General features: G+C 41.0%; 14 protein-coding genes across 26 annotated transcripts in view; 5 read left to right on the top strand and 9 right to left on the bottom strand.

The window, feature by feature from the left end:
* Window positions 1-28821: 28821 nt before the first annotated feature.
* foxe1 (forkhead box E1) lies at window positions 28822-31032 on the top strand. The gene has a single exon (XM_080760110.1). The coding sequence runs from the start codon at window positions 29212-29214 to the stop codon at window positions 30361-30363; it is 1152 nt and encodes a 383-aa protein (XP_080616236.1). The 5' UTR covers window positions 28822-29211; the 3' UTR covers window positions 30364-31032.
* A 5609-nt stretch (window positions 31033-36641) lies between these two features.
* On the bottom strand, window positions 36642-58765 carry spag5 (sperm associated antigen 5). The gene is made up of 26 exons (XM_080760660.1): window positions 58674-58765; window positions 55596-55666; window positions 55391-55507; window positions 52140-54438; window positions 51328-51445; window positions 50842-51037; window positions 50417-50533; window positions 49645-49737; window positions 49154-49288; window positions 48770-48889; window positions 48453-48545; window positions 48226-48360; window positions 48027-48120; window positions 46659-46806; window positions 46210-46260; window positions 44552-44726; window positions 44163-44296; window positions 43522-43690; window positions 43177-43327; window positions 41029-41230; window positions 40536-40668; window positions 39946-40026; window positions 39602-39751; window positions 38916-38990; window positions 38000-38080; window positions 36642-36932 (listed from the first exon to the last, which is right to left on the bottom strand). The coding sequence occupies exons 2-26, from the start codon at window positions 55632-55634 to the stop codon at window positions 36861-36863; spliced, it is 5178 nt and encodes a 1725-aa protein (XP_080616786.1). The 5' UTR covers window positions 55635-55666; window positions 58674-58765; the 3' UTR covers window positions 36642-36860.
* A 2243-nt stretch (window positions 58766-61008) lies between these two features.
* trmo (tRNA methyltransferase O) lies at window positions 61009-65026 on the bottom strand. The gene is made up of 7 exons (XM_080759434.1): window positions 64654-65026; window positions 64340-64485; window positions 63959-64133; window positions 63345-63505; window positions 62716-63146; window positions 62432-62612; window positions 61009-61445 (listed from the first exon to the last, which is right to left on the bottom strand). Exons 1-7 carry the CDS (start codon window positions 64740-64742, stop codon window positions 61213-61215), a joined length of 1416 nt encoding a protein of 471 aa, XP_080615560.1. The 5' UTR covers window positions 64743-65026; the 3' UTR covers window positions 61009-61212.
* A 1519-nt stretch (window positions 65027-66545) lies between these two features.
* Window positions 66546-72202, bottom strand: hemgn (hemogen). Of its 3 annotated transcripts, none has more exons than XM_080755272.1 (5): window positions 72073-72202; window positions 69830-69902; window positions 69260-69350; window positions 67888-68609; window positions 66546-67717 (listed from the first exon to the last, which is right to left on the bottom strand). In XM_080755272.1, the coding sequence occupies exons 2-5, from the start codon at window positions 69891-69893 to the stop codon at window positions 67602-67604; spliced, it is 993 nt and encodes a 330-aa protein (XP_080611398.1). In that variant the 5' UTR covers window positions 69894-69902; window positions 72073-72202; the 3' UTR covers window positions 66546-67601. The 3 variants fall into 3 exon arrangements, with proteins under 3 accessions (XP_080611398.1, XP_080611399.1, XP_080611400.1); XM_080755273.1 differs by having other exon boundaries at window positions 69272-69350; XM_080755274.1 differs by lacking the exon at window positions 72073-72202 and having other exon boundaries at window positions 69254-69350; window positions 69830-69861.
* Window positions 72203-73374: 1172 nt separating this feature from the next.
* Window positions 73375-82379, top strand: anp32b (acidic (leucine-rich) nuclear phosphoprotein 32 family, member B). Of its 2 annotated transcripts, none has more exons than XM_080760142.1 (7): window positions 73375-73896; window positions 77045-77194; window positions 77314-77436; window positions 78458-78650; window positions 80431-80546; window positions 80640-80730; window positions 81742-82379. In XM_080760142.1, the coding sequence occupies exons 1-7, from the start codon at window positions 73843-73845 to the stop codon at window positions 81831-81833; spliced, it is 819 nt and encodes a 272-aa protein (XP_080616268.1). In that variant the 5' UTR covers window positions 73375-73842; the 3' UTR covers window positions 81834-82379. The 2 variants fall into 2 exon arrangements, with proteins under 2 accessions (XP_080616268.1, XP_080616267.1); XM_080760141.1 differs by having other exon boundaries at window positions 73828-73896; window positions 80431-80528.
* A 6581-nt stretch (window positions 82380-88960) lies between these two features.
* Window positions 88961-128908, bottom strand: coro2aa (coronin 2Aa). 2 transcript variants are annotated; one of them, XM_080758217.1, is made up of 12 exons: window positions 128798-128908; window positions 106369-106569; window positions 101041-101157; window positions 100054-100203; window positions 99039-99218; window positions 98106-98222; window positions 97373-97477; window positions 95226-95322; window positions 93819-93931; window positions 93585-93675; window positions 91203-91465; window positions 88961-90463 (listed from the first exon to the last, which is right to left on the bottom strand). In XM_080758217.1, exons 2-12 carry the CDS (start codon window positions 106567-106569, stop codon window positions 90329-90331), a joined length of 1569 nt encoding a protein of 522 aa, XP_080614343.1. In that variant the 5' UTR covers window positions 128798-128908; the 3' UTR covers window positions 88961-90328. The 2 variants fall into 2 exon arrangements, with proteins under 2 accessions (XP_080614343.1, XP_080614342.1); XM_080758216.1 differs by lacking the exon at window positions 128798-128908 and adding an exon at window positions 114609-114962.
* A 6552-nt stretch (window positions 128909-135460) lies between these two features.
* uso1 (USO1 vesicle transport factor) lies at window positions 135461-163924 on the bottom strand. 7 transcript variants are annotated; one of them, XM_080759210.1, is made up of 27 exons: window positions 163687-163924; window positions 162418-162504; window positions 159870-159934; window positions 159512-159588; window positions 159245-159256; window positions 158581-158634; window positions 157514-157617; window positions 157022-157124; window positions 156043-156098; window positions 155792-155912; window positions 155161-155339; window positions 154245-154385; window positions 151749-151837; window positions 151131-151285; window positions 150231-150436; window positions 148241-148261; window positions 144698-144808; window positions 143754-143872; window positions 142154-142335; window positions 141264-141385; window positions 139994-140132; window positions 139000-139166; window positions 138296-138361; window positions 137964-138062; window positions 137737-137841; window positions 137144-137359; window positions 135461-136775 (listed from the first exon to the last, which is right to left on the bottom strand). In XM_080759210.1, exons 1-27 carry the CDS (start codon window positions 163750-163752, stop codon window positions 136710-136712), a joined length of 2928 nt encoding a protein of 975 aa, XP_080615336.1. In that variant the 5' UTR covers window positions 163753-163924; the 3' UTR covers window positions 135461-136709. The 7 variants fall into 7 exon arrangements, with proteins under 7 accessions (XP_080615336.1, XP_080615338.1, XP_080615339.1 ...); XM_080759212.1 differs by lacking the exon at window positions 148241-148261; XM_080759213.1 differs by lacking the exon at window positions 158581-158634.
* Window positions 163925-170371: 6447 nt separating this feature from the next.
* g3bp2a (G3BP stress granule assembly factor 2a) lies at window positions 170372-190211 on the bottom strand. Of its 2 annotated transcripts, none has more exons than XM_080760592.1 (13): window positions 190010-190211; window positions 187807-187925; window positions 187281-187362; window positions 185985-186158; window positions 183431-183521; window positions 183158-183263; window positions 182518-182698; window positions 177409-177510; window positions 176968-177073; window positions 176361-176420; window positions 174190-174318; window positions 173422-173549; window positions 170372-173034 (listed from the first exon to the last, which is right to left on the bottom strand). In XM_080760592.1, exons 2-13 carry the CDS (start codon window positions 187899-187901, stop codon window positions 172747-172749), a joined length of 1542 nt encoding a protein of 513 aa, XP_080616718.1. In that variant the 5' UTR covers window positions 187902-187925; window positions 190010-190211; the 3' UTR covers window positions 170372-172746. The 2 variants fall into 2 exon arrangements, with proteins under 2 accessions (XP_080616718.1, XP_080616719.1); XM_080760593.1 differs by having other exon boundaries at window positions 173431-173549.
* A 4036-nt stretch (window positions 190212-194247) lies between these two features.
* pkd2 (polycystic kidney disease 2) lies at window positions 194248-206065 on the top strand. Its single transcript, XM_080760606.1, has 15 exons — window positions 194248-195260; window positions 195490-195603; window positions 198103-198236; window positions 199098-199348; window positions 199591-199815; window positions 199921-200149; window positions 200454-200624; window positions 200897-201078; window positions 201322-201442; window positions 201601-201699; window positions 202052-202173; window positions 202610-202727; window positions 203392-203555; window positions 204029-204176; window positions 204765-206065. Exons 1-15 carry the CDS (start codon window positions 194813-194815, stop codon window positions 204972-204974), a joined length of 2736 nt encoding a protein of 911 aa, XP_080616732.1. The 5' UTR covers window positions 194248-194812; the 3' UTR covers window positions 204975-206065.
* A 254-nt stretch (window positions 206066-206319) lies between these two features.
* On the bottom strand, window positions 206320-223623 carry LOC308309935 (broad substrate specificity ATP-binding cassette transporter ABCG2-like). Its single transcript, XM_080755921.1, has 16 exons — window positions 223543-223623; window positions 220553-220784; window positions 219017-219076; window positions 218686-218800; window positions 218013-218165; window positions 217071-217228; window positions 216691-216842; window positions 216443-216547; window positions 214239-214489; window positions 212106-212188; window positions 210849-210938; window positions 210275-210399; window positions 209705-209859; window positions 209278-209367; window positions 208866-208978; window positions 206320-207018 (listed from the first exon to the last, which is right to left on the bottom strand). The coding sequence occupies exons 2-16, from the start codon at window positions 220762-220764 to the stop codon at window positions 206871-206873; spliced, it is 2010 nt and encodes a 669-aa protein (XP_080612047.1). The 5' UTR covers window positions 220765-220784; window positions 223543-223623; the 3' UTR covers window positions 206320-206870.
* Window positions 223624-225608: 1985 nt separating this feature from the next.
* LOC308312982 (inter-alpha-trypsin inhibitor heavy chain H3-like) lies at window positions 225609-240133 on the bottom strand. The gene is made up of 22 exons (XM_080759817.1): window positions 240066-240133; window positions 239447-239476; window positions 239080-239103; window positions 236246-236400; window positions 235944-236048; window positions 235159-235321; window positions 234519-234629; window positions 233400-233528; window positions 232882-233001; window positions 232164-232332; window positions 231172-231297; window positions 230338-230519; window positions 229087-229272; window positions 228871-229010; window positions 228619-228779; window positions 228448-228477; window positions 228276-228353; window positions 227882-227995; window positions 227485-227686; window positions 226498-226670; window positions 226025-226136; window positions 225609-225819 (listed from the first exon to the last, which is right to left on the bottom strand). The coding sequence occupies exons 1-22, from the start codon at window positions 240069-240071 to the stop codon at window positions 225681-225683; spliced, it is 2655 nt and encodes an 884-aa protein (XP_080615943.1). The 5' UTR covers window positions 240072-240133; the 3' UTR covers window positions 225609-225680.
* A 1915-nt stretch (window positions 240134-242048) lies between these two features.
* On the bottom strand, window positions 242049-254630 carry ppm1kb (protein phosphatase, Mg2+/Mn2+ dependent 1Kb). Of its 2 annotated transcripts, none has more exons than XM_080760050.1 (7): window positions 254490-254630; window positions 252038-252549; window positions 249267-249367; window positions 246465-246630; window positions 245873-246017; window positions 244794-244928; window positions 242049-244682 (listed from the first exon to the last, which is right to left on the bottom strand). In XM_080760050.1, exons 2-7 carry the CDS (start codon window positions 252502-252504, stop codon window positions 244551-244553), a joined length of 1146 nt encoding a protein of 381 aa, XP_080616176.1. In that variant the 5' UTR covers window positions 252505-252549; window positions 254490-254630; the 3' UTR covers window positions 242049-244550. The 2 variants fall into 2 exon arrangements, with proteins under 2 accessions (XP_080616176.1, XP_080616177.1); XM_080760051.1 differs by having other exon boundaries at window positions 252038-252545; window positions 254490-254622.
* A 1385-nt stretch (window positions 254631-256015) lies between these two features.
* LOC308312362 (putative E3 ubiquitin-protein ligase HERC3) lies at window positions 256016-271124 on the top strand (the record flags this gene model as incomplete). The annotated part of the gene is made up of 25 exons (XM_080758967.1): window positions 256016-256244; window positions 258349-258469; window positions 258578-258654; window positions 258809-259033; window positions 259484-259575; window positions 259764-259894; window positions 260860-260974; window positions 261354-261469; window positions 261582-261641; window positions 261729-261834; window positions 262140-262211; window positions 263384-263455; window positions 264546-264671; window positions 264861-265001; window positions 265157-265323; window positions 265435-265501; window positions 265602-265660; window positions 266288-266471; window positions 266761-266781; window positions 266997-267001; window positions 267100-267220; window positions 269982-270075; window positions 270219-270239; window positions 270617-270706; window positions 270862-271124. The coding sequence occupies 25 exons, from the start codon at window positions 256016-256018 to the stop codon at window positions 271074-271076; spliced, it is 2727 nt and encodes a 908-aa protein (XP_080615093.1). The 3' UTR covers window positions 271077-271124.
* Window positions 271125-273213: 2089 nt separating this feature from the next.
* sh3d19 (SH3 domain containing 19) overlaps window positions 273214-288358 on the top strand; it is a 20391-nt gene continuing 5246 nt past the window's right edge. Inside the window, exons 1-15 of the mRNA XM_080760636.1 lie at window positions 273214-273287; window positions 278175-278214; window positions 279463-279508; window positions 280576-280616; window positions 280764-280803; window positions 281562-281697; window positions 281795-282137; window positions 282543-283571; window positions 284083-284187; window positions 284754-284866; window positions 285543-285583; window positions 286951-287176; window positions 287577-287645; window positions 287811-287957; window positions 288081-288153. Coding sequence (XP_080616762.1) covers window positions 273252-273287; window positions 278175-278214; window positions 279463-279508; window positions 280576-280616; window positions 280764-280803; window positions 281562-281697; window positions 281795-282137; window positions 282543-283571; window positions 284083-284187; window positions 284754-284866; window positions 285543-285583; window positions 286951-287176; window positions 287577-287645; window positions 287811-287957; window positions 288081-288153 — 2485 coding nt within the window. The 5' untranslated portion in view covers window positions 273214-273251. The remainder of the gene's footprint in view (window positions 273288-278174; window positions 278215-279462; window positions 279509-280575; window positions 280617-280763; window positions 280804-281561; window positions 281698-281794; window positions 282138-282542; window positions 283572-284082; window positions 284188-284753; window positions 284867-285542; window positions 285584-286950; window positions 287177-287576; window positions 287646-287810; window positions 287958-288080; window positions 288154-288358) is intronic.

The raw sequence follows: 288358 nt of genomic DNA, 5'->3' as shown, positions 1-288358 counted from the left end.
GAAAAACTGCGCACTATAGTATGCCGTACGATATGGGTTATAGCCCATAATCCAAAATGCTGAGAAACGAGGATAACTTTTTTTTCCAAAATTTCAAAAAACATGGGCTATAACCCATCGTTTTTGTCATTTCGTCATTTTTTTCAAATCTTCAAAAATGATGAAAAACTGGGCGCTATAGTATGCCGTACGATATGGGCTATAGCCCATGGTCCAAAATGATGAGAAACGAGGCTAACTTTTTTTTTCAAAATTTCAAAAAACATGGGCTATAACCCATCGTTTTTGTCATTTCGTCATTTTTTTCAAATCTTCAAAAATGATGAAAAACTGCGCACTATAGTATGCCGTACGATATGGGCTATAGCCCATAATCCAAAATGATGAGAAACGAGGATAACTTTTTTTTTCAAAATTTCAAAAAACATGGGCTATAACCCATCGTTTTTGTCATTTCGTCATTTTTTTCAAATCTTCAAAAATGATGAAAAACTGCGCGCTATAGTATGCCGTACGATATGGGCTATAGCCCACGGTCCAAAATGATGAGAAACGAGGCTAACTTTTTTTTTCAAAATTTCAAAAAACATGGGCTATAACCCATCGTTTTTGTCATTTCGTCATTTTTTTCAAATCTTCAAAAATGATGAAAAACTGGGCGCTATAGTATGCCGTACGATATGGGCTATAGCCCACGGTCCAAAATGATGAGAAACGAGGCTAACTTTTTTTTTCAAAATTTCAAAAAACATGGGCTATAACCCATCGTTTTTGTCATTTCGTCATTTTTTTCAAATCTTCAAAAATGATGAAAAACTGCGCACTATAGTATGCCGTACGATATGGGTTATAGCCCATAATCCAAAATGCTGAGAAACGAGGATAACTTTTTTTTCCAAAATTTCAAAAAACATGGGCTATAACCCATCGTTTTTGTCATTTCGTCATTTTTTTCAAATCTTCAAAAATGATGAAAAACTGGGCGCTATAGTATGCCGTACGATATGGGCTATAGCCCATGGTCCAAAATGATGAGAAACGAGGCTAACTTTTTTTTTCAAAATTTCAAAAAACATGGGCTATAACCCATCGTTTTTGTCATTTCGTCATTTTTTTCAAATCTTCAAAAATGATGAAAAACTGCGCACTATAGTATGCCGTACGATATGGGCTATAGCATCATCATTTCATCATTTTTGAAGATTTGAAAAAAATGACGAAATGACAAAAACGATGGGTTATAGCCCATGTTTTTTGAAATTTTGAAAAAAAAAGTTAGCCTCGTTTCTCATCATTTTGGACCGTGGGCTATAGCCCATATCGTACGGCATACTATAGCGCCCAGTTTTTCATCATTTTTGAAGATTTGAAAAAAATGACGAAATGACAAAAACGATGGGTTATAGCCCATGTTTTTTGAAATTTTGGAAAAAAAAGTTATCCTCGTTTCTCATCATTTTGGATTATGGGCTATAGCCCATATCGTACGGCATACTATAGCGCGCCGTTTTTCATCATTTTTGAGGATTTGAAAAAAATGACAAAATTTCAAAAAACATGGGCTATAACCCATCGTTTTTGTCATTTCGTCATTTTTTTCAAATCTTCAAAAATGATGAAAAACTGTGCGCTATAGTATGCCGTACGATATGGGCTATAGCCCACGGTCTAAAATGATGAGAAACGAGGCTAACTTTTTTTTTCAAAATTTCAAAAACATGGGCTATAACCCATCGTTTTTGTCATTTTGTCATTTTTTTCAAATCCTCAAAAATGATGAAAAACGGCGCGCTATAGTATGCCGTACGATATGGGCTATAGCCCATAATCCAAAATGATGAGAAACGAGGATAACTTTTTTTCCAAAATTTCAAAAAACATGGGCTATAACCCATCGTTTTTGTCATTTCGTCATTTTTTTCAAATCTTCAAAAATGATGAAAAACTGCGCGCTATAGTATGCCGTACGATATGGGCTATAGCCCACGGTCCAAAATGATGAGAAACGAGGCTAACTTTTTTTTTCAAAATTTCAAAAAACATGGGCTATAACCCATCGTTTTTGTCATTTCGTCATTTTTTTCAAATCTTCAAAAATGATGAAAAACTGCGCACTATAGTATGCCGTACGATATGGGTTATAGCCCATAATCCAAAATGATGAGAAACGAGGATAACTTTTTTTTCCAAAATTTCAAAAAACATGGGCTATAACCCATCGTTTTTGTCATTTCGTCATTTTTTTCAAATCTTCAAAAATGATGAAAAACTGCGCGCTATAGTATGCCGTACGATATGGGCTATAGCCCACGGTCCAAAATGATGAGAAACGAGGCTAACTTTTTTTTTCAAAATTTCAAAAAACATGGGCTATAACCCATCGTTTTTGTCATTTCGTAATTTTTTTCAAATCCTCAAAAATGATGAAAAACGGCACGCTATAGTATGCCGTACGATATGGGCTATAGCCCATAATCCAAAATGATGAGAAACGAGGATAACTTTTTTTTTCAAAATTTCAAAAAACATGGGCTATAACCCATCGTTTTTGTCATTTCGTCATTTTTTTCAAATCTTCAAAAATGATGAAAAACGGCGCGCTATAGTATGCCGTACGATATGGGCTATAGCCCATGGTCCAAAATGATGAGAAACGAGGCTAATTTTTTTTTAAAAATTTCAAAAAACATGGGCTATAACCCATCGTTTTTGTCATTTCGTCATTTTTTTCAAATCTTCAAAAATGATGAAAAACTGCGCACTATAGTATGCCGTACGATATGGGCTATAGCCCATAATCCAAAATGATGAGAAACGAGGATAACTTTTTTTTTCAAAATTTAAAAAAACATGGGCTATAACCCATCGTTTTTGTCATTTCGTCATTTTTTTCAAATCTTCAAAAATGATGAAAAACTGCGCGCTATAGTATGCCGTACGATATGGGCTATAGCCCACGGTCCAAAATGATGAGAAACGAGGCTAACTTTTTTTTTCAAAATTTCAAAAAACATGGGCTATAACCCATCGTTTTTGTCATTTTGTCATTTTTTTCAAATCCTCAAAAATGATGAAAAACGGCGCGCTATAGTATGCCGTACGATATGGGCTATAGCCCATAATCCAAAATGATGAGAAACGAGGATAACTTTTTTTTCCAAAATTTCAAAAAACATGGGCTATAACCCATCGTTTTTGTCATTTCGTCATTTTTTTCAAATCTTCAAAAATGATGAAAAACTGGGCGCTATAGTATGCCGTACGATATGGGCTATAGCCCACGGTCCAAAATGATGAGAAACGAGGCTAACTTTTTTTTTCAAAATTTCAAAAAACATGGGCTATAACCCATCGTTTTTGTCATTTCGTAATTTTTTTCAAATCCTCAAAAATGATGAAAAACGGCACGCTATAGTATGCCGTACGATATGGGCTATAGCCCATAATCCAAAATGATGAGAAACGAGGATAACTTTTTTTTTCAAAATTTCAAAAAACATGGGCTATAACCCATCGTTTTTGTCATTTCGTCATTTTTTTCAAATCTTCAAAAATGATGAAAAACGGCGCGCTATAGTATGCCGTACGATATGGGCTATAGCCCATGGTCCAAAATGATGAGAAACGAGGCTAATTTTTTTTAAAAAATTTCAAAAAACATGGGCTATAACCCATCGTTTTTGTCATTTCGTCATTTTTTTCAAATCTTCAAAAATGATGAAAAACTGCGCACTATAGTATGCCGTACGATATGGGCTATAGCCCATAATCCAAAATGATGAGAAACGAGGATAACTTTTTTTTTCAAAATTTAAAAAAACATGGGCTATAACCCATCGTTTTTGTCATTTCGTCATTTTTTTCAAATCTTCAAAAATGATGAAAAACTGCGCGCTATAGTATGCCGTACGATATGGGCTATAGCCCACGGTCCAAAATGATGAGAAACGAGGCTAACTTTTTTTTTCAAAATTTCAAAAAACATGGGCTATAACCCATCGTTTTTGTCATTTTGTCATTTTTTTCAAATCCTCAAAAATGATGAAAAACGGCGCGCTATAGTATGCCGTACGATATGGGCTATAGCCCATAATCCAAAATGATGAGAAACGAGGATAACTTTTTTTTCCAAAATTTCAAAAAACATGGGCTATAACCCATCGTTTTTGTCATTTCGTCATTTTTTTCAAATCTTCAAAAATGATGAAAAACTGGGCGCTATAGTATGCCGTACGATATGGGCTATAGCCCACGGTCCAAAATGATGAGAAACGAGGCTAACTTTTTTTTTCAAAATTTCAAAAAACATGGGCTATAACCCATCGTTTTTGTCATTTCGTCATTTTTTTCAAATCCTCAAAAATGATGAAAAACGGCGCGCTATAGTATGCCGTACGATATGGGCTATAGCCCATGGTCCAAAATGATGAGAAACGAGGCTAACTTCTTTTTTCAAAATTTCAAAAAACATGGGCTATAACCCATCGTTTTTGTCAATTCGTCATTTTTTTCAAATCCTCAAAAATGATGAAAAACGGCGCGCTATAGTATGCCGTACGATATGGGCTATAGCCCATAATCCAAAATGATGAGAAACGAGGATAACTTTTTTTTCCAAAATTTCAAAAAACATGGGCTATAACCCATCGTTTTTGTCATTTCGTCATTTTTTTCAAATCTTCAAAAATGATGAAAAACTGCGCGCTATAGTATGCCGTACGATATGGGCTATAGCCCACGGTCCAAAATGATGAGAAACGAGGCTAACTTTTTTTTTCAAAATTTCAAAAAACATGGGCTATAACCCATCGTTTTTGTCATTTCGTCATTTTTTTCAAATCCTCAAAAATGATGAAAAACGGCGCGCTATAGTATGCCGTACGATATGGGCTATAGCCCATAATCCAAAATGATGAGAAACGAGGATAACTTTTTTTTTCAAAATTTCAAAAAACATGGGCTATAACCCATCGTTTTTGTCATTTCGTCATTTTTTTCAAATCTTCAAAAATGATGAAAAACGGCGCGCTATAGTTTGCCGTACGATATGGGCTATAGCCCACGGTCCAAAATGATGAGAAACGAGGCTAACTGTTTTTTTTCAAAATTTCAAAAAACATGGGCTATAACCCATCGTTTTTGTCATTTTGTCATTTTTTTCAAATCCTCAAAAATGATGAAAAACGGCGCGCTATAGTATGCCGTACGATATGGGCTATAGCCCATAATCCAAAATGATGAGAAACGAGGATAACTTTTTTTTCCAAAATTTCAAAAAACATGGGCTATAACCCATCGTTTTTGTCATTTCGTCATTTTTTTCAAATCTTCAAAAATGATGAAAAACTGTGCGCTATAGTATGCCGTACGATATGGGCTATAGCCCACGGTCTAAAATGATGAGAAACGAGGCTAACTTTTTTTTTCAAAATTTCAAAAACATGGGCTATAACCCATCGTTTTTGTCATTTTGTCATTTTTTTCAAATCCTCAAAAATGATGAAAAACGGCGCGCTATAGTATGCCGTACGATATGGGCTATAGCCCATAATCCAAAATGATGAGAAACGAGGATAACTTTTTTTCCAAAATTTCAAAAAACATGGGCTATAACCCATCGTTTTTGTCATTTCGTCATTTTTTTCAAATCTTCAAAAATGATGAAAAACTGCGCGCTATAGTATGCCGTACGATATGGGCTATAGCCCACGGTCCAAAATGATGAGAAACGAGGCTAACTTTTTTTTTCAAAATTTCAAAAAACATGGGCTATAACCCATCGTTTTTGTCATTTCGTCATTTTTTTCAAATCCTCAAAAATGATGAAAAACGGCGTGCTATAGTATGCCGTACGATATGGGCTATAGCCCATGGTCCAAAATGATGAGAAACGAGGCTAACTTTTTTTTTCAAAATTTAAAAAAACATGGGCTATAACCCATCGTTTTTGTCATTTCGTCATTTTTTTCAAATCTTCAAAAATGATGAAAAACTGCGCGCTATAGTATGCCGTACGATATGGGCTATAGCCCATAATCCAAAATGATGAGAAACGAGGATAACTTTTTTTTTCAAAATTTCAAAAAACATGGGCTATAACCCATCGTTTTTGTCATTTCGTAATTTTTTTCAAATCTTCAAAAATGATGAAAAACTGCGTGCTATAGTATGCCGTACGATATGGGCTATAGCCCACGGTCCAAAATGATGAGAAACGAGGCTAACTTTTTTTTTCAAAATTTCAAAAAACATGGGCTATAACCCATCGTTTTTGTCATTTTGTCATTTTTTTCAAATCCTCAAAAATGATGAAAAACGGCGCGCTATAGTATGCCGTACGATATGGGCTATAGCCCATAATCCAAAATGATGAGAAACGAGGATAACTTTTTTTTCCAAAATTTCAAAAAACATGGGCTATAACCCATCGTTTTTGTCATTTCGTCATTTTTTTCAAATCTTCAAAAATGATGAAAAACTGCGCGCTATAGTATGCCGTACGATATGGGCTATAGCCCACGGTCCAAAATGATGAGAAACGAGGCTAACTTTTTTTTTCAAAATTTCAAAAAACATGGGCTATAACCCATCGTTTTTGTCATTTCGTCATTTTTTTCAAATCTTCAAAAATGATGAAAAACGGCGCGCTATAGTTTGCCGTACGATATGGGCTATAGCCCACGGTCCAAAATGATGAGAAACGAGGCTAACTGTTTTTTTTCAAAATTTCAAAAAACATGGGCTATAACCCATCGTTTTTGTCATTTTGTCATTTTTTTCAAATCCTCAAAAATGATGAAAAACGGCGCGCTATAGTATGCCGTACGATATGGGCTATAGCCCATAATCCAAAATGATGAGAAACGAGGATAACTTTTTTTTCCAAAATTTCAAAAAACATGGGCTATAACCCATCGTTTTTGTCATTTCGTCATTTTTTTCAAATCTTCAAAAATGATGAAAAACTGTGCGCTATAGTATGCCGTACGATATGGGCTATAGCCCACGGTCTAAAATGATGAGAAACGAGGCTAACTTTTTTTTTCAAAATTTCAAAAACATGGGCTATAACCCATCGTTTTTGTCATTTTGTCATTTTTTTCAAATCCTCAAAAATGATGAAAAACGGCGCGCTATAGTATGCCGTACGATATGGGCTATAGCCCATAATCCAAAATGATGAGAAACGAGGATAACTTTTTTTCCAAAATTTCAAAAAACATGGGCTATAACCCATCGTTTTTGTCATTTCGTCATTTTTTTCAAATCTTCAAAAATGATGAAAAACTGCGCGCTATAGTATGCCGTACGATATGGGCTATAGCCCACGGTCCAAAATGATGAGAAACGAGGCTAACTTTTTTTTTCAAAATTTCAAAAAACATGGGCTATAACCCATCGTTTTTGTCATTTCGTCATTTTTTTCAAATCCTCAAAAATGATGAAAAACGGCGTGCTATAGTATGCCGTACGATATGGGCTATAGCCCATGGTCCAAAATGATGAGAAACGAGGCTAACTTTTTTTTTCAAAATTTAAAAAAACATGGGCTATAACCCATCGTTTTTGTCATTTCGTCATTTTTTTCAAATCTTCAAAAATGATGAAAAACTGCGCGCTATAGTATGCCGTACGATATGGGCTATAGCCCATAATCCAAAATGATGAGAAACGAGGATAACTTTTTTTTTCAAAATTTCAAAAAACATGGGCTATAACCCATCGTTTTTGTCATTTCGTAATTTTTTTCAAATCTTCAAAAATGATGAAAAACTGCGTGCTATAGTATGCCGTACGATATGGGCTATAGCCCACGGTCCAAAATGATGAGAAACGAGGCTAACTTTTTTTTTCAAAATTTCAAAAAACATGGGCTATAACCCATCGTTTTTGTCATTTTGTCATTTTTTTCAAATCCTCAAAAATGATGAAAAACGGCGCGCTATAGTATGCCGTACGATATGGGCTATAGCCCATAATCCAAAATGATGAGAAACGAGGATAACTTTTTTTTCCAAAATTTCAAAAAACATGGGCTATAACCCATCGTTTTTGTCATTTCGTCATTTTTTTCAAATCTTCAAAAATGATGAAAAACTGCGCGCTATAGTATGCCGTACGATATGGGCTATAGCCCACGGTCCAAAATGATGAGAAACGAGGCTAACTTTTTTTTTCAAAATTTCAAAAAACATGGGCTATAACCCATCGTTTTTGTCATTTCGTCATTTTTTTCAAATCTTCAAAAATGATGAAAAACTGCGCGCTATAGTATGCCGTACGATATGGGCTATAGCCCACGGTCCAAAATGATGAGAAACGAGGATAACTTTTTTTTTCAAAATTTCAAAAAACATGGGCTATAACCCATCGTTTTTGTCATTTCGTCATTTTTTTCAAATCCTCAAAAATGATGAAAAACGGCGCGCTATAGTATGCCGTACGATATGGGCTATAGCCCATGGTCCAAAATGATGAGAAACGAGGCTAACTTTTTTTTTCAAAATTTCAAAAAACATGGGATATAACCCATCGTTTTTGTCATTTCGTCATTTTTTTCAAATCTTCAAAAATGATGAAAAACTGCGCGCTATAGTATGCCGTACGATATGGGCTATAGCCCACGGTCCAAAATGATGAGAAACGAGGCTAACTTTTTTTTTCAAAATTTCAAAAAACATGGGCTATAACCCATCGTTTTTGTCAATTCGTCATTTTTTTCAAATCCTCAAAAATGATGAAAAACGGCGCGCTATAGTATGCCGTACGATATGGGCTATAGCCCATAATCCAAAATGATGAGAAACGAGGCTAACTTTTTTTTTCAAAATTTCAAAAAACATGGGCTATAACCCATCGTTTTTGTCATTTCGTCATTTTTTTCAAATCCTCAAAAATGATGAAAAAGGCGCGCTATAGTATGGCGTACGATATGGGCTATAGCCCATGGTCCAAAATGATGAGAAACGAGGCTAACTTTTTTTTTCAAAATTTCAAAAAACATGGGCTATAACCCATCGTTTTTGTCATTTCGTCATTTTTTTCAAATCCTCAAAAATGATGAAAAACGGCGCGCTATAGTATGCCGTACGATATGGGCTATAGCCCATGGTCCAAAATGATGAGAAACGAGGCTAACTTTTTTTTTCAAAATTTCAAAAAACATGGGATATAACCCATCGTTTTTGTCATTTCGTCATTTTTTTCAAATCTTCAAAAATGATGAAAAACTGCGCGCTATAGTATGCCGTACGATATGGGCTATAGCCCACGGTCCAAAATGATGAGAAACGAGGCTAACTTTTTTTTTCAAAATTTCAAAAAACATGGGCTATAACCCATCGTTTTTGTCAATTCGTCATTTTTTTCAAATCCTCAAAAATGATGAAAAACGGCGCGCTATAGTATGCCGTACGATATGGGCTATAGCCCATAATCCAAAATGATGAGAAACGAGGCTAACTTTTTTTTTCAAAATTTCAAAAAACATGGGCTATAACCCATCGTTTTTGTCATTTCGTCATTTTTTTCAAATCCTCAAAAATGATGAAAAAGGCGCGCTATAGTATGGCGTACGATATGGGCTATAGCCCATGGTCCAAAATGATGAGAAACGAGGCTAACTTTTTTTTTCAAAATTTCAAAAAACATGGGCTATAACCCATCGTTTTTGTCATTTCGTCATTTTTTTCAAATCCTCAAAAATGATGAAAAACGGCGCGCTATAGTATGCCGTACGATATGGGCTATAGCCCATGGTCCAAAATGATGAGAAACGAGGCTAACCTTTTTTTTCAAAATTTCAAAAAACATGGGCTATAACCCATCGTTTTTTCAAATCCTCAAAAATGATGAAAAACGGTGCGCTATAGCAGTGATACTCAACCTCAGGCCCGCGGGCCACATCAGGCCCGCGGGACCATTATGACTGGCCCACCAATGAAAATCTAAAAAAAAGAAGAAAAATAAATCTGGAAAATGAAATAAAAATAAATAAATCTGAATGAAGTTATCTTTAATTACATTATTATAAGTAATACTATTAGAGTTGTACTATTACTGGAACGAAAATAAAAGCTTGGGGGGGGGGGGGGGGGGAGATGCAATGCAAATGAAAGACATATACTGTGTATCCCTATTCCCTGACATAATTTTATATCTAAACGGACAGAATTCTATTTTATTTGAATGATGAAACCCAGCTGCCATTAATAGTTGGAAATGGAAATGGAAATTGCGGAAATTGCGGAAATTGCGGAAATGGTGGAAATGGAAATTGCGGAAATTGCGGAAATTGCGGAAATTGCGGAAATGGAAATTGAGGAAATTGTGGAAATGGAAATTGCGGAAATTGCGGAAATGGAAATTGCGGAAATTGCGGAAATGGTAATTGCGGAAATTGCGGAAATTGCTCTTCACTTATAGCTATCTATTTTCAGGTAGATTGTTTTATTTTACTCAGTCAGCCATATCACTACTCATTGTTTTTCATGAAAAGGTCATAGCTGGGTAATCTATTTTCAGGCAAATTGTGTTTATTGTATTTTATTTTACTCAGCCATAACAATTTATTTTCTGTTAACCAACTTGCTGGCTGGCAGGCAGGCAGACAGCTACTCATAGACAGGCAGACAGACAGACAGCTACTCATGGAGAATTGGACAGGCAGGCAGTCAGACAGCTACTCATAGACAGGCAGACAGACAGCTACTCATGGAGAATTGGACAGGCAGGCAGACAGCTACTCATGGACAATTGGACAGGCAGGAAGGCAGACAGCTACTCATAGACAGACAGACAGCTACTCATGGACAATTGGACAGGCAGGAAGGCAGACAGCTACTCATAGACAGACAGACAGCTACTCATAGACAATTGGGCAGGCAGGCAGACAGCTACTCATAGACAGACAAACAGACAGCTACTCATGGACAATTGGACAGGCAGGAAGGCAGACAGCTACTCATAGACAGGCAGACAGACAGCTAGCTACTCATGGACAATTAGGCAGGCAGGCAGACAGCTACTCATAGACAGGCAGACAGACAGCTACTCATGGACAATTAGGCAGGCAGGCAGACAGCTACTCAGACAGGCAGACAGACAGCTACTCATGGACAATTGGACAGGCAGGCAGGCAGACAGACAGCTACTCATAGACAGGCAGGCAGACAGCTACTCATAGACAGGCAGACAGTAAGACAGCTACTCATTGACAGACAGACAAATAACTACTCATGGACAGACAGACAGACAGACAGGCAGGCAGGCAAAGAGCTACTCATGTTATGTTATGTTATTATAACAGCTACTCATGTTATGTGCAATAATTTGTGCAGTTATGGAAACAGCCCTTTGTGTTTATGCAAGAAAATGTAACACATTTATTTATTTACATATTGTGTGCATGCACATTGTACTTTGATACATTTTGCGAAAATAAAGCAATTGAAAGAGAGAAGTTATCAAGTATCATTAATGTCGTAATTTTATCTACTGGCCCCTGGCCCCTTGCCATTTTTGTAATGTGGCCCACAGGTAAATCTATTTGAGTATCCCTGCGCTATAGTATGCCGTACGATATGGGCTATAGCCCATGGTCCAAAATGATGAGAAATGAGGATAACTTTTTTTTCCAAAATTTCAAAAAACATGGGCTATAACCCAGTGGTTCCCAAAGTGGGGTCCGGGGACCCCCAGGGGTACCTGAGGGAGTTCCAGGGGGGACCCATCTATTTTGTTCATGTTCATAAAGTGCTAAAGTGTTTAAAGCAGTGGTTCCCAAACTTTTTCATGTCAAGGACCCCCAAATTGACACTACTTAGCCCGTGGACCCCCATTTGAAAAGATATGCCAGGGACCCCCATAAGAGAAGACGTACACATTTAGACGTCTACATTTAGACGTCTACATTTAGACGTACGGAAATTGCGGATTTTTTTTTTCATTTTGTCATTTTTTTCAAATCATCAAACATGATGAAAAACGGCGCGCTATAGTATGCCGTACGATATGGGCTATAGCCCATGGTCCAAAATGATGAGAAACGAGGATAACTTTTTTTTTCAAAATTTAAAAAAACATGGGCTATAACCCATCGTTTTTTTCATTTTTTCATTTTTTTCAAATCCTCAAAAATGATGAAAAACGGCGTGCTATAGTATGCCGTACGATATGGCCCCTGAGGGATCCCTCTGGGACCCCCTGAGGGATGGGATCCCCCTGGAACCCCCTGAGGGATGGGATCCCTCTGGAACCCCCTGAGGGATGGGATCCCTCTGGAACCCTCTGAGGGATGGGATCCCTCTGGAACCCCCTGAGGGATGGGATCCCTCTGGAACCCCCTGAGGGATGGGATCCCTCTGGAACCCCCTGAGGGATCCCTCTGGGTCACGGGACGCTACTTCCAGAACAATTGGTATTCACATCAAACAAATACGTATAGGCCTAATGCCACTTGTGGCATGTGCCAAACCATGCACGCACGCACACATGCACGAACGAACGAACGCACGCACACAAACACACACACACACATGCACATCAACTGCAGTACAGTTGAGGTGCAGGGCGGAGGAGACGAGGACGGGTCTTGCAGACAAGACAAGCAATCTGGTAAAAAGCATTCCACAGCCCCTTCTGTCCTAGTGGGTGGCCTCCTTAAGACCAACCGGCATCAACACGGCAACTCCTTTTCTAAAAGTCTGTCTTGATCCCCATGCAGACCTGCATGTGACATGGACAATAGGCACTCTCAGTCGTTGAAAAAGCCTATCAATGGCAAACAGTTCATGAAACCATTGAACATATTTTCCTTGAGACATATTCTCGGGACAAAGCGTCAATTAAATGTTTGCCAGTCAATGTAATGTGTACAATGTGTTGTAGTAATGATGTTATGTTATTAGTCATAACAAAGAAATCTACTGAGATGAAGAGTAACGCTCATGTTGGGATCTTACAGAGGTTTAGGCTGAGGTTGCATCATTGATATCTATACAATATATTGTTTACAATATTTCCTTTTATTCAGACCAACAAATTAAATGTTCTGCAATGTGGTAAAACTAAAGTGGCTGCAGAGTTCATACACCATATATAGGCCTTTTGTCCACATTCGTTTGATTTGTATATGTATGTATATATTTAAAAAAAACACTCACTGAGCCAGTCAGTCATTCAGCCATCCAGCCGTGGCAGGCTGAAGCTGGCACGGTACTGTAGGCCACTCCATCATTCTTGACACTTGAATCATCCACAGAACTGAATGCATGAATGGCAGTCTACTGGCCAAACCCACACAACGCTGCAGACCGCAAGATACCCAAACACATATTTCCACAGGTATAGGGCATGGAATATTTTAGTAAAATTCTACATAAGGTGGTTTGTAAGGCATTCTAAGTTCATTTTACTATGGATATTAGTAGGGTAATACAATAGTTCTCGTCTGAATATTTGCTACTACCACCAAGATCTGCACACACTGTTTTAATAATAATCATAATAATCATAACAAGAGTTACAATATGGTAAGTTATTGCCACAACTGACTAAAGCTGTGTTAATTTTTGAGAATATACTGTACATAATAGGCTTTGTGTGTGCCCCCCGTGACATCATGTGGCAGCTTAGTCTATGGACTTTACGGAACCTCCGTATGAACTTTTTAGGCCAAGTCAATGGCAAAATACATTTACTATTATGTGCCACAGTGGCTGCCACATGACCGTGACGTCACGTGGCAGCCAAGTCTATTGACTTTTTACGGAACTTTCTATTCCGTGATGTATGATGACTTCATCATCATATGACTTCATCATGATCATGATGATAAAAAAGGTGCCGCTCACTTCACACAAGTGTGATTTTTATCATCCTGCTACCCTAATAGACAGGGGGTACTAATAGACAGGGGGTACATGAGCACATGGTCGTTCATTCGTGCTCTATCTCCGACCAAACCACACTTCCACCACACATCTCTCTATGCAAAATAAAACCTGCACACTCCCACAAAACATATAGACTACATTGCATTCGCCAAAAATGTCTTATTTACTGTTTAAATATTACTTTTCTGACCTAATAGACAGGGGGTACATGAGCACATGGCCGTTCATTCGTGCTCTATCTCCGACCAAACCACACTTCCACCACACATCTCTCTATGCAAAATAAAACCTGCACACTCCCACAAAACATATAGACTACATTGCATTCGCCAAAAACGTCTTATTTACTGTTTAAATATTACTTTTCTGACCTAATAGACAGGGGGTACATGAGCACATGGCCGTTCATTCGTGCTCTATCTCCGACCAAACCACACTTCCACCACACATCTCTCTATGCAAAATAAAACCTGCACACTCCCACAAAACATATAGACTACATTGCATTCGCCAAAAATGTCTTATTTACTGTTTAAATATTACTTTTCTGTAGTAGCTGTCTGCCTGCCTGTCTATGAGTAGCTGTCTGTCTGCCTGCCTGCCTGTCCAATTGTCCATGAGTAGCTGTCTGTCTGCCTGTCTGAGTAGCTGTCTGCCTGCCTGCCTAATTGTCCATGAGTAGCTGTCTGTCTGCCTGCCTGCCTAATTGTCCATGAGTAGCTGTCTGTCTGCCTGTCTATGAGTAGCTGTCTGCCTTCCTGCCTGTCCAATTGTCCATGAGTAGCTGTCTGTCTGTCTATGAGTAGCTGTCTGCCTGCCTGCCCAATTGTCTATATGAGTAGCTGTCTGTCTGTCTATGAGTAGCTGTCTGTCTGCCTTCCTGCCTGTCCAATTGTCCATGAGTAGCTGTCTGTCTGTCTATGAGTAGCTGTCTGCCTTCCTGCCTGTCCAATTGTCCATGAGTAGCTGTCTGCCTGCCTGTCCAATTCTCCATGAGTAGCTGTCTGTCTGCCTGTCTATGAGTAGCTGTCTGACTGCCTGCCTGTCCAATTCTCCATGAGTAGCTGTCTGTCTGTCTGCCTGTCTATGAGTAGCTGTCTGCCTGCCTGCCAGCCAGCAAGTTGGTTAACAGAAAATAAATTGTTATGGCTGAGTAAAATAAAATACAATAAACACAATTTGACTGAAAATAGATTACCCAGCTATGACCTTTTTCATGAAAAAAAATGAGTAGTGATATGGTGATATTTCCACAATTTCCACAATTACAATTTCCGCAATTTCCATTTCCACAATTTCCGCAATTTCCATTTCCATTTCCAACTATTAATGGCAGCTGGGTTCAATCATTCAAATAAAATAGAATTCTGTCCGTTTAGCTATAAAATTATGTCAGGGAATAGGGATACAGAGTATATGTCTTTCATTTGCATTGCATCTCCCCCCCCCCCCCCCCCCCAAGCTTTTATTTTCGTTCGAGTAATAGTACAACTCTAATAGTATTACTTATAATAATGTAATTAAAGATAACTTCATTCAGATTTATTTATTTTTATTTCATTTTCCTGTTTTTTTTTTCTTCTTTTTTTTAGATTTTCATTGGTGGGCCAGTCATAATGGTCCCGCGGGCCTGATGTGGCCCGCGGGCCTGAGGTTGAGTATCACTGTTATAGATTATGAGTTCCCTGTCAAGCCTGCCCAAATACGGAGTCTAGGTCAGTCTATTACTTCTATTGATAACTTGGAGATCTGCTGATCCGTCCAACTTGGTGCATTACGGCCTTGGGTCCGGGAAAACTAAATGTTTGGAAGCGTTCGGAAGAAACTATAAAAATACAATATATATGAACAATTCTATGCACATGATGAATGAATGAATGAATGAATGACAGACCTTAGACTTACTTTAATGTGTACTTTGCACATGCTCCACAACACACACACACACACACACACACACACACACACACACACACACACACACACACACACACACACACACACACACACACACACTCATTCTCTCTCTTCGTCATTCCCACTGTATTACTCTGCTCTCTCTGTCAGTCACACACACACACACACACACAGTATGAAAGGATCAGATAAAGTATGTGAAAATTCAGGTGGAGCGGAGAGAGAATTAAGAGCCATACAAAGAAAATTAATAAATCAAGATAATAGTTGAATTCACACACACACACACACACACACACACACACACACACACACACACACACACACAAACACAAACACACACACACACACACACACACACCACACACGCACATTCAATGACGCACGCACAGCTGTTGCTGGGAGTGTGTCAGTGTGTGTCTTTACATGCTTTCCCGTGGCGTTCCTGCATAGTTTCTCTATTGAGCAGGAAGGCCCAGCTCTCAACACCAGACAGAGGCAGCTAATACCCCTGTCTGTCAGACACGCTCAAACACTAAGTGATTGGAGATGACAAACGAGGCAGCAAGACAGGTCAGACGGCTATAGGAAGGGCGGGAGAGGAGAGAGGAAAAGCCTGATTTATACACCATTTATAACCATCATACGACAGAGTATAAATGAATCATGGAAAGCTGTGTGTGTGTGGGGGGGATCACCAGGTAGAAGGCATATTGTGTAGCAGTAGGCATGTGTCGAGGTTCAAGGTTCAAGGTCTATATTCATGTCCCAGAAGGGCAATTAGGTTTACAGCAAGAGTAGTGGTTCAAAACATACAAACAATACAGGACAACAACAGACATGAGACACCATAGCATAAACAGAGGTCTGGGCGCATCTAGGTATAGAATCAAAAATAGAAAATAAGAAAGGCTACATTCAGAAAAAGTGCTAGGATATAAAGTGCCGGCATAAATAATAATTTAATAAGAACTTTATCGCGATGCAAAAAGCAGTGGGCGCGTAAAAAAGGAAAGAAATCGCAGTATCATTAAAGAGTAGAAAATACTGGATTTGTGTAAAAAATATATATATATTTTGTTTTGTCTGGAAAACAAATTTGTGTTAAAATGGGGATAAAAACCATATGGTGAACCAAGTAGTGTTGTAGTACTTGAATCCTTGACGCGTCTCCAGTCCATATTTTCATTTACTCTGTCTCTTCTCGGTCTCGCCCCTTTCTGACCTGAGATCAGATTTTAAAAATGTTTTCTACATCCTGACAGTTTTCTGAAAAAGCTATGTTTCTGTCAGTGGTTCTTCGATTTTTCAAAAATAGCAGACCTACAAGCTCGTAGCATGCCACTCGGTGGCGCGCTATGAGCTTGTAGATCTGCTATTTTTCAATAGCTAAAGCATAGCATGACGCTAACACCAAAAGGGGTTCCCCGCCCAAAATGGGTTAATTTGACTTGGACTTGACTCGATCTACAATTCTCTGACCAAGGGACTTGGGACTCTTCCCCCACGAGTCCACCCGAGTCACGACAATGCAATGAAATAAATGTATTATACCCATATTATGAGGAGCCGTCTGGCGCGTAGACAGCTATCTTGACAGAGTAACAGAGTAGTCTTTGCAGTGTGACAAAGGCACGTACATGCGTGTGTGAATGTGTAGGTATTATGGTGAGGTCTGACGTCATGCTTGTCCATCAGAACGTCAGAGTGAACGGAAGGCTGAGTGTGTTTCCGGATCTGAGCTCCCATCTACTCTCTCCTTGGAGGGTCTCTGTCACTCAGGCTTATAATGCACCCGAGGGGGACAAGAGGAGTGTGTGTGTGTGTGTGTGTGTGTGTGTGTGTGTGTGTGTGTGTGTGTGTGTGTGTGTGTGTGTGTGTGTGTGTGTCCGTCCAGTGGCAAAGTACATCACCATAGTGAAGGACAGAACAGTGGGCAATGGGCATAGTGTGTTAGTATGGTATTTCAGCTGCAGCAGGCACGTCCAAAATCACATATACTAACATATTAAGTGTGCCAAATAACTTTTTAGTATGTTCGATTTGTTAATATTTTGGCTTTTGAGGGATGTGTACTTTGATGTGTTAAAGATTGTTTAGAAACATTTCCGCTGCATTGTAACAAAAACTGCGCTAAAAAACTTAAAATATTAGAATAGTTTCATTCAGCTTAAAGTGGATAAAATATTCAATATTTCATATTTTCATATGGTTACCACATTTTTACATTTCCAGGCACATTCTATAATTTTCATTGTAAAAATGACAAATTATACTGTTTAGCACTGTTAAGAACCTTAAATATTCTAAATGATACTGTTAAGCACTGTTAAGAACCTTAACTATTCTCAAGCATTTGTGGTAACAATCCTTTACAGTGGTTTAGCACCCAATGGGTCTTTAAGTGTGAGCCAACAGTGAACCAAACACAGGGCTTTCATGACAAAGGGTGCTGGGTTAAGGAGCAGCCGCACAGCATGCAAAACAAGCAAAATGGACAACATTTGGTGTGCAAATCCACCAGTCCATTCAAATGTGCCCCCCTCCAACAAAAATAGATGCACAATACACACACAAGTTATGTCTGACTTGCTAAAATGCACCTGGCATCAATTTAGGGTCATTAAGCTTATAAAGTAGATCTGTGTGGCAGTGAAAACTTTGCATCAGTGGAGCAAAAACTCATGCATTAAACAAACACACTATCATCTCGTGAGGATACCATGAACAAGGCTGTCCACACACTTTAACTATATCACTCCCCACTGTCGTTGTTATAGTTGTGGTGTGGTCTCTGACATCCAGATAATATATTTGAAAAAATATATTTTTGTTATACTGTAAAAGCCCATTTAGTCCCACGTAAGTAAGTTTGTGTAAAAATAAATAAAATAATAATAATAATAATAATAATAATAATAGTAATAGTAATAGTAATAGTAATAACTAGAACTGCACTCTGTCGAGTGCATACTTGCTTGTTGCACAAGTAGGCCATAAATGGCCTGCTAGTCCTAGTATTAAGCGTCCTTGGGTTTCTTGAAAGGCGCTATATAAATCCAAGTTATTATTATTACTAGTGCGCAAGAAGAGCGCGCAAGTACTTTCGACCGCTACAACCTGTCAAATCTCAGTTTCTCTGTGAAGGAACGTTTGAAATGTTGAATTATTAGGTGTAACTATTTGCTCCCTACCTACTTAATGCATGTAAAAAATAACTTTGCGCCACTTTTCATGCGTATGCACCGTCCCAGCATATTCGATCACGTAATGACTACTTGTGCCTGATACGGCAGTGGTGCCAGATTACATACATGTATACATAGGAGCATTACCTTTAATCCTCCCAACACTAAAACATATCGTCATTACGTCACCATCGAAAACCAATTACACTCTGGCATTGGGTCCTTTAATCCACATCTGTATTACGTCATCAATGAGAGCTATTAGAGTTATACCAGCTAGTTATACCAGTGCCGGGTGGATTAAATTAAATGAATTTATAATGTTTAATTTCTCAGTATTTAGCTGATACTCTTACACCAAGCATGCAGATCTGAGTTAACTGACATTTGGCTATAATTATCTTATAATTCACATAGAAACCTAAATGCAATGACCAGATCCACCCACAATGTTGTTGATAGATATTACGTCTGGGGGATCAAACCCGTCATCTATTGGCTACAAGACGGGCATGGCTAATCACTAGGTGACCGTGCCTGTCATTCATCCCAGAGGAGAGGTTTCTGTGAACTGCTGCCATAGAAGCCAGTGGAACAGGTCTGTACATTCTGGATCTATTCTGACTGTAATCCCAGATACAGGCACACCCATGCAGAACCATTGTACTACTATAGCCTGTCTATGTGTGACAGGCACTGGATGCATGAGAGTTTATGCACGCGCCTGCAACTGAGCTGGCATAGTCCACGTCATCACACACACACACACACACACACACACACACACACACACACACACTCTCGTGCTCGCCCGCTCCCTAAAAAATACTGCACAAGTAACAACATACACATGCACCAGCATACACAAATGCATATTATGCTTATATTGTTGTGCTTGCTGATCCCCTTCAGTACATATAGTACATCTACAATCTCCATTGTGAATGGCACATTATGTCGTTTGTAGTAAATATATACAGTGGATGGATGGATAATTTCCCTGAGAATTGTCACCTATATTGACACTCCAAAAATAGGGACTCCATGCTGGTTTAAAGTGGTTAAGGACACTATCTTCCATACCTCCTGCTGGCCTGGGATGAAATGCAGTTAAGAAAAAAATCACACCCGTGAGAACTGAGGGGCGCTCATATCATCATCATACATCATCTAATTCCGGCCAATCACAATTTGCTTCACTTTTCTGCCCTCACGGTCCTTTTTATCCTCAATACGTACTTTGCTCAGCCAATCAAATCATCTCAATTCCGTGCTCAGCCAATCAAATCATCACTATGATTCACACAAACACACAAAGCTGGGCATAGGAGGGGCTAGCGCCACTCAAGAATAAAGTGGAGTGGACATTCTCCTAATGGCCCACCATCATGTCTGTGAGGATGTGTTTTAACATGTAGGATGTGCTTTAAATAAATTTGATTTGATTTGTTTATGTTTAGTTTACCAACCGGAACTTTCAAATCTTTTTGAACGCAGGCCTGTCAGTGGAGAGTGGAGACACTGCTGAAGTATGCCCATTTTCAATAAACTCCCTGAGCTCCAAATTGTTCATGACAATAGAGCGATTATGCAAGTTAGTGCAAACATGCTTACATCATAAACCACAAACAGACCAGGACAAAAACCATAAAAGCCGAATAAAGAAAAGGGGGGGTCATGAAAAAGGAAGTGTTCCCTTCGGATCAGAGTTCCACCTGCACCTGCAATAAAGAGTAATCCAGGTGAGTAGACATCTGTTGAGGGAGATTATCAACATTGTTCAGCATCATTTCCTGCTCTCTCTCTCTGTATATAATTTACTCTATACAGTATGCATATTGTTATGCACAATGTTTGTGTGTGTGCAAATGTGCGTGTGTGTGTTGTGTCTGTACAGTATATAATATGTATGTATTTGGTTAAAATGGGTAGGGTTTAAAAAAAGGCAAAAGCATGCTCTTGTATGTATGTATGTATGTATGTATGTGTATACATACAATATTGTGATACTGTGTGTGTATATATATATACAGTATCTCTACATCTCTACGTTCTCTCTATCCACCTCCTTTCTTTCAACTATCAACTCACCTTTTAACCTGAATGCACCTGAGTTTGTAGCTGCCTACCAAGTACCAGCCTAGGGCAATGCATGGGCTCTGTCAACAAGCTACATGGCCAACTTACAGTGTCAGTGGAGTCAAGTATTATGTCACTGCATAACAATCTTTTTTTTTTAAAAACACTCTCACTTCTGTGTGTGCGCACATGTGGGCGTGTATATGTTCGTGGTCGTGTGTACAACTTTGTGTTTTAGAACTTGTGTGATTTTAACACAAAAATTACAGGTGTAATTGCCACGATTGTAGCCGACGATCTCGACACAGATCTTTCTACAATGGAAGATATGTTGCATCTGAGTGCCTGATTGCTCACACACAAGATGTGGCTTGTATTGGCTCTTTGCCTTAAGAACAGGTAATCCGCATGTGTCAGTGATTGAGGAGGTACAAATCCCAGAGCAACAGACATGCAGGTGGCACTGGAAACAAATGGCATACCAGACTCTTTCTCAGTGGTATCAACATTATGTAGTAACTAATGTACTCAAGTATGTACTTAAGCACACTTTTGAGGAGTATTTCTGATTTTCAGATAATTGTAGTGGAGTGGAATAATATATTTTATTTATTTATTTTATATAATTATTTAGTTAGGCTACTTTAGAGAATTTGATTATTATTACAAAACATACATTATTAACTTCAGCACTATACATTTCCAGCCATTTAAAAATAGCTGATCTACGAGCTCACAATAAATGCGTCGCTATGAGATGCATTGTGAGCTTTTAGATATGTTATTTTCAAAATATTTTCATACATTTGAAAACTTGTGAAATGATACTTTTTGACTTTTTAACAGTATTTCTATAATGCAGTATTGATACTTTTTCCACCACTAACTCTTTCTCTCAAGATATTATCTCGTTTGAACAAGATATTATCTTGTTTAAACAAGATATTGTCTCGTTCGAACAAGATATTATCTTGTTCGAACAACATATCTCTTTTAAACAAAATAATATCTCATTCGAACTAGATAATATCTCGTTTAAACAAGATTAAAAAAAGAAATCTTACCATGGCCACTCAGGGGCTCCGTCCCACTAGAGACATCATATTTATCTTTTGTGTTTCGAGCTAAAAGGTTTGGGGAAAACTGGAGAATCTATTGCATACCAATCGACCGTAAAATAAAGAGTATACAATAACATGACCCCATGGTTATTTTAGACAGCCTCTGAATCACAGTCAGTAAAGTACAGGATTTTGTCTTGATGACATTGGTGGTGAAACATATCAACACTCAGGTGATGACATAAGAACATCATAAAATAGCCTATGGTGCATGAAATTCAGAACATAGTTTCTGCCAAACAACAAAGAATATTCTGATTCTATACAGAGATGACACGTTCTAATAAAATGTATATATATATATATACATGCATATTGCATGCTATGGTTGCAGAAACATATGGTTAACACACCAGGGATTATGCTAGAGGCTGGGTTGATACAACTAAATATCTAATCAACTTTCATGGTTCAGTTATGCACCATCTTATATGAACTAGAACTGCTAATGTATTCACCGTTAAGTGCCTGTTTGGTTACTCACAGTATTTACACTCAAACATGTTTTCATATCAAATAATTTAAACGGTTCAACATGGTATAATGAGTAATGACAGACAAGCACCTACAGGGCCACGCAAGGCAACTTTCCACCCCCTTCAAGAAAGAAAGAGAAAATAAAGACACATCAGGTCATTTGACAGCTGAGAAAACACATCACTGTGCTCCAGGCTTTCAGTGGAAGGATTTAGACAGTGGTGCTCATTCTATGACACTCAAAAAAGGGCCTTGTAGGATTGAACCCAGTGACAAACAGTTGCAACAGTCTTTAAGGGCACAGTAGCAATTACAATAAAATTAAAAAGGGATATCCTTGATTATAATGATAGTTTGAGTGATTGGTGTTTGTTTGCCTTTCCACAACGTTGCTATATCATTAATAGATCTGTATTTTGATCCATAGTAAAGATACAGCAGGTGGTTTGATTCATTTTTTTCTCTCCTTAATGCACTAGCACCTCACATGTGGCTTGAAGTGCGTGCCACGCCAAAACACGCCTACATCCACTGCATAGGTTCCATGCATGTGTAGCTGCACACAACAAAGGCCCGACTTCATGGGAAATACCTTGGCAAAACCACTCTCTCCTCCAACTAGGTCACCTCTAGCCCCCCCAACTCCTCCTCTGTCTCCCTTTCAGACATCCCACAGACACAGTGGGAGATGGAGAGAGAGGGGGAGAAATGGGGAGACAGATGAATCCTTGGTAATGAAGTAGAACAAAAATGCAGAGCGTAGCGCTTTAGCGCTGTAACCAATCTTATCGTGCCTTCCTATTGTGCAACACGGTGGCTCCATTCAGGTGCAGGTAAGGGTAAAAATGCTGAGGTGTGTAGCGGCCGTGGCCCTGGCAGGCTGAGACATCTGCGAGGTGTTGACACACAGATCCTAGCAGAGCTTCATCTCACAGAGATGCACTGACATTTGCAGTCAGGCGTGGCTATAATTGTGGGCTACAGTTTGGTTAAGAGATACTGTCAGTTAAGGGTGGGGACGATATACAGTGTGTATAGCTATATATATATATATATATATATATATATATGGCTCAATATTTACAAATCACTGATTAAACATGGGCTGAAGATGCACAGTACAGGTACAGTGAGGTAAAAAAAAACTTGTAAAAGACACAAACACATACACACACACACACACACACACACACACACACACACACACACACACACACACACACACACACACACACACACACAGTGATTTAACGGCAGCCCCCCTGGGCAGTGCTTCAGTTATGTAAACTGGTCCAGGTTGGGAGCCAGTCAACCGTCAGGACTTTGCATCTTTACCAGGCTCCTGCAGCTGCTAATGCAAACAAGAGGCCTGTCTCTCTGGCTCTTACACTGGCCAACCAGAATTGCTGCCTGAGGAAGAGTTAACATTCAATAAATGCCACATTTTAAGGCTATTCAAGAATTCAGGTTTTGGGGTATTATGCATTCTAATATATTTTGGTGCTTTTGGGCCAAAGTAGGTTATTTAAAAAAAAAAGAATTTGCAGAAGATCCTAGTTTAATTCACACACACACGCACGCACGCGCACGCGCGCGCACGCACAACCAGCATGTCTCTGTGTGATGTGTTTAACCTGCACCACTCCTGATGTGGCATCCCCCACCTGTCTGTCTGCCTGCGTGCAACAATAAAATGGTTAGTCAAGTGTTCAAATTCAAATCGCTCATTTGTTTGTCTTTGTTTGTATAGAGAGCCGTTTCTCTCAGGCACATCCAGAAGTGTATGCCTGACACAAATCAAAGTGCCCTTCATTTGCCTTGACTCCTGCTGTTCCTTTTGCAATGTGAGCAACTGCATGTTCCACACACACACACACACACACACCAGTCTTGTCAATTTGTGTGTCTCAAGGCTACACAGGAGTGTGTAAAGACTGAGGCCTCTTGAACTGGCAGCAATGCATGGCTCCAGGGTCCTCACATCATAGGAGCACTAGTGTCACCAGTGATGCTGAACCAAGGAACATTTCAAAGAGGAGACTTAGCTTCATTTAAAGGGGTTCAGTCAGTCTACACTCTACACTGAAATAGATCAACTGTGGCATAAAATGCATGTGTGCCATTCTTTCATCTTTGTTTCAAAGATGCCGATTTTTACACCCATCCCAGAAATCGTGGCATGAGACCGGGAATAATTGTTTTAGATTTTCCAATTTTGTAACTCTGGGCCGAATGACAACTTGTTCGACAACAACATAACTTAAAGTTGCACTATGTAACTTTCCTCTTCTACTCCAGATTAAACCTGGTTTCTGTTGCGGTCTCCAAGCAAAGTGTATAAATAACACAAGTAGCTCGAATTGGAGAACCCAACATAAAGGAAGGACATCACAAAATCACAAGGTTTACGGTTTTTATTAACCAAACTTCCCCACAGGGATCAAATTACTGGAAACATGTGAGCAACCAAAATATTAAACAATACATAAGTTTCAGTGGTACTTTACCAACTTAGAAGAATAGAGGGAGACCTGGAGATGCCGGCAAACACAGGAGAATGAGGGGGGGCCCAGGCCACCCCCTGTAGGGACGTCAAAGCTGTTCCCCCCCGCCTAACTTACAATCAGCTATTACTACCAACGAAAACAAAGAATGCCGGTCATCCCCAGGCCAAACTAAAGTAAATTAAAGTAAACTCAAAATAAGGATTGACATGGTGTGGAACTGAGATGTTGCTGGGTCTGTGTCTGCCATGACACTGAGCTGGCTGGCTTTTATAGAGAGGGCTGCAGCAGATGACAATTAGGGGAATCTGCTGCAGGTATGCCAGTCTGGGTGTGTCAGTCTGAGTGGGGAGGAGAGACAGAGAATTAGCACAGACAATGATTGAATGACTGAGTATGTGTGTGTGTGAGTGATGTCATGGCCACACGCAACAGTTTCCTGCACAAGTGCTGAAATGTTTACTTCCATTGAGCTAATAGAGCCTGCATGCCTGCTTGCTCAGGGGATAAATTGAATCTAGACCATCAGGTCCAAATTTGTGTTCAGATCCTGTCTAGAGACTAAATACTAGAGCAGGGGTAGGCAACAGAGCCACATGTGGCTCTTTTAGGCCCTCTCCCGTGGCTCACAGGTTGCTACGGTATGAAGTAGTATGAAAAGGAATAAGAGGTTTTCTTTTTCTTTTCTTTATACATTTAATCATAATTTATTATTGGATTTGTAGTATACCGGTAGGCATGAAGTTATTCTTTCATTTTGATATTGCAAAACAATGTTGCCTATACACCCGATACACATTTAATGAAGGAAAATAGAAGAACAGAAGAATGTATTCATGATAAGACATCTACGTTTGTTTTAACCGCCAATGCTGCTGGCTTACTGGTACAATATCCTTGACATGATTTGAGAAATTAGCAAACAATAAAATGTAATATTGAAAGAAATAATTAAAGTTTGCTTTATTAAAGCAAACATATTTTGCGGCTCCAGATAGAATTGTAGTAAGTTTTTGGGCCAAAAATGGCTCTTCTGATAATAAAGGTTGCCTACCCCTGTACTAGAGACTAAATACAACCACCCAAACACAAAAGAAAAAATTCTATCCAAAAAGAAGAAAGACAGCTATTACTTTGAGTCAGACCAATAAGCGATAAAACATCAGGTGAATGACAGCAACATTAGGGTTCAGCGATTTAAGAAAAGGAGCTAAAGTGACTCCTACACATTTCATTTCACATTTAAGAGCTTGAGAGCATTAAAGATAATTTTCACAGAGCTAAACATTCTGGTATTAACCAAGAACTTGTTTCACCCTTTAACACCGCACAAGCTTTCTTTAATCATTTCTCCATTTGATCCATGCTGGATCCTAGTTGATCACAGCTATCGTCATGCCACACAACATGTTGACAAAAGAATCCCTTTTCATCGAATTCAAATCCAGCAGCATAAACACAGCGATGAAGAGATCACAAGAAGCAAATATTAGACATATCAATGCTACTGTACAAAGACTAAGCGATGATGCGTGAGCTTGAAGTTTGAGCTCTAGCAATGACAACTGCACATCTGAGCAATTAGTCAGCGTAATTGTTCTCAGCCATAAAGCATGACAAGCTGTCTTGCGCAGGGTGGGATTTCACAAAACCTTTGTGCCTAACACATCTGTCATCATCAGCAAGAGTCACAGACGTCGTAATTAACCACTCAAATTATTGTGGGCAATTATAATTTGAATGCAATTATTAAATGCATTATTAAAGTTTCCTTTCTTTTTTATTTACTTTGCATAATAAAAGGTGGAGGATTTAGTCATCCCGCAAACAAAGTGAATCCATAAAATCTAAAGAATAAATACTTATTTGTCACTCCTATTTTCTAAACCAAACTAGTGATGAAAATAATGTTAAGAATTCATCAGTAGCAAAGCCAAATTTACAAACTAACTAAACAAGATAAGACATGCCTGGAAACATCCTTGGATCCAATGTCTGTGGTATTTGCATGTTCCAATCCCTTCCCACTGGAGACTATGGATGTCCAGACAGAGGTGTCCGCAGGTTTGCATTCAGAAGAAACACACAAACACATTCATACAGTCTACTCTGTATAGACTAGACAATGACGGCCAGAGACACAGTTGCAAAACTAATACTTACCAAGTGGCATATTAAAACAACCTAGATTATCAGGCTCCCTGGAAGCCTGGTTTGCAGTCAAACTGATACAAGATTCTAAACAAATACAAATATAATTTCATCTCATTAATTTGTATCTATTACCGGTAAATAAACAGGGCATCTCATAGGTTCGAGAATCTCATTCTTAAAGTTTGAGGATTTCCAAGTGGCTCCACCTCAGTATGACACCTCATGGCACAGGGACCACAATCCAATCCACCCCCCCCCCCCCCCCCCCCCCCCCCCCCCCCACCCCACCCCACAGCAGTAAACCTTTCATCAGGTTGTTTTCTGATGAACCCCACCTCCTCCTCTCTCCTCTCCCGGTTTCCCTCACCACGGTGCTTTCTGCCCTAACGCTGGCCCCGCTGTGCTGTGTTTTACCCGATGTGGAGTGTTGAGCGCTGGGAGTGTGCTGCCGCATTTTCCCCCTGCTCTGTGTTTGTTTAAGAGCTTAAACTAGTTAACCCTGGCCCTCTGGAGTGCAGACGACTCCCATTCCACAAGTTACCGCTGACAGGAGGGCTTCAGCTGAGCCTCAATCTCTGGCGCCCAAGGAATTCAATTCAGTTCACAACTCTGTCTCTGGAGGGGGGCGGCAATTTAGAATACCTAAGAATGTGTTTTAGGTCTATTGTATATTGGGGACACTAGGTTATTATAACGACCTCTTTCACATTATGTTTTGTCTTAGAAGTCACTCTGGTCCTGGTGATCAAGTGAAATGTCAGTAAACAATTCGTGACCCATATCTTCTAGTTTGCTATTCCTGTCTCTCTGGTTGTATCCAGGGATTGATGGTGATGGCCAATATTTTGCATGGTGCAGCACAGGGACAAGCCCTCCTCTGGACAACATTTACATAGCTTAACACAGCTGGCTCCTCCAACCACTGGCACAAAACAAACAAGGAAGTGAGGTAGAAAAACAATCCACAGGTTACATTACCACTAAGGAGGCCTTTTAGTGTTAAACGTCAAAACAACCAGGCTCATTTTGGACATTTTAAAATAAACTTGAGGTCGACTTTATAAGCAGATTTGAATAGTACAGTAAGACGAAAAGAGGTTTGTTTTGACTGTTCTGGTCAATGGAAAAGATAAGTGTCTGAATAGAATAAATCAGATGGTACATTAGGTGTAACATGGTACATTAGGTGTAAGGTATAAGACATTGGTTAATGTAATGGCATTTTAGTCCATTTATTGATCATTTTCAATTCAAAGATCTAAAACAAAATCTTCTCAGAGAAGACATTATTTTTCTCCACTTGCAATCCACAGAGCAAAACATGTTAAGACACTTGAAATAGAAAATATCAATCACAAAGCTTGTGCACTTTGTAGAACATGGAACAATAGACCCTTATAAGCGCTGCTGAGTTGGTATGTCAAGAGCATGTGATGTTTTGGGGAGGTGTGGCCCTCAGGTGTGCTCCGCACAGCTATTACAGTCTTCAGGTAACTCAACATGAGTCATTATCACAGACACATACACCTCGGATACACATGGTGCATGTATTCTTACCTGAGCTCCTCGACTTTACTGGAATAAATAAATAAGCATTAAATAGCTTGGAAATAGCATTAGATTACTTGGAAAGGACTGCTGAATTTACAGCTCTCAAGGGACTGCTTTTTTTGGACTGAAAGACAGTGAGTTGATCATTTAAAAAAAGTACTGTAATCTGTCATTCTGTCTGTAGAATGATTGTTTGCTGGGCAGATCTCTTGTTTTGTTTATTTCCTTCCAGTCTAAAGTCTGTTTTCAAGGGCATTGTATCCTGCAGCACTTAGTGACTTTTATGTGATTGTCTTGTTTTTGGTCGGATATTTGAAACCATTCCATGATGACGCCAGTGGTCAAACTGGAGAAAGACTCTCCATCGGAGATCTCCTTGCCTGCCTCCGACCCTCCTCCACCTCCTCAGACCGATGAGCAGCCGCGTGCGGGTCGACGGAGGAAGAGACCTCTCCAACGAGGTAAACCCCCCTACAGCTACATCGCTCTCATCTCCATGTCCATCGCCAACTCCCCCGACCGCAAGCTGACCCTGGGAGGCATCTACAAGTTCATCACAGAGCGCTTCCCGTTCTACAGGGACAACTCCAAGAAGTGGCAGAATTCCATTCGCCACAACCTAACTCTCAACGACTGCTTTATCAAGATCCCCAGAGAACCAGGGCGGCCAGGAAAAGGCAACTATTGGGCCCTTGACCCCAACGCCGAGGACATGTTTGAGAGCGGCAGTTTCCTGAGGCGCAGGAAAAGGTTCAAGCGCTGCGACTTCACCACATACGCTGCATATGTCCATGAATCACCCGTTTTCACCCCTGTGCACATTGCTGCCGCCCGCTCAGCAGCCTATGCCAACTCTGTGTACCCGAATGTCACGGTCAGCTCTACCTACACTCAACAGCTGCCGCCCTCTGCCTACTACCACCCGTCTCCATCGCCTCCGGGCTTTGGTCCCGGACAGCCCCACATGTTTAGCATCAACACCCTCATAGGGCATTCGGCTCCATCCAATGTTCTAGGGAGTGGAGGTCAGGGAGCGGAGGCAATGCCGCAGCCTGGCCGGAACTTCAGTCCAGAGGGAGGTCCACCTGTATCAAGCCCGTGTAGCCTCGGAGGAACTCCAGGTTTCCAGAGCCAGGCTTGCGGAGGGGCAATGCTTTCCCGCTCCTCTGCCCCCCATGTTGGGTTTGCCTACTCTGGGTCAAATGGACACCCACACCACCATCACCACCATCACGTGAGCCAGGGCTCCTATGGACAGCCAGGCCACGGCCAGGGGTACGGAATGACCGGACGTCTCCATTCCTCACCCCCAGGTTCCGCAGAGACAGCAGAACATTATGGCCGGGTTTCCCCAGCCCAGCTCGCTTCTTTCTCTCAATACAATGGAGCCACGAGTCACATCAGTCACAACACAGGCAGTTACTTACGGCACCCCTCATACCCAGGGAATATGGAAAGGTTTGTGTCTGCTATCTAAGCTATCTAACCCCTGAGTGTGGAGAGAGGGGGGAGTGTGGGTACGATTTTGTTTTGGCCATTTCTTGCAATGTTGCTGAGATGTCAGAGACTACAGTGAATGGACCAGTCAGTCCTGGACACCGCTGTTGCAGTGATGTCTCTTCTTTTGTCTTTGCTCTTTACATGATTAGGTAAAAAAAAAAAAAAAAAAAGAGTTATCCAGCTGTAATGGTAATGTAATCTGCATCAATAATATAATGGACTGCAAGACAAACATATTAGTAAATATCCATGCTAAATGTACATTCACCTTATACTGTATATAAAAGGTTTCAATGTGTTTTATTGCCACGTGCACTTCTAATACGGATGTAGCAACATTGCAGAAAGCGAATTAATAGACAAATGGTGATTTACAAAGCACGAGATTCACACAATGTCCTCTTTGCTTGTGCACAATGTAATTCTACATTATAGAGTTCAAACTGTTAGTATAAATTATTATCTTATGTTTATAGGCCATTTGATGATTGATTTCTTTTATTACTGTATTGCACGTTTTTCTTTTTTTTGCTGGCAAATGGTAAAATCTTCTTCGTCTTCTTTGGAAATAAATGCAGAATTATGGAATGAATTTGTCATGCAAGTTTTAAGCATTTTAATTTATTGAAGCATTAATGCTATTAGACATACATGTGGCTGTGCTAAAATGAAATAAAAACTTGTTTTATTTGTATAAAACTATTGTCTTTCCATTTGAAATATCAAATATCCCTCTTCGCAATTATCAACAATTCAAGAACAAATACTAATAATTTCCTATAATAGCACCCATGCACACTATCAAACGTGGATGTTGTTTGTCAATAGGTTTACAAAAATCTGATTTAACTCCAAGACAAATTCTCCAAAACAACAAACACCCCCCCCCTCCCACTCAATTCCTTCCCTTTTGTGTCATTCTTCCCATTTTCTACTCATCTGTTTCAGCTCAGCTGCTTCTGAAGTGCCGTCTGGAGCCACCCTGAGCGGCCTTCAGTTATCATGTCCAGACATCGACACAGACACTTAAGCTGCAACTCCTCTAGCTCACACACATTGTTACCCCAAGTAGGACAGACACATGGTAAAAACTGACATTTCCATCGCCCCTCTCAATTAATTTCAAGCTGAGGGGAGCAGAAATAATTGAATGAAATAACAAATTAATTTCTGTCCACTCAATGTAAGTAGATGAGTCTAATTTAGTCTATGCACTATGCAGTCTAATCGCCTTGGAACCTGATAGTTAAACTTGTGAAGCGTAGTAATGTGTGAGGCTTTTTACCAAACACAAGAAGTCTCCACTCTGAGAGATAAGATTACATACAGAGACAGGACGAGACGCACGAGGAGATAATGGCTTTATCAGTGAGTGCATTTGTTATAAGAAAGGAAAAGGAACTTTGACTGATGAGGTAAAATGAAAATACACCAAATAGTCTGAGTTCTAGTGAAGATGGCACATATGAAACTCCAATTGTCAAGTAACTGAAAAGACGTAATCTTTTTAAACATGGCACTGACCTAAATATATTGTATAAAGTGAGAGCAGCAATATGCTATGACAAATACTACATAGAGAAATTAAGTCAAAACTAAAAAAAATCCCATGTCAGAAAACTCAGAACTGAGAAACAGCAACTTCATGTTGTATTTTAAGGAATGATTCAAAAGAACATACAGCTGTTGATGGAGGCAAATATTTCATAGACACACTAATGCCACAGGTATTTCGACCAGCACATCACAAGCAATAGAATACAGTATGTCTTTCTATAAGAGAAAATGAACACGCATTGAGTAGCACTGAAGCAGAAATGAACGGACTTGACAAAGAGAAAACGAGCAATGTTTTAGAGTAGCTCGAGTCCTGAAAATGTGCCTGCCATGATTCTGAACAAAGTCCTAAATGTACCCAGATCTGGTTTGATTAATCCCACAACTGACTATTACATTTGTATTATTTCCTTTGTCCCCATTTTTGTTATGCCATATCACCCCCTCACCAAATAACATCATCACAATGAATTATGAGCTTGTAATGTAGATTGACTATTTTTCCAAATTAAAAATGTTAATTGTACAATACTGTGTGTTCTCATTGATTGTGCAGTGGTTAATCCCCCTCCTGTCTGTGAATACACATGAATGTCTGTGGGCATGACCTTGAATCCCGCCAGAGCGGCCCAACACTGGCCAACTGTGTTTGTATAGACACAGAGAAAGCCATGGTGGATTGGAACCCACAACCTCCGTGGTGGTGGATAGGGGCTTTACCACTGCACCACCCGAGCTCTACTGAATTAATAAGTCAATTAATGTTTCGGTCTATGAAAATATAAATTAGTGAGTCAAATTACAATGTCACCTCCTTTTGCAAACAATGCATTGTTTGACTAAAGCAGCAAATCGCATTGATGTGGTTCTACTACCTAAGATAATAATTATTTAATTCCTGACCAATAGTGTAACAAGACCAATTTCCTGTTTGTTTGGTTGCAGATCTGGGGAGTGATAAAGGTGCGTTCAGAGACTTGAATTTAAATATTCGCCTCGGTTCGTCCAGGTCGCGCCACGCCCGTTTGCGGCACTCGTGCAACTTCTCGTCTTTTGCATTGACTTTGTATGTAATCACGCAGCTCTAACCATCCAAGTCTGAACGCACCCAAGAAGTGATGACTGACACCTGGTTTGTTATGACTGCTAGCCTATAATTTATTTTATATAATTTATCTGAGCCTGAGCAGTCAATATATCTTTTGACTTTGGTTTATTTACTGTACTTTTGTTTTCATACAGGCCTACATGTTCACACACAGGCTACACACAATAGCAATGAAAAAAAAAAACCCTGAAGATTTCATTTAGATTTCTTCAATACATTTATATTTACTTTAAAGTGTCATGGGTCATGAGATAATGGGGGCTTGCCTCGTCTAATCATATTTTAGCATTTGTTTTTCTCTGCTACTTTTTGGTGGAGTATCACACATGACAATTTATTTAATAATCTAATCCATTTCAGGGTAATTGTTTTGAGATTAAAATAATAGATAGTGCTAAAATGTTTTGTGTGGTATAACTTTGGGGGGGGGGGGGCGGGGGGTTCTGCGCTGCAGCAGGATCTACTAACAAGTCTGTGTGTGAGGAAGAAAGTGTTAGTTGCCCTCCAGTGCGAATAGGTTACAATGAATAACCTGCCACCTCTCCGAAGACTGGGGATTCATTTTTGTTTTAGGACTAATTGTTATTTTAGGATGTGGCGAATGCAGTTCTTCAACCTTTGTACATAGCATAGTACAAAGGTTGAGGTTTTACCTCAAATGTTGCTAGATTTGTTTGGTGGTTATCGCAAACTAATTCAGGAAGATTTCAATCAAAAATATACATTTAGATATAGAATATACAAAACAAAGTAACCTATAGTATTTTGTGCTCACATTTGACAATTGTCAAACTGATTCTCAACCCAGTCATGTCCTATTAAGACCTTGTTTAGTGTGGCCTTGACATCAAGAATGCAAGTGTTGTACAACAGAAACCAATACTGTTTTTGTTCAAACAAACCATTACCAATACTACATTTTATTTTCCACCTATACTCCAAATTATGTGTGTGTCAGGCCTGCTCTGCTAAGTATCGTAGAGAGTATAAGAGTTGCTTAAAAGAATGCTTAAAATAAATAAGGTTCTCAGTCCCATACCTTCCCGTGATCATACATTCTGAAACATGTAAGAAAAGCAAACTAATTCTAATAGGTACTAACTAAAATCATGCAGAGATAAGAATCAAAGTTAGTCTAAAAAAAAAGAACAAATATTCTCAGCAAAACAAAATACAGAGTAGGCTGCGCCACTCAGTTTCTGGCTTTCTGCCATGACACAGAACAATAAAACAATTGAGTTCTTGCCTGAGACAAAATATATATATAATTTTGTAACAGTCTCCTGAAATGTGTTTAACCCATTCTGACCGGGCACCCATTTTTGTGTTGGCATCATGTTATGCTTTAGCTATTGAAAAATAGCAGATCTACAAGCTCATATCGCGCCACCGAGTGGCGCGATACGAGCTTGTAGGTCTGCTATTTTTGAAAAATTCGAAGAACGACTGACATTTTTAGAATCTGATCTCAGGTCAGAATGGGTTAATCAGACCAGTGTGTGTCCCGTGGAAACCTCGTATGAATCTGATCTCAGGTCAGAATGGGTTAATCAACGTAATATGAATTATGCACTGAAGTTGTGTCTCAAACCATTCATTTACTGACACATGGGTAGACCAAAGGCAAGTCATGTATTCTATTTTACATAATTTGTTCCAATCTTTCCAGCCGTGATTGTTTCACTTTAAACTCATTCTCAACACAGTTACTTATTTGTCGCATTAGAATGCATCAAATTAATTTAAGTGATCTTATTTATATAACCTTGACAATAACATTGTCAAGGTTGTATGACAATATACCTTGACAACATTACATTCAGTTTACAGTTAATCAGTAATGAACAGGATTACAGGTCCTTCAGTTCATTTAGAATAGACATGTATTATCTAGTCAAATGAATTGCGTATGAATATTTTAGCATAATCTACGTTTTATTGGCATTACCATTTTTTCCAGAATATAAATTGGCATTGTGTATTCTTCTATTGCAACCAGTTAGCCTAAGCATGTTAAGGTTGAACCAAATGCTCTACTACATGAATGCGATTAAATAAAAATGAACTAAACAGTGTTTAAATCATGTTCAGATTCAGATCCTTTTAAATAGGTTAATATAATTTTACATTGGTTTCTACATAGTTCTTACACACCACTGAGCAGAGGTGCTACCTTCAACCTCGGCAGGTGTGGTGCTGATGAACAAGCAACAGCAGCAGCACTTAGAAATGGAAAAGGTGGAAGGATGTCGAAGCAGGGAGGAAACAATGTGGAAACTATTTGTTATTCTCTTAGTTATAGGATTTCTTCTGTTTCTATTTGCCGTTATGCAACACTTGATACACCTGGTTGCAGATACAAAAGGTTGCCAGTGACAGAACTCTGAAGGTTCCTGGTTGACGGCCTATTTACCCCGGTATGAGTGTCAGGGGCTTTGGAGGGCTGTTACAATTATGTAACAGCCCTGTGTTTAATTATCATTCAAGGAGCCGTTAAGAAATTCTAACTTGAGGGAGGTGATGGAAGAGAATGTGTCATCTGAAGTCACATGATACCTGCTACTCACATATTGAGGGACCTACAAACACAGAGCCATATTACGTCTATGTGGAAGTAATATCCAGTTATTGGATGTCATAAATTGTTTCCCTTCTCCATGGTCAGCTGTGGCCTCTCCCACTGTGCAGTCTCTCGAGCACACAGGAGATATTTCATCTTCATCCTGGCCTATAAGTGCCATGTATTTGAGGAATGGTGTGAAACAGATTATTTCATTCCAAGCCTGAACTGTTCCGTTTCTCTTCCTTCTACAAGAGCCGTTAGATAAAGGTACAGGCTTTTCTACCATTAAGGTGCACCTGGCAGGTAGCTATATCAGCCTGTCATGTAGGTTTTAAGGACATAACAGTGGCTCAACAACACCCCCTTGTGTCATTTTATGAGAGTGTATGGCCTTCCATCATGGGATTTAATCTTAGTAGCCTTACTAGCCTACTGGAGGCACTTTAACCTCCTCTCGAGAGCACCAGAGATTACATAATGCTAAGGTCTGACCGATTGTTTCATTGGGTAAGCCTCATAGTGACAAGCCGTCAAAAAGTAACGTCTCTCGTACTCGATCGTGGATTGCTCTAGTCTAGTCTGCAGCCTCCTGCAGGGGTGCGAACACATTCCACCAGAGGAATGGAAACGGATTGTGCCATTTTAAGGGATTTACTATGAAAGATACTTGTGCTGCAGCACAAGTAAACTTTTGCAAGAATGTATGTCACTGCACCATCACATGCACATACGATCCCGAGCTCTCGCTTTCTATTGCTCTCGCAATAGTGAGACATAAAATAAATATTTAAAAGAGAACTTTAATTAGATTACTTACGAAGTTACGTAACCCCGGTGTTTCACAAAAACACCCTCCTTTCCTGAAGCAAGGAAGGTGTGCACATTTTGAAATATGAGATATCCCTCATCGAGCCTTACATTATAAGGGGGTGGGTGGGGGGCCTTAACTTCAGGCAAATGACTAAAACAATGTTCAGGTTCCTAACGTGGTTGAGCAAAGCACAACGATCACAAAAAGTGTAATTTATTCGTATTTATTAAATACAACACAAAATAACAGGATCATCATCATTAGTTGATGTCTAAATTCAGCAAAAATACAATAGCCATTACAGTTTAGAAACAGGTCAGGGTGCCTGCTTGGTTGCTCAAAGTGAGCGCAACAACTTGGGTTAAAGAAATCCAACTTTCTCTGCCCTTGGTGACTCTAGTCTCTACACTGACTAAAACAATCGTAAAAAGGTCATCAACCAACATATTTAAGAAGCTGTTTCAGGGGCTCACAACTGTCGACTACTTCTGGCACCGACAGCAAGGTCTGTAAAGGAAAAAAGAAAGCATTGTTCTCTAAAGTAGGGTTTCACTGATGTGAAAACACCTTGCAAACCGTCGGTACAATACTGTACAGTTATACAGTGTTCATTCACTGATACTGATATAGTACGTGATAAACCGACTTACTAATTTACTTTCAAAAGTATATAGTATTTATTATTTGGTTATTATTAATCATTAACACTAGTTACAGCATGGGCAGGTTTGAAACCTGTAAAATCCCAGGTGTACACACCTTCATTTGGAATTTTACAAATAATAAATGTAATGCATTTGCAGCATTAGTTGCCAAGTAGTGTAACTACTAACCATCCATTTAGGCAAGTGGTAAAATAGAAGTGGTGAAATAGAATAAAATAGAAAAAAAGGGCAGGATACAACACCATTTGTTGTTTTTCTTCTTTGCAATTATTTGTTCGGCCCAAAATATTGTGTTTATTGTCATGATTAGTCACAATTAGAGATGGCTTTGTCCGAGGCTTACAGATCTTTAAATAAATACTGTCATCGTCATGAAAGGGGTGCGACGCTCTATTGAGCATCACATTCCTTTCCTCCGTAGAAGATTTCATTATCAGCTCTAATGTTGTAATAGTCTAATGTAGACTTATTACCAGGATCATGGTGCTATATGCTCCTGTACAAGCCTTGCCTGTATGCAATCACTTTAGTTTTAAGAAAAACATGTTTAACTGCGATCTCACTGGGAAATACGCAAAATCGTAACAACCATCGACGTATCCGATTGGTGGGGCTCACGTACGTTACTATGGAAAGGCTTATGGTGGCACTGCTTAGGAAAAAGTCCTCTCCCTCCATCCACTACCGTTGGAAAAACGTATTCATATGTTATTTTCAGTTGCCTCATATTGATATTTAATGTATAATGATAATCGTTTTAAACTTGCGTCTTAGTCAAATGGAAACGTCTCTCGTGCAGTATAGTGACTGGGCATGTGCTTTTTCCAAAAATGGGATATTTTGTTTAGCAAACTCAGCCAGAAGGAGGTGGGAAAAGGCCACAAGGCTGACACAGGGTCAATCTCTCACCTTTCTGACTTTATTGAGCATGGTGTCCAACATTTGGAGCTCCTTCATCAACCTCTGATCGTTAGCTTGGTGGATGATTTGCTGCAGAAAACATGAAAAAGAACATATATTCAATGACACCAGTAATGAAACGTCAATGAGATACCAGTCACCATGCAAGAAGAGGAAGTGGGTGGTATACTGGATTTTTAAGTATACCTCGTTCATTTAAAATATCAGCATGTGACAAAATAAAAACCCCAGTACCTAGTATCACTGTCAATGGTACTATATATGTACAGTACTTAAAGGCTGTCCCTGACTAAGAATTGTCATTTTAACTAATTAATGTTTTAATTGGTAGGCTAAAAGGGCACTTCCAAACTGGCATGAATAATGGGTATTAGGGAGGGATGAGCCAACCTAATGGCCTCAAACCCATATGTCTGCATATATGGAGCTGACCTGTTCTGACATTCCATATGTTGATCCTTCCCCATCCGTCCTCTTTGATGTCTGTCTTTTGACTGATACCTGTCCATTTAAAACTCTAGACGGGCCCGCCCCAAAGTCATTAGTGCAGCCACACCTGGCAGCCGGCGAAAACTAGTCAAACCCTGTACACTCAAGACACTGCCCCCGCTGCCACCCTTACATCTCCATATATGGTGCTGACCTATTCTGACATTCCATATGTTGATCTGACCTCATCAAACCCTGTACACCGAGTGCCGTCTCCCAGGCGGCTGCTTGCACGCCCTCAGGGTGTCTTACTGGTATATATTTCAATGATGATTTTGGCTTTTCTGCCTTTATTGATAGTATCAACTGAAGACAGACAGGAGAGAGGGAGACATGCAGCAAAAGTCGTCATGAACGGGGCTCACTTGCCCAGCGGGCGCCCCTCAATGATGTGTATAATAATAATTTAACTTGCATGTCTTTGGGCTCTGTCCAGGAGCTTGGCTCTAGATTGCTCTGCCTCTTGCAGGCTTCTCTTCAGTCTCTCCACCTGGGGACAGAGTGAAAGACAGGTAGTGCATGTTAGACACAGTGAGTATGGAGACTGAAGTTCCTTATCAGGGTGGATTTGTGGTTACTGGGAAGTGGGAATGCTCTGTATTTAACAAACAATGGGTTGGTCGCGGGGAAATATATATTTTCGTGTGCGTGTACATTTCCTACACTACTTTATTATTTACCCCCAAAAATTGTTTGTTAATTCTTAAGTACAGGGTAAACTGTTGCGCCCTTCTTTGTTCTTTGTGACAGGTTGACTGCAGATGCGGTGGTCTCAAAAACAGTTCTATATCACTGATATACTGAACATTTGCGAATTTTAACCTAACTTTGAGCACAAGAGCACTTGGCATTTAAAAATAAATACATTCTATTTTCTTCTTTTTCTACATGACAGTTTTCCTTTAAGTTGTGTATTTTCATATTGTAACTTAAGTTCAGGAGACTGAATTTCTTTTTTGGGTCTCAAGCTGAAACCGTTTGGAGACCCCTGATATAAAACAGAGGGTCAGATGAGTCTCCAGAGAAGGAGAGGGGTAATTGCTAATCAATGCCGACTTGCTTTTGTAAAAGATCTACAAACTAACAAATGAATAAGTGTACCTCTTGCAATAGGCCAATCTTCTCGTCCATGAAGTGTACCGGGTTTGCCGATAGGCTACTAGCTTTCTTTAGCTCCTCCCTCAGTGCACGAGACTCCACCTGGGACTGCTGGAGAGACTGGCGAAGATCAGTCACCTCCTTGCGCAACTCCTGCATGAAACAGACATTTTTCAACCGACTGTCGCTGTGGTACACAATGTGGGCCAAATGAAATTCTAGTCTGTTACCTAGTGAATTTCTCAAAATGGATATAACAATACATTCAACGCATTTGACATACTAATAATGTCTGCTCAAAGTAAAACAATGTGAAGACATTTAATACTACTGTAACAGTCACTTACAGTATTGTCAATTTTGAATTGATTGAGAAGCTCCCTGGTTTCATTTATTTCTGTGCACAGCTGTGTTATCATCTTCTCATCCTGGTCAAAAGGGAGATAGAGGTATTTAGCACACATTTCTATCGATGACTTTTCCAAAACAAACAATCACCGCAATAATGATCGATTGTTATTTGCAATGCCCAAAGACAGGTTGTATAGCAAAAAGAAAGCATAGAATGGTATAATTCCAGTCCAAATTTTGTGCCAAATCTTTTTATCACAAGGCACAGGATGTGAGCTTGTAGATCTGGGGGTTTTTTGTCACGCCTGGAACATATTAAGCTGCAATCAAGCAGCCCTTTAAATCAATAACCAAAAACATGCATATCCAAATTGAAAAGGACTGGAAAATGTTTTTTCTAATTCCAAAATATTTCATGACTGTGGGAATCCTGTACTGCAGGGCCAGGCTGCAGTGCTCACACACACACACACACACACACACACACTGTATAAATGACCTCTACCTGTGCTGCAGGGCCAGGCTGCAGTGCTCACACACACACACACACACACACACACACACACACAGTATAAATGACCTCTACCTGTGCTTTATGCTGCAGGGCCAGGCTGCCTTTCTCCAGCTGACTCTGCAGACGCCTCAGCTGTTCCTCAACCTCCTCAATCTCAGACTGGTGTCTGCTGGTCTGGGTGTGGAGCTCCCCCTGCAGGCCACAGCTGGAACAAGAACCATAATCTCAGCATTAAAGAAAATAAAAATAAAAATACAATACTAATAAAACTTGTGACAGTGGGTGTTTACATTTATTTTCAAGTGACTGTAAAATTAGTACTAGTGATTTGAAATGTTCTCAAGTCACATCCTCCTTACCATAATCATTAGTCACAATTAGTCTTCTTGGAACAAAATTACCGTTTATTTCTAATTCTCATACAGTATAAAATAGTAAAATACTGCCAAATGCAACAGCTTGTAAATGTGGAAACAATTTACACAACAATGGACTCATCAAGTAGGTGTATTGGCAGGTAATATCCCATCTCTGACAGAAAGATGCACAGACAAGCAAAACCTACATGGTGTTGTCTAGTTGCAGCAGCCGTGTGTTCTTGTGGTGTTTGACCTGCTCGAGGGTGGACACCAATTCACCGACGGTGTTCTCCATGTCGGCCAACATCACCACCACGTTGCTCTGCTCCTCCACCTCCTCACGGGTCACGGGCACACGGGTGAAGGCGCTCGTCTCACTGAACAAACCTTCACTGACCTCCGGGGAGTCTGAGCAAAATGAATACAGTGCAAATCAGTTTATTATTTATTTCCACATTTTTATAGACTCATCCATTTGTAGCAACTCATCCATATTGTATCAGTGGCAATAAGCGCAACACAGGCCAAACTAGAACTGCACTCAGTCGAGTGCATACTTGCTTGTTGCACACTAGTAGGCCATAAATGGCCAACGAGTGCGCAAGTACTTTCGACCGCTGTAAACTGTCAAATCTCAGTATCTCTGTGAAGGAACGTTTGAAATGTCTAATTATTAGGTGTAACTATTTGCTACCTACCTACTTTATGCATGTAAACATCTAGTATTATTAAGTATGGTTCAAGTTTCTATCTATATAAGAAATACAGTTTTATCGATTTAGAAATATTCTGGATCCCTTTAGTTTTTCAAAGAAAAATAAATCATTGATATGTGATGAAAAAAGGTATATAAACTGAATTAAAATAGGTTATCACGTATACAGTAGAATTTTATTATTTATTGTAAATTGTAAATTGTTTTAAATGTATTTCATCTTGGACTATAGTGATATTAATACTAAATCATGATCAGAGTAATAGGTGTCTCTAACTTCAATTTCTGTAATAATACTTTCACATTTGTTAAAATATACATGATCTAAAATACTTCCGTAATCTGTAGTTGGATTTGTATTTAATTGTTTAAAGCCTAATCTTGACATGAAGGTCTTTATACTTCTACCTTTCTCACTATATTGGTCTTCATTACGTCACCATCGGAAACCAATTACACTCTGGCATTGGGTCCTTTAATCCACATATTTCTTACGTCATCATTGAGAGATAGTTATACATATACTATATAATTTGTAAGTTGATTAGCGGTATACTGTGGTTACTTTGCGCCAAAAACCGTCCCAGCCAACCCGCCACTTTTGATGCGTATGCAAATAAAACAGCAAATTGTGCCTAAATTGCTGGGAACAGATTACATACATGTATACACATATTACACATACACAGGACTCAGGAGCATTACCTTAAATCCTCCCAACACTAAAACATATCGTCATTACGTCACCATCGACAACCAATTACACTCTGGCATTGGGTCCTTTAATCCACATTTCTTACATCATCATTGAGAGCTAGTTATACATGTACTACCGGTATATGTAATTTGTAAGTTGATTAGCAGTATACTGTGGTTACTTTGCGCCAAAAACCGTCCCAGCCAACCCGTCACTTTTGATGCGTATGCAAATAAAACAGCAAATTGTGCCTGATTTGCTGGGACCAGATTACATACATGTATACACAGGAGCATTACCTTTAATCCTCCCAACACTAAAACATATTGTCATTACGTCACAATCGAAGACCAATTACACTCTGGCATTGGGTCCTTTAATCCAATTTCTTACGTCATCATTGAGAGCTAGTTATACATATACACACCATGTAATCTGGTTGCATACGCATCAAAAGTGGCCGGTTGGCTGGGACGGTGCATATGAGCCGGGCGAAACTATTACTTGCGCGCTCTGCTTGCGCAAGTAACAATGCCCACAGGATTTAAGAGGCAGAAACCATCTCATCCGACCGAAAAAGGGCAAATAAATAATTGCGGGGATTGGTAAATTTAAAGCCGCAAATTTAAAACCTTACGTAGTAGCAGTCTAGCAGAGAATGCATTCAAGCAATATGTTATTGTATGTTAAGTTATATAGATGCATTGGGGTTTTTTATATGCTGCCATGAAGAAGCTCCATACCGTAGAGAATGCTCCAGAAGTCAAAACATCATATATTTATGATGTTACAGTACAAATCAATGCACATTCTGACATTCCAATTTTTGTATCAAAAACATACCAAAATGTGGCCCTAGTAATGTACCAAATCAAGACAATCTGTTCATTTGTTTTACAACCGTAGTGTAATAGGTCATTAGTTAACGGTGTAGTACTGTACCTGCTGGGATATCAGGAGTTGCCATGTTTGTGTCTGTTCCCATCTCTGTGGTCAATGCCTTCATAATGCTGTCCACAAAGGAAAGGGGGGGATGGCGACGTTCAGCAGTAGCAGATGACTGGGGTCCTTCATCCTTGCAGTGTTGTGGTTTCTGGAAAGTTAAAATCCATAATTTAAAAATTTGCAGAAAGAGGTAAAGGGGGAAATTCAAGTCAAAATGTCTATCACTAAATTCACTGAAAATAGCCAGCGGTAGCCGCTATTTAGAGATGTGTGACGACTAGAGTACAACCATTGTGTTTGTTTGGCCTTCATAGGCCTTAGTAGTAATGTTGTCTGCGTTACCATCTCATGAAGTGCTGCATGGAGGTCATTGGTGACTCCTCTGAGTGTGTGGTGGAGCAGGGTGACATCATTGCCAGCCTGGGCCAACTGTCCCCCCAGTTCCTGTTGAACAGCAGCGGTTCTGGATCTCGCAGCCTCCATCTCTGTCTGCAACTCATCCCTCTCAAGCCTGTCGAAACACACAAATTATTAATTTCTCATTGAGAACCCAGGACAACATTTTAAGAACCCTAATTCAGTGCAATGTGACTACTCCCTCAGCAGCCACTGCCAAAGGTGCCACAGAACAGCGCAGGTAACCTCTAACTAAACTGTAGAAGACAGTGATTGCACTAGGCAGGTCCAGTGTGAGAATGTGTAATTATTTGATTTGAACAACAGAGAGAACACACACACACACACACACACACACACACACACACACACACACACACACACACACAGGTGAGGTAAGAAGCCCTAGGAGGGCTTATAAGAGAACCTCACCGTTCCCATTAAACAGAAGTATAAGAAATATAAAAGTAAATAAATAGTTATATGTGCAATGTGTTGAAAGGAGCTTTTGTGCTCAAGTAAAAGAAAAAAGAAGGTTCCTACAACAATCCAGACTTGGCAGTCACACAATGTTTAAGGTGCCTTACTGAAGATGACTGAGAGCTGCTTTCAGGTCCTCACACTGGATGTTCCTCTCCCTGAGGCCCTGCAGATGGCTCCGGAGGGAAGCTTCCGTCTCTGCAACCTGATCTCTGGTCAGCTGAGTCTCCATCTGCATGAACTGACCCAAACACACAACAGCAGATTATAGCATAAACAATCACCTTGACATTTAAATTAAATTGTGTGATTCCTCTGCCAGACAGAAGTGATATAGAACACAAATCAATATGAATTCAAGAGACAAAGATTCCAGAGCAGCCAGTTTGGACTGAGATGTTGATGCCCATTTCTGCACTAATTGTTTTCAGTTAATTTCCATCTGGCAGATGACAGTGTAAAATAGATACTCTCTCAAAGATAGACACACTCCTACCTCGTTCTCCTCCTTGAACATTCTGAGCTGTGAGTGGACGTCTTTTAGCTCTTCAATCTGTAGGCTTTGTGTATGAGAGAAGGTTTGCAGCTGTCTTAGCTGCTCCTCACTGTTGGCCAGAGACTGACTCAACTCACACACACGCTGCTCTGACTGGGACAAAGATACCGCCAATCTACAAACAAACACCAAGGAAATAGCATTTAACAAAATTCTCAATATGTTGTTGCAGTAAGCCGTAAGGCAAATATATATATATAGAGAGAGAGAGAGAGAGAGAGAGAAAATGAGAGCTCCTCGGAGCACAGATCTCCGGCTCTGCCAAGTCAGGTAGGTTGTTATTGTGGGCCAGCGATGTTGATGAAATATGAAAAATAATAATACAAATACAAAAACTAAAAAATCTGGTAGATCCGGCTTGATCACATGACTAGAGATAATATGTACCGATTTGCTAACTAACGTCAAAAATGTTTTGCAAAAATCTGGTGGCACTAGGGGTCGGCGATATGGTGATAAATATCATTGAGACAATACAATGTCTCCACGGTATGCCTTTTCAGAGATATTGTATATATCGTGATACAGGAAAGAAAATTCTATGATTTGGAGTTCTATACCTTAATTTATACTGGCGGTTTTGTTTTCCGTATTTTGGTCTAAATGTTCTGTTACTCCTTTTTTGTTACCTTGTAGGTGGTTGTACTGAAAAATAACCATGGAAATCAACATGAAAAAGAATTGTGATAACATTGTGCATTGTGGGGTTGAAAGTTGAAACTGACTGATATTATATTTTTCCATATCGCCCACCCCTAGGTGGCACTGTAACAGGCCGATCTGAACAATTTGGGGCAGTTCTGTTCTGGCATCCAGGGAGTCTCATGTCGATCGGCCACAATGAGACCTAAAGTACATTTGATGAGATCCTTGATTGAAATATTTATTAACAGTTTGCAGAATTACAGTACATTTCAAGCACAAACTCAATACAAAGACTGAAGACGACCCAATTAAGCATTACACTTGTTTACAACAGGGTCCACATTGTTCAATTTATCAAAACATTTAGAGACGTACAAATACACTTCTATGTAGTTAAAGAACAGGAATTCATCATAAAGGAAGCAAAAAGGGAAAAGAAACATATACAGTGAGGGGAAAAGGGGGGGGGCGGTGGGGGGGATTCAGATTTTACAGGGGCCAGTTTCGAATTGCAGCCGTAGGTGCCCTTTGAGAGCGGTTTTGAAGGAGTCAAGGGATTCACATGTCTTAATGACTGTTGGTAGGGCGTTCCACATTTTGGTGGCATAGGAGCGAAAATAATTTAGTCCCTTGTTTGTGCCGAATCTGGATTGTACATGGTTTGTTGCACGCTGTTGCACGGTGTTGCACGGTGTTGCACGGTGTTGTGGGTGTGGACTTCGTTTACATTAAGGAAGTATTTAGACAGGTACATGGGTATCTTGGTGGTGTATCGAATCTTGTGGACCAGACCCATTGCAAGATGCTGTACTCTGTCGTCGACCCTAAGCCATCCCAGCCTGTCAAAGTGGGCAGGGGTGAGGTGGGTTCGGGGGGTGAGGCCAAGTAGGAGCTTGACCAATAGTAATGGATAGGAATTGCATTCTGAGAGAAACGGAATCATTATTACTCACTCATCTGCTCTTGCGTTGGCTTGCTTGACATCCTCCCATGACTTCTGCAACCTGACACAAAACTAGTGCTTAAAAAACACAAGTAAACAAACGCATTGCAAAGGAACAGTAATCTGTGTTCCAAGGCCAGAGCTAAATGCTGTGACTGAGTGACACACCAAGCAATCATCGGGCCACCGATAAGCATCTGTGGCCAAAGATCGTCTGTAGAATTTCTCAAGGTGCACAACAGTGTCATCAGCTGACCATTGGTGCAGTGTGTCAACAGTCTCCACACAGCTACTGTGTGTGTTTGGTATGTAGTAGGGGCCTTAAGAGTTTGGTGTAGAGGCCGTGCCAAGTCTACTAGGTAGATCAATTTGCATGGCATCTAAATAATTATTTTCCTAAATAGTGAATGGAAACATCATAACAGTTTTCAAAACAGTATCCACTCAAGGTGATCTTACTTGGTAACATGTTCATCAAGTCCTTTCTCCAGGAAGGCAAAGGACTCCATGTAAGAGGAGACCGTGTCATTGAGATCAGTAACCTTCCTCTCCAACATGGCTCGCTTCTCTTCTCCCCCACTCAGTTTCTCATGCAGCACACCCATCTCTGAAAGTAAAGTAAGTAGACAAGTTAGGTGTACCGTCGTCTCAAAACTCTTTGGGAAAAGACAGTTACTTAGTACTGCTAGCTCATTCCAAGTTCTTTTTCAGCCTAATTATCTGGCTCAATATGATTATTTCAGTAGATTTATTATTATCATCATCATCATCCATGATTATTTTCATCTGAAAGGTTGCATCACTGTTGTGTTCAAGAAAGGTCACAAACTATACTGTAAATTAGTCCACCTCCGCTCCATCGCCAAAATCAAACCATTTCTTTCCACACACACAACCTCGAAATAGTCATCCATTATAGGACTCCCTCTAAAACGAGATGCTGCATCTCAAGGGGCCATCCTCTCAATCAAAGTCTGACAAATCCCATGCACTCATATCATCCCGTCTAGATTATTGTAAATCTACACCGGAATTAGCCAGTCATCCTTATCCCGTCTCCAAACTGGTGCAAAACACGACTGCCAGACTCCTGACTGGCATCAGGAGGATCATATCACCTCTCTCCACTGGCTGCCGGTCCGGTTCAGAATTAAATTCAAAACCATTTTTACATACTAAAGCACTAAACGGACTGGCACGATCCTACATCTGACCTTCCATCATATCCCTCCTCCATTAGGACTAGGGCTGCGAATCTTTAGGTGTCCCACGATTCGATTCGATTCCGATTCTTGGGGTGACGATTCGATTCAAAAACGATCTTTTCGATTTTTCCGATTCTCGATTCAAAAAAGATTTTTTTCGATTCTAAAGTTTATTTTATTTTATTAAAAAACAATTAAATTGAATTTTAGCATGATCTACTCCAGTCTTCTGGTATGAAAGCAGAGTACATTTAGTAAAAAGCTTGTATAATTGTAAAGGTTTTATCAACTGAATGATTTAAACACAAAGGTTAAATCCAAGAGTAAGAACATGTCTCATGTATTTAGCTTGCACAAATTTGAACCAGTACAAAAGTTACAAAATCTCTTCTCACTCAATACCAGAACAATACATTAGTATTAAAACAGGTGTAAAATAAATACAATTGGCAGGCTTAGCTTAGCTGGTAGTAAATGCACTATGCAGAAACCCAGGCCATAATGCATTGCATGCACAGGTACATTTGTGAAAGAACCAGTGAAGCACTTTGGTACGATGAGTCGTTTTAAAATGTGCTATACAAATCAAATTGATTTGATTTAGTCTTTTTCAATACTGTACCTGAGGTCATGATGGTCAACTGGAGTTTCAGATCTCCAATCTCCTGAGTGGCATCATGAAGATTCAAATGAACCTGGTCCAGCTCCTCTTGAACCTGTGGATTTAATCAACATTTTAAAGACATTTTTTATCCTTGCTTAAGAGCTCTCCTAGGAAGCTCTTCATAGAGTATCCCACATGATTGAGAAAACATCCTGACCTGTTCTCGTGCCTCTTCAGCTTGGCATCTCTCGGTCAGACTCTGGTCTCTCTCACTCAGGGCAGCTGCTGCCTTCTCATTCAACATCACAAGCATTGGAATGCTCTTCTGGAGAAGGCTTCTGGCTGCTTGGAGCTAGTATCAAATACAATTGTTATGTTGGTTTTATATTATGAACAACAATAATAATAATAATTAATAATAATAATATTAAAATGTAGCCCTACCTCTCCAGTGAGAGTGGTGTGATCACTGGTGGTTCTAGTTAAAAGCTCAGATGCTGAATTGAGGGACTCCACATAGGCCTTGTTTAGTGCAACCTGCATAGATAATGGATAACACTCACTCACAGCTAGGCTAGGGGCTCACAATGTGTCGTGATTCCGTGAAGTGATTGCACAATGGTGTAAAATATCTAAAATATTCCATCTACAAGCTCGCAACAAAATACAGGGTTATGCGATTAATGAGTCCAATCAAATACAAATAAAAAATATGTAATAAATAAAAAACGATGAAAGTAAGATAGAAGCAGAATCTTCACCTGCTCTGGGTAAGTCTTGGTCAAAGCAGCCATGAGGTCTTTTTGAGAGCCCAAACTCTCCTCCAGCTGGGAGATCTGCTTTGCACTGTGTTCTCTCAGCTGCTCCATCACACTGAAGGCCTGGAAAGAAAACCACAGCACACTTTAGATTTTAATGCACCTCAAAGAATGTGTTAACCATCTATTCTCCACCAGGAACGGCATCTTACAAAATACATACTTTGTGCGGAATCTGATGGCAATTTCACATTCAGGTACTGTCATTTCTATACCATACACAAAAAGGAGATTTTCTTAGAGATTTAGAAGTTGCAGTAGTCTGTAATGTATAGGTAGTCTTGTAAGTAGTCAAAGTCAAACGGGTTGTGGCGTTTTGGGACTTGCCACATCTTTGGCTGTGAAAGCCTCCTCCATTTGCTGCCTCATGTCCTCTCTCTCCTGCAGTGTGTCACGGACCTTCTGAATCATCCGTGTCTGTGACTCCTTCACTTTGGCACACAGGGATCTCATCTGACCATACTGCGCAAAGGCAATATACAAGTCAATTAGACTCACCTAATACAAGCCAAGTACTACAATTTACAATAACAGTACTAATAAGTCATGTCTAGTGTGCAGGTTTATTTTTTATACCATCTATCTGCTACATTTCCCCACCCTCTTTATAGAAACAGGAGATAGGCTCCTGCTCTATGGGTCTCATGGCTCGGCAAGGCTTTTACCATGCAGAAATGATATAATTGTATTGTTCATTAAGGAATTTACGGATAAGAATCATTCAGTTTGTCGTTTATCCTCCAAGATCTTTTCTATCCATCAATTACACAAATTTAGGAACAATATTCCAGCAGAAGTGATAGTTAATTTATCCTTACCTGTCTGACAAGGCTTTGGTGGTCCTCTCTGACCACATCCCCTGTGTGTTTCATGTTGGCAAGAGCTGCTTCTGTGTCCGTTGTTAAAGAGGTCTTGCAGCACAGAAACAAACAAAAAGAGATTTCATAATGCAATGTTGTAAACATAAGATGTTACAACATAACTTTCATCATGCATATGTTCCAAACGGCTTTGTTTTTATCCCACGATTTTGTAACCCATTATTTCACCCAGTGTCAACCTTATCCTGGGCTCTACACACCCTTTGCCAACCTGGGGAGAGCAACGGACTGACCTCATGCTTCCTTCAATGCATGAGGAGTCCAAGCTGCTCTAGTACATTATCATTCATTTTGTAGTTTATTTTACTGCAATTAAATATTTTAGATTAAATTGAATAAGACACAATCAGCAGCTAAATCAATTAGGAAAATAATTATGTTTTGATGGTTTATGAGTGCATTATGAATACCGTAGGCCAATTCATGTATATTTTTATTTCCCAATTATAGCAATATGAGCTTGACTGACTAACTCAGTCTCAACATATTTTATTACAAAACAAATAAACAAGTGAAAATATTTTCCATTTTAAGTAATAAGTCTACTTGTAGCTTATGCTAGATTTATTTATATGGTTGACTATGAATTTGATTTTGTGTGAACATTTATTGAAGGCAAAAAAAATCCTGGTTGGCATAAAGCACTGTCCAACTGCCCCATTGGACCTCCATTCGCAGCAGCCCTACATGTTAAATGTGTCTTTCTCACCATGGTACGCCTGGTGTCCTGTATAGACTGAATGAGCTTCTGTAAAGAAGACTCATCCAACTCCAACTCGCCAATCTTGCCCAAAGCCGTAATATACAGGTCTCTGTATGTGGTGGTCTGTTGAAAATGAAAGAAAATGTCCATTTAACTACTGTTAAGTACAACAGATAAACAAGACAACTTAAGTGATGACCGTTACACAAGTCAGATCTGACTTCTGACTTCAATCAACAAACTGCTGTAGTTGTCTGGCAGATTCCAGATCTTTTAATTGAAGACATTTAGACGATTCAATGTATAATTTAAATTACTTTTAAACACCAATTTATCAATATATTTTGACAAATTGTTAAAGTAACCATTTTAAATTAAACACTTCAAATTACAAAACACTTAGTGGTTACTCTAATCGCTATGCAACAAACCTGGCTGAATGCAGTGTGTTCTGTCTGCACCATTTGGTCCCTGAGGTCAGAGGGTGCAGGGCCTGTACTGGCAGCAGAGCTGTGTAGCCTGGCTGATGTCAGCTGTTGCACCAGGGCCTCCACCATCATCATAGAGGACCTTAGCCTCTGTTCTAGCTCTTGTTTTGACTGAGACTCCAGGCTGCCGGGGGGTACACTGAGACCAAGGAATGAAAGAGAGACCGGCAGAAACAGTAAGTTGTCGCAAAACAAGTTGTGACATGCGACATTTACATAAGCCTACAGTAGGAACTCAATTTTGATCAAGCCTTCGTCAAGTTGAGAAATGTACCCATATCTAGTAAAGTTCCTTAGATATTTAGCTTTTGACTTGATGGAATTACATTTTTCTGTATTTCATACAAATGAACATATTTGAATCAAATAACATTTGTCCATTATGTACCATTACCTAGATTTAACTCTACGTGGGGGAATAATACTCACTTCCATAGGAGAGAATCTGTCATAGTGCAGTTATCAACCATGGAGAATTCCCGCTTTCTTTCAAACTGGCCTGATGTATTTAGACTGTGGTCGACCAGCTTCACAGGACTGGTGCTCGCTGTGGGAGTGAGTGTGATTGATCAGATTATCCCCAATCACACTTAGTCTTATGTCAAAGTCTAAATGTCAAAATCACTGGTGTATAATACTTTAACTACTTAAATATTATCTTGTTGCTCAACTTGAATGCCTGTGCATTAATGTTTGCATGTTTACATTTATATTTGTGTTCCACGCCTGGATTCCAAAGAAAAAATTTGATAATTGAACACGGCACCTGAATAATTTTGGTTAAAAACTCTGTGCATTATATCCCTATAGAGCGTCGCAATCCCGCCCCCTTTCATGACGACGCCAGGCCCAGGAAATTAATCCCAATGCATTTTTCCCATAGACATTTCAAAAAGTATTTATTTAAAGACCTTTTAAGCGTCGTACGAAGCCAACTCGAGTCGTGACAAATCATGACAACAAACACAATATTTTGGACCAAACTAATAATTACAAAGAAGAAAAACAAAAAAAGGTGTTGTAACCTGCCGTTTTTTTCTACTTTCTAATTCTTTGTTTGGCCCAAAACATTGTGTTTATTGTCATGATTTGTCACGACAAGAGTTGGCTTTGTCCGCAGTGTAAACGTCTTTAAATAAATACTTTCTGAAAAGTCTGAGGAAAATGAACTGAGATTTCTTTTCTGGGTCTCTCGAGGGGGCGGGACTGCGACGCTCTATAACGGTCACGGACAGCAGTACCTGGTGCTGCAGATGGAGCCTGAGCTGAGATGGCAGTTGTGGAGGCACCCAGCTTCCCTGATGCCATGATGAGGAACTCTGCCATCTGCCTGAGCTGCTGCTGCAGGGGACCATTAGGAATAAATGGAATATCCACCAACACTACCGGTTCATTCTCTGATTGAGCAGCTGCCGCTACAGCGGGCTTCTCCTTTGTATCTCTGACTATGTCTTTGATTGGTGCCATCAGGAGCTTAAAACTGACCCTTTTACCAATTGCTGTGGAGTTAAGCAACGGTCGTTGCATTGGGCTCTCCAAAGGCCCAGGCCAGGGCCCTGAAGGGGGGAACGGAGACAAAATGCTATTTTCCCATTCCACTGCAGACTCTTCAGCCAAGGCTTGAACTAAGGCTGAATCTCTGCTAATCCGTACTCTGGCTTGCGGGGACCCCTTGATGACTGGACTCATGAGCTCAAACTGCAAGCTGTGTGCTACAGAGAGAATCTCTGGCAGTGACATCAGAACATCAGAGTCATTTTCAGCACACAGCTTTTCTAAAGAGTTGGGGAGAAACTGCCCATCATTTCCAGACAATCCCAGAGCACTGTCATTTGCACCGCTGGACTCCAGAGCTACACTTCTTGAAGGCATAGTAATGCCATGTTTTAGATCATTCTCTTGCACCAGTGATGGTGTTGAACTCCCTGGAGCTCCAAGTTCACTGCAGTTCAACTCTCTGTTGTCAAGCAGGTTAACAACTGCATGTAAAGAAGCTTGTTTAGGAGTTACTTGAATTGGAGAGTTGACATTTACATTATTCACCGACTCATTGAATAATGCTTTTTCCAGTGGAGGTGCACGGACAGCTAATAGGTTGGAATCTAGTACACCGCCATCATTTTCAAAATTACAGTGGTCTGAGTGCAACGTGCTGCTGTCCACATGTAGTTTGGGGGTTTCTTGAATTGGACACTTAAGATCATGATCATTAACAAACTTAAGTGACATGTTTGCCAATGACGTCAAACTGATAGCTCCCGGATCTAGTGCAGCACCATCTCTTTTCACTTGACAGTGCAGGTTTTCAGATTTGTCATGTATAGGATCCATTGGTATACCAATAAGTGCACCGTCATTGCATGGGAGCTGCTGTAAAATGACCAGCGGTGATGGGAAACCAGATAAAGGGTCATTCCTGTGTGGCACTTCAACATCTCCTTCTGCACACGTGACCGGTTTGAATGTGACATCTTCCTGACTGTCAATTTGGCCATTAGCCAATTGCATATTACCAACTGGTTCTACCTCATTCAGCTCATCATGACAGCCTGGTAATGGCTCCTGGAATTGGGAAAGATCACAACTTGGAGAGGATAAGCAGTAGGGGTGATCTTTATGGTTATCGCTGGACTGTAGATTAGGGTCGGTCACTAAAATGCTAAAATTCACACTGCAGTCATTTTGCTGGTTAGTGCCGTTAATAACCTCATCAATCACTACAGGAACTGTCTCATCTGCTTGCACAGTGTAATCTGCAACCTCAATTTCACCTCCTGTGCAGACAAATGATTTTAAAGTGATATCACATATTCCACTAACAGGTTCTTCAGTACAAGCTGATTCTCCAGAGAACACATCAAGGGGGGCAGTAAAAGTCAGCTCAAGACCTTCACTGTTCCAGTAGGGATGATCTGCATGCTCACCACAGTCATCTACAATGAGGCTTGGAACAACACTGTCATGCAGTAAGCTGCATTCTCCAAGCTCTGGCACAGGTAGAGGAATAGTTTCGTCCGATAGCCTGGTGGTGATGTCTGAAACTACAACCTCAACTGACTCGCAGATGACAGATGTAAGCATGTCTTCTACAAAGCCACTGCAGGCAGTCGGGGAAATTCTCTGAGAATTATCCAAGTTCTCGGAGACTTCACTTGTGCTTGAAGGCTCACTGAGAGGTCCCGTGTTGACGGACGCAGAATTTCCATCATTAGAATAATAGGGGTGTTCCATGTGGTTGTCACTTGAATGAGACACCATGCTGTCCGTCATGACTGTATCTTCTGGATCAGATGGGTTCATTGAAGGCTGATCATGGGGTAGAATAATACTATCTTGTGCCACTGTTGAAGGAAGGTCTGAAATCTCCACTTCAACACCAGAGCAGATGAAGGATTTGAATGTTACATCAAGTCCTACAGCCGTCTCAGTGGCAGCGGTACCAATGGTGGGTACTCTGTCAACAGTTGGGTTGGGAGAACAGACATCTGTGATGTTGTGCGGTGGAGAGCTGGTGTGGTGGTCTGGATCATAGAGTACACTCTGTTGGTTAGGAAAGAAAATGGGTGGGAAAATAATTAAAATGTGAGGGCGGCCAGGTGGATCACAGAGCAAGAGCCCATAACACATATACAAGGCTATTGTCCTTCTGGCAGATAAGCCCGATTCGTATCTGACCCGAGGCTCTTTACTACATTTAACAGAATCAGAAGAGAGATACCGGAACAAGTTAGGCAAATTCAAACTTCAGAAATGCCAATACCCCCTGTAGCTGAGGGTTACTGAAAGGACTGTATACTGGTTGGAATTAGCAATCGCCCCTGAATGTCGATCAGAACAAACACAATGGACCACCACCTTGCTTCTAGACTTGAGTTTACTTCACTTTGACAATACCGTATGACACTGACCAGTGACAGTATGGTCTGAAAATAAAGCAACTAAAATACACACTCAATCATGACTAATAGAGCCTAAATTGCAAATTGTTAACTGTATAGTGTGAAACACTGCTGAACATTGCTAAATTGGCCATAAACGAATTAATTATATAAACCATGAATACACCATAGCAACATATGCTATATATATTAGTTAAGAAAGGTATTGTAACTTGACTGAATTCAGCAAACATTACGACCGCAAACATTGTTGGCAAACTTGGCTTAATGTGTACAGAAACTATAAAATAAAATGCAGGCAATTAAGCTACATGTATGTCAAATAACAGCACTCACTTTTAGTAATTTACACATATTCAAACATTGAAAGAAAGCATGTTCTGGAACACTACTGAATTAACTAAACAAATAATCACAAAACACCCACAACTAATGCTACTCACATATCAAACACACTGTTGGCCAAACTGAACTAAAATGAAGCTCTGTGTGTGTAGCATTTGAATGGAACTGTACATACATGTGTATCCAAAACACAATGCCAAGCTCATAATATGGCAAGTAAACCTTCTGACATATGAACTTTACCTTACCTTTGTTGTTTTAAAAACATTTGACAGTGATCTTGGTTTGAACCTGGAAGACGGCGTTGAGAGGTCCATTTCATTCTGCACGCTTCTAAGAGGCGTACGGCCTGGTATGGCGGAAGACTAATGACAGAAAAAGAGAAGGAAAATATTATTATCTCATTTATTATAATTAAATATTGTGTCATAAAAAACAGAGAAGACATCCTACCAATCCTTCCCCAGCTGTGCAGGATTTCCTGAATGACATTTTGTCCCAGAAAAACTAATAAGCAGTGGCACCTGCAGGAGAAAATACAGAAAGTCATTCATAAATATAATACAGTTTGTGTAAACAGAAAACACTATATGTATATGCCGCTGCCACAGTAATTGTGTTTCCTTTGCTTGGTGTTCTGTGTAAAGTACATTGACATTGCCTTGTTGTTGAAACCCAGACTTCCCAAACAACTTCCCTAAACAAACTGCTATTTCACGAATCTTGGATTAACTAATCCAGGATATAGGCCAAAGCCAGGCTTTTTAAATCCTGATCTTTACAGCCTGGTTTATTCCGTTCCACTAAAGCCAAGCGAGGCTCAGAATTGGCGGATTTGGCGAGCCGGGATCAGCAAGCCTGGCTTAATAGACAGTCTGGCTTGTTGTCTCTAGACCCCTTCTGTGGATCAAAGATTTACTGATCCTTCTTCTTCATGGGGTATTAAGGCAGTTTGCATCCTTAATAGTTGCATTACAGCCCCCTTCTGTATATCTCATTGTCTTTACTAATCTATTCAAGACCAACTGATACAAGGACTTAAGCTTCTAAAATAAATACTGCTGCTGTAATTAAAGAGAGAACATACTCTCAATAGTGGATAGACTGAATGATTAACTACCCCAAAAATATAGTTTACATTTTACCACTACTATTAACTTAAAACAGAATTCTTAATATTGTAAGCATAATGATATTGTCGCATTGTGATATTTGGCCATAACTCCCTCCTCTGAGGGAGCTACCTTTGGGGAAGGGGGTTGTTTTCCAGACAGGGGCCAGACTGGTGAGGGTCATAGGTTCATGGGTTAGCATGCCAAAGTTTGTGCTATTGCCATTGAGAATGCATTGGGCGTTTAAGTTACATAACTCCGAAACTACAAAACATTTCAAAGTAAAAAGTTCCAGCATGTGTTTCCACAGTAAGCTGAATTTTACAAAGTGTGAATGGAGTTTCTAGGTGAAAGTGATTTTTTGAAGTGCCACTATCTGCCTATAAATGTCTCAAATTTGAAAGCACTATATTTCTAAAACTATGAAACATTTCAAAGATTCCTTTTCAGGCACACATGTCCACCGTAGGATGAACCTAAATAGGTTTGAATGGGGTTTCTAGGTGTAAGTATGTAGGACTAGTAGTGGGTGAAACGTTACAATATGTTGTAAAACAATGAGTAATGGTAATATTTAGTGGTTTTCACTTTTACAAAGAATAATAATATAATAATTATTCTTAACCGTGCACTTGCACGACAGCAAACCTATTCATGGGGAACATTCACCAAAAGCAGCTGATCTACAAGCTCACAAGCTGTCATGATGTTGTGCAGCCTATATATTTTGGTTATTTGATTTTATATAGTGCTTAAATTAGTCCTTTAATGCAGACCGATACAAATAAGGCAACATAAACCCATAATAATTGAATACATCTGGAAAACATCATTGGTTTGTGATCAGTTTGACTGCTTAATGAACAGTAAAGACATCAGGATTAGGTTAAACCTGGCTGTTAGCCTGGTCCGGAGCAGGCTAAGTCCAAAGCATAAGTTCCCATGGTAACTTATGTAGCATCACTTTCATGAAACCGAATCAAGCCTCAACATATCCAGGTTAACTGGTTAAGTTAATCTGGCAAGATCAACCAGCTTTCATGAAACCGGTTAAGCACTGATCCAGGATATATTAAGCCCTGGTCAGGCTACTACTTGGCCTCACTCCCAGGGCCAGAACCCACATCACCCCTGCCCATTTTTAGGGTTGATGACAGAGTACAGCAACTTGCAATGGGTCTGGTCTACGAAATTCAACTATTAACTGTGAGTGGACGACCAAATAAAGCAACTACAAGAGGGTCCACCTTGTTCAATTCATGAATCATCATACATTTCTATATAGCAAAAATAAAACGTATACAGTGAGGGAAAAAATGGGTGGGTGGGGGGATTCAGATTTTTCAGGGGGCAGTTTCGAATTGCAGCCGTCCGTAGGTGCCCTTTGAGGGCGGTTTTGAAGGAGTCAAGGGATTCACATGTCTTAATGACTGTTGGTAGGGCGTTCCATATTTTGGTGGAGCGAAAATAATTTAGTCCCTTCCCTTGTTTGTGCTGAATCTGGGTTGCACATGGTTTGTTTTTGTTGCACTCCCTCTGGTGTTGTGGCTGTGGACTTTGTTTACATTAAGGAAGTATTAAGACAGACAGGTACACATGGGTACCTTAGTGACAATGGTGGTGCATCGAATCTTGTGGACCAGACCCATTGCAAGATGCTGTACTCTGTCCACTCACAACACCAGAGGGAGTTCAACGAACCACGTGCAACCCAAATCTTTTGATTTCCTGTTTTTCATAGAAGTGTATATTTGTACATCTTCTGATTAATTGAAAATGGAGGAGCCTGATGTAAACAAGTCTTAGTGCTTTTCATGGTCCTCAGTTTTTGTATCGTCTTGTCACTGTGCTTTAGTTTATACTGTGAATACAAATGTCAATCAAATGTGCTATACAAAATTGCTGTGCCTATTTACAAAGTTTTTCAAGAAACTAATATACTATGTTTAGTGACGTTAACTTTGGAACTTAAGGTAACTAAAGTATGCCTACTAGACGTATAAAGGCAAACAGGGAAAATAATGATAGCCAGCCCATTAACAGAATAGTAGACTACTAGTAAACAGATTTTTTTTTCCAGATCAGATTAACCAATGCATCAGTCCCGGATTAGTGGTAGTTTAAATACGTTCATTGCGTTGATACATTTGTGCTCCGCATAAACTAGGCGATCTACAAGCTCACATCGCGTCCCTTTCAACACGCGATGTGAGCTTGTAGATCGGCGATATCGTCGTACGACGAAGTATATATCGGGCAGAAAATGAAGCCCGATTTGATCTCACACTCACTCATCACTCACCGCCGGACGGTACGTTACTTAGACTAACGTTAAAGTCTAGCGTAACTTCTTGATAAAAGGTTCACATACACACGAATATGGTCGCCATTGATTTACAGAATAATATGGTAAACAAACCTCCGGTTAACTTCAGAACTCCTGTTGCAGCCTCATCAACTTCAACCGCTTTTCGTTCAAAAACACAAACGGCAGCGCTAGTGCGCTACTATTGGTCCATTACATTTCCTTTTCCTGTTGAAACCCAATTCTATGGTTGAAATAAACGCTTCGGTTTAAAATATATTATACTACAGTGCCACCTGCTGTCAAATGTCTTTACTGCAAGTGGTCTTGGTTCATTTCGACAATGTATCAAAGATATTCAGTCAACAATCAGACAGATCAATATTTATTCAGTCCACTCAGTGGGATCCCCCCGGCTGGGTCACCCGAGTGAGGGGTATGATGTTGTGAGACCCGTGAGACGAGCATATTGTAGTTTGTTTGTCTTAAATCAGTTATTAATTGTGTCTTTTTGTTTTAGAGAAGCTCTAAGGCCTCTGCTGTTTTTTTGTTTGGTGTCCTTTGGTTATTTGATTATTGATTTATTTTTATTTTATTGTTTCAGTCCACTCAGTGGGATTTCTACTGGTACAGCCGGAGCCAAATATACCTTTATATTCAAAACCTATTATTATTTTTGCATCAAAAGTGAGCTGGTTTGCATGAAACAATAAAATAAAAATAAATCAATAATCATTAGAGCTTCTCTAAAACAAAAAGACACAATTAATAACTGGTCAATGATTTAAGACAAACAAACTACAATATGCTCGTCTCACGGGTCTCACAACATCATACCCCTCACTCGGGTGACCCAGCCGGGGGGATCAAGTCCCGATTTACGTCCCAGTAGCTACCCTCGATGAGTCCCATTAGGGAAAAATCAGGGACACACAATCGCTGCTCCAGAACTACTCTGCCGGTATTGGGCGAGCCATCCGGCGCGTGGAGGGACTAGGCACTGTGGGTTGACTCCTGGCCGGGCACCTCCTACGCCTCACCAGGTCCACTCCTGCTCTCACCAGGTGCAGCCAGGACCTGTGCGTTGCACCAGATTTCCAGCACCAGACACATGCTCATTTGGGAGTGGTGGATTCAGCAGGCTCCACCGGCAGGGAAATGGTGGTGCCGGCTTGAATGGCCCTCCTAAAGGCATCACGTGGGCTTTTTGAGCTTCATTCTCACGGCGGACACAGGCTGGGGCGCTAACCCACCCAGGTGCCGTCTACATTCCGGCTGTCAACCATCCTTTGGGTGGGTTTGAATTTGAATTATATTAGATTATATCTTACAGAAGAAAATGAACTTTTGCACATTATTAAGAAGGGTCTACTCTGTATGTAGGGCTTGTCTGGCACTGCAGTGTCTCCATCAGGCTCCTCAAATACACCTGTCTTTTGAAAGAGAGGGGATTGTTTTATCCCCCTCTTTTCTCTCTCCCTCATCCCCATGTTTGGGTGTCCATTTATGTCTGCTTTTGTCTTCGGTTTTGGTGACTGGGTTCAATCTTTTGTACAAGTTCTCCCCCTTAGGCCATACATTTGCAGCCAGAGGCTGGTAGGGTAAATTCTTCCTGAACAATGGAGGCAAACTTTTCCCTGGCTGTGCAAGAAGTGCCCTTTGTCCTTGATGACAGAGCAACAGTCGGTGGTGACGTTGTGCTTGACTGCCCTCCCGTCAACCATGACCCCGCTCCTCACTTTGACCTCCAAATCAGAACAGTTGTGGTGTGAAGCTGGGGCATTTTCAGACTGTACTGCATCAGTGCTTGGCGTACCAGTTGATGGATGGACCTGTCGTCGCTCTGAGTTGCATACCACAAAACATTACCACACTCATCAGTAAAATTGGGTCAAAATCCAGACCTTGAAGGTACAGCTCTGTGAGGCGGAGGCGCTCATACAGGACTGCATAGACAAGAGCAGTTCAGTCACATAAGCCCACATGGGTCCTGTGAACAAGAAGCATGCAAGCCACTCCCAGTCAGAGCCCAGGAGTTCTCTGCTCCTTGTCCCTGGAGTTGACAACTTGATCCAGATTCAATCAGCCCCCTGACCTTCCAGAAATCATCCTTCAGGATAGCCTGGTGGAGGCTCCACCTTGGTAGATTTATGAACAGCTTAAAGGTTCAAATCGACAACATTTCAGTACATCTAAACTAAAGGCTCAACTGTTGGCACCTCTATCTCTATCTCTCTCTCTCTCTCTCACACACACACACACACACACAAAAGTTTAAGATTGGTGGAGGGGGAGTGGTAGCAGTAATAAATTAAGAAGACCAAAGAATAAATGTCTCCATTCATTCAACAATGATAAAGCCATTGAATTTGCTATCTACGTATAAAACCACTTTCCCAAATCAAAATTACAGCTTTTCCCAGTAGAGAATTGGAAGTGACAACACGCAAGATCTTCACCGTTTATTTATTTTTATGGATTCACCCTTCACAGAACTTGCTGTAGGAACATATGCACATTTTATAGGGGGGCATTGCCCTGTCACTGCTTTGAGTCCCTGTATTGTATATGGTCAAATTGCAGTCTGGCACAGTAAATTTAATTAAAAAAATGTTGCTGTCCAATGCGGTCTTCCTAAGGGACTCCTCCACAGTCAAACTGAGTCATGTTCTTCAATATGTCGGACCCGCAGCACCTCAGCAAAGCCTTGTCCGAACCAGCAAGTGATGTCAGCCGTATCCAGAGTGAAGTAGAATAGTCTGTCTTTGCAACGTGTTCTTCTGTGCACCGACCGGGGGTCTGCTGAAAGCACCCCCCTAATGGCTGCAGCTGCCTCTTCTGAACTGCACAGAAACCTGAACTTGGGTCTGCCGCCTTCAGAAGGTTCTATAGGGTAGAAGAAAAACTGTCAGTAGCCTGTACTGTGTTTAGCTGTATTTATGAGTATCTCAGTCACAAGAGACTGAGATACCCTCTTCCCCTATGGGGAAGCGGTGGGGGAACTAGGGTTCTAGGGGTAGTGGAACTAGGGTTTAGCATCGTTAGTAAGTTATTTCAACAGCAGTGATGTATTCTAGTATTATAGCATTGATGTGCATTACTCTTTCAATGGCCTCCTCTAGTGGACACAAAATAATTCAGTTCTAAAAACAGTTTCCATTCCATTTTTCACAGCTCATTCAATGAGTTGTATGTTTTCTTTGACATCATGTTTATTTTGAACTAAATAGTGTATTATGTTGTCATTTGTTATGTGACTTGTGTACTGAACTGTGTCTACATGAATACTGGACTACTCGCCCCGGTGCTTGCCCGTTTTTCCTCCCGGAATATTCACCAGTGAGGGGGATAACTTTGTAATATGCTATTGGCTGTTTGTATTCTTTTTGGAAAAATATAAAAAGATACTCCTGTGGAAAGGCTATATTATTTTACTTATATTGACCCTATAAACAATTTAGTATTATTTAGTATATGTAAGGTTTTGCCCACTCAAATGTTACCTCGTCAGATAATCCCCACATATCCTACAACAACTTCTGTGAACAGACTTAAATTATAAATAACAGACTTAAATTATATTTGTACTTAGGCTGTCTGCTCTCATGAAAGTTTATAGTTAGAGAAATTAAAAGTCCAGCCGTCTGCTGTCCAGCCTCTCCCACCCCTCACTGGGGAAAATTCTGGGAGGAAAACAGAAACGGGGCGAGTAGTCTTGTTTCCGTCTACATCAGGGGTTTAATGTGTTTTCAGGCCAAGCCTAGCTGTCAAGAATGACAGAATAAACCCGGAAGGTGTGCTGCTCAATATTTTGTCTAGTAGTTTGACAAAAAAAAAATCGTATAATGCGTCGAGGCCACATGTTGGCTCACCTGAGGGGCATGGCGGTAGGAACTCCTCCAATTCCTTCTGGGCATGGGGGGTGAAGCGCACCACCAGACTGGCAACAGGGGGTTCCCTGATCCAGGCTGCTATGGTGCTGTAGGCCTCCTCTCCATAGAATGTCCCATGACTGTCCTCCACTGAGTCCTCCACTGAGTCTGAAACTCTGCACTATAGAACAAAACACAACAATATATTGATAACTAATGTATACATTTGGCAATACTGAAAATATATAGGACAAATAACTAAATAAAAATTAACACACACACACCTGGGAAAGGTCATCATGTTGAGTCACAAAGGCCTTGATCTCCTCCAGTGTAGTATGTATGTCTTTGGGCAAGGAGGAAAGAGGGGCATTGCAATCGGGAGCAAATGAGTACAAGACATCATGCTCAGTTTGAAAATTAACATTGGATTTGTCACTTGAGATAGAGTCATCACGGCAGTGACTGCCCTTTCTTTCTCCCTCTAAATTCTGCTCCGCTACTATCCAAGACAAATTCTTATTCTTATCTTTAGAAAGATTTGGGGAGGTTGTCACATTGTCCAATGAAACAGCAGCTTCTTCAGGCTGGCCAGTGTTTGATGTTTCCATGTCCACTCTACTGTGGGGAGAGTCATAATCTGGGATGTAGGGTTTGATGTCCAGGACAGGGGTGCCGGAAATCATGTCGATGTTTGACAGGTATATTGTGTCACCTAAATAAAAAAGTTCAGATGAAGTGTCTTTCCAAGCATTCTATAACCTCAATCATGAAGTGTGTGTGGACAAACATACAGAAACATATAAGCATTTAAAAAGCAGTCAAAGAAACACGTCGATCCGCAAAAGGCACGCGCGCACACACAAACACACACGCGCAACATTTTAGAAATTGTTGTGTCTGTGATACCTACCTACAATTGTTTCCAGTTTAGCTAGTGTTAGACCCAGGGCATTAGGCCTGTGAGGACTGCGTGTGGAGTACACACCAACCCTCTGACCGTTCAGCCTGGGAGGCTTCACTTTGGCTTTGTAACTAGTAAGGGGTCCATTTTTGTGAAACAAGAAGATGACCCTGAGAAAAAACAAACAAACAGAATAGAAAATAGACAGATCTGATTCTTCTTGGTATGTCCTCCTTTATGGCCAAGATGTTCAAATTCAAATTTAACCCATTAAAACCAGGAAAGCAACTGTGTCATTTTAGATTTTAACCACATTATTATTTTATAAATTGGCAATTGAGAAAATAAGTTATACACACTATGAGCTTGTACATTTTTTAACTCAAACATTTGCTTCTTTTGAGATGGAGGTCCGTGGCCAAATGCATAATTTTTTTTGGTTGGCCCTTAACATGAAAATGTTTCAGATTTGAGAACCACAGGCTCAGATAAAGCAACATACGTTTTTTCAGAAAACCTTTAAGATTTAGAAGACATTTGTAGAATCGGTGTCAGAATAATCACAATGTTTTTTGTTTGATCAATATTGTGTAGCCCTTAGGTAGTAAACTGGCACCACATACCAGACATGGGAGTAGTGTTCCAGACCGCCCAAAGCATGCTCTGGATTATTGAACACACTCTGTTGGATCCGAAGTGTGGCTCTGGAGGGCCCACAGATGGTGGGCTGTCTAGGGGTCCCATTCTTCACAGAGAAACATGAACTAATGTGACCGATAGGCACTGTCAGGATGTTTCCTATGATGTCACACGACACAATCAAGATTAGTTACACGTGATATAAACTATCTAGTACTTCCAACATCAATTTGACTAGTATTTAACACAAATAAGGCAAAGGTGACATTGACAATGATATAATAATTAGACGTTTATCAAAATACAGCTGGAGTTAGAAGTAGCTCATCATCACAGTTAAGTGAATACCGTACGTTTATACGTACCTTGTTCTAGTGCACCTCCACCAATGTGTGGTTTTAGTGGTGAAGAATGGCATTTAGCAATCCCACCTGGATCAATCTTTGAAACAGCATACTGGAGGGATGTCATGTGTTTGCGATTGGCTCTTACTGCATTTTCCAGCATCTGCCTGTGAAATAATGTGAAAACAGATAGTTCCGTTCAGAACCTCATATAGATATGACTATGAGCGAGGTTCCAAACGGAGCTTGAAAACAGAGTGATCCACTGATCCTGCCGTTGGTCGATATTTATGTACAACTATCATAGTTATACCCTGGCATAGATACAAACATACCTGAGATTCTTGATTTCTTTTCGCATCACAGAAACCTGTTCACTTAGTCTCTGGACATGTTCATTACAACAATTGCACATAGAAGACATCCTATCAGTATTTATAAAAACCAAAGTGCTTTAGCTTGTTATGTGCGAAGCTAAAAGCAAACACGTGTGGTCAGTTGTTCAATGCGGAAGCACATTGCCCTGTAGTAATCTCGCATCGTCACCACTTTTCCTGCTTGGTGCTCAGATCTGGTCTAGAGCCCGCCCTACTGTATCCGGTACTTTCCACACCTACATGTACTTTTCGCAGATAAGTAAGCCTGGGACCGAGGCTAATTTGTACAGTGTACACTGTACACCATTTGTTTCCGTATCTGCTCTAGACCGAGACGGGATATGCAAACTGACAAGCAGGCCTGGGCGGCTGGGCCGGTTTAGAGGTCCAGTCACTTTGGCTGGTAATCCAGCATCCCGACGAATTTTACTGTGTGTCTTCCCCCCCATCTCTCTCCCTCCCTGTTTCCCTGTTTCCTTTATCTATCAATAAAGGGGAGGGGGTGAGGGGGGGGGATCACACCTGTGTGAAGTGAGCGGTGGAACTACCGTATACTGAACTGACAAGAAAATGGATTCAAGGCTTGCTTGTAGTACTGCGGACAGCCTGACGCATGGATGTTGGCCAAACTGTAACAGACCATCAAAATATCTAGGCATAGGCTATAGACTACAGTAGTAGGCTACAGCAATTTCTTCATCAATTTACCCAGGCTAATTATTTTTATTTCATCAATAATATAATGAGCAATAATAACCTGCGGTTGCAAAAAAGAATAACGCAGCTGATTCATGTTGCAAAATTTGCATTGCATCACGACTGTAATGTTTAGTGTACTTACAGTTAACAGGGGAGAAGTGGGAGTGCATGAGTAACCCTACTCTAAAGGAGTAACCTCCCTATGGTTTTTTGTTTGTTTGTTTGTTTGTTTGTTTGTTTGTTTGTTTGTTTGTTTGTGTGTTTGTTTGTTTGTTTGCTTGTTTAGTTAAAACGTTACAGTTTGTTCAGTAGCAGTGGTCTCTCCAGCTCTTTAGGTTAGGTTATACAGAAAAAACATTTTCAGGACAAAATGCAGGTAGATCACCAATTTAACCCAATCAGAGAAAACCTATTTATCATTTTAACATTTATAGCATTCCAATTCCAAATTTGTCTGCTCATTTCTTGGATTCATATCTCTTCCGATTTCAACATTGATCCTGTATCCTGTTGTATGAGTTCTGTCAACTTCTGTGTCCTGATTGAATGAAGACCTGAATGGTCCGTGTATTTTACGGCCATTTGAATTCTAATTTCGTATTTGACAAACAGTATTCATAATACGGTTTGGTGTTCTGAAAACTGTTTGTCAAATATAGGACCCTGAATGTATTTTCTGTTTACTAAAAGAGCTGGAGTGACAGGGAGATCAAGTTACTGACTAAGAGGCGCGCATATCAGCCAGGGGCGGGCAACTTTAATGAGTATTTTCTAACCTGAATCCGAAAGATTGAAGAAGCTTGCTTCACTCGTTTCACTGTTGTGAATTTACCGCCCCCATCTGGCGCAGTCAGGTTACTATATTTCCACACTCAAAACCTCTCAATATTTTACATTTTTCATATAAATGAATGGCCTACTTCGTCAATCTATGTCACACAAGAGTAGCAAAAATAGCCGATCAACAAGCTCAAAACGTGTCGCACTTCATTTTGAGTTGTAGATCTGCTAATTTTGCTAAATTTCAATTGGAATCCTGAATGATGTTTTGCCACTATTTAATTGGAATCCTGAAAAGTAATGTTTTTTATTTAATTTCAAATGCATTTAGTATGTTAACTTTATTAACTTGAATACAAATAGGACATAAAAAGACAATATAAATGTAAGTCATTAAGCTGAAGTAGATAAAGCGGGTTATGTTTGCAATGTGTTTGTTTGAAAAAAAAGATATATCAGTATTTCGATATTGACCTACAGGACGCATCACAGCCAGTTGGCAGTTGCCCATGTATGCTCTGTATTCTATGATTTATATATGAGAATATATAACACTTATTTTAGCAAGAAATATCAACTTACATCACCTTTAATAGTGATGAGGATGACAATTAAGACATGTCAAAAATAAAAATCGTTTCAATAAAAATGCAAATAAATAATATTTCTTTTTACTAATTTTAATAAAATACAATAAACCCAAGTTAACTATGATTTCAAATTTCCTTTTAAATACATGCATTCACAAATTCTATGCTATAGCCTACTTAAAGGACCACTTCACCACTTTTCAACATCTCTTCATATAATTGGTCCTCACCAATGTTCATGATAAAACACAACCATTTTTTTCTACTCAGGGGGGCAGTTCAGACACGAGTCCACCAGTGACATCATCGCTAGGCAGATTTTTTTTAAACAAGATTTGTTTTAAAATATATTAAGATTTGTATTATTGTGAGACCGATGGCTTCCATTATCGCATTGCAACTTTTCAGGAAAAGAAAGACTGCAGTTTCTATTAGCATGGATTCCCCATTGATGATGTCACTGGTGGACGGGTTTCTGAACTGCCCACAGCCCTCCTATGAGACAGACTGAGTAGAAAGAAATTATGGTATTTAAGTATTTTATCATGAACATTAGTGAGGACCAATTATAGAAAGAGGAGTTGAAAAGTGGTGAAGTGGTCCTTTAAAGGGATATTTCACTTTTTAAAAAAAACTCATTTCAGGTTTATGCTACACAATAAAGAAAAACAAGAATAAATATGTTTAGCTTGAATTCATATTATGACGTTTGCTCAATCCAACAGACTGCATACTATCTAATTATCAGATGCAATTGCAATTAATGACTAATAGGCCTATCTCTAAAGTGTGGCATGTATCCTTTCCCAAACAAAGGCAATATCTGAAAGATTTAATTTAGAATTGATATCCTGGACGATATTCTTGTGGGGGAGTTGGAGAGTTTAAAGGTAGCGTTGAGAATGTTCCATTTTCATCCGGCCTGCTGCTCAGAAATGGTTCTTGGCTTGTATCTACAAACAATAAAAAAGGAAAATTGTTACAAGATGAGAAAATGACACTTATTATAAAAAAATAAAAATTAAAACTATCTGCCAACACATCTAGCTGAGAAACATTACTCTCAGCATTGGCTATAGGGGCAGTTTATAAATCCACAGTATCATAGCAACTTCCTCAATACCTTGGTCAATGGCTCTCTTGTCCTGCGGAAAAGAGATGTCTTCCTTCTCATCTGGGCCCAGATCTTCAATCAGGACCTGGTCAAGGGCACCCTTACCCTGTGACTCTGTGGCGACAGCCTCAGCCAGGGAAGGAAGGCCAAGGATTGGGGCTTGGGCTGAATCGAGGGTTGAAACATGTGTAGGTGCAGGGGGTGGGGCTGAATCGGGGCCTGCATCTAAAGCATCAGGGGTCAGACTTGGTCTTGAGAATGAAACTGAAGATGGGACTGAGGTTGACATAAGGAATGGGGCTGAAATAGTGGCTGGACACGTTTCTTGTGCTGGTGCTGAAACGAGGCCTGGGATTGAAGCCACAGGTGAGACTGAGGCTGACACAGGGGCTGGCATAGGGGCTAGGGCCGGCATGGGTGGGATTAGGGCTGGACCTGCATAATTATTGGATGAAGCTGGAACAGGAATTGGGGCAGGGCCAGCAGGGACATTCCCCGGCTGGGATTCCAGTGGGTCAGGGAACACAGGCAGTAACGGCATTAGAGCGGGTGATGGAATCACCAGTGTGGGTTCAGGCACCACCACTACCGCTGGAGCCTCAGGAGGAAGCTGTCCTGGTTCTTCCTGAAGGACAGGAAGCTCTAGTGGAGGCTCAGTCTTCCTTGGCCTCCCCTTCCTTCCTGTACCGCTCTTCTCCTCTCTTCTTGCTCTCTTCCTTGTGCTCTCGAGCCTGAATGAAATATAATGAACCTCAGCATTGGACACTGATACAGTTCTTTGTGATGTTTTTATTTTTCTGTGCTGGTACAAAGTCCTTGACCTGGATCTGGGTAGTCAAGTCAATAATCACAAACAAGCGCAGCAACCTTTGTTTTCCTATTGCTCCATATTGAATAATGAACTGACTGATAAGCAAACAGACTGCTGATAGTACTGTAAACTATTTCACCCGTCACAGTTATACAATGTGTGCTGTAATGCAAGCTCATGTTGAATAAAAGGAAAATATTTTACCCATCCAAAAGCTCCTCATTGTCAATGTTCTAATAGGCAAGTTGCACATTTTCCCTCATTATTTAAGCTCCAGTCTTTACTTTGCAAAACTGTAGGTGCATGGCCGCTACATTACAAAGCTGTCGAAAAGCTAACAGCAGTTACGGTATTGTAATCATTGCTTAGATTTGATCACAAAAACAACATGAGAACAATGATAAGATATAGTATAGCTTATCATTGTTCTCCCTATGACTGAATTTAGTTCTCACAATAAAATATTATATTTTAGAAACAATTTCAAGTAAGGGGTGATTATTGAACCAATGCTAGTTATTCCAAACATTCACTTCCCCTCACAGCCTTACATCGACTGTATACATTTACCCAGAAACCCACTGGTAAGTTTCCTTCTCCTCCAGTTCAGCTTTTCTCTTCCTGAGGTGGTCCCTGTCCCTTAACCGCCGCCTGATCCCACCTATTAGAGCAAACACAGAGACCAGCCTCATTATGAAATGTGTGTGTGTGTGTGTGTGTGTGTGTGTGTGTGTGTGTGTGTGTGTGTGTGTGTGTGTGTGTGTGTGTGTGTGTGTGTGTGTGTGTGTGTGTGTGTGTGTGTGTGTGAGAGAGAGAGAGAGAGAGAGAGAGATTTCCTTATGTATGCTGTATGTATAACATTAATAACAGTTTGTTCAAGGAAGCATTTTACATTATTTCACATTTAAGCCTGAAGAAAGTACATGCTTGTTTTACTCAACAATGCCTACAAACAAAACAAAATTACACATTGGCTTCTATTTAGTAGTAACACAACAGTAAAGGATTTACTGTTGGCAGCAACATACAATAATAACAGTAGAGTATAATGTTTATTACCATAGATGTGGCAGCATAATGCACAAATAAACTCTTTAAGTACATCCATTGGCATAATAGTTTTAAAGATTATTAATTTACCTTGGTTGTCTTCATCTTCTTTCAGTTCCACCTCTGGTTTCTCTTTTGGAAATGTCTCCTCCATTCTGACCAGCTGGAACAAATTAATTCATTCACTCATTGAGAAGGGGAAAGCACAGCAAAAGTGGATAGATTAAACTCTGACTGTTTTTGACTCCCACCCTAAAATAATTATCTGGTTAACCATTACCAAAATGCTTGGAGAGTTCTGTTGCTCTTATCATATTTGGAAAGGTGGTGGAGTTGGCACAATACATAGGCCTACAGAAAAAAACTGTCTGCACTGGGGTATGTGGACTTACAGACAGTACGTGTGGCTGGTGCTCACACGTGTGTGTGTGTGTGTGTGTGTGTGTGTGTGTGTGTGTGTGTGTGTGTGTGTGTGTGTGTGTGTGTGTGTGTGTGTGTGTGTGTGTGTGTGTGTGTGTGTGTGTTTCTGCGTGCGTGCGTGCGTTCGTGTGTGCATTTCAGCAGGTTCAAACTAGGTTATGAGATGTGAACCAGAGAACTACTATAGTAGCAACAGCCAACAGTCAGTACAAATAAAGCAGCTGACTGTACCACTGGTACTCTGTGGCGGAAGTCCCTATGACTGAATTTAGGCAATTTATCTCTGTCACTGTTGATATGGGAGGAAGCAAAGCAGATCAAACAGGGTCAATTTCAAGAAGTATTCCTGTAATACCATCAAGTCTAATTTAATTTGTACGAGATTATTTCTCTTTGTGTACAGTATTTTAGGAGATTTGATAAAACAACTAACCTAAATCACTGCAGTAATAATATATAATAAAGTCATGATTAATAATAATAATGATGATTAATAACAATATTAATTTATTTATAATTATAATTATTATTGTATTGTTTATTTTCACCTCACTTCTCTGAGATACAACATTTAATAGTAGGCCTCTATATGAACAAACTAATTGACCTCCTCAATGGTAAGGAAAAAATACAGATACTGTTATTCACTCTTCAGATGAACAATTTGTACGAGATTAATGGATTGTGGAATACATGTTTGATTATGTGCAAAAGTAGCCTACTTAATTACAAGCTTTGCTGTGAATGTGGTGTAAGGGAAGCACTGGCATTGATGGCCATATTTCAGGTTTGTTTTACATGTTCCTGTAAGAATACGACATTCAGGCCCAAATTTTGGTAAAAAAAAAACTATGGCTTTGACTATGGTTTATAGCTTTAATTAACAAGTAATGGCAGGGGATAAATCCACATTATCTCTAGAACACAATATTGGAAATATGCAGAAGCAGTAGCCACTTATGGGTTTAAGCAAACAGAAAAACTATTTTCACAAATTTTATTTGACATGCATGGGACATGCATGGGTTTTCGAGTAATATTCAAATGTTTTGTTTTGAATGAGTCATGAGAAAGTAGACTGGCAAACTCCCGCCTTGCCACATCCTCGAGAGCAGTGTAGAACATGCTCCTCTTATCTCTGTTCGTTTCTGAGGCGTGTTCTCAATCTGCTCACGGCACATTGAGGAATGATGTGTGTGTGTGTGTGTGTGTGTGTGTGTGTGTGTGTGTGTGTGTGTGTGTGTGTGTGTGTGTGTGTGTGTGTGAGCCACACAGAAAAGCAGCTGCCTAAATAACATTAAATAACTGCCAACCACTTACCACACTGGTGTCGAGGGCCTGGTCAAATTCGGCTGAATGCCTGTTCTAAGTTATTGAAACTAAATTGTCAGCGTATTAATTTAATATATTAATTTGTTAGAACCCATGTACTTAAGTGCCCACACCCTCACACACATACTGTACATAAAATTGTAGCATACACTGTAAATTATTTGTGTGTTCATTTAACTCTGACAGGACAAAATGTAAACAAATTGACCTGCAAGAGTCCACTTGAACACTCTGTTACAATAACCACTGAGGATTTATCATGTTACTAGTGTGTACCAGTGTATTCCTCTAGGCTACTGTCAGTAAGATTATTGTCAGATGCACTACATCTAATCACATTCCTTACACTACTACTGCTGTCTGAAGGACAGTGTAATCCCCCCCAAAAAATAATTAAAGACAAATTCAAGTTGCACACTTGCACAGAGAACAGATTTCAAAGCATAACTTCCAAGATCAGGTTGCAATAAAATAAAGTGTGCCTGTGCCTCACTGTACATTGTAGATGAAGATGCATTCAAATTAATCCAATTCTCATACAAAGAGTTAAAGTGTTGAAAGAGTTGAAACATTTAAACTACCTTGAATGACAGGATAGGAACAGCAGTACTCCCACACTACCAGGTCCAACAGGTCAAATGAATGCACTGGCTACACTTCAGGGGATAACATTCAGACAGTTCAAACCAAGAACATTTTCCTAGTGGGCTGTCAGGGCTGATTATGATCAGCATAAGGACAGAAGTGAAACACACACCCATGCTGCACAATGAAACTCATGAGTTGGAGTATTTGACATTACACTGCCCTCTCCTGGTGCTTTATCTCAACTACCAAGGACCAATTTGTAAACAGGGCTTACATTGAAATTAATACAAAGGTTGGAAGCTATTTAAAACAATCCCACGAAATTCATATTTACGAGTTGCATCAAAAAAAATCTTCAACACCTGATCCACACACACACACACACACACACACACACACACACACACACAGTATGCATGTATAAAACATACAGTCAACAGAATAGTTCTTTTTAGTTTTTATGCCTGACAACTCAAGTTCATTCCACCTAGCTATGAGGGCGGATTCTGCCAATGCATTTAAATTGGAATGGAGCGGTTTGGTGCCATTTGCAGATTTCGACAAAAACAAGGCTCCATTTCCATTGAATTGCATTGGCAGAATCCGCCATCATAGGTAGAATAAAAGTGTGGTGTGACCCTGCCCTTAGGCAATAGGCAGGCTTCATTAGAGGATGGAATACCTCTCCATCTCCAAACAGGATATTGCAGGCCTCCCCAATGTCACATCAAATTCATTACTGATTCATAATTGCAATATTTTCCAGAAATGTATGTGTGATGGTGGTTTTCTTTGGTATGGAGACGAGACACAGGGAGGCACACAAGACCACTTCTGCTCGAGGGATCATGGGCCTAAGCAGGAAGTAATGGGAGGGCAGTGGGGGGTGGGCAGTCCCCCACCATGTGCATATACAATGCCCTCTTCACAGCAAACCAAATACGCCCCCTCCCCTGCTTTAATGCACGCTGTCTGTAGTGTAAGATCATGGAGCAGAAGAAATGACTGAGATGGTTAGGAACTGACTGAGGCTGCAAAAACATATATTGCTGTGTGTGGGTTTCTTACAAGGGTTGACATTTCATATGTTCAGTAGTTGCTAGGGTACAGTAGTTATAACTGTGCAGTATACTGATAAACCAAAAAAATGGTTCACAGGCAACAGGTAGTACACAGATATTTCTTGTTTTATTCTGATAGATGAGATCTGAATTGTGAATTATGTAGAAATTGAAAATCAGCAGTCATAGACATTTCAGATATCAGAGTATTTTATTTAGGTAGGCACGAACGAAATTAAACATATGACCTACTTTATTTGTAATTGATTAAATGTATGCTTAAACATGAAAAAACATTTGTATATTACTATACTGAGTGATAAATAAACCTATTCATTTGCATGTTCAAACTGATTGACACAATAATTTCGTTTTGTATCATGCTGCTTAGCTACATATATCACTTTCTTTCCAGAAATAAAAAATTGCACCACAGCACTGTTTCGGGGCAGCGTCATGATTTGTGACTGCATTGCCTTTTTTGAAACGCCAGCGATGTCCCAGATGGCGCTATTGAGCATATATTTTGTTTCAGGCCGTTTCCCTCCATGGTTTCTCCTCTCCCTCTCCCCGACTAACTTAGCGTTTGGCTCAGTTGATTATACAGTCCCATATTCTCCCTCCATTAGGGCATCTCTCTGCCTTTGGACTGAAGATTACACCAAAACCCAAGAGAGAAAAGTTTAACTTTCGTAGGGTAAGATGGACATGAAAAAGAGGATCCACTTGGAGCTAAGAAACAGGACACCGTCTGATGTAAGTCGTGTATTTTTTTTAAATAACCAAACCTTAGTTTTATCGCTAGCGAGCTAGCCTGCTACTTTTTCGCTTTCTAAGTGACCTGTGTAGAGCTAACGTAATGGTGACCACATGGGCTTTAGGTTGTGTTTCTTATATATTAGTAGGGCGGAAAATACTTGTAACGAGCTGATCGCATTATACTGCCTTGGATTGGGCGTGAATGGGCAACAAGACGAGAAAAGCTATATTGAATCGTTACTTTGAAAGCCGATTCTTTGGCTTGCTGGCATTATTGCAGTGTTTTAACCGTTTCGCAGCCTCCTTGGTCGGTGGTGCACACACGGTTCAATTCAACATTGTAGCACATTTTTTAAACTTCTATTCACGGCAGTATTTCAGGATAATTGCTTCTCCGCGGCGTGTTGGACATTCACAGAGGGGTTTATTTTATATAGACCTTGGAAGCCATGTTTGTGGCTAGCATAACTGCTAAAATGGGGCGCATTTGTTACAATGCACTTTAAACTAATCAACGTACATCCAAATGTGAGATCTTTCGGCATGCATTGCGATCTATTTCCGATCACGAGTTAGGTATTTTTCTTTGGAGTCATTAACAAGACCTAGATTCAGCTACGCCAACAAAAAACTGTCACTTCGTCCACGAATCATCAATATATTCACCAATTAGTTGCACGGCCACTCCAACCTTTAAGACAATGTTTACGCGCACGACACAGTTACAATGTAAGCAATAGTGGCGTAATAGTTATTTGGTCAAATATCTAGCGTGCCTCGATCAACACAAGTTGCAGAGGGAGATTTGTCAAATATGTAGTGATCACCTTTGGCCACAGCACATGTCAGCCGTGGCTTATTCCAACAGCTGTGAATGTGGCATTCATAAACATATTGATTGTCTTATAGCTGATCGTAAAGTGTGAACGATCAGACGATTGTTGAAGAGTTCGCATCATTCAGACAGCGGACAGGCAGTGTTTTGTTCCCGCCATATTACCCCCCCTTTGCTTCAATGGCCAAAATAAACCAAATAAAATACCGCCCGTACAGCTGAAATCACAACGTCACGAGTTGATCTTTTCGCGTATCTTCGACCAGAACTTAACTTTGCATTGTTGTGTCGTTTAGGAGGAGTCCGTGTTTTGGCTTGTGGCTCAAAAGGAACCAGCCTCCTCGAATGACACGAGAGTCGAGAGAGACCCGTGCACAGCGCTCGATGCGTGGGCACACTAAACTCGACGTTCCGCATAACGCTACTTCGCATGCACAAAATAATACAACTTATCATCGCAAATACAATTCAAGCGATGTGTAATTTACGGTCTAAGATGTCTGGAAACAGCCTTTTCTCTGTGTTAAGTGTTCAGAGAACTGCATACTGTGTCTCAGGAATCGCCATGTTGTCATTCTGTCGTCTTTGAAGCTCTGGAGAAAGGAACTCTCTCCATCTTTGTTTTTCACTAAATTTCCGTTCCGAACGTTTCCTCCGCCATTCAACTGGAGCGACGATACAATGTTAAGAAATTATAGTCTTATCGGTCGACGTCAAGGCACTCCACGTCCCCAATAAAAGTGATTTTTGCTTATTAAAAAAAACAACAACGGTTTACTGGGCTATTTTCGCCATCCTGTCTCCTCGGCTGGTGTTGGGCGGCTAATGGCGGGCACACAAAGCACTGAACACTGCACGCAGCGTTTAAAAGGGCATCAATGGCTAGCTAGCGTGATGTTAGCCAGCCTGCTAACACAAACCACTGCGTTTGTCATTAATGACTCCATCAGCAGGCCAGAGGAACGCCGAGTTTACGATTCATGTATACGTCGTCGCGCGACCGTGTCTCTCAACAAAAATCGACGTGTTTATAACTAAAAGATGTCGACGTCGCGTTGTTCGGTTGTGTAAACACGACGTTTTTGTGGAGTGGGTAGGATACGGCAACGCGACATTGTGTATATTTTGTATTCTCCCTTGTGGAAGTTGATGCAAAGACCCCCGAGCCATGAAGTCACGTTTGGATGGATAATAATACAATAAGACACAATTGTTGTCATTGTTTGTCTGTGTCAGACACGGCGGTGGTCTTTGACGTTTGACAACTTTTTGGGCATAATTGCTGTCGAACACGCAAGTTGCGTAACCTCTCAGTAACTGAGTGTTATGACAGAGTCTTTTATCATAATCCTTTGAAACATGTTCTATGATCTGATAAAACCTCTACTAATAATTGCACACTGGAAAACCTTTAAACCAACAACCACCCCTTTTGTTGAGTTTTAGGCCAGTGGTTCTCTTTTTCATTTCAGTGACCCCCATAACTAGTTGAGAGTGTAAACATTTGGTTCAATTTGTTACAGACTTGTAAGGGTCCCTTTAGAACCATGAAGGTCCCTGTACCCCACGAGAACTACTGTTCTAGGTCTAGGCCATGATCATTTTCTTGCTTACCCTGCCAGCTTGCCCATACATATTAGAATGTTTGTAAATTCTACATTTGTTTAATTGGATACTGTATATTTATTTGAAGTCAAAAGGGTGTAATCCTATCCTATATTAAAATTGCCTAGAGGGGTGGACGTCACAACATTTAGATTTATGAGGTGCACCATTTCTCTGATCCGCACCAAACTTGGCACAAACATTGTACAGGGGTCTGCCATCAGTATAGCCACACAACCCCACCAGGGCCCCCCTGGGTGCCACATGCATACTGTTGCACCAAACAAACTCAATGTCACAAACACTAGTCTGTTATCAGACTAGTCACATCAGGGGCCACGTAAGCGGCTCCCAGTGACCATAGGCACCCTGTTGCTCCAATCCTTGCCAAACTCACACAAACACTGTTCATGGGTCTACCATGAGCATATAGTCACACCAACAAATCTAAATTGCATACATAAGAAGCTAAAAAGCAGTGTTCCAGCAGTGTTTAACACTTCAAATGGCCACAACTCTGTGAACATTGCTCTGATCAACGCAATATAGGGCTGGATTTTATCTAGTGTAATAGCAATAAGCATGTTTGTGTAATATCGCAAACAAATTTAGGTTTATTGTAGTTGCATGATGAATGCTCGACTTAAGATAATAAAAACAATATTTGTGTAATTTTCATGTGGTAATTCATGTTTTATTCCCTAGGTACGAGAACTTGTTCTTGACAACTGTCGGTCAAATGAAGGAAAAATCGAAGGCCTCACAGCTGAATTTGTCAACCTGGAGTTCCTCAGTTTGATAAATGTTGGTTTAATCTCAGTCTCCAACTTGCCTAAACTAGGAAAACTCAAAAAGGTAAAGGCACTTTCTTATATGTACACTCAAAGTGCAATTATTCACAGTGAAGGGTTGGGTGAAAAGGAAATGACAACCGGAGGATAATTATTAATAATTTTCCTCTTGCATGGTTTCAGCTGGAGCTGAGTGACAACAGAATCAGCGGTGGCCTCGATGTTTTAGCAGAGAAACTTCCACTCCTTACACATCTAAACCTGAGCGGCAACAAACTGAAAGACATCAGCACATTGGAACCATTGGTATGCGGTGTGGTCATTTATAAGTCTGTTTTTGAATGACTGCCCTGGACATGATACTAATTGGATACTTGCTAATTTCTCACATGTAATAATAAACATATAGACTTGTATGAGACACCAATTTAATAATATCAAGTGCAGCAAATGACCACGGTGGAAAGTATCAGACATGACATGACACAGACATGAGACTGTGGTTTCCTGTAACTACCCTCTGAAGGGAATGGCACAAATTCTCCCCACAATGTAGATCGTTTTAATACATTATTGACAAAAAATAAAAATAAACAGATAACTGGATATACATAAATATTATCCCTGTAGAAGTCACTACATTTTTGTTTATAGCTGCTGCTAATATCCTGAGCACTTGCCTTACACAAGTTAACTACCGGTACACGAACCCTAGCTTGCCTATTGTGGGAAAATAGAAGATCTACATGCTCAAAACTTGTTGCAACGCATCAGGTTGTGAGCTTGTAGACCTGCTATTTTCGATTATTCCATTTTGGGCAAATATAATTGGTATAAAGGGATAAGGAGGGGGACAGTTATAGAGCCCTGGGGGACCCCAGTTAACAAAGTATCTATGGTTAAAGTGATAGGCTTCAGTTCCTAGATCATCAGCATTGCAGCTGCTAATAATGATGAGTATAAGGGTGTTAAACATACTGCTTACACAATGTTTTTGTAATCTTACAATGATAATTTCTGGGGTAAAGCATGAGAGGAGCAAAGTGGAGCCAATTTTTGCAGTAAAATAAGCAGAAAATGCTGTAAAACAATAGTATCACACGCAAATGGCCTGCAAACTTTGCCAATGGTATAGATTGAAATATGTGCACAAATCCATACATGTATGCACATGGAAAGCATGGCCACTGGTCACAGCTCTTAAAGCCCACACACACTTGGCTGTATTTGCTTACAGATGAACACAATTCAACACCCAGCATTCAATGCACACATCTGTATAGCTTTACCAAAAGGCATTTATCACACAATGCGTCTTGACATACAGAAAAAGCTGGACAACCTGAAGAGCCTGGATCTGTTCAACTGTGAAGTGACGAACCTGAACGACTACAGAGAGAGTGTTTTCAAACTGCTGCCACAGCTCACCTACCTGGACGGCTATGACATGGAGGACAGAGAAGCCTCCGATTCGGATGGAGAGGTAGACGGAGACGGTGTGGACGACGATGATGACGAAGGTTAGAAAGAGAACAGGTCCCGGTCAAACCCCTCTTACCTAGACTGGCCCCTTTTCCACCGGGGTTGAACCGGTTCGGTTCTTTCTTCCCGCCAAATATTGAACCAGTTCAGAGTGTTTCCACTGAAAATGAGTTGGTTCCGAACCATAAACCTTCGTTCCCAATGTGAACCAAGAAACGGTGGTTCAGCTTTGTAATTGCACGCAGCGCTTTGTGAACCGAGACGATATAAGTGGGTGTGTCAGTAAGTTGGAACTTGTCAGTGGGTTGGAACTTGGGAGGACGCAGACACAGTGACACATGCAACAGATATTCGATGCGATCAACCATCTTTGAACAAAAAATGTTTACATTAATTGCCAACGCAAACATGAAACGATCCAAACGTATACGGATGCATCGCAATCCAGAATCCAGCTGAGACTTGCGGGGCGTTATAATAACTTGTAACCCTGACATCACAACCTCGTGGATACTGTTTACATCGGGGCGTCTGCAGGCATGACGGATCCTTCTCCTTTTCAACATTTTGTGTTTACGTATAATAAAGCCACCAAATGAACCGGGGTTCAATCTGGTGGAAATGCAGCCGATTCGCGACCCGTTCGCAAAAAGCACCAATGTTCGGAACGGCACTGGTTCTGAACCGAAGTTCTTTTGGTGGAAAAGGGTCCACTGAGTAATAAAGGGGCGAGAAGCGTGCACGCATCCGCCTGGGTGATGGCAGACAGGACGAGCGCTGGCGTTTTTGCATGGGGGGTCAGATCAACATACGGAATGAATTCTGTACTGGCCACCTGGAAAAATATCTACCCCAAAAGGGGTACCTGGTCCAAAAAAGTTTGGGAACCCCTGTTCTAAAGCAGTGGTTCTGAAACGGTGCGCGGGCGCCTTCTAGGGGGTGAGCGACATGAAAAGGCTAATGGTGCTATGGTTTTATTTTAAATACCTATGGCAAGTATATGCAAAATATAGCCTATGCTGCATATATATTCCATTCGTTGCTGTCGGGAGGAAACCTCATAACTCAATTTTTGAGGGTTTTTTGACATAAATCAGTGTTATTGAACACCCTTTACGTCTGTGTGCTGTTTGGAAATGTTGAACCAATGGAAAGTAGTACAAAGTGCTTTGGACAAAACCTCTTAACTCCATTGGACCCTCAAAATGTCTGCTAAAGCAACTAACTCCACCATCTCTGCCCCTTGTGGAAGTAACAATAACCTTAAACAATAGAAAACAATAACAATATATAAAGTTACAACACCAACTTTGATGAGGCGGTATTGCTTTGTTTAAAAAATATATGGCTTTCTTAATTTCCTGATAAATGAACATTTGGAGTTATGAGGTTATGAGGACAGCAGAGATATTCAGGTTCATATATGTGGATAAATAGGAAATATATGTGATATGTCTCTATATAGATAAGATTATGCAATTTATATTATGTGGGTGGGTGCATCAGTTAGGTCGGGAGGTAATGGGGTGCATGGTCAAAAAGGTCTGGGAACCGCTGTTCTAAAGTGAGTGTTGGTGCTACTACTACTAAGGCTCTCCCAGGTTCAATGCAATGACAACTTGTATAGCCCCATTTAAAAAAAGAAATCACACCTGTGTGAACCGAGCAGTGCAAACATACATTTGTTATAGTTACTGTTACTGTACTGTAAAAATCTAAGCAAATATTCATTCTGTCCTTATATGGAGCATACCTGTAGTGTACACTTGTATTTTCATCAGTGATGTGGTTTCAAGGTTGCTTTTGTTGTTTTTGCAGAGGGAGAAGAGGAGGAGGATGAGGACGGAGAGGAGGAGGACTTTGATGAGGAAGATGATGACGAAGAGGAGGTGGAAGGAGAGGAGGATGACGAGGAGGTCAGCGGAGAGGAGGAGGTGAAAGCTTGCTGTTGAATTTTTGATTTTCTTTCTACTGCGATTTCTTTCGGATGATGTAACAGGTTTTGTCTTCATTTTCTTTTAACCAAGGAGGGAGACTTTGGTCGGGTCGGAGTCGGAGAAGTTGACGACGACGACGAAGATGATGAAGATGATGACGATGATGACGATGATGAAGATGGTATGTATTGATTGTCTGTTTTTCAGACTTAAACAGTGAAGCACTCCCACTCCAATAGTTTTATTTATGAATACACAAATGTGTGATTTTTATCTTGAGGAGATGAAGCTAGGGATGATATTACCTGTGATCATAATGTTTTTTCTTAGACATTGTATTGTAAAACCTCTCTTATGTACCAGCATATCACATAGAAGCCAATGAAGCTAAATCAATGAATCAGAATTGTACATGAACATACCTTCTGTTGCTCTGGTAGACAGTTATTTAAATTTACACGACAATAACGTTAGCGTTGTTAGGAGCTACAGTACCTAGCAAACATCTAATGACAATTATTCAGTAGACAGTCAGAATGTAAACATGTAATATACATCTGTAATACAGATGTGTGAACAGCTGGATATAAAAAAAAATGTAAAATGTGTAAGAACCCTGCATCGTATGTCAGTCATACCTTTTTGTGGGTATTCAGTAGGTCTGACCACTACTTCCTGTATCACATTCACATCATGAAGGGCCTATCGTTCTGGCCAATAAAGGTTTTGACCTCATTGCATTTCCATCACAGTTCTAGGCATATAAAAACATATTTGAGTCTAATGAACCACAGAGTTATCTGCATTAGAATTAGATTTACCATATTCCTCTCCCTCCATTTCCCCTGCTTGTGGCATTTTTGATGTTGACAAGCATTTTGTGCTATGAAAAATCTGCGGCCTACCGCCATTATGGTGTGGATTTTTTCAACATATTTTGCACATTTGTGCAGTGGGGGGGGAAACGACATCTAAACCATATTTCTCCAAAATGGCACAATGTGCCTGACACTACTCTCAACTCTTTAGTACACAAACCAGCTAAATGGACTCTGAATCGATTTTACAGCACAATTGGTGACTTTTCTTTCTTTCTCAGCATGACCACGCCACGCCTACTAAGTCCAGAGATTAGTTTTTGTTTAGTTTGAGATGAGTGTGATGTTATATTTATTCATGTTATTTTTTATAGATGCACCCCTTGCTGATAAAGGGAAAGGAGAGAAGAGAAAGCGAGATCCAGAAGACGAAGACGAGGATGATGATGACGAGGATGACGATTAAGAGCAAGATGAAAATGAGAGCCTACAGAGTTACCGACCCCTTACCTCCCCACTTCCCAAACAACCTCCACCTCAAACACCAACTTTCCTCCAGTTCACACCAACTGCCCTCTCTTCTCCGCGTTTCTCCCCCAGCTCTGAGCTCCTTTTGTGGAGCAAAACTGTACCGGACGGGTGGGCAGAGTGGAGCTGCCCCCCCCCACATGCATACACCTTTTCCTATGGACCCGAGAGCCAAACCTCCTCATCGATTTCCCCCTCGCCTCACCCAACCCAAGGCCCCAAGGTTCTCAGGCAGCCCTCCACTCAGCATTCCACAATTTCACTGTCAATCCCCCTTTATGTATTCCTTTATGTATTCCCACGTGAGGACTTTGGGACTGGTATCTAGTTTTTGGGTCTGTGCTTTTAATATTTTGTTGGATGAATTTGAATTTTTGTCGTTGGGTTTATTATTTCTCTTATTTTTTGTCTTTGTTTTTTGTTATTTTTCTCCTTCAGTTTTTTTTTTTTTCAATAGAATTATTGCTATAGCAACAGTGCAACAAGCGAGCCATGATTTTTCAAGTTGGCCGCCTGTTGCACGAATCAAGGTTGTAGCTACATTTTTACTTTCTGTATGACAAGAAAACAACTTTGTAAATAAAAAGTTAACATTTTGAGGTTTTTCCCCCCCTCTCGCTCTCTTTCTCTTCCTGCTTCTGTGGTGTCACAGTTTCAGTAGGAAGAAATTAAGTGGTGGCCATATTGGCTGTATTACTCGGATCCACCTTGCCGATATGCACCCTGCATGCGCTGACTGCTGGTGGAAACGACATGAGACTGCAATAGTCCTGGAATTCTTGTCTCGGGCAGCCCAAGTAAAAGAACATATGAACACCAGCATTCTCCTTTTTGACTACATCCCCATTGAGCTTAGATATTTTGTGAAGCCCTGTCCTAATATTTGTAGTTTCTACTCCTGAAAGTAAGACTTCAGGGTAATGTTGTAAGCATATGAGTAGTCCACCTTCTGCATTAATGAAGTGATCATGGTCTAATAATTAGACCATGACCGATTAGACTAATTGATATGCAGCGATATTTCACTCTTGTGATTGTGATATGTAAGCCCCATGGTGAAATGCTCTGAAACATGTTTTTGTATAGTATCCAACACTACCCGGTTTTACGTAATTACGGCAATAGTTTCTTTTTTCCTTTTAACTTGTTTTAAGACAGCACCAATGCTGTAATAGGACATAGCAGCTAGTGGCATAGCCGCAATTTGCAACTCTAGATTTTTTTACAATTGGCTGAATCCAGAGTTGCAATAACCTCCATCAACTTCCTATGCATGTTTTTGGTTTGTGATCTCCTGGTCTTAAATGACGTTAAACTCACCAACTTTGCAGCTGCAGTCCAAGCTTGAATTATCCTCTTTCAATCTGGTGTCGCTTGTTTATCATAAAAGTCCCCCGTAGAGATGTTATGAGCTACTTTCTGTCCAAAATATTCCAAGAGTGACAATATCGAGCCGCCATTTTGATTTTTGCAACGTGCCGTAAAACAAGATGTGAGGGGGAGCGCTTGTTTAATAGAATCTTACCTGCGCAGGTAAGACACCCAAAGAAGAGGCCGACGCCCTAGGGAGGGAGGGACGCTATTAAACAAGCACTCCCCCTCACATCTTGTTTTACGGCACGTTGCAAAAATCAAAATGGCAGCTCGATATTGTCACTATTGGAATATTTTGGACAGAAAGTAGCTCATAACATCTCTACGGGGGACTTTTATGATAAACAAGCGACACCAGATTGAAAGAGGATAATTCAAACTTGGACTGCAGCTGCAAAGTTGGTGAGTTTAACGTCATTTAAGACCAGGAGATCACAAACCAAAAAACATGCATAGGAAGTTGATGGAGGTTATTGCAACTCTGGATTCAGCCAATTGTAAAAAAATCTAGAGTTGCAAATTGCGGCTACTAGTGGCAGTCATTTTCTGGTTCCAACGTTCCAGACTCCATTTACTTTTCCCATAGAGATTTCCAAAAATACATGTATGAATCAATTAAAGCCTCATGACCATAAAGAATTTGATTCTGTGGGGGGAAAAGGGTATTTATTAAATTATTAATAAATATATTATAATATAAATATTCAAACTTTTTTTCACAGGATCAAATGTTTCATGGTCATGATTCAACAGGATCCTAGATGGCTTGATTCTAGGTTTAAATGGTAAATGGTGCATTTATATAGCACCTTTATCCAAGGCGCTTTACAGATATTGGCAATTCCATTCACCCATTCTCACACCGATGCCGGAGGAAACCATGCAAGGCACCATCAGGAGCAATTCATTTATATAAAAAAAAAATTGTAAATCTCTATGGGAAAACGAATGGGGTATGAAACGATGGAAGCCTGGCTATCTTAAGCTATTCTAAACCAAACAGGTCAGGCAAGCTACCTTCAACAGAGAGTGAAATGTGGGCCTTCCACGTGTTGCAGCCTGAGCGGTGTGTGGGGGGAGGGGCACCTTCTGTAAAAGTCAACAGTCACAACCCAACCAGAATGAGCCAGTAACAAGACAAGCGATGTAGAATGGTTTCTCTTGACATTTGGTTAAATCAGTGATACTCAACCTCAGGCCTGCGGGCCACATCAGGCCCGCGGGACCATTATGACTGGCCCACCAATGAAAATCTAAAAAAAAGAAAAAAAAATCTGGAAAATGAAATAAAATAATAATAATCTGAATGAAGTTATCTTTAATTACATTATTATAAGTAATACTATTAGAGTTGTACTATTACTCGAACGAAAATAAAAGCTTGGGGGGGGGGGGGAGATGCAATGCAAATGAAAGACATATACTCTGTATCCCTATTCCCTGACATAATTTGATAGCTAAACGGACAGAACTCTATTTTATTTGAATGATGAAACCCAGCTGCCATTAATAGTTGGAAATGGAAATGGAAATTGCGGAAATGGAAATTGCGGAAATTGTAATTGCGGAAATTGCGGAAATGGTGGAAATGGAAATTGCGGAAATTGCGGAAATGGAAATTGCGGAAATTGCGGAATTGGTAATTGCGGAAATTGAAATTGAGGAAATTGCGGAAATGGAAATTGCGGAAATTGCGGAAATGGTAATTGCGGAAATTGCGGAAATTGCTCTTCACTTATAGCTATCTATTTTCAGTATAGATTGTTTTATTTTACTCAGTCAGCCATATCACTACTCATTTTTTTTCATGAAAAAGGTCATAGCTGGGTAATCTATTTTCAGGCAAATTGTGTTTATTGTACTATTGTACTGTTTTATTTTACTCAGCCATAACAATTTATTTTCTGTTAACCAACTTGCTGGCTGGCAGGCAGGCAGACAGCTACTCATAGACAGGCAGACAGACAGACAGCTACTCATGGAGAATTGGACAGGCAGGCAGTCAGACAGCTACTCATGGACAGGCAGACAGACAGCTATTCATGGAGAATTGGACAGGCAGGCAGACAGCTACTCATGGACAATTGGACAGGCAGGAAGGCAGACAGCTACTCATAGACAGACAGACAGCTACTCATGGACAATTGGACAGGCAGGAAGGCAGACAGCTACTCATAGACAGACAGACAGCTACTCATAGACAATTGGGCAGGCAGGCAGACAGCTACTCATAGACAGACAGACAGCTACTCATGGACAATTGGACAGGCAGGAAGGCAGACAGCTACTCATAGACAGGCAGACAGACAGCTACTCATGGACAATTAGGCAGGCAGGCAGACAGCTACTCATAGACAGGCAGACAGACAGCTACTCATGGACAATTAGGCAGGCAAGCAGACAGCTACTCAGACAGGCAGACAGACAGCTACTCATGGACAATTGGACAGGCAGGCAGGCAGACAGACAGCTACTCATAGACAGGCAGGCAGACAGCTACTCATAGACAGGCAGACAGTAAGACAGCTACTCATTGACAGACAGACAAATAACTACTCATGGACAGACAGACAGACAGGCAGGCAGGCAAAGAGCTACTCATGTTATGTTATTATGTTATTATAACAGCTACTCATGTTATGTGCAATAATTTGTGCAGTTATGGAAACAGCTCTTTGTGTTTATGCAAGAAAATGTAACACATTTATTTATTTACATATTGTGTGCATGCACATTGTACTTTGATACATTTTGCGAAAATAAAGCAATTGAAAGAGAGAAGTTATCAAGTATCATTAATGTCGTAATTTTATCTACTGGCCCCTGGCCCCTTGCCATTTTTGTAATGTGGCCCACAGGTAAATCTATTTGAGTATCCCTGGGTTAAATGGTAATGTCTGAGTACGGTTAGTCGTGTGTTTGTTATGCTTTTACTGGTAAGGTAATTAGCTTTTTGACACATTTCTACCCCATGGGCTAGTGAGGATGCATTGTGTTCTGCTCAGACAGAAACATCGCTATGAAACAGGCAAATTTGGTTTTTAGCAATTATTTTATTTTTTATGATGAATAAATCTTTGCATATTTTAAGAAACAACATTGAAAGGGTAAAATTTCATTGTGTGTGTGTCTGTGTGTATATTTATATACACTGTTTTTTTTAAACTTTTGCATACATCAATATCTTTGAAGACAATAACAGTACAGTCAAAAATAACAAAATGTAGTGTAGTTAGGCACAGTGAGACTGATGTATGCAATTTCCTGGCAGCAGAAATAAAATGGCAAGTGTTTGCAGCTGAAAGTGAACACGTGAATCTGCAACTAACATTATTGCTCTAGTAAAACGAAGACTCCAACCAAGTGTTTGCATTTTGCCACAAAAGGGTCTCTGGAATAGTATTTGGTCCCCACAATTGGATTGTAGAGCCATCTTCAAGAGGGCTGATATTAGCTATGCCATGCTTAACAGAACAGTCTGAGACCATTATTCAACAAAAACTGTATATACCAGTATGATGATTTGGGGTGTCACAGTACAGTGACCCCCACACAGTAACTCTGTCATTTCTCGACCGTTTCACCACTCACTTCACTCGGGTGTGATTTTACTATGTTGCGCCATTGAAAACAATAGCTTCAGATGAGCCTCATATACTGCAACTGCAGTGATAAAATATGCTCACACCACAGACAGACGCAGAACAGTCAGTGAGCAGCCATCAACTGCATTTGTATAGTCCTCTGAATTATTAGTCTTCCCCACTGTGCTGTTTGCTCCCACCCACACCTTTTAGTTTTAACAGGCCTGTTGTTATCAGTTTCAGCCTGTATGTAAATCCAATGGGCTGAGGAAGGGCTGCAGTTGTAGTTATAGTAGGTGGGCACACAGGCGTGTGGGAATGGTGAGAACGGGTTTTTGAGGGCCATTAAACCCTACTTTATGTTTCAGCTAGTTGATGAAGATAATGCACATGAGCTTGTAGAGCTTCTATTCTCAACAAATGTTGACTAATCTTGGCAAATCGTCTCTTAATGCGGTCCATTATGATGAATTCCTGTTCTGTTCTTTAACTATATTTGTGTCTATTTGTACGTCTCTAAATGTTTTGATTAATTGAACATGGTGGACACTGTTGTAAACAAGTGTAATGCTTAATTGGGTCGTCCACTCACAGTTAACAGTCTTTGTATTTAGTTTGTGCTTGAAATGTACTGTAATTCTGCAAACTGTTAATAAATATTTCAATCAATCAATCCATGGCACAACATATTTTCAAATGGAGGTGACTATTTGTGCCAATTTTGGGGTCCTTGAAAAGGTTTGGAACCACTGTTCTAGAAATGCATTGGCCCAAATGCAACAGTCCATTCTTGATTGAAACTTTGCTAAAAGAATAGTGGTGTTTTATATCCACTTTGTGAAGGATATGACCCAATGATTTGGTAGAGTTGAGTGATTAAAATAAAAATGAAACTGGTTATCACATTCTAGACCGATCAGCCAATCAATAGAGCACCCTCCTAGCCAGCTCTGTAGCTCTGATAGACAGCAGTGCATGAAGAAGAGCTATGTTGAGGCATGTCAGCCAATGGCAGTGTGTGGTTCCAGTTCATGAGTAAGCCTGAGTGCACTAGAACTGTCCTGCAAGGGTCACAGAGGTCACATGCAGACAACATATTCTATAGAGCAGTGTGTGTGTGTGTGTGTGTGTGTGTGTGTGATAAAGATGCTGTATTGTTACTCAGTGTAGTATTGTGTGTGGTTGTGTTGGCGAGTATGACAGTATCAATCTCATGCCTGTTTGACAAGGTCATCTCATATTGAAATGTGTAAATGTATGCTATAGGTCCTTTATGTACTGTACATTTATGATCCTCCAATTCATTTTGGATCATTCAGCACATTTTAGTAGGATCATGGCTCAAATGTATTATGCAGTCATGAATTATGACCTCATGATGAATACAGACAAATTGGAAATAGCATTACGATGTATTAGAATATAACTACATGGTATATTATGATGCATGCAGATTTGCATCAAGCTATGCAATGTCATCGGACCTAGTTTCATTCAAGCATTCGTCTATGTAGTATGTGGTAGTGGCCTTTTCCCGCTACAAACAATTTACAGTATAATTTATGCAAAATAGTCAATTTAATTTTCTCCCTGAATGAGAGGTACTGAAACATATGGGGAAGTTCTCTGCCATAATTATTATTATTATTATTGTAAAATGTGCGTAAAATCCCTAGCCTAGTTGCTTAATGCATTTCCAAACCAGCGGATTGAGACCCAAAAGTGTGTTGCAGGGTGCTCCGACAAGGTCAAAGGCAATCGACAACTTAGAACATGTGTCATTTTACTGCCTGGGTTATGGTCAATGCAATCATCAGGTCTCAGTTGTGATACCATTTGAAATCCACTGCTACAAAATCTGCCAATGGATTGAGCAAACTGAGCACATTTTCTAACAGCAAATCTCTCAAGTCAGGTCAAAATGTACTTAAAGCACCAAACACAATACACATCCCATTAATGCACACTCGGAGAGGAATACATGGTCATTATTTGAACAAGATACTCTTTGTTAACCTACACAATAGTAGGTATGGCTGTTGTTTAAGCCTTCATGGTTGTTTAAGAGATCACTCCTTAAGGTAAGCTGTTACAAATAGACAATACATTTATTGTGTGCCCAATAGGTTATATTGATTCAAACACACAATGGCTTTTAAACCTGTTCTTCACAGTGGCTGTAGAATATCATGGCAAAAATGTTACATGCTGTTGGTTAAGTGCAACATGCTGATTTTCTGAACAGAAATCACGTTTTCAGCTCCTGATTTTGATGACAAAAGTTTCCATTGTATAACTTGTACAGTGAACATTTTCACTGTTCAGTTTTTACATAGTAGAATAAATTAAAAACAAAATTAAAAAAAGATAATAAAAAAGATAAATCTGCCATATGTGGCAACAGGTACAGAGATGGCTGCTGGGCACCAATTGTTCTCTAAAAAGAATTGAACTACCAGTTTTTTCCCCATTCATTCAAATGCAAAGGCAGCTCTATGGAAGACTAGAGAGCTCTCGACTGTGGTATTGTTATTTCATTAAACCTGCTCAATCTTCTTTCAAGCCCACTCTCCCTCTCTCTCTCTAACACACACACGGGCGCACACGGGCGCACACACACACACACGCACACACACACACACGCACTCGCATCATCGCATCATACAGTAGTTTAAATATGCAAGAAAATATAGATAAAGAAGCACAAAAATATATATTCAGTGTCGTCGTACAATCGCGAGTGATTGTCTGCTGCTTTTGCTGACAGCTCCAAAATAACGGGCAGGCCACCGCGTCATTCACTTAGAAGGCATCAAATCTGTATCCTCTCATGACGAGCATTTAAAAAAGAAAATACACGATACAGTAAAAGATTACAAGAACATTGCATAGCTGTGAAGCGTACAAAAGACAAGTTTTAGGTTGAGGGGAGGGGGAGAAGTGGGGAGATAACAGGTGAATTTATAGATGGGCTGCAATCTAAAATACTTGACACACTGGTCATATGGAGGAAACAAAAACGTGCGTAGTGGGTGAGTGTATGTACAAGAAGAAGAAAAACATGTACACTCGGTGTACATGTTTTTGTGATATTGGCTGTGCAACACCCAAGTGATATTGGCTTTGCAACACCTCCCTCTGTGCTGTGACAGAGGGAAAGAGAGGCCTTGTCTATAGAGGTGAGACTCCATCCAGAGAGGGAATAAGTAAAAGGGGTGGGGGTGTGGGGTGGGGGTGTGGGGGGTATTTTGTACTGTGTTAATATATTATACACTGTAAAGTCCTCACTGTTAATTGAACTCTGAGAGTGTATGAATGGAAACAAATTAACCCGTAACGGTCTGTTTGGTGTCATTCGTACACTCTCAGAGTTAGATTAACACTCTGCACTTTGCAGTGCATGAATGTGACGTGTGTTGGCCAGGGCTAGGTTGGGTTGACGGGGTGTGGGCGTGGTCGAAGGGCGGGGCCTGTCTCAGAGCGAGGCCTGCTGGGAGTTCCTCATGTTCTTGATCTCCAGCTCCATTTGCTTGATGCGTACGTCCCTCTGGTTTAGAAGCTCCCGCAGCCGTCGGATGTCCTCCTGCTGCTTGAGGAACTTCAGTCGCAGCTGTGAGGGATACGGCACACACACACACACACACACACACACACACACACACACACACACACACACACACACACACACACACACACACACACACACACACACACACACACACACACACACACACACACACACACACACACACACACACACACACACACACACACACACACACACACACACACACACACACACACACACACACACACACACACACACACACACACACACACACACACACACACACACACACACACACACACACACACACACACACACACACACACACACACAGGTATTCATATTACATTTGTGATGATTTGGAACATGTCCCGGTGTAAACATAGATAATTGAATGGAACTAATCCATTCCATCTTGAAACATTGGTTCACAACTCTGGCTTAATGCTACAATGTCCAATGTCTCCCTCTCATGAAGGGGTGAAGTGTAAAACTATAGTGTAGTTCAAGTAAGGTCCATCGGTGTGCCATCTGCTTCAAATGACGTTGTCAACGAGTAGGTGTCCTACCCGACACTCAATGAACGAGTAGGGAGACCATCTCCAGCCACTGCAGAGGTACTGTCACGGTATATTGTATTTAGCACTTAAACCCTATACTTTATTGACCCCCCCCCCCCCAATTGTAGCTGAAATACCAGAGGAAAAATAAATAAAACTATAAGATACACATCTGCTGTTTCACCCTCCAAGTAAAACTCAACACCCATCCCCAGCAGTACCTCATTCTCTGTCATGGGAGTAGAGCAGAGAGAGAGGTCCAGTCCATTATTGACTGACGTCCAACTGATGTCGTCTTTGCCCTCCGTTGGACTGCTGTGCTGTTCTCTGCTCTCTTTGGAACCCAGTTGTTCCTGAATGTATGCCAGCTGCAGCAGGCCCGGCCTGCTCTGTGAGCGGCGGGTATCCAGCCCCTTGCTCATGCTCAGATCATGGTACGACTCCTCTACTTGACTGCCAGGCTTCAGCGACATTAGCACTGGACCTGAAGGTCAAAAACAGAGCCAGAGGCAAGAATATTCAGTGGTCACATTGCAATGCAAGGTAGAGACTTGATTTCAGTGAAAAAATGCCATCACACCCGGACGGTTAGCTCAACCGTCTGGGCATGTAGGCTGCTGAGCCAGCCTGATGGTGTGCTGTGAGTTTGACTCCCAATCCCGACAGCCTTTGCTGCGTGTCTTCCCCCCCCATCTCTCTCCCCATTTACTGTCAGTCTACTTTCAACCTATCAATAAAGGCAGAAAAAGCCAAAAAATATTGCAAAAAATAATATCAGACCCGTCTGAAGTGAGTTGTACTGTACTGTACTGTACTGTACTGTACTGTACTGTACTGTACTGTACTGTACAAGCCCTCCTCCCTGGCCTGTGTGTGTCTGTGTGTTAGGCTGTGCAACAGTGACACTTGGTGTCACAAACGCTATAGCGCTAAATCCGACCCGTCTGAACTAGAACTGAGTGGTGCTGTGTGTGTGTGGCCTCGTTCTGTGCCAAGTTATCCAGGTGGCCACATGTCCCTAGGTGCCCAGTTGTCCAAGTGCAGTGTGTGTGTGGACCTTACGAATACTGGGCGAGCAGTCACGTCGGACTATTGGCATGTCGGACTATTGGGGTGTCGGACTATTGGTTGTCGAACTCTTAGTACACAATACACATGTCGGAATATTGGCATGTAGCCTCGGTCCCAGGCTTACTCATCTGCGAAGAGAAAAGCCTGGTCACAACTTAAGGCAGAGGCGCTATCGGTGGAAGTGTCGGTCCGGAACATCCGACAAATGCATTTCCCCCGGATACGATATTATTCCGACCAATCACAACACTTGTTTAATTCACGGAGAATGTAAACTGATTTGTAAAGCATCAACGTCATTTCCTTGAGCGGTACTTCCGGCAAAATCCCGCAACTTCCGCCCAAAACAAATGATAGCCTCTAGTCTACAGCTTAGGTCTTGCCCAACGTGATTGGCATGTCAGACTATTTGGGTGCCAGACTATTGGTTGTCGGACTATTGGCTGTCGGAATCTTAGTACATTAGCATGTCAGACTACAGTATGTACTCTGTACGGTACTCTACTGTACTGTACTGCCTCTCATCATGCACCTGTGCACAGTGTGAAGCTCGCCACTTTGTCACCTGTTGGTACCCTAAACAGACCCTAAACCGGGACACACATAATTGCTGTTCCTTGGAGTGGCTGCACCACTCAAAAATATGTATTTGCATTATTCACTTCACACAAACATGCATAGACCCAGTCAGTACACAGTAAAATACAGTGTTACTGTAAAAGTTAGCTTTTTAACTATGTACAGTTTGCATAGCTACAGTGGATCTTAACCACTTACACCCTATGTACTTGGTTGACCAGGGTCGCCCAGTGACTATCACTGGAGCGCTGCAGTCCAACCTCTACCACAATGTACATACTGTATGTACAGAAGCAAACCCAGAAGGTGTCATGCAAGGTTTTTAGTTCTCAATATGACCGCCTCGCTTGTCATTCCACTTATTACAGAATAACAACTCAATAATTTGACACAAAATATAAGATCAAAACTAAGGTATTTATTTATTTACAAGGATTTATTTGATTAAACTAAAGAAAATAGTCTGTTAGGTTCTAGGGGTTGCGAATGAGCTGGTTATTAAAGCGACAGCCTTTACTAGGCTTCTTTCTCTGGTGCCAAGTCTATTGATCGGAAATGCGTCCATAGAAATTAACGGTCTGTTGTTCATAGCAGCGGTCTGCTATCTATCGAGAAATGCAGTTATTGACCAATCTGAATCGAGCATTCAACCAAGCCATATAATAATCAGCTAAACAGCCCGTTCTACCACAATATACCCTGTTGCTGTCGGGTGGAAACCATGTCGAATATCGTTCCTTTTTTCTTATACAGTATTCTTTTGATTAAACTAGTGGAAAAATGGAAAGATCTACTACAAGTTCAGCTTGTAGATATGCTATTTTCATGAATCTAGCGACACACTTGTATGGTTAAGTAGGGCATTCATTTATGAAAAAACAAACATAAAAAATTGAAATATGGAGATATGAGGCTTCTGCCTGACAGCCTCCTGCATTTACACACACTCTGACCTTTATCGATTCCACTGAGCCACTCCTCGGCTGTCAGGGCAGGCCGGTAACCTGCCGTCATGGGATATATATCCTCCTGGTAGGACTCCGACTGCACACACACACACACACACAATGACATATTTTTTGTATTCAATTTGACGTAATGAAATATAAACACAAAGATTAGTAAAATATCTTTTTTTCCATTTTGTTATTCCACAGTCTATTTTAAAGATGTAAGCGTGCCCTCACCCTGCGGGGCACAATCATGGATAAAGGCTCAATGAGACTCTTGATTGTCACCAGTTTGTAGAACCTGAACACCTCACAGGTGCTCACATCCAAGCCCCTCTTTGGCATCACACCTGGACACACACACACACACACACACACACACACACACACACACACACACACACACACACACACACACACACACACACACACACACACACACACACACACACACACACACACACACACACACACACACACACACACACACACACACACACACACACACACACACACACACACACACACACACACACACACACACACACACTAGTTGATTTGCACAGTGACAAAACAGATTTGCACAGTGGCAGAGTGGAGAAATGTAAAAAGAAAGAGAATGTCAGCAGGTGAAATAAAAAGTAAAGGATGTGCGGAATCATGAGTAGGAAAAAACATGAGTCACATGGTAAATTGTAATATTGGGATACACTATGCAGAAATGTGAATCCTCTGGAAATGTCATACTCTATAACGTTTACATCCCACATTGCCCCTCAGCTACAGTAAATGTAAATGGTACTCAATTTCTGTTGTTCATAAAGGAAAATTTCCCGTTACAAGACTAAGATAATTCAAAATGACAAAAAAGGGATAGGTCTTGGCATTATCATCGCCTCTTCCTCGCTGACAGCAAAAATAAAGATGTATTTTTTATACAAAAGATCCACAGTGACATTTTGTCTATGAAACCTACTTACTGTACAATATCACAGAACTGCCTATTACTCCCTAATTCAAAACAGTTCACAATGGCTGCTGCCAACATATTAGCCTAAAGCCTGAAATGCGAGTATGTAATCAGATCATAATTCAGCTGGTGTACAGTATGTGAGTGTGTCACTCCAGATAATGCATGGGAGGGCTCAGATCTACTTGTTTGGCTATTCAAATATGGCATGCTCATTTGCACAGCAGGTTTGCTTACAAAGAGCATGTTATCGCTGTTGAAAAAAGAGCACGAACACAGGATGATGAAGCTGAATGAATGAAAAGTACAATGAGGGAAATAATGTTTTCTAGAGCATCTTCAGAGTGGCAGGACACAGATTATGTTAATGTGAGAAATGCATGTTGATGGGTCAAATCAATGGGCTCATGATTAATTAATTAGACATCAATAATTATTACTGTTGTTAATATTGGTATTATTTATTTTTAGGTAACTAACTTTGATCAATCCTGGAGGAGGAAACATTTTGGTTGGAGTGAAGGTAAAAGGTTTCTGTTTCTCTGTCACTATATGTACACTGTACCAGTACCTACAGTAGGTAGATATATATATATATATATATATATATATATATATATATACAGTATATAATATGATGATGTGAGTGTGTACTTAATAATTGTAGTCCTCACCCATTCCTTTCTGAGGTAGGAGCGAGCGGTGCTCTGTGAGAAAGTGCATGTAAGGTTTCTCTGAGCTGATCTCATAGTACCTGATGGTCCCATCACCCTGAGAGAGAAACAGACACAGATCTTTTGTACCAATACATTCAATAATATTGATATTGGTAAATAATTGGAAAAGAATGTAATGTAATATATATATGGTAGCAAGGTTAAGCACTGCCTAAAATAATAATAAAAATAAATCTCACAATTTAGTTATGTCAATTCCAGATCCCCTCTGCATATTTTTACATCTTCTTAATTTTAATAAATATTTAACCAATGGAAAGTATTAAGCTTGTAAGTGTGTGTGTGTGTGTGTGTGTGTGTGTGTGTGTGTGTGTGTGTGTGTGTGTGTGTGTGTGTGTGTGTGTGTGTGTGTGTGTGTGTGTGTGTGCGCGCGCGCGTGCGTGCGTGCGTGCGTGTGTGTGCGTGTGTGTGTGCGTGTAGGACAGTGTCGTGCCAAAGTATTGAAAACAGCCAAGCCACAGGCCCATAACGCGTCACAGCTTGCATGCTATACAGCATATGTGCGTTCCACATGGAATGTTCTGCATCTAGTGTAGCCTCAGGTTTTATCTTGGTAGCATTGCCTCATACTAGCTTTAGAGTTACTATTTGTATGTAATCACACCATGTCAGTATCAAACTCTAAACCTAGTTAAAAAAAACATTGGGTTTCTATAAACACTGTTATGTGTTGTGTGTGCAACAATAACTTGGTCACTTAAATTGTTTTCCACCATTTAGGTAGTTTTTCTCTGCAATGACACCTCTGGACGTCGCGCCAAACCAGAGGCAGTGTGGAGGATTTCAACCCCTATTTTATTTTATTTTTAGATTAGTTTTTGGCTCTTTTGCCTTTATTGATAGTTTCAATTGAAGATAGACAGGAAAGAGGGAGAGAGAAGGGGAGAGACACGCAGCAAAGGTGCTAGGGGAGCAATAGATGTGACTCCTACAGATCTGTAACAAATGGAACCTTACGGGTTCATTTGGTTCCATTTGTACACTCTCAGAGTAAATTAACGCTGATGACTTTACAGTGTACATTGGGGTCCCAGAGATTTTCTTTTTTTTTAATCAAATAGAGGTCTGGGCCTAAACCCTTAAGCATATCAACCTAAAGCATATGTGTCCGGGTAGCTCAGTCGTAGAGCTCTCGCCTTTGGACCACAAGTTCATGGGTTCGATCCCAGGCACCGCCAACTATATGAGCGTATGAGTAGCACGGCTTGGTGCAGCAAGTTGTGCGGGAAGTACTGGGAGCTGATGGTAGGTGTGGCGCTCCACCCCAGCAAGCCATCTCCCAGGGGTCTAGCCGCGCACATTGTAATGGGGATAGACTCCTGCATGTTACCGGCTGATACCGACAATAAGCTACTCCCGAGTTCCGACCTATATCAAACTGGGGGTCCTTGAAGATAAAAGGGTCAAGAATCACTGTTTTAGGACAGTGTCTCTAACCACTAAGCCACCTTTCCAATGCCATGACTACGACTGTGTGTCCATTTGCTGTATCGTCCTGCTGTGTGTTAACCTGACACTCATATATGGTTTTAATAAACTGTGAATTTGTATCTGGATTGTACTATGTTTTTGTATGGACGTGGTGTTGGGTGCCTGCACATATGCACACATGGCATCAACGCATGGTGTTGTGTGCAGGCGCCCTACACTCTGTCTTTGTACTATGGATTGTACTATGTTTTTGTATGGACGTGGTGTTGGGTGCCTGCACATATGCACACATGGCATCAACGCATGGTGTTGTGTGCAGGCGCCCTACACTCTGTCTTTCGTTTTCTTTTCTTTTATCCCCCTGTTCCCCTCACTGTATATATACTTTTTTTCCCTTTTCGCTTCCTATATGATGAATTCCTGTTCTGTTCTTTAACTACATAGAAGTGTCTATTTGTTTGTCTCTAAATGTTTTGATGAATTGAACAATGTGGACCCTGTTGTAAACAAGTGTAAGGCTTAATTGGGTCGTCCACTCACAGTTAACAGTCTTTGTATTGAGTTTGTGCTTGAAATGTACTGTAATTCTGCAAACTGTTAATAAAGATTTCAATCAATCAATCAATCAATGTTGACTGTTGAGTGAGACCCACCTTCCCAGCAATGTAAAGCATGTGCGTGTCAGGGTCGTAGAAGGGGAACAGGACCCCTGATGAACTGTCTTGGTCCTCTTGTAACAAAGGCACGGAGAGGTCATCCTGAACGAACACACACACACACACACACACACACACACACACACACACACAGTGCAGATATAGAACAATAGTTAGCCATTCCAGTTCTGGGAACTATAGATTGTTGGTCGTAGTTCAGGATGGCATAGACTATACGATGCCATAGTAAAAATGATAATCATTTTACTACATTTAGTGTCTAGTAAAGAACAGTTCTTGATCATAACGGTCAAAGATGGGTCTGCCCATTCCCTACATAAATATCACTGTACAGTCCAGTATTAAACCGATTGAGTGCTCAATCCTAATCCCCGTTTCAGCCATAATCCCCCGCCCACTCCATACTTTCATCCACATTATAAACACAGCAGCAACACAGAAACAGTTCTGAATCTCGACACAGCTACACACAACTCATTTTCTTATGTCAACTGTAATGCTAGATAGTCATACTGTAGTTATTGTACAGTTTGGTGATTAACGTAGTTCATTAATTTGTCCACCAGATGGGGTACTTACTGTATAGGAGCCAGGCACAACTAGAGCAACTTTCGACTTTTGGCATTTGGGAGGTGTTATAGCATCTTTCTCAAAAGTATAGCATCTTTCTCAAAGGAGTAAGTAAAGTAAAAGCTGTTGTAATCCTCACCAGGTCCCACAGTGCTATCTGTCTTGCGTTCCAACGTGAATTGCCCGTTGTGACCAGCATCTTCAGGTTGCCCAATATAAGAGCCTTGCTGGCTTTATGCGTCTTACAGTTGGCCTCCTACAAATCCAGGAACACCACACACGCACACACGCACACGCACACGGACACACACACACACACACAGACACACACACACACACACACACACACACACACACACACACACACACACACACACACACACACTTTAGTAAAGTTATTTCTTGTGTAATTTCTGTACTTCAATTGTTGATTTAACAGGTTATACATTTCTGTGTCTTGTGTTTATTATGAGCAGGTGTTGTGTTTTATGCCTTACAATAAAGGTTTTAAAGTAATGAAGATATAAACATTATTTCCCCAAGTATTTGGCACTCATACTTATTTTGTAAGTAGTATTTTGTATAAATGAAGCTATTTCAGTGACAGAACTAATGTTAACATTGCTATTACTGTTGCTAATAATACCTATTACCAAAGAAATTACAACATTTAGGGTTGCAGTTCATCCAGGACATTGTGTCACGGTTCTGGAGTATTTATTCTCTGTACTGCCACGTAGGAAGGAAGGAGGTGAGAGCAGACAGACGTAAGGAGTGTGAGTCATGGCCTGGTGACCCAGGGTTTGGAGAGCTATGCTGTGGACAAGGGTGTCAGTTTTGGCTGTGTGGTGCTGGAGGAAAAGGGTAGGGGGGGGATGTGTGTGTGTGTGTGTGTGTGTGTGTGTGTGTGTGTGTGTGTGTGTGTGTGTGTGTGTGTGTGTGTACTGTAGAAATGAGACACCTGGTGTGAGAGACACCGCACAAACAAATATAATATACTGTACATAAAAGGCCCACAAACCACACACACATCCACCCAGGCCCCTCAACTCCACCCACTGAGCAGTACTACCTGCAGCAGGTTCCCTGTGCGTGGCTCCATCAGTCTGACTTTCTTGTCCTTGCAGGTGGTGGCCAGCAAGCTGCCATCGGTGTTGAAGGACATAGACAGAACCACGTCTGTGTGGTGACTGATGGTCCGAACTGGGTTCTTTATTACCTGCTCTGGACAGTCCAGGTTCCAGATCATCACCTGGGAAACAACGAGAGCAAGTGTATTGGCTGAGATTCGAACCCGGGTCTCCCGCATGGGAAACCAAAAATGTGCCCATGCCATGTTGCCCTATATGCTATGTTGTCACAGATCTGTTGTCGTGTTGTAATGTTTTACTAGTATGCAAGCACATGCAGGCAGACAATTTAAGTATACACACATGCACAAACTCTCTCAAACAAGCACACACATTGGTAGACACACATGCCTCACACAAACCCACACGCAAGAAAATGATTTATCATTGTGACAAATGTTCAAGATGTAAGTCAAGGTGAGATATGAAAAAATACAATAGAAATCACACATTAAATGTACAAATAATATTCTGGAACTGTAGGATTGCCTACATGGTGTCCTGATTGGACCAAATCAGCTGGAGATGACACAGCTGGTGTAGCTAATTGTAAAATCATCTGCAACCATGTGGGTGATTGATTCAGCGCTTTTAACGCTTTTAACGTGTTTCCTGTCACACTTACATTCCAAATGTTTTGCTAGAACATAAGAGTACCACTACCTACACAAACACCTTTAGAACATAAGAATACCACTACCTACACAAACTCCTTTCCATGCATGTTTTGACAAGCACAATAACCTCGTATGACATTTTCCTAACGATTATGTGCAGGCTCTGGCTTGGCTGAGGTGCAGCAATAAGCATCATGTTTGTCATCAAGATCTGACAACTAAATTAGATCCACGCTGCTCTGAAAATCCTGTGACCCGTTTGGCTGCAGATTCTTTGAATGTGTACATGCATGCGTGCATGCGTGGGTAGGACAGGTTGATGTGTGCATGTGTGTGTTACCTGGTAGTCATATGCCGTACTAAAAAGCACGTTGTTAGCGGTGGGGTGCCACTCAATGAGGCCCACTCTGCGGCTGTGACCCTGCAGCTCCTTCCATGGTACTGTCAGGTTCTTCAGCACACCGTGAGGATGGATGTCCCACACCTTCACCTGGCACACACACACACACACACACACACACACACTATATAACAGGACTCTAATAACACTTAAACAGACAGCAGAAACCCTACACATTAACAGTGGGCTGCACCAAAAGGACAGCGTCGTTATACTCAGGTAGAGTTTCCCCACCCCCGAATATGACACAGTTCTTCAGTAATCCATACAATACAATGCTACTACCAAGGTGTTGCAAGATGTTCTATTTAATTAAGCCTAATTGTATTTTGAGGTCAGCCATGCTTTTACATTAGTTTTGAGTTTGGTAGGGAGTCGTTTAGTTATTATGTTTCTGTAAGCCAATCCTGAAGTCAAATTAATATAAACCCCTTAAGTGCCATGCACTCATTTATGTACTTCGGTTTCCCCTAATCCAGGGTCGCAACATCCATTTACAGTTATATTACAGTGCATAATTTCACACGCATGTATACTTCACTTGTGCAGGCAGCCCAGACATAATTGCACATTTCTTAAATATTTTATATCAAGTTAATTTCATTCCACATTACTCTGGGGTGGGGATATTGAAGAGTTCATTCTGCAGGTTTTGCTTTGACCCAGTGTGTTTAGCCTGAGCTCATGTGGAATGTGTCTGTGGAATGTAACACTGTCCTTAGCACACTAATAAAAGTATCGTCCTGTTTCTGCATGTTCATAACCAATCAGAACGCACAAAAGGGTGTTCAGTGTTATGTGTGTATTCATTGTGAATGATGTGTATGCATTTACTTTTATGTCAAGTGCATGTACTGTATGACACTTGTCTGTGTGTGTGTGTGTGTGTGTGTGTGTGTGTGTGTGTGTGTGTGTGTGTGCACTAACCGTGGCATCCTCGGAACAGGATGCAATGCAGTAATCATTAAAGGGATTCCATTTGATGTCTAAGACGTTTCCTCTGTGACCTGATACTCTGGGGTGATGGGGGTCCACTTTCCCTGTCTAACAGAAAAGCAGACACACAACAAAAATGTTGAGTTACAACATGACCAGTCTTTTGTCTTAATACATTTCAGTTTGTTTTCTTTATCAGTAAGACAACATGCTTTGGTTCATTTCATGCCAAAATATTTTATAATGCTGTCAATGTTATACAAATGTGATTGAAGAGCTCTATTCCCAGGACAAAAAGTTTGAATTATATCATATTCCACATCATGTGTGATGTTATGTATGGCAAATCACATTCTATCAACTATTCTCTCAGCTAATGATTATTCCATGTTAGTCTAATTTCTTTAAGGACCACCAGCATTTTGGAAGGAAATTGTATGCATTCCATGTAGATTTTGGGAAAATAGTTGCAGAGCACAATAATAAAAGCCTCAAAGCGACAATTTGGGGGTTCAAGCCAACACAGACTGTTAAAAGTTGAAAGCTGCAAGCTGCAAGCTGCAAGACTCATGGCAGTTTCCGACACCCGTAAAGATAACTAATTCATTTAGCATAATTGGACATACACAAATGTGTTTTTTAGCTTTGGTTCCACATAGAAACATGTTCACAAAATGTTTTAGTTCACCGGCTCTGGCTCTACAGATAAAAAGCCCATTCATTCAGCCAAGTTTTTTTTATTTATTACGTATTTTACATCCTTTGTCACAGAATCAAATGTTTTATGATCATGATTCACCAGGAGCTTGGATGCCTTGGTTACAGGCTTAAAATAATTAATCTCTATCGGCTGATTGAATGGGCTTTTTATCTGTAGAGCCAGAGCCGGTAAACAAAAACATTTTGTGAACATGTTTCAACAGTTTAATAAAAAATGTCCAGTAAGTTTGATGATGTTTGGACAAATTCCATCGATTTATGGCCAAATGTGTGAGAAATTTGTGGAATTGATTGGCAAAGATATTATTGCACACCTGGTTCAACATTGAAATATATGCATTTTGTAATGATTTTACTTTTTTATATCTGAAGTCGTGTGACACTTTTTGTGATGACTGCCCTAACAGTGGTTGACTTTGGTCTACAGGTAGGTAGGCCAATGTGCTGAGCCACACTCCTTTGAAGTTCATTGGTCAATAGAGGGTATGCGGGTGACATCATCATCATCATACCCTGCCGGAAGTTATGCGGGAACACCTACTTTCTGGCCTTGACAGCTCATACACCCAAACAGAAAAATAATATCTGATTGTATTAAGTAGCAGACTGGTGGAGCTAAAAATATTGTATGTATAAGAGTTGAGCATGATATTATATCAGTCAATATTGACTATCTGAGACAGACAGACAGACAGACAGACAGACAGACAGACAGTCAGACAGTCAGACAGTCCGTCCGTCCGTCCGTCCGTCCGTCCGCCCACCCCACCCCCTCCTCTCTCTCTAATCGGTTGGGCCTTACAGAGAGAAGAAAAACCCCTTTTGTGCTGCCGAGATGAAAAACTTAAAAGGAACAATAAAAACTCAGATAGGCAGGTATAAAATTGAATTGAATGACCATAAATTGCACCAGTAATGATATAACCTGGACACATATGTGTTTTTCACAACCTTCTAGCAAACAGACATAACGTCTGTGTGTTTGTCTGGGTTATAATTCTGTTTTGCACAGAAAACGTAATGTTTATACAATTTACAATCTCATAGGAATTTATTAAACCCCTGTAGAAAGAGAAACATCAACATAAAACATATAGGGTTTCAGCCCCTTTGTCTTGATAACTCCTAATAACAGATACCATAACATAATACTGATATATCAGTCGGACGATTTCAGTCTCTGTCTGTCTCTATCGTGACAATTCATTACAATAAAAATATTTTTGTGCCGAACAAATAATTAGAAAGAAGGAAAACAACAAAATAGGTGTTGTACCCTGCCCTTTTTTTCTTCTTTCTAATTATTTGTTCGGCCCAAACAAATGTGTTTATTGTCATGATTTGTCAGCAGCTGAGGTGGCTTTGTCAGAGGCTTTAAAGGCCTATAAATAAATACTTTATGAAACGTCTATGGGGAAAAAAATGAAATGAGAATGAAAAAAAATCTGTTATAAAACCAGCTCACCCCAAACAAAATAAACTTAAAAGGAACAATAAAACCAAGATAGGCAGGTAGAAAATAGAATTGAATAACCGTAAATTGCGCCAGTAATGATGTAATCTGAAAACATATGTGCTTTTCACCACTTTCACACACACACACACACACACACACACACACACACGTTTTCTCCTTGTGATGTAACTCACATACCGGCCAGCTGTCATGATTTGAATAAGACGACCTCATTCCTACAGGTTAGGACGTGTAGTCTTGCCTGCATACACACATCCCAGCAAACTCTGACAGTAGCAGAAACCCAGAGAAATTATCAATTACAAATGGGGTTCATCTTTTATAAATCACTTGACGCTGTTCTGGTGGTGAAATCTTTGTGAAATATAGCAGACTTACAAGCTCAAAATACGTGATCGTCTGTCTTCAGCAAAGAGTATTTGGTGTAGACAGGGTAGAACTAATATTAGATCTAATATAGAGCCATGGGGGACCCCAGTCAAAAATCTATATAGGGTATATAGGTGGTTAATTATGCTGCAGTCCATATTGTTTCTCGAAATTGTTTATACAGAAACGGGTTCTGACACACACGCACACGCACGCACATGCACGCACGCACGCACGCACGCACGCACGCACGCTAACCCTAACCCTTTGGAAGGGAATGACATAAGCACTGCCCTGAGGCCTGTTGTGCAATTACTCCATCCCCCAAAATGTACAATAAACACATTATGAACATTGTGTGCTTGGGGTAGACGTGTGTCTTAATGTAATGACACAAGCACTACCCGTGAGCCCCACAGGCTTGTTGTCTGTATCCATACAAAAAGTGTGTGCGTGCATGCGTGCGTGCATGCGTGCATACTGTATATACATGTGTGCACGTGCACACACACAGGTAGGATGTGAAAGGTAAATATGGTAGACTGGATGCTGTAATTGCACTTTGTTGAGAAGGAGAATGAGAAGGAGGGTTTAAAAAGATGAGTTATGTCATTCCAAAGCTCATATGCAATTCCTGCCTATGCCAGGAGGAGAGGTGATAAATCCAAACAACCCCCCTTTAAAAAAAAGACAGAGAGACAGAAGTAGAGAGAGCGAGAGAGAGACCAAGGAAATGAAGGAAAATTGGGGAGTGCTCTTTGATGTATGGCTCTGGCTGGGAGAGATATGAGAGGACTGTAAATTCAGCCAGTGTGAGAGCGGGGAGGTCGGCTTGCAAAGGCCCTGGACAGACGCACACTTCAAAGACCACTCAAGTTTATTTAAGCGATCTTAAGGGATCACTATTAATACTGAGAAATCACTCTTAATAACGTGGGTGACTGTGATAATAATTACATATAACATACCTCGGCTTAATGAATCACTGTCTATCGCATGATATATATATTTAGTATCCTAAGATTAAAAAGGACCACATACAGTACATGGAACAAGGCTCGCACAGTTCGCGTTCAAGCACATTTCTACCACCTTCAATGAGCATAGATTAGAGACATTGCAGAGCAGCACCACTCTTTGGATATTCCTTCCTATGCCAGCATTTGTTTCTTTTAGCATTTGATTCATGTTCATTGTTATACTGTTATATTGGATCGCCCTCTTCATATTTCAATGTCCCATTGGCCAGCACTAATACATTAAATCTCTCAAAGCCATCCAGCACTTGAAGTGTGTATGAAATGAACTCTAACCAAAGTGTGAGCATTGGGTTAACAGTCATCCACCATCCAGGGATGTTCTTGTTCCAGCACTACATCAAATGGATCAATAATCTATATAGGGCAGGACTCCCAGCTGACAGAGCACAGCTGACTTTTACAGGTGAGAAGAGAGAGAGACAAGAGCAGAGAGACATTTACGGCGGGCTCCACCGGGCGCATTGAGTCTCCGTCGCGTGCGTCAAAAAACGAACCGGAGCAAATTTAACGCAGTCACGCAACGCAACGCGGGCAGTGTAGCCGCCCTTCATTGATTAAAAAGGGAACATTCCCTGACGGTGATGCGACGCTGACGCGCCCGGTGGAGCCCAGGTGTTAGGTGGAAAATGTATGAACAAAAACACAGGAAACACTGCAATATGAATTCTGTGGTGAAAACTTGACTTAATGAAAAGATAGCGTAACATGCTGAAACAGCTATAACAAAGCATGAGTGAGGAATATTAATGTTTAAAGGGCTAGACCACTGGTAGAGGTTTGGGCTGTGTAGTTTCCTTGCCATGATGTACATAACTTCAAAGGTGGGCAAGAAAGCAAACAAAAACAAAATAAATACAAAATAAAGAAATCCTCTATTGATTATAAATTGATAATCCAATACTTACATTGTATAGTGTTTCTGACAATATAGAACATCACAAAAAAGTCAATTTGAAGATGGATGCAGACAAAAGTCTACAGGAAGATGTAATTTATATAAAATAAATAAATAGTACCGGATTTGGTGATGTTCTATATAGTCAGAATCAACTTTGTTTGCATTCGTTTATTGGCTAAAAGAACTCACAGTACATTATGTCAATGGGGAGTATCATTTGTTCCAGTAGTCAATATTGTTAGCTAAGTTAGCATTTGTTTGTTTCTATTTTACATAATTGTAAGTCAGTCAGATAACTCACAAATAGATTTAACCAAAATGTATTCTAGAATGAGAATAGTGTACATATAATATATTATCTTGGCGTTCGGCTCTGCTACATTTTCTCCCTTCTTCATCATCATTAAACATTAAGAGCAGGAAGATAGATATAAAATAACAAACCCCCATGGGGAACAGAAATAACAGAGCGTACCGGTGGTGCCGGGGTGGTGGTGGGAGCAAACATCACATAACTACAACCAGGCAGGAACCATATGCAGAAGGAAGGCAGGAAGAAGCATGCAGTCTAGGTGAGCTTAAATATACACATCAGTGTATGACATGTGGGTCTTATACACCCACATAGTAATGCAGCGTAAACCCCTCGAGTATATGTATGCACCCTTGAGCACAGCATGAAACCCTCGAGTATATCTGACTGAACTCACTCTGCAAGCTACGTATCATTTAGCCTGATGTTGTCAGCACGCTTTGTTTACACAACCTTAAATGTGACAATAGGTTCTACCAGGTTGGGTTCATTGTACACTCACATGATGGAGAGACAGGACGAGAAATGCCCCGCCGCCAGCACACTCTGTGATGACGGCGAGGAAGCGTGGGTTGACAGCACAAAAGAGGTTGTCCTGGACAGAGCGCGTGATGGGCACGCCATCGTAGCAGCTCTCCTTGGTGGCAGTCTTACCGAAGACATGGCGGAACTTTGAGCTGCGGTACTGGGGACGCCATGACATCTGGAGATGGAGAGAGAGAGAGAGAGAGAGAGATTAGTTTATGCACAATATTAGGCCTATTAGGCCTGGAAGACAGGTCAGGTAGTCCACGAACTTGAGTGTTTAACATTATTGTACAGACAGAGTGAAAAAAAGTGATGATTTCATCACTTGTGGGGAAAAAGGAGAGTTGGGGAGTTATTTTAGTTTTTGGAGGTATTGAGACAGGACAGTGTATAGACATGAAAAGCTAGCCAGATTGGGATGACTTTCAACACAGGTCTTTATATGGAAAGCACAGCAACTGCTTGAGTGAGTTCCGGACCGTCCATCTCAAAGTTAATTTGATTCCTTTCGATAACTATTTCTGCCGCCCGCACCATTTTGTATTTTCTATTCAAGAGTAGGAAAGCTGAGCGTGAAGTATTCTAATTCTAAACGTTCAAATGTCTCATCCTGGATTGATCATGGAAAAGAGAAGAGTTGCTAAGCCAAAAATAGCACTGACAAGATGAAGTACAGATAAGCTGAACAGTTTTAAAAATAAATAAAATCCCAATCCAAAGAAGCCGGTACCGCCGTCAATTTCACAACAGCAAATGAGCAATGACAGCAAAAGTAAGTTCCCCATGTCCATGTGCCTGTTTTTAGGCAAACACTTTGACGATGAGCCAGCGAGTCGATGCACATGTCATTAGCGTGCATGCTAAGTGGTTGTGGGACAGAACCTGGCGAGCCATCATGTCTGCTGTGTGTGCCGACTCTCCCCGCCTCCCTGCCTCGCTGCTGCAGCCTGATCATTATTTATGAATTAGAGGGGCGGACGAGGGCTGATGGATGCTAGGTTAAATGCTACACAGACCCAAACATGTATTGAGACACAAGATAGAGGGTGATGATCGCGCGGAGAGAGGGACAGAAAGATGGACATGTTCTAATAATATGGATGGACACAACATTTACATTGTGTTCGGTCATAGTGCCCTTGAGAATGGCACTCATTTCACAGCTTAATCACTGTAAGTACTAATTCCCGGTAAATACTGTAGTGATGCACTAGAAGTATTACATCAGCTAAAAGGCCATATAATATAATTCTGAAAACGATGACATCTGAAACGTAAACATAAACTAACCCTAACCCTAGTGGCTGAAACTCAAACGGATTACCCGAGATATGTCACGCATGTCAGAAACAATACTAGAACCCTCACGACAATGACATCATTTTCTGGGTTTTTGCAGAAGGGACAGGACTGGCCCCAGGCCAGCCAGATGGTGTCTTCATAAACATAATGACCGTGAGGCAGACACAATGACATCACTTGCGAGCGAAAGTAAAAATAACAGTGTTTGGTTAGGGTGACGCGGGCGTGGCTGCCTGGCTGGCGTGCGGCTGCTGGCCAAACAGTCAGAGCGGGAAACAGGGGACAATAAGGGACGATGTTGACGTTTCAGAGCATTTAGCTGAAACTGTAAGATGAAGCAAATGCATCTGAACAAATGTGGCTTCCATGTTGATCTCAGACTACACGTGGCCAGTCTATGGTGTCATTCCTCTATGACGTATCTGTTATGTATGACTCCATATCTGGGCAAGGTTTCACCCTTGGTCCAACCACCCCCTTCCACTATAAATTATTTTATCCACGTTGTAAGTTTATTTATATAAATGAAAAGGCCCGGGCCACTGGCGTGGTGGTCCTGGCACCCTAGGCTGCAATGCCAGTTTAACAGCGTGTCGCTGGTTCGACTCCAGATCCTGACGACCTTTGCTGCGTGTCACTACCAATCTCTCTCGCCTTCCTGTCAAAAAGGCAAAAAGCACAACAACAAAGCACAACATCTCTCTCTCTTAATTATATATGGTGATGATCATTGCACGATTAGCCTTGGCCACACTGACAGGGAGACTCACAGAAAGACAGACAGACAGTCCGACAGACCCAGTCGTCGACGTATTTCTTAAATGAGAGTCATTACCTAAATACCTAATACCCAATATATATATTGTTAATTGTTATACTTAATAATATATTGCAACTTATTCTTCAATAATGATAGAATATCGACACAAAACAAACCCAAGTTAGTTGTATTTCATGACCACAAAATCTTGCAAGGTTATTGGGATTATCATTTTGGCCACAATCACATAAGCCCTACAGGGTAATGAACCGTAAAGCTAGAGTCTGGTATGTCTGGCATAAACAGTGAGCTAAGTCCAGAGTAAAACAGACAGACAGAGACAGAGAGGGTGGCCGTGGTTCGAGACACTCCACTTCTCCATTTACTCGCCCCCCTATCGTCTTCTACCCCCAGGCTGCTGGAGGCATCCCAGTGCTGTCACTCTGGAATGTTCTGCCCAGTGTGATTCGTTAACCTTTCTCAGGTGTGTGACTCAAAACCGCCTCAAGACACTGTCGCTCCAACGCAAAGACAAACCGTCCCCAGCTGCTGCCGCACTTGCACTGTTCACTGTTCACTAATGGAACTCTCTCTAGCTTATAGAAAACAAAGCGTGCGGAGGTAAATGATAAAGATCAACCTGTTGTGAACAGTGGAGTATGTGGTTTGTTAACGGCATCTGCCAGCTTACACATATAACACTTCTGGACTTGCTTTTGTTCGGAAAAATGTATTGTGATATTTATAAAAAATAGAAGAGTTTCACCAGATATATGATGACATATTTCATTTCAATAGCTCTTGCAACTGGGAACACGTTTCTGTTCCTCACTCATAGAAATCAATGTACACATTGCTGAGAACGATTGCTCATTCACTATATGCACAGTCCTACACTAGCAACCAAGAAGTCACTGAATCAAACTAAATTATGTTGAAAGGATTTGACTATTTTTCTTCAACATTAGTCATGAAAAATGCAAACCTTGCTATTCAAATCTGCCCAAGGCATGACCCACATCCGTATGTACATAAGCTTTTACTTAATCACTCTTAAGCTATGTAATCACAAATGTTTTTATGTTTTCTCTGCATGTCATGTGCTTTCCTCCATATCAGGAAAATTAGATTGTACTGTATCTGACAATCAGTTTTCTAGCTATTTCTATTCTTCTCCTATGTTGGTTACTTCTGTAATCGGTTGTGAAAATGTGTGTGTGTGTGTGTGTGTGTGTGTGTGTGTGTGTGTGTGTGTGTGTGTGTGTGTGTGTGTGTGTGTGTGTATCTACATAGAGCAGCAGTTATCCATGAATTGTTGCTTTCCAAGGAAGCTGTGGTTATTGTGTGTGCATGCATGTGTGACAGGGTGTATGCAATGGAAAGAGAATGCATGCATGTATACAAAATCATTCACTTCAAACCCACCTGCCCTGTTCTACCACCAGAAAACCATTGGCTTGTCTATGACACCTTCCAAGAATCATCAAAGAGAAATGAGGCTGACTCCATAAAGTGAGTCAGGAATGACCGGCTGACTCAACTTCAAAAGAAGAAAATCATAAATTCTTCAAACTAAGAGTGCAGTTACAGTCACATTTAGTACTGGTGGTGTAAATCAGCTGTGTTTACAAAAAGGGGAGAGAAAGGCACTTGTACACTCAGGTTGCTGACAAGTTGCAAGACAGCATGGCAGATAATGAAGATAATATGGCCTACATGACAAGTGGAATATATTGGATTGAAGATGATGCGTTAATGACAAATTACTTCAATTGTGAGTATCTGGGGTGAACTGAGCACATGCAGTATTTGTCAGAATCAGTACTGTGTGTATGTGATGATGATAGCCTACAATCCTGCCTGGAGTTCAAGATTGACCCGAGTCTTCGACTCTTTGCTGACTCAGCGGATATGAAGGGGGCAGGGTTGGTACAGGCAGCAGTTGGTAGACAGCTAATCTTGATATAGTGTGTGTGTGTGTGTGTGTGTGTGTGTGTGGGGGGGGGGGAGCTGAATTGCACAAACAGAAAAGAGTAGTACCATGATCATTGCCAACTAATTTTTTATGTTGATTTCAGTTTCAAATCTGAACATGAATAGTTGAAATTCACTGGATGCCAGGTAGGTTGTGATTGTGACTACACCCACACACTGTTACGCTGAGCCATGTAGTTCCATTTCTGCAGGGATTTAACAGCAGGTGCTCAGCATGCTGCGTGACAGCTAGCCCGTTAGCTCTCAACGCAGAAGTGATGATGAAACCACTACTGCTCACTGGCTATTTTTAACACTGCTTCTTGCTGATCAAACGGCTGTCAGCCACCCTCAATGACGGCACAGTGGCACCAATCACCATGCAGGACGCTTCTACACTGGCTTCATGTCTCTGGCACAACGTGAGAGGAGACTGCAGTAGTTAGTTAGTTCTCGGGTCAACCTCTGATCACTTCTATTTCTGGTCGTCTGGGCACCTTTATGTGTATTTGAGGATCAAAATAATAATTTCTGGACATAATTATGGCACTGACCCATGGGATCCGTAATATTAGGTTACTTGTGCATAGCTTATTACAGGCCATGCAGCGTTGCGTAATAGGGGTTTATAACTTGTCTGTCCATCTCTCTCCTGGGTAACCTTCTCCACTTGATTAACCTTTGGTGCATGTCAACCCACACAGCTGACCATACAGATGAGAACGTACAAAACCGTACAGCTGTAAATAACCTAGTTAATTGTTTGTTTGAGTGCCTATCCTTTATGTTATCACAGTTCTTAAGGTTGTTTGGGCTCCTCCATCATTCCTGAGTAGGCATAATTCAGACACTGATACAACTAGATGGGGTTTAAAACCAGTGTGCCTTCCATATGGATGCCAGACATCAAGTGAATGTCTGGCATCCAAGTCAGTTTCAGTTTTAGCCCAATCGGACCACCATTGACCTCTAGGTAAAACCTTAAGCTTATGCATTTCTAAAAAGTGAAAGAATATATGTGAAGACTATTCAAAGATTATTATTTACTTTCTTGGTCTACTGGCAGTGTGCATGTTAAATGTGGTGCTGATTTATCAAGTGGTTTCAGAGATTAGACATGGACAAATGTATACAGACAGACGGACAAAAAAAAGAAAGAAAGGGAAAGTGGGCCTGAGGTCTACCAATAAAAAAAGTGTTCTCAGTTCCTATGTACTGTACCTGCACAGGTATGGTGAATGCATGACATTCTGAGACCACTGTTTGCGGAGTTATCTGAATGCGGAGTCAGTCCATTATATACCATATCTTTTACTCCTTTCATGCTATCCTGTCGCCTTAAACATGCACCATAAAACATTAACAGCCACTTCTTTACAGTCTATGCTTCCACTGCAGCAGCAAATTCTACCAGTAGGAAGGAGAGTTCAGAGTTCACCTGCAGTGTGAAGATACTGGCTACTTTAGCTGGCTGTTATTGTGCCTGAAGCTGTGAGCTTCTGACATCAAAACCTCCTTAATCCCAAGGCTCCCAGCAATCTACCATCAATATGCCCCACTTCCAGCACACCTCTCTTCTAATACACCTACTAGTCACCCACAAAACCTCCTCATCCCAAGGTTCCCTGCAATCTAAAGCTTGAGTTATACTTAACTTGAGTTATAAGCTCACAAGGCATCGCAGACACAACCACGTATAATCAATACTCCAGCCACGCAACATTATCCATTCCCCTCATCATGTCTTCATGACACTGGTAATTCCCAACCCCAATTTCCAAAAAGTCCTGGCAACCAGCCAAGCCCGTAGTACAACCCCAGCCCCCCTGCAATGTCCCCCAAGTTGGATTACCGGTTCTGTGTTTTGTAAGCGCTCAGAGCGAAATTCAAGACCCAAGATGTACAGGTGGGAACATATGTTGTGTACGTGTATGTGCGCATGCATGAGTGTGAGTAAGTGATGTGAGAGTGCATGTATTCTCACTCACGGTCTACTCTAGTCTGCTCTGACCTGTCTGATGTCATGCACTGTCTATGAACATTGGCCTTGTAAGGGGATAACAGCTAGACAGGAAATACAATAGGCTACTCACACTATAGAACGCACGTGTAGAAAGCAGGTCACCGTAGGCGTAGACTGACTGAGTGAACGTATGTGTTGTTTGTACGTGTGGGTGGGGGGGGGGGGGGGGGGCATGTGTCAGACCAACAGCTACTGAAATGTAATATCACAGCCTTCAGCACCTGTCAGCCATATCAATGGGCAAGCATCCATTGTAAGAAAGTTAAGAGTGTGTGTGTGTGTGTGTGTGTGTGTGTGTGTGTGTGTGCGCGTGCGTGCGTGCGTTTGTGTGTGTGTGTGTGTGTGTGTGCGTGCATGCGTGTGTGTGTGTAAATGACTACATCAGAAGTTTAATTATTTCCTTTCATATTTACCCCCTAAAATTAAGGTAAATTAAGTTGTTCCTCTTATATATCATGTTATATTGTCAACACATACCTTCATCTTCATGCAATAAAGTAATTCTTTACATTTTATACAAACTTAAGAGTCGAAGAGATACAGCTCCATACATTCACAGATCTACAGACTCCATTATTCCTTTGCTGATTTTTATGGCTGTACAAATATACAACCTGACAAAAGTCAAGTAATGTTTAACTAATATAGGAGTAAGGTAGATGGGGTGTGGCGATATGAATGGAATGATCTCTTCATTCCTAAGTCTACTCTACACAGTTCCCAGGCGGACAAATTATCCAGGAGTCCATATACAGTAGGCCTACACAAAGTGCAAAGATGGACAGATCTATGCATGTGGATTTGATCTACACACAAAGCTCTACTGAACGCTGTCAGGAGACCTACCGATCAGCACATAAAGTGGACTGCTAGCTCACAGGTCGAGTCATTTCGACATGAGAAGACATCACACACTAAGCTAAGCTTGATGAATGGTGCTCCAGTCAGGCCACATAATTCACTAGTGTCCTGGAGGATGGATGTCACCATTAAAAAGCCAGCTGTGATTTTACACTGTTACGCGCAGGTACAGTAGTCCCTCAACTTAAGAAATACATACTATTGCTTCAGTGTCAACCTCAAAATTGCGTGTTTGTTGTTGTTGTAGTCAACAAAAAGAAGAAGGAAAACCAAGATGGGTAATTGATATGTAGCAGCAGATACGGGGGGCATAAACACCCAGTAGAATGCTTCTGACAAATCTGAACTTCTATATGGGACTGACCATATAGATGGTACTATTGCCCTCTTCAGCCTACCGTACATAAATATTGATGGGGTCTATAAAGACAGACTCCCAAGAAGTATATTACTTCCTAGGACTCCATCGTGGAACCTTTCAAATCCTCAGGGTTCATTTATCCATTTGTAACTCTCATGATTGTATATGGTTTAAAATAACCGTACATGAATGTTTTCAACAGAACCAAATGGCTCCATATGAAACGTTTGCCACAGGCCTCTATATGTGCTACAGCATATGCCATACACAGTAGATGCCAGACATCAGTGATATTACTACTACTAGTATTGTTTCACATATAACATGTTTCTATTCTATGCACAAGTGTAGTGTAACCACAGCTATCAAATATGTAGCTTTAGGACAGCTTAGAGAATGTTGCATTTTCAAATCTAGACACGCGTATAGTCGTTTCGTTTGAAGGGTGATTCCTCCAGCCGTCTTGTTCAAGCTTGTCGCTACTCACCCCCCCAAAATTGAAGAACTACACAGACAGACACACGCCAATATGCACACAAGCATCAGCACACACACGCCTGACTTTCAACCCCCGGGCCAAAGGTGAGCTCATGCGCTCTCATGTCCGCACACGCAAAAGCACATGCACAGGATCCTGGACGGCAGTGCTCAGTGACACAGCTTACCAGATAAAGATGATCAGAAAACAGAAGAGATGAGCGAAATGTACATTTCAATTGAACTCTATGGATAGTGTAAAGATTGACCCGTCACCCGTGATATACTGTCAGAGTTAAATTAACACTTTTAATTAAGTATTGTATTGTATGTATTAGAATAGGACTATAAGGTCATGAACTACATGTGTACATACATAGAGCAGACAACAGGGTGAGAGAGTGACAGTGATCAAGAGACAAAGAGAGCCAGATTGTGTAGGTGTTCATTACTTACCCTGTCAGATGGTAGTGCTGAGGGGGAACAGGCAGAGAGGATAAAAGAGCGATGGCTCCTCGAGTGAGAGAAGGTAAAGTCTGTCTGTCAGTCTTTCAGTTCCAGAGGTGCTAGCCACAAATCACTCTCCGCCCTCCCTCTCCCTCAAGCACAGGGGAAGATTCTGACCCTCAGCACACTCCAGCAGTTACACACAGATTTCTATGAGATTGAACATCCACTGTGTTGAACACCCACTGTGTGTGACTGTGTGTGCGTGTCTGCGCGCACACGTGCATGAGTGAAACTGTCCCTAGTCCAGCAGAAGACAACCAGTAGACTAACCTACAGTATAGCGTCCTTTGTACAATATCCAAACACGTCAGAACAGTAGCGAGCACAGCGTGCACTGTACATGGGTGAGTGCAAGTGTGTGAGAGCAAGCAGGGGAGTGTGTGTGAGTGCGTGTGCGTACACTCCCTAAAAAGGGAGGTGCCGTGAGGAGAGAGAGAGAGAGAGAGGCAGGTAATCACACACCCCCTCTCTTCCTTGAAATGCCACTCCCGCTCCCTCTGTCTCTGTCTCTCCACACCTCCACACTGTCCACAGTATTTGCTCAATCAGGATTCTTCCTTCCTTCTATCTTGGAGGAGGGGGGGGGGGGGGGGCAAGCAGTCCTTGGTTTCGTCTTCTTTCATGTATTTTCCTTTTCTTTTTCAGTCTGCCTCAGTAACAAATGACTATACTCTTATGACTATTCTTTTAACTATCTGTAGATTGGGGAACTAATGAAGCTGCTTTCTGAATGCAGCTCTTACCAATACCTACAGTACGCCACACATGTGGCTATCGCCACAATGCATGAGAGAGTTGGATCGGTTTGTTCCAGGGTGCCAGAGTGACCCTTGACCTCTCAGTTTAAGTTTTATACCCTCGTCATTTTTCAACTGACCACCCATTAATTTAATCCCAGAGCCAAGTCTGAGTTGTTTTGTGTGTGAAACGTCCCACCAAACCAGCCATGAGTCTGCTGGCTGTGTGGACAACAATTGCCGATAATTTATCTGAGCCCAATCAGCCAATGTATAAACAGGAAACACACACATACACACACACACACAGAGAGAGAGATGAGCGAGGTGAGCTATGTGGAGGCCAGTAGTCAATATGAACACGTCAGTCAGATAGGGAATGAAAACGTTTGGGTATTGACAGCTGGCCTTCAAATGGTCATATGGTGCTAGAGAGCACAGCCTGGTCGATTGTGTTTATTGCACAAAACATGCATTAAGATTTGTCAGGAGCACAGGCACAAATATGAACACACACAAACTTACAAAGCTGACCACAAATGCACAGCTACCTCCAGCACTGACACACGCCCTTGGGTCCAGAGTTCATGTAGCGTCTAGTAGAAGATAAGAGGTAGGACTGATAAATTGGTAGAAATGTGGGAAACTGACAGTAGTGCCCCATGAAGCAAAACTAGGGGAAGCTTTATGAGCACAGCACGTACTGTACTGTACTGTACTACACACACACACACACACACACACACACACACACACACACACTTTGCTATTGCCAAGAAGAACTTTAAAATGTAGCATAGTGATATATATAGTAATATAGTGGTGAACATGGGAATTAATTATGGGCAATAACCTGTAGAAAACTACACCTAGTCTCGCGTTGCCAGACTGTTTTCAAATGCTTATAGCATTCAGAGATTGTGGAATAGTCTGAAAAATTGCTTATTGTAGAATGTAGACAATTTCCCTCACCCTTCCATTCTCATTAGGACATTAACGAGTGGTGCACACATACTCATGCAACTGCAAGTCATGCATGGACCATTCAAGCACGGGCAAGTTAGTAATCTCTGCCAATGGCCCGTCGAATGCTAGTATGATACCATAGTTAGTGGCAGACAGTGGAGCAATCAGCTGGTGTCCGCCCACCCACTCTGTGTGCTTATTAAAGAAGACAACCCACACAGTACTGATTTATGACATGTTAAGCTGGCAACAGAACCATCACTCAAGATCAAAGCCCTGATCACTACCTATTCTAGTGTTTCCCAGACATACTGCTGGGCGGCCTGGGCCCATTTTGGGTCATCACAGCCCGCTTTAATAGGTCATGAGTAAATATATTATTTTTTTCCTACTTAGAATAATAATATAGAATAATAATACATTGTGTGGCGATGAGGAAGGCTCTTAGGTTCTAATCGCTTGGGAGTCAATCTAATGCAGTATTTCTCAACACTTCCTGGATCAGGGCCAAATCTCGAGAGCATTCGAGGCAATGCAATTGTAACATGCTACATGGTCAAATGGGTGAATCAATGGAACTAACAGCAGTGGGCGTGGCTTTCTGGTTCCACTGAAAAATCTGAAATAAATAGCATGAAAATAATGTTTTAATGTGTAATATTGTTTTTATTTTTATTTTAATATCAAATCATCATGCAAATATTTGTGTTTTGCTCACGGCTCACCAGTGGGCCGGGGTCCACGGGTTGAGAACCAGTGATCTATTCTAAAGTAAAAGACTTGCTTGTCTGTAATCACACATCAAACACAGTCAGGCTAATAGTTATCTATGGTGAGAAACTAGGCCTGCTGAGGCCTAATGGCTGCCCCTCACTCCTCGCTTTGTTGTTTCTGTTGAACAGGTTGCCTCTGTTTTGACGCTAAAACACCTGGTTTCAGTGCCAAGTGCAGACCTACTTTTGCCCTGGCGTTGCTAAGAAGCTTCAAAGGATTTTGTACATTTCTGCTTTAACCACTACAGATTAAAGTGCACAGGGTTTCCTTACTTAGATTAACATTGTTTTCAAATATGATGCTTTGTGTGGTCCTGTTAATATTAACCCTCCAGCAATACTTTAAAAAGATGCATCATTATGAGTTCTCATGAAAGGATTATTAAGGCTAGGCCATTTTCAATCTGATGGTTGTTATTTGCATAATACATTATTTTCCCTCTATAGTCAAAAGTTCCCATGGAAGCATGCCTATTCTGGGGAGAACATTCACCCAACATAGCTGATCTACAAGCTCTATTACTTACTAAGAATAGAGGTGGTTTAAGGGGTTAATGTTGAATTCCCTCACTGACATTTGTGAATGTTAAATAGCTCTATATTGCCATAGTACCCTATTGGCCTGAATATAAGACTATGTTTTTTCCCCAATGGAAATATCCTTAAAACCAGGGTCGTATTATAATCGGGGACTAGACTATTTGACATTCAATGTTCTTTTTCCACAAATGAGTCTTGAAAAATGGGAGTCGTCTTATATTCGGGACAATACGGTAATCATTGCTACTGTAACAACTGGGTCTCCCATTCTTTCCAGCTCTTTGGTAAAGGTTTTAGACTAGTACACTACTAGTATGTACATGTTCAAGTCATCATACCAATTTCATCCAATAACAACATTAAATGTTGTTAGCTCCTTTTTTTTAGGCTGATAAATGGGTTCTCTCTCCCGATTGGATGAAAGCGGTGACACACCTGAACATTTATTTTCTGTTTATTAAAGGGCTGGAGTGATGCTATAAAGTGTTTTGTTGCAAAATATACACTCTATAGCAATGATTACTCTCAGAATATAGAGCTTTAACTTTTTTTTTTAAATCACACTCATGTGAAGTGAGGGGCGCTCTTATCATCATACATCATCACATTCCAGCAAATCACTTTTGGCGTCCACGTCTGTCCTCAAATTTTAAGCCCTCAGCCAATCAAATCATCGTTATGGGGTCAGACACACAAAGCTGGGCATAGGAGTTCAATATTCAAAAATTTAAAATTAAATAACACTTTTGGTGGTAGTGGGTCAAATTTGACCTGTGATTTAACTGGGCCCAAAATACTAAAACATATATATATATATAACATATTTATCTAGCCCACCTCATAGCTGACTTATGATTTATTCACATCCATGTAAACACTATTTAAAATATTATTTTGGGTTATAGGGTTCCCTCTTTCAATATAGCTTGTTTGCAATTATAAAAATGTTAAAATTCACTCATTCAATTTCCTATAATGAAGACAATGGATAATGTTATCTGGCTATAATAGACTTAATATTAGACTATTAGTAGAAGACACACATTTTTAAATCAGGTAAAAACCTTTAGGTCCAAAACTAATTGTTTTACTACTAATAGCAAATGCTAATTTTTATCTCTCAAACATGTAAACATTGTATATTGAACATTTGGGGGTAATTGAGTTACACTTCTCTGCCGGGTCATATTTGACCCGTAACACCACAGATGCCACTTTCTTTTTTTTATAGAGATCAGAATGAACTAAAATGATAATTCATTTTATTGTGTTAAAATAGCCGTTTCTGAGGATATCATGAATCATTGTTCCAATAAAGAAATGTAAAGGATACTTTTTAAACTTGAAAACAGGTCAAAAATTACCCTAATACAATATACAAGTATAAGAACATCAGTCATGTGAAATCCTGCTACTGTGAAATGCTACAGTGATCTGCTTTAAGATTTTTGATATCTCCTACCATTTTAATTTAATATGTCTACTGCATCAGATTTGGAGGCTTTTGTAACAAAGAAGTATTCACAAATCAAGCTAAAACAGTTGAGTAAATTAAGGATCAACTGAGTAGATGGCATTAGTTGTCTCAGCTGTAGTTGGCTAATGTTGTCCAGATTACATTTAGACTGTTGAGGCTATTGTTTTACATTGTACCGTTTCTTTATATTGTTCATTTGAGGTTGTTCCATTGATGTATCTTAATGGGTATATATTAAAGCTTCCAATAACCAATTATTCACCGACAGGGGACATGTTTGTGTGCAATATTTGCCATGCACTAAAACGAGGGCACAACTTGTACCCTCATTAAGTGCATGGCAAATATTGCACAGGTTGCATAAGTCATCTGTAGTCCTATTGTAGTCCAATGTAAACAGAAATATCCTACACTTTTGCCTACATGACTCCTTGCAAGAGTAACTCGGAACAGAGAGGTTGACTTCAAAGAAGAATTTCTTGTCAATCCCACTGCGCAAAATACAGAGCTGAAGCTTTTTCATATTTGTCATGGATTTGCATGTTGCTCCCGAGTCCGAGGTAGGTTTGGTTGTTTGGCTGTGCCTGTGCACAATACCCACACCCAATCCAACACATATAGTAGGTCACTTGCTGATTCACCATTGACTTTCAAGTCATTTTATTCATAAAACAAAAGTACTATCAATAGGTCAGCCAATATAGTATAGTCATTGACAAGATTTAAGCTTACTGTTATGTGGAAGTTGTGAAAAAACAACACAAAAACAGAAGTTGTATTTTCATCACTTGTTCCTCCCTTATTGAACAAGGAACCAAAACAAATGTATTATGCAAAAACAGGAGCAAAGAGCAGACAAGAACCGGTGTCTGGTGAATGGTGATACTGATAACATTACCATTTAGCTTTTTCCTCGTCATTCATCACATACATGACAGGTAGGCCCTGGCCATAGACACATACATGTTGACAGGTAGGCCCTGGCCATAGACACATACATGTTGACAGGTAGGCCCTGGCCATAGACACATACATGTTGACAGGTAGGCCCTGGCCATAGACACATACATGTTGACAGGTAGACCCTGGCCATAGACACATACATGTTGACAGGTAGGCCCTGGCCATAGACACATACATGTTGACAGGTAGGCCCTGGCCATAGACACATACATGTTGACAGGTAGGCCCTGGCCATAGACACATACACTAACCCTAACCTTAACCTCAGTAAACTATACCTAAACCTAACCTCAGTAAAACCAATTTCCAAGAACCTGGAAGAACGACGGAATCCGAGGACAATTCACTCCTCGCACCCCAGAGTGTAAATTGTTCCGCCCTCCTGTCGACACACATGGCTCCAACAAACTGCAGCGGCCAAAGAGGCATCTATGGCCCTGACCACTAAACACACATTCCGTGAAAGGCTTCTAAAGATTTTGATTTGGATGATGTCAGAGAATAGATCACACTATGGGCAGCTGAAGACCAGCTGTAGATGTTGATGTGAAAGAAATATGCAATGCAAGTGGATTACGTGAAGTTATCTCAAGAGTCAAGAATAAGATCAGCGTCCACAAACTAAAATCTGTACGATCTCATGCTTTAAACTGAAAATGCAGCAGCAGTTGATGTAAGAACAGTGCAATTATTGAATTATCAGTTGACACAAGAAACCACATGTTATTTTATAAACTCATGTAAAGTTTATGTAAAGAGAAATAATCCCCCTCTCACACACACACACACACACACACACACACACACACACACACACACACACACACACACACACACACACACACACACACACACACACACACACACACACACACACACACACACAATAATGAAATTTAAGATCATAATCTGTCCATGCGTCTTAACAAGCCAAACTGTGAGTAAGTATTTCAGTGCAATCTCTTGGCTTAGAATCTGCATCTGCACTAGTCTCAACCTGACAAAGTTCAGCAAGCACACACAGTCACACACAGTCACACACAGTCACACACAGTCACACACACACACACACACACACACACACACACACACACACTCCAACTTCACATGTGGTCAACAATGATGATATTAAGTAGATGACAATCTAGTAGTTCATATTAAAATATTTCAGTGTCAGACATTTGAATTAGATCATAGTCATGAATTAATTCAGATATAGCAACACCTGGTTGGTATTCTATCTCTATCTCACATACCCATGACACCTACACAGAGAGAAGTGTAGGCTCAATCCTTCATGCTCAGAGCACAGACACACACACACACACACACACACACACACACACACACACACACACACACACACACACACTCACAAAACAATGAACACAATTTATTATGATTCCTCTTCCCTTACTACTGGAACCCATCAGGCTGTATTAATGCGCGCACACACGCACACACACAGGCACGCAGACAGTCTGCGCCCCATCAGTGCAAAGACAAATATCAGATTGTATTGTCAAAATGAAGAGCAAATCAATGCCTTTATTGACTTACAGTAAGAGGGGCCAAGACAGACACATGACGGAAGGTTGGAGTGCACACAGCAGATAATGACATCATTACTCAGACAGACAGACAGACAGACAGACAGACAGAGACAGGAAGAAGGCTACAAATACAGAGACATGGGGGTGCCTGGTGGCTCAGCCCGTTAGTGCACGGACAACATGCTCCTTGAGAGATGCAAGGACCACGGTGGTTTGAATTTGATTCCTGTCATGTCTGGCATGTCTCTCTGCAAGGCCTTGGTTTTCTGAACCTCTACGCTAGTCTATACTGAAAGAAAATCTAACAAAAAAGATAAAACATGAAAATGCATAGACATTATGAGAGAAAGAGAGATAGGCTAGCTAAATGTAATGAGAGTCCTAGTCCTACATACAGTGAGGCCTGGGGGTGGAAGCTTTCAAACAAGACCCCTCACTTTTCAATTATCTCACTAATGTGTTAGTTTAGCAGAGCTTACAGTAGGGAACGAGAGGCTTAAAGTTGACTCCTTGACACTTCTATAACCTATGACAAAATGAGTCAGCCATGTGTGTAGCGAAGATTTATTCTAATGCTATTAATTATGACATTGCTAAGCTGTACTGGAGATAGGCAAAGATGTCGAGAATTATATCCCCTGGCGGGCACTGTAAAATAAAAAATAAGGAAAAACATTACTTGCTGGTATGCCAAATTAATTTGGCTTCAAAGAGAAAATTAAACAAACTTCTTATTAGTTACATGAAAACAAATGAGTCAAACGACCTCCCTCTGTTGAAACTCCTGTTATTAATTGACAAAACTACAAAGCACTGATCAATTATTCAGCAGGCAGAACGATAAGAAAGAGGCAAAGACAAAGCATGATGATCAGTGTAGCCATTAAATGGCTACCCTGCAGCCGCTGCACGGCTACAGTGTCAGCCATTGTAAAAGTACACCTTTATGCATCTCTTATTTATCTGTCCTGCAGACAGGCCTTACATAGCGTTATAGGAGCTCCAAATATGCATGCTGTAACACAAAACACCAATGTCTCTCTCTACTCAGTTATCATATTTCATAATTGTTTCATTTTGACCAATTTCTTCAATTGGTCAAAATGACAGCAGAACTTGGGGCCATAGATGCATATAGAAAAAGACAGCTAAACGTGGGTGCATCTCGTAGTGTCAATTCCTCATTTATACTTCATACTTACTGTATCACTCAGAGAGCGACACAGTTGTACCGTGCAGTATAAATTAGGACATCCATGCTACCATAGCAACAGTAGTCAAGGTGAGTTTCATTTTTTGTGCCACTAGGGGATTAACTTGCCTTGTACCACAATCTACCTGTACCATCTAAATTAATATAGGAGGACACACCCTGCTCTCAGGCTCAATGCCAATACTAATCACAGCATGCGCATTGGCTAACAGCATTAGTATGTTGTCATACTCCCATGCACAGCCCTGTCTTGACTCCCTAACACTAATAATGTAATGTGTTTGTCAAGAGACAGTGATGTGTGTTTGTATAGACACACACTGCTATAGACACAGCTCTGCTATAGCAAGCATAGTGACTGGATAGAGGTTATTCTCACTTTCCCAGCAGACCGTTTCAACCTTGGTAATTCTGCACCAAACCAATACATCTCTTCTAAATTCAAGCACAAGACATGGCTGTCTAGACCTAAACGTGGAACACTGTAGCTGAAACTTGAACAAAATATACAAAACCAATGCAATCAAATAAATTGGGCCTTAATTCTGTGCTTGGCATAGCACAAACACAAAATCAATAACATTACCACAGTGGACACAGTAAAGTGTTCATTTCTCTGAGAGCATGTACAACATAAGGGTCCATTTGGTTCCATTTGTACACTGAAGGATTTTACAATGTAAGTAGGACTCAGCAGCTACACTGTTACCATGTCACACATCTAATACATATTAGACTTGACAGTCATCTTCTGGAGTTAGACCATTACGGACCACATTAGGCTTCTAGGGTCGATAGAGTGATCACAAACACATGTATACATTAGTAAAGTAGGTCCACCTCTCTCTCCACTCCTCATTAATAATGTGTGTCAATACCACAGATACAGGAACAACAGCAGCAGCACACATCACACACCTAGAATGTGGCATATTAGCCAATAGCCATGAAGCAATATTGCATTACCAAATAATCATACTATAATCTTACTATCATCATATCATACTATAATTCAGTCAATGTCTGTCTGTCTGAATGTGTGCGTCTTTCTGTCTGTCTGTCTGTCTGTCTGAAACACCGCCGTATCTCCTCACCGCCTGCACCAATCGCTCCCACTTTTCACACAGGCATTGATGGGAGGTCTTAACAAAGCCCTTTTTCCAATTTAACAAATTATAAATTAATAATGAATTTATTAGTGAATAAAAATGCAGGGGGGGGGGGGGCAATATCTCACAACGGGTAAGGGATAGTAATATTAATGGAATGGTTTCCCCAATAAATCTCTGATGTCATATTGATGATGTAACAGTATCGGAAGTTTCTTGTGTTCAGTACTGTGACATTGATCAACAGTCATTGATTGCAGCCAGGCGATCTGGGCACAATGACAAAAATAAATGAATTTAACCACACACACACACACACACACACACACACACACACACACACACACACACACACACACACACACACACACACACACACACACACACACACACACACACACACACACACACACACACACACACACACACACACACACACACACACACACACACACACACACACACTCTATGGGTGGACATGAGGATAAATGCTCTTCTAATGGCTCACCCATTAGGCACCACATGCAGTGTACAAATCAAATGTGGTGATTATTTTGTTGAACATCACAATATTTATAGGTAGAGTCAAACCAGCAGTGACACTGCCACTGGAACCCAAAGCCAAAGGTTGAATAGTGCAGCATTCAGTGAAACATACAGTACATATGGACAGTTGGACACTGGGAGCTTGGCACTGTGAAACGTACAGTACATATGGACAGTTGGACACTGGGAGCTTGGCACTGACAAAATCCACAGATTTTCTCTTTTTTGACTAATCCTCTCAGTATCCCCCACTCACACACGTGTGAGTAGCAGCCCGATAATCCCTGACAGTTGGACAGCTGTCATGTCAGAAACATGCAGCTCTGATTGGTGATATTACAATGAAAAACACAACAGTATAGTATATTAGTCGACAAAACAAAATATGACAAGATTTAAGAAACAAACGCATACAGCCAAGCATGTTCTGTACAAGAACATCAACACAAAATGAATTATGTCTTTATCACAGTAATGGTAAGAGACTTTAAAGGGCTCTATTTTGCGTGTCTTAAGTACCAGGTCTTATTCCCTAACTTGAGTAAACTAAAGACCTGGAGGCGTGATCAATGCTCTTTGGCCACTCAGAATAGCCAAATGGCATTGATCACGCCTCCAGGTCTTTAGTTTACTCAAGTTAGGGAATAAGACCTGGTACTTAAGACACGCAAAATACAGCCCAGTGTGTGTGTGCACATGCGCGCATGAGACCTGTGTTATGTGCAATGTGTCTAATGTCTTTACATGTAGTGACGTATGCACATATTGGTGCGTATGTGTGTAGTGTGTATGTGTGCTTGACTGCTTGTGTACGTGGTGGTTTCTGTATGTGTGGTCACAGAGGCAGGGGGTTAAGTTAATGACATGATTATGAGGTCATGTCTGCCCGTGTGTGTGACAATGAGAGCGTGTCAGGTCACGTGCTCAGGCAGGTTACATAAGACTATTTTAGGGATTTCCTAACCATTGTCAACACAAGTACAGTAATCATCCTCAACAGGCAGAAGCAGATGGTTTTCTAAAGCCTTGGGACCACAAATGTGGACTTTATACTGATTGTCCGATTGGGCAACTCTACTGTTCTTTCTTTGGACTGCTTTGGAATTTCACAATTAATTGCAAAAACACACACAGCACCAGTCATCAATGAGTTGGCAGCATGTTACCCAGCAACATAAGGAAAATATCAGTGTCCACAATCTGACCTAGTTGCATAATGACATGACATAATGACACACCGCCCTGCGGCACCCTCATAGATTTCTTTTACACCTCTGTGTTGATTACAGACAGCGTTCCATGGATGTCTTATAAACTTCACACATCCTACAAAGTGAATACTGAGGACTGTGCACCTCAAGTACTACTGACTGTATGCCATGGTATATTTTGTGCATGTTTGAAATGTATTAAAGCATAGTGATTGAACTGATACTAATAGTGTCCTGATACATAAACTCTCAACAACCCCACTCTTCCTTGGTTTCTACTTTCTACACAGGCAGTTTGTCCTAAATAGCAGATATCCTGTGTATGGGTAAATGTCAAATAATAATGTCTATATATAAATCACAGCAGAGTAGCATCCAAAGTAAAACAAATAATAATTACACCCTGTTCCATGATTCTTTGACACTCAACTCAAGACATGTCTTGTATTACATAGTCCAGTGTATGTAACCAAACGCCTGCCTTGTGATATCAGGCGTGACCATTATGATCATGCCTGGGGTGACCAACCAACTGACGCGTTAAGGGTCTCCATGATGTCACGTGGTCAGATCCATATATGGAGATCTAATGGTCTCCATGATGTCACGTGGTCAGATCCATACTATATGGAGATCATGATGTCATTCCATGTTGATCCATACTATATCGAGATCATGATGTCATTCCATGTTGATCTGACCCCCCATGCCAAAGTGCCAGCGCTCGCCCAGCAGTCTGCCATTATCTAGGCAGATGCGTGCCCTTTAGGCGCTTCACGCCCCAGCGTCTTATACAAGAAGTTATATCTTTTTTTAAATTGACCATATCAGTACTACAGAAACAAGTTTACCCTAACAAAATATTTTGACCACTTTCAACCAGGCTTCCCAAATTGGGCAAGTCATTATATATTAATACATTTTACATGTATTCATTTTTGTATAAAGCACAAAAAGAGCAGCTTGCACAATGTAACACATTGTGAGATTGGCTATTTTTGCGATGCAGGAGAGCCTTGATTATTTGACTTGCTCATTGGTGTGCCTATCACACTGACATAGCCTAATGATACAGTTACTTGGTATTATCGCAAATTAGATGAAAAGTACTAGCCAGGTTATAGAAAGGTCCGCACACTCGATCCCTGCAACAGCCAAGCATCGAGAACGACACCAACACGGTCTGCTCACTCACTTACTGTAGCTGCTGGTCGTGCTGGATAAGAGTGTATGTCAGTTAAATGTCTAAAATGTGTCTTAATTACATATTGAAATTAAGTTACCACAAGTTATCGCTTGCAACAACAGAACCGTCACTGCTTTTCTCAGTGAGAGAATTATCTGCCTTTCAGAAGTCCAGAGTTCAAGGGCATGTTTGCTCAATGGCACACCTTCAATTGAAAGCACTCATTACCAGTGCAGTAGCAAGGACTTTGATACCTGTGACTGTCACTGTCTGGTACATGAGTTAACTTTACCTCAATTGCTTCTACAACATGCATGCAGACATACAACAACAACATTGTCCAAATTCATAAACTAAACTAATTGCAAATGGGATAAATGGTTCTTTACATGTCATTTAATGTACAAAGCACTAAAACTTCAGTCACAAGCAACAGTGGGACATACTGGCCTACATTTCATACTGGTTGTGTAAAACCTGAGAGAATCTCAGGTATGTGTTAACAGTCTGAGTCCGCGATAACATGCCACAAGATATGTGGCCAAGTATTTTATAGCCTCACATCAAAGTGTGGTGCCGTTTTCACTGGGACAGGAGGAGAAAAAGCAGCGGTATCCATATTCGCAAACCCAACAACCTGTGACAACACATTGCTGTGTTGTGTGTGGCATGGACCTTAACCACTAGGGACTACTAGGCAATTGGTGTCCCCACATCCAGGTGTTGCACAATACGGTTGAAAATAATACAAAACCTCAATATTTTGCCAAACATTTACATTCGTGAATGTGATATGAATTACAATGGACATCAGATCTTTATCTCCACACAGATATAAACTATTTGCATTAGCTTTATTGTGATTTCGGTACATTATTTGTGCAGCCTCAGTCAAGATGTTTGTTTCAGCTGCAAACAGGGTAGTAGGGACTGGAGATTTTGTTTTGTCAGACCAAAGACACAAAGTGTGCCCTTGATAAGACACATCACATTATCTTAATGCTTATTTTAGCAAGAGTTCACTCCTGGGTAGATGGCAGGAGGACCTACTACTCAACTCGGCTAGATTTGCTGCTGCTTGCAGCAAGCTTCTGCCTGACTTGCCTCCATTCCTCCAAAGAATCATTACCACACTGGTAACACTTTGAAGTGAACACATTACTGTCTTGCACGAGTGACAATCTGTTACAGGTTTCAGAGTGGAAGGCTGGCTCTCTCCCAAATGCTGTGCTAAAGTTCTGGTTTGTAAATCTCCTCTGGCTCTAAAACGCACTTAAATGGCCAATTGTTTGTGATAAGTGTACCGCCATGCAGTACAGATAGAGGGGCGGAACAGGTCCTATTCACTACCACTTCACATATGGTCAACATTAGACGCGGGTCATTAAGCGCATGCTTTTCAAACGGCTTTCTGTTGTCGTAAGTGTGTTTACGTCCATCCACACACAAAAGCAAGCCATGACAATAGCCGCCCAGAACCATCTGGCGGTGAAACTGGTTGGATTGGACAGAGACTGAGAGACAGACAGACATTATTATGGATCAATAACCTGTTCCGACTACAACCGTAAGGCTCCGCTAGCAAAATTACTTAACGATCATTCATTTATCTAAATTTATTATAAGCTACATAACATTTCCCACAATGTCAGTTTTGATATACTTTCTCACGATCTCACTGGGAAGCCATAAACCCGCATGGTGATGATGGTCACAGAGACACGCCACACGAGACACATGTAAATCAAATAAATTACAGTCTCCGGTGTCGAAACGTAAGAGATTTGTGAATGAACGACAGTGCGCGGAACCTGGCAGGAAGTGTTTGCAATCCTTCAAGGCTACACACTACAGCGCTTACCTTTGACAGGGTACATGCAAGATGTGTCGGCAGGTGGCAATAATGTCCCCCAGACCAGAGGACCCCTGCGGAGAAGTGCAGGCGTGCAGCGGTCGGTGGGTGGATGGACAGGACCGGTGTTGCAGTTTAACTTGTGTCTGGTTCCCTGGGCTGGCTTTGCGCGTGCATGAGCCGTCTTTCACAGCTGTTTCATGAAGGGGGCGGAGCTATCTTCTATCTTCTCAGAGCTATCTTCTCGGAGCTATCTTCTATCTTCTCATTAAATATCCATCCGATTGTTTGTGGAATCTCACTTGTATGAAACAGTGACAACATGCACTTATAAAACAGTTAGAATGATGACAAAATAAATAAATGAAAATATCTGTGGGAAGTGGGATTCGAACCGTTTTTGCAATGAACCAAAATAACCTGGGAAGCCATGCGCAACGCATCGCTGACAACTGCTGTAGGAAACGATGTAATTGATCCTATGTGTGTCTGTTCAGGTGTGAACTTGGGAACAGTATAGTCACAGCTAGCCCCTCTCGGAACCCTACATAAAGCTTTTATGAAATTTGATTGTCGCTTTAATGTAGGGTCCCTAAACATTACTTTATTTTAGTATGTAAATGTTGGAACGCGGACATGCACAAACGCCGCCTTAAGTCGATCAGCGCACTCTGGCGATTGTATTTCTTATGATGGCTTGTGAATGTGCGAACTATAAGTACCTATACATACCTCTGAGAATATCTCCTGTGTCGCGGAGGCCGTTAAGTATTTTTAATCCATGTTTGATTAAAAATGTCGCTTTGATTATTCTTGTTTATTTACCGTTTATTGTACCGCCTCCCGATGTGCCGTTGGCTTTGCCCGGCTACGTCATAGCTTTAGCGCCACTAGCTAGCCAGATAGGCGGTACAATGAGGTGTCAATAAACAAGGTAGGAAGAGCAACATTTTTAATCAAACATAGATTAAAAATACTTAACGGCTTCCACGGCACAGGAGAATTCGCAGCGGTATTTATAGGTACTTATAGTTCACACATTCAGAATAACTCAAACAAACAGAAGCCCTCAAACGGCGCCGCAACGACGTATCCGACGTATTTATGTTTATTTCTGTTCGGTACCAGGTGGCACCCGACCGTGGAATAGGACCCAATGGGGTAAAGTCTACCAAATGCCAGAACTTTAGTACCATTTGGGTTCTGCTTGTGGGGCCAAGTCACAGCATGCCATCTCATCTTGTGACTCTGGTTTTTTAACAAATATAACCACTCCGTTGAACTGATCAATGAATAGCTGTAGAAACAAGTCAATGATGTTGGTATAGTCACATCATGAAACACAAACTCTTCTGTGGAGACTGACAAATGCAGAATAGCGTAATAATCTTTTCATTTGTAAATCTCGAGCAAATAACTGGGTACACTGTGCAGAGGCAGAGCATAAAACAGCACCACCTGCTGTTGTCTAGCAGGCAGTGCAACATGTCAACTTGTGACTGTGATGCTCTTCGGTGCTACCGAAAATTTCTGACGAGCCGAAATCATTTCGGCACTAGCCTACAGCGCTGAAACAGCGGTAAAATAGGAGTATGAATCGGCCCTTTGTGTTTCATGGTGTGACTATACCAACATCATTGACTTGTTTCTACAGCTATTCATTGATCAGTTCAACGGAGTGGTTATATTTGTTAAAAAACCAGTGTCACAAGATGAGATGGCATGCTGTGACTATACTGTTCCCAAGTTCACACTTGAACACACATAGGATCAAATACATCGTTTCCTACAGCAGTTGTCAGCGCATCATAGTGTGATGCGTTGCGCACAGCTTCCCAGGTTATTTTGGTTCATTGCAAAGACAGTTTCGAATCCCACTTCCCAGATATTTTCATTTATTTTTTATTTTCATCATTCTAACTGGCAAATTTACCATTTTTATCCGGCGTGGCAAAGCAGGAGGGGGGGGGGCCTCTGTATAATATGTTGCCTAGGGCCTCAAAAGGCCTAGAACCGGCACTAACCACTACCAGTTGACCTGTAGTAAGTCTCATGGTCGGGGGGGTAGGACCAAGGGATTTGGGATTTGTTTATAAACATTTTGGTATTTGTTTATAAACATTTGTGATTTGTTTATAAACATTTGTGATTTGTTTATAAACATTTTGGGATTTGTTTATAAACATTTGGGATTTGTTTACAAACATTTGGGATTTGTTTATAAACATTTGGGATTTGTAAGTCTCATGGGGGGGGGGTAGGACCACTACCAGTTGGCCTGTAGTAAGTCTCATGGTCGGGGGGTAGGACCAAGTCTCATGGGTTTTGGGATTTGTTTATAAACATTTTGGTAATTGTTTATAAACATTTGGGATTTGTTTATAAACATTTGGGATTTGTTTATAAACATTTGTGATTTGTTTATAAACATTTTGGGATTTGTTTATAAACATTTGGGATTTGTTTACAAACATTTGGGATTTGTTTATAAACATTTGGGATTTGTAAGTCTCATGGGGGGGGTAGGACCACTACCAGTTGGCCTGTAGTAAGTCTCATGGGGGGGGTAGGACCACTACCAGTTGACCTGTAGTAAATCTCATAGGGGGGGGGGGGGTAGGACCACTACCAGTTTACCTGATCATGTATCCCTTACATGGCCACATGTGGCCCCCACCTAGCTTCTTAATTTTGATCTCAAAGTGCACCAGATTGAAGCATTTTCATGGCAAATTTACAATTTTTATCCGGCGTGGCAAAGCAGGAGGGGGGGGCCCTCTGTATAATATGTTGCCTAGGGCCTCAAAAGGCCTAGAACCGGCACTGTAACTGTGTTTTATAAGTGCATGTTGTCACTGTTTCATACAAGTGAGATTCCACAAACAATCGAAAAGTTGCGAGTTGCGAAAAGTTGCGAGTTGCGAAAAGTTGCGAGTTGCGAGTTGCGAGAAGTGTGAAAAGTTGCGAAGTGTGAAAAGTTGCGAAGTGTGAAAAGTCCAACATTGTCAATGGCGTTTTTAATGTTTAATGTTTGTCTAGACAAGACAAACATTAAACCTGTGTATAGGTTGTGCATCAACAATGGGTTTTCTCAGTGGAGTGCTAGACGCAAAACCCAGTATCAAGAGTAGGAATTTAAATAAATGGTAGCACATTCGAAAATTCTAATCAATGGAAGATAAAGTACTCACATTTCCACTTTTATTGGCACACACCAATAAACAAATGCTGGTTTTATATAGCCTACAAATGGAAATGGTCAATCTTTCTCCACTGAGGCAACCCCTTTACTTTTTATAGCCTACCTGTTGTATAGCCTTATGCATGCACACCATGGTACTTGGCTTTCACATATTTTGTATGCCGGTATACCTATAATATACTCATGCCCATTAAAATATAACAATTCTGCATCATTAGAACAAACTTGCTCAAATTACTTAGCATAATTATGCACCTTGGCTTACAGTGAGAATGGAAGGATTTGTTTCATACTCACTGCAACTGTCCATACATGTACACAGATTTAAGGGGATTTGTCTCCCTTTAGAGTTCAAATACAGTCATTACACAAACATTGTTGAGAAGGACTCGCATTTGAGTATAATCCCTTCAACTCTTCTCCTTCAAATCTAGTCCTACATTGCACTGATCAGAGCAATGGTCACAGACTCACACAGAGTTATGGCCATGTGAAATGTTAAACACTAATAAGACAGCTGCAGCAACCATGTGTAATTTAGTTTTTGTTTGTGACTATTGTCATGGCAGACCCCCGGAACAACAGTGCGCCTTGACACTACGTGGCCCCTGGGGGGTTGTACAACATGGCCCTTGGTGTGACTATTCTCATGCCATATAGGCCTACCCCTGCAGTCTTTGTGCCAAGTTTGATGTGGATCGGAGCAATGGTGCACCTCGCAAGTCCTTATGTTACGTTTGTGACGTCCACCGTGTGTACAAATGGTACCAAATTGGAAGCAAATTGTACTACACTTGGTCCCTTTTCTACTGTCTCAGAGTTATGGGGGTCTGTGAGTCACTGTGACTATGTGGCCTATATGCATACCAAACTGAGGGTCCATGAAATTAAAAGGTTTGAGAACCACTGACTTGACAGCCAATCATATATTTATATGATTGGCTGTAAAATACAGTAACAAGAAAAAAAAATGTTTCAGTAAGTGTCATTCTTTCTGGGTTGATGTGCCCCTTTCTCTCCACAGCCCAATAATAAATACTGTGATTTCTAAGGTGTACATAATCATAACTTAACTGTCATATATCAACAGTTAAGCACAAGGTACTCAGGGTGCCTTGAACTTGAAAAAGTTTGAGAACCACTGCCCTGGCCTAAAGTACAATCACTTTTCTTCTGATTCAGGGAGTTCTGCTCTCAGTCAGAGCTAGCTATGAGTGGTGGATACTCATGGTCAAATATTACTCAACTAGTCTACAAGTTATTCTGCTTAATTTGTACTTGAGCAAAAGTACTAGAATAGGCCTACTTGCTTAAAAAAAAGAAAAAAAGTACTTTAAAGTACAAAGGTGCATTTTATTTATTATAAATGCATTCTTGTATTGAAATTTAGACATAAAAATGTTGTAACTTGTAACACGTTGTGAGCTTGTATATGGTATATTCATCCATTTGAAAAACAGCTTAAGGCTACGGTCAAACCTCATAGTGTCTGCCTTATGAGTGTGTATGTAAAGTACACAATAGGTAAAGTAGCCTACAATAATGTAGTTGAGTGAAAGTCATAAGTATCCCCCCAAAAATACAAATACTCCAGTAAAAAGTACAGACATTCAGTACAAGACTACAAGTACAGTACTCACCTAAATGTACTGTCCATCACTGCTGGCTAGCAAGGTGGAAAGCCAGAGTGGGGCAGGCGAGGAGGGAGTGAGCCTTAGCAACAGTGCAGGGCTGCTCTCTGTGGAACACATGGCACATTAACAAGATGTTTGCTGCATGAGAAGTATTCACTCCTTTCCGTGGCGTGAGGTGGTTTACCATAAGCAGGTGTGAACCGCCTTTATCTCATTTCTCATCATTCCCTCACAGGCTCAGTGGATATTTACTTGAAATGCTTTGACAGGTTTGTTGGCTAGCTGGTTTTAAAGTACTCCCATTAGAAATCAGAGAGGCCAGGGATATGTCTTGTAAACATGCCCTGGCCTAGACTGATTAAATATGAATCAGATAGTGTTTTATAGAGGGCAATGTCATCATGTAACAGGAATTGTACTACAGTGAGTGTACTCACAGACCTGATTCAATGACCCTCTTACTATACAGCATTCCACTGCTAAAAGGACATTACATAAGCTTACTTAATTATTCCTTTATGTTTTTCTTTTTGTCATCTTGTTTTAAAAGGTACAATCAAAATGGCACATTCCTTCATCCCATCCTTTCACCTTTAGACAGGATTGTAATTGGGAAGGAATTGGGGGGCATGTGTTCAGATCTGACATAGTCCGACATACATGGTGGCTTCCGTGTGCCGTTAGGGTTTGGGGTAGGATGTCGACTCGGACTATTGCACATCGTACTGTTAGAACGTTGGAACCTGGTGTTGTTGGAAAGGACAACTCATTGTCATTGACCTTCATCTTACTTTTGACATTTTAGCTTCAAGTTCTTGTAGCTTTAGCATTTCTCTTCCGACATTACTAATGGTACCTTCCATTCTGAATCCTTTCCTCCAGCTGATTGCAACTGGAGAAAAGAACACTAAATATAGGTGTAAAGAGAAACAGGGTATTCGTAACCTCACAGCTGAGCTGCCTGGGCATTATAGCTCAGTGAAAAGAGAACAATCCACCCTTCAGTCTCTTCATTTAGTCTTGCCCAGTCATTTTAAGTTCTCTCGGGCCCAAGTCTACTACACTAGGTTTTCACCATGATGGCTGCCATTACAGTATAACCAATTGCTGCTTGTTTCTTTTGCTTTGTGATCTAGTTAGTAGACATTATTCCCCTTTGTTTTTATTAAAAACTAGAAGCGTGCTCCTCTGAGCGCAGATCTCTGTCAGTTATATCCAATCAAGAAGAAATATGAAATCTGACCTGTTCATCTTGATCAATCATAATTTGTATCAGTTTGTGTGAATTCTGAACACAAACTTTGTTTTGAAGAAAATGCAAAATGGCTGGCAAAATCTTGCCTGGCACAAATGTGCTAGGCCTTTATGGGGAGTTGCCTCATGATTAAAGGAATCATGGGAAATTATTTTGACTGTGCAACCAATTATTTTTACATTTGTATCTAGACCAAAACGTGAAATCAGCCTTTATAGTCACCATGAGGCCTACAGAAAATGTGGTAGTGGTTCTTCCTTGGTCTACTGGGAGTTTGTGTGTATAAATTGGTCCAGCAATGACTGAGATTAACACAAGCGGACCGACAGATGTTCCAGACAGACGTGGGCGAAAGTATAATTACCTGCTTTCGGCTGCCTGACCTGCCGAGCACATATAAAGATTTTAGGTTTGTGGGGCTTACTTAGTTTAATAGTCCAGAGAGCTTTCGTTATGCTGCCATCCTGTGTAACTGGGTTAAGAAATAGTCTATTAAACAAATAAAAATGTGACCCTATGTTTTAAGACAGTAACAGCAGTACTTACAGTATGTATATTATGTATAATTCTTCCTCTAAGTGTACAGATTCATAGATTCTTTATTAATTTCAACGTGGCTCATAAATTGATAAGTTACACAATATTATACAGAAGCTGGATGCCAGAAATTGAACCAGACAAAAGGTTGCAAAAATATCTTTTGTCTTTACATACTTTCTCTCAGTGTATTGCAGCATTTTGTGGAGCAGTATACCGTATGTCATGAGGGACAAAGTGAAATGGAACGGTAGGTAGTGCTGCTCAGTCAGTGTTTATCAACCAGAGGTTTTCAGACCCAAAAGTGGGTCAGGGAGTGGTCTAACAAGGCTGCAGACAAAGAACTTTACATTAATATTATTTTATGCCTTGGGTCCACAGAAGTGTCCCAGAGTGAAACCAGTTGAGCCACTGGAGTAAAGTACACTTAACTTATTGAAGAGGTGTAAAGAGGAATGGCACTCTGGGCATATCTCTGTGAAAGAGGAACAGGGGGAAATAGCCTCGCCAGCCATAGTTTTCCCTTGGCTGCAGCTTAATGAATAGTGATAGTGAGTGACCTTTTCCAACTTGAAGGTACTGAAGGATAGAAGCAAGGTACTACTACTGCCTCATTGATGGACTTTTCAAAACGACACAGGTTCCATCAAGACAGCCACATCCTGTCACAGGTTCCATCAAGACAGCCACATCCTGTTTTGCATATCCTTGAGCAAGACACCAAAAGCCTTCATGATGAGTCATTTTTAGTTGTTCTACTTCAGAGTGCCAACTAATTCTTGAAGTGAAACCATGAATGGCAGTAAAAGGAAACATAAAATATGCGTTTACTTTTACACAGTTTCATATGGAGTAATCTCACTACTTACGTGTTAAAGTGAGTCCTGCTGGGCCACTAACTACAGTATGTGACAACAACACAGTACAGGATGAAACAAGGTTGAACAACATCCGTCAAGTGTATCCTCCTAGGTTGGTGGTTTAGGTTGCAGAGATGAATGCACCAAGAATGTGGTTTCATTGAGCTTTCATTTATAACAGAATCCTTGGAAATCACCTCCATCTTGGAAATAAAATGTACAAACAATTAAAATGGACGACAGGTGACCGCGATGATGAGGGTAAAGAGAAAGAAATGAACATTGCATGGCAGCCTGCAAGACAAACCACTTTAATATTAGTCCTATCCTTCAGTTTCTCTAGTGTGTTAGGACTTGGCCAGTCCACTAAATGTCATTTTTTGCCAGCCATATTTCTTTCACTTTTCTCGCCATTTCTTTGTCTTCAGTGCCTCTAGTCTTCATCCTCCTCATCATCATCTGTTTGGTCCCTGGCATCAATGTCATCATCATCTTCAACCTGTAAGGAAAGAGGGACAGTCTAACTAGGGTGAACACAGACACTGTACATACTGTTATTGTTCCCTTTACACTGAACTATTTATTTTATTACAAATTACAATTACTGCAGAGGCCTGCAGCTTCATTTAAATGGCCGATTTGAACGGGAAACATGTTGTACAGGAAACAGGTACGCCACCTTCTGTAAACCTCGGACTAAAGTTATGCAGAGAGCCTATTGATCAGTCTGTCACAAAAATCACCATTACCAATAACCATGATTACAATATTAAGAAAACAGTATGCCTTATTTGTGCAGCCCTGCTATGACGTGACGGCCTTACAAGTACAGCTGTAAAAAGTATTAAATGGCAGGTCTGAGCTAACCGTCTCTCCCAGGTCTTTAAGGCGTTGCTTGAGGCCATGTATCTTCTGGTCCTGATCGGCTAGCAGCATCAGCAGGTCATCCTGCTCCTTCTTGGACTCCTGCACCTCCGTCTGCAGCTTGGACTTCTCTGTCTGCAGGATGGCCACCGTGCTCGTGGCCGAGGCCAGCTGCTGCTCCAGCCCCACCCTGCTCTCTGACAGGCTACTCACATCCTCCTAGGACAGGGCAGACATGACAGTGAAAGAGAGAACACTCTTTCCCCCCGAACACTTAACATGAGGTAGGATCCAGAGAAGGAAGCTATAGTCTCTGATAAATATTTAAATAATATCTGGAGACATCAGAGGCCATGCTGCTGCTGCTGTGTAAATAATAGATTATATAAGACCCAGAGGCCATTCCTAGTATCTGGGTGAGTTATGGCCATGAAGTGCTTTGTAGGGTTTAAATACAGTATATAAAGATGCTTTCATGCTCTCACTCAACCTACAATACAGTTCCACAGTATTGGAACTGTATTGTAGATTGTTCTAACTTAAGTGCCTTAACTGAAATGCCTAAAATGTGCAGAACAAAATGTCAATCTACAAACTTTAAGTTTCTCTGTCTCAGACGTCTGTGCGCCTAATCGGCTCTCTAGTTCCGCCATCATGGTTGAGTCTGTCGAGCCCTCACTGCTAGGAACTGCTTCTGATGACTGTGAGAGGAGAAGAGGCATTATATATACTGTGTGTGTGTGAGTGCGTGCGTGCATGCGTATGCAGGTTCAATGTGTACTCATTTAACTGCGTCAACCACCAAAAGACCAGTAGTACTCACCCCAGCTTCAGCTCTCCTCATCAGCTCCTGTCTTTCTGTCTGAAGTTGGCTGATTTCTGCTGACTGGCACTGGACCAGGCTCCTCAGTTCTTCCAACTCCTTCAACAATAATAATAACAGCATATACATATTTGATTGACAAATGGATATATTGGTTAAAATAGTTAATGCCTGCTGATAATTAAGAATAGAAGACTTGTGGGTAAACACATGAAAACTAGTTGGTTTATTTCTATAGCACTTATTAGAAAGAATAAATACATTTGTGAATTAGGAATTAATTAATTCGTTTATTTTGTAATGTCCTGATTTGTAACAGTAATGAATCCCACCTTGAGCAGTTCTGTGTGGTCTGGGCCTCCTGTTGAGACTTGTGTTGTCTGTTCCCCCTCTGACCTCTACAGAAACACAGTTAAAACACTTTTAGTGCACTAAAGTCTCTCGCTGTGGTGCCAGCCAGATGTAGGGAGCTTTTATTTTGAAGCGTTTAACGTTCCCTTCTGTTTCCCTTTGTCAGGGATGTCGTCACGCCTACCTAGTTGTGACGTCATCCCCTCCTTATATAAGGCATCCACGCCAGCACCAGTCTCTGTCCGATCATTAATTGCCATCCTTGTCTGTATAGAGATTCTAATTCTAAACTTGCAATTTAAGCATTCTTAATTTGCTCCCAAAACTGAAGAACGTCCAAGACCCCAAGACCTAGGGTCAGCACTTTCCGCGCTTGCGACCAAGACCTCCTCCATCCTTACACCCTTTCCCCAAAAGTCAGGAAGTGAAATCCCCCATTTCTACATTGCTAGCGAAACATCTGAAATGAGCCAGGAACATCTGCGCTCTGCTCAAACACCGTGGATGCTTAAACAGGAAGTGGACGGAGCGGAAAACTGAAACAGGCCAGGTTCCAGATGTTTTATAAGAAAGTATTTAGCATCCAATGTGCGTGTACACACACACACACACACACACACCAAGCCATAATCAATATACAGTACCTGCCCACTCACTCAAATACAGTACATACACGTGAACTAACCAGTGTGTCGATGAGTGTGTCTTTTTCGCTGAGCTGTGTCTGCAGCAGTGTGTGTTGTTTGTGTAGCTCCTGCACCTCGTCTCGGAGCTGTGTCAGTTCCTCTGTCTGAAGACCGTTGATATGGGTGTTGTCTGACTGGTTATTGGCCTGACTCTGGTTATCCTTACCTGAATAAGACATGACACACAGTCATGGCTAGTAAGCACTTAAACAAGGAATGATTACATGGTAATAATGCTTCAGGTGAAACAGGCACTGTCTCCATTGTCCCATTTGTCTTCCCGCCATATTATTACCAGTAAGAATACGTAAGAATACGAGAAGCGACCTCTCCCTAAAGGGTGAGGTTGCGTGCACTGGCCATATATGGATCGTATCTTGAGTGTACAGGGAGTGATGAGATAAGATCAAGATATGGAATGTCAGAACAGGTCAGCTCCATATATGGAGATCTAAGGGTAGCAGTGGGGGCAGTGTATTGAATATATAGGGTTTGATGAGGGCCCAGGTAGGGCCAGGGCTTAATTTTCGGGCCTATTGAGAACTCAAATTTTCGCCGGCTGCCGGGCGCGGCTGCACTAATAACTTTGGCCCGCCTGGAGTATGAAATTTAACCACAGTGGTTATCATGAGATTGTCACAATATGATCATATATTGGCATTCCCATATATGGCCTTAATAGTGCAGTCGCTTTGGCATGGGATGAACTTTGACCAAGAAATACACACTCCTGGATTTGGCCATATATAGCGTGTCTTGGAGACGTGACAATCACGTGACTAGACGTGATGTCACAATCAGGGTTCATGGCCATATATAGTGTGTGAGACGTGATATCACATTGCGTGACATTCCCATATATGGGGATTGGTGAGTGACGGGGAGAGTGACAGGGTTCTGGGTTAGGTGTCGTGACAAAAAACGCAAAGTTTCATAGTTAGCCAAAGCCTGAATAGTTTTGAATAATCTGGTGCAGTGCCGAGGAGAACCCACCCAGTTTAACTTTGAGGATATTATACTGGTCTTTGTGTTGTTGGATCTGGGCCACCTGCTGGGTTAGGGTGGTCTGATGTTGTTCATTCTGAGATGACATGGATGATACCTGTTCCTTCAACTCCTGTATCTGAGAGTCCTGCAGGTTGCAAAAAAACACATTGGAGGACTTTATTTATATATACTGTACACTACTTTTCCTGACTAGCACTTTTCTTGCCGTAATCTGATGTTAATATATCCAACAACCAGTCTTGCGCTAGTTCACCTTTTTTACGGTAGCCCATTTGACAAAACACTGTGTAGCATATCTGGTCATTATGAAAGGCAGATGTGTACAAAAAAAGGAAGAAATTTGAGCGATAGAAATAAGCGATTTAGCGTAAGACCGATCGCGCACGGTCAGCTGTCCCGATATGAAAACCATGCATATGTCACTTAAAGGAGCATTCAGTGATTTGGGTGATTTGGAAAACGCCCCCACTCGATCATGATTGGAGGAAGGCCCCTTATATGGTCAGCACACTCTATAGTAGGGAGGATTATCCAAAAATAAATAAAAAGATATTTGAATTAAGTGAAATGGTGTACGTGTTGTCGGATTAGGTGTTGATCTCTCGCTAGCCGATTAGAAGTACAGGCCAGCGCAATTAGAGCGACTGCTATGCGTCTGTGTTGGAATGCTTCAGTGGTTGAGCTGCTAACAAACGTCTACAAATACAGCTACAAATACATTGTCTGTGTAGCTTTGCATCTTTGCATTTTTTCATCTGCCCGTGTGAACGCAGCATAACGTACATGGTAGAGTAGAGACTTGGGTACCAATCCACATCTCCAGGTGCTCTTTTGAGAACTAGCCCAAAATAGTTATATGAAAATCTATGCGCTTCAGCAATTCGCTGTGGGAGGCGTCCAATCTTGGGCGCAGACAGAAGTATTCTCATACACTCACATTCAACTAACAAGAGAATGGGCCTTTACGTTTCGTTTTCTCTTCTGCGTTGTACAGAACTCAAGCTAATCACTGCGATATCAAACAATTCTAGTTTTATATATCTCAACAGGACATATGGTTAGTCCAGAATTCTCCTTTAATCGAGGGACCACTGATTGAATGTGAAATGACTGTGTGACAGTGACATCAGCCATCAAGAGTCCAGTCCGACTAATCAGAGCATGACAATTCTGACCAATAGAGAATGTGATTATTAATCACTTAAAACTGAATAAATAGAACAGGAAATAACTAGAAGAGAATAGGAACCTGTACCTGTTCTCTGATCAGCTCTTTGTACTGAGTCACGATGCTATCGTGCTGCTCCAATGTCTTCTTTGTCTCCTCCTCCTTCTTGTCCTCTTCACTAGACTTGTGCACCGCTTTAGTTATCACACCTGTGGATAGATAACGCCATGCTAAAACACCACCACAGTGACTGCACAACATCAACACTCTGACAACATGAAACCCCAAAGTTGCCTTGTCAAGAGTAACAAATGATTCAAGTTCCATCTCCTGTCCCACCTAAAACATTGTGGGTACAGGAGAATAGTGCATCGCTGAGCTGCAAACCCGAGTCCTGAGACTTGCTTTGACACTTCTTTCTTCTTAGAGAAAGGACACAGAGCATATGGAGTTGAATCGTTGAATCTTTAAATACAGGCTCAATCAAGACTCTGTTCTACTCACATGATTAGTATCTGATATGTTGTCTAGGGCGGCTTTCATCTTATTGTTTTTGTTCGATATGTTGGTAATTAACTGTTTATTATGGCTCTGTATGTTGTTTACATTTACAATCATTTGTTCTGCTGTGCTGATGAATTGAATGAAATGTTCTGTACAGCACTTGGGTTCAACAAAAGTTGTTTGCTCTATAAATAAACTTGATTTGATAGAGGGGGAAGGACATGCTATGACGCTAGAGTATAAGAGGTCTCAAACTGGGAATGTGGTGATTATGTGGTCAACAGACTATCCAGTCAACTACCAGTGTGCCTCTGCTAACCTTCATTTGAATAAATCACTACTTGATTAGAAAATTGACTGACTACACTCACTACAGCATGGAAAAAAGGATGCACTTCCCTTCGATAATGGACACCATTAGAGAAACTAAACAAAACACTATATAGTACAGTATATTTATATACACCACTGACCCTCCAGTTCTTTCACCAGCTTGGTGAACTCGTGGTCAAACAGCATCTGTTCTGGAGAGGGGAAGACAGGCTGAGGTTTCTGTGCTGCTCTTGAGTATAGCTCATGTTTGGTGATGGAGCAGAGCTTCTCCACAAAATTTTCCTTCCCAATGCGCTTCTCAATGAGCTGCTTCAGCTTATCTCTGCACAGGACAGGGTAGAGAGAGAAAGGTTTGAGAGAGGTTTAAGAGGTAAGCCCTATATACTTAGTTGACTGGGGTGTGGGATCTACTAGGTCCGCTAGCGTTTCGTTCGAAACCAAATCTTTGCCAAAAATGTCAAAATTTGATGCATTGTTTTGTGAGCTTGTTCATGTGGTTAAAATGTTAGTCCCCGGGTTGTCTAAGGCTGTATGAGACGGCAAACAGTTCTTGATCTGCAACATTGTTAGTAGGGATGAGATAAAGTGTGTTTTTTTAGTACATTAAGCCACATTAAGCTGTTTCTTTATAATGGGTTTCTATGGAGAGGAAAACACTTTTGTATAGATACATTTATGACTGCTACTGTAAATACTGTAGAATGATGCTTTATAATCTAAACATCAGCTGCATATCATTTATCAAACGCAACATACAGTACAATGCTACTAAACAAATATAGTCAGATAAGAGATAAACAGAAAAACGATTTAGGAATATCAATCACTGACGAGCAATGGTCTACATCTCAAAAATTAATGCACTCTTCTTAAGTATGCGCCAGGCATGGTCTTCTACAATTTTAAATATTAGACAGGTTTCATATGTCAAAGGAAAAACTCAACAGGATGTATCCAAATGTGAATCCAGCCTCCGACAGATGTGGCCAGTCGCTGGCCACTCTAGGCCATATGTTCTGGCAGACTGGCACTGCACTAAACTAACATCATATTTGCATATATTTAAATCACTGTCAGACATTGTTGGAAAACCTTTTGACTCGGATCCACTGACAGCAGTTCTAGGAGTCAAAAGAGAAACTGTCTACTTTCCAATATAACATGGTAACTTTGTGACTCTACTGGCTCGCTAAGGTGCACGCTAACCCCTCCAGGCTCCTACACAATAGATAACATAATCGAAAATTGGAAAATGTCTGTAATTCAGTTGATTTACAACAACTTTGAGAGAAAGAGTGTCTGTCCTGTTGTCTTTGTTTTGTTTGTCCGTTAACATTTGTCACTGTTTAACTGTTTTTTCTTGTTTATCACATTTAAATACCTTTATGTATTGTATTAATCTTTTTCGTTTTATATCTGTCAATGATATTCTGAAGTTATGTAATATACAAAATGCTAAATAATATTAAAAAAGAGATAAACAAAGATATTAATATATAGAAGAGACAGATAAGATAGAAATTGTTTCAAATAAGTAGATCAGATACATAACGAGACAGACACACACACACACACACAATATAAGAGACAGATATAGAGAATATAGGATATAGCGATACAGATACATACAATCAGACAAATAAAGACATCACTGAAACAATGAAGCTGTAAGTGTGGTTGGAAACATGAAACACGTGTGTGAAGAACAGGTGTTCCTGGTGTGGTTCAGGGGCTTCTTACCTGCTGCAGTTTTCCAGCGAGTTGTCATTGTATAAGATACAGATGCCGAGCAGCAACGCACACAGGCCCTGCACCAGCCTTTCATCCTCACCCAGGTTCTCAGAGATCTGACCCGTCAGCTTTAAGTCATTGGGTTAAGGGTTCATTGTACGAATGCTGTGATTGTAAATGTATAGAGCGCCATTATCCAAAGTGCTTTACAGAGATTGTGCATTACATTCACCCATTCACACACAGATGCCAGAGGAAACCATGCAAGGCAACAACCTGCACATCGGGAGCAATTTGGGGTTCAGACTCAGAGTACGTGGGCGACTGTGGCTCAGGAGGTAGAGCAGGTCGTCCAATGATCCATGGGTCGGCGGTTCGAATCCCGGCTTCACCGTCTACATGTCAAAGTGTCCTTGGGCAAGACACTGAACCCCAAATTGCTCCCGATGTGCTGGTTGGTACCTTGCATGGCTTCCGCTGTAATCGGTGTATGAACAGGTGAATGTAATACACAATCTATGTAAAGCGCCTTGGATAAAGGCGCTATATAAATACACCATTTATCATTTAGAATCTTGCTCAAGGACACTTCGACACTAACTCTGGGGGAGCCGGGTTCGAACTGGGAACATTGCAGTTGCCATCCACTCCCTCTACCCCTGAGCCACTGCCGCCCCATTGTACTGTCCCGCAACATGTATATTGTTACCATAGTTAACACCCCGAACCGTCTCGTCGGCTAAAGAGGGGGGGGGGGGACATTTTCGATGCCGTCCCACTGTTGCGCAACATTCTCCAGCCTGTGGAGCAATGCGATCGGTTTTGATATTAATAATATCCGTCCTTTTGATCAATATCCGTCCTGGGCGCTGGGTGTTACTAATTGAAAGGGTTGAGAACTTCGCCCTGTGAGCTTAGTGTGTTAAGAAGTGACTGAGCTGTGTAAAGGATACGAAGGGAACATTCTCCTGGTTGTGCAGGAAGTGCGTGACGGCGATTGGACAGTTGTTGATCCACGTGCACAACAGCATGAGGAGTCCCACCCTGGTCTGCACTTTACTGCCCTGCAAGAGCACAAAACACCCAATGGAAAAACATGACAACTTTACCACCAAGTAGAACATATACATCCTCTAAACAGGGAACATTTAATAAAATAAGAACTAGGACTGCACAGTAATAGCAATGACTAAATAATGTCCCCATAATGCATTAGACAATGTGTTGCCCACTTTAGTAGTAGATGCTCCAAATTAGATCTAATGTGCCAAATAATATTTCAGATATATAACCAACATAGTACCAATTATTACTGTGGAAACAAAAAACACCAAACACAAATGTACTGTGCAGCCCTAGTGGGAATGTAGTGTACATCCCAACTCATCACTACCTGAACTTCTTAGTGCAGTGATTTAGATTAAATCAAATGAAAGACAAGCTTCGTTTTTACATAGAAAGAAAATTATCATTTCATATAATGTACAACATTATTTGTTACTGTGCAGTAGCCCATTTGGACCCATTTGATTTAATCCAATCAGTATCTATATATAAAAACAAAATTAATGCCCTTAAACAGAAACTGATGCACTGATGCTGGCAAAACAGCAGCAAAGGTACGCTTAAGTAAAAGCAGGTCTTTTTAAACATAATTTTCATTGTTGGCATCGTAGCAGTTTTAAATAATGACACACCCCCCCCCCCCGAACTAACTGCCGGGGGGAAAAACGTCCATTGCAGGTGACTGCAGACCCTCTCTCAACAGAACTATAAAAACTGACAGCTGGCCCGTCCATGCTGTGTCTCTTTACACCATTAGTGGTTAATAAGGATATCCACAATACAAACAAAATTAATCAACTCAAACAAGGTTAGTCTGACCACACATGCAACTGTTTCCAAGGTTCTCATTACAACTTAGGGGGAGAACATAAACAAGGAATATTTCAAATCGCTCACCATCGCTCATCCCCCCCCCCCAAAAAAGGAAGTATTGTATTTTTCTGCAAACACACAGTGCCAGTCTTTTACATTTGGATGACCATTTCAGCAACTGACAGTCATGATGCCACAAAACATGTGACATGTCATTCATGTTTTAACAACTAATAATGAATTACTAGGCTGAGTAGGCTCCATTACTGAAAATAGAGGTTTTTACACAGCCATCACACCTACGTTGCACCACCAATCCAACCGATATGCCCATATTTGGAGATCTCTGATGTCATCAGTATATGCATTGGGCATGGGCATGCCCCCTGTTGGGACGATATTATGGAGCTGACCGATTTGTTTGCACTCGATGCCAGACGACAGAGGTTACTACTTTGATAGGGTAATTATGGCGGAGATTCACAGACATTGGCTTTTTAAGTCATTCACTGGTAGCTTGTGTGCCCAAGACATCCACAGACGTCCTGGGAATTACCCGTATGGGGTGCCCAAAAACATGGGCACCCCGTTTTTTTTTTAAGTGTTGTGTGGGCACACAATGTGTTAACAACAGTAAATAACCCGGTTCTTTCTCTCTCATCTTGTATGGGATTCGCAAGTGTGTGGTAGGCAGCAAAAATCCAACACTTACATTTCAAATTGTAACCTTTGACTCATGATACAAACATGACACAAGTTATTAACAATCAGACTTTGTTTCTCTGCAGATTACAGAGACATTTTAAGGACAGAAATCCAGTCAGAATTCTGTGCAGGAACATGCGTCATGCGCACATGTTGTAAAGTGTTTTGCATTATAAAGTTATATTATAACTCATAATGAAACTGCATTCAATTTATTGGGAGGGACAACTCTGCGACTGTGATCTGCGCCCATGACTGTTTCTGAGGTCAAGCTAACAAATGTAACCTTTTTAATTTTTTGCACTTTTGAACATCTGTGAATCTAATGCTTGTATTGGGTATTATGTTACCAACCAAAAGCACATGCAAAGCAAAAGCACATTTTGTGTTTATATATATATTCTTATATTTTGTTGGGGTAATTTATAGGCTGAATACAAAGCTAGCAAAAATGTGACGCAGCTGTAGTAGACAGCTGAGTCAGAAAAGCTGTATACATATTTGATCTTGTCTTTAAAATAAATGGCTCCAGTGAAAATATCTATGGCCATACATACTGTATATAGCCGTCCATTATACTCGGTCAAAGACTACACTGTCGACAGTGTTGAGGAAAATATTACATATTTTGATGGCTACATTATTACACTATGGTGTCCAATATATATATATTTGGATCAATAAAAGAGTGAAAAGCACCCATCAGCAATGGCATTCTCAGAGAAATAGAAAGTCACCTTTTCATATTTTGTCTCCAATTGTGATGTATTGCAAAAATAAGTTCCAGAGAGAAAAGAAAAGGTATGAAATATTAGTTCGATTAATGTGGGACGGAGAGATGAAACAGACATATAATAAATAAATAAATAATTTTAAACAAATGGCCTGAAAGTAAATAAATATGCAAAATTGTTCTAGTGGTCACTGGTGTGTCACCCTGCTAGGTACAGGATAGGAGAAACAAACAGTGAAAATATTTCCCTCTGAGCAGAAACAGATTCCAGTTCGTGGCAACCTTCCAGAACACAGGTCACCGATGCCCGATTTGTACTTGCAACTTAGTACAAAACCAAGCATTATGATGTGATAGACCACAGCAAAGAGGTCATTAAAAGCAGGGTTCAAATAGACATTTGGAAAGGTTTAGTAGTCAGAAAGAACTCTGAAGTCCTTTTTCTCTGTACCCCTAAATACACGTTCACTGATGTACTACCTACCCTACACTACAGATTAGTGAAAGGTTGGGACCAAACAGTTGGGTTGGGGAAGTGAATGAGAAACACTCTCCTCTAGCAAAACACTTGCTATGAAGGTGTTTTTGAAGAAGGCATTTAAATGCATTACTTCAAAGTCATGTGACTTTTAAACGTCAGTCCTGCAATCATGGATTAAAACCAGGGAGTATTTACTATAATCTGTGCTGTTTTTTTGAGCGCTCCACCGCTCCCACTGTTATCACCTTTAATTAGTCCATTATTGGAACCCATCCTAATGAACTCCTCCTATGTCCCTTTGTTGTAACGCGAAAACCCACTTGAGCATTTAAGATTATTCTATTAATTGCCTCAAGGAAGCTGCTATATGGCCAACGACAGAAGTATTTGTGGTCAGTCAACTTTACCCGATTAAATAAAAGATTGAAACAACAACGCAACTTGCAATAAACAAGTGTTCTGAGTGGAGGAGTGCACCCGTGAACACACCTTTTGCCAGAAAGGAAGTGGGGAGCTGGCTCAAAGCAACAGATGAGCGTAAGCACAAGGAAGTAGGGCTGAATAATATACAAGGAACCCAGATCTCTCCCAACACACACACACACACACAAAACAAGGAGGTGACCTTGCTACTGATGCCAAAGCCAAAACAACCAGGGACAGGTGCTCCCCAAACACACAAATACACACTATACTCACCCGTCGGTTGATCTTATCACCCTGCAAAACCACAACAACGCAACAGTGATCAAGTCCACATGCACCACAGGCAGAGAGAGAACACACCAGCACTGCCCGGCCAGGCCATGATACAGTTGATAAGAAATGTGCACTGAATAAGAATTATTCGTTTTTCTGAAGAGGCCTGTGAAGAACCGTTTTTTTAAAGACAACAAAAGGAAAGATTGTGGTGTTTGCAAATGTTCCTCCTCTTAATACTAATAATTCTCTATCACAGCGGCAATGAGGCATTTCCTCAATTTGGTCAAGGAAAAATCTTGTTAAAAGTATTTCCTTTTGCTGTCAGTACATTTTGGTGTACATTGCACACCAAAAACATATGACTGTAAAACACTGTATACATGTAGTTTGGTCAGTAGTAATCAGATTTCCCCACAACCCTCTCCAAATAAAGGATGTGACATTTTCCACCAGAGTTACACTGCACACAATATGATAGGCAATAGTTTTGAGTAGGTCTCCCCATTTCTGTAATACTCCCTTCATATAAATAACTAAATTGTTAGGATAGGATTGATAGGAGGGGTTAGAGACTTTTGACCCATTGGACCTTACTTTAATTTGAGATGGCATACTGTGGATAAGCTGATTGATCTGAACCACGCTTTAGGTGTTCATTTTCTGTACTTGAAGTTGGTCGGAGACATCATTCAGACATTTCATAATATTCATGCCTTAAAAGATTAATTTGATAAAGTTAACAATTAGAGAGGTTCAACAGAAAGGTTATTTTCTAGCTGGCAACCATTTATTACCTATTTTGAGAATCTGAGAGTACTTCCGGCAGACGAATTGAGGCAATACTATATGTTTGTTTTTGCTTTCTCATGATATAATTGTCTATAATGGAGTATATCATTTATAGGGGGTGATGTATGACATAATTGTAATTATTTTATTATTTTTTTAGATTTGTGTTTTTGTCATCCGTGTTTAATTTATTTTTTGTGTCCTATTGTTTACACTTGGTCAAATATGCAAGGTTGTTTGATTGGACTGGACTTTTCTATTTGTGTCTACTCTACTATTATTATATATTGTCTTAAAGGGGAAAAAATGACAATAACAGTGGGGGGATGGATGGGGTGAGGGAGAAAAAGAAAAAGGTATGTTCAAACTGTTTTAACTTGTTGAAACTTTCTACCAATAAACATATATTTAAATAAATACATGTTCATTTGATCCAACATCAAAATTGGCTTTTGCATGTCTTAATCCTCCCTGCTGCCATATCGTACTTTGAAACGAAATGAACAGAAAGCCTCCGCTTTTTGGTTGGAATTCCTCCAAAAGTAAGTACCGGTAAGTAGAGTGAGAGCTTGATGTGTACTTGAATCAATGAAGTTATAATATTAGATTGTGGTTGTGCAGACAATGGTGTCCGCTATTTTGCTGGACACGGCTTGCCTGCATTCTAGCATTTTAGAACCAACAGCATAGGTAGTCAACCTTCTCGGTGTGACTGCTGCCTACTAGAAATGCGGTAATGGTGATTATTGTCAAATGATGGTATAATAATTTTACCCAAAACACTCATATGATGATCACCATCACCACCTAATGTTTGAATGGAAATGTGCGAAATGTGTTCCTTGTACTATGGAGCACCGGAATGGCCATGCATTCGAAATATATTTTATATTGTACGTACAAGATATTATCTTGTACGTACAAGATCAAATATATTTTGAATGCATGGCCATTCAGGGGCTCCGTATACTCTGTGTATGGAATGTGCTATATAAATTAAACTGCAACTTTTCTCAATACACGTCAAGGGTGATTAACACTTGTTGCATGACAGAACGTGTTTAGCCATTTTCGGTGCGCGACACTGTATGCAACAAAGTAATCAAAGTCATTGATTACAGTTAAAGGAGGCGGGAGTTTGGTGAGAGCTGCTTTTTCACTGATGGAGGTAGATAGACAGTCTGTTGCGTTGGTCTACCTGAGAGAGGATGTTGGTGCACTGCTGCAGGAGGGACACAGGAGGCTTGCCCAGGCTGGTGGCCAGCTGCACCCGGAGCAGCTGTTCCTTCTGGGTGAGATTGTCCTGCAAGGCATGGGCGAGGGCCACGGCAGCACACCAGTTAGACAGGGAGTCTGCTGAGAACAGGCCTCCGCAAAGCAGCTGGCCAGCAGAGATGGAGTTGGCTGGAGAGGTAAAATAAAAGGGGAAAATGTGTTGAGTGTTATACGTTCGTAAGATAATTATGATTCATTGCTATTGTCCTCTTGAATTAATAATTACATTTATTGTGATTATTTCTGGCATTAAGAGCTTTTATCTCCCCACAGCTTTCAAAACACAGCTTACTAACTAGAGATGTACTAGGGACTAGATAGGCCATTCTGCTTAGTAGGTTATCTATAATGAGACAAACAGCAGAACAAAGCTTTTGTTATTGCACACACAGGTGAGACAGGCCTCTGGGCGCAAGTAGAATGAACTACTTCCATACGATCGTTTTATGCTTATTTAAGTACGACTGACTGTAGATGATCTCAGTTCACTTCGTGGCCAGTACCTGACTTTAAGAGGTCAGGTGTGTACAACTCTTTGATCCAGTATGTGGGCTTCACGCTGGTGCCATATTTATTTTTAAAGCATGGCTCTGCTGGGTCTGACTATGTGTCTGTCTTTGTACCCTAGTGGTTTTTAAACCTTGGTGAGCATACAGACCCCCACAATATGTAACTGTTTTTAGACCGCAGTCCAGCAGTTACTGTATGTATGTACGTTACTGTACATACATACAGTAAGGTATCAGTATATATATATATATATATATATATATATATATATATATATATATATATATATATATATGTGTACAGTATGACTGACCATCAATGGTGGAGGGCAGCAGCGTGGCCACAATCTCCCCCTGGCCCTTCTGGTTCTTGTAGAGGAAACACTGGAAGCAGTAAAGGACAGCACAGCGCAGCACAAACGGCTGCCTCTCGTTCACCATGGACATGAGCAGCACCACAATGGCTGGTCTGGGGACAGAGGAAGCAGAGGCCAGGTTAGGTTGCATTGCACACGGAAGACAGTTGACTGAGGCTACTGCTGCTATATTATCTGCTAAATATTATATTAGCTGCTAAAGAAAAAAAGATTAGCATGATGACCATCTTGATCCAAGGCTGTGTCTTTATCACAAATTAAGTTAGAACTTTAGTTGAACTTTGCGTGATGCATTACTTTACCGGTACATCTTGTACTTGAATGTTGACATTATAATCTCTTGGTGTTTCATTAGCGCGAGGTGACGAAAATAGGCTACAGCTCGTAGTGATAATCACAACACGTAAAATGCTACCATAAGAATGCCAGGATTCGGCCGTGATGTCATTGCTATGCAACAAAGTAGCACAGCAGCAGAAACAGAACACCATTATGAAGCAAATGGCAGTGATGTGATATTTGGTGTTTGTGCACAAATCACTGAGTGTGTCTCACCTTGGTGGGTTAGAAGGAGCATTGACAGAAGCAAAGTAGTCCTGGTTGATCTGTGACCCACGGATGACCTCTGACACAGTATTGATGGTCTGACAAAAGACAAGATCACATTTTGGCAAGTATATTGATAGGATTATTGGTCATTCACTGCTTTTCTGTTTTTTTCTTCCTTTTCATAATTTTTATCCCACGATTTTGAATGAGTCCAAGCTGCTTTTTTCACCTGACGGGGGGGAATTAAAAGACTTCAGTGCACTGTGCCTACACATGTTGCGACCGCAGGTCGCAACATGTGTAGGCACAATGCAAGGAATAAATGCATTCGCCATGTATCCGAAGGAAGTCTGATCCAATCACTTTTAGATTTCTCCAGTTCAATCCTGAGTTCAAGTTTTGTAGTGTTTAAGATCTGATTTTAGGCATGTTTAAGCCTCCAGGAAAATCCGTGTTGAGGTTCTTAATCCACTGTTTTTCATTAAAACGTCTTTGTCCTACTGTCCAGTTAGGATTGTGTTGAATTCCAGCGCATTTTAGAGCTTCAATGCCGTGAGCCATGAAATGTTGCACCAATCTTGTGGTTGTCTTTTTGGCATTGTTAATATTGTATCTGTCGTCCCAGCCTAGTACCTATTGTTTTACCTGTCTCTCCGACATATTGTAAACCACATTTTTCACATGTGATTAAATAAATGCAGTTGCTGGTTCTGGCTGTTATTTGTTGTTTAATCTCTAAGACGCGTTTTGTGGTTCTATTTTTTACTAATTGTTTGGGTTTGAAGTATTCTGGTCCCTGGCGTGCTGGTGTGTTGATTTATTTTAGCTTGCTGTGTACTAGATAATTTTTAAGGTTTTTATTTTTTCTGTAGGACGATATAATTTTATAATCTTTTAGAAGATCGTCCGTTCGGTTCTCAAAATTCCTTTTTATTCTGTTGTTGGCTAGTGTGCTCTGTGTTGAATAACTGGTTATCAGGGCCAATTTGGGGCCTGTATCCCGCACTCTTATTTCTAAGAAGGTATTTTGGGCTTTCCGGAGGAATGTCCTAGTGTATCCTCTTAGTCTGAGAGCATTAAATAGAGTTTTACAAGCTATTTTGAAATCACTTCTTTGCGTGCAAATCCTATGGAATCTTAGTAGTTGTGATTTGACTATTCCTGTGTAGGAGTGTGTCGGGTGGAATGACGTTTTGTGTAATAGGGCGTGAGTGTCTGTTTCTTTAAAGAATACTTTTAAGTCTAGTTTCCCATTTGTGTTAAAGTTTGGGCCCTTGAAGATTGTTACATCAAGAAAGTCAATCCTTTCTGTGTGTGTCACATATTTTATCGTTATGGATCTATGATGGCTATTTAAAACATCAATAAATTCCTGGAATTCTTCTTGGCTATGTTCTCATATTCCAAATATATCATCTAGAAATCTATAGTAATGTGTCGGTTTAAGTCTGCATTTTTCTAGTGCTGTCTGTTCCCATATGCTCATGTAAATGTTTGCATAAGATGGTGCAAATCTCTTTCCCATGGCCGTGCCTTTGATTTGTAAATCAAAGGGGGGGGGGGGGGGAATTTCCCCGACCAGACATAGCGTGTGGAAGGAACACGTTATTCCGACCAGTTCCTTTCCCATCCACCTTCTAACCCACATGGGGAGAACATACAAACTCCACACAGAAAAGGCACTGGGTGCAGGAAGGAACACGCCCCCAGCGGGAATCGAACCCAGGACCTTCTAGCAGTGAGGCGATAGCACTACCGACTGTGCCACCGTGCCCCGTCATTCACTGCTTTTAATAGGTTGTTTGGAGGACCTGGATACACTACGTTGAGAGGGTATGTCATAATTATGTGGTGGTTTTTATTAGCCAAACAGGCTCAGACTAGCCATCTGTTCAAATCTGAACCTGCTTATCAAATGCTGATCTCAGAGTGTAGGTCTAATGAGACATGCTTAATAGCACGGTAACTTGTATGAGTGCACCTGCACACAAGAGCTAGTCTCCACAGACAACTACACTAGTGCTTGGAATATAACCTAATCTTGAAACATCTTGTACATGCGTAGATAATAGTGTACAAGAGGGACTGATCCTGAAATGTAGACCAATTGACTATAGTTTGTGTGACAAGCACAAGGGACAAATTAAGGAAAGAATAATCCTATATGTGAGCGACGTTTGGCCCTACAGTGAGACAAGTCCCTTTATTTAAACCAAGGCAATTAAATTAATTCTCAATTCCTACAAACGGTTTAAAACTGACAATAACAGTGAATGTGCCTGAATGTGTGAATTTGAACTGGTGTGCAGTCTGGGTGAGGTTTTACATTCAATGGATCTCTATATTGAACATCAAGTTGTTAGAGCCGTTATAAGCTAGCATCCTAGTGTCCAGTAATTATGGCGAGTTAAAAAACGTACAGGATAAATTGTCTTGTGGGCTTCCCTCTTCCCAACCATATCCACCGTTATCCAACCAACAGCCACCAGATGTGTGATTTACCTCTGTGAGGATGTCGGCTGGCACGCCAGTGGCCATGAGGATAGTGCAGAGCTGCTGCAGTAAGCCACACTGGTACATGGACTTCTGACAGCTGGCCGTGGCTCCTGGTGAGTTGACTGGAGACACCATGACTCGTACCAGCTGGAGGGACAGAGGGAGGACAGGCAAGGTTTGAACTGGCACAACTATAAAAATGCATTTGAAATGTAAAAAAAGGTTACTTTTCAATAAAAAAATAGCAGACAAAAATGTAAAAAGAACCACAGCTCATCTGCTGAAAAAACTTGCAAGTGAGGTGCTGGAGTCACAAAGGGATAATGAAAAAAAGGGAGCGCACAAAGTATATATTTTGCAAGCTTTCGGTCTACTGACCCTAACCCAATTCAAAATAAATATAGCAAAAATAGCTGATCTATACAAGCTCAAAATGCGTCACAGTTTTGAGCTTGTAGATCGGCTGTTTTTGCTATGACAGAAATAAGCAATGTGGCCCTCTGGAGTGAGTGTGGAGATATAGTGGCCCTCTCCATTGTCAAAGTTGCCCACCTCTGTTCTATCATGTAAGGGATGAATCAAGGCCAGTGATGGTGTAGTAAGGTGTTTGAACTTTTAAATACTCATGTCCAAGAATAGTTGTACCACAAGTAGCCATTTCATTTTTTTATCGAACTGAGGAAAGTCGCAGGACCAAAACGTTGCATAGTTTGGACATTAAATAGAAAGCTCTTGAACCAGCAAGTGACAGTGTGCAGGTCTCCTTCCTTCTCTACGTGTCTGCAGTCTGCTGCTTTGTCGCCGACGCACCTGTTATTAGTTAGTCGAGTGTGCGGAAGCCTTAATTATCATAATCATCATCATTATAAAACAAATGGTTAGTGCTAGGACAGTTAAAAGTCACAACTACAGCCCCGGTTACCTGTAGCATAAGGTGGAGGTTGGTGACCTTCTGGGCGGACCAGCCAGAGTTATCATCACCGACCTCGAACCATGGCTTCATCCTCTGGATGTAGGAGCCCTCCTTGAAGAAGTTCTGGTTGGAGCTGTTGTTCTTCAGAAGGTTTACGAGGAGCAGCAGGCAGTCCTCCACTACAATACCTGGATAGGACACAGGACATTAATACGGTCAGGAAATGAAACAATTATTAAAAAAGCTGTTCTGAATTAATTACAGGAATCATGGATAAACATGGATGGATGGGTGAAAATGTTTCAATGCAAAAATCACTCTAAATGTGAGTGCAGGTGGGGGGGTGGGAGTTCGATCCCTGTGGGCGGTGTCGAAGTGTCCTTGAGCAAGACTCTGAACCCCTAATTGCTCCCGAGTCTGTGTCTTGCATGGTTTCCTCTGCCATAGGTGTATGAATGGGTGAATGTAATGCACATGCATCTATGTACAGTGCTTTGGATAAAAGCTCTATATAAATGCACCATTTACCATTATAAAAGCTGAAATACCTAAAAAGAATAGTACAAAAGTAGATTGTACTGTACCTCGCCCTATGCCCCTCGACGGGGTAAAGAGGATTAAGTCAAGTAAGTCACTGTACCTCCATCGCTGCTGCCTTCTTCTGTGATGATGTCTAGGAGCCGTTCGAAAGCATTCTCAAATGCAACAATCTTCTGAATGGCAGCGTTGCCTTTGGTAAGCTGCTGAAGCAACAGCAAGCCCTGTTGGAAGATGGAGAACCAGATGGTAAGCAAGTCATGGTCATGTTCATGTGTTTAAATGATTCTATTGTGAAATAGCATAGTACTAATGTACTTACATCATTAAATAGCATAGTACTAGAGTACTTACATCATTGCGGATGACTTCCCTGGAGTCTGCCAATAAATCCATTAATCTGGAAACACCTGTAAGAGAATTTTAAAAAAGTTAAAAAAAAAAGGAAAATTTTGCAGACAGGGTTTTACACAGTAAACAAACGAATGCAGCAAATAGTAATACCATACACACAAAGCGCTACGTCATGACAAGAGACGTGAACAACAGCTATCGTTTATGTTTCCAATACCGTCTAGCGGGGGACCTGGATGTGCTTGCACATAAGTGGCAAGATAGATATTTTCAACTTAAAACTTAAAGTCCTGATGGCCCAAAGCAAATGTGTCTCTACATCACAGGTGAAATGTCCAGCCATGAAGTGATGGATGCCGGGTAGCAAAGCTACATGTATGTGATTAAATCATTTTAAGACAGCACTATAATCATTATTCATTTTTGTGATCACCGGCACTCAGTTCTTTGATGATTAGAATGTGTATGCTTATGTCGGTTGTTTGCTTGCATGTGGAGGGTGTCATTGTTGATTTGATTTATTTATTAGATCTCCATTAGCTTCCTGCACTGTTACCCCTTCCTGGGGTCTCAACCAGCATCAACAACAACACCACATTTTTTACATCAATCCATAACATTCATACATACAACAAACTCATCGCAATTTACAGTGCAACACAAAGCACTAACTGTCAAATGCATTCGATTGCTGTACCATGTACACCACACACGCACACACACACACACACACACACACACACACACACACACACACACACACACACACACACACACACACACACACACACACACACACACACACACACACACACACACACACACACACACACACACACACACACACACACACACACACACACACACACACACACACGATAGAGTGTGGCAATGGGGTGTAAATTCCTGATTTGATTAAGCATTCTGACGTTATGAAAGTAGTCTGCTGTAATATTTGAGGTGAAGCAGCATAACTCACCCATGGGGCTGACCAGGATGACGCCTTGCACCTGGGCACACTGGTTCTTCAGGAGGGCAGTCAAGAGCTTAACACCTGGCCACCGCACGTGGAAGTCAAACTCCTGAATGCACACAAAATTTGGTCAATTGAAGCATTAATGTCTATCTTCAATGAGTACTTGAGAAAGAGATTTTTTTTTTCTGCTCACATCACATGGCCAAGAGAGTGCCTACACGATGTTCAATAACTGCTTTCCACTACGTTTCCACATGTTATTTCCTATTGCACATTATGATACTGTAGATGTTATGAAATGGCACATAGCTCCTTTAAGTGTATGTCCATTAAAATGGAATTAAAATGTAATTTAAGATATGCAACTTGATTTTACACCATATGTTCTGAAAACCATTATGATTACATTGTTATGAGAGGAACACCAGTTTGAATCCTCTCATATTTGAATTAGTTTGTTTTTCAATTAATTGAAACCACAGAACAGTACATTACCTCCAACATAGACAGCACCAAGGTCACGTTCTCAGAGTCCTGGATGAACATGTTTGTAAACTCCACTCCCAGGTCATCATCCGTCTGCTTTTGGGTGTTCTCATCTGATTAATGTACAAAGATCATTAGTGTGTTTTAAGCCTGACAAACTTGTGAGCTTTTAGATTTGTTATTTTTGACGAATGTTCCGCCCAGAATAGGGATACTAGGGTGCAAGTGGTCAACTATATAGAATTGGTTAATATGAAATGAATCTGTTAGTTCAGAGAAAGATGTTCAATGGAGATGCTGGACACCAACGGAATTATGAGTGTCTGGCTTCTCCGTTGCAAATCTTGCTGTTGTTCCCGATAGCCAGCACCTCACCAATATCTGTTGTTTTACTTTCCTCTATACTAATATTATGGCCTATGAACAAGCCATGGAGGATGCTACAGGACAAATACAGATGAAAGGAAAGCTGGGGGAGGGGAGGGCTGCAATATAAAAAACATTATATAATTAAATAATAAGATTTTTTCCCCCAGACATAACATTAATTTATTTGCCAGATAGTCTGCAATAGCACTAGAATGCTTTGTTCAATAGCAACCTTCCCTCTGGTGAAAGGAATTTGCAGCAGATGCAAACTGCAATTTCTTCTTTTTTCTCATAACTATATTTTAACTAGTAGAGCAGTGACATAACAGGGTTGGTCAAACAGAACTCAACATGGTCATTTGAAGTCTAATGAAGCAAACCAGATCTCTAATTATAGCATTAGAGCAAAATGGCCACCCTGTGAACATGGCCGATGGAGGAAACTCAGCAATTAATCTAATGAAATAAGCACAGTGAAACAAAGAACATTGATAAGTGACTAATCAGTCATAGACAGAGACCAGGTGATAAGTGACTCATCACTCATAGACATAGACCAGGTCATGGGGTGAGATTAGTGAAGCACTCTGGTTACCACCATCCAAACCCAACAAGTTTCAACACCAACTAAATTCTAGTGAGGTTAGTCGAATAGTGGCAAGAGTGAAGAGTCAGGAGGCGTTTGGAAGCTAGGCTAAAGTACTGACCAGGCATTGGTACATTCTTAGGTTTCCCTGAGACAGGGAGAGTGGCTGCTGTGTCTGTGAGGACAGTGGAGGTGGAAGAGGGAGATTATTTAAATTTAGGTGTGCATCGTGTCGCTCACCTCAATTTAAATCACAACGCATTGCAGAGAGAGCAACGCATTGTGAGCTTGTAGAAGTGCTATTTTAGGTGTGCAACATCAGCAAATTAGGCCCGAGGCCTCATCTGTACTGAAGCTTGCATTAATTCAAAACCACATTGTGAAAAACTGAATCGCTTGGAGAAACGGATGAATGAATGCCTGTTGTCAAAGACATGCTATGAAAATAAAATCGTAAGTAAGCAAGGCCATGCAGTTCAAATCAGTCAATCAGCTCATTCAGCTGTCAATATGGGAAACAATTGTGGTGGACTCGTCACTAACACTTTACACATCTTATTCCAGTACACTCACCTGTGTATGAATCTATGGAAAGGTGCACACTAATAACAACACAAATTCTTATGTTGTTTTGCTATACTTTTCCACATACTTTGGTAAATACACTGGAATAAGGCAATTGTAAAGTATCACCATATGTGTTCCTTTCCCTCAAGCCACCCAAGAAGAGCTAAGTGCTGCTGGTAGTTAAGGGGGACAACATCATGCACAAACAAGAATTTTACCTTCCGATTCATCTGGAGGGTTAAAACATGAAAGAGAAGAGAGAGATGGCAGTCTTTATATAGCAGTCAATATCAGTCAATATTGGAAGGGGGTGGGTGTGTACGGTTGAGATTAATGTCCAGGTGACATTAATTCAACTCAATTACTCATTCTACATAAGGGGGCTTTTATTTCATTATTTAGCAATCTTTATCCACATACAAGATTTACGTACACTGCATGAAAATGATTATGTATTTAACTTATGGCCATCAGGGTTCAAATACCTGGCTCTTCCTCCTCATCATTGCAGATGATATTGTATAATGTATCCAAGGCGTAGCCAAGGATCTCAGAGTCAGACCTGTAAACATAGATAGAGGGAGTTCAATCAACAACACAGGCTGCATTATGCTCAGTTGTTAGAAGCGATATAAAAAATAAAGCCTCGTCCACCCTAAAGCGTTGAACAACACTGAATAATGAATGCTCCACATCACTTTTATTAGGGTGTAAAGGGCAGTAAGATAAGCTCAAAGATTTATTTTTACAAATGACAGTGACAGAATTGACAGCAGAGTTTAGACACAAACGCATGCACCATTCGTTGTTGTTCCACAAGTATATATTTGCCTTAATACGAACCTGTCAGTTTGCATTATGTGAATCAGATGCTCCATTGCCTGGCTGCCAACTTCTTTTCGATATTTCTATTAAAAAAACAAAAAAGGACTGAATATCATATTCTAATTAAATAAAAATAAAAGCAGGGCACAATTCAATTCAATTCGAAGGAGCTTTATTGGAATGAGAAAACAAACGTTTACATTGCCAAAGCAAGTGTCACAATACAATAAATTGAAAATGTGGAATGTATATACAGTTGGAGTGTACAGCATTGTTACACATTGTATCGTTAATATGTACATGTTATATCAGGGTATAAAGCTTTTTTGAAACAAATAGCACTTTGTTTGGGACAAATGGCAGCATTTTTCTCAGGACTATTTAAATAGTATACAGAAAACTCAGATTTAAGATTTGTTTAAAGGTAGCAGCTCTGTTTACATGTGCAAGGTCAAGCGGTCTACTTGGTACAGATAGTAGTCCTTAGGGTGGTTGTATTCCATTGGCTAACCTTTTCAGTTCACAAATCTTGCTGCTGTTTGCACATTGTTGTATGGGAGTTTTTTGTCATTGGTCATAGTTTCAAACTCATGTTGGATGTGTGTAATCTGTGGGATTACTGTATGCGTCTCTGATGTCTTAGTATAGTGGGCAAGTGGTTAGAAAGTGTAGCTCTGTTTCTACCACATTTTGTGTGCAGTGGGTGCATAGTCTTGGGATCGGGGTCTGTCTGTGGCGGCCTCTCTCTATTGCAAGGCTGTGTTCACTGAGTCTGTACCTAGTCAATGGTTTGATTTGGGTTGTTTACCGTGCTCAGGTATTCTGCCAATGTATATTCTCTTTTTAGTGATAGATAGCATTCCATTTTGCTTTGGTTTTAGGTAGTCTCTTTCCAGTATGCCATGTAGCTTTCTTATAATCTGGTTAAATCCAATGGGTTTTCCGTCTGGTGGTTGTGTTTGTGTATATAGTCCCTGGACCAGCTGACTAAGGGGGCATCCCTGTAGGTTTTCATCATGATTGAGGGCTATATTATGGAGCATGTCTGGGTTGCTTTCATGAATGAAAGCAGAGACTCTACACACAGAACTCTGCAAATCCATCCTCCGCACCCAACGAAAAATAATGTTGCTTTCATGAATGAAAGCAACCCAATGAAAGCAATAATGAAAATGGTCATGAAATGTAAGTGCTCTTTTCTTTATTTTGATGTTGAGTGGGTATCTCCCTAATTCTGCCCTGCAAGCATTGTTTGTTGTTTTTCGTTGGGTGCGGAGGATGGATTTGCAGAGTTCTGTGTGCAGAGTCTCTGTTTCAGGTTCTTGGTTGGTAAGGGGACCCCAGATCTCACAACCATAGAGGGAGATGGGCTGCCAACTCTCGTACCTTTCCGATACAAGAGATGTCGAAGCCAATTTAACCAGGGGGATGCAACGCATATAGAGGAATCCTAGTTCCATAATGTGGAACAGGCTCTGAGCAACCTTTCATTACAGCATGCTAACCAGGGACTCATTGCATGCAAATTGGATAAAAAGCTGTTGAACCTAGACAGCACAGGTGAATGCAAACTCTCTCTCCATGTCTCTATTTGAGTCCCTGTCTGTGTGTTGAAGTGTGACACCCCCGTGCCTTATAAACCCCTTATTCATGCCTGATAAGCTCATTACTCATGGTTGATGAGGCATGCATTGAGAAGAGAACTAGATTTCACAACGGTTTATGTAGCCATTTAAATTGACCATATACAGTAAAAACTAATCATGATAGTAACACTAAAGCCAGGATTATACAATGTCGTATCACAGATTGAAAATAACAGATTTTAGTATGAATTAGGCCTTATAAAATGCACAGCAGGAAGCTACTCTGTAAAACCATAGGTTTCCACTGTTTGTCAGAGCTGTAGCAGTTAAGTGGGCAACATGATTAATGTAATAATCAGGAATAATAACAGCTTTAGAGAATGAGCTGTGTCTTTGTCATTTAGGTAATAATCAGGAATAATAACAGCTTTAGAGAATGAGCTGTCTTTGTCATTTAGGCGTCGTCAGGCAGAAACGTTGTATCTCCATATTTCATCTTTTTGTTCATGAATCAATAATTGTATACTATGTTTGTGGGTCTTATACATATTGAACAAATGAAAAGTATTAAAAAAAACATGACTAATTAATAACTACCTTGGATCCATTGCAACACAGTATCTTTTCCCATTTCCTAAAACGTAAAGGTTTTGGACCTACAAGATTTCCACCTGACAACGAGGATTTGCATAAGCTATTAAGCTATTAGCTTTTGTTGATGTTAAACTTAGGACTTAAGAAAAAATAATTCATACGTTTTCCAGTTGTTTACTAGAAGAGGATGCAACCTGAGGATCAAACTAAGAGTTGTACAATTACTGTATTGGCCAACAGCTACTTTTGATTAAAAAATAATAATTAAAAAATAAGTGGAGAGGATGTTGACAATGCATCTCATGAATACAGACAGAAGAGAACACAGGCAGTTTCCACATTGGTTACAATGACAACATGCTGCTACAATACTGTCATGTCTTTACCTTAGAGAGGGATTTGAGTGCCCTGACTGCATCCCTCCGATCCTCGAGGAGCGTAGAAGAGGCCACACGATCACACAGCTTCTGGATCTGTCAATGACAACAAATATAAGAGACTTTTTAAATGCGTTTGTTTTTTAACTCAATGGGTCACAGCTTGGATTGATATTTCACTTTATACATTTCCACAGGATATGTGGTTTCTGTACGATTACACTTTTCTAGTATAGATTAAGGAAAGTAAGGTGAGGTGAGAGGTGTGTGTGTGTGTGTGTGTGTGTGTGTGTGTGTGTGGGGGGGGGGGGGGGGGGGATCTTCACTGATTACAGAGTTAGTGATGTTTGTGACACAAACAAATGTATTTGCAACACATTGCAGCTTTCTGCAAGAGACACAGATAGATAGCAAATTAGCAATGGTACCTTGACCCCTCCCTGGGGTCTTAACTGGAATGTCAATAACTTGTCTAAATTAATGTGGTCAATAATCTGCTGCATTTAATGGAATGTAATATTAAGTCATCTGTGGTTTAAACAGGAGCATAAGCATAAGAATAGTACGTGTGTTGGTGTAAACAGAATGGCAGCAGGTTTAGAAATCCATAGACCAGTTGGCATTTGTCAGAATTGAATACACAGGACCACAATGGAAACAAGCCCTGCGGGCTTTTTGTATTAAGCTTTTAGCGACTTACTGTAAACAAGGCATCACAAACATCAAATGCAGAGAGAGAGAGAGAGAGAGAGAGAGAGAGAGAGAGAGAGAAGTCTGTCTGCTTCAGTAATCTAGCCAGGATCATAGGTAAACCAAGAACATGATGTTAGCAGAGGTGTGTGTGTGACTGTGTACGTATTCTGTATCAGCATTTATTTTCTTCCATTCATCTAAATTAGCAGCAGCCAGCTCCAAATGGCGACTGACAAGCCCCAGGAAGCAGCAGTACAGCATAACTGTCACATTTGCAACGTTAGCTAGTCTACTGCTACTGCTAGGCTACTGGAGCTGGCTACAGACGTCCATTCAGACAGCGGGGTGCAAGCATCATTGTGATAGTTATGTGAATGTGACATGTTTGTAATAACCATTTAACGCTGTATCATATCATATCGGCCATTAGAAAATAGCCAGCTCACATGTGCTAGATTATTAAAATGGTGAAAATGTTTGACAAATGAAACGTCTCATAAAATAAAATAGTATTAGGGACGCCGGCCCGGGCGGGGTTAATGTCATTAAACATGGTGCTAGCGTAGCGTTAGCTGACTGACATACCGTATCGGCTCCTGACGGCTGTGCCCCCGCAGGTTGCCCTCCCATCACTCCTCTGAAGAAGTTCATCCTCTTTGCGTGTTTGGACCTTAGAGGAAATGTCAGGCTCCCCGGCTGTTGGCTGACAAGTACAATATGAAGCGTAGAAGCCGAAACCACGGCGCTGAGTTATTTTCCTTTACGATGTACACAACAACCTCAACAGAACACACACTGCTCTGCTGTCTGTCTGTGTCGACCCCGGAACTCCTCCACGACTGCGAGCGCGCTGCGCATGCGCGCAGACGTGGCGATACGTGGCTGATCAGCAGAGGAGCGCGTTCACGGATTTAAAGACACATACCAATCACCAATATTATGATATTGATACGACATGAAAAATCACACCTATGTGAACTGAGCGGTGCAACTATACATTTATTTATAGTAACTGTACTGTGCTGTGCTCTGTTTACTGTATTGTAGTGTAGTGTAGGCCTACTGTGCTCTCTACTGTAGGCCTACTTTGATGATTTAAGGAAAGAATCTTCGAGAAATTACATAGTTTAAGTGAGGGGTCCCGAGGGTCCACGGAACATCCAGACCCCCAGGAACGCGCCCACGGGGGCGGCCCGGTTCCGGCAACGGTCGAGAAATGACAGAGTTACCGCGTGGGGGTCATAGAGTATTAAAGGTGGGGGTCCCCGACTCCCCGGGGGGTCCCCGACTCCCCGCAGTCCCCGGGAACATCCAGACCCGGGCCCCAGGAACATCCCCCCCCCCCCCCCCCCAGTAGGCCTATCTGCTTCCTGCTCTTTTTCCATTTGTGGAATATGTAAAAGAAAAAAATGAAACAATTGTAAATTAATGTAATCATGTAAAACCACAAATGGAATAAATAAAGATCAATGAAAGATGAAATGTAAATGCATTCGATTTGAAATACAATTTATTTACACACTCCACAATAACTCCACAAACATAATAAATTAATTTGAGCATAAATATAATATTTGTTTACTTCAGACAGCCTATACATTGACATGATGACATCTATTTCAATTTTTAGGTAATTTTATATTCCAGTAGCCTACATCTCAGAGACACATATTGTAAATTTACTCCACAACAATTGTTTAACAGCTTTTTTACTTTGCAGATTTAGATGAATAAAGGACCACTTCACCACTTCATATAATTGGTCCTCACTAATAATCCTGGTAAAATGGCACAATTTCTTTCGACTCAGTCTGTGTCTCATATGGCTGTGGGCAGTTCAGAAACCCGTCCACCAGTGACATCATCGTTAGGCTGACTTATTTTTAAAACAATATTTTTTTACAAAAATGTTTAGATTTTTATTATCGTGACTCGTGAGAATGATGGCTTCCATTTTTGTATTGGAACTTTTCAGGACTAGAAAGCATGCTGTTTCTATTAGCTTGAATTCCTCATCGAGGCCTGGAATAAACTTCCATTCGAGCTCAGACACGCACCCTCTGTAGACATTTTTAAATCTCAACTCAAGACTCACCTCTTCACTCTTGCTTTTAGTTGAGTTTTAATATGCACGTTCCTACCCTGTCCTGACTGATTTGCTGCATGTGGTGTTTTTATTTGTTTTTATTTATTTTATGTTCTTATATTCAATTTTGTTCTTTGCCATTGTTCTTTCATTTTAACTACTTGTTTTATTGTATTATATTTTTGTGTCCTGCCCTGTGAAGCACTTTGAGCTGCATTTATGTATGAAAGGTGCTATACAAATAAAGTTTATTATTATTATTATTATCGATGATGTCACTGGTGGGTTTCTGAACTGCCCACAGCCCTCCTATGAGACACAGACTGAGTAGAAAAACATTGTGCCAGTTTATCATGATTATTACTGAGGAACTATTATATAGACTGACACCACATAAGACAGGAACGCCCAAAAACGTCACATCCGGTTTTAGCCCAGGGTAAGAATTTTCTATGGCTGCCAATGCAACTTTTTCCAATCCTTAATCACATACGGACAAACATCTATGCCGGTAATATCTAACTTGCGGAGGTAACGTGCCTTGTCCACGGGCAACAGATCTTTCAACGTATGGCATTGCAAATACGTTTGATAATCGCTACTCTGCGCAATATTGTTTTGGAAATGCCGCAAATTCACAACTTCCCCCGGGGGTTGTGACTCCGCCCTGAATACGCGCTGTGGTGTCAGTCTATGAAGATAGGTTGAAAAGTGGTGAAGTGGTCCTTTAATACAAAACTTAAATTAACTGATATTGTTGTTGTTGTTTCTTTTGTGTATAGGTTAAAGGCATAGGGTAAGTGATTTATTTGTTTAAAAGGTTATTCTGACAGTAAGCATTGCTATTAGATTGTTATTAGTGTTTGCTCAGTTATAACATCAGGGTCTCCCTGTGACCCCTGACATGGAGACTCCAGTTACTGAAGAAACACACACACACACACACACACACACACACACACACACACACACACACACACACACACACACACACACACACACACACACACACACACACACACACACACACACACACACACACACACACCCACACACAGTAATGCATGTGATTTATCATATCTGATGTCTTCACAATCTAAGAATGATAGGGCAGGCTAATTACAATCTGCTGATACAATCATACCAGACATTTAATTGCAGGCAGCTGATGGTCTATAGTCTAGACTAATATATCTATGGGCGTTCAGATCCACCCTGTTTAAAAAGTCCTAACATACATAGATCACACATTCTTTTGACAATGGCTTGGAAATTAACTACAGGTATTCTTATTGCCCTGCTGTTTCTACAGATCTACAATACAGGTAAGACAATTTTAAATCTATAATCTACACATGGTGACATGGGCAACATATGACCATCTGCAGACAATCCTTAAAGAAAATCAAAATGACCCCCCAAAAATCTGAAAAGATGTTTATAATGTGAGAGGTTACTGTGGTGGTAACACTCATCGACTGGTGGGTACTGGGTATACATGTAAGTATGGGGCTTCAGTTTCAAAGAGAGAGGGGTAAAGCCTGCACAGTACATACCGTGAAACAGTGAAACAGTCTGCCATGGATCCATAATTATAATGCAATGTGTTTGATAATGTGAGTGGTATACAGTACAGCTGCAAAAAAATAATAAAAAATAGTTGACCCTATACTCGTGTGTATAAAATACATGCAGTTCATGCATAATTCTATTTCAGCACTGCGTTTCAACTTTCAATTGAATAGTTCACTCACTTTATCAAAGTCAGTATGGCCTTTACGTGGGGAAACAAATGCTGCCCGCCCCCGAAGCCAAACAAAAAGAAGTTGTATTCTTATGTACCTGTACACAAGATGTAACAATAATGTACAACCTTTAACCTTAACCAGTCACTCAGCACACACATGTTAGTTTACAGCAATATCCTAGTTCACAGTCACACACTCACTCACAGTTACTACAGTTATCTGCACATGGGACTTAATGAAATGACACTGCATAATTTTGGTCGTTGGTCTTTTCTTCAAGGAGCTGTTCCAATCAGTGGTGACCTTGAGAATAGTCAACAGAGCTCACCAAAAGATGGCAAAAATGGTAGGCCTACAATCACATCATCTTAAGTAGGCCTACTACTACAAAGAAACCTCCGTAAAAGGTCCAATTTGACCATCAACTGGTGGGATTGTCAAATCCTAATTATTGTAATGATTCTCTCCCTGAAAATGTGTAGAGCAGCAGCCTGTCTACAGCTACTACTCAGTTGACAACACTGCTGATCCTGTGGGAGGAACTGCGAACCCTGAATGTGAGACAATTTCTTTCACTGAAGCCCCTCTGACCAAAAGTCCTACTGAAGCCTCTCTGACCAGAAGTCCTACTGAAGCCTCTCTGACCAGAAGTCCTACTGAAGCCCCTCTGACCAGAAGTCCTACTGAAGCCCCTCTGACCAGAAGTCCTACTGAAGCCCCTCTGACCAGAAGTCCTACTGAAGCCTCTTTGACCAGAAGTCCTACTGAAGCCCCTCTGACCAGAAGTCCTACTGAAGCCTCTCTGACCAGACTTCCTACAGCCAAACCACCTGGACAGATCACACATCAACAAACCCCCCCTCGTGTTGTGTGCTTTTTTCAAATCTTCCAATCTGGCCTTGGGACCGGGTGTCCTTGTCCTACTACTATAATAACACCCATCTGCATCATAACCCTTATTGACATGATGTAAATCTTTATGGTAAGTTTGTGCCAGTAGAGGACAGTTTCCCCAAACACAAATCTGGGTGTTTCTTATTGTATTAATACAATTATGCATTTTAATTTTGTTCAATCTGTATGGTAGAGTATGTAGAAACAATATAACTTATACAATTGGGGTGGTTGCATTTGGTCTCCCTGGTCAAAGCTCATGTCTCACCTTTTGATTTTATTTCCATGCTTGTGTTGTCCTGTTTTAGATTAATTTTACAGCATTTATCTTTTTAATCTCACTGTATGAAAAGCACTTTGTGAGATCTCTCTGTGAGAAGTGCTAAATACATTTACTTACTTACCACAGATTCTGACAAAGTTTTACTTGATGGTAAATATCCCCTGAGCAAGCAGCTTAATGGTAAAAATGTCAGCACAGGAAACCGGGTTGAAATCCGGCGTAGAAGAGGAAAGTTATAGTGCTGCCTTTAGTGCTGCTTTAAGGTAATGTAATGGTCGTTTTTCACAGAGGCCCAATTGCCAGCACATCCTCTTCCAAATAAAAGACAAGGAGTAAGGTCATTTGTAACAGACTCAAGAATTAAAATTGCAAAAACAAATGTTCATCCATCCATCCATCTTCAACCGCTTATCCGTAGTCGGGTTGCGGGGGCAACAGCTCCACCAGAGAGCTCCAGACTTCCCTCTCCAGAGCAACATTAGTGACTTCCACCTGGGGGATTCCGAGACGTTCCAAGGCCAGTGAGTCGATGTATTTCCTCCAACTGCGCCTTGGTCTTCCCCGGGGTCTCCTCCCAGTGGGACGTGCGTCGAGGACCTCCCTAGGGAGGCGCCCGAGAGGCATCCTAACCAGATGCCCGAACAAGCTCAGCTGACTCCTTTCCAGGCGAAGGAGCAGCGGTTCTACTCCGAGTCTCTCTCGTGTAACTGAACTTCTCACCCTATCTCTAAGGGAGATGCCAGCCACCCGTCAAAGAAAACTCATTTCGGCCGCTTCTATTCGAGACCTTATATTCTTTCGGTCATGACCCACACTTCATTTCCATAGGTGAGAGTAGGAACGAAGTTTGCTCGGTAAACAGAGAGCTTTGCCTTCTGGCTCAACTCTCTTTTCGTCACAACAGTGCGGTACAGCGACTGCAATACCGCCCCTGCCGCTCCGATTCTCCGGCTGATCTCCTTCTTCGTTCTCCCCTCACTCGTGAACAAGACCCGAGATACTTGAACTCCTTCACCTGGGGTAATGCCTCATTCCCTACCCGGACTGCACAATCCACCGGTTTCCTGCTAAATTACAAACAACACGTTGTAAGTGATGGAAAAAGTATGATCATGAATAACAGTTTTGCAACTTAAGGGTTGGTCTTTTAAAACCTCAAACTTAATTAGATATACCATCAAGACTGGAACACTTGCTCAATACCTGCAAGAAAATCTGGCTTAGACAAGAACCAAAATTATTATTTTATCCCCACTTAACCAATGTTACCTTCTGTGGTCAAAAAAAATTCCCTTGTTGGTATGATACAGACACCACTTTTGGGAGTGCCATCTACCTGAAGGAAAGTATTGTGCTTGATAGCAAAATGCAAGCCCTGGGGCAAATACATTTTGTTAGTGTCTGCATTTTTGTCTCCTTTGTCTTCATGCAAGATTAATGACATAATCTATCTTTTTTTAATGGTACAGCCGGAAAACATGACAAGTTTATGAGTGGTGCTGATATCAGTAGTTTATTGTATGTTAAGTTCAACACATTCAAAATGGAAAACTTAAAAAAAGAAGAAAATCTCCACCTGCAACAGTCCTCCCCCCCCCCCCCCCCCCCCCAACTAGAAACAAGTAGACGGTAAACACAGTAAATGGAGATAGCAACGAACTGTTTACAAACACCCGGTAAAGCCGAGATGGTTCATTCTATTTCCACTGGAGGGGAAAATAATATGGGACTGGAATGATACACAATGCGGATCCACTCTACTGCATATTCAACCACGGGAAAAAAAAGGTTTACAGCCGTTTCCTCAAGGGACCTTTTTCATGTTTGGTTGGTGTGGATCACTGTAAAATCTCAGTGAAAAACTAAAACTAAATATCTATATACTCACATTGGTTTTTAATGCCACTAAGATGTACACTATAGCCAGAAAGCATGATGGCACTTCTTCACTATATTCCTTTTAGCTGGCCACTTTTGCAAAGGTGACGGTGGTGATGGTGCAGTCATCTGACAAATTATTTTACAATTTTATTTTATTGAGGGAGGGGTCTGGATATTATAGGCACTGGTGAGACACCGTTTTAAGGGGAAAAGTGGTATTGCAGTCATAACACTATGCCAAAGGCAGGGGGCACCAAACACTAGCTTCTCCATTCGGATAGGATTTTACACATGAAAACATTTGTTTTACCTCAACTGAGTAAGACAGAGCAGCCAAATCTTTACCTTATGATGAATTGCACCATGTTTGTAAATTGATTTACAATACAGTATTTATTTACGGGGAACGGTCAAGATAAAAGCTACCTTTATCCATTTGTCTGAAGATACAGTTGGACAGGTTGGGTGTCTGAAACCACTGCAGATTGTCCCAGAAATGTTGGAAATGGTTTAATACTCCCATACAAGGAAGACCTAATTCGTTTTTGTCAATAAACCAGCTACATTAGATATGCCTTCCTCTTTCAGTGCAAGAGAACCAAATAAAACAACCTTCACTCCCTAAAATGTGGTTAAGAGAAAAAACAAAACTAATTTTAGGTTATTAGAAGAGGATTATCCAACTAGTTATAGCGTTCATAGTAAGACTTGCCTTGAGGAGAAAAAGCTAATTGATATCTAGGACGATGAATAATCAGCATGTGAAAATACAAATGGATAGAAAAGTTAAGTCATGTCAGGCTGAAGATAAAGCCAACCCACAGACATCAATACAAAACTTCTGCAGAGAAAACATGACAGTCTGACATTTGAGTCCAGCGATTAACCCATGTGCTAACTTGACTAAAGACTGAAAGTAATGGCTTATACAGGTGTCTAGATCCATGTCTGAATTACAAAATGCAATAGATGTGTGCCGTTACATTGTCCACAATTTACTTTTCATCAAGAACCAAGTCTTAAACTGAACCCCACATTTGCCTGGGAAGCCATTATTTTGACAACCCCAAAGACTTCTTTATTTTCAGACAGTCATGGTTTTTAAATTAACCCTTCCCCCAGAGCAGTTCCTCAAAACACACCAAGAACTATATGAGGCACCCATTGTCTACAAAAACCCAGACAGAGCAGACACTACAATATAAACAAATGTACAAAACTCACAGCAGATTATCTTAGGTAGTAGGTAGAACAGTAACGAAAGGGACGAAATGTGCATCAGAAACAAACAAAAAGCAAAACACTTTAATCTTGTGAATACTGCAAGTTTCTCTGCTCCTAGTATAGACAAATTTCAAAATGAGCAGCCCCATTTAAGAGGCAAAAAGCAAAGCCCCAAACCTCAACCGTTTACAGCTAAGACTGGAGAAAGATGAAATAGAAGGCACCATCATGCTTTTTTTTAAATCAAGTTGGAGGCGGAAAAATATATAAATTGTACACAGAAAACAGAACATACAGTAAACTATGATTTTTGCTGTACATTTATTATGTTACTTCGCTTTTTAAGACAGGGAAGGGGAGGGGTGGGAGGGGGGGTATGTTGCCGGCCCCCCGTTTTACGGTCTAGCTGGTAGGAAAAGCATGAAGAAAAAAAAACACCAACTTTGAATCGACAGAAGAAAAACGGAGTGAGCCACCATCACTGCCACCACTCTCCTATTGGTCAGCTTGGTTTCTGGATGATCCTTTTTATTTCCCCACAATTCGTTTGGTGAAGAGTCCAGGATTCTGAGATTTTATTTTATTTTATTTGATAAAAGGAGGAAAGAAAAATATATATAATCTGTTGAGATTTGCTTGTCTTGTTGTTTATCCAGCAATAATTGAAAGCATAGTTTTGGGTCAAAAAGTTGTGGAAACAGTACATTGGTCACAGCAGACAGGCTCTGCGCGAGCCAGCATGGGAGGCCTGCCCCATTTTACGTCGTATCGCTTTGAGACAACAAAACAAAAAGCAAAACAGTAAGGGTCGTCTCTCCAGCTGCGTTCCGAGCATGGATGTCAATGTAATACGACAGAAAGTACCCATTAGTGCATATTGATGAGTGCATTATGCAATTTTCTTTGAAGCAGTGTTCTTTCAAAAAGGAAACACAAAAAATAAAATAAAAAAGGCAAGCTTTTCCCCTCTGTCTCAAAACTGCACGAAAGTTGCACCGCGACCTCTTTTTTCCCCAACAGTAACGGGCAGAGAACTACCATAGAAAATGTGCAATAGAGGGACTTCGTGAAGTAGCGCACCCCTGTTAAGTCAAGGCAATATAATCTCTTCCAAATGCTGGGCTGTGTTGTTGTAGGTACAAGTCTTATCAGTCCCCTCCTAGTGTGGCAGAATACTCATGGTTGGTTTGCCTTTTTTCTCCTTCCTTTTCCACAAGTTTACAAATTAAATGTTTGTGACTTCTTGAGATACTGGAAAAAGGATGCTCAGCTCACAGCTAGTAAGCAAAACATGTAATTTTTGTTGTTTGCTTATTTAGTTTTTTGTCCGTTTCACATCAAAGAAATGGTTGACAGGCTGTGTCACATTCCAAAGCCAAAAGAGAAAAATAAAAACCACAAAACAAACAAATAAACAAAACAAATATATACGTTTATACATGTAGACTTTGTTTCGTTAACGAGAGCGGTCGAAGATGATGGAGAAGAGCATGGTGGTACTTCTTCCAAAAATGCTGCTGGCTCTTTCCTCAGCGGCGCTGGGTAGCAAAGCGGCCCTCTCCTCCCTGACCACCGGCCCCCCTCCCAGAACCCATACCGGAAGGCTTGGGAGCCATGCCTCCCCGCATGGGTGGGCCCCTGCCGTCACGGTCGCGCATCATTCCACTTCCTCCTACAATGCCACGCGGGCCACCGGGACCTCGGTCGCTGCGCCTCATATCTCGACGGTCATCCCCTCCACGAGTCTCTCGCTCACGCACTGCCCTCGTCTTCTTCTCTTCCACATTTAGACGCACCTCACCACGGAACATGATGGGCTGCAGGAGGAGTGGGGTATATGGGATGAGGTTACCAACAGGGTAAAGAAAGCAGGTGAGAAATACAAGAGTACCCACAACCCCAATCGGTTTCACCATCCACCTCAATCACCGGTTTGCACACAGGATATTTTGTTGTTAAGAGTTTGATTTGCACTTTTATTTCTTTATACAGATTATTCTTGTATTTTTTATTGTCAGAGACCTTTACTAATTTATTTACTACTGGAGGGGGGAGTTTTTTTGGCTTTACTCAGATCAGTCTCTGAACAGCTTATCTCAATGAGGAAGTAAAATTAAAAGTGGTGTAAATTTTTTGCAATGTGTGCCACCAAACCGTCACCAAGTGATCATATTGAGTGGATAATGAAACGTCAGTGTACTTGCCCCCTCTACCTTGGCGCCCAGGATTCTCTGGACAGGGTCAGAATCATCAAAGACCACAAAGCCAAAGTTGGGTAGCTTTCCTCCCACACCCTTGGTGTTGATCCTCAGCTCCACAACATTTCCATAGGCTGGAAGACAAATTAGATATGAACAATAACATCCTCCAAATTACAGCCAAATGTGTGTAATGTAAACATGTCTGAGGGTTCACACTTCACACTCACCAATCTACCGTGAAGAAATTAAGTAATGGGTCTATGTGGACTTGATTTTTTATATTTATTTCAAATTATCAAACTAATCAATATGAAGAGAAGACGGAAGTGGAAGGAGGGACACCTGCACACTGCCACTTGCTGGTTCAAGTGCACTTATTAGTAAAGCATAGTTATATGCTCTATGCTTTATTAGTAAATCATAGTTATATGCTCTATGCTTTATTAGTAAATCATAGTTATAGGCTCTATGCTTTATTAGTAAAGCATAGTTATATGCTCTATGCTTTATTAGTAAAGCATAGTTATATGCTCTATGCTTTACTAATAAATGCTCTTGAACCAGCAATTGGCAATGTGCGGGTCAATGAAATTGATTATGAAAATGTATCTATTAAACTGCTGCACCCTTAGCGTGGGGAGGGAAATAGGGGACACTACTAAAATGTACAACGTAAATGTATGTTTTTGGATTCTTTTTTAAAGAATAGTGACAGGAAAAAGCCAGAGGTAACCACTGATTTCTTCCTTAGGCCTGAGAAGGTGGACGTACTCATGAAAAAGTCTTTGAGCTCGCTCTCGTCTATGTCGTGTGGGAGGTTGCCAACAAATAGCTGGTGGCTGTCAGGGTACCGGATGATCCGTCTGCTGTCCATCTCACTGGGTTCTGCATCTCCTCTGCCTGCATGGACACACAACAACCACAACTCATCACATCACTGTCCATCTCACTGGGTTCTGCATCTCCTCTGCCTGCATGGACACAACAACCACAACTCATCACATCACTGTCCATCTCACTGGGTTCTGCATCTCCTCTGCCTGCATGGACACACAACCACAACTCATCACACATCTCACTGGGTTCTGCATCTCCTCTGCCTGCATGGACACACAACAACCACAATCACCCATTCAGATTGCATAACAGGGTTATGGGTAAAATTATAAACCTTATAAATTAGCATCAATACCATCGTCACAAAAAGGCGAGGTAAATGTAATTTCCCAATCTTTCGTAAATAGTGTTTGTATGCGTTTGCATTTGTTGATGCCATGTATTATTGCGTTTTTTTGTCTGCTATGTTAGAAATGGGACCCAAAGTGACGAAGAGTCGGCGAAAGGGGAAGAAATCTCGGCAAAGATGAAGAAGAGTCGGCGACCCGAGTTCTCCAGTATTCATGCATCCCTGTTTGGCATTCAGCATCAAGGGTTGGATTACATTTCTGACTACTTACGTATTCAGTCAATAAAAAACAAGCATACTCCTGTTTTATTCTTTTTTTTTCTCCTGTTGATGTTTTTATTTTATTGTTTGCTTTGTGCCTTTTAGGTCTTGCATATTCTAAAATAAAAAATAAAAAAAAACAAGCACTCTTTAAAGACAATGGGCCTCATTCACAAAGCTTTAGTGAATGTTTCTCATTACAGACCGAAGTGTGATTCATGATAGGCTGTGTAAAGCCTTAATTTGTCCTGAACAGAGGTATTATCACTGTCAGATAATGAATTCCACATGCGCATAAATCAAACGCACGGTCATCTGTAGATGATTAGCATTGTTCCAAGCCCCATTCTAGGAACATCCAACGTGCAAGTTCACTTGTCACAATTAACTGATTTGCTTTGCGTTGCAACGCCTTGACGCCTTAGATCAGGGATATTCAATTGGCGGCCCGCGGGCCACATGTGGCCCGCGGAGCGCCTCCTTGTGGCCCCTGGAAGAATTTTGAAAAAAAAAAAAAAAAAACCTTGTTTTTTTTCTTTTTTTTTGAGAATAATAATAGGGCTAATAAAAGTTACAGGTATGGTGTGTGCGATATTAATTGTGAGATTACCATAATGACGGTAATCATTAAAGGACCACTTTTCAACCTATCTTCATATAATAGGTCCTCACTAATAATCATGATAAAATGACACATTTTTTTCTACTCTGTCTGTGTCACATAGGAGGGCTGTGGGCAGTTCAGAAACCCACCCAACAGTGACATCAATGGAGAATCCAAGCTAATAGAAACTGCAGGCTTTCTAGTCCTGAAAAGTTGCGAAAATGGAAGCCATCATTCTCACAATAATAAACCCTGTTAGGGTCCATTTGGTTCCATTTGTACACTCTCAGAGTTACAGACCCATAAGGGTCCATTTGATTCCAAACCATTTCCCTGGGGACCCCCTGGAACTGCCTCAAGGACCCTGGGGGTCCCCGGACCCCACTTTGGAATCACTGCTCTATGTAATGTTTGTGTGTGTGTGTGTGTGTCCGTCCAGCTGATGGTCGTTAATGTCAAAGCAATGCTGTTTATGCACTGTCAAATAGGTCTAGGCCTACATCTATTCTAAGGTGGCATATACCTGTATAGGCATATTACCCTGCTCATTACTGTTCGGAAATATACATAAATCTTCGTGTTTGAGCACAAAAAGCATTTTGAGAACCCACAAATTTCCGCGCTTCGCGCGCACACTGTGCGGCCCCCCACACACAATCATTCTACAGTTGTGGCCCCCGGCCTAATCTAATTGAATACCCCTGCCTTAGATTGTGTGTGAATGAGGCCCATTGGGTATAAAATGTTACTTCTGTACTTTTCACTGCAATAAACAATCACTACTTCTAATACCTTAGCACCAAAACAATTACCGATTGTGAACTCAATTGCACTATACAACCAACTGTCTTGCTACAGCTCAGCTCCTGGAATTTAAGTGAATGAAATTACCTTTGTTAACAAAGCTGAAGTGGGGTTTTCCTGTTTGTGACTCTGAGGATGGAACACCATCTGACAGTGACAAGAAACACAGTCAGTGTCAATATGGAACAACTTGGAAGGTTTCAACACAGACAAAAAAAAAAGAACAAGATTAATGTGAAATAAATCTGTTAACAAACATCGATCATTTAAATCTGTAAATGCAAGGCAAATCACATACGTGACAAAAGATCCAGGATTATTAAGCAAAAAGCTGTATCAATCCCATCTATCCTACACCAGTTCTGATACAAATGGTCTGCAAGTGTTTGTATTACTATAAGCATGTCTGGTATTTTACTATATGTAAAGAAGGAAAAAGATATGCACATCCCAGTTTTTAAATACGGCGCTGGGCCCAAAAAATGATTAATGAAGAAAAAAATGAAATGTCCGCACACAATATAATTCTGCTCCCCGTCCTCTTTATTTCAACCTAATGAAACCACGTTTCGCCCCTCCAGGCTTTCTCAAGTTCTTGAGAAAGTCATCTTATATTCGGCACAATACGGTATTTCATAGATTAGTAGATCAGATTGGCGCAGAACAGGACAGGACACTGAGGATTGGTTTCTACCTGGCCTGGGTCCCCGTGGTGCAAAGGCAGGTCTGTCACGTGTGCGCTGGTCCCGTGGTCCTCGTAGGGGTGCTGTCTGGGCCTCAGGCTTCGCCTCCACTCTGGGCTGTTATGGGTCACAGTGAAGGAGGAAGAGATTTGTTTATTTGCACAATGGCAAAACAAAGAAGCAGTGTGATAAAAAAAAAAAGACAAATGAAAAAGATAAGAAATGTAGTAATTTGGGCAATAACAGTTGCCCAATTATTTTGCTGCTGCCTGTGGTCTCTTCTTATATTTTGGTACACTAAGAAATTTATTTTAGTAGTTTTCTATTTTTCAACAGGAACAAAATGTTTTAGTCATAATGACCCAATTGTTTGTCAAAATAATTTTATCCAGAGAAAATTAGCAGCCAATAATACTTATTATTGCATTATTGATTTATTTGTGACAAATTACCTGTGAGCTTGGAGCTTTGACAACATGGGGGGAGATTCCAGAGGAAGGTACTGTTCCACTGGGAGGAAGATTCTTACTGGTAACCGATGCCCAGGAGAAGGTCTGACAGGTGATAGAAGAAAACGATCATTAGAATTAATCAGAAAAGAAAAAGGTGCACACGTTAGGTTTTCAAGACTCACTACACACCTGAATTTAGAGAAAAATCCTGTGTTTTCTAATTTGAACACAAATCTAATTGTTTGCTATTAACCAATGTCTAATATAAGTCTATGTACTGTTTACAGTGTTTCCTACAGGAATGTAAACTAGCTGTGGTGATGGCGGTAGCCACCATGTGAGCTGAGCCAACACAAATGAAAGCAAACTACAACAAATGTTTTATTTAAGTACTATAATAAAGCCTTTTTTTTTTGCGGCTGACACCTTTTTTTTAAGGGACAGGCAGTAGGCTGACAGGAAACTGGAGAGAGATGGGGGAAGACATGCAGTAAAGGCCGTGTCGGGCTCAGGAGTCGAACCCGCGGCACACTGCGACTGGATTACCAGTCGGGTGCCCAGACGGTTACACCACCGAATGGGCGAATCACACATGATTAATGTGACTATATGTGATCCAATTCAGATTACTGGTGTGATTTGTCAAGAGCTACCATAGATTTCAAAGTCTCAGTTCATTCATATCTGACCGACTTTGCAATGCTGCTGTTCCTTTCCTCTGCTGTCAAACTTTCAACTGTTGATTCTCTTGCCTGCTTATAAACCTACTTATATTCAAACTAACTTCCGTTTGTTTTCAGATCAGTTTTCTAGATCAGGACAGGATTCCTGGACTGCAGTGCAGGTTATCACATTATTATTATTGATCTATGCCTAGCTGCCACCTCTGGTACTCCTTTCCCCTGCTTATTATCCTTTCCAATAATGAGGACAATGAGAATACATCTCTCCTGGAGTAGAGAGATGGAAGTGACAACAGTATGAAGTGTGTCAGTTGGATGAAGGTGGGATAAGAGGACCCCCAGGGCTCCTTGCAGGAGTTCCAGGGAGTCTGCAGCCAAATTAGTACCGGTAATCAAAATCAGTTTAACCACTTTAACCCCATGTACCATGGCTATTTGAACATAGCCGATCTACAAGCTCACAATGTGATTTGCCTGAGCTTGTAGACCTGCTATTTTTCAAATATTGCAAAGAAAATATGGCAAAAAATGTTTTTGTTGTACATCAATTTGGGGGTGCTTGACATGAAAATGTTTGAGAATCAGTATATATGCCACTCATGTGACAACCAGGTATAGTCTGGTAACCACCGGAGAGACGGGTGACAGCCGGAATGTAGACGGCACACGGTTGAGCATTATGGGTTAGCGTCCCAGCCTGTGTCCTCCATGAGGAGGAAGCCCAACAACCCTCGTGAGGCCTTTAGGAGGGCCATGCAAGCAGCAAGCGGAGCCGCAGCACCATTGCCCTGCGGAACCATTGCCCACCACTCCTGAATGAAGTGTCTGGAGTACCAACGGATTGTGTGGCCCTGGTTCTCATTTATCAATGCAACATGGAAACCAGCATGACTACATGAACCGTCACACGACAGGGCTCGCGTGTGATTTACACATCAGTCACATGACATCCTGCCAATCACAGCATAAGAATGGTTGGACATTGATGAATATGGTTATGTTATATACTAGAGAGGCAGCAGCCAAGGGGGGCCTCTGAAATTATGCCAATGTGTGACGTTGCCCTATCAATAATGTCTGTCGTTAGTCGTCACAGACAATTTGCATACAGACGGCACACAAACCAATCATCTGTGTCCTCCTCACACAGACCTATTTGCATACTGATAGCAGCACACGAACCAATCATCTGGGCACTGTTGGCTATTGCCACCATAGACTCTCGTTCTACTTCGCTTGGAGAACAAGACCACTACGCCCCCGTACCCAAAACAGCTAGCGAAAATCAGCTAAAGCTAATGTCTTTAGAAGCATTAATATTTTAACTGTGCGGTAACCAGGATTTAGAATTCATTGCTCAAAGGTGTTTCAGGTCTAAATGGGTTAAAATGAAAATTTGAGAACCATTTGCATAAATCGCACACAGAAACACACCCATACCGGAAACAGACGCAGCGAAAGAAAATTAACCAAAATAGGACCAGAGTCACAATATATCGCATGTCCAATGGAACAAACTAAAATGGGTCATTGGAGTCCGAAGAATTTCTGTGACAAAAACAAATGGTCATTAATATGACAATCAAGTGTTTTTTTCCCCCTCAATGTATTTATTTCACATCCGTTCAAATCGCAAAGAACCATCCTTTTTGAGGGGTGCAACCACTCCTATACGGAGCTTTGCGTGTGTCTGGGTCTCTGGCTGGTTGGAAAATAGTGTCACTGTTGTGTAGACACACACACACACACACACACACACACACACACACATTAACTGTACAGTATAGGATGATGATTTTGGTTGTGACAGTACAGTACAGGGACCCCTTGGGGACCCCCACACGGTAACTATAATTTCTCAAACGTTTTCGGACATGGGGCGGCTCGCTGGAAACGGTCCGGCTCCCTGGGCCCGTTCCTGGGGGTCTGGATGTTCCAGGGACCCCCCGGGGACGCCCACACGGTAACAGTCATTTCTCAACCGTTTTCAGACATGGGGCGGCTCGCTGGAACCGGCCCGGCTCCCTGAGCCCATTCCTGTGGGTCTGGAAGTTCCGCACCACTCAGATCACACTGGTGCGATTTAATTTTTGAGTGATGCAACCACTCCCTTACGGTGCTGTGTGTGGGTGTAACTCTGTGTGGGGGATTCCGAGGGGGGGGGTTGCACCACTCAAAAAAGAGAATAATAGTGACAAGACAAACGAGTACGCCACAGTCTTGAATGAAGTTAATTTGTGTAGCCAATATCGGCTAGGTGAATTAGTGCTCGTTAGCTGGAAATGTAGAGAGAGAAAAAAAAAGCGTTGGATAGGCAACATCACCATAGTGAATTAGCAGCATGGAAATTTAGACAGAAATCACTGAATCTGAACTCTTCTTTCCCCAATACTGCTTGCTGCCGTTTTCACCAGGAGCTTTGGTGGAGACAAGCACTAAGCCGTATTCCCTCATCGAGACAGCAATGAGACATCCGAGTTGCGAACTCCCTTCCCCCGTCTTGGGTGTTGCCATCCGCATGGGAGGCCAAGGGGAGTCCCGAGGTAAAAGGGCAACTCATGCACAGTAGTACCTGTCGCTGCGAGTACCAACCTTTGGCCTAGGGAGGTGTGTATATGGCCAAAATGCCTCCTCCTAGACCAAACAGTAGGGGCCATATAAATGTAAAGACCAGCCTTTTCAGGTAAATGGTGCCATATACATATATACACAGTACACTAGGGCATTAACCAAACGTGATTTTTGATAGTCGACACGAATACCATAAAAATCAGTTAATAGTCGATTATTCGGCGGTAAAATATCATAATTTCTTTCCATACAATCACGGTTTAAAACACCGTGTTCTGAAACGAACATGGAGTGAAGGGTTAACACAGCTGAGCCATGCAGGCTGGCTACACTGCCTCACTGATGGACGCCTTGTGAGCTTGTAGATCTGCTATTTTCGTAGTGCAAGACCTTTCTACGGAGCAGCATAGCGTACGTTACTTGGAAATTGAGTTATACAGGCACGGAGGAGAGGACAGCGCTGGTTGAAAAACGATGGGATGTTATTCATTCAATTCATACAAGCCTAAATGTTCACAACAAGTTAGAACCACAGTTCCTTTGGTCTTTATAATGGTTATGATTATAGCTCTGGTCCATATAGCCTTAGAAGGAGCTAGGTTATTATTACATGCTAGGCTTGCTAGCTAGCAGGCTACAGTGATCACTTCACTCCGTTGCGACCATTATAACTCTATGATTGCGACATAGGCACCGTTTGTTTTTAATAATGCCGCACGCCTGCACCTTTGTTAAGCATAAAGAAAGATAAATAAGAAAAATAAGCATGACATCATGGGCGGCAAGAGCTACTGTAGTGGGACTGTCACCAAACTGTGGATAATATTGGGCAGAGTGAGGAGGGACTGTGTCTTGAATGCTGCCACTGCAGCCCACACGAGTGGCGGTGAATCCACGTACAGTAAGCTTGTATATGATCAATCAGCCAGGATGAATGGATTAGTACGTAGGTTGGAGAACTACCAACAAAGCAAAAGAGCTCACAGCTGCATGTCTGCTGTAGAAAAGCAACAAAAATATATATATATTAAAATCACACCCATGTGAAGTAAGTGGTGCAACTCCGTGTGGGGGTCCCCAGGGGCGGGGTTCCAGACCCACAGGAACGCACCCAGGGTGCCGGCCCGATTCCGGCGAGCCGCCCGCGTCCGAAACAGTTGAGAAATGACAAAGTTACCGTGTGAGGGTCCCTCTACTGTACTGTACTGGCACACCCGAAATCACCATATATACAGTTAATATGTGCGTTTGTGTGTTAGGTTGCACACAGGTGGTGAAAAACAACCATGCTGTTTTCGTGCTCAGACGCACCCACACTTAAGGAAGTGGTTGCACCACTTAAAAATAATATTAGCGAATACTCGATTTACAGTGTCGACAACCGTTTTGCTAGTCGACTAATCGATTTTTATGTTAATTTAAATGCCCTAATACACACACACTATATACGCACACACACACACACACACAAGCAATTAGGGGTTCAGCATCTTGCTCAAGGACATTTCGACACCAACTCTGGGGGATCCAGGGTTCAACATGGTAACATCACGGTTCCCATCCAGCTGCCCCAGGTTGGTGACGTGTAACTGAACATTCTAATGTTGCGTTTAAAAAGGTTTTTTTTGCTTTTATAATTTATATAATGTTTTTACTTTATAACAAAAGAAATGTATATAATATATTACGAAAATATATCACTTGCACCACCTTTAACCAATCGAGACAAGAGAATACACAGAGGACCACAATGGAAACAAGCACCTATGGCTTTTTGTGTTCTCCTTTTATCATTATAAACCGTACATCTGTACAAAGTATTCAATCAATTAAAATTAAAATACATTGTTCTCACCTTGGGGGGCTCCTGAGTGTTGGGAGGAGACTCAACGGGAACAGGGGATGGGGCTTTCTCTTCCATCTCCTCCAGAACTTTGTCATCTACCTCCGACTTTATTTCTTCTACCTTGGGTTCTGGTTCAGGCTCTGGCTCGGGTTCTGGAGTCGGCTCTTCCATGGGCTCCTCAACTCCATTGCTGCAAAGGTACCAATCAATAGGTTTTTTCTCCAACACATCACATTAAAATGGAATTCACATAAACTGATGATCTTATCTAGAGTGACATACAGTACATACAGTCAAGTAAGTAGGTAGGAGTGCAATGTCAAGCTGAAGGACACTTGGACAGGCTATGGATTGAGCGTCTACAGACTTACTGTAGCACACAAATAACGAAATCTCAAAAAAAATACTGTAGACTGCAGAGCACTAGGCTATTGTGTATCCTGTGTGTGGAAATATGGCATTTCTTATCAGGATATACAATAACTTGGTTTACCACTCAATTGTCTTACAGTGTGTCTTTTTAGGTATGAAATCATCGTTTCATGTCATTTACAGAATTGAGTGCGCTTAGATTAGATGATGGGGTGCTTCCAAGCATACTGTAGATACAGTGAAAGGATAAATTACAGTTATAGATCTGTGAACATACGTGACAGGGTGTGGTTCGTAGTAGGTGGTACTGTTAGGGCTTTCCTGAAGGGGTTCAGGTGATGGCTGCCTCTCCTCCTGCTCCTCCTCAACCTCCTCCTCAGATTCTAAGAAGGGAAACAACGGGGATAAAGGGATTCACGCACTGTGGTTTTTGTTTTTGGTATTATCTTTTCTTATCTTTATCTTATCTCTTTATGACAATTTATACCAAGTTGCATTGACGTTTAACACTGTAAACTGTAAAATGTATGTAAAAGTTTTGCTCCATTACCCTCATCAAGCTCAGCTTCAGAATCACCAAAAACCTCATCCTCGTAGCGGAAGATATCATTGTGGACATAGAACTTGTTTGCCACAGAACCCTGCGGAAAACATGGGAGAAAAACAATCACCAAAACAGAATAAGTTGCATTTCTCACAAATGATTCTGCTACTTTTTCCACATGTTGGGAAATGTTGCCGATAGCTTTTGGCATGTTTGTTCATTAAGGCCCAAGTTTTATAGGATAGCATTAAACTAAATCATTTCAATGTAACTTTTGAAATACAACAGCGATATAACATGCAACAAATGAATCCCCATCCACAGATTTGAAGGTATGGTACGATACCCATGACAGAAATGTGGACTTCATAGAATACAGCCCTAGAAAGGCACTCAATGCACAGTTGCTACTCAGTAGCTAAAGAAGAATGTTATAAACTCACCACAAAAGGTTCGGAAACTTAACTTTGGTCCATAATACCAATTGGTATTGTATGTTATAAGGATCGGGTGTTTGTGGAATGAGCAACACAGCTAAACGTGTGGCCAGCGCCTCCAGAGAATTTGCCAAAACTGCAAGTGGTTGGTATTCACTATTGCTTTGAGTTGCTTAGTGCAGAGGTACCCATTAACCACTGGTACATGTACCTGTGCTGGTCCACAGGAAGGGAATCCCAAGTTTTCCAGACCGTGAATCTATAACCGTGCGTTCACCAGGATCAATGACATGGTAAATGACAATGATAGAACACTATGTTGTGATATAATATAGCAGCAGGCAGGTTACTTGAGGTCAGTCAACCGTCTTACGGGTCCACGATGATACAAGACTTGCCGACTTGCCCGCCCTCCCCCCCCCCCCCAGCCAGGCCGGTCCGTGAACATCTTATGAACAGACTACAGTCAGCCGGTCCGTGGTAATAGAAAGATTGGGAACCCCTGGCTTAGTAGAGTGGATCATTGCACTCTCACACAGTAATAAGGAAAGAAAACGCAAAAACACATATTTGCCATTTTTACAGTGTTAGGGAAGACGGCAACTCAGTAGTGTCTGCAAAATCCATACTCGGCCACAAAAGCTTGGTATGGTAGGGGCAGTATCTCTCTCAGACAAGACAGAATTTGTCATCATTAAAGGCAATCTCAATGCAGTGAGATATTGGGATGAGATTCCAATCTGGGATTCAACGCCATCCTCCAGGATGACAACGCTCACCCCCAAAGAGCCAGGATCTTTACAGAGTACCTCCAGAATTTGGGAGTGGAGAGGATGGAAAGGCCTGCCGTGAGTCCAGACCTCAACCCAATTGAACACTTGTGGGATCAGCTTGGGCGTGCTGTACGTGCTTGAGTGACCAAGAGAACCACGTCGGCTGACTTGCAACAAAAATTGGTTGAGGAATGGGATGCCATCCCATAGCAAAATGTGGCTAGGTTGGTGACCAGATGAGGAGGTGCCAATAGCCGGGGAGCCACAGGCCCAAAAGCTCAATGGTTAAGGATTAACATGTGATGTCATACTTTTTAGTTGCGTTTGTTCTATTCACTTGGCCATTAAGGTCCACAGACTGAGAAGTCTGCTCTGCTGGAAACATCGAAGGAAAGAAACCCACCAAATTTCATCATACTTTAAGTAGCATGTGACATGTCAATGATTCTGAATCCATTCCAAGCATTAGTTTTGCACGAAAAACACTCCTAGGCGGAAGTGGAAATTCCGGCAGAGCAGACCCCTCATTCTGTGGACCTTAATGACTAAATTAATAGAAAAGAAATACAAACAAAACGTTGACATCACAGGTCCTCTCACATTTTTGGTGCTGGCCCCCCCAGCTGTTGCGGCCGTGCATGGATTTTTGACACACTACAGAGTGCCCTAACGCCGAGTGTAAAATGAAGGCATGGACTCCCATTCACGGGTTAATTGATAAGACCTCTTTCCCTCCCAAACACGAGTTATGTTTTCATTGTTATTGTATTGTAATTGATAACTTTTAATGATCTTACATTTTAGATTTTTTTTTGTAATAGTACAACATAATTTTTTTAGACTTTAGTCGTCACTGTGCAATACTTTTATGCTGCACACATGCCTAAAATTGCTGATATTTGCGTCGCCCTTGTTGAAAACAATGCATTTTAAACTCCAGCTCGTCACACTCCAAGGCTGCATGAACAGACTAGTGCTCGAGTGATGTTTTCTGACCCCTCAATGGCGCAACTCTCTCAGCTATAAGGCTTTGGGATACGTCACACGTTTGGATCATGTGGCCGGAAAAAACTAAAATCACTGAGCCTGGCTTCTGGGTAATTGAGGCGCAATGCCAAGTCTATGCTATAAAATACAATACCAATTGGTATTATTCAAGTTGAGAAATAATGGACCAAAGTTAGGTTTCAGAACTTTTTGTGCAGTTTAGATGTACTGGGCATAAACGTGTGTAGCCCCTCCTTTAATATGAAAAACAAAACATCATCCTTTTCTTGCATATTTTGCCTTCAAGCATTTCTGATTTATTTAAAGTCAACTCGATGTGGTTGGCTTGAAAGATGCCCTCACCTCTGGAGCGAGGACAAAGGTCTGCATGAATTTCCTCATGGGCTGGCCGTTATTGGATAGCTCTCCGAGGACTTGAACCACCACTCCATCGCTCAGCGTGGCATGGGCGTCCACATGCCTGATCTTAGTATGGCATTCGCTGAACTGCAAGGACATAACCTTCTTGTGGATTTCCTGAGATATATTTTGAGACAGAAGAGTGTGTGAGTGTGTGCACAAGAGACATCCGAATAATCAATTTCTTAATTTAGAAATTAAGTGTTTGCCAATACGAAAAAAAGAGAGGATCCAAGTCCATGGTGCCAAGTTCTGCCAACATGGAAGACAGGTGATACGGCTTGTGTGAGAGAATATTTATGACAGGGAGTAAAGCTAGTAGGCTGGACTTGGTACACTGATATTACTCTGGTATGCTGCTGTCCCCACAAGGTTCAGGCAAGCCTATTTGATGTCCCTTCAATTTCATGCTTTGTGTCCATCGTGACTCCCAATACGCTTTAATACGGTTTGTGCAAAGCAGTGGCACTGAAAAACACATGTTGAGCTGCTATCAGCTAGTGAAAAGAAGTCAAACAGCAATGAAACTGCAATTGAGAAAAATGAGATCTAGAAAAAATGTGCTATCTTCAATAGGGTTAATAACTCATCTATAAATACAAACAATAATAATGTTGGTGTGTAACCAATATCAGCTACTGTCCAACTTTCACTCTACAGGAGTTTCACTTTCACTTTACCAGGCATTCAATTATGGCAAGAGAGGTGTTTTTGCATCCCAGCAAGCACGGTCAGGACCTGTACGAATTAGTGACGTCTCTTTTGTGGCCAGATCAAGTCAAACCAAGACTGTCAGATCAGGCCCAGAATATCACCTGATTTCAACCACCATAAATTGTGCCCACTAAGATGGACGTCCCTGATTGAATCAGAAAGATCGAGGCATATCATAACTAGTCAGATCTGGCCCAGAATAAGCTATATTATTTCAACTGGTGAAGACGTACAGGTCCTGGAAATGACGTAAAGATCATCCACATATGGGCTGTGATCTGGCCTAGTCCTGAATGTCACCGGAGGTCGGAAGATGTCATCATAACTTAATTTGGCTTGCTGGGATAGTATGGCCATTCTTGACTAAATGAATCCTCAGTAAACGAAATCATAGGATTTTTTCTTTTACTAAATCAACATCATCTGTAAAATTGTGCTTGCCACATACATGCAGAGACCAGCCTTTTCAAGAGATGTGGTCATAATCACACACACACACACACACACACACACACACACACTTACCGCTTGCCCATATACTGCTTCTGCTAGCTTCCCATTAGGGTCAAGTCCCCCATGAACATAGGAAGAGCTCCGTCCATAGAACCTAGAACAAGACCAATGCCACAGATTTAGCACAACTGTAAGTTGGTTAATCATTTGGCCGTCATTGCACTACCAACATAGTAACTGTCATTTGAAACCTATATGTTCTCAGCAGTATCACCCAGTGTGACGTGAGGTCATGCTATTTTTGTATTTTTTATCATTTTGATGAGCTGTTGTCTAACACAATGATGATCTCACTAGGCAAACAAACTTTAACTATTAACATTTGTTAACTCTCAAGGTAAATCAAGTAGTGCAAGACAACTGAGGATGTGTCACTATGTTGCAAATTAAACTGCGTCATTTTAGCTTATTAGTAACATAGCTCAGACTCAAGAGATTGCAAAACGTCTCCGTCATAAATATAACAATTCAGAATGAGAATAAACAAGAACCAGTTGACATTCCACTTGACTTCAAGAAAGTACTGTGTTGGGTTTACCTGTGCAGAAAGTCTGGTGCCTTGTTTAAGAGTGTGTAATACTGCCTCACAAACTCCCGCCCTACAAGCAGGGGACTTGGCTTCTCCATCACCATTTCTTTGGTAAACAATATTAAGTGCTGAAACAGAACAATGACAATCACTCAGTAACGATGCCAAACAAATACAGCAATGCTTATTGCTTAGAAATCATCATGCCAACTCATCACAACATAACAAATGTGGCAAAAACTCCACAGTGTAGTGCAGTTATTTTGTTTTGGCCATTTCCAATAGAGGCTGGTATGGTACGCAACGTATGGAATGGTTGTACACTGTACAGGACCTGGTCCAGATAAGGGAAAAGCTCATCAGCTCATCCTCCATCTCAGCACATAAATGGGGTTCAATGTCAATTATTGTTCCAGTTATATTCCCGTGTCCCTTGTATACATTAGTATTAACTAACTACTCCAAACATTCCATGTAAGGTTACTTAGGGTAACTACGTTCTGTCATGTTACACACAATGTACAAGATTTGTGGCCAGTTATGCTGCTGGCAAATAACCACAGGATATTTATAAATAATTCATCCAAGTCACATTTGTTTTAAATGTACATTTACTGTTTTAACATCACACACGGAGCAGATGGCTAATCATTTTGCATAGATCATGGTTATGGATTTGCTTGCCTTTGTCCCTCATTTGGCCCACATCAATCAGTGTAAAGCAGTCAAGTGATTTTCCTCTAGCTAGCTAGCAAAGCACCCACCACTACTACTGCGCCATCATGTTTATCCATTGTGACAAGGAGGACAAGCATCTACTACTAAGCAAAGCATCGGTCAAGCAGTGCAACAAAATAACAGTAATTTAATATAACATGATTAACATCAACGTTACATTTTAAATAAAGTTGGACGCCCCTTTATATTTAGGGGGACTGCATCGTGATGGACATAACGTTGGGCCTCCCACGGTTTGGCTACTACATTGATAACCTCGCGTCACCAGGCTTTCCACCTCCTACATTGATGTTTTGATTGTTACAGGACGTTTTGCACATCATTTGACAAGGTTATAAATAAGGACGGTTATGAAATGTTTGGTCGGGAACGGACTTGACCCATTCATTATCGCGATATTATCACTAATTGACGGGATCGGTTGGTGATGATCGTTAAACATAAACGGTGAGCTATATAGAGTAGACGATCTACAAGCTCACAACGCGTCGCAGCTGTGGGCTTGTACATCGGCTGTTTTCGGTGCGCGACACCCGCGCGCAACCAAGTATAAAATCAGCGGTTAGCTTCGACGTTATTTTCAACTGGAAAAACACATTTCAGTTGAAAATGCGTCCATTGTTTTCGCTCGCGCGACGAAGCACACATTAATGCCAATGCAGCTAGATTAAAAGAGGCTAACTGGGTTAGCCGACCGGCTGCTATCCGCCTAGCTAGCGGCGGCACTGACAGACATTCAGTGAACTGAACACCGGTGACGGTGAGGAGGAAGCGCTGCTGACGGTTAGCTGTTGCTAACTTGTGGCGTCGTTGTTTTTCGGTCACACACGTTCAGCTCAGTTTGACGTTAGGTTAAAGCATAGACAAACACCGACGTTACTTATTTATGAACATGCGTGGACAAATGCCGCCACGGTCTTTTACATAGCCGAGAATATCGCATTCGAGTGCTATATTGTTTGCAGTCAAGTCACAAATCCTTGGCTTTCACTCTGATGATGTGATCCCGGTCAAACAATGCAGTGCATCTTATGCACCACGGAGGCCCAGGCGCTGTGTTTACCAACAACTAGCAACCATTTTATAATAATCTGACGAATGGCCGGTTATCGGTAAATTACACCGTAGACAGGACATGAGATTATTACACCTATAAAACCCTAACGCTAAACATCATTGAAACACTGATGCTAACCAGCTAACGTTAGCATGTGTGAAACAAAGGAACCCATTAAACGTTGCCGATCTGCTTGACACCAGTCATTAAACTGTAACAGCCAGTTTACTTGGTCAAGGTTATTAGTCAAACTAACTCCATAACAGATGTAGAAGTATAAGCCGCTGCTGTCTGTCTAACGAATCTCAGTCCAGATCAGACAAAGCACTGGCTAGCATGCTAAAGAAAAAAAACTAGCATAGCGTCAATTAGCTTGACGTCTCTAAGCTAACTAGCTAGTTGAGGTAGCCAACTTACCTTTTGAAAGACCTATCTAATTAGACGGAATACTTTAGAAAATAAATAACGAATTGAACAGGTCGTTTCTGAAATACAAAGTATTCCAGGTTATGAAATATGATATTTCCCACCGTCCACTGTCTTGAGACTTTATGATCTCTGGCTGTATCAGAAATTAAAGTGATGGCTTCAATTTATTGTTTTACCCCTGCAGTCTGGGGAAGGGAACCCCCGTCACCGCGGCTCAGCCAATGGAATGTTTACACTGGACACCATACACGATGACGTCGAAGAATTAAGTCTGATTTCCCGCCCGCCTCTAGCCTTCTAAAATACTGATTTTTATGACGTCATGGGCATGGCAGGAAGAATTATACCTTTTTATTATACACATACATAGATTTATGTATTAAGTTCTGACAAATACTATCTCTACGCATTTGGATACGTGATACATCTTAATATCTCACAATTCTGTGTAGACCATGTCAGTGGAATGAATTGTTGCTAGGACATTTTATTTCCTGTGTCAGCTACTGATATAAACAAACATTTGCAACAGAAGACATTCTTCTGGAATAGAAGCCATGGTTCTTGCATTAGTTAAAACAACAAAAAACTAAAAAACAACATTTGAACAAAAATGGGAGGACCAATGAAGATGAAAAGGGGTGAAGTGGTCCTTTAATCCTTAAAGGGGAATACCACTCATTTTCAACATTTTACTACATTGATATACCTTAGAGCTGTTGTGTGGAAATAATAAAGAAGTCCCCCCATTCTGTGTTTCCTAGAACTGGAGGTATGAAAATAATCATAAACATTGTGAATCACATCTTGATGACATCATCGTCGCGAGACATGGCCAAAGCATTTCTGGGGGTCCCCAGCCAAAAACGTTGAGATCCCCCGGGTTAGAGGACTAGGCTGATTAAATGGTATTATGGTTTATATTGCACCTTTATCTAAGGCACTTTACATTGTGCTTTATCACCCATTCACACACATATTATGCACAGATCGGTGGAGGAAACCATCCAAGGCACCAACCTGCTCATTTGGAGAAATGTAGGGGTTCAGCGTCTTGCTTAAGGACACTTCAACACTAACTCTGGGGGAGCCCGGGATCAAACTTGGACCTTCCGGTTCCACAAGTGGCCACTCTACCCGCCACGATCTTCAGCTTGAGATAGATTACCATGCTGGCCTCCCGGAGACTTCATAACAAAACCAGGGGAAAAGGATGAGTCACTTTTTGGAACTTGAATGATCCTTGCTGATTTGGCTGTCACAACGTTTTGGGAAAACCCTTGTCTCAAAGTTGCACCGTTTGCAATTAGCCAACTCACATTCACATCCTTCCCTGAAACAACCCTAGGTGGAATATAGCGTAGCTTTCCCTGTGCCAAGAGAGACTGGAGAGATGTGGAGTCTGCCACATGACCATTGTGAGTACGAGTACCACCGCCATTTGATGCTGCTTGTGTGCCCTCAGTGTTTACTCTCATGTCTGAAAACTTGACAGCGGAGTACATTATGCCCCCAGCTGTGTCATACAACACAGGAAAAACATAATATTGTGCACCAGCAGGCCAAAGTCGGTGCTGCTCTTCATCAGGAGGTTTGGGGGTCAGAGAGGCTCTAGGAAGGGCTGTAGAAGGTGGAGGGGTAAGGTCATAGACTGTACAGTTACGTTCCAATCTCTCATCATCTCCAGAGATTTCATAGCCATGCTGGAAAGAGTACCCATCTTCAGATCTCTTCTGAACTCCTGAATGAAAATAAAATTCAACAGTTTTGCTTTACTCAACTCAAAATAATATAAAAACTTCAGTGTTCATTGTCTCCAGTGTTATCAGTTGAATATAGTGGTACTACTCACTGTGAAAGTACTTGCGACAATTTCTGATGCCTTTATCTGTTAACAAACAAAATAGAAGCATAACATTAAAAGGAAAGAAAGTGATACTTTTCTTCTAAGATGCATAGAAACATGCAAAATAATAACATGATTTGGATGAAATATAACCAATCACACATCGTCCTCCGATTCCACCTCCTCAAAATCCTTGAGACAAAGTGTATTGCTAGAATAGAAGCCTGGCTATCGAGGCTAGGCAGATAGTAACTGCTTTGCTGTACATTGTTAAAACAATATGCCTACCCTACCTACCTTCTGCGCTGTCCATTGATGTAGAAAGGATTAACAAAGTTAGTAGAAAGCAAAAAGCGATGCTGACGTCCATGGTGGCAACCTAAATTAACTGATCTCACCCCCAAGTGAGAACAATATATGTCTGATGCAAACTACCGTGATACCACAGGTTTGTTTACCTATTTTGACATAGGAATGCAGGTGCCTCAGATGTGGGTTTGAGATATTGAAAAACATGAAACCAACAAACCATATTTTTAATGAGTAGTAAGGTAGGCCTAGATAATGATAGTCTGAGCTACCATTTACTAACTAGGCCCTACATTATAATTAGTATCAAATGCAATTACACAGGTAAGAGCCATATTTCAAAGAATGTCTCAAAAACTATATAAAGGTATTACATAAAATGAGTGAAAGAGCTCAAAGTATACCAAACAGCATATCTTATCAATGGTGACTCTTTCTGCTTTATACTTTATTTGTACCGTCCACAACTCTCTGCAGGTTGGCTGCACAGACTTGTCCCTGCATGGCTCCAAAACAGCAGGTCATGCTGTGCCCAAACGGTAGATCGTGAAAGATCACATAGGCTGTACAGGTCAGCTCAAACCCACAATGCAATACTTTGTTTTCAAGAGTGTTGCGTATACCTCTATTTTCACCAATGGGATAATCATTTGTGGGTGGGTAATGGGTATAGATTTTGTTGAGCTGGTCATTTAAAAAGTAGCTCAAAGTAAAAAAAGTGCAGGCACCCCTGAGTGTATAGCCTATAACTGGGTGAATAATAAGTCATTTTAGTGATTTGGAGTCCTTGAGCAGCATTTCTTCAGCAATTGTTTTCCGTTGGATCATTTATTTCTTTTGCTGCATATCTTACATGTGTGGATGCAGGTTTAACCTTACTTGCTACTTAATCATCAATAATAGTGTATACAATTTTCATATTTATAATCTGCTTGTTTGTCTCTGTTATTATTTCTTACCTTTCTCCTTTTTATTATTGTTTGGTTTCTTTTTTGAAATTCAACCAAATACCTGCCTGTAGAAAAAAACAGGGATGTGGGCAGGGAAACAAACCTATAGCCTACCTTATATGATGTCACAGCATCATGAAGGTACTGTAAGACCCACCCACCTCACTGACCTCAGGCACTTTAGGGTTAAATAAAAGTGGGGAGAAAAAGACAATTTCAATCCATCCAATATACAAGCTCACTTTTTTGCATTGTGAAACCTGGACTCAGAGCGCCACCAAGAGGCCAAGAGATGGACAAAAGTAAAACTGTAACAAAAGAAAAGTAGGATATTACATAAAACACATAGCAACATAGCAAGCCAGGTTATCTAAATAGGCATATAAAAATAGGCTTTTGTATTGACTTGTGCTTTCGTTTGAAATGTACCCATTCAGTAAAAATTTCAATCAATAAATCAATAAATCAAAGCCTACGGACGGACTTGTATGTGATGTAAGTGTGTGTGTGTGTGTGTGTGTGTGTGTGTGTGTGTGTGTGTGTGTGCGTGTGTGTGTGTGTGTGTGTGTGTGTGTGTGTGTGTGAGTGTGTGTGTGTGTGTGTGTGTGTGTGTGTGTGTGTGTGTGTGTGTGTGTGTGTGTGCGTGTGCGTGTGTGTGCGTGCGTGTGCGTGTGGTTGGGTGGAGGTGAGGGGGGGCTCTTTGAAGTTTTCACTTCACTTCAACCAATCCAAACTCAGTGCCTTGTTGCTATAGCATCCGAATACTCAAACACAAAGCGGTTATGTAATAGTCTATTAGTCTTAATTGCATGTGAACTCAACTCTTCTCCAATGTTTTTGTTTGTTTGTAAGTTTTTTTTAGCCTACGTTTCTTTTAGCAAATTAACTGAGCACCGAAAACCTTAAACGCCATAGCATTGTAATAGCCTACAGTTTTACAGGGGGAAAAAAGTGCCTTACGAAAACGAATCTCTGAAAATGTTATTCCACATTTGATTTGCAGCAAATGATACCAAGGTGATGTTAAAAATGGAAGCATGTGGTTATAGATGTATTTTCCAGAGGTGCATGCCAGTGGCTGTGACGCCATGACTTCTAATGTAATTCGATTCTTCAGCAAATGAGAATTGAGAATGTGAGATTTTGGGGAACAGGGAGCTCGGAACAAGATGGCTGGCCCGGGACAAGGAAAGTGTTTTACTTATTTTGCACAGCATAAACAATACATTTCGACATCGTCAACTTGATGTGTATAGCATAACGTATCATTTATAAATATTATAATCAAGTCTAATGATAATTGGGTAGATTTATACAACGCAAACGCGAAATCGTTTTTGAGGTAGGAGATTTAGATTGAGGGGGTTTCTTTTCCAACGAGTGTAACGTTACTTTTCACTATATTCACTGACATAGAAAGTGGAAACAATGTAGCATAACAGCTTGTTAACTTGTCCGTTTTTACGAAACTTTTTTATATGGCATAACATTAATAAAACCTATTTTTAAGTTTTAACTTCACCAAATGTATCTTATCTTATTTTATCTCAGCCAACGTTCAGTGTCTTTTAGACTAACATAGTAAACGACATTAACTACCAGAGATTGGTGCATGCGTAGCCGATTTTATTTCATGAAGTGTTGCGTTATAAAGGGCAATAAGGCTATTAGCTACTTCACTGGACCATGAGCTCGACCCGAGTCAGATCACAACAACCGCAGACCCAAGCTGGCAGGTTCCCTGCGGCAGCAACTTGTGCGTCCTTGCCGCACAGATTTGACGCAAGCGAGGGGATTGAGATGGAGAACATTCAGCATCAAGAGTCGGGTCTGGGAGGAGTAGTAGGCACCCCGTCTCCCCCTTCAAGACAAGCCTGGAGTCGGGATAATCCGGGGTTCGAACCCGAAGACGAGATAATGCAGGCTGACTGGCCTCCAGCGAGTCCGGGGAGGAGGTCAGTGTCCACGGCCTCTAGCAGCAGTTGCAGTAGCGGCTTGGGGAGCTACACAGGCGGTGGCAGCAGCACCCACATCCACCGTGGAGGACTTTACCCCACTCCGACTGCGGATGGCAAGCAACAAGACAGACACGAGCACAGTATCTGCATGAAACAGATACTACACAAAATCAGAAGTGAGTCACCGCTTTTAACTAAAAAACAAACCAATAAATAAACCACCAATAAATAAACAAATACATAAATAAAGTAGGCTTAATAAAGTAATAATGTATAAGTTCCACTTGTTTATCTTTATCTGATCTTTTTTTTAAGCTAATTGTATAGCCAATTAGCAGGTGGTATATAGGTGGCCTAAGCAAAACCTATACTGTAAGACCTGTAACAATTTTGGTTAATTTGCAGTTCTGTGGGGAACAGAGCTAATGGAGGACAGTGACAGCAGTCGAGAAAGGTACCTCTGGAATATACTGCGAGAGATGCTCACCTATATCACATTCCTCATCACCCTCTGCATCTGTAAGTAAACATCCCCAAAAGTGTTCTCAGAGAATTAATGCTGCTGTCTTTGGAACCTTTGGGGAATGAAACCCACCAGCCACCATAGTTATTCTCTCCTAAAACCATGTGACTCATCTGTTTACAATGGTTCCAAAGGAAGCCAGTGTGGACAGATGAAGTTATTCTGACCTTATTAAAGGAAACCAAAATAAACACCCCAACACCAGTGTGTCTTTGACCAGCTTCTCCGTCTCAGAAAAAGTATTTTCCTGTCTCTTCTGCTTAATGATTTTGGTAGCTGAAAATTGATCTCCCTTCACTATTGTGAATGTAATTCCATATTCTTACCGGCAGCATATAAGTTTGAGCATCAGAAAGTGCAGCTTTCAAAATACATGATGGGAGTCCTAGCCTGGCTTTGCCAGACTCATAACGTGGATTCACTGACGCCTCGAGGAGGCCAGTGAATCCACAGTATGAGTCTGGCAAAGCCAGGCGGATACCGGAGAACTCGCCAGTTTACCAAGTCGCCACAGCGAAAATTCTTCATCAATGTCTTCATCGTTATGCTAACATGCTGTCTTCCTCAGTGTAGTATCAAACTCACAGATGTTATAGTTCATTTCCAAAGTGATCAAATTATTTTGTGCAATGAAATGGTCAGCTAGATGACAAGTAAGACGCGCAAACGCGGGAAGCGAACGCAGCTCGTACATATTTGGGTTTTTTTAAGATTTTTTTTAAAGTTAATTTTTTTTTAAGTTAATTTTTTTTTAAAGTTTTATGTGGACCTGGCCCCTTTTGTGCCGATATATGGAGCTGAGTGATTTGTTTGTGATTGATGCAACACACTCCATATTTGGACGTATAGCTGCTTTGGGGACTCCTTATATGGTTAATTGGTTATGCGGAGCAGCGGGACAGACACACAGACAGACAGACATGATTGCGAACGCAGTGAGCACTTACTATGAGACCTAGCAGATCATGTCTGTCTGTCTGTGTGTCTGTCTGTCTGTGTGTCTGTCCCGCCTTTGTGCCCATATATGGAGCTGAGTGATTTGTTTGTGATTGATGCAAGTGTCTGTCCCGCTGTTACGTCACCATGACTCAGCCATAACCATATAAGGAGTCCCCAAAGCAGCTATATGTCCAAAACCCAAATATGTACGAGCTGCGTTCGCTTCCCGCGTTTGCGCGTCTTACTCGTCTGCTAGGTCTCATAGTAAGTGCTCACTGCGTTCGCAATGATAAAAAGGTGAGTATGTGAATACCAATGATAAATAGGCCTACCATTTCAGGAATTGTTTACTAATTGGTTAACAATGGTTCGGTACTTTAAACTTTTAGCATTCCTACTTTCTCTAGTGTTAACTCTAAACAACTATCCGCTCTCTCTCTCTCTCTCTCTCTCTCTCTCTCTCTCTCTCTCTCTCTCTCTCTCTCTCTCTCTCTCTCTCTCTCTCTCTCTATCTCTCTCTCTCTCTCTCTCTCTCTCTCTCTCTCTCTCTCTCAATTCAATGCAATTTAAATGAAGGTGAAGTAAAACTAAAATGCACTAAATTGCGGCAGGTTGGTAAACTGGCAAGTTCTCCGGCATTCTGATTGACCTACTGTACATTGCTATTGGTGAATGTTCTCCACTCTCTCTCCTTGTAATAATTTGTGCCAAAATGAGGTTTTGGGTGGATCAGAAATCATTTCCTGGCAAGCTAGGTCAGGTCCCCCCCCCCAGAAAAAAGGGACAAAATGTTTCAAGAGCCATTCTTGCTTTACATCAGTCTGTGATTGGCACATGGTTGTAAAATAGTTAGAAAAGGCAGTTCTAAATTAACTTCTAATATAGGGAATAAGTTCAGTTTTGATAATGGATTGTATGTTTGTGAAACTGTCCAATAGCACTTTCTACAAATATAAAATTGCATCATCACCCTGTAACATTATATTTGTAGTAAGCCTAGTAGTAGTAGTAGTTGTTGTATTTGTAGTAATATGAATATTGCTATTATTAGCTGACCTACCACAAATTCCACAATGAGGCTGTGTGAGCATTTTTCTCAAAGAAGTTAGCGACACCCACACCCACAACACTAGAGGGAGCGAGAACAATAATCTTGGTACCACCCACTTTCAAAACAAATATGGGTAATTTCTCCTTCTACAGCACTGCCACCCAAGTGTGCCCTGATCTGCTCCCTCAAAAAATGCAGTTCACTTGCATCTTTTAAAACAGTCCTGCCACCTGAATGATATTGATATTGAATTGTGTTGTTACTATTCTTGTCATGTCTATGAATTGATTGTGTAGAGCCTAAATGAAAACAAGACCGCAATGATGTTTTTTGGTGCTAGCCCTTTTGAAGTGTTTGACTGTAGGCCTACACTGTTGCTGTTTTTACATTCTGTCTATAATAAACTATTCAATCAATACAAAATGTCCAGCAGAGGGTGCTGTGGATCAACTAGACACACATAGGTTCCTTCCTACTACTATTGTGTTTGTACTTTACCTTACAGTGACCTATGGGATGGTGAGCTCCAATATGTACTACTATACAAAAGTAATGTCTCAGCTCTTTCTGGACACACAACTGTCTGCTGGGGACCAGTCCACCTTCAGAAGCCTCTCTACCATGGAGGACTTCTGGAAGGTAAAAATAATCACACCCGTGTGAACTGAGTGGTGCAACTCCCCTCTCTCTCCCCCCCTCCTCTCTCTCTCTCTCATTAGCAGGCAACAGTGCAGCACTAATACTATCTCTCTCTCTGGCACAACAGCGCCCCTACTGGTAGTCACTAGTCAGTCATACTGGTGCTCATGAACACATACTGTAGTGTACATAGGTGAACCAACACATAGGTGAACACGCACATTGCTGTTCCTTGGAGTGGTTGCACCACTCAAAGATGCTGCTTAACGTTTGGCAAAATTCCTGCCTTTTTAGCATAAGATGTTTTTGTCTCTAATTTGAATTGTTCATGAATAACGTTTTGAATACCTCACGTGTTTTTCCTAAATCAGTGGTTCTCAACCTTTACTGGGTCAGGGCCCATTGAAAATCTTGAAAGTGTCCGCGACCCTCGGACCCACCCATGGCAGCCTTTCGGTTGCTGTGTTAAGATGGGTGGGCTACGTGCATTTTCAGATCATGTTTTGATTTTAATGATCAATCTATCGATTATGTTGCGGCTTAGATCAATGGAACTAACGAATAGGCTACTTTAAATCTCTATTTAACTCAAACTTTATCGTAAATAACCTGTATCTGTAATTTAAACATATTTTTCAATGTTTTAATTTAAATAAAAATAAATTTTATATTAAGCCTAATGTTATAGTATCATTAAAATCTTAAATTAGTTGGGGGGCCCACTTGCCTGGCAGCAAATAGTGTCTGGCCAGCAGTGGCCATGCCAGGCTAACTTATTGTAATATCCCCAGCCACTGGGCCACCACTGGGCCCCGGCCCACAGATTGAGAATCACTGTCCTAAAACTTCAATATCCAAAAGTTCACAGAGGGGCCTTTTCTGCACGGCATGTACTGGGAGGTGTGGTATAACAACCAGAGCCTGCCAGAGAACCACAGCCTCATCTACTACGAGAACCTGCTGCTGGGGGTGCCACGCCTGCGACAGGTCAAAGTTCACAACGAGTCCTGCTCCGTGCACGAGGACCTGAGAGATGAGGTCCACGGCTGCTACAACATGTACACCTACAGTAATGAGGACACCGCCCCCTTTGGGCCCAAAAATGGAACAGCGTATGTCCCGATTTTATATTTGCATGTTAATGTATTAGTTTAGTATAACATTTCCCCGGTATCATAATTTTGTACGTTGGTTTAATGATACGCCGTATAACTGTGAAGTGATAGACTAAAGTGCCAACCAGATAACCAGACACTAAGTGCATCAGACAAATAATAATATATTTAACAGACTAGACCATTGAGCATTTTAATGTGAGGTTACTTTACCAGTCTTTCTTCTTGTTGTTTGTCAGGTGGGTGTATGCAACAGAAGGGAAACTGAATGAGAGCAGTTACTGGGGTCAGGTGTCTAAATATGGGGGTGGAGGCTACTACCAAGACCTGTCCCGGACCAGAGAGGAGTCGGCCGCTCAACTGCGCTTCCTCAGAGACAACCTCTGGTTGGACAGAGGCACCAGGGCTGTGTTCCTTGACTTCTCTGTCTACAATGGCAACATCAACCTCTTCTGTATCGCCAGGTATAGGAATCAGGTCATAGTAATGCATTTCCCGCTGCAATTCGTCGAACTGTATTTATCATGACTACAGCAGTAACAGCACACCTGTGTATGTTCGTGCTGCAGGTTATTAGTGGAGTTTCCCGCCACTGGTGGTGTGGTGACCTCCTGGCAGTTTCAGACGGTGCGTTTGATTCGCTACACGTGCGGATGGGACTACTTTGTGGGTCTGTGTGAGGTTGTCTTCTGCCTCTTCATCCTGTACTATGTGGTGGAAGAGGTGTTGGAGATCCACATCCATCGTCTGCGCTACTTCAAGAGCCTGTGGAACTGCCTGGACGTTGTCATTTTAGTGGTGCGTGTGTACAGACATTTACACAATGTTTTAAAGATTATTATGCATTTTAAATTCCAATGATCCAATCTGAAAATCAGAGCGTCAAGAGCTGATTAAGGTTTCAACTGTCAAGGGTCAAGGTTTCATCTCATTTCATATTCCGATGCATCTCAACTGCATTTGTGTAATAGAATGAAGTGAGATTTATATCTATAGTCTATGTTTTCTGTAGGTATTTGGTAATGCTTTGTTTTTAACTAGTCAAATAGCTAAGTGAAATCTGATCATTCTTTATTTTTCTACTTTTCCGACCTGTTTTTAGCTGAGCGTTGTTGCCATTATCATGAACATCACTAGAACTGCCATGGTGGGCAACCTTCTCAAAGGCCTGTTGGAGAACCACAATGCTCACCCTAGCTTTGAGCCGCTGGCTAACCTCCAGATCCAGTTCAACAACGTAGCTGCAGTCATCGTATTCTTCTCCTGGATCAAGGTACAGTAAGGCTCTCAATGTGGGCCATGCTCACTGCAATGTCATTATTAATATATATAATGTATATATTAATATCCTTGGCTCTAAATGTTTCAATATGTTATTTGGAACTTTCTACTTTATAAGTCTGTTTTACTCCAGTATTTACAAACATTACCTAATTGACCTATAAACAAATAAATACATACAATATTTAAAATTGACATTATAGCTTTATTCAGTTTTCCCTGAATAATAAAATGCTAAATGGTGTTTGTTTTTAATCTGGTCAGCTTTTTAAGTTCATCAACTTCAACCAGACGATGAGCCAGCTGTCCAGCACCATGTCTCGTTGTGCCAAGGACCTGGTGGGGTTCGCTATCATGTTCTTCATCATCTTTCTGGCCTACGCTCAGCTGGCCTACCTAGTATTTGGAACCCAGGTCAATGATTTCAGCACCTTCCAAGCTAGCATGTAAGTTGCACATGCGGAATGCCACAAGTTATGTTTGGGTTAAGTTATGTTTCTTTAGCTTTTATTTGCCAGGTACAGTGTAGATAGACAGGAAAACATGGAGAGGAGGGGAGTGACATACAGCAAATGGTCTGCGTGACAACGTGGTCTGCCTGCCCATAGGCTGGCCGGGCCTCCTTTAAAGCTATTTTAATATAAGATGTTTTTAACAAACTGTCTTGCCATTTACCTTCTCCCATCTAGTTTTACCCAGTTCCGGATTATTCTGGGAGATTTTGAGTTCTCTCAGATTGAAGAGGCCAACCCTGTCCTTGGACCAATCTACTTCACTACCTTTGTCTTCTTCATCTTCTTCATCCTCATGGTAACTTGTAAAAGGCCTGCCTACTAGGGGAGTCCTTACCTAGGGGACTGCCTACTACTATTCTCCCACAGAAAATAAGGCTCTTGTGTGTTTCAAATGGTGGATGCCTCATTTTAAAATGAATGAAAACAATTATTTTCTCACTGACTTTTGTATAGAATATGTTCCTGGCTATCATCAATGACACATACTCAGAGGTGAAAGCAGACATGTCTCAGCAGAGGTCTGAGATGGAGATGACCGACCTCATTAAAAAGGTAGTGCACCTACATGGATTATAATAACCTAATCAAGATAAAATGTATCAAATATAATGAACTGTATATGCATAATGTATATCTTTATATGTCTGTACAGCATGTATCTGTTCATTTATGTGTACTGGACTGATATTCAGTATATCAGGCTGGCTAGGAATCCTATGATATTGCAAAATCATATAGTCAAGCCATACATAATGAACTTAAACTTGTGGGTGAAAATATTTCCCCTCCTTATGATGAGTGATGATGTAGTGATTAAGATGCCTTCTCTACTGAACTATCCATCCAAGCTATAATCCTTTAGAAACACCCTTAAGAACCGCTTTCCTCCACCGTCTTCTTCCAGGGTTGTAACAAGGCCTTGATGAAACTGAGGTTGAAAAAGACTGCAGTAGACGACATCTCAGACAGCCTGCGCCAGGCCGGCGGGAAAGTCAATTTGCAGGAACTTCGGCAGGATCTCAAAGGGTGACCAGTTCAGAGCCTTCATATCAGATATTTTGTTCAGCACACGTATGCTAAAATAACACGGTTAATTGCTTGTCTGACTGAGGGTCTAAGTACGGACAGGGTGTGATGTTTTCTGCCTTTGTTAAATATGGGACAGAAAGCCCCTTTAGACTGTCACAGTGATTAGATGAAATGTTCCACAAGGAACATTGATTTGGCCCAGGTCAGTACAATAAAGATGATCAAATACACAGTGGTGGAAGAAGTACTCAAATGTTTTACTTAAGTAAAAGTATAAATACTGCAATGTAGATGTACTCTGTTACAAGTAAAAGTCACATATTCAAAATGTACTCAAGTAAAGTACAAATACCTCAAAATACAGTACTTGAGTAAATTAATTAATTAATTAGTTAATTTACACCATTTACAACAGTTATGTTTGTGTGCACAGGAAAGGCCACACAGATGCAGAGATTGAGGCCATCTTTGCCAAGTGTGACCACGATGGAGAGCAGGAGCTGACAGAAAATGAGCATCAACAGATGAGAGATGACCTGGATAAAGAGAGGGTGAGTCATGTTGCCATGTCCCTTTTGTACAGCGTGGCTGTATGGCAAATCTAGAGTCATCTGACTATACGTACAGACAGAGATGTATGTATACGTATGTATGTATGTATACTGTATGTATGTATGTATGTATGTGTCTCAACAGTAGATCAATCGACAATCACAGCACATGCCACTATGGGAATGACGTCACTAAACAGAACTAAACCTGACCTTTGGCCATGAATTGAATTGAATTGAGATCCTGAAATACCTAGTGAAGTAAAAGTGACCGTAAAACAATATGAAGTGCATGAACATTTTCTCTTCTGCAAATCTATAAGTAGCACATAGATTGTGCTATAAAAAAGTGAACATGTGTGCAAATCTTATATATATTCTTTCACAGCGAATGTTTTTAAAGGTTTCATGACATTAAAGGTATATTCAGTGATTTCACTTAATTCAAATATCACTTATTTTTTGGATAATCCTTCCTACGGTGTGCTGACCATATAAGGAGTTCCTCCCTGTCCCCAGTGAGCCTCTGGGGTCAAAAAACCCTAGTTTTGGTTTGGCAAAGCCTTCATCCAATCAGGATGAGAGGGGCCTTCCTCCAATCATGATCGAGTGGGGGTGTTTCACACTTTTGCACACGCTCAGTTTGTTTGTGCCCATGAACCAGGAGGACTTGGAACTGGAGCGTAATTCACTTACCAGACCGACCAGTGGACGCAGCTTCCCCCGTACCCAGGATGACTCGGAGGAGGATGACGACGAGGACAGCGGACACAGCTCCCGTCGCCGTGGTAGCAGCTCAGGGGGCGTGTCTTACGAGGAGTTTCAAGTGTACGATTTGTTTTTGTCTTCAAACATAATTGACAGTTTGACACTTAAGTTTCAAGTGACAGCCTGTGAAACAGACATTGGTTTATCAGAAGGTAATGTAATGAGTTAAAATAATTAGGCAGACATATCCATTAGGGAAAGAATATCTACCAAGCAGAAATCTTTAAATGATATACGGTAAACTTAGGCCTCTCTAACATACAAGTTGGAGCTGTATATTATCTTTTAGCAAAACAATTAAATTTAATTAAACCCTAACCCTGTATATTATCACTGTTGCAATTAACCACTCAAAACTTCTATACTTGAATTGCCCTGAGTTGACCGGAGTTGGCTCTGTATTTGGTCTACTCTTTTTTTCCAACGTGTCACTACGCGTTGTGAGCTTGTAGATCACCCTAGGTTCAACTGGTTAAACTAAAGTAAGCTGAACAAAAGTAACTCAATTAATTAGAACGTATTGTATTGTCTAGGCTTGTCCGGCGAGTGGATAGGATGGAGCACTCCATTGGCAGTATAGTGTCCAAGATCGACGCTGTCATAGTGAAGCTGGAGGGCATGGAGAGAGCTAAGCTCAAGAGGAGAGACGTTCTTGGCAGACTGCTGGACGGAGTGGTGGAGGTGAGTGGTCACCGAAAACTGCTACAGTACGACAAATTTTTTCACTGCCCGGGGGTAAACCTGGTTAAAACTGTAACTTGTTTGAAATAGACACTCATGCTTTCCAAGGTGTGATTTGGGCTTGGAGAAGGAGTAGGACTAAGGCCCTATACGTCCTCTCTGGGGGCGAGACTATGACTAGGTCGTCTAGTTTTCATGAGTTTCATTAGTCAGGTTTCACCTGACTAATGTGACTAACTTTCACAAATTGCAAAAACAGCCTATCTGCAAGTTCACAGCTTGTAAAATAGATAGATGATCTGCTATTTTTGCTAAGTATGGAGATATAAAGTTTGCCCGACTTGCAATGAGTTATCCACTGGTTCTGAATGTGGGCTCTGGGGGGGACCTCTCCCAGTCTGTAACTCAGTCTGTAAGTGTGCAAATGGAACCAAATGGACCAAATAGATTTGGTTCCTTTTGCACAAAGTTGAATTAACACTGAGGATTTTACAGATTGGGGTCCCAGAGAGACAAAATATTTTCAACCTGTCTATTGCATATCAAACTGGGGGACCTTGAGAATCACTGCCTTCATCTGTGTGTTAGGATGAGCGGCTTGGCCGGGACACAGACGGCCACAAGGAGCAGATGGAGAGACTGGTGAGGGAAGAGCTGGAGCGCTGGGAGTCAGATGACACCGTATCACAGGTCAGCCACCAGCCACCAGCCACTCCAATTGGCCCTCGCCCCCGCCCATCTTCTTCACTGTCCACTGACAGCCCCGACGCTGGCACCAATGGGAGTGGCCACGTGTGAAGATTTGGCGCTCTATCCCCAGCTTTTCCACTGACGAACATCCATTCCATTCTGGTTATTAAACATTTCCCCCAAGTTGAATTAAGTAACTTGTGGAAACTTAAAAAATTTAAGGTTTTTGTTGGCATATGTTGTTTGTTGTGAGTTGGAGGGGCATTTTTTCATCCTAAAACACAGGTACCTCGGTACAGTGTGTGATGAAAGCCTCGACATACCACAATGACAAAGTAAAAGTGCACAACCACCTCAAATATGGAATGCACTGAAAGTGTGAGGTACGTTACCGTATACATCGGAAATACAGAAGCTGTTTAAAACTAAAGTGAAGTGTTAATCGAACAAGCATATGACAGTTATGTTAGAATGTTCTTTCTCAAGCTGATGCTAATGCTTACAGAACAATGCAAAGTACAAATGAATTAATGATTGTAGTGTTTGAAAAAGAGCTATATGAAGAGAAAAGGTATAATGAAGGATTTGATGAAGCGTATACTTTAAAATAGAAGTGCATGAAGGGCACAGCATTTAAATGCAATACACTTTGTAAGTAAGCTTATTTTGTTAAATTGTATTAAAAATACACAGCATATCATTTTAAAATACTTTATCCTGATAATTAAGTTTAGTGTCTTTTGATTATTATTTGATTATACACCAGATTTTATTGTTTCACAATGCAAGACATTTGTTGTCCAATGTTAATTTTGCTGCTTGATACTTTTGGTACTTTTAATAGGTTACAATACAAAAGTGTGGCACATTCTCTCTCTCACATGCGTGCACACTGCGCACACACACACACACACACACACACTGCGCACACACACACACACACACACACACACACACACACACACACACACACACACACTCACACACACACATTCACTTCTGCAACACAAAATGAATACCTTATTGATTTATATGATACATATTGTAACTCAAAACAAGCTTCAATTTGGAGTGCAATTAGTGTTCATGGGAAACCCATGCATTTATGTTTTTCTGCTTAGGCCCACCGTGCCTTACAATATTTCGTAGTCTATTTTGTATATCTATGTTATTGTACACAATAAAGTATATTGCTATTATTTCCTGTCATTTTTTATTGATTCAAATTGACACTGGTGCCATACCAACTATTAAAGATTCAAATTTCAATTACAAAACCAAATAATACATATAGTAGGTTACCGACCGTGCAATGTTTATAAAAGTTTGTTTTTAAACAATAGCATGAGAACACCATTTATAACTGTTCTCAAACACTTAATACTGTTGAACAAATTAGAGATCTACTGTAGAGCAAGTAAAACATTCAGCATCTACTTTGATTCAGTCATACAGCACCCTTCACAAAACAATCAACATTACTTGAAGTGATCATTGTAAAGAATCATTCAATTTGGTGTGATTCAGAATGAATGCATACAGATTAAGGAGCACTCAATTAAAATAACATGGAAAAGATATTCTGGCCTAGTCATAATTGAGTTTATCTACAGAACTAATAAATAACCAGTGTAAAGCTCTTCATTATAAAAAATAACCAGTGTAAACCTCTTCATGATATAAAATACTACATCTAATCTAATCCGAATCTTCAGCTTGGTAAAATAAAGATAACCAACGCACCAACACAGTCAGTGCAAATGTGATGAATCACAAAAACATACACATCAGCCACTGCCATCGGTGAATGTCAACTTAATTGCAGATTTGCTGATGGCATTCAACGAGGCGAATAACAGCTGATACCGATATATCGGTCCATCCCTAATGCAAACCATACACATTCCTTCATGGCAGAATATATATATTTGTATATACAGTATTGTTTCTCACATTTTCTTACTCATTGAAGAGGACAGTAAACTGCACAAGAGAGACATGCTCTTAAGTAAATTTCTTGATGAAGCGTAGTTTCAGGTAAGAGATGATGAGGAAGATGACAGCCATGACAGCCAGAGCCACATGATTCTCCCACATACCCCATGTGGTGTATTCTATTCCTAGATAGTCGAGGTGCTGTTCCCCTGTGCATCTGGAACAAGACAATTCAGGAAGTTTACTATATTCATTATTGTTTTGTTTTTCAGTATATAGATAGGATAGGATCTTACCTGTCTTTTGAAATATTATTTATTCATATGAGGGGGAAAAAAATGAAATGATCACATAGTGATATTTGTCAGGTGAAAGAAGCGCTGTCTCCGTTGTGTTCTCCCCCCCATATTAGTATGATTATTATTTTAGTAACGTGTATTTTGTGTCACAACCTTTTTTACAGTCTATGGTCTGCACCCCCCGCGCCTCCACCTCCCAATTATGCGTGTGTGTATAGCGTCAACACACGCAGAGATGACAGATCAGAATCACACACACGCAATAGAGTTTGGTATGGAATGATAATAATATAATAATTAGGTATGCATCGCTTTGCCTAAAACACTGAATTATATAAGGACCGCAATTGGAAAAAGCCTACGTCGGCTCCCATGCATTTGTTGAAGAGACATCTATACATTTTCAAATTAACTAAAAAACATTGCATGGATGGACCTGGGACGTATTCTCAGTGATGTATCCTGAGGTCAACGGGGTTTCGGGTCTGATCATTCGGCCACTCAGGCGACCCAGCCGGGTGTGATCAAGTCCCGACTTACGTCCCAGTAGCTACCCTCAATCAGTCACACTAGGGAAAAACCAAGGGCACACAATCCGTTGGAACTACTCTGCCAGGGCTGGGAGGTACACTTCTGGCGCATGGAGGGACTAGGCTCTGTGGGTTGTCTCCTGTCCGGGCCCCTCCTACGTCTCACCAGGTCCACTCCTGCTCTCACCAGCCTCAGGACCTGTGCGTTGCACCAGAGTCCCAGCACCAGACAGTTCATTCAGGAGTGGTGGGAAATGGTTCCGCAGGGTCATGGTGCTGCGGTTCCGCTTGCTGCTTGCATGGCCCTCACAAAGGCCTCACCGAAGGTTGTTGGGCTTCCTCACGGAGGACACAGGCTGGGGCGCTAACCCATACTGCTCACCCGGGTGGCGTCTACATTCCGGCTGTCACCCGTTTCTCCGGTGGTCACCAGACTATTCCTGGTTGTCATAGTCTATTCCTATGAGTCACTATTATATTATAATTATATTGTTATTATTGCTTAAATTATCGCTTTGGCTAAAACGCTGAATCCCGCGGATAAAGTAGGCTATGTAGGCTACATATAACTACAGGCATTAATAACTACAGACATTAGTCTACCCACTGCATATGTACAATGATATAGCTTACACTTAACAAACAAGCTTGATTGACATTTGTAAATAGGTCAATACAAAAACTGCTACCAGGAAAAAAACAGAAAGGCTTCTTTATATCAGGTATAAAGTAAAACTAAAACGTGACAACCGTATGGAGGGGCAGAAGTGGGTGCACTGCCCAGGCAGGTGTGCATTGCAAGTCTTTGTTTAGAAAAACAAAAAGAGAAAATATCTATTCTAGTATATCGTTGCTATCGGGCAGAAACCTTATAACCCGATGTACCAGCTCAAAACACGTTGAATTTGAATCCTGAAATGTAGCCGTTTTGGACATACCAGAAGCTATATGAATGAACGATAATCCACATTTAGAATAATATATTGAAGAATATAACATTACAAATAAGAAAAGGAATTGAAATTAGACCATCATGAGCACTTTTACCCCATTTTCCACTTTCGCTCATGTATGTACCCCCTGTAGTACGACTGCATACCCATAGGCTTACACGACACGTACCCCCATTTGAGAACCATTGGTCTAAGGACAATATACAAATAAGGCTGAGTTATACAAATATTATGTTGTGTATGTACCCACTGTTATATACTGTGCATATTAAATAAACTTACGTTAGGGCAGCTAGGCTCACACTGCAGTTGGTCGAGGCAGGAGACATGGCGGCATTGCGTATCGCAAGGTCATCACAGAACTTCAAACCCAAAAACTCATTGATGTTGAGGGCCTAGACATACAGTACAGTAGAGCTTTATCTATTAAAGTTACAGATATATTTTATACAGGAGAAATGTGATAACAATGATTCAAACAAAGTCTGCAAAACACTGTAGCAAGTTGTTTGTATGCAGCTTAAACAGGAAAGGTAAGGCTTTAGTAAGCAAGTGGGTAAAGCTCTATTCATGAAGCCCCTTTTTAAACTAAGTCTCCAGAATGCATCATTGAGGTATTAGATGACATTGTAAAATGTGTATTAAACTTATTTTGGAATGATTAGTCACAGTTAAGGAATCAAATGTCACTTACAGCCAGACCATAGCGAGGAATACTGAAGTACTTGAGCCAGGCCAGCCAGTCCATGATGGTAGGGAGGTTCACCAGAAGACCAGAAAAGATCTGAACACACACAAGATTAATTAAACCATCCTGAACTTGACCCCCACTCTTCCTTCCTTTTGATCCCAATATATTTTTCTGCTTGTTTGTTACAAAGGCTGCTTCATGCTGTTTAGTTCATGTCACCCCTCTTCATCTACTCAATCTTTACTGTACTCACAGAAGGGTAGAATCTGCCGTTAAAAGCACAATGATGAAAGGATGAAAACACAAATATGTGTAGGTAAATAATAAAAAGCATGAATAAATAAATGAAAGCATCCTGACAACAAAAATCCACAAAAACAATGACCACAAAAATCAAGACGTCAAAGGTTTTCAAAGCTCAAAGGCTGACCATCATAAAGACGAAGGTGATGGTCATCAAGATGTTTGCTACAGCGACAACGCTCTGGTCTGCTGATATGGCCATGGTCATGGCTGTGGCGGTGTACCCCACCAGAGTCACTGTCAGGGTGAAGGTGAGAAAGGCGGAAGTTGTGGCTTTCAAACCTGAAACCCCCCCCCCCACACACACACACACACACACACACGCACGTACACATGTACGCATGCATGCATACATGCATTACACACACATGAGATGCATGAATTAAGGATGAACGCTATGACCCAAACAGAATCTGCCACCAGAAATTAAAAATACCAAAAAGCTCGACTTGTTATCTAAACTCCAAACAAAAACTTTCTAACCCAAGTTTACAGAATCATGTAGCAGAGGCTGAAAGAGAGTACGTGGAAAGCGCTCTGTAGCTCTGTTCTATATTATACCTTCAATATGACTTTATTACTACTCTCAATGACCTTTTTTTGCTTCGTGCCAGTGCACCCTAACCACTGATGGCTACTTGTGTATTGAAGCAATAATAATAATGACGTAGAAAACTGCTCCACCTTTCCATCTTACCGATCATGAAATAGACGATGCAGCTGAAGATGATTGTGGGGATGGTGCGCAAAGTGATGATGTCTGACAGGATCTTAGACAGAAAGTAAACAGAAACCCTGTAGTAGCCACTGATGTATTCATGCCTATCAGGGGAGAAATTAAAATATGTGAAAGCTTTGGTTTGCCATGCTTTATTAGTTGCTATACCAGCTCTGTGTAGTATTGTTTTAATTCTGTTAAATTAATACAATACTCAATAACATTATACTGTTTAATTTTTTTGTAAGCAATTTTACAGTGAAATCATGAAATGAAACCAGATTAAAGTTTGGGGGCAACTGGGTCAAAAGAAGAAGTTCAATTTGCATTTTTCGAGACAAAAATAGTCACATTTACGTCAAAATAAAAACAAAGTCCATCCATTTTTGAGCTCTAATCGCCCACTGAACAATGGTAGGCTTTACCACAAGGGTAAATAGTCAGAGCTCACCCGGTGTTTTTAAAGGGGGAAAGGAGTTGTTGTGCTTGGCACCACTTGCTTCACATAGGTACAATAATGGCCATGCATAGCAGAATCTGGCACATTACGTACACAAAGAGCTGCCTCTCAGTGATGAAGAGTTCAGCTGCGGATACTGTGCTAAAACACTGGTTGGTGGTGATGAAGAAGAGGGCTCCCATCCTACAACAAGATATAACAGGAGAAGTTAACCTGTGGAAAGGTGTATTAACCATTTAAACCCTATGTACTTCGGCCCGCTCATCCTAGCGCCACACGTCGCAAATGGAAAGAAGGCAATAGCAGGAGGGCGATACTGTTTTTATTTTATTTTTTTACTTGGAAAAGCAAACATGGCAACCCATGATGTTTCATACACCCAGTTGTTTTTTGCCGTATAAAAGCAAGCATGGCAAGTCGCAATGTTTCTATATACCAAGTTGCTTGGAAGCCGCAAATGTGGCAACCTAGCGGGAATACTGTACTGTACTGTACTGTACAGTACAATGTTGTAGGTACCTCGTTTTCAAAGTCTATAGTCATCAATATGTATTTAATTTATTATAAACATTTGTTTGAACGGGGCAAGTATTTTTCTTAATGAACGGCAATTAAAGATATTTATGGGGGGGCAATATCTCACAACGGGTAAGGGCTAGTATCAATAATAGACTAACTTCGAACAGGTAAGAACTAGTACTACAGTGTATATATAACTTATACTATAGAGCGTCGCAGTCCCACCCCTTTCATGACGACGCCAGGCCCAGGAAATGAATCCCAAAACATTTTTCCCATAGACATTTCAAAAAGTATTTATTTAAAGACCTTTTAAGCGTCGTACGAAGCCATCTCGAGTCATGACAAATCATGACAACAAACACAATATTTTGGACCAAACAAATAATTACAAAGAAGAAAAACTTTGTTGTAACCTGCCGTTTTTTTCTACTTACTAATTCTTTGTTTGGCCCAAAACATTATGTTTATTGTGATGATTTGTCACGACAAGAGTTGGCTTTGTCCGCGGCGTAAACGTCTTTAAATAAATACTTTCAGAAAAGTCTATGAGGAAAATGAACGGGGATTTATTTTCCGGGTCTCTCGAGGGGGCGGGACTGCGACGCTCTATTGGGGTGGGGTTTAAGGATATCTATAGTTTCCTACCCATGTATTGTCAAATATATATTTATTTTATGTGTATCATATTATATCAATGTGTTTTCAAAGCAATAAATAAGAAGTCTCGACATGTTCCGTTCCTTCTGTGAATCTGTCGTACAGAAAAATAACAATGCACACACATGCATGCATGCACGCAAGCTAGAACTGTTGTTGTGTCATACCCACCTGTTCTGGATCCCGCTCTGATCATCTTTGACCCCAAAGAAAATGGCACCCACAATGAGAGCCAGGAAAATGTTCACTCCTAGCTGCAAAGATAATACATATATATTATCTACCTGTATCTTTATCTAAATCTATATCTAAAGATAATACATACAGTATATATTATCTACTGTATATATCTGGACCACTACTGTATATAATGGACCATTACGGGTCCATTTGGTTTCATTTTACACTCTCAAGAGTTACATTATTGTTAACATATGCATTACTACATTTACAAAAGTCTACTCTACACAATTAGAGAATGTAAAAGAATTGTTATTTTGATCGTTTGCCTGTTGCCTATATCTCCTATGGTACCACATCAATATGGCATGGAATTGTGGAAAAAATATATAGAGATAGCTTGGCCCTCTTCTTGTTTCCCTCTACACCAAATCTCTGTACCAAAAGTAGCTGATATACAAGCTCACAAAACATCACAAATGCGAAGCATTGTGAGCTTGTAGACCTGAATGTTCGCTTATTATGACATGCCCAGAATAGGGATAGGATGCTATTTGTTCAAGAAAGCTAAGGTTATGGGACACTAGGTGGACAAGTCTTACTGTATTTACAACAATTTAAACAGTAAACATTATGGGACGACAGCGCCTAAACAATCATCAGTGTGTTGATGACAGTAGTAGTGCGGGTCAGTGGCCTGACCTGGCTTGATCAAAGCCTTCATAACCCTGCCCCCCCAACCCACCATCTTTAATACATACTAATCTCTTTTGTCATCATGGCAGAGAAAGGTTTAACTCTGTGGCTCTTTTGGGAGATGGAAAAATGGGGAAGAGGCTGGTGACAAGGGAAGAATGAACTGATGAGGAATTAATCAAATACTGTGCTTGGTTCTTTTTGACACAGAATAATTAAACATCAAGCACAGTGCTGTTTATTTATGAAAGACAGTGTTCCGGGATTAAGCAGATTAAGGTTTCCCATATTCATCCCTCTTGGTCAAGACCAGAGAACAAAATACCAAGACCAGAGAACCAGCAGTACAGGAGAACCCTAGAGAAACACCAAAGATAGAGAACCACTAGAGCCAGAGATATACCAAGACTAGAGAACGACCAGGACCAGAGAACCCTCAAGACCCGAGAAGCACCAAAGACAGAGATCACTGGGGTGTGGATGATGACAGCAAGTCAGCAACACATACTGAGAACGAGTGAAAGAGACTTTGCAGTCTAATCCTGACAGTTTACAGTTTATGACAGGGCTCAGAGGGCCCTGTGGTTCCCAGGGAGAAGGGATAAGCTAATAGCTCCATTCCCCCCGGCCCCTCATCTGGAAGCGGGGCGGCGGGAGTGACGGGTCACTTTCACTTCATTCCCCCCGGCCCCTCATCTGGGTGACGGGTCATGACGCCATCATGTGATGGGGTCCCGGCCCAGGGCCAAGGGTGGCTCTAGGCAGATATGATATCAGTTTAGATCCCTGGCCAAACAGGCAAGAGTAGGGTCACAACAGTCACCAAAGCCGATTAGGGCGCCCACACCACCCAGAGTCTCCTCTTGTGGAGGGGATTAATGTGACTTATTTGGGGCCAATTAACTGTTAATAATTCTTAAAGTGAGCTGACTTTTCTGTTGGCATTTTGCCGCCATGGGGTGGCTAATGAGAGCACCAAGTCCTTCATCTCCAGCTCCACCCACCTCAACCTCAACCCGACCCCACTGAACCAACCTGCCTCACCTCAACTCCTGTCTCTCTGCCTTGTTCCTAAACATAAGAATGTTTGAAAGGCATTAATGGGATATTGGTACAATATATTTTAAGCTTTTATCCTACTACATAGTTGCATAAGAGAGTCTGTGACCACAAGTGAGTTTACTCTGCAGCACAATCCTAATAACACCATACATAATGCTGAATGCTGGATAGAAAAATCTAATGTTTGAAACATAACCACTTAAGTACTGTTTGAATAAATACTATGCCCTAACAAATATGTATCTGATTTAATCCCAGCAACATTAATCTCCTATTCTTAAGCAAGGCACTGAATAGCAAAGCAGTCTGAATAAGATTGTGAGTTAAATAAATGTTAAATGAATGCTTGGGCATGCATTCTCAAACCTGGGCCACTGAGGTCTGTGGATTCAGCATGAGATTCTGGAAGGTTCTCTTGAGCACCCAGTGGAGCTGGTGGAAGAAGGAGGTGTTATAGGTGATGGTGTGGGACCTTGGCCGGGTGATGCACTCTTTCCCCTGGGCAATGTGCTCCAGCTCGGCCTGCATATCCCTAGAGTTGCAGCTGTTCCTGTACTCCTCCACCAGGCGCTCTTCAATCCTCTGTCTGGAGCTGCTCAACTCCTCAAAGTCCAGTTCTTGCCAGGCATGCGACAGGGAAAATAGAAGGGTTTCACAGAGATGAATAATCAAACCGTGATGGTACAGTATACTGGCATTTCTGGTTACATGATCTTTGTAGGATCACAGGAAGAGATTGTTTTGGCACTACTGTATGGCTCCTATTGGTTCATGGCCGACTATGAATTGACTTATTGTACAGTGAACTTTAGGTCACTTTGGATCATCATTTAAATTAAAATGTGGTGGGGGAACGGTGGCAGTCAATAGTGCTGTCGCCTCACAGCTAGTAGGTCGTGGAAGGGCGTGTTCCCTCCTCCGCGTCATCAGTGCCCATACCCGAGGCGGGGTTGGTGAAAGGGCCTTTCTGTATGGAGTTTGCATGTTCTCCCCGTGTCCCCTAGGGTAGGCACCCCAAGCCCCCAGTAAAGCTCTCCAACGTTGAGGGAGGTCGGCCCTAGTGGTAAGAACGGGGACTGCAGGCGCCAAATTTGGTGTCCAAATAAAAACAACGCGGAAGTAGACGGTTCTTTCCGGGTGCTTCAAAACGCCACTGAGCAACTTCCACTGAAATGAATAGCGGGGGGGTGGGGCTGTCGCTGCGGTTCAGTCTCTATCCTTTTAATACTCTTAGTACCCTCACAAAAAACATGCAGTAATCCTGGTCGGAATAACGTGTTCCTTCTACACGCTACGTCCGGCGGTGGAAACTCCCCCCTGTCAGTGAAAAGAAGCAGCTTGGACTCCTCATGCATAGAAGGAAGCATGAGGTCACTCAGGTCAGTCCGCTGCCCCCCCCCCCCCCCCCCCCAGGTTGGCAGAGGAAGTGTAGCGCCCAGGATTACATTAGATAATTGACACTAGGTGGAAAAAAATGGGTTGCAAAATCGTGGGATAAAAAATATTTTACAGTAAATTCAAATGTGGTGTCCCAGTGACAGGGGTAAAGTACACACCCTCACAATGGGAAGAATCTGGGGTTTGATTCCTCTGTGGGCGCTCCTCCTTTCACACCCTCAGTGAAGTGGATAAAACTATAAAAAAAACTAGTTCTCAGTGACTTGAAGTAGTTTCAAGGTACTTTTCACAATGGTTTGAACTGCTAGTGACCTCAACCCTTAACTCTGAACTTTAAACAATACAAGTACAGGCTTAAATCATTACTAAAACCAACACCCCTCACATAGCAGTTCAGTTCAGTGCACCCAAAACCACATCAGTTGCCCTGCACCCTCTTTACATCCTGCTATAGCAATGGTGAAAAGCTACCAAATTATGTTCAATAAACCCAAGGCGCATTGCCCCAAGGTACAAGAGGATTATTCTTTTTTTCCTTCTTTTTCTGCACACTGATACAAACAACTTTTGACCTGGGGTCAGCCAGATTAGCGGTCCAGTCTTTGTTTGATACTGGCCAGACAGGATTTGAGAGTGTTAGGGAGCGGGTGGCTCAGGTCAAAGTCTTGAAGCGACTGGCAAGACTGTCTGTCAGTTAACATCCATACACGCTCAGCGCTTGCCATGAGAATACACAGAAATGAGAAAACACATACTGTATGTGATCTGTTGGGGTTGTTTGGAGTCTGTAAAAATATTAGTGTATGAAATAAAAAGTAGGTTCTGTTATTTTTTTGAACATTTTTTGTTAATGCTATTAAGATACATGGCTTATACTCTTTATGTATTATACAAAACCAGGGTATTCACTTTTCGATCCTTCCGGCTCTTCATCAAAGTATTGTTTATTCTATCTTTATAACATCCTTGAAATGGGATTTCTGCCTTCTTGTCAGTATCGTCTATAAACATGTTGAAGCTGTGTGTGTGTGTGTGTGTGTGTGTGTGTGTGTGTGTGTGTGTATGTGTGTGTGTGTGTGTGTGTGTGTGTGTGTGTGTGTGTGTGTGTGTGTGTGTGTGTGTGTGTGTGTGTGTGTGCACGCGCGCGTGTGCGTGCGTGCATATGTCCTTACCTTCAGAGCCATGATGCATCTTGGTGATAGTGATAGCAGTAGAATCTCCATTGATGACATCTAGAAAGAAGTCTGCTGGGTTGTTGTGAGGCTCACAGGTATAACCTGGAAGGAACAGTTGCAAATTATGACACAGATATGAAATACAAATAACCTGGAACATAGTACATTATACAGACATTCAATATTTATATTTTCTTTTGTGGCTGTTAGGTAGTAGTGTTATTCAGTTTGAGGAGTTTAGTCACCAATGTTGCTGAAGTAGTCCAGAGCATTTAGTGCAGGCCCATGGTACACCATTTTGCCACTAACCAGCAAGGTCAGGGTGTCAAAAAGTCTGTAGATGGAATAGCGTGGTTGGTGGATGGACATGATGATGGTACGTCCATGACTGGCCATCCTGAAAACAAGAAGACAATAAAATGAAGCCATTAAACTGAGGACTGCATTATGTCGCTAATAATTCACCTGTCTCTTAATCCTCATTTATAATTATAGTATATAATAAGGTACTAAAGCCTAATGTATAGTTCAAATAGCCGACTATCGAAGTTATGACAAATCACTGACAAGAGGACATACATTGCATCAATCATTTATTCATGCGTTCATGCTAATTCCTCCCTACCTTTTGAGCAGCAGCAGGACAGAGTTGGCAGTGCTGGCGTCCAGGCCTGTGGTGGGTTCATCCAGAAACAGAACAGAAGGGTCAATGATGAGCTCCATGCCAATGTTGGTCCTCTTCCTCTCTCCGCCCGAGATCCCCCGGATGGTCTGTGTGCCCACCTACACAGTTCCATTTACAGTCATACTGTGAAACATTCATTCACCCCGCCAGGCCAGGTCGCTTGTGTGACCCTGTCCATCCGTGACCCGTCAGTATGTGTCTGTCTAATCTGTGGCACCGCTGCTCACCTTTCTTCTTCCCATATCTCTAGGCTGTACTGTCCAATAAATCACAACTTTCCCTTTTATTGTAGCAGATTAATTTATTTCTCTAATCACTCGTCAGAGAATACTGCTGATTTGGAAGAATCCATTGGCCCTTCACATTCTTCATGGATGCGTGACACAATGTATTTTATTGGAGTAGGAGCCGATCAAATTCTCGTTACGGGGCTCAACTGATCTACAGTCATTGGGCAACCCTTGATCAATTATTTTGGGAGGTTGACTTCCCTTTCTCCAGAATGATTATCTGTGATCAATATAATGTAGTGACTGTGTCCTATATTTTAATGTGGAACTGTTCTCTGATGAGCAATTTCTCATTAGTATTGAATATCCTAATAGTCTGTAGACAAATGATCCATACTTAGAGTACATGCTCAATGTATTTTTATTGTTTTATGTTATTTTATTATAATTCAGATTACTTGTTTTTTCACCAGTACTATTCATCGATGCTGTCATTGTCATTGTCATTGTCATATATATATATATATATATATATATATATATATATATAGGCTATGTATTTGCGCATGTATGTGTAGGAGTTCGTTTTGTAAAATGTTTATTAAAAAATTAAAAAATATATCTATCTAATTCTAGACTTGGTGACGTTTACCTTGGAGTCTGCCACCTTTGTGAGTCCCAGCTCTCTGATTAAGTGATTCACACGAGCCTCCTTCTCCCCCTGAGGCAATGAAGTTGGGAGGCGCAGCGCTGCAGAGAAACGGAGGTTCTCCCTCACCGTCAGTGTACCCATCACCACATCATCCTGGAGGTGGAGGTGTGGGGCAACCAGAGGTTCAACATCAGTGTGGGGCAACCAGAGGTTCAACATCAGTGTGGGGAAACCAGAGGTTCAACATCAGCAGTCAACGACTAAGGCTTAATTCATAGTCTGTCACATGATGGTGCTGACAATAAATGACAACATTCTCAAACTAGCTATTCACATATTCTTGAACGCTTGAAGATCTGTTATTTTTAGCAAGTGACACCATATCATACATCGACGAGTATAAATTGAGCTTAGGGAGAACACACATTTTACTAAGCCTGTTTTCATAAGATTGTGTTTTTTGTGCTTCTTAGGACAGGAAAAACACATAAATCAGCATTGTTGAAATAATTGTACAAGAATGCTATTCACAAATATTAAATTGTTGGCTTTGTTGAAAAGTACAGTTGCAAATCAGGCCTGTTTTACTAAGAAATAGGGTGGTTAATAATGCAGATTCCAGATCATTTGAAAATAAACCAGGATGGGAGATCATGATCAATAAAATGGACACCTGAACCACATAGCCTGAGAGACACTTGAAGTTGGGAGGCTGTGGAGCTCCATCTATGAGAACCTCCCCAGAGAGACCTGCTGGGTCCTTCCTCGCAGCGAGAACATCCAGGAAACTTTCAATTACAAAACAATGGAAAACAACATAAATGTCTATGTACATAAACTGCAAATATAATGTGTGTGTGTGTGTGTGTGTGTGTGTGTGTGTGTGTGTGTGTGTGTGTGTGTGTGTGTGTGTACTGTGTGTGTGTGTGTGTGTGTGCGTCACCATGCGTGCATGTTTTGTCAAACGGTATATAGTGAAAGGTGGAGGTGAGTGTATGACTCACGAGGACTTTCCACTTCCGGTTGGTCCAAGAATAGCGTTCAGACCAGGTCTCATGATCCCACTGCAAGAAGACAATAGGTAGCATGAGGAGAAGAGACTGGAGCAGCACGGACATTTAGAGCCTTTTATTAGGTGCTAAAGTATTACGACTAACGTTTCGACCTTGCAGTCTTCATCAGAGTCAGAAGAAAACAGGTAGCTTGCTATTCTAACCAGCAGAGGTGCCATCTTATATCATAAGAAAGTCTAATAATTAAAAAATAAGGCAAATTTGTATTAAATTAACCCAGTGGAGAAAGACAGGAAAGACAGATCAAGGGCCCTATCTTGCGTCAGAGGCACTTTATCTGTAATTTGGGGATTTAGCATTGTATAAGAGGCGTGCCCCCATAAAATTGGCTATGATGCCAGCCACCCGTCGAAGAAAACTCATTCCGGCCGCTTGTATTCGCAATGTTATTCTTTCGGTCATGACCCACACCATGACCATAGGTGAGAGTAGGAACGAAGATTGCTTGGAAGACAGAGAGCTTTGCCTGTGTGTGTGTGTGTGTGTGTGTGTGTGTGTGTGTGTGTGTGTGTGTGTGTGTGTGTGTGTGTGTGTGTGTGTGTGTGTGTGTGTGTGTGTGTGTGTGTGTGTGTGTGTGTGTGTGTGTGTGTGTGTGTGTGTGTGTGTGTGTGTGTGTGTGTGTGTGTGTGTGTGTGTGTGTGTGTGTGTGTGTGTGTGTGTGTGCGTGCGCGCGCGTGTGTGTGTGTGTGTGCGTGAGTGAGTGACTGTGTGTGTGTGTGTGTGTGTGCCTCACTAAGCCTCTTTGGAAATTCATGATATATTTCTATTATGTATTCATCAAAGCAAATTCAATCAGATTACAATATGTTTGACCTGTTCACACCCACAACAGATTATTTAAAACAGTGATAATCCAGCTTTTCACACCAGCCCACTGCACATACTTAAAATGTTAGTCTAAGTATGGAGAATAAAGATAATAAGAGAAAGGAGAATTAAACAGAATTAAAAAGCAGGCTGAATTAAAACCCCATAGCGGCACATGTGACAAATTGTTAATTCGATTCCCTGGCAGACTGCTTTTTAGTGCACCAGAGAGATTATATGCAAGAAACCATGCTTAATATCATATAATTAACACTAGACCAGGAAAACTTGTGTTGCATTTTTCCATGGGAAATGTCAGGTAAATGTAATTATGTTAGAGAGAAGTTATTTAAAAGTCAGTCTGTGGTTGTACATTATATGTTTTGAAAATTCAAGTCTAAAGTCTCATCTTGTGGTTTCTCATATACTGATGATGATCGTATTCAGAGTTTTATTTACACCTGTCGTACAACGTATAAGGTACAGTACATGTCACTACAGGAGATAAAGAACTTACGTGATGTCATTCCAGAGACAGACAGACAGACAGACAGACAGACAGAGCAAGACGGAGCAAGACAGAGCAAGACAGAGCAAGACAGATGGAGAGAGGAAAGCCACAGGGGCAAAGTGAAATCAAATAACAGTTGCACCACTAACTTGAGGTCCATCAGTATTTGCCTGGGTGTGGTCTTCTTTTTGCAGAGGAAGCCGGACTTCAGCTTCACTTTATACTGGATGTTGTGAAAACTCACAGTGGAGCCAGGTGGCTGCTTGGCCAGCTCCACAGCTGTCAAGCCCGTTGACATTACCGTCCCATTGGTGCCAGGATCTTCCACCATGGCGATGTGTATGTGATTGGCTCTCTCCATCACCCTCTGTAGAGAACACCCTGTCAGGTTGGAACATTGATCAGGAACTGACAGAATGAAACGATATACAGTATACATAGTGTAGCGGCCCTCGATTGTTGACAAAGATGGATGGTCTTCTCTTAACAGGTGTGTTTATTTTTTGTTCCAACACAGTGAAAACTATAAAATATAGAATAAATACCGTTACAATTTCATAATCTAATTATTTTAGTTTCACTAATAAAAACTTAAATTAATCACTTTTGGACGTTTGGAAAATGGCCGCCAAATGGTCGTACTCCATGTACTCCTCATCAGATCCCATTCCAGCTCGCAAACCAGCTCTGCCCCTGAGTCACCAGTACCCTCAGTGAGGTCAGAACACCAGTCTGTGTACTCTTATCCAGACCCCCTTCCAGCTCGCCAACCAGCTCTGCCCCTGAACTGCCAGTATCTGGCATGGTCCGAACACCAGGCCTTGTACCCCCCACCAGATAACACAGTGGATCAGCAATACAGGGGGCCACAAACTACCATCCCCGACTTCACCAACAGAGACCTGTCACCTGATTGAGTTTTCCCGCCTCAAATTATCACTCAAACATGCTGCCATCAACGCCACCCAGCAGTTCAAGTATCAAGTCCTAGTTGACCACCACAAGCTTGAAGAGGCTCGCCTGGTGGCCGACGCTTACATGAACTTCCACATTGCGTACTCAACGACAAGTTTGCACAGGCCCACCAATTAGCGTTACGGAAAATAGCCAGTGTCTTGGAGGCAGCAGACATCTGTTGAGGCGATGGGGCGGCCTTTGAGAAGTTTACAGTACAGTACTTCAAGTACGTGTGCAGCTTCCTAGTAATGAGCCAAAACATTGGTTGCCTCAGAAAATGGGCGGATATGCCATGGTGCCGAAGACGGAGCTGAGTGCGAGGCTGCAGCCCCACCCTAAGAGACAGGGAAAGCTAATGCCTGTCTAATACTGTCCATTCTGTGAGATTAACGAACACTTCCTCAGTCAGTGTACTAGAGACTCACGACAGAATGGATTACTAGGGAGCTGCAGCACACGTACTTGAAGTACTGTACTCGAAGCGTAAACTTCTCAAAGGCCGCCCCATTGCCTCGACAGATGTCGACTGCCTCCAGGACACTGGCTATTTTCCGTAAAGCTAATTGGTGGGCCAATCAACTTGTCGTTGAGTACGCCGTGTCAAAGTTTAGGTAAGCGTCGGCAAGCTTGAGGTGGTCAACTAAGACTTGATTGGCGAGCTGGTTGGCGAGCTGTTAGGGGGTCTGATGAGGAGTACATGGAGTATGCCAGCTGTTGACCTGGGCTCACTTGACTCTCATGTCACAGTTTGAAAACATGTACAGTACTATATCGATATATATGCATTTTCCAAATGGTCACCACGGGACAAATCTGCAATGGCCCTATTTCATACATTTATCGTAAAGTGCACGATTTTTGCCTGTAGGGCATCCGCTATAAAGCAGTGATACAATAACTCAATTCATTTCAATTATAAGACAAATAAATATATGTGTGTGTGTGTGTGTGTGTGTGTGTGTGTGTGTGTCAGAGGCATTATTCATTATTCTATAAAGAGCAACATTTTTGGAAAGTTTCTGACAGTGTGCGGGACAATTCTTTGTTTTTCAAAGATAACCTGTAAAGAGACATTATTCTGCCAGTGATCAATGTGATGAGCCCCCACTGGGAGGCGGGAGGATGTAATATTAAAAAATAAAATAATAATTGCGAACGCAGTGAGCACTTACTATGAGACCTAGCAGATCATGTCTGTCTGTGTGTGTGTGTGTGTGTCTGTCTGTCTGTGTGTGTGTCTGTCCCGCTTTTGTGCCCATATATGGAGCTGAGTGATTACGTCACCATGACTCAGCCATAACCATATAAGGAGTCCCCAAAGCAGCTATACGTCCAAAACCCAAATATGTACGAGCTGCGTTCGCTTCCCGCGTTTGCGCGTCTTACTGGTAATAATAATTTATTTTATTGTCCCTGAAGAAAGCCAATAGTCTTGGTATAGACGCTGGATAAAGCCAGATGTGGTTGGGTGCAGCACTGCACTGGCCCCTTCATGTGCTCCTCACAGTCTGCCTCTAACTATGGTGGATGGCTCAGTTGAGTGGCGAGCTTGGAGAACAAGATGACACCAGGCAGGCAGCAGTATCACACATGTTCCAAAGATAATCACACGCATGCTCACACGCATGCTCACACACACACACACACACACACACACACACACACACACACAGAGACTACTGAACTGCACACGTGGCAATGATGGCAATCATTACCAAGATATGACAAATGGAAAATAACAAATAAAAATGTTGTAAGGAAACAACAAATGCATCTCATGTCATGTCATTGTGCACAAGCTCATCTAGCTGATTGTTAACAATACCAGTAGGCTACACTACTAAATTATTTAGGCTACACAATCAATAAACTAGCCTACTAATACGTTTCCAGCTGTAGGCCTATCAATTAATCTATCACTAAGCCTGAAGATAACCTAATTTATGTTTTTATAATAATTCACGGAAGAAAACAATAATGTAAATCCAAATTAATTTAAATTATTAAGAATATAGTGGCTATACAGATTCGCAAGGTAAACGTTGTGAAGTGCAAGTATGCTGTAGGCTACTGCTACATGGCTTCATTGGCTTGCAAGTCAACATATGATGCGAAATTAAATTAAGGAATATCACGACAATTTGAATGATCGTTTCAGTTAGGCAGACTACTTAGTACTTACTCAAGTAACTCAACGAAACTTGGAGAAAGCGGCGCCACAGCCAATGTGGTGGTGTTGGATGTGCAGTGCAGTTATCTTCCACTCCGAATCCACGCGTGTTACTTATGAGGGAACTGGAGATGCACTGAATTTATAGTTGAAGTTAGATGTAGGAAAGTGAGGAGGGTCACTCTGGCTGCAAGGCTGGTTAGTGGTTATAAGTAACCTCGGGGAGTCACAGATGCTTCACTTCACTGACCGACTCCCCCACCCTAGGGTAAAATATTTTTCAGTCAAATTAACACTTTGCAAGGATGATTTAATAATATCTTAAAAACACAAAAATAATAGATAGTCTATTCATATAGGCTATTGTGTATGTCTTGATGGATTGAGCCTGCCTACAATTTAGCACTTTTCCAGATATACAAAGTCACTTTACAAAAAAAATGTAATGTTTTTTTTTGTGGCTTTCGCCTTTGTTTTATGTTTTACTCCAAGGAACAGCAATGTCCATGTTCACCTATGTGCTGGTTAATGAGCATTGAGCACCAGTATATGACTATGAGTACCAGTAGGGGCGCTGTTGTGCCAGAAACAGAGAGGGGGATAGTGCTGCACTGTTGCCTGCTAATGAGCGAGAGAGAGGTGGGGGGGGGGGGGTTGAGTTGCACAGCTCAGTTCACACGGGTGTAATTTTTATAGAGGGATAGTGCTGCAGCCTGCACTGTTGCCTGCTAATGACAGAGGGAGGTGGGTGGGGGGGGGGGGGGTTGGTTTGAGTTGCACAACTCAGTTCACACGGGTGTGATTTTTATAGAGGGACAGACAGTGGGCTGACAGGGAAAGGGGGAGAAAGATGGGGGAGTGACATGCAGTGAGGGCCGTTGGGATCGTGAGTCGAACCTGCGGCACACTGCCAGACTCGGACTACCGGCCAAGATGCCTGGACCACTGAGCCACAGCCCAGGCCTACAGCCTTCTGTTTCTATGCATTAATATAAAACAAATAATAATACCGGTAGCTAGCTGCAAGCAGCGATAACAGGGGTCAATAATGCAGCAGCATAAGACGCACACTAAGCCATAGAAAAATATAAGACGAGATAAAGAAATCCATGCAATTAACAAATTAGCATTTTAAATAGCTGACACTAACCTAACCTTAAACCTAACCCTGACCTCATGCAGTTAAACTATGTTAACATTACATAACCCAACCCTAACCTCAGTAAAACTATGCTGCCTACATCTGAGTGGTCTCATCATCTCATGAGTCTCCATCTGGTGGGTGAGGATCAGCTGAGTCGTGCACATGCACATGGAGAACATAATGTCAACACCAGGCCATAGACAGACACAAAAATATACAGTATGACAGTATATATGGCTATATGACATGCCTAGCAGATATGGAAACAAAATGAGTGTTTCGCCACTGATTCAAACAGTTATGGTCAAAAATCAATTTCAATATACCTAACCCAATTTCCAACAACCAGGAAATGAATACATGGATAGTCATCAATCATAGGTCAACCACCAGATCATTCAGTTCACGGTTTCTCAACTAGTGCTAAAAAATCAACAAATCCTAAATCCAACAAATCCTAAATGCATGGTCAGGGACCACATGCGGAAAACCCTTGCATAATAGCATGCTACATTTTCAGGAATAGAAAACCTTAGCTTGGATTCTCATCGATGATGTCACAAGTGAGAGAATTTGAGGCATATAAGACTAATTGCAAATTAAATTTGAAGTGTTCACAAAATGTTGACCTTGACCTTGATTGTGACTGACATTTTCAATTCAGAAGTCAATCATCTCTTATGGTCAACCTGCAATATCTGACCAGGTTTCCCATAAGGATATACATAGGATATACCGTATATAGATTTATAAACAATGGTTATTATTGACTGAAAATTGTAAGTAGAGTGTTTTCAAAGTACAACTGTAGAACGTAAAAGTAAAAACGTGTCAATGCAACACAGGTTTATTTTTTATTTGTATTATTACCAGACTCCAACCATTCCCTTTCAAAACGTATAATCTACAATTCACATACATTCACAATACGGAACGTTCCAATTAAGGAATGATAATCATGAACATTAAAATTGGAATCCGGTGAGTCCTGTTGTTTCCACTATTATCAGTAGGTCTGAAACAGGCCAGACACTATGTAATCTGAGGCATCTCCATCTATGAGGCCTGTTCCATTACTATGAATGAACCAGCAGGGAATATTTACTCCATTCTTCACATCATTCCTATAGTCCTTCTGCCAGCCTCTGTGGACCAATGAGAAAGAGACATTATATTGACTCAAATGTATTAAAATAAAATAAAAATACAGACACACACACACACACACACACACACACACACACACACACACACACACACACACACACACACACACACACTTAGACTTTTATCTGTACCAGATCTAGGAATATTCGTTCAGTTTATATAGGATGAGACAATCATGTGTACCTGGTCACATTGAGCTCCTGTCCTTTCACATACATGGTGGCATCAGGTTTCTCAGGGACCTCTCCTGGACGCAGATCTCCCACCTCAAACTCAACCCCATGGTAAAACTGACCTGAAGGACAGCCCACCGTTGTAATGTATTTATAAGGGGATCATTCTGGACTTCAGTTTATCTGCACTGAAACTACATTGGCAAAATAACCTTAGCCCATTGCGAATGTAAAATAATTAAGCATCTGAAAGCATTTGTATGCGATTCCATGAGTTCTAACCATGGTAATCTAATACTGCCACACTGCAACATGCATAAGGGGTGAAAAGCAACTTAACTACACATTTACTGTATGCCAAAGGGGGTCAATTCTTTTGACATTGTATCCTAGGTGTGATTTGATTGGGAGGAGGATAGAATAGATGTTTCAATATACATTCTATCCTGTTCTAGTGTTGCCCCCTAGTGTGATGTTCTGTACCTAGCAGGCCGTGAACAGATGGGGAGAGAAGGTGGCTGTCCAGGGTGTAGAAACCCAGGTAGTCTTGGTGGTATGGGTGGCTCTTCCAGACCCGGTGTAGCAGGACCACAAACGTCACAGAATCTTTAAGATTGACCATCAGGGTGCAGTCTTTGGTCAACAGAAGATCCATACTGGAAAGGAGGTGCCAGGGCAGGGAGAACAAAGGTAGTGAGAAGATAGGGAGGAAGAAGGGATGAGGAGTCAGTGGGGAGGGCAGGAAGAGAGGAGGGAGGCAGAGGAGAAGGGAATGTTGATACAGTAGGTGGAAGGGTGGGCAGCAGACATTCAGCCTAGTTTGACCACGCTCTGAATCCCTAAAAAGAGGACTCAAAAGATAGGTAAATACAAAAAGTTTACTACTCAAAAGTGCTTCATAAATCTTATCTATTCCTTCAGAGTATGCCTCTTCTGTACAAATAAAATAATTGCAGATGAATCTCCCTAAAACAAGTCTAAATTGGGCTTAATTTATCTCTGGAACAATAATATAAAATAAAACAGTAATAATAAGAGAGATAGCCTGCTGGCATTTTTTATTCAATGTCAGCGGCAGAGCTCAGTGCATTCAGCTCAGTGCATATTTTGATCTGCGTGAAGAAGCTGCAGCCACTCAGTTACATCATGCATGCAACATAAACTTCTACAATGGGTGTGTTCGAACTACCCTATGAGAATCTGAATCTGAAGTCTGAATTTATGAATGACCTATACCTGGAGTGCGCCCCAGCACTCTCAGAAAGTTTTTCTGAAGTTTTTTCTGCTTACACATTAGGCAAAACCCTGACATTTTAAGGAATTTATATTAAAAAAAACCTGGACAGATTTATTGACCCAAAACGAGGACTTGTCTGGGTCACATTTGGCCTTAGCTTTAAATATCATTATTGTGTAGCCTACTTGTATTGTCCTTTGTCATCGAGTGAGAAGGTGCAAGCTATAACTTACTTGGGTCCTTTGAGGGCAGTTTCATCTGACCACAGTAACTTGACATGTTTTCCATCTTGTAACACAGAGATGTCTTCAGTGGTCACCTCCAGTCTCACCCCAAGGGTCTTGTGAATGATGCCGAAACGTCCAAAGTAGGTGTTGATTTTACCATCGGGGGCAACTTTTTTATCTCCAATAGTCTGACCATTGACTAAAATTCCTGAGCAAGCGAAACGATTCAGTCACTCACAAAGCACAGATGCTTATACAATTAAAGGTTATACAATCAAATATTATGTCCAAATCTTAAGTGTAAAACTAAATGTCAGAATATTCTTCAGAAGTTGTCCACTACAGTATCTTTGGCTCTGACAATGTGAATAATAAAACAAAAATATAATCATATTTTAATCACCTGTGGTTGTGTCTCTAATCAGGTTGAAGATGGTGCCTGGTGTGTCATTGATATTGAAGCACAGTGCATCATCTCTCTGTGGAAGCTCTATCATGAAATGAGGATCTCCATCCACTGAAATGACATTATCAAGGTGAGAGCTCATTTAACATTGGACACTCAGGGCCCAGACGGTTAGCGGTTAGCTCAACCGTCTGGGCACCTAGGCTGACAAGCCAGCCGGACGGCATGCCGCGGGTTCGATACCTGAGCCCGACGGCCTTTGCCACATGTCACTCCCCATCTCTCTCCTCCTTTCCTGTCTAATTACTGTACCCTATCAATAAAGGCAAAAAACGCTGCCAATATCTGAAGCTGAGCTACAGTATATGTTAGCACTTGAGTATTTATTTACCCATGTATGTGGGAGCAGGCACTGATGGTCCTTTGTTTTGCCTGGTTGCTGGTATATATGGTCCACGTGATGTTGGACCTGGTTATACACAAAATGGCAGATTAAAAATAAATACATTGGAAGTATAAACCTAACCTTAATTATTCTGCCGGGTGGAAATTGAATGTTTTACCTTGTAGTCTCTCTGCAATTTGTCGTTGCTCTGTAGAAAATAAATAGTGAAAATATATTAGAAAATGACAACGTATGGATTCAGCAGCTTCAATAGTGCTTGTTGTCATGATGGACACAAGACCACAGTCAAGTGTCACATTTTTTCCCCTTCCCATTCTATCTTAACTACCCTCAGTCAGTTTGTCAGCAATGAGGGAATCACTGTCGCCATCCTCAGTCTGAGGCTTGGTGACCACCATGGAGGTCAGTGGAGTGACAAAATTGTACTGCAGGGACATTTCAAGAGCCTTGGCTGTGGCATTGCTTTTTTCCTCTGCAGTACCCATCTTACTGAAAAGAAAAGAAAATCAGTATTCATAATAGACCATCCAGAGTTTCAAAGTCCTGACAGAGCAGCTAGCTTGCGATGATTCAAACAGACCTCTGCTCCAGTAGCTGTTGGATGGTGATGTAGGCCCACAGACGTTCTGTGAAGTCCCTAAAGATGTATTCCTTCTCTGGGTAGATAACGTTCCAATCTACAGCAGTTGCCTGGCCCTGCACTTGAAAGTCCTCACCAGACTAGAGAAAGAGAAGAGAGTAAACAGCTACAATGCTTTTTCAGCTAAAGTAAGAAATTACAACTTCTCTGTCTCACCCCCTTGGCGAACACTTCCACCATGAAGTTATCAATGTCATTGTCACTCAGTCGTCCAGCCACCACAATCTCTGTGCCGTTGAACAGCTGATTGAAGTGGTTGTTGGTCAGAAAAGCCACTGTGTTGTCAGGGTAACGAAGGTCCACCTCTAGTAGTAGAGTACTGGCCACCTCCTCATAGAAACCCTGGGAAAATATTATTAATATTATTAATATAATAATAATAATGATAATAACTAGAAATTTGTAGCACAGAAGGTTTATGTATGGTACTATAGGAGCTAAACCAATATAAGGCTTTGGGTCCTATTTTGCGTTCCGTAAGTAGGCTACCAGGTCATAACGTAAGACCTGGAGGCGTGGTCAATGCTGTTCTGCTGTTTTGAGTGGCCAAACAGCATTGGCCATGCCTCCAGGTCTTAAGTTAAGTCATACGCAAAATAGGGCCCACAGTGTGTCAGTGACAACTATCCACATTGTGTGTTCCAACAGTAAAAGTAACTCCCTGGATGACAATGATGAACCTCTGCCCCAAACGGCCTGTTATAGCACCACCAGGAGGCCGACTTTTGAAAAACACATTTTTTTATATTACTCCTCCAGATTCTGTCCAAAAATCCCGAAAATCGTTGCACTATCTCTATAGTCATGTGTTCAAGATGGATCTGTCCGATATTTCATATTCAATCCGAATTGGCTAACATTGGCTTTCAAAGTTTGCAGGATTGGCCCTTTTGAAACAAAATCAAATCAAATTATGAACGCAGCATGCAATTTACATTAAATCTTTCACAGACTTTCTTACTAGGCTGAGGAATATATCCCACCCTTTTCACATTGGCCTGTTATAGCGCCACCAACAGGTGGATTTTTGCAAAACTCATTTTTGGAACGAAATGCTTCAAATCATCCAATTGTCATCAATGGTGTAAGAACAAATGGCACCCTTTTCACATTGGCCTATACAACCTGACCTGGCCTGGTGGAGAGGGGCACAGGTTTTTCTTGTTTATGTTTGGGTCTTGTTATAGGACCCAGTTGAGGTGTCACTAAGACTGTTGATCTATTCAATTCAGTCAGCAGCATCCAACACTGTAGTGTCTGATATAATTTATTTTATTTGTATTAGTAGTAAGCAGTACCTGCTTAAAATGATTGACATAACTGTAATAGCTGTGTCCTATCAGATACTGTATCATACCTGCTATCAAATATCACATGAATCCTATATCACACGCTCCCTTACTGCACCTGGAGTTGGGCGGTTGCATCTGAGTCCTCATATATTCTACGTGCCAGTCCCTTGTTTTGTTGTGCCATAACATCCAGAAAGGAGTAATCCACATCATTTCCAAATCCCAGACAGAAGAGAGACATTTTTCCATCAACAGCTTTACGGACATTTTCTTGGATCGTTGGGAGGTCTCTAACCCCTATGTAAATATGCGGTACATATGCTGTTATGTTGTACATATACACTTATACAGTATGTAGAATATAACTAACACAAATATTTACAGTACAATGGTACCTTCCATCATTTCATTGACAGGACAAGAAAGATGGTAAAAGTAACACGTAGTCAATAATAGCTTATGCATTCCCAAAAGCACACACAGACACAGATTCAGAATCTGGAGTATATTATAAACACATACCGGTAGTTTATACAATATTATTACTAAATACACAATTATCCAAAATGTTTGTTACAGGGCTCACTAAATCAGTTACACACTAGCCTATACTCAGGGATGCATATGATGTGCCCCAAGTACAGTACTTAGAGTACTGTACTGTATGTGCAGACTTCTGCATGCCACAACTCTGCACAGACTTGCCAAACATTACAAATAAACAGCTTATTAGAAACATCAGCTTTGTCACTCTTAAGCCAATGCTCATGTATTCTTTCAAATGAATTGGCCAACCCAGCGAGATGAAAAATGGAAATAGAGACAGACAGACACAAAGACCGTTTTCTAAATGTTATAGTGTTTGTACCCCCTATAATGGCATGGCTACCTTTTGTTAAACTTCAGGATTGGTCCTTTAATTGAATTATATTTCAGAAGTTGAGCTCACCTTCGTTTGGCATTCCATCAGTCATGAAGATAATCATGTCAAAACTCCTTTCTGGGAGGATGTTGTCTTGTCTGTCTTTCACCAGCATGTTTACAGCAGCCAATGCTGCATCGTTAATATTAGTAGCTGGAAGGGGAACACACACAGTCAACTGTCTACAATGATATTAAATCAAATTAATATGGATGCTTTCAAACATTATCCATCATCCGTATAAGGAAGCTTATTATTATTTTAGCCAAGTATTTTCCCGTTTTCTCCACACTGTAGTTGAGGTGGACAGTAACTGATAAAATGTACTGTACTGTACTCAGGTATTGTACTGAAGGACCACTTCACCACTTTTCAACCTACGTTCATATAATTGGTCCATACTAATGTTCATGATAAAATTCCACACAGGTTTTCTACTTGGTCTGTGTCTCATGGGAGGTCTAGTTCAGAAACCCGTCCACCAGTGACATCATCAATGGGGAACCCAAGCTAATAGAAACGGCAGGCTTTCTATTCCTGAAAAGTTTCAATGCGAAAATGAAAGCCATCATTCTCACGATAATAAAAATCTACGATGATGTCACTGGTGGACGGGTTTCTGAACTGCTCACAGCCCTCCTATGAAACACAGACGTAGTAGAAATGAATAGTGGTATTTTATCATGAACATTAGTGAGGACAAATTATATGAAGATAAGTTGAAAAGTGGTGAAGTGGTCCTTTAAGTACAGATTCTGAATACTTTACTTGAGTATTTCATTTTTTTATACTTAATCTTACTCAAGTACATTTCCAAGACAAATTATTTTACTTTTACTCAAGTAAATGTAGTAGAGTACGGAGTACTTTTAGGTTGGCTCACTTGGCAGTTTTTTGGGCTTTCAGACATGATGGCAGCTAGGTGTTGATACACTGTTCTTCCTGGTGCCACACTTCCTAGACCAACCTCTAGGAATCATGAGTGCAGCATCCAAGATGTGACTTATTCTGATGCTTACCTGAAGTTGTTTGTATCCCTCTGGCGAATGTTAGCGCTTCGGCCACATTTTCCTTGCTGGCCTTAATAAGAGATTTTTTCCAGAATTCAACGAAACGAGCAAACAGGATGATAGCAAAGTAGTCGTCCTCGTGCAAGTCCTGGAGGATGGCCAACAATGCCTCACGTGTCTGCAAGATCAGAGCTCATGCATAAAAATCAAGGTTCAAGTTTATTTAGTGTCCCTGAAGGGCAAATTGGGTTGCAGCATAGACAGTACATTAAACAATGAATGAAACAGTACAAACAGTTCACATAGCGGATACCAGAGTACAAAGGTGCACACAACCATTAAAGTGCAGGCGTTAAAGTGCTATGCGATAGGTCATAAAAGTGCATGTGCATAGACATAGGCACGAGATAATACAGTAAAAAGTGAAAGTGCTCATCATAAGGTTATATCCTCGATCTACCCACAGCAGCATTCAGTGTGTGAATAGAGACCGGGACAAAGCAATGTTTGTGCATAGAATAGCACAATATACTGGAGACATAGCCTACTGTAGTTATTCCTCACTCACTCACACACACACACACACACACACACACACACACACACACACACACACACACACACACACACACACACACACACACACACACACACACACACACACACACACACACACACACACACACACACACACACACACACACACACACACAGTACACTTTCTCACCTGCTCCATTTTATTTCCATCATCCATTGAATAACTAACGTCAATCACAAACACCACATTCTTTGGAACTCTGGGTAAGTCAGGAGGTGCAAAGAAGTGGACGAAGTATCCATTCACAATCTGAGGGGAAAAATACAAATCTACTGTATACTCAGAAAGCAGTGACAGAAGTAACAAAGTAACAGAGTAACTACAGTATACATCTATTAATACATTTTTTTGTCAACAGCTTTGCTGCATTAAAGGACATTTTCAAAGCTCAATGGTAATAATGTCAGTACTGTCAAGACCGGATTCAAATCAGGGGTAGAAGAGGACATATAATTACATGCAGCTTTAAGGTCAAACCGGATGGTGTACTGTACAGTATTTGTTGACAAGGCAAGGCAACTGTATTTATACAGCACCATTCATACACCAGGGCAACTCTGAGTGATTCACAGAATGAAAACAATTACAATCAAATTGCAGCACACTAAAAAAGAAAGATGAGATAAAAAATAGAAGAGACAGCTGACCTGAACGTCCCCTAGGCTCGTGACCCGTTTCACATCATACTTGATGATGAAATCTCCATCGATCAGAGTTCCATTACATTCTGGACACTTCTTCTGCTGCTCTGGTGTCGGGGAGAAGGAGATGTGTGCCTGAAAGAAGGATACAATACTGTCAATAAATTCACTTTAGTGCAATCTTACATCTGATATGTCTAATAGAAGACAACGTAGAAGCACTGCTGGGTGGTCTCAGGTGTGTTAAAAAGTATTAATTCTTAAGCAAGATTGTAAACATCAGATTTCCTTCAATAAATGCAAGGCACACTGTATTTTTATGTTTAAAAAAAGAAGAAAAAATCTTGGAAACAGGCCTATCCTCTCAGAGGATCTCAGCGATGAGAGTGACATCCAACGACAGTGTCGCAAAATATATGCTCAGGCCAATATGCTTTTAACGTAATTTTCTGTGTTCAGTATGTAAAATGTGCATTGTTCAGATCACTATGCAGCCCATCTATGGTCATTGGTCCTCTTACAGAAGCACTCAACGGCTTAGAGTGGCATACAACGATGCCATAAGATTACTTCTCCGTGTTCCTAGGTGGCACAGTGCCATTCAGTTGTTCACTTCTGTTGGCATGCCCACCTGCGAGGCACTGTGTTGAGGCAACTAATGTACAATTCTATGCAACGCCTGGAGGTGTCTAAAAACAGCATTATAGTGGCGCTAACAAACCCTATCAAGAGCTGTTACCGGGTTACCTGTACGTCCAGGCTGCGCCAGCACTGGCTCAGCAACCTGCTGCTGATTTGGTAGGATGGCACTATAGGGCCTTAATTGCACTATTGTACTTTTTTGGTTTGCTTCTTGTCATTTTACCATGTTTTACCATGTCTCTTATGTATTTGTATGTTGATTTTATGTGTTATGGACTTCTTTCTGAAATAAAGATTATATATTACTTTTTCATTCTACAAAACTACAGTGTGCCTTGGATTTATGAGAGGTGATGCCTAGTTATTAGTTTAATTATAGGGAAGGGTACGGTAGAAGATACTCAAAGATGAATTTTACAGATTGAGATTAATGAAACAAGCTGTCCAAAGAACCTTGAGAATGAGCCATTTTACCCCCTCTACCTTTTTGTCTGTGACAGTTTTCTCCACCAGAGGGAGCAGCTCATTGGATAAGAAGGTCCCATAGGCATCAACATATGCAATACCCTGTGGCTCATAGATATCTGCCACAATCTGTGAAAAGGTAGACACAAACATACACAAAGTGAGATTAGCCTTTCATTAAAGGACCACTTCAATTTATATTCATATAATTGGTTCTCACTATAATGCATTGTTCACAGTCATTATAAGATGGTATCATTTCTGTCTACTCTGTGTCTTAGAGGATGTTGGACAGTTCAGAATATATATCTGCCTGCCAGTGACATCATTGGTAGACAGACAGGTTTGGTCATTTCAAACAAGATTTCAAACTTCCAGGAAGAAATAGTCTTATTACCTTGGAATTCCCCTATCAATGATGTCACTGGTATACGTTTCTGATTGACTGGAATGACTGAAAAGTGAAGTAAAAAACAAAACAAAATGCTTAACGTAGCAAATCAGTCTGGATGTCCAGGCTAGGTTTCTGAACTGTCTGCAGAGTGAGTAGCTAGAAATGGTGTCATCTTGAGTGATAAGTGACGACCAGTTATGATGAAGTGATCCTTAAAGTTTAAGCAGTGTGTGATATGAACATATTGCATGCATGGAGATCCACCTGAAAGTTCTGGACAAGCTGCTTGGGTTTGACCCGGGTCAGAATCTCATACTGGCCTAGTTTCCGGTTAAGAAGCTCCTCATAGGTCAGAATGAATTTCACGTTGCTATTGGCAGCAATGTTTACTGACACAGAGAACTTCTCCATTTTTCTTCCAGATGCCCTAGTCAGAACACAGACACACCAAAAAACAATGAATAAAAGAATGATTGGCAATATGTACTGTATCTACCATGTGATGTGATGTGATGTCTAGCCAACATCAACTTGATCGGGACTCCTGAATTGCTGCCCTCCACATCATCCTGTCTAGCATCAGGGTCTTGAACACTGCTCCACCCGAGCGATGAGGACCACATTTCTGATGTGGTCCGTCCATGTGACACCTATAATGCCATTTGTGGCATTCTTGTGTAGACTCTATCCAGGGCCCTTTCCTGTTGTGCTGTGAGGGTCCATGTCTTGATCACGTACAGCAGCACCGACTACAAACAGACGCTTCTTGAAGTGTTCAGATTTCCCTCTCATCATCCCATTGCAGAGCATTCCAGGTTCTGTTGAAGTAGTCCAGGCCCGGAGATATTTGAAGTCCTCCACTACCTCGAGCACCGCCCCGTCTGCAGTGGTTTTGTCCTTAACTGTCAATACTTTTCTTCTTGACATTGAGCTTGAGTCCGATCTTCCTGCACTCCATTTCGACTGCCAGTAGGAGTTATCTTCCTTTCTCTGCTGTGTCTAGGACTAGGGCAATGTCAGACATCTGCTAATGTATAGCTATTACTTACTTGACCAGTCCAGCAGTCTGTCCTGATGAGACAGCTTTCTCATATTGCTTCTTGGCTTTTTCCTTCTCCTTGACCTCTCCAACATACATCTGATTATCAATTTCCCTGAAAATCAAACAGGAAGAGTTACAACTCAACAGGGGTTTTGGGTTTATCACTAATAGTTGTTTTCACACACACACACACACACACACACACACACACACACACACACACACACACACACACACACACACACACACACACACACACACAGACACACACACACACACACAGTAAGAAGTGAGAGAGATGGCACTGACATGCTGAAGTTGGTGATGAAGGCTGTCTTGGGCAGGTCCACCTCAAAGAAGATTTCCTGAGAGGAGTTGGCCTTATTCAGAGCAGTGGAGGTCATGACAGTGTGAGCAAAACGAGATGCTACGGTACAGTCCACAGTAACACTGTCCACCTCCACCTGAGAGGGAGAAATACAGTATTTGCTTTACAGCTCAAAAAGTGTTGACGTTCAACACTGTCCACAGACACTTGTCTTGAGAATATGAAACAGCTTTAAAGGTTTCTCACTTTCACTAAGGATATAGCTGCCTATTAAGAAAAAGTATTAGCATTTTGCTATTCTACATCTACAGCGGTGAATGGCGCCTTTGGGTGAGTCAGGCTAGTAGAAACTTTGTCCTACACTATCATTACATTCCCATTGACAATGAATGGACTATTTTACGTAATAGTGTAAACAGAAACATTGCTTAACACAAACATTGATATGTTGTATATATAACATGGACCTCCTCTCTGTCCCCAAAGCAGTCAAGCGAACCTTCGGGGACAGAGCGTTCAGTGTGACAAATTTGTTGCTTTTGCATTGATTATTGTAGGCCTATTTTATGGGCTTTTGCTGTGTTAAGCATGACAGGGTTAATATCTAAAAATGCCCTATTCTGAAATCAAATATATTGTACATACTGTATCCTCATTCATGGATAAACACTCTACACGCATGTAGAAAGCAAATGTGATGCATTTAGACCAAGTAATTCACATGAAATACCATAAAACATTATTTTCAGGGATTTGTTAGTATTTCAGGCATTAAGGGGTTAATAACTAAATTTGCCCAAGGGAAGGGATGTCACTGGGCACCCTCTTGAATTCATGAGTGGTGAACCCAAGCTACAGGAATCATTTGAGAAAGAAACTTTATCTAACAAAACCACGTTCAGCCCCACGCTTCCGGACTATTGGGTTCATGAAAGGCACTAAATAAATTCAAGCTACGGTATTATTATTATTATATATGAGGCTTTCAACTCCTATGTCCAGCTTTTAGTGTGTGTGTGTGTGTGTGTGTGTGTGTGTGCACAAACTTTGTCCTACACTAATTTAAGTGGGATTAAGGCCCTCATTTATCAACCGTGCGTACGCCAAAATATGGGTGCACGCCGAAATTACCGACATTTTTGACATTTACCATTTCCGCCAAAGCTTGAAATTGAACGTGACAGCGTTGAAAATCCACGTTTGCTCCTCAGCTGGCGTACGCATGTTTTTCTCCGCAGAACGGCGGAGCAGCATTGTTTGACCAGCTGAGAGGCTGCCAAAGGCATCGAAACATATGTATTCACTCCTAAAATGTTAATATAAAACTGTATGTATATGGGCTACATGTAAAAAAAGAAAAAGAAAAAAGGAATGGACCTACAAGATGTGTCTTTGTGTCATATTAAATTTATAGGAGCTTTCCAACTTTACAATTAAAATCGCACTTGATTTAAGCCATTTAAACAGTGTTTTGCATGAGCGCATACATGCGAGGATTTGGGCTGTCTGTGCTGGAATATTTCCATGATGTTGGAAAGTATAGCCTACGTGCAGTGCTGCCTGCAGCTGCGGAGAGTCCCAACATGCATGGGTAGCCTATATACTGTAGCCTAATCTACAGTAGGCCGATGTCTTTCTGGAGTTACATGTGCAATCTCCTCCTCGTTTAATAAACCCGACGCGTCGCTCGAATGCCAAATGTACCGCCAGCGCAAGTGGGAACCGCATCGGAGATGTAGGCTACCCAGCCAGCCCACCACCACCACTCCTCCAGTGCCAGCCACATGGGCTACGGTTTTAGCTGCACATTCATATATTGACAGTTGAGTTGAGTTGACAGCCTATCCACTGCAGCGACTATAGCGACTGTGAGGCAATCTAAATAGACTGTCGAACGTGCATGGTCAGTTGATCACGGTGTCACGGACAGACAGACAGGCAGACAGGACAGGATCAGGATCGAGGAGCAGCACCTATGCAAAACAGCAGCGTGTGTGTGTGTGTGTGCGCGCGCGCGCGCGCGCGCCTATTTGTTATTTAATTCATGGTTCACAGGTTCAGGTTTTCGTTCACTAATAGATCTTGTTGTATATTAAATTAAAAATACTTTAATAATTTAATATAACTGTACAACTAACAACATACAGTGACAGTTGCTTGCAAATTGCGATATGTGCGTCAGCGTGCGTGCGGGGGGGGTGAGGCGGGCAGCAAGGGGGAAGCGAAGCGAGAGGAGAAACAGACCTACAACTTTATTTAATTCATGCAGGTTTATTTATTTAAGATACAACAAGTTGCAAGTTGCGTGTGCGTGCGTCTGTGTGTGTATGAGAGAGCTGGGGCAGCAAGTCCATGTAACCATGGTTTCAGGAAACGTATTGCCGTTTTCAGGTCGCAAAAACGAGGGCGAGGCTTGATTTCATAGGGCGTGCCAGATAGATTTCAGCCGTCACATTTATTAACGTCAGAACGAAATTAAGGAAGGATCAGCTGTTTGCGATCACTTTATAAATGCCGTGGCGACGTGGGTGTACTACGAAACCTGCACTCGAATCTGTGGCAGATTTTACACTCGATTGATAAATGAGGGCCTAAATTCCCATTGACAATTAATGGACTATTTTACATCATAGTGTAAACACAATCATTATTGCCTAACACAAACATTGATATGTTATAGGCCTATATGAGGCTTTCAACTCTCAACTGTCAGTAAGAAGTCGGCGATGATGATGTACGATGATAAGAGCCGCCCTCACTTCACACAGGTGTGATTTCTTTCATTAACAGACTGAAAAGGGATATTGTTTTATACCGCTATGTTGTTTGTACTTCTTTTCTGCAATAAAAAGATAAAGAGACACATCATAATGTTAGTAATTAGATTTACTAATACTGGCATATAATACATAGGTTTAATAAATAGGTCAAAACTTTGGACTTTATGAGGTTTACAGTGAAGTAGGCATTTTCAATGAGTGAGTACTGTGAATCATTTAGCACCATTAAAATATAATTTTAAGTTTATAACGATGATTAATAACAATGTCAAAAGTTACAAATGTTTAAGCAGGCTTTCACAAAGTAAAGTAATGCGAACTTCAAAGTTCAAAGTAATGTTAGCAGGGAAAATAAGGAAGTTTTGTGTGTGGAAATAATTTCATTTAACTTTATAGGCCTACCTTAAGTAACCTGGTGGGATGCGGTTTCTCCTAGAAATCACATAGAAAGAAAGGTGAATTAAAATAGAGGGTACAAACCAATGCAAGTCACTCACAAAATATATTACAATCTATGCAGTAAAGTACATTTTAATCTGTTTATTATGGTGCATTGGCTCAGAGACATAAATTATACAGAGATAAGAGAAATTATAAAACATGCAGTAAAAAGAGCTAAACGCTGTGATGAGATAAGGCATTTATAATATTGTACAAAATCACCATAGGGATGGGAAATTATAGGATTTTATTTATATCAATGCCATTAGCAATTCTGTTATTTTTTAAATTCTTGGTCTAAAACATGGGTAAAAGGAATTGATAAGCGTAGAGACGCATACAATGTTGATTCTCTGAGTTAACTATTAGGCTTTTCTAATTATTAGGGTTTGTGATTCATGTGGGCCATTAAAGACGACTCAAAAGGACTAAAGGCAAAGCAGCATTGAGATCCAACAGTTCAAAAAGGAACCGGTTGACTGAAAATACTGAATTACATGAATTGCATTAAAATTTGTTGTGGTGTTCCATCAGTATTATGACTACAAAATAGCAAAAAGAAAAGAGAATGTGATGTTACCTGCATGGCAGCATCATGGTGGGAGATAACCAAAGCTCCTTGAGACTCGCTGAGAAGCCAGAGGCAGACACAGCCCCACAGCAGCACAACACTCCTCCACCTAGACATGACTAGACTCCACTAAACACACTGAGAAGCCAGAGGCAGACACAGCCCCACAGAGGCAGACACAGCCCCACAGCAGCACAACACTCCTCCACCTAGACATGACTAAACTCCACTAAACACACTGAGAAGCCAGAGGCAGACACAGCACCACAGCAGCACAACACTCCTCCACCTAGACATGACTAAACTCCACTAAACACACTGAGAAGCCAGAGGCAGATACAGCTCCACAGCAGCACAACACTCCTCCACCTAGACATGACTAAACTCCACTAAACACACTGAGAAGCCAGAGGCAGACACAGCACCACAGCAGCACAACACTCCTCCACCTAGACATGACTAAACTCCACTAAACACACTGAGAAGCCAGAGGCAGACACAGCTCCACAGCAGCACAACACTCCTCCACCTAGACATGACTAAACTCAACTAAACACAGCCCCACAGCAGCACAACACTCCTCCACCTAGACATGACTAAACTCCACTAAACACACTGAGAAGCCAGAGGCAGACACAGCCCCACAACATTCCTCCTCCTAGACATGACTAAACTCCACTAAACACACTCACTTCATCGCTTAGAAGAGAGCCCAAAGTCCCTGCCCAGGAGGACTGAAGATATTGTCAAGACTCAAAACATATTTTTACCCTCTTTGCTTTTTCTGCCTTAAGTTTAGATATTAGATAGTGTCCCCCAGGGCCTGTCCTGGAGGACAGGCCCTGTCTAGTGCTAGTGTCTAGTGTCACTAGACAGGACACATGTAATGGTATGGCATGCACACATATTGTGTACAGCTACAATGATACATTTCAATTACCTCATTGTAGCTGATAATGCAGTATGTGTGCATGCCATACTATGTGTCCTGTCTAGTTGCTTGGGCCTTGGGGGACACACGTCCCCTGGTGTGACTATGGTCATGGCAGACTCCTGAGAAGTATTTATATCAAGTTTGTCCTTGAATGCATTATAATATAAGTGAATCTACAAAAACAAGTATCAGTGTCCACTGTAGAGAGGTAGGCTGCTGTATAAACTGCAAAGTCCACTCACTAATGTCAATATTATTTTGGAAAGTGAACACACATTCACTTTCCAAATATACCCAGTACCCACTATTTATTAATTTACCAAGGGCAATGTACACTAATCAACATTTCAGATTTCACATCAATGTAAATGTGTCAGTTAGCTAAGAGACATAAAATAATAATAAAATAAAATTGGTGATCTATTTCATAGCTATCAATACAACTACACATAAGTCCAAAAGACAAAATATTGACATAATGTAAAGAAAAATTCCAGAATTACTGATGCTTTGACATGCTTTTGTCTATTGTATTTCACACTCTACTTTCTTCGCCAAGTGTTGCTGTCACACATTCAATTAAGAAAATAATGTTTTGAAAACCTACTTTTATTTGGAGAAATACAATATTTACATCATGATTCACAAATAGAGAAGGCTGCAAATACAGTACTACTACAGTCTGGCTGATAGTCACACTTATGTACCAAGAACAGGTCAGGTCATATCTAGTATAGATATGGATGGCATTATACAGAGGCTATACACAATATATTAATAAAAAACAGAAGTATAGTAATACAAATAGCACATGACAAGCCTTGTGAGGAAGAAAATGACAACATTAGTGCAGTGTTTCTTACCCTGTGTGTTCGGGGTAAGAAGTGGGTCCCGAGATGTGGAAAAAACTCAAAAAAGCTAATTATAGGATAGAATATTGTTGATTGTATTTAATGTATTGGGCCACAATTTCATGGTGAATGTGAAATGTGGGTCCCAGTGCAAAACCTGTTTATAACTTTTGGAAGAGTATGGAGAAAAGTCATTATCATTAATAAAGGCTGCAGTTGGCCCAGGCGGTGGCGTAACCGTCTGGTAATCCAGTCGCAGTGTGCCACGTGTTCGACTCCCGAGCTCGACACGGCCTTTACTGCATGTTTTCCCCCATCTCTCTCCCGTTTCCTGTCAGCCTACTGTCTGTCCTTTAAAAAAAAACAATAAAAGGCGTAAGCCGCAAAAAAATATATATCTAAAAAAATAAAAATAAAGGCTGCAGTCTGTACAAGTGTTGCATAACCGTAAAAGCCATTGAGATTAGGGGGGATAAACGTATATATTTATATATACATACAAACACACACACAACATTCATAAAAGGATGTTAGATGAACACAAAAAAAAATTCAGTATCTCACACACAAAAACGATTTCAGTTCAAAGTCAACATGACAAGCATGAACAGTGTTGCCAGTTCAGCAACTTGGAAGAACACTGAACACAGTATCTAAAGGATAGTGAACGCCAACTGTAGATGGAGAACATTTGACTGTTGAATGCCTCCTTGCATTGATAAATATACACCTCAGTGTAAAAAAAAGTGTTTTTGTTCAACTGTCAAACCTAAAGCCGCCGTCCTCTCTCTCTACCACAGCTTCAGAATAAATAGTATCAATATTCAGGTAACAGGATTAACTGTCTTTTCTGTGCAACTCTTGGTCAAAAAGATAGGACAAGTATAACAGCTCCACTTTCACAGGACTTTGTAATAAACCCTTGGTTTTCTTTTAAACTCAAATACAAACATTCTTGTGTCAAGATATGGCTCTTGGCTAAGCAATACATTTGTTTAACGTTCAATTGAGTGTGATGCTCTGTCAGAGTGGAATACGAGTAGTGACTGGAACATGTAATTGATTATTGGTTCATACATCACCACATTACATGTACCACGAGAGTAGGTTCCAGCGCAAATCACACCACCATCACCAGCTGTACAAAAAGTAGTAGCAGTGAGAAGAACACACATTTGGTAAGTATTTTGGTATGCAAGTGAGATTCTCCTAAGCTTGTATGTAAAACACTACATAAAATGTAATACACTAATGGTTAGCTTGAAATATACATAAATATACCTATATACAAAACTCACAAAATAGGGGATTTCTGTAACCAAATAACAATTTCAGTACACTGGTGAAACCTTTTTGTGATCAGCAAGTTTCAATTATGTTCTGATTTCACCATCAGATTGACCCATTTAAATGCTATGTGGTAAAATAGCATTTTCCATCATTCACACAGAGAACTTAAGGTGTTTGCACAATGGTGGGATTTTTTTGGCTGAGTATCGGAGCAAATTTCAGAGGACGTAAACCCCCCCCCAAAAAAAACTGACACTGGGTGAAAAAATGGGTTGCAAAATCGTGGGTTAAAATAAATAAATAAATAAATATATATATTTATTTTTTTCAAATCAACCTCACTTTATGTCGATCACGTTTTCACATAAATATTTCTTCCGTATGGTTTTTTTTGGACCAGGGTCAGTTTTATCCGTTTAGGGAAAATGCACCAGTGTGCAACCACCTTAATTCCCCACAACTTTCCAGATTTTCAATTCCTCTCCCACCTCAACATTCAAGCTTGTGCATCAATGCATTTTGTGGGGCATTACTATATTTTATCAATACAAAATTGCAAAAAGGCAGAGGGCTTTGCAAACATTTGCAGAACTATTCAGGCCAAAGCTAGCTCCAAAGTCCAACATCTATGGATTATGTAATTCTGTGCAATCTACGGATGGTACAGTTTCAATGTATTTAACTACATATAGGGAAATAAGGATTCACAATTCTTTACAAGAAACTGGATAGATTTCCCTCATCGTGTTTCTCACCATAGAGGCATAGACCAATATACCCGTACCGGAATAAGTGTTTTCAAGAGATCTTGTGTGAAAATGTATTTGATATTTTACTAATTGGGAAGACGCAAGTTACTGTAAATTATAAAGCTTTGCATGTCATTGAACTTTATTTTCCCACTCTGCCATTGTCCTTTAGGTTAGTAGTTCAAACCTTGACACTGAGAACTGGTCCGAGCTTAAAGTTGGCAAATTAAAAAAACCAGGACAACTCAAATGCAAATAAAGAAGATGGATTTAAAAACGCAAGCTTTGTCTTCAAATATTAACTAATGTAGGGTGGGTAAAATATTTGTTCAGTTATGGTTTACAATGTAACTATGAATAATATTCTGCCTACGAGAAGAATCGTAGCCATTTAGCAGCAATGAAGCCATTGCATCCCTTGATATACTGCGTATGATTCAGGACGTGTTCCATTTTAAGTGCACATAATCGGCCCACAGCCTCTCGTCTCACCGAGTCCAATAAATACCATGCTACTCTAAAATGACACACTGTATCCTTACAGTATTATTTTCACTTGGGCTCACTGCACTCTTCACAACTATATCCAAAAGGGGCACCATTGTTCAAAAGACTGTATTGCACATTAATGGGGTCCACCGTTAGACCCCTCACTTCCCATTCTCCCTAACTAAGCGTAACGGCCACTGGACACAAAGCTTCGACTGAATGAGAAACTAGTATCAGCGCTCTTCTGTTTTCCCCAGGCACCAAATGGGACCACAACAATTGTGCTGTTGTCCTCCGAGCCGTAGTGCAGGGCCTGAGACAGAGAAGAATGATGGTTAAAATCATGGAAAGGGCGTGAACACCGATTTGACCTTATCTATGTTTTATACTTGAGCAAATAACAAATCTAAAGAAAACTTGATACCTGCTCAGAGATCCTATGGGCGGCCTCTTTGGGGTCATGGCACTGGTTGATGACATCACAGATCTCCTGGCTGTTCATGATGAAGTTAATGCCATCGGTGGTCAGTGCCACGAAGGAGTCATGAACATGACTCAACTGAAGGGAGTGAAGGTTTGACAGTTGCCATAGTGTCATAGTGTCATAGTGCCATAGTGTGTATATATATATATATATATATATATATATATATATATATATATATATATATATATCTTAAACTCTATTTATTCTAATCAACTGATATGTATCTGCTTTTGGGAAGAAACCACCTAACTCCAAATTCTTCAGGAAATGAAAGTTGGTGTTGTGACTATAAATTGTCAATTTATACTTGCTTGAGAGGGGGAGAGGTGGTGGATTGAGTTAGTTGCTTTAGCAGACAGTTTGAAACTTTGAGGGTCCAATGTAGTTAAAAGCTTTTGACCGAAGCACTTTTTAATACTTTGATTTAAAAAAAGAAAATTACCAACAGGCATAAAGGGTGTTCAATAGCACTTATTTATGAAAAATCAAAAACCTCAAAAATGATGTCCCGACAGTAACGATATGATGGAACAGGTCATGCCGCTTAAAATATTTCTTTATTTATTCTGATTTAAATGAATTATAAAGACAAGGACATATTTCCAACACTAGACACTATCTCTGAAACCAGCAGTAGTGATGCACTGACTACACAGTGGTGATGTAGTGCTTCAAACCTGATCTTCGTGAAATCTTACTGGCATAAGACATTATACTTTGTATCAATAAAGACAAAAATGACGATGACATAGAAATGTGTCATTTTTTGTTTCATAAAGTGTAATTCCTGCTAAGCTGACCCTGTCAGATCTCAAAAAGAGATGTACGGCCCTGCCGGTTAGCTCAACCGTCTGGGCACCTATGCCGGACGGCGTGCCGCGGGTTCGACTCCCGAGCCTGACAGCCTTTGCCGCGTGACACTCCCCAACTCTCTCCTCCTTTCCTGTCTGTCTACTGTCACTGTCAATAAAGGTAAATCTTTAAAAATAAATATGTGCCAAGTTTCAGACACCTACCATTATCCTCTTCGTCTCTGGCTCAGCGATGACACCTGTGTTCTTGAGGTCAAAGTCTCCGATGCTGCGTGTCATGGCCAACCTTCCGTTTACATTGGGCTGACCCAGACTGTTCCACGTCACAAATCCTCCACTCTTCTTTATCCTAGGTAGTGAGAAGGAAGTAAACCAGGAGTCAATGTAGAGGAAGGAGAGGCGCAGAAAAACAGAGAAGGGGGAGGGAGACAGAAAATACAGTGGGGAGAAGGACAAGTATACAGTACAGTATACGTAGGATTAGAATTCGATAGCTGGTTAAATTTTTCAATTTTCAATATTTGCACCACACTGCAAATGTATAAATGTGTGTGCCTCTTGCCATGATGCTCACATATCTGAATATTTTCTTACAATGAGGCACACTGACTCCAGCAGACTGAGCTGTTCCCAACATTTAGTAAATAAATTGCCCTTAATTGCATTCACTTGGTGTCCTTGTAATTCTAGCTAGTTGGAAGTGGAAGTGTTATAACAGCACAGCAGCACTAGGGTTTCTAATCGCCAGAGTTGGGAACCAGTGCTACTATAATCTTAGGTATTCTCATGTGCACACCTCTCTTTCTCGTCCTTCCTCTCAGGGGTGTGGTCGACTGTGAGTTTAAGGGCCTTGCCCTTGCGGCACATCATGGCGCGGCTATCGCCAACACTGGCGACCACCAGTTCAATGCCATCCCTCAGCAGAGCCACGGTAGCTGTGGTTCCAGGGTTCGTCCCAGGCCCTATACAGTAATCAAAGAGAACATCAGAGGTGAAGTGGAAGAAGTTGAAGAGGTTTATTCAAGTGGCACACACATTGTCTAAGCACGTTCACACTAACACTCACTATACACATACATCCATTCTCTCCAACGCATGTTGTGTGAGAAGTCATACAAAGGGGCATAAGCTACACATTTGCTAACATGATACAATAGAGGAGACAGAGTCACATGCAGGTGAAACTGTTCATGGCAAGTTGAGAGACAGAGTAAATCTTGTAGCAGAGTGTAATGGAGTGGGACAGTGTCTGGCAAAAAACATCGGAACGATTGAAGTCTGAAACAACATATAAGTGCACTGCATTGCATGCATCTACTGAACATCGCTGGTACTGTTTTAACTCAAGAATTATGGGTGGGTCTATGCGCACAGCTGTAGGGATGGGTATCATTAGGACTTTATCGATACTGGTATATACAATCTGATAATCATCAATAATCCTCACCAAAAATGTCATCAAAATGATTTAAGGTCTGTTCCTGATCTACTGGATGCTTTTTTTCCCATGCTTTTCTGCATTTGCTTGTGTTGTGAGGGCAGTGTTCCATTTATATGGAAAAGTATCCATGTGTAGTCATGGCCTAAAACCTTTGCTTACAAAATAGTAGATTAAATCATGTTGGTATTATTCTTGGATAAAAAGAAAAGTGAAATAAACTTGCTGTCTCTGTGTCTGCGTATATCAGTCAACTCAAGTCCAATTCAAGAAAGATGATAAACGCTCAATTGCATACTAGTGCCTAGAACTAACACTTTGGTGCATTCAGTTTTAAGTAATTCTAATTAGTTGTTGTTGAGTTCGATTAAATCTACAAAAGTAGTTTAGCCGATTAAAAAGTTATCATCCCGATAACGATGGTCCAGAAAGGTTATGGGATCTATTCTAGACCATCAACTAATCATTTTCAACTCTCCTGTCAATCTAGTTTATGGGATGTCTCTGACAGAAAATAGAAACGTGCTAAAATGGATAATCAAATATACCTCATCAGTTAATATGGCAGAGCAAAGTAGGCCACTGCAGTAAAGCCGGTTTGTTAAAAACTTTGTTAGAATGAATCGACTGTAAAATACAGCAGCACCGTTTGCCCATGACTTAAAACCACAGTCAAATTGGCACTAGTTCTCATTCCCTATCCTTAATGAGCTTAATGAAATCAGCTTAATGAAAATGTGTTTGTTTTTGATCAATGCTTTTGATATTACCATATAAAATGTGAAGATTTATTTCTCAAGGACTTTAAAAAGTTGTCAGGCTTGCATATTAATGTAGTGTTAATGTAATGTTAGCACAGACCCTGGTGACAAATTACTATATCTGGTACAGATCTCTAAAAAGGAACTGAGTGCACCCTGGTGTAACATTACCATATCTGGTGCACTAACTTCACTGAAAATAATGTTCAATGAACTTCAATGAGCAGGGGACACTGCCATTTTGATTATTACTTAGGATAACACAATCTTTGCAGGTTCACACTGAGATGAAACATTTGTCTCAACAAGCAGCTTGGCAAACACTTTGAGAGAAAGAGGGAGAGAGAAAGAAGAAAAGCAAGAAAGAGATATAAGCGAGGAAGGAAGAGAGAGAAAGTTAAGGAACCTTCCAGTAGTCCAGGAAAGGACCCGCTGGACTCTCCTTCATTATCTAGCCCCTCGCCATCCACAAAAGGTGCCAAGGGCCTCTAGCTCTTGTCTGCAGCTGCCGTAGAATAGATAACATGCACACACACACACAGGCATATTGGGACATTTCACACAGCGTGGCCAATGTATAGCCAAATTAAATAAATGCTAACTTCTATGTCAGTAGATTATGGAAATCAAATAAGATGGCTGGCTGTAAGTGTAACTACCGGTAAGTCAAACTTAGCATAACAGTCTTTATATGACGAGGACAAACATTAGCAACTTAATCGTTTATTTTGTTTTTTTTGCTTTTCTACTTTTGAAGATTCTGAACAGTTGGCATGAGGCAACTTTGTATAAAGTCTAGTAGCGGCCAAATAAATGCTCGTCTTAAAACACTAAACGATGCAGTAAAATATAAAGCATACATTTTTGTTTCAACGGTGGAGGCAATTAACTACTGATGATTGTATTTAAGATAAAACTAATTCTATTTAAAGGTATTTTAGAGACCGCATCAATGATTAAAGTCATACTGCGTAACATTCACTTTAGTAGTCTTTATGGTGACACCTCAGATCTGTCAAAACAGCAAATTCCAGAATTCAGGTCGAAACAAAACCATAGAAGTACTTCTCCGAATGCTGCAGGGTTGTAGTGCCGAGGATATTTTGGAAAACAACAACAGTGTTGTCAGAAATGATATGAATTAAGTTTAAAATAAATAAATAAAAATTAATCCGGTACATTTCCCATGCCTGTGCATCAAAAATAACTTTTATTTGAAAAGGTTACACAGTATAACTTTAAGCAATCTTCAGTTAAAAAACAATAACTGCCCCCGACTCAAACTTATTTCATGTATGACAGGAAAAAGAAATGCTTCAAAAACCAGGTAGTAACTAAGTTTTGAAAAATACGAATTTGAGCATCTCCAGTCATCAACAGGCCCTGATGAAGTACCTACCAGTTGGAGAGAAGTGGAGGTGCCTCATAAAGGCTTTGTCTACTTCGAGGAAGGCTTTTGTCAAAACCAATTCCAGATTGTCCTCCTCTGCAACAATGTCCCTGAAATAACCCGTCAACATTAGTCTTTGTTGCTTGAGTAATATCTGATACATCCGTGACCGGAGAGCAAAGGTTCGTTTCTCAGTGGATTTATCATCTATGAAGATTTAAAAAAAATCGAGCCCCCATGCCCCTCGCAAACATTGCGGGCAAAATTCGCGAGAGCCCCAAATCCATATGGCCACCAATGACCATTAACCAAAAGCACAATTTTCAGAATTTCATTATGCTTTAAGTAGCATGTGACGTGTCAAACTAGGGGGTTTTCATGATTCTGAATCCATTCCAATCATTAGTTTTGCACATAAAACACTCCTTGGGCTAAATCTGCCTACATGCCTACATGTGATGACCTCATCACAATTGTGATGACCTCATCACAATTAGCCTGTCGCTAAGTCCCATCCAAGCCCGTTGTTGGCCAATACCACATTAGCAACGGTTACTAGGTTAGGATACTCGGTCAAGCTTGCAATGCTGGTCAAAATGGTTAAGCAGTGTCAATAAATATATTTGACGTACAGCATGTGTGGGTTTGTTTTCTTACCTTATGAGCAAACTAGTCCATTCCATGAATTATTTCGCTCCGTTGTGCAGTTTAATAGTAGCCTACATATTAGAAGTAAAAATAGGCTCTCATTGACTTCCATTGTAACAGGGAAACAACTCTCAAACTCACTCTTTTAGAACACTAAGCTGATTATGACCGTTTACAACATCAGGAAAACTCATGCGGTTTTATTTTTAATAAAAAATATCAACTTTGTAATGTTTTTGTTTTGACTTCGGTGTTGCCACATTGTGTGAGAGACATAAGCCAACCCACCTCCAAAAACAAGCCAACTCTTAAAGCCAAATCAAGAAAAACAAGCCAAAACAAACAATAATATGACCATATATAATCCTAATAAAAATATTGTATGCATTTATCATTATAAATACTATGTAGGCCTATGTCTATGATAATTAATGTTTTGGTAATGTATTACAGTACTAATTATTAGCCTTAAGCCAAAAGTAGCGGGAAATAAGCAGACTTGGCAACCCTGTCAAGTTTGTGTGGAAAGAAGTTCATGTTTGCCTACAAAACGATCTGATCTGTACACACACTCCTGAAGTAGCCTCGGTCCCAGACTTACCATCCAGACCGTTGGATGTAAACAAATGCATTTGATCTCGTCCACTTGTCGCAAACACCATGCACAATTTTGGACGTGTTTGAGGGAGACGCTTTAGGAGAAATGTCTGGGACTGCAGCTGGGTGCATCTCAAACAGCATGGCGACTTGTTTACAAACGAGGAACACCAGAACCGCTTCACTGTATATCTCCAACCAATATAGTTACTTTATAAATCTATCAAAAGACGAAAATAAGACGGCATGAGTTTTCCTGATGTCATAAACTGTCATCAGCTATGAATCAGCTTTTGTTGTGTTCGCTTATGTGCTAACTGACTGATTTTGAGAGCTGTTTCCCGTTACAATGGAAGTCAATGAGAGCCTATATTTTATAAATACTATTAAACTGCACAACGGAGCGAAATAATTCATGGAATGGACTAATTTGCTCATAAGGTAAGAAAACCCACACATGCTGTACAGCAAATATATGTATTGACACTGCTTAACCATTTTGACCAGCATTGCAAGCTTGACCGAGTATCCTAACCTAGTAACCGTTGCTAATGTGGTATTGGCCAACAACGGGCTTGGGTGGGACTTAGCGACAAGCTAATTGTGATGACAGCTATGGCCTCATACTCAATATTATGTGATCATAAAGCCAGGGCCAGTTTCAATTGAAACGGGCCCTGCCCTCAGGGGGGCCCTGACTGACTATCCTGTGGTATCAACAGAATGTTGAATACAAGGGGAATTGGTGATGGTTATTTTCCATTCTAAATTAATTTAGCTTTAGAGTTCAGTATGTTAGAGCTTGCAGACTTTCTGTGATGTGTTTTGATGTGTTCAATCAGGGTGCAGGTCTTTTTTCCGACAGCATATTGATCCGAAACCTCAATCATAACCTAACCCTAACCGCAAGCACGGGAGCAGCGCATGTCGGACCATCGCTTTTTCGCATCGCAGCGAATGTCCCCCCGCTGCGGATCAGATCGTTGCCCCGTCGGCTAGAATGCTGTCGGAAAAAAGGCCGCCTCCCGTTCAATCATCCTGGACTCATCTTTGACCATTTATTTAATAACAGAAGTGCAGGAGTAGCTCATTATATTCTATTAAAACTGTTGGTTTATTTCAGAAACAGTCTAATATCATGACGAGTAAACAGGGTGTAGACCAGATTAAATCAGGGCTCATCTAAATGGATCATCCGATTATTTTGGAAAGAAAGTGGTTCATGTAACACAGACTGGTGTCAAATGCGCACCGTGCCAACTTGGATAGTTGGCACAAGATGAAAACATCCTTAGTTCAGAATGCACAATGTTGACATTAACAATACAATGCACATCATTAAGGCCAACCTGGGTATTTGGACATAACCGTTGCCTTGCTATGCATCCCATGTCTATAATGAATTAAGCATACTTATATAATCTTATATAATATAACAGTATAATTATACTCATAATGCTTTAGAACAATAATAACATTAGACTAAAGAGTCTTGGCACTTTTAATCCTTTTGTGCATAATCTAAGTTTACTTACTTGATATACTTCTTCATATACTTTTCACAGAAGTCGGCGGCCTCCGGTCCTCCATGCCCATCAAACACAGCAATGTAGAGAATGTTATCGGTCATCTGGGAGACCTGGAAGCGGTCTTCATTCTCTTTCCGCTGACCGATGAGTGAGGCACAACCCACCCTGGATATGCTGACCTTGGGGATGAGCTTGCCATAGCGGATGCTGGGCGGCAGGAAAATGGGCTCATCGATACGATTGTCCCAGATGCCGAATGAGTCCCAGGTGGTCGGACGGCCACTGCTGTCTGAGTCAAACCTTGTGTTGCTGGCACGTGAACCTGAAGGGCTGTGGAAATGTCGGCGGGCAACAAAGTACCGGAAGTGGGTGTCCTGTTGAAATGGGACAACCAGGGCCATCTGGAGGAGGCTGCCACGACCCGAGTGAAGCCCACCACACTTTGCCAGGCGCACAAGACAGGCTGTTGACATTACCCTGACAGCACTGAAGACTCTGGAGGAAGATGGACCTGCTTTCTGAACACAAAGGAGTAGAGTTAGTAAATAGAAGCTGGGCCCATGCAAATATTTCCACATGGGTCACATGACCAAAATGTTTTATTGGTGTCACTGGCCGTTTTTTTTGTTTGCCCCCAAACCAAACAAAGATGAACTCAACTTGTGTGTGCATGTGCACTGTGCATAGACCTTAAATCAAGACCCGAAGAAATTGTGTTGGAATGGAATGTGGAAAAGTTGTTGAATGTGTTTTAGGTGGCAGTATAGGTGTCTTACACTTGTGAAATATTAACCACAATATGTTGTCAGGATGTTTTCACCATATATTTTATTATTATTTTTCCAATATTCAATGGCAAAACCGACAATATACTAAGCAACTATCCTACATTTGTATAATTATAAGTATAGTGTATAAAGTAAGAAACTTTAAACGGAATCTAGAAATGAGTTTGACACCCCTGGTCTAGATTTACCAGAGCACCCTGGTGCACTGAAGATAGTAACTTTATTCCACTGAAACCAGTGCAAACCACACAATGTTATTGTGATTAACATTTCGACCCATTCTTGACATGTTGCTTTTTATTTCCATGTTTTTGTTTTCCTTAATATCTCAAAAACCTCAAAACAAGCTACACAAAAATAACTTCCTGGTCCTTGCTGCAGATATAACGTAGCAGACAGGACATTGACTACATTTCATTCAAACATACAGTAGCAGCCAGCAAAAATGACATGCATGGATGTTAGCTCTGGTCCTAGCCACAATTTGCAACTCTAGATTTTTTTTATAATGGGATGAATCTAGAGTTATACCCTCCATTGACTCCCCAATCATCCAAATTGCTTTTGCGATCTGCTTGTATTAAACAACGTTAAACTCACCAACATTGCAGCTGTAGGGAAAGCTTGAATTATCCTCTTTCAATCGGCAAAGCGTTTGTTTCATAAAAATCCACTGTAGAGATGTTATGCTGTCAAGAAATTCTGTGCAGGTGATTCTGTTTTCAAGTGTTGGAGTTTGGAAGCACTTGTCGAACGGCCCTGCGTACCGCCCGTTTCGAATTTGCCCGAAACGAGTGCTTCCAAACTCCTGCACAGCATTTCTTGACAGAAAGTAGCTCATAACATGTCTACGGTTCTATATTTATAAAACAAACGCTTTGCATATTGAAAGAGGACAATTCAAGCTTTCCCTACAGCTGCAACAACGTCGTTTAATACAAGCAGATCGGAAAAGCAATTTGGATGAGTGGGGAGTCAATGTAATGGAGGGTATTGCAACTCTAAATTCATCCCATTATAAGAAATCACACCCGTGTGAACTGTGAAGTGAGTGGTGCAACTCCAGGACCAGACCCAGGGACACACATAGCCGTCTATAGGAATGGTTGCACCACTCAAAAATCTAGAGTTGCAAATTGCCTAGCTCTGGTCCATACATAGCCCTAATGCCGAGCTATGGGCCAGAGCTAGATGGATGTAATAGTTTTCTCAATAATATAAATATAAGTATTTATAAAGATACTATTGTGTGCGATGTAATAGGAAATTGTGATAAGAATCAAATATTCAAAGATATTGATAGCAATTAATTAGCAATCAATTAAAAAAATGTAAGTAATCTTACAGCTCTGAATGACGCAACACCTTCGCCTTTCTTAGGTAGCAAACATTAGCTAATAGCTATGTAGAATACGGAAACGACAATGCATCGAAGTGCTGCTTTGTTTTTAAATGAATTAAATATGTCTATATTCCCATGCAAGTACAAAAAATAAAAACAAACACACGCGTGCAGTTTCATCTTATATAATGTCACATTACACATCTACCTTTAATAGGCCGACATACTAACGTTAGCTAATATTAGCTTTAGCACAGTGAAGAATTTGTGAAAGGACTTGATAAGGCTTTCGGTTATTTTATCCACCAGGATGTTAACGAAATCTTACCTTGGGTGTTTTAAACCGCTAATACTGCACGTTGTTTACTTTGTGCTAGTATTTTTTTTAGAGGTAATGGACGTGTAAAATCTGAATGAAACTGTAAGAAAGCCGCCCTTGTATTCGCAGCGTTAGACCATCAATGTTGTCAAACAAGGGCTCTCAGCTCTGATGATGGCCGCGCCAATCACAATGCCAGAATCGTTTACGCCTCCTGCGGCCCCTCACCGTCGGGCACCGGATTGGTCGAATACAAACCGTGAAAGGAACACGAGCCAATCACTAATACACTGGGTACACTAGCCCAGCACGTAGAGCCGTATGACCTCACGTAACCCCTGGAGCTTTCTTGGCGCGTGACCAAGGTCTAGAGCCCGCCTACTTGTCTGTATCCCATAGCTGTATCCGGCCCACACCCACACTAGTTATATCCGCTTTAGAACGGATATGCAACGTGCAAAGCATTTTGATCTACCAATCCTATGCGCAGCACATACATTGACACAGTCTACAGATCATATCTTTGATTGATTGAAATATTTATTAACAGTTTGCAGAATTACAGTACATTTCAAGCACAAACTCAATACAAAGACTGTCAGATTTTACAGAGGCCAGTTTCGAATTGCAGCCATCCGTAGGTGACCTTTGAGAGTGGTTTTGAAGGAGTCAAGGGATTCACATGCCTTAATGACTGTTGGTAGGGCGTTCCACATTTTGGTGGCATAGGAGCGAAAATAATTTAGACCCTTGTTTGTGCCTATCTGGGTTGTACATGGTTTGTTGCACTCCCTCTGGTGTTGTGGGTGTGGACTTTGTTTATATTAAGGAAGTATTTAGACAGGTACATGGGTATCTTGGTGGTGTATCGAATCTTGTGGACCAGACCCATTGCAAGATGCTGTACTCTGTCGTCGACCCTAAGCCATCCCAGCCTGTCAAAGTGGGCAGGGGTGAGGTGGGTTCGGGGGGTGAGGCCAAGTAGGAGCCTGACCAGTTTGTTTTGGGAGGTCTGGAGCCTTGTTTTAAGGGCCTTTGCCCTTTGAGGTGCTTTGGTACCAAGAGGTGGATGGATCTCATCATAAATCTGTGATATTTTGTACGTCTCTAAATGTTTTGATGAATTGGACCCTCTTATAAACAAGTGTAATGCTTAATTGGGTCGTCCACTCACAGTTAACAGTCTTTGTATTGAGTTTGTGCTTGAAATGTACTGTAATTCTGCAAACTGTTAATACATATATCAATCAATCAATATTAAATGTATCATGTCAGTATAGACATGAATTATATGGATTTTTGTAAACCGGATTATTTAAAATAAATGGCTGATGAGATTTTAGCCGATAAATTTCGTTTTAGAGGAAAGGATCGAGCAAAGCTTCATTTTCAGTTTCATTTCCGAGTCCGACCATAATACTTTACATTCAGAAGTGACACAGGGTATATTTATAAGGAATGATATGTCATCGTTTTGCCTATTTTCTTTGCTGCCTTTACATGAGGGACGAGGATGAACAACTAACAACAAGATCATGTTTTCGTGGGGAGAAACCACGCGCAATGGATTTGGTTTAATGAAAGTAAACGATTTACTGAAACACAATGCAGACACAGGAGTCAGTTTTACGCCCCCCTTGAATCCTCCTATTACGCGATTGTCCGCAAGTAACAAAGTTATTGCGATTTTAAGGAAAGATGGCACGTTATCAATTGCTCGAATTCAAGAGAGTCAAGAGGGAAACATAATTACTTCCAGACCAAGTAAGTTGTTGATATATTTATTGAATAATAATAATATTTTGTATTTGTGAATTTTCATTTTTGTCTCTGTAGCCTAATTATCTTAGTTTATATTGTCTGTTTATATTTGTGTCTGACATGGTGGTGGGTCTGATCTGAATTATGACCCGATTCCAAACTTCAGGACAGAAAGTTTACCGCTTGTGTGGGATAAGTGGGACGGTGGGACAGTTACAGCGCCACAAAGAGGTGGATCTGTTGTTGTTCTTGTTGTAGTAACGACCCAGCACACTCAAACAAAAGAAGCTGATGAGATGACCCCCCTTGGGCCCCCTCAACTCTCACTATAACTAGACACTTTACCTCCTCCCCCCTCTCTTTCTCTCTCTGTTTAAAAGTACAGTACAGTACCAAGCCATGTACACGGCTTGTGATATCCGTGGATATCCACGGCTTGATCTATTTATTGAATAATAAAAATAATATTTAGTATTTTGTCTCTGTAATTATTTTAGTTTATATTGTCTTTATCAGGCCATGTGTTTATATTTGTGTCTGACATGGTGGTGGGTCTGATCTGATTTATGACCCGATTCCAAACTTCATTTGACGACAGAAAGTTTATCGCTTGTGTGGGACAAGTGGGACGGGACAGGTTGGGGCCAGTTTCGAATTGCAGCCGTCCGTAGACCGTATAGGTGCCCTTTAAGAGCGGTTTTGAAGGAGTCAAGGGATTCGCATGTAATGACTGTTGGTAGGGCGTTCCACATTTTGGTGGCATCATGGCATGGCGAAATTAATTTAGTCCCTTGTTTGTGCCGAATCTGGGTTGCACATGGTTTTTGAGCTCCCTCTGGTGTTGTGGGTGTGGACTTCGTTAACATTAAGGAAGTATTTTGACATGGGTACGGGTATCTTGCTGCTTGGTGTAGCGAATCTTGTGGACCAGACCCATTGCAAGATGCTGTACTCTGTTGTCAACCCTAAGCCATTCCAGTCTTTCAAAATGGGCAGGGGTGAGGTGGGTTCGGGGAGTGTGGCCAAGTTTGTTTTGGGAAGTCTGGACCCTTGTTTTGAGGGCATTTGAGGTGCTGTGGTACCAAGAGGTGCATGCAGTCAAAGAAACCTTGTACTAGGGCTCCTGTTAGTTAGGGTCTTCAAGGTGTTTTTGTTGACGAGTGAGGAGATCCTGTATAGGAATCTCTTTGGTTGACTCTTTTGATTACGTTGGTGGCCATTTTATCACCGGAAAGATTTGCCTCCAGGATGGAACCTGTAGGTAATTTCATCTTTTCAATAATATTGTCACCCACTCTAACCAAGAAGCCAACAGCCTAGCTGAGATTACTATTTGATCCAAAGAGAATGGATTCTTTTTTCCCCAGGTTTAAAGATAGTTTGTTATCACCGAGCCAGGTGCAGATTCTACCGAGCTTAGAGCTGAGGGCCTTTTCAACCCGACGTTTGTTCCTGTCCGAGACCAGCAGTGCTGAGTCATCTGCGAACAGGAACAAGTTGCAGTCACAAGCTGATGTCATGTCGTTTACATAATCAACGTATTATTTAAGTTGCTATTAAATGCCTTGATGTCATATTCGTCCATAGGCCTAATATTGCCTATTTTGTTATTAAACCCCTCTGAAGTTTTGTCAGGTATGCTGACTTGGTACTCTAGCCCTAGGGGATATTTCTCATGTTATCTTAACATGCTTAAAAACACATCTAGCAGGAAAAGAGTGCTTTACAACAGAAAGCCAACTATTAGAGGACTAACTCAATTATTTGCCTGCCGCCAGTCCCAATGTGGCACAGGCAGGGCCTCAATTTGTGGGACGCCTGAAAAGTCTTGGAAATGAGGGACTGTCCCACGCAAAGGGGGGACGTCTGGACTGGTCACCCTAGATCTGAAGTCTGGTTGAATTTGTAGGGTCCCTGGAACAAAATAGTTTAAGATGTGGGACCGCAGCCAAATACATATAATTTTGAGGGTCCTTGACCTTGACATGAAATAGTTTGAGAATGCATTGTGTTGCTGACATGTGTGTGGCTGATTTGTTTATTTATGCCAGATAACGTCACCGGTGATGGTGAGTGTATGTGTAATTGTATTTTATGTTTTTCGTAGAGCCTGTCACGATCAAATCACATATTTGGTCAGTGAGCAGCGGCGATGTCTCTGTTCTTTTACTGACCAGGAGTGGCAACGTTTGGTGCCTCGACCTCAATGGCAATGCATCTGTGCCGAAGTGAGATCCACTAGCTACTTAATTTCACACATGCACTAAAACCCTGAGCTGTCTATTACTTGAGTAAGGGTTTGCACAATTTAAATTTTTGTGTGCACTCTCATGCAGATTCCTGGATCATTTTCATAACAAACAGGTTACTCAAGTTGCATGTGGAGACCAACATTTCATTGCTTTAACACAAGGTAAATATATTCATCATTAATATTATTGTTGATTTTATACTAAATAAGTAATTACAATCTCAAATTGTAATTTACTTGCCAATAAGCCGAGAACAAATGCATTACATTCATGTAAGCCACAACATTCTCACTATGGGTCCCTTTTCCTTTCCAGATGGTTTGGTGTTCACATGGGGCAACAATACCAATGGCCAGTTGGGTCTGGGGTATACAGAACGACCCATCATCCGATCTCCAGAGCCACTCAAGGCTCTCTCAGGAGTACCCCTGACCCAGATCACTGCTGGGGGAGACCATAGCTTTGCCCTGTCCCTCTCTGGCACCGTGTTTGGCTGGGGACACAACAGTGCTGGGCAGCTGGGGCTTGGAAACGCAACAGGTACATATGTAATCTCTCAAGACAGATTCTGCTAGTGTAGCAGAGTGGCTCAGAGCCTCTGCCTGATGGCCTCAAAAGTATAATATCTCCCCTGGTACATAGGGACCTTTGATCTAGTGGTTAAGATATTGGACTTTCACGCTGGAGACCCGAACTCAAATCCCAGGCATTCCACTAACAGCAGAATTTGGAGTTAGGTAGAGGTTCTTCCTTGGCCTACTGTGAGGGTGAGTGCAAAGTTTCAGCGTCGGAAATGAGCTCTCTTCACAGACACACACGGATGGACATACAGGGGTAAAAACCTTATCTTCGGCCTTCGGTTGTCTGGCTGTCGGCCAGGCAGAGATAAACTATTGTTGTGTTATTTTATCTATTTTATAATCGGTTAACACAACCTTATAGTAGGCTATGCAGTATATTGTAATGTTTTGCTAGTACCTTCTCTTACAGACAGCTACACTCCAGTTCCGGTTGTGTGTCTCAGTTTGAAGAAGGCTATTTCTATCTCTTGTGGACACAAACACACTGCTGTTCTTACAAAGGTTTTATACTTTACATATCATACAATACACATATGCAATTTTTGTTAACAAGTCATAAGCTATATCTTTATTTGTGTTGAAGCTGCAAGATAACTTCCTGAACCCTTGTCATAGTTCTATTTGGTTGCCTGTTATTCTGCATTCATTGAATATGCATAATTCCCATAGCCTCTGATATTATATTGTAGGGAGGTCTTGTATTCACCTTTGGCAGTGGTTGCTATGGTCAGCTTGGCCACAACTCTCTACGAGATGAACTAAAACCTCGCCTGGTGGCAGAGCTGTGGGGGGCTGAGGTCACTCAAATTGCATGTGGGAGGTAGGTTTTATTAAGAATTTATGCAAGATGTACCAATATGACCATGTTGCCTGGCCTGAGCAAGGCACTACAGTATACACCAAATAGAGCTACTCAGATCCCAGGTGTGAATAAATAACTAATGTGCATTGCTATAAAAGTAGCATTCATGTTCATTCAAGGTTGTCAAGTTAACCCATTGACGCCTGGTGTAACGTATACGTTGTTCTACCCTTGATGCCGGCCGCGCTCTCTGTGTCTCATCAGCTATTGCTATACATGTAGCAGCATAACTATTTAAAAAAAACATCATCAGAATTTGAAGGTTTTCAGAAACCTTAGGTCAGGCCCTAGAAGGCGTTCCCAGATTTGGCCTCAGGCATCAATGGGTTAAATAAAGATCAACAATGGACAATGGGGCTTTAGCAGAGCCAACAGTATAATATCGTTAATAGAAAACTTTGGCATCTAACTATAGTCGTTTTTTAGATAATTAACTTTGAAAACTCAAGTTATAAAACTTTGGACCCTCCCTATTCCTTCATACTTACACAGAGAAACTCAATTCACAGTTAAAATAAATCCACTTTATTGTGCACATGCATGCACGCTTGACATTATTACTTTGAAATAATTGACAGTTTTTTAAATATATAACATATATCCGTTTCGTGCTTGCAGGCTAGTGATGCGCGGGCCGTCCCGTTGCCCACTGGTCCCGCGGGTTGCGGGTTAATGTTGGCAAATGGCAATAGCACAGTAAAGATGATAATAATCTAATATGCTGTGTGTAGTTTTTTGATCTAAAAATGCACTAGATTGAAGCATTTTCTTCGCAAAATTACTTTATATATATTTTTATTTTCATATTTGTAGTTCCAATGTTGAGATTGTAGTTTCATTTACATTATTATTGAAATAGAGTTTAATTTTGTAACAGATTGGTTGAAACGAGTGTTCTTTGTTTAAATTTGTTTTACTTTTAGGAACCACACTCTAGCATTAGTTGGTTCCTCTAATAAGAAGATCTACTCATTTGGACAAGGACAGAAAGGACAACTGGGGAATGGAGTCAAGACAGATCAGTCTGTCCCTCTACCTGTAAACCTATTGCAGGGTACTGACATTTTGGAAATGTAATATCAATACAAATATCTTCTGCATTTAATTTACTTTTTGCTTTCAATTTAATTAGCAATTTCAGCCACAGGTTTGTGCTAACAACATGGTTATGCTGTAATAAGGTTTTGGTTTTTGCCTTTCAGATCGCAAAGATGATGAGCAGATTTGTCACATATTTGCCGGGGGAAATTATTCTGTAGCACTGTGCTCTTTTGATCAAGTATGACATTTTTCATTGTATTTAGAATTTGGGGGGGATTATTTTATGTAGTTCTTTTACGTGTCATCAGTCGTTTTGGTATATTGTCCATTTATTCAGTATATTAGTATATATATTTTCCATTTATTCATATTACAGAAGTGTGAAGAAAAAGCCAGCACTCCTATTTCAGTCATCAAAACTTTGGATGAGAACACTGTAGAAATGTGGCTGTCAGAATGTGATAAACCCAAATCATGGGAGAGAATACAGAGGTGAGCCCATATTATGTTTCAAGACTGTTGTGATTCAAGTTGAACTAAAATAGGGTTTCGGTTTCAACATTTATTTTCATCCACATGTACACACTTCCACACTTAATTGTAGAGACATCAAGATAACCTTCTCCTCTCCAATGTGCTTGAATGGCAGCTTCCTTGACAGAAGGTAATAAGATTTCTTACTTATTCATACAGATAAAACATAATAATGAAATGATCTTCAGGAATCTTTGTCTTATTATTATCAATGTAGCCTTGACAAGCATTACCAGACCTCACCGAGATACTCTGGCTTGGACATGTCCCTTGCTCGAATTGCTTTTGAGAAGCTGGCTACAAAAGACAAAGTACTAAATGAGGTATTGTAACATTTCATGACATATCACTGCAACAGCACAATTATTCAGTGCTTGTAGTGAGTGACAAATGTATACTATATGAGCTGAGGTCCTTTACCCTAAAGAATATTTAAATTGTATTACCTACCAATGAAATATTGGCAATAATCCTGCCATAGAAATACAGTGGAAGCAGGGTTTGAAGGTAAAAGTTACCAGCCAAAACCTACTTTATGGGAATGTTCTTTTCACCCACTACATTACTTGGCTTAAGCTTTCCAATGTATAGGGAATGTTGTTATAATGACCTACATTCATGTTTCAAGATTGAGGTGGTGGTCCGAGACACTCTCCTTCCATCACTGTGTAAGGACCCCATTGGAGTTGAGAGTCTAAGGGTTTTCCTGATAGTCCCAGAGCTCCTGAGAGTCCTGATCCAGCAAGGCCACGGTTGGGAGCTGACCACAGCTGTTGCTGCTGCTATCCTTTCATTGAAGCATCACACGCTCAAACTCCTTGGTAAGTGGCTTTATGATGGCCCACTGAGTATGCATGCAAAGTTTGACACCGATCAGTCCAGTAGTGTCCCAGACTAGCTGGGCACAGATGGACACACGTGTGTGTGTGTGTGCGTGTGTGCGTGCCTGTCTGTCTGTGTGCTCTTCATCTCTCTGATCGGGGTCAAACTTTAAACGCACAGTCCCTCATGGGGGGGGGGGGGGGGGGGGGAGGCGACAACAACAACACATCTTGCCTGCCCAAATTGTAATTCCTGGAAACACTACTGCATGTATTCCTTTCCCTTTTGTTTAAACACTACTGCATGTATTCCTTTCCCTTTTGTTTAAACACTACTGCATGTATTCCTTTCCCTTTTGTTTAAACACTACTGCATGTATTCCTTTCCCTTTTGTTTAAACAAAATTTTAATTCCACGATTTTGCAACCCATTTTTGCACCCAGTGTCAATGATCTAATCATGTAATCCTGGGCGCTACACTTCCTCTGCCAACCTGGGGGGACAGCGGACTGACCTCATGCTTCATGTATTCCTGGCTATGATTGCCTTCCAGGCAGGAGAGACAAAAAAGCCCAAAATCATGAACATAGCGTGATCGACCCCAAATTTGAGGGGCCTCTAAACAACACAAAAAGTGAATTAACTTACAGTAGCACCCTGTGCTACTTAGAGTAGCATAGGGTGTAACATAAATGGTACAAATGTCACAGTTTGATGCAGAGAGTTGCAAATAATCTTGTGAGCCATGAGCCAAATAGCAATTTCTAAAATCTGTATATTTTTAATTTCTTCAGAGGGCTTATGGTCCAGAATGCCCTACTACTTTTTCAGATCTGCAGTGAAAACGTTCTGCACAGTGACCGCAAAGCACCTTGAACTGACCGATGACCAGTACGACAAGTGCGGTAGATCAATATTCAATAATTTGAGGGTTCTGCAAAAGCTGTACAATGTGAGTGTATTTTGGATCCACAAAAGTTTCTATAGAAGGCTCTCATGTTTTATTATTGTTAATTTGTTCACTAATTTCATCCAAAAATCTGCCTGTAGGTCAACAGCAAAAGCCCAAGATTGTTACCTGCCAAGGTTTTCCACATCGACACAACATGTGTCTTGATTCGTGTAAGTGCTTACTTAAACAAGGGGTGAATTGCTGTAGTTCAATTCCTGCTGTATAGAGCACCAAAGTCTGACGTCAATATCAGCAGAGAGCGCTGTTCCCAGGGTTCGTCTTAAATCGCCTCATATATTTATAAGAACTGTGTTCTTATAAATAAACAAATCATCCTGGCCGTTTCACTCATATGGATATGAAGAATCACCTGACTGACTATGAGAAAACACTATTTTATTGCCAAATTAGTTACATTTTAGCTAGAAACAGACAGTATCAAACATGACCCTCGTCAACAATACAGAGACACCTCCCCGACAATATCGCAGAGACCGTTTTTGGACCACAATTCTTATATGAGACGATTTTAAGATGACCCCATGTTATTGTCCAATGTCCATAGAGAAAAACGTCTGAGAAACGGGATGAGTGAGTGGCGTCAGGACTTCAGCGATCTATAAACAAGTCTTTGATTTGTTTAGTGATTACTGCTGCAGAGCATGATAAGCTGAGTTTGATTCTACATCCTGCATAAAGGACATTTGCTAAATGGATTAATACATTCACTTTATTTGTTTTTAAATTCAGCTTAAAAAGCTGGAGCATTCTCGTTGGTTCTGTCCTCCATCTTCTCATCAAGAGCGTAGGTTATATGAGGCCAGGACATTAAATAAGGTAAAGAATTTGTCATAGAGATATCAGATACTCTAGTATCGGTCCCATATTATCTTATATGTTTCTTCTATTTTAATGATGCTTTAAACTTACAGAATGCAATTGACTTCCTGATGGCATATCCCTGCATCTTGGACACAAACGCTAAATGTGGATTTTGGGCACTTCAGATATGTGAATACAAAGTAGGCATTTTATCTGAAAATAAAGGATATATTCAGAAATTCATATTTGTGGCATTAGTACTGGCTCCTAATGAGCAGTTAAGGTGTTTGCAGACTTTTGCGAATTTCTGCAAACACCTTTATGGTGCCTTGCATGATTGCCTCTGTTGCTGGTGTGTGAATGTGTCTGTGAATGGATGAATTTGTAAAGTTCTTTGGAGAAAGACACTATGCATTCATCCACTGTTTTGGCTGACAGGATTTTCATGGACAGGATTTTCTTCGCTTTTTTGAAAATAAACTCCTCGTGGGCAGGAGCACACTGCTGCAGGATACATTTGATTGCCTGCGAAAAAAGTCCTGCTATCTCAAAGTGCCTGTTAAGGTAAATATTTTCTGTATAATATTATTTTTGTGATCTTATTCTCATCTTACTGTTGTGACTAAATCTCCTTAGAGTCTTAGAGGGATTTGTACAGGTCAGCATGAACAGCCCAAATACTAAACTGCACTGTAAAACTTCAACATTCTACTCAAGTAGGTCATTGATTCACATAATGCAACCTAACTTTAGGTCAAATTTAAAGAGGAGAATGGTATCGATGAAGGTGGTGTGTCAATGGAGTTTTTCAACCTCCTTGGAAAAGAACTTCTCAACACAGAGCCAGCAATACTACAAGTCAATGAGTATGGACTGGCCTGGTTCTCCCAAGACGTGTGTACATATTTTCCAAATTTATCTGATAATATCTGATAATAACATTGCAATAAAGTAAAGTATGAAAATAAAGTAGAGCGAGGTAGATAATATCTCTTCACTTTCCATGCCAAGAGTTTCTGTATTCTAATCTTTTGTCATGCTATTTATAGGATGATAGTGTGTCTGATGAGTTCTTCTTACTGGGCCTTCTCTGCGGTATGGCTCTCTACAACCGTTGTTTACTCAACCTCCGCTTTCCACTCATCATTTTCAAGAAACTCTTGGGTTTGGATCCATCAATGGACGACATGGAAGAGATGGCACCAACCGAAGCACAGTAGTTACATTCAACTAGTCATACGTATATTGCCAAATTTTATATTTAAATAAGGTTTTAAATTGTTTTCTTTTTAATTCGTTATAATTGTATATTATTTCCCACAAACAGGGGTTTACAGGAGCTGTTGAAATATGACGAGGAGATTGTTGAAGACCTAGGATTGGATTTTGGTTGGGTAAGATTTATACTCAGAAATGTCAAATAATTTGTATTTCTAGTTTGTGTGAGTGAGTATTTACATTACAGTGGATTTACAGTAGCATCTGTGTTTTTAGTGTAGAGGGCGACCACTTCTACCAAACGGAGAGATGACCCCAGTAACAAAGGTCAATAGGTATGTCTTGATAATGGATTTGATGTTAGAATCACTTTCAAATACCTGTACATTCTATTTAGAATTTATCTCAATGCCGTTGCTGTACATGATGGTGTAGTGTGACCAGTGGCGGACAAAGTAAAGTAATCTACCCTAGTACTTGAGTCAAAGTACTAGGGTAGAAGTAAAGATACTCCTGGTTAAATATTACTCCACGAGTGAAATTACTCATTAATGTTTTACTTGATTGTACTTGCTTTTAAAAAGACTTTAAAGGTATTCAAAAGTACAAATTTCAAAGTACATTCCTGAAAAATATCAATCCATTGCTGTATTGAAAAGTAGACAATTGTCAATTGATAATTACACCCTAATGTACTTTTCCCATTCCTATAAATGTAGTGGAGTCAAAAGTAAAATTTTGTCTTGGAAATGTAGTGGAATGAAATTCATATGGATGTAAAAATAAAAATACTCAAATAAAGTATCAAGTAAATTTACTTCATTACTGTCCACCAATGGTAGTGACATACTGCTGTAGATGCATGCCGGCACGATATACATAAAATGTAACCTCATGGGATAGTTAATGTGAGTCTAACACATAATGATAATTAATCTTTCACAATACTTGGTCATTCACAGGCAGGAATATGTTGACCTTTACATTGACATGGTGTTCAACAAGTCGGTAGACGGTCAGTTTAAGCCGTTTCAGAGAGGCTTTTTTGAAGGCTGTCCCACACATGCATGGAGAATGTTCCTTCCTGATGAACTGATGATACTTCTCCATGGAGATGAAAACTTCAAGTGGGAGGAGCTGAGAGAGGTGAAGTTTGGAAAATCACATTGGATTTGATCGTGGAATTATTTCTGTTTGCACTCTGGGTGAATTCAGATCAGAGCAATTATTGTCACAGACATATGGCCCTTTGTAGGGTTAAACACTGCAGAATACAGCATGGCTATGTTTTAGTCATTGAATGCCTATCTTCAAGAAAACTATATTTTCTTCTTTTCTTTTAATGTTTTGTGTATGTAGTGTAACTTTAATATATGCATGAAATGTATAACCATTAAATACCATATTTATTTATTTTCATTTTCTATCCTGACAGAATTCCAAATATGAGGGATATGTATCTGTCGTGGAAATTTAGGGATAAACATTGTAATAATACTCCAAGTTACAGGCTGTTTTCTGTCCGGCTGTTTGTTTATGATGCCACTGCCCCATTTGGTGAATGCCTTGAGGCTATCTATATGTTGGGGGTTGTCTGTGTGGGAGCAAGCTATATAGGCTGTTGTTTCTTGTCATTCTGGGAGCCAGACTGGGTTTCCATGCATGTAACAGGTCATGTAAGTCTTGTCTCCTTACTCGAGTAAAATCCTTATACTATATAACTCTGACATTTTGTGCTGCCTCATTATTCATTGTTTATGAATTGTCTTTTGAGTATGTGTCCCACAGACTGCCTTGACATATTTGGAGGTTCCACCGAGATGAGTGCTGTATGGGCTTGGCGTCTCGGCCTGGTGGGTAAAGTTCTGTCTTTCGGCTGGGTCGACATCGCGCAAGTGAGTATTATTATGGGTCTGTTTGGATGTTCAGAAAATGAGGTATTGCATTTGTTCAGGGTTTTAAAGTATCAGTGATGAATTTGGTGTGATCACGATAGGCATTTCTGGGATGTCCTATATTTAAAGAGGGAAACTGTGAAGTTTTGCCTTTCATATGTGCATATGAGAGACGGAGGGACAGTGTTTGGTTGGTTGAATGACTTATGGAGGTCTGACGAATTGTACCAGTGTACATTTTGGGGAAAAAAAGGGTAGTCTATTCAATAAATCATTCATTGTTGCCTGCTGTCTAATAGGGGGACATGGTCCTGCCTAGGGTCCTGTTGTTTTCTGAAGCAACGAAAATTGGCTAGCCAGTGTGTGAATGTAGGCCTACTGTGTTTGAGTGTTTTTGCCTATCTGCCTGTGTGTGTGTGTGTGTGTGATAGGGGCAATGTGAGAGGATGACTGTGGAAATGGGAAGATTTAATGGTTTAAAATTCAGCCTAAAATTAAAATGGAGTTATGAGAATGCCTGAGACAGAGGTATACCTAAGAGGTAAAGTAATACATTTTAATCACATAATTCTCGAGACGAGAAAACGGAAATAGTTCCAAAAATAGGGATAAAACTAAGGAAGTGAAACTAAGAAGTGAATAAGAGTACCTACAGAATGTGTATGGAGTACATATGTCGCGATGTATACTGTTTGAAAGTGTGAGTGTACACATGTGTATGAGTGAAATGCTCAAATTTGTGAAGAACATTTTTTTTAGGCCTGTAGAAGATATGTCGGTGCATTTATGGACAGTTTATTAGTTTTTGGTGTGCTGAAATCATAAGATATTCTATTATAGATATTGTTCTGTGTCATATGTGGAGTTGAAGTAATCCTGATAAAATAGCAGGCCTATAATAGTTAAGTCTATTAACTACATTATATAACTATATAATATAATTATATATGTGGGGCTGAAGTAATCTTGATGAAAAAGCAACTACAAAAAACCTCATATGGTCGGTTGAGTGTCTGATTAGGTTAATTTTATGTTAGTATGGGTTCTTCGAACTAGAACTTTGATCAGTGACTGTCTAAGGTAGAGACTTGTTTTCCTTAACATGGCATGATAGCTTGCCCAGGGGGGGGTTATTCAGTATTCTACGGCTCCCTGCAAAGGGCGTTGTCGCGAAATTTTATCTAAATTCTCCAGGCAAGCCATGCCTGATTAGTAGGCCAGGATATGGCCAGGATATTGTTGTTGTAAATCGCTCTGGATTGAGAGCGTCCTTTCAATAGTATATTGGACAGTGTGTCAATTAGTTTAGTAAGATTGTAAGATAAAGATAACTTGATTTTGTTAAATTGCGGATCTACTATGTGCACAAGGCACGTTGTTTAAATTGTAGTCAGTTTGAGAAAAGCGAAGAGAAGTAGGAACATAAAGAATAGTATGATGTTAATGTTAAACTGTTTAAGGTTTAAGATAAAACAGAATGGAAAAATGTTACGGAAGTATAGTAGAGAATGTGGCCGGGATTATAAGTACCTCAATAAGATTAGGATCTAGGAACATAAAAATAGGCTGAAAATATATCACTGAGTATGATGTATGCAATCAATGCATTCAAAAGAGCTGAAAGAAGGAAAGAAGAGTTTTATGGACTCATAATAGTGATTATTGTTTAAGTTGTTTAAGTTTGCCATAACCATAGTGTTAGGGTTAAATTAAGGACGTAAAAGGTGGCTCAAGGTGGGTTGTGTATAGGCTGTCGTAAAAGCAGGAAAAGATGCAAAGGAATGTGGAGTGCTTCACCCATGCGGTGCAAAATAATGCTTGGAGGTAGTGGTTTGTTGAAATAATCAGTTGAGGAAGAAACAGATGGTGTTCTATAGGGACCTTAGGTAATTGTCTGGTAGAGAAAGAAATTAAGTAAGTAATTATTATATCAGGTTGGGTAATCTACAGTATGTCTTAAAGTGTAGGGCACATATGCTTACTGGGTTAGGGGTCAGCTGGTAGCCAGCTGTAGACATTGGAAAGGTAGTGGACTAGCCATAAATGAGATCCAGCTAAGATAAGAAGTTCATGCAGACCCCTAGGCTTTAATTGCACCCCCAGTAAAAGGCTCTGTTCTCACAGGCTGAGAGTAAAGACTCTGAGAGAGAGCTTTAAATTAAATGCCACTTACTGTACACCTTCTGTGAGTAAGGAACCAACCGTCTATAAAGTACAACTGACTGGTATATACATGTGTCCATGTTAATATGATTTATCATATTCCCGTCATATTACAAAGTGTTGAGTCCACCATCAACAGTAATAGGTAGAGTAGGGTGTTTTTACAAATTGGTTTGTAGTGTGTTCCTTTCAGCTCCATGATGATGAGAAGAGTCTGTTTGGAAAAACATGACAGCATGGCTTAGGAGATGATGATGATGTGACTAGTCTGCTACTATGACGTCTCCACACTGATGTTCCTGAATGAGGAGTTATGTGCTGTTAGCACTCTGGACTCTGGATTGTGCGATCATGTGCTCTGGATTCTGTGATCATGCTTCGGAAGCTGCGTCACCTGTGTGGTGACATTGTCTGGTCTTTCGGAAAGCTGCAACGTGTGCGGCTGTTCTGTCAAAATGGCCAATCTGCAAGCTCGCAACATGTCTGGGCCCTGAGGATGTGATGAACATTGGTGCTCTGTGCTTATGTTCCGTGAAGGAGCGAAAGAGACTTTCGGTTTTGTTTGCTCTGTGTGGTTTTAACTACATGGGACCTGCAGTGCGCTGTCTGTGAAGTGTGCAAGTGGACAGTTCTGAATGAACACTCTCTGGTGCTGAGATGTTTTCTTGAGTCCGATGTCTGCAACGGTTGTTGTATGTTTAATTTGGCGTTGCCTTATTTGTTTATTGTTGTAAAACCATTGTGTCACTGTATATCGTAGGCTGTAAGCGGTCGTTCTATGACGAAGAGGGCCATGTAGGAATTTCTCCTGTGTATCTAACATTTTGTGTTCCAGGTTTTTGCCTGCATCTGCGATGTACTGATAAATGGTGTTTATGAGTTTTTAAATGTTTAAAAGTGGGGTACTGTCGTGGAAATTTAGGGATAAACATTGTAATAATACTCCAAGTTACAGGCTGTTTTCTGTCCGGCTGTTTGTTTATGATGCCACTGCCCCATTTGGTGAATGCCTTGAGGCTATCTATATGTTGGGGGTTGTCTGTGTGGGAGCAAGCTATATAGGCTGTTGTTTCTTGTCATTCTGGGAGCCAGACTGGGTTTCCATGCATGTAACAGGTCATGTAAGTCTTGTCTCCTTACTCGAGTAAAATCCTTATACTATATAACTCTGACATTTTGTGCTGCCTCATTATTCATTGTTTATGAATTGTCTTTTGAGTATGTGTCCCACAGACTGCCTTGACATATTCACGGATGAAGTCATCCAAAACTTTTGGGCTGTCTTCACAGAATTCTCTGGGGAACAAAAGAAGAGTTTCCTCAGTAAGTAAAATACCTTTGCTTTATTTATTCAAATACAGTCAATGCTTAGTTATTCTGGTACTTCTGTTTAGACACTCAACAGCTATTTCTTGCAAAGCGTGGTATACATGTCACCCCCATTGTCTCTCTGAAAACTCTTCCGTCCTGTGTTAAAGCTTTTCTTACTGGAGCAGAGAGGCTGTCAAGAGCACGTCTGTCTAGACTACGTGTGAACATCAAGGTCTTGGTCACACCCGACCCTGATAAACACTATCCTTTGGCTGGGACCTGCTATGTGACCTTACATCTCCCTAAGTACAGCAGCATCCATGTACTTCGTCAGAAACTTCTTCACGCTATCACCTATTGTGATGTCATTGGGAATCACTGACTAGACTCAGCCAGTATGCACTGTAAGTGAGGGAGTTGGAGGAATGTAATTTGCACTATTAGTAATCCCATCTGTTAAAAAGATTTGGGGTTTTCTGTCTGGATACGTTTTATTCAACGTTTTAATTTGTACAGTATATCATATGTGCGAAATAAAGGAACAACAACATGTGTGTGTCACGATCAGAGTCAGAGGTGTGTAGGACCCAAGCGCAGGACAAGGCAGAGGAAGAGGCAGACACAAGGCAGGTCAAGTGCACGGTGGTTTATTAACCAAAAAACCAGGGGAGCAGGAACAAACACAGGAAAATAAACTAGGAACACTAGGAGCAAGGACATAACACTAGGACTAGGAAAATCAAGGAATCACGAGGAGCTAGACATACACTGACAACAAATTACGAACCCAATAAAGAACTGACAACACAAGGGCATACTTATAGACATGGGATAACTAGACACAGGTGAACAACACTCAAATCAAGAAAGGGATTGGCTGGGGGACTAAGAGGACACAGGTGGAAAACAAAGACTGATCACAATACAGGTTAGACAAGGCAGGTACAGAACTATACAGGGGCAGACAGGATGGCACAAAACAATACTACAAAATAAAAGGTACACAAGAAAACATAACATGTCACGGACCGTGACAGTGTGAACTAGGATGCATCATGCTACTTGAACAATATTGTGCTGCTACCTTGTGGCCACCTATCATAAATGCAGACATGAATACATTTAGTTACTATTACTGTATACTGGTAGTTGTATTTATAAGATTTGCTGTACTGTAGGTAGGCTGTACTGTAGGTAGCCTAACTGAAAAAAATATGAATCATATTTTGACATATTATTCTGGTTGCTTTGGGGTGTTGGGGTCCTATAGGCCAGTGGTTCTCAACCTGTGGGTCGGGATCCCCACATGATTTCCCTTAACTTCGCTTGTAATATGATTATTTTGGGGGGTTGCGCCCTGAAAAGGTTGAGAACCAGGCAACCATGTGCAAATATGATGTAAGTAAATTCAGACAGTGGGTGGGAAATGGTGCAGGACAATCAAAGTTATGAAAAAAACAAGGTTCTGTTCTACAAAAACGAATAGAATACGCACATCACTTGGTAGAGGTGCTGGGTTAGAAAGTGGGAGAAAAAGAAGAATAAACCCACACACTCATCTGCTCCAATTATAAATGTAACGACATTTCGAGCCAATAAGGCTCTTCATCTGGTCAAACTCGAGACGTGAGTAGCCTATGCGTTGTGAGCTTGCAGATCGTCGGTGCAGGAAAAAGTACAGGAAAAATCTCAAAGTACAGGTGAAAATATAGTACAGGTAAAAATCTCAGAGAGGGACGGATCGCCCCACAGCTTGGGAAGCCGTGGATATACACGGCTTAGCAAGCCGTGGACACTCGCTCTGTTTAAAAGTAGGCCTAATCCACCCACTTAAAATAGACACCCCACAGGTCATGTTATCAAATAATCAAATCAACATTTTACACATCCACAACAGTGGAAAAAGTACAAATAGAATAGAATCTATAGAGCAAATAATTCACATACCGGTAATCAGGTATTTTATCTTGGGCAACAATTAAGAGATATACATCTCATAGTTACAACTTACAATAAAGAAATTATAAAAAGTGGTTGATAGGAAAGTCCTCATTCATTCCTTTTGGAGACATCTTGTTTAGAGCATAAATCCAAAATGATTCTCACAAGGTTCAGTTCTACCCCTGACAGAAGAGTCGGACCAGGATTCCATGTGAATATTCCTCAGAATACTGTTAATTCTGCTAGCCTCATGGGCTGTCATGTGTCTGCCCTAGGTCTGAGGCATTGCCAAAATGTACTGTCTGTACATTGTCTCTCTTGCATCTCTCTCTCTCGGCCATGGTCTATGGAAGGTTGATAGTTTGTTCAGTCAAAACAGGCGCCAGTGCCGCGCCACCTCCCTTTGATGGAGTTAGCGGGAGGAGAAAAGGCAATATACTGAATATAGCCTACACAGGTTGTCATGTGGCAGTGGCACTGCCGCACTAGTGGCAGACAGGCAGGCAAGTGATTTTAACGAGAGAGTGTTTAGATTAGACGTGTCGGATCCTTAACTGTCTCAAAGAAATGATGGCTGAGGCTGAGTCCAGACGTGAACAAGAGGAAGAGTCGATAGATGGACGGGAGATACGGAACAGAAACCAGCCGACAGGTTGGTATACCCATGCTAATACTTTTCTGCTATGAAAGTATAATTAAACGATTCTACGTTTTTAGTAGGCTACAGCAGCTTTTACATAGGCTACACGCAGGACGCAGCGCATATGAAAATAATTTCAGCATGGCTAACCTATAGTGTTTTTCAGCCAACCCATTTAACGCAGCTGTTCAAGTGGAAACTGTCACCAGCAGTTCAATCAACAGAAGGATCGTAACTGACTTAACTTACTGACATGCTGCTGGCATAGCAGCAGCATGTCTAGTCTTTGATAGGCTATCTGAAGCAAGCAACCAATATTTTTTTGGAAAATAAAGTGGGAAAAATAGATTGACTTGTCAAATATGTCACTGGATTACAATATTCAAATGTCAGGGGAATGGAATTCAGGACAGATAGGCTGATTCATTTACAAAATCCTCATTGGATCGGATGTGACGGGAGTGGTTTCCAAACTGGGAACTCAACAAATTATTTTGGGGGTTCTCTAGGATGATTATAGCTAAGCTTAATTTTCTCACTCAACACAACAGCAAACAAACCAACATACAGTAGGTTATAAAAAGTTTATCTGCATTAAAGATGCAATTTAAGCATTACATTTAATTACTTTAAAACCATTTTAATAACAAATTGACCAAATTGTCAAATATTACATTCATGTCTAATAAACTGTTTATTAGACATAAATGTAAAACAGACATAAAACAGAGTACAGGCAAACACTTATTCCAAAAGGGAAAGCACAAAAAAAACATCCATGTGGTTTCCATTTAGGCTCTATGCAATCAATTGACATGACATGTCACATGATACAACAACTGTCTGGGGTCCCCAGTTCAAATATGATTTTTCACAGCCTGAAAACTTTGGGAACTAGAAGTAGCCTATGCCATCAAATAGCCTTAATACTTAAAACAAATTATATTTATTATATATTTATTTATTTATATTTATTTTATAGTGCCAACAGCCCCTGTTAAACCACACCCTACCCCGCCCTTTCCTACACAACCATCCACAGCCCAACCCCTATAACAGCTGTCTGTGTGACCTCGCATTTGGACAGGTGGGCTAGCTGCTTGTGGTTTATGTGGGTGAGCAATCTGTGTTGTATCTATTAATGTTTACAGAGGTATACAGTCATGTGAGGTCAGTGTTTTGGGTGAGTAGGGTTTTAGTGTTTATTCTTTGTGGAATGATCCCCTGAATGCAGAGTAAAGTTATCATGTTTAATTTGCATGTTATTTGCATATAATTCACACATGTAGCTCTGCTCATGTACTTATCCCAGGCAACACCTCTGTTTGTAATTAATTCATTCTGTGCTACTTTTTGCTAACATTTTCTAAATGTCCTCCAAATCATAAGATATGACTGGATTCAGAATGTCAAACAGTGGTGGCATGCTCCATTGATGAGGGGTTTCCTGTAGGCTCTGTGGTACCTGACGGTAATCTTGCATTCACACATCCACCCTTATCTTTCAGAGCAAAATATCATTGTGAGAATTTAATATTTGACTGCAGCACTCTGACAAGATCCCACAGGACTGAACGTAAAATCCACCTCAATGTGCTCCTTTGATGAAGTATTTTTAGTCTGTGACTGTGACAAATTAACTCTTCACTCATATCAGGACAGCTCTCGGATTACATACTATTACACTTACATGAAGGCATACCAGGCTATAATTCAGAGATAGGTGACATTGTAAGGATTTTGTAGCATTTGCCCTGGGTTGCATCTGCCCACATCAGAGATCGCATCAGGAATTGTCGATCTGTCTGGACAACTTCTAATCATCCATGACTAACAGTTCACGTCAGCACCTGTTATTCACAGGACAAGTCATCTGTCTGTCACACATTGTGTCTGCTTTTCATGTCAGGGCAAATCCTTTGAAACCGCTCCCTGCGTGCTTGACTCTGTCACTGTTTACAAGTCATTTTATGTTAATAACTGAAACTGGAATTGAAAACAGATAGGTGATCAAGTTTCCCTGGTTGGATGTAGCGCGTGGAAGGAACACGTTATTCCAACCAGTTCCATTCCCCTCCATCAGGTGCCCCGGCTGGCCAGGGGGAGGCAGTTTAGAGACCAGGATTACTGCATGTTTTTGTTAGGGTACCTACCCTAACCACTTTTATTAGACTGTAGAATGAGTTAATTCATCCATAGTACTGCGATACAAATACTTACACACACACACACACACACACACACACACACACACACACACACACACACACACACACACACACACACACACACACACACACACTTAAAGTGCAAGACCATTTGGTAAAGGTTGGGTTGTGTCGTTACCTTGCCATGATATAACTCCAAATATGGACAAGAAATCAAAAATTATTGCTCCAGTGATTAGGAATTGATCATTCAAAATATGCTGAGTTTGCTGACTTACATTGTACGTTGGGAATGATACCTTAGACTCTCGTAGATTTCGGGAAAAAAACATCCGTGACTGATATTGTCCTTCTAAATGCATGAGTTGGAGGTGATAGATAGCCTATTTCAACTCTTGTAGATGAATCTTAGGCTAGGTGATAGACAGACTACAGGTAGCAGCTGTCAAAGTGAAAGTAAGACTAGAGGTTAGCAATGAAGTCATGACTCATCATGACCAAACATCCAGAGGATGAGTAATGGTGTTTCTGGGGTGTGGCTGTAAATAAAATAGGGGAGAAGGAGGGGTGGTCCAACTATAAAAGATAAAAACTTAAACAGTAGCTGAAGGAAACAGACAAAACAGTGATAATCATTACTGTATTCCCAACCTGTTCTAGGATTCTAACTCACAACCTTTGAGTCCCGCCAAGCCCATGTGTTATTCCAATTCTGCTTTATTTCGATATAGTGAGAAACAGTCCAGCTATCCGGGAGTTGAACCGAGGACACGATATAGAAGGCATTTTGCATGTGGTATGCACCCTAACCATAATTGAGTCCCAAAACAAGCCCATTTATTTAAGTTTCATGCTATATCCCCTCAAGTAAAATGGATAGTATAGTATAGTTTATACAGCTATGGCATAGTTGCAGTCAGAGCCATCTACAAGTGGGAGTGCCTGTCCAGGGCTAATTCCGCAAACCATCTGACCGATCAGGGCCACATTTCTTGTGCATGCTCTATTTCTATTTGTTTACATTCACATTGCTAGAAATTGCTAAACAAGCTTTCAGTTTAAAACTACTTGACAAGAACTTTGAGATGTGTGATGCCGGCCCAAATCCAAAAAGAGAGAAAAAACCTGAACTACCGGTATCGTTCTATTAAATTATTAGCATATAGAACTACACAAGCATGCTACATGTTATATAGACAATAGACATGCATTACGTCATGATTCACCAGAAACCTGGATGGCTTGGTTCCATGCAGGCTTAAAATAATTGATATCAATATTTTTTGGAAATCTCTATGGGAAGAATATAATTATGGGTTTACAATATGTGGCACCACAAAACTGGCCACCACTGCTATGCCTATGGGGGGGAAAAGGGGAGTGGCAGAGAAATCAAGTGGGTCGCACCTGACACTTCCTGCATGACCGCATTCCAGTTGATCAGACTGGCCAAGTCAACAGTGGAGGAGCAGGATCTTTTGGGCTCTCTCTTTCTGTTGCTCTGCTGTCTGTGGGCGTGTGACAGTAGGTTTTATGCTCCTTGACACAGTATCAAACACAGTTGATGGAATAGGATGGTATTGGTGTGGGTTGTTTGAAGATGTCTTGAAGATTTATTTTTGAAGAGCAATTCTAGGAGCAGGTAGGAGCATTAGGGAATAATATCCCTCATTACATTAATACATTTACTTCAAAGTCACATCGTGTATTTTTAGGAGCGGACACCCAGTCAGCTGTTATGTCTCTGTTTAGTGGTTTGTGGCATGCTAATACACACATTCGTTATATGCAAATGTGGAGCGGTCTAAAACCATGTTGGGAAATACTTTCAATCTTTCTGAAGCTAAATGCATGTACCTCATCTATATTGCATAATATTTGCCAAACTATACGCAGGCATTCCCATGTTTGCCGTAGCCCCTCTCGGAACCCTACATAAAGCTTTTATGAAATTTGATTGTCGCTTTAGTCTACAAAATGTCAGAAACTTCAGTACCATTTGGGTTCTGCTTGTGGGGCTAGGTTTGCCGCTGAATAGTAACATGAGCCAGAGGTACGGTGGCAATAACTGATAACAAGCAACAGGTGTGACAGGTGGACTGTGTAACCTGCTGAGTCTGAGTACAACCAGCCATAGTTTCTGTAGTCTGAGGGCTTACCTCATCTCCATTATTTGTAAGATTTAGCTACAAATATGTTGTGTTTTGTGTGTGTGTGTGTGTGTGTGTGTGTGTGTGTGTGTGTGTGTGTGTGTGTGTGTGTGTGTGTGTGTGTGTGTGTGTGTGTGTGTGTGTGTGTGTGTGTGTGTGTGTGTGTGTGTGTGTGTGTGTGTGTGTGTGTGTGTGTGTGTGTGTGTGTGTGTGCGCGCGTGCACAGAACAGTTTATATCATTATGCTTGGTATCAGTCACACACCAGTCAGAGTCTGTATTTGAATTCCGCTCTGGGCACCAGTATCTATCTGTCATTGTTTGTTGACTTGAACCAGGCTACTGCCCTGTCAATGCAGGAAGTAATTACATCTACACCAGCACTAGGATTATTCCAGTTGACCTCATTTCAATCCTGTTTGATATGTCTGACCTCAGACAAAATAGTACTAGGACTATTATAGTAATGAGTATCATCCATTCCTTGCTTTTACTTTGCAGTGTATTTCTTTAACATGAAGTCAGAGTGAATGTCAGTGGTAAGCAGTTATCTAACTGCCTTGTTTGTTTGTCTTCACACAGACCGCTCAGGCAGGACCAAGCCAGATCACTTACATTCCAGGTATGTTGTCACTTGAAGTGAGTCATGAAGTTCCATAACATACTGCAAGGTTTCCCAAACTGGGAAGTTGATCTTCACCAGTCAACTGTGAAAATGTGAAAGTGAAACTGCGTTAAAGAGCCACTGTCCCTTTAATACCCTGATTTGCTGAGGGTGGATTTGTGAATGGAGCAAACAATGCACTGAGGAATGGACCAAACGCAATGTTTTTGTTGTTTGTAGACATACCAGGCTGCTGCCGGCCTGCTCCAATAATGTGCAGAACTCTGTGAAATTATGTAAACAACATTGCAGGTCTCAGTGAGATTATGTAAATAAATGTGAAAATGTCAGTGGAGTTATGTAAACAACGTTGTAGAGCTCAGTGACAGTGATACGCTTGCAGTGAGCATGGTTGATCTATTTATTTTTATTTCATTTTTTTAATTATTATTATTATTATAATTGTTGTTGTTATTATTAACTAGAGCGGTGCCCATTGGGCAATATAGCTGGTCTTGGAACGATGCAAGTTGGAAATGCATGCTGTCTGTGTCCCTTTCATGAAAAGAAAGCAGGGGCTCGCAACTCACTTTAAGATGCTCCAAACTTTATTTAGCGACAGGCAGGCAAAAAATACGATGTTACGGTCTTTGTCAAGTATACCACTGGAGTGAGTTGCGAGCCCCTGCTTTCTTCATTGTTCTGCTTTCATCGTTCACTGTTTCTACAGTTTTGGCTCAGCACCAATGGAGGATGTGTGACATTACGTTACTTTTCTCACCCTGTGACCCTTTTATGCCCATATACACAGTATGGAGTTATTTGTCAGGCATGCCGAAATATGGAGTCTATGCAGATTGTGATGTCAGAACAATCATTGCGATGTCAGAACAGGCCAGCTCCATGTATGGAGATATAGGGGTGATCAGGTCCGTGATGTCAGAACAGGCCAGCTCCATATATGGAGACATAGGGGTGATCAGGTCCAGACCCTGGGCAGAGGCTTTTGTGCTGGTTCTGGACAACGGTGTGTCCGACAGCACTGCACTCCCTGTGGGGGTGTGGAACATGTGTGTCGAATTTTAAGTGTGGAGAACGGTTCTCGAGTTATGTGGATTACATTTTAGATGTTTGTAAATACATCAAAGATGCGATTATAATCCATCTTTAATGGATAAAGCCTTGGCCTGGAAGAGAGATCATCAGGTGGTCCCCAACCTTCTTAGAGTCATAGATGATAATATTAATCGGCATCTGTCTTTACAGATAAACAAGCCCAAAGTAACAGCTTGAACAGCTCTACAAGAAAAAGGTATTCAAGTTAAATCTGACTTGCCTAAGCCTGCAGTGCAGATACCCTGTTACATGTATTTTTCAGAATGGACAAAAGTATTATAATTTTTCAATACAGAATGAGATCATATATCGACATCGGTAATATCGGTTATTGGCCATAACAGCAATTCATTATATCGTATATCGATATCGGCCAAAATGTCTCATCGGCACATCCCTAAAAATGACGAATGTTTAGTTTTTCAATGTAATGAACCAGATGGGACCATAAAGAAGGACAGGGAGCACTGTTCTTTCTCCCCAGATGAGTTACATCACCTGTTTAAAACCCTTAGGTGTCATTTGTGTTAACAACAGGTGACAGCAGACTTTTCATGGAGACCGTTGGTAGTACACCACATTAACTCGAAGCTTAATACAGAGAATAGTGTCATTTGTAATGGGAGAAGACCTGAGAATATAAAACTCACTTAAAAGTATTTTTTCCCCCAAAGTGTTAATTATGTTTTTGGTTTATATGGATACTGGTTGCGTATGTTGCGGTGGCTGTGTGGGTGGTACCATTCACCTTCATGTTTCCTTGAGGTTGGTGTGACTTGGATTTAAACGGGTATAGAATTGTTTTGTTTTTTTGATGTGCAAAGCTATAATTGATGGTTTCGATTACATGTAGACTGATTAATAGTTTTGTGTAGAAAGTGTTACAGATTTAGTACATTTGGCCTTTTATTTATATATATATATACACACACACACCAAACCTTACAGTGCATTTCCACATGCCGGTAGGCTTACTTTTAGCAGAACTGAGCAGAAATTTGATCTTCCAGATTAACAGGGTAAAAAGAAGACAGAGACCATGGGAAATCCCCAACATTGTATTAGAGCTGACTAGTGGTCTCTGTGTGAGGCTTCATAGAATCGCGTGTCCTATGTGTAGTGTGCAGCTTTGTGGCCTCAGGCTAGTTGAATGGATCCTTTTGAGAAGTGAGTCATTACCACCAGGTTACTAAACAACTCTTTGTTAGCATGAGCTCCACACACCTCAATGTTAATGGGATTCTCTCTCTCTCTTCTCTCTAGCCAAGGTCCTCTCTCCTCCATACGTGCTGCCATCAAGCGAAGTGAGTTTGTCAAGTTTGAGTCTCTACAGTATTCAAGAGCAATGCATCCATGTTGAGAATTGTAGTGTTATTGTAGTGCTAACAATGCTGCTCAGCTCAGACCAATGCAAGATAAACTTTCATGATCTTTTCTTTTTCTTCCCTCAGCAAAAACAATTACTCAGAGTGACCGCAGCAGAGAGAGAAGGTAATGTATTGGATATATTCTGCATAATTATGTAAAACATATGAGCAGCATAGCCTCATCTTGTGCAGCTGTCTTAGCATATGACATGTTGTATAGATCGATTCAGAAACAGGTCGCAGGCTCGCAGCGGACGTATTTCCTGTAGGCGGAGACTATATATCTGAGGTGTAAACTCACAGGTCTTCTACTACATTGAATGGTAGAGTGACTGATGTTCACTCAAACGTTACTCTTTTACCTGCTTTTCACTAACACTAACTTTACAAAGAGGCCCAGAACATCGGGATGAACCTGTATAGTTTATGGCTGCTCCAACAGTAGTGGCAACATTCAACTTTGGAGAAAAACGGAATAAAATAAAGTCAGTCTTACCCAATACCCAATCTTTCTGTTGTATGAACACAAGGCTGCTGTATTTTATACCTCATACTAAGCATTTAAAGTTTGAGGTATAAAGTACAGCCTGCGAGTTTACACCGCAGATATGTCATCTCCGACTACAGGAAATACGTTCGCTGCGACCAGGGGACCCGTTTATGAATAGGTCTATATTTACCACTGTTTCACCTGTAACAAGGAAAATATTTTACGTGGTCCTGCACATACTTAACACCTTTTTTGGCACAGCCAAAGGAAGGAATTCAACATGCGCCTCTTGCTTCCTTGTAGACTGTGGATATCTTTAGCGCAAAACACTAACTAATTATCTAGTTGTCTCATTCCTGAGCTGTTTTACTGACAACCACACGTTCCTACAGGAGACCAGAGATCACCATCCTCTCTGCAAAGCCACTAGCCAGTAGCACCTGGTTCCCAGGACCCTCTGGGGTTTTCCCTCCTCCTCTCCCATCCTCTCAGCCGAGCTGGTCTGGCAGCACCACAACTACTTCCAAGGTAGGTCTGATTGGTCCCCCAGGGAAGAAAAAAAGAACTTGAGTGTGTTTTGTAATTTACAGTATGTGTGTGAACTCTATCCGTTCCCGTGTCTTAGCCCCCGCCATCCTATGACCAGGTGATCAAAGAGAAGACACAAGAGGAGCACATTACCCGGCCAGTAGCGGCTCCCCGTAAATCTACGTGCATCACCAGCAGCTCCACCCAGACTGACCCTGTAAAGAACGCCTCTGCTGCCACTGACCCACAATGCACCCAGACTGACCCTGTAAAGAACGCCTCTGCTGCCACTGACCCACAATGCACCCAGACTGACCCTGTAAAGAACGCCTCTGCTGCCACTGACCCACAATGCACCCAGACTGACCCTGTAAAGAACGCCTCTGCTGCCACTGACCCACAATGCACTGCAGCTCCACAGTCCACAGAGAGGAAATCAGGTAGTGAGTCATATATCGTCGCTGATGGGCAGAGTGTATGTCCAAAACGTTTGGCCATACAACTAAAGTTAAGTTGGTGAGGATCGTCTATGATAGATTATCACCCAGGCACTCATCGTTGATCAAGGTAATCCAGTTAGGCAATGCATTCCGAGCCTGTAGATCTGCTATTTTCCCTATTCTTGAAATTGTTTTGACACATTTTTGAAAATATTCTGCCTACAAGCTCAAAATAGGGACGACAGATAGGAAGTGGATAACTTAACCCATTTAGGACAGCAACCGGTGGTGGTTGTTGCCATGTACAGCATATAGCAACAGTATTCTTTTGTACATTTTTAAATAAGTTTTTCTGAAATCTTATATAATATGGCTAATATGGTCTTTCCATCTGTTTCTTCACAGTTAAAACGCCTCGAAAACCACCAAGACCATCATTACCTAAACCTTCATGCAGCGAAACTAGTGCTGGAACGGATGCATCTCCTCACAAGCAGGCAGTTGCAACCACCATAACCTCTACCAACACTGAGAGTCTCGCTGACCTTGAACCCAACCCCCCAGACTCCACGCACACAACCAGCATCAGATCTGTCACAGTACACTGGGATGTTTACAGAGAACAGTCTGCAGAATCTGTTCCCGTTACATTAGACTCGCTACATTTCCCCGCAGAACCTCCTCCTGTCCTCACACAACACCCTGTTCCACTTCCTCGTCGTTCCAAAACCCTCAAGCAGCCAATCAAGGCTGACGTCAAAGTTCAGACATTGATCAGATTCAGTGAGAATGGCGACAGCGACGTTCTGACTTCTCGCACTGACCCTAAAAAGCTGCAAACTAATAAATATTTAAAGGAACTGTTGGAGGTGTTCATCGTGGACAGCCAATACGAGCAGAGCTCAGACGCTGATGACCATTTAGACGATAGTGGGCAAAGTGAACATCTGCACATTATGCAGGCGCGTATCCTGGCCTTCGAAAGCCAGGTGTGCAATGATGGGGGAGATGGGGTAGAACCTATCAAACGGCCACAGCCTCGACCCAGAAACCTACAAAACAGGCCCCCTGTCGCCACCAAGCCTTCTGTAACCCCCAAACCTTCAGTCAAGTACCACAATGGAGAAAACCACAATCAAGAGGCGTCATTATTCCCCCAAAGTCCCACCCCAGCTCCTAAACCTCAGCCTCCAAAGAAGCCTGTGGGACTGTCACGCACAGAGGAACCAGAGGCCGTGCCCTCCAAGGTGGCACTTCTGCCCCCCGCACGGCGTTCTGTAGTCGTCAAAGCCAAATGTTTTCACATCCAGGATGAGGACACGACTCTTCCACTGAAGCCTCCTCCTAAGGAGCCCCTTAAACCCAACCTGAATGTCAACAATCACAACTCCACCTCTCTGGTCAGGGAGAATGAATATGTGGAAACTCCCACAAGTAAGCATTAATTTAGACCACTGGTTTCCAAACACTGGGTCGGGACCCATTTGTGGGTCGTGGACACATTTTTATGGGTCCTTTAATTTATTTATTGTTTCCAAAATGTTGTTTTTAATTATTATTATATCAAAACATTTTCAAAAAACATTCCCTCAACAAAATGAGACCAAGAGATTGGTCGAATCAGACTCCCTTGATCGATTAGTTGACTATTCGGCTAATGATCAAGGTCAGGCCTAGAGCATACTTTAGATTAACCCATTGATACCTTCTGGTGCAACCTATATGTTGTTTTACCTTTGAATCTGGATGCTACGTCTGTGTCTCATTAGTTATTGCTATAGATGTGGCATAAGGTTTTCAGAAAAGTTAGGTTAGGTTTTAGAAGGCATTTTTAGAATCGGGTCTCAATGGGTTAACTAAGCCAGACCCATTAAATCAACAAGGTAAAGTTCAGACGCATATAAAAGAGTAAAGTAGTGAGTCAGTTGTCATTTTGTGTCTGTAGAGCCTACCCCATTGAAACCTCAGCACAGTGTGGACAGTGCTGCCAGCAGACAGGGTGTAACGAGAAGACCCACCACCATCAGAGTACCCAGCAAAGCTGGCCAATGTGAGTCTCTCATCTCTGTTACTTTACATTGTAGGGCTGGATATTGGCAAGAATGTTGTTGTATGAGGTGCATCATTGTGATCCATTGTGATCTTTTGTCACAAATTGAGAAGAAATGTAATGGTGTAAACAAAACTCAGTACATAAGTACTCGGTACAACGGTTTACTCGGTACAACGGTACAACGGTTTACGACTTTGAGTAGAGCAGAGTATTTGTATTCAGTATGGTGAATGAAGTTAGGTTAATACTCCCACATTCTGCAACCACAATATGTTAATTATAAATCAACATGTATGAAAACGTGCGTGAAAACTGATTCAGCATTGTGAGTTAGCTGTATCTGTTTAAATGCTGGCCCTGGGAGCTGTGCTCATTTGTGCAAATGGCAAATCAAGTCTATTGACCTTTTATCTTCTATTCTGTCAAGAAAGAAAGCGGATAAAGGTAGTACAACAACATGGAGTCAACTCACTACATTATACGTTTTTAGGAATTTAAGCTTTTTCAGAGACACTTTTTTGCAGTTCAAAATAACTTACCAAGCAATATTTCACCTATCTTAGATGAGTTGCTGGACTTCTCCGCTCCTCCTCCCCTGCCATTCCAGAAGCCTGTAGGCTCCCTACCGCCTCCTGTGGCCCACAAACCAAGCCTTGTTCCTGTCATCTCCTCCACAGTAAGAGTAGTCACTGAAGAGTGGCCTGCTTAATTATGATCCATATTTATAGACATTTTTACTATTACAGTATCACAAAATTGTATTTGTATCTCTAATGAAGCTGATTAGCTGCAGACATTGCTGGAAAAAAAATGCTTTAACATCTTTTATTATTATTATGATGTGCTTATACACTGTAATGTGTACTGGATGTCTCCTATCTTTTACCTGGACTGCCAACACCCACCTGCAGCTCCTCCAGTATTTTATATGGACACAAAGCAGCCATTGTGTAAACAACTGCCTACTGTAGAGTTAGAGCTATCTGGCTGGTCAGTCTGAAGTGTGTGTGTGTGTGTGTGTGTGTGTGTGTGTGTGTGTGTGTGTGTGTGTGTGTGTGTGTGTGTGTGTGTGTGTGTGTGTGTGTGTGTGTGTGTGTGTGTGTGTGTGTGTGTGTGTGTGTGTGTGTGTGTGTGTGTGTGTGTGTGTGTGTGTGTGTGTGTGTGTGTGTGTGTGTGTGTGTGTGTGTGTGTGTGTGTGTGTGTGTTGTATGAATAATAAACATCACAAGTTGTATACATTGTATAGTGTTTGCTGGGGTTTATGGTTTCAGGCCACTGGGAATAGAAGCAGTAAGCCTGTTTTTACACCTGATCATATCTGTGGACTAACAAAGACATTTTATGATGTACAGGAGTCCTTCAACACAGGGCCGGAACCGACCCTGCCTCCTCGGTGAGTGAAACAATACGCCGATTCACAATACACCGATTCACAATCTTAGTTGATACATATTCTGTCAATTATATTTATATGTAGCTATATACATACAGTATGTGCACCAAAATGTACAAAGCAGAGCTTCCATACATTGGCAGTCAAAGCCGTATTCAAAGAAGAAGAAACGGAACACCTAACTCAATGATGAAGGTCTCTTTAGGACATGAGGTTGCTTCTTGCAGATGGATATTATAGACTGATATTACCATGATTGAGTCAAGCACCCGGGGTTGTGTTCACACAGAAGACGCTGTCTGCAAGCCCGACTATAGGATCATCAGTGCCAGGAAAGCCATGCATGGGTCTGGCAAGCAGATTTCAAAGTTTAGAATCTTTATCGGTTGCCTCTAGTAAACCATCCCGGTCGTGTGAATTCAGATTATCATTTGTCTTCTGCAGACTGGTCTGGCCGCAAAGGCTAGGGTGTTTTGCTGAAACAAAACAAGAGATGGAAGAGCCAATTGGCATCAGTCAATCACAGGGCCCTGAGCACAGATGCTGATTTCCTCTTCCACTTTTTTGTGTGATTGTTTACCAGGCTACTTTATAGGTACACTAGAAATTACATTCCTGGTGACTGACAAGGTTGTTCATGGATCTTTCATATGCCAAATAGTGTTCAACAAACCAACACATTGTCACTCCCAACTCATTACTTACTGACTCTTGGTCAAGACCCCTTGCATCCCCCCATTATGTGTTTCCTAGAACTGGAGATCTGAAAAATATCATTAACATGTGATTTTATATTATTTTGTATTATTTCCACACAGCTCAAAGGTATATTAATGACATAGTAAAATGTTGAAAATGGTTCCCCTTTAACACAATTCGAGTTGTATGCATATAGGAAGAGAATAGTAAATTATCTGTCCATCGGACACAAAAGGTTATATGTTGTTTTGATTAAATGTCAATATATGCCAATTGACCTAATCGGTAATCCTGGGCGCTTCTCTCCCGTTGCCAACCTGGGGAGAGCCCTGAACTACTTCCTTCAATGTATGAGTGAGCAGGCCGCTTCTTATCACCTTAAAGGGGGAGTTTCCCCAGGAGGACGTAGCGCGTGGAACGAACACATTGTTCCAACCAGTTCCTTTACCCTCTATCAGGCGCCCCAGCTGACCAGGGGGAGGCAGTATAGAGGCCAGGATTACTGCATGTTTTTTTTGTGAGGGTACTACCTACCCTAGGGGACAACTCCACACAGAAAGACCCTTTTGCCAACCCCACCTAGTGTATGGGCACTGATGACCCTGAATTGAAGTGTGCTGTTGTACAAATAAATATAAACAAAACTACTGTCTGTTGATTTGTTCCAGACCTAGTGGAGGGAGGAGCCTCCCACCTCGCCCGCCAATGGCCAAAGCAGGACCTGGAAGACCGCCTCCACCCCAGCTTGACGAGGCAGGAGCATCCAGTTCTACAAAATCAGCTCTGTTGGAGGCTCCACCCAAACCTCTATCTCACATCCACAAACCCAAGAGGAAAGGTCCTGTGTTGCCCCCAAGGCCCAACCCTGGGCACCGTCTCTACAACAAATACACGGTGAGAGACCCAACACTGGTGGTTTCTCATGTGGTGTAGAACTGTGGTGTTTGCCTAGAAGTAGTGTACTTTCATATCCTTTTATGTGAAGTCCCAGGCAGTACGTCTTCCTGACCTAAGACTGAATCATTACAATTCAGGCTTTTAGCAGACACTAATCCAGATTTACAAAGTAAAAGTTCAGACAAAATGCCATGAACATTTGTCAGCAACAAAAGTCAAGCGGTCAAGGAATTGGAGAGAGGATAGGTTGGGTGGGATATTAACAAGTAAGCATCTTTCCTCCTGTGCCTATTGTTTACTACTCTCGACTGAAACATTCAATTGTCTGACTTATGAAAGCTATCTACACTCCTTCAAAAATATCACTACTTATGTGTTCTAATTGTTGTTCCCCCAGCTTGAACTCCCTCATGGAATTACAATCTTTGACTATAATGGGACCAATACAGGGGAACTCTCGTTTCAGGTGACCAAGACAAGTTCTTACCATTTATTGCAAACTACTTCATTTAATTGTCACATCTCATGTTTACATGACACGATTTCTGGGTGGAATCAGTACATTCATGTCATTCAATGTATCTCGGTGTAAGATCTGTAGTAGAGACATTTTTATTATCTTCTCCAACAGAAAAATGAGGTACTCGTGCTGATTGAGGACCTGGACCATGGCACATTTAAATGCCAGGTAGGGGACGCCAGTGGTCGAGTCCAGAAGTCCCACATGAAGATCATCACACCTCTGTCATCGTCTGTCCTTGCCAGGACTCACCCACAGGTAAACACCCTCAGCACTACAAGGCAGACACACACACACACACACACACACACACACACACACACACACACACACACACACACACCTCTAACTATAGCATTGTTTGTCTTGTTCCCCATACAGGACGTCGGTTCAGTTGGTTCTGGCACAGACAGTTGTGGAATCAAGGTCCAGGTTCTGCATGATTTTGACCCAGGTAACATTTCTTCTGTGCTTTTTTTCCTAAATCCTCCCAGTCCACGATCTGGAGAAAGTGATCCATATTCATGGATGTAATGTAATGTACAGGTAATGTACAGGAATTGCTACTGTAACTCTATGCTCTCATGATTGCAGCTTGTGTAAAATTCCGCTATTAGACTCTTGACTGGCTAGGTAGGCGGGATCACATCATATTATTT

This window comes from Protomyctophum bolini, assembly GCF_963924005.1.
Source record: "Protomyctophum bolini genome assembly, chromosome: 3".
In the NCBI taxonomy this organism is placed as follows: domain Eukaryota; kingdom Metazoa; phylum Chordata; class Actinopteri; order Myctophiformes; family Myctophidae; genus Protomyctophum; species Protomyctophum bolini.
The sequence above is the reverse complement of the archived record's forward strand: the minus strand, read 5'-3'. Positions and strand labels throughout refer to the sequence as shown.

Coding starts and splice junctions, on each gene's coding strand:
- spag5 (XM_080760660.1), bottom strand. CDS start 55,634: ATGTCATTCAGGAAATCCTGCACAGCTGGGGAAGGATTG. Junction 55,508..55,595: donor GCACAGCTGGGGAAGGATTG/GTAGGATGTCTT, acceptor TTCTGTCATTAG/TCTTCCGCCATACCAGGCCG. Junction 39,752..39,945: donor AATTCAAAATTGACAATACT/GTAAGTGACTGT, acceptor TGTTTCATGCAG/GAGTTGCGCAAGGAGGTGAC.
- ppm1kb (XM_080760050.1), bottom strand. CDS start 252,504: ATGTCAACAGCCTGTCTTGTGCGCCTGGCAAAGTGTGGTGGGCTTCAC. Junction 249,368..252,037: donor TATATGAAGAAGTATATCAA/GTAAGTAAACTT, acceptor GGGTTATTTCAG/GGACATTGTTGCAGAGGAGG. Junction 246,018..246,464: donor AGGAAGGACGAGAAAGAGAG/GTGTGCACATGA, acceptor CTCACTACCTAG/GATAAAGAAGAGTGGAGGAT.
- trmo (XM_080759434.1), bottom strand. CDS start 64,742: ATGTCTTCTATGTGCAATTGTTGTAATGAACATGTCCAGAGACTAAGT. Junction 64,486..64,653: donor AAAGAAATCAAGAATCTCAG/GTATGTTTGTAT, acceptor ATTATTTCACAG/GCAGATGCTGGAAAATGCAG. Junction 63,147..63,344: donor TAAACTGGAAACAATTGTAG/GTAGGTATCACA, acceptor TTTTTTATTTAG/GTGACACAATATACCTGTCA.
- hemgn (XM_080755272.1), bottom strand. CDS start 69,893: ATGGAGGAGACATTTCCAAAAGAGAAACCAGAGGTGGAACTGAAAGAA. Junction 69,351..69,829: donor AGAAGATGAAGACAACCAAG/GTAAATTAATAA, acceptor TTGCTCTAATAG/GTGGGATCAGGCGGCGGTTA. Junction 67,718..67,887: donor CAAGAGAGCCATTGACCAAG/GTATTGAGGAAG, acceptor TATTGTTTGTAG/ATACAAGCCAAGAACCATTT.
- coro2aa (XM_080758217.1), bottom strand. CDS start 106,569: ATGTCATGGCGTCCCCAGTACCGCAGCTCAAAGTTCCGCCATGTCTTC. Junction 100,204..101,040: donor CCTGTTCCGAGGATGCCACG/GTTAGTGCACAC, acceptor TGTGTGTGCCAG/GTGAAGGTGTGGGACATCCA. Junction 97,478..98,105: donor AGATAGCACTGTGGGACCTG/GTGAGGATTACA, acceptor GTGTTCGTTCAG/GATGACCTCTCCGTGCCTTT.
- g3bp2a (XM_080760592.1), bottom strand. CDS start 187,901: ATGGTGATGGAGAAGCCAAGTCCCCTGCTTGTAGGGCGGGAGTTTGTG. Junction 176,421..176,967: donor ACCACGGGGACCCAGGCCAG/GTAGAAACCAAT, acceptor TGTCACTGTCAG/ATGGTGTTCCATCCTCAGAG. Junction 173,550..174,189: donor GCTCAAAGACTTTTTCATGA/GTACGTCCACCT, acceptor TTTGTCTTCCAG/CCTATGGAAATGTTGTGGAG.
- pkd2 (XM_080760606.1), top strand. CDS start 194,813: ATGAGCTCGACCCGAGTCAGATCACAACAACCGCAGACCCAAGCTGGC. Junction 198,237..199,097: donor CCATGGAGGACTTCTGGAAG/GTAAAAATAATC, acceptor AATATCCAAAAG/TTCACAGAGGGGCCTTTTCT. Junction 201,079..201,321: donor AGCACCTTCCAAGCTAGCAT/GTAAGTTGCACA, acceptor TCTCCCATCTAG/TTTTACCCAGTTCCGGATTA.
- uso1 (XM_080759210.1), bottom strand. CDS start 163,752: ATGAACTTCTTCAGAGGAGTGATGGGAGGGCAACCTGCGGGGGCACAG. Junction 162,505..163,686: donor AGCCGTCAGGAGCCGATACG/GTATGTCAGTCA, acceptor TGTCATTGACAG/ATCCAGAAGCTGTGTGATCG. Junction 151,838..154,244: donor CAGCCGACATCCTCACAGAG/GTAAATCACACA, acceptor GTCTTTTGTCAG/ACCATCAATACTGTGTCAGA.
- anp32b (XM_080760142.1), top strand. CDS start 73,843: ATGGACATGAAAAAGAGGATCCACTTGGAGCTAAGAAACAGGACACCG. Junction 77,437..78,457: donor TCAGCACATTGGAACCATTG/GTATGCGGTGTG, acceptor CTTGACATACAG/AAAAAGCTGGACAACCTGAA. Junction 80,731..81,741: donor TGATGACGATGATGAAGATG/GTATGTATTGAT, acceptor TATTTTTTATAG/ATGCACCCCTTGCTGATAAA.
- foxe1 (XM_080760110.1), top strand. CDS start 29,212: ATGATGACGCCAGTGGTCAAACTGGAGAAAGACTCTCCATCGGAGATC.
- LOC308312982 (XM_080759817.1), bottom strand. Junction 234,630..235,158: donor AGCTTGTCCAGAACTTTCAG/GTGGATCTCCAT, acceptor ACCTTTTCACAG/ATTGTGGCAGATATCTATGA. Junction 227,996..228,275: donor GCCTGCTCCCACATACATGG/GTAAATAAATAC, acceptor ATGTCATTTCAG/TGGATGGAGATCCTCATTTC.
- LOC308309935 (XM_080755921.1), bottom strand. CDS start 220,764: ATGGAGAGAGCCAATCACATACACATCGCCATGGTGGAAGATCCTGGC. Junction 210,400..210,848: donor ACTGAGAGGCAGCTCTTTGT/GTACGTAATGTG, acceptor CTCCCCTGATAG/GCATGAATACATCAGTGGCT. Junction 207,019..208,865: donor GTGAGCCTAGCTGCCCTAAC/GTAAGTTTATTT, acceptor GTCTTGTTCCAG/ATGCACAGGGGAACAGCACC.